This window comes from Vulpes lagopus, chromosome 5 (assembly GCF_018345385.1).
Source record: "Vulpes lagopus strain Blue_001 chromosome 5, ASM1834538v1, whole genome shotgun sequence".
NCBI classification, from domain to species: domain Eukaryota; kingdom Metazoa; phylum Chordata; class Mammalia; order Carnivora; family Canidae; genus Vulpes; species Vulpes lagopus.
In genome coordinates this window covers 57,636,317-57,912,860 of record NC_054828.1, presented here as the reverse complement: position 1 = coordinate 57,912,860, position 276,544 = coordinate 57,636,317, and the positions used below count along the sequence as shown (strand labels likewise).

The window sequence follows — 276,544 nt, the reverse complement described above, 5'->3', positions numbered from 1 at the left end:
CAAAGAAGAAAAAGCAAAACAGCATATGAAGAACAGAGTCCTACTGTATCATGCCACCCTAGAGGAATGATAATCATTTGGCATAAAGTTCATCTTTCTAGACTTTTGTAGAAAATATTTTAATTCCTATAATTAATAGCAAACAATATGACAGACATCTCTCTGTGTGTGTATATATATATGAACAAGCTATATATATATATATATATATATATATATATATGTACACACACCAGACATATTTTCTTTTTTTTTTCAAGATTTTATTTATTTATGAGAGACACACAGGAAGAGGCAGAGACACAGGCAGAGGGAGAAGCAGGCTCCTTGCAGTGAGTATGGTGCAGGACTCAATCCCAGAACCCCGGGGATCAAGACCTGAGCCGAAGGCAGATGTTCAACCACTGAGCCACCCCAGGTGCCTCCAGACATATTTTCTTTTCGCAGCAAACATCAGGTTATGTGATCCTGACCACTCTGACTTCCAATGACCCTGATAAACACACTTGTCTTTGACTCCAGTAAAGATCCAGTGATGGGAAAATTCATCGAAAAGAACAACTGGTCATTTCAAAGTGATAAGAATACGAATATTTATCCATAGGTATCAGGATAAATCACCCGTTGTTCCTCAAGAGCAAACAAGAACAAATTGAGGTAGCCACCGCCCCTTCCTCGAGAAGAACCAGCTATTTAAAAAGTCCCACATTCATTTTATTTTTTTTATTTTTTTATTTTCTAAAGATTTTATTTATTTATTCATAGAGACACCCAGAGAGAGAGGCAGAGACACAGGCAGAGGGAGAAGCAGGCACCATGCAGAGCCTGACATGGGACTCCACCCAGGGTCTCCAGGATCACACCCTGGGCTGCAGGCGGCGCTAAACCGCTGAGCCACCAGGGCTGCCCCCACATTCATTTTAAACTCTTCTACTTATTTCATTGATAGGAGAAATCTTTGCCAAATTTCTTTTGAGTGCTTGTTTGAACATGGTCATGCGCACGCGCAACTTCGCATTCAAATATTCAAACACCAGAAGTTGTGTTTTGGAGAATTGGATTCTGACTCTAAGACTTTTGGACGTTATTTTTAAATTTATTCTTGATTTTTTTAAAAGCCTTTATTCACTTGAGAGAGAGAGCAGAGGGGAGGGGGAGAGGGAGAGGGAGAGGGAGAAGGAGAGGCAAGCTCCCAGCTGAGCAGGGAGCCCAACCTCAGGCTCTGATCCTGGGACCCTCGAATCATGACCCAAGCCGAAGGCAGACACTTAACCAACTAGGCCACCCAGATGCCCCACGTTTAGACATTCTTAAATGAGGAAGAAGAGATCAGTAACGTTTTTGAACAGGAAAGGGGCTTGAAAAAACCTTGTGTTGCAGAAAGGTGAGTCTGTGAGCGGAGTGCAAGGGATTTGAGCAGACAAGGACTGTAGGAGGGGAACCAGGCTGGAGTTCTTAGGGCTGTTCTGGTATGAACTGGGGTGGTGGTGGAGTGCAATGCAGAGGAAGGATGGTGAGAGAAAGCCCAGAGGAAAACTGCCACCTGGAGGGAGAAAAGGGAGCAGAGGCCGTGGGGAGCGCAAGGAGGGGGGTAGAGAAGTCTGATAGGACGCAGGCTTCGGCCTTTGGGCCCATTTGCTTATGAAGAACTACAGAATAGGATTTCAAATTTGTTCAAGTGACACGGTTCTCTGTAGGGCACCAAGTAACTCTGATATCTGATCTTGCAAATAAGAACAGTTTATCAGGAAAAAAAAAATGGGTGCAAAGTAAAACCACAAGTAGGAGCCCATGTGCCCATAAAAGGTCAAGTTGTTGAATTATGTATGATTAGCTAATCCTCAGTTTTTCTGTTAATAAGTCTGTTACTGATGTTTCCCACACGTACTCATTTTGCTCTGTGCTGGATCTCTCTCAAAAGACAGTACTCAGTGCCAGAGCCCAAGAAAAATTCATAGAGTGAACTTTCAATTGAGAACATTCATTGATGCATTTTTTTCCCCCACAGCAGAGTACCTTGGTTCAGTTGGTCTGAGAACCATGCACAGTGCTATTTTTTTCCCAACAGATAATCTTTCATGGGCTCACAGGGACTGTAAACTTCTTGAGAACTGCTTTACTCTTTCTTGTTTCTCTTCCCCTATTTACTGGTTGCCATGAAGCGTGCAACTGCAGCCTAGCAAGCAGCTGATTGGGACAAGGCACGTGTCAGTCCAGATGTATGGAGGTTTCGATACACGTAATTGGCCATAGGACTCTGCTAAACATCAAACCAAATTCGGGTTAATTAATTAGTTTCTTTTTTACTTCAGGGGAGAAATAGAGAACTGCCAGGATTAGAAAGACTATTGGATTTTATTACAGACGAAGCTCTAAGCTCCTAAGAGACTGGATATTTGAGGAGTCATCATTACTTTCTTTACACTGAGCAATTGCCAACTCAGCAAAACAGAAATGCTTTAGTTCAGATTCTGAAGGTTATCTTTTTCTAATGGAAGGTGCAGCAACTTTGTTCTATTTTAGGGATGGAAGCTTAGAGTCTAGAGAATTATTACAATGGTGTTTAAAGTGTATCCTGTGCTTTCTAATCAATGATATTGCTTAAATGGGTGGTACCACTTAGCTCAGGTACATTCTCGAGCGCTAAAGAAAAAAAAACCCCACAACACAGAACATTAAGAAACAGTTTAGTTTTATACGAAAAAGCATACAAAGCCAAGTATATTGTATATTCCAAACAGCTGAGAAATTCTGTTGCTTCGCCACCATAATGGTAGAAGATTGGTCATCTGGAAATTGTTGAAATTACGTGGGCAAAGGGAAGATATAGGTAAAGAGAAAAATCCTATGCATAACTATCTGGACACCTCTGAGTGACACCTTTTTTCTAACGTAAAATGCAGGTGGAAATGAACAGATGTCGGTTCTGTTTATCTCCTATAGTGGGTTACTGTTTAATGGCTGGGGAGGGTATTGGGTTTGGAGTAAAAGAATGAAGGAGAAACTTCGGTTTGTGCTCCATATGATTTTTTATTTTTAAAATATCCATATTTTCCTATTTAATCATATGTAATACAAAATTTTATTTGATGTCACTTCCAAATCTATTCCTCCAACTCTGATTTTTTGCCCAGCTCCAGAATATTCTTAATGTTCTCATCAATATCTCAAATCCAGTACGCCCCAAACTGGACTCCCGATCTTTTTCCTAAAAAATGCTCCACCTGCAACCTCTCATCTCAGTGGATGAAAATTCCTTCCTTCCAACAGGTGAAAACCTTGGCGTCACTCCTAGCTCCTCTCTTTCTTTCATACCACAGTCCAGTCTTCCACAAACCCTTCACTGTCCAAATATCCGCAGAATCTGTCACCTTACTCTCTTCTCACATCCCTGTTTCTTTCCCTCTCGCCTCCCCAGAGCCACCACGGTGGCTCTCCCAGCTTTAAATATATTTTTTTTAATTTTTTTATTTTTTATTTATGATAGTCATACAGAGAGAAAGAGAGAGAGGCAGAGACACAGGCAGAGGGAGAAGCAGGCTCCATGCGCCGGGAGCCTGATGTGGGATTCGATCCCGGGTCTCCAGGATCGCGCCCTGGGCCAAAGACAGGCACCAAACCGCTGTGCCACCCAGGGATCCCTCTCCCAGCTTATTCCAGCAGCTTCCTGGCAGCTTCCTGCATTCCACTTGTTCCCTTCAGTCTTCTGACGAAAAGGCAGAGTGCTCACACTGAAAGGTAAGTCAGGTGAGTGGTGTCACTCCTGCCCAGAGCCCTTCTATGGCTCCCTGTTAAAAGCCCAAGTCCCTAAATAGTCTGCAAGGTTCATGACTTGGCCTACTTCCTCTTTGGTCTCATTTCCTATTACTTTCCTCTATCCTATGGGTTACACTCATCTCCCTTACTTTCTAGAACATATCTGGCATAGTCCAATCTCAAAGCCCTAGGAATGGCTCATCTTTGTGCCTAGAATGTGCTTCCCACAGGTATTTGAGGGGCTGTCTCCCTCACTTTTTCAAACCTTTGCTCAAATATTTTCTTAGTGATCGGATAATCTTACTTAAAATTGCATAATGACCCAGCACACCTCTCTCCCCATTGCACTCCTGACCCCCTTTATCCTTTTGCTTTTTACCCACACCGTTTATCTCCTTTAAATATACCGTCTAATTCACACATTTGTTATGTTTATCATCTACTGATTCCTGCTCAATTGGAAATTTCACGAGGGCAGGGGGCTGTTTCATTCATTGATGAGAACAAAGTGCGTCCAGTGCCTCGTTCAATAAATATGTATTGAATGAATAAGTCAAAGAAGAGACTAGAGAGGGTTTCACTGTTTCTCATGTGAATTTCATGAGAACAGATCCCATTATTTTGTTACTTGCTTTATCTCTAATGCCCCAAAAAGTGTCTGGCATATAATAGGTGCCCAATAAAGATTTGTGAAATGAATAAGGGAACATATATTTTTATTCAGATGTTTAGCCCATCTTTTCTTTTTTTTCTTTTTTTTTAGCCCATCTTTTCATATAAATGCTTTTTATAAAATGAAAATGAAAAGTCTCAGTATTTTCCTCACAGCAGACTTACAGCACTCCAGAAAGCTAAAAGACTGATATCATTTAGGGGCCTCTGAGTACTGACTTTGCATTCTCTCTGTACTGTGGAATGCTACACCTGCCTTGTGTGGTCACCTCTCTTTTGAATTTCCGTATCCTTAGATAACTCAGGAATTTAGAGAGTAGGGGTGTGAATGACCTTTTCCAGACATCTATCTGTAACTGTGCGTCTTACATTTTCTTTTTCTTTCTTTCTTTCTTTTTTTTTTTTTTTTTTTACTGACCTCAGGGAGAGTCAGATGAGGATACCACTGTACATTAAGTAGCAATAAGGAAAGAGGCAGAAATAAATTGATCCCTTCTACTTCCTATTGACTACTCCAGAGCCTCATTTTGTTCCAGGCATGGGACTGAGCACTCACTTTGCTGGTGGCAAATGCATTGTACACCCATTAAAATAACAGGATAATGAAAGGATGAATACAGTGAATGTTCTTTGATGATGGTCTAGGTGGTGGTGATATCATTCTTGTGGTGCATAAGGTGTCTTGAGGTTCTTGACCCTGAATGCCTTTCTGGGATGGGCATATGATTCTTGGTGAAGATTAAATTACCCAAGTCCTTTAGTGAAATTTTAATAACTAAATCCCAATAGCAGAGTAATCGTATATGAGGGGTATAGACATTCCATTAAAAGGTATTTCATAGCCCATTCTGATATGTTTCAATATCTCTGTGACATAAAAATGGAGGTAAATTGAGAATTAAGTTTGCTTCACTCCTTACCACCCTCTACCTACACTGATAGTTTGAGGATGACTCATATTCACTCTTATCTGTTTTTCATATAGACTCATGATTAGACTAAATGAAAAGCACAGAAATGAGTTGCATAAAAGCAAACTCACAGAACTCAGCTCATAGACCTCATGGCATCCTATAAAAACATAAATATTACCTTTAGGAAAGTGAGGTCTGTTTGTGTGTGGACAAGGCTACTTTTCCCCTAGCATAGCATTATCTTGTTATAAGAAGACCAAAGAAAAAGTTAAGTAGTAGAGAGTTTTTTTCTCTTATGTTACAACTAGGGGGTTGCTTCTCTCTCTTTTGCTCCCCTTCTGCAAACCTATCTTTAAAACGTTTAATTTTGCTGTATTTATCATTAGACTATTTAAGAGAACTGGAATTATTCTTTGCTAACTTCATTAATACCTAACAAAATTACATACTACTGACTCAGCAATCCCATTACCAAGAATCAACCCTGAAGTGTGCCTCCAATAATGCAAAAATGTATATGTACCAAGAAATCAACTGCAGCATTGTTTGCAGCTGCAAAATGTTGGAAAGAACCTAAATACCCACATGTAGGCAAGTGGTTGAATAAACTGTGGTAATCCACAAAATGGAGTACTACACAGATGCAAAAGGGAATTGAATGATCTTTACAAATTGATATACAGTGACTTCCAGGGTGTATCGGGTGAAAAAAAAAAAACAAAAAACAAAATGCAAAAGAGTACCTGTAGCAAATAAGCATGTGGAAAGATATTCAACACCAGTAGTCATTAGGAAAATGCACATCAAAACCACAGTAAGATATACTCCACGCCCACTAGGAGGGCTATAATTAAAAGGCAAACATGGAAAATAGCATGTGTAGGCAAGGATGTGAAGAAATTGGGACCTTTGTACGTTGCTGGTAGGAATGTAATATGGTTCAGCTGCTATGGAAAATGGTTTGGTGGGTTTTCCCAGAGTTAACCATGAAATTAGTCTATGACCCAGCAATTCTATTCCTAGGTTTTTATCCCCAAATATTGAAAATAAATATTCAAACAAATATTTGTACATGAAAGTTCATGGCAGCACTATTCACAATAGCCAAAAGATGGAAATAGCCCAACTGTTCATCAACTGATGGACAGATAAACAAAATGTAGTAAGCACATATAGTGCAATATCTTTTAATAACAAAAAGAAATGAAGTATTGATATGTGCTACAATGTGGATGAACCGCAGAAACGTTTTGCTAAGTCAAAGAAGCCAGTTACAAAGGTCACCCATATTGTATAGTTCCATTTATATTAAATATCCAGACCAGGTAAGTCCATGGAGACAGAAAATAAATAAGTCATTAGCAGGGGCTATGGGGAAAGAGAATGGCGACTAACTTCTTAATGGTTATAGGGATTCCTTTTGGGGCAAAATATTGTGGCACTAAACAGGGATGGTGGTTGTATGCCATGTGGATGTCCTAAACACCAGCGAAGTGTACACTTTAAAATGGACAATTTTATAATACGTAAATTGTACCTCAATAATAAAAGAAAGAATTCCTACTGTGTGCCTCCTTTCATGAAAGAAAAAAGAGGAGATAAAATGTACATGTATCTGTTCATTTGTGCAAAAGATATAAAAGGATTGAATCTAATGAAATTAGTTACTCAGGATTGGGTGGGACTGTGGTGGAAAGAATGAGGAAGTAGGAAAGTGTAGCATAGTTGGGAGAATGACATTTACCCAATACTCTGTTTTGTAGTTTGGGAGGGCTCTGACTCTTAGAACCATAGTACTGTTTCACATATTCCCAAAATAAAGAATTAAAATCAACTATAGGGATGCCTGGGTGGCTCAGCGGTTGAGCATCTGCCTTTGGCTCAGGGCATGATCCTGGTCCCAGGATCGAGTCCCACGTCAGGCTCTCTGCATGGAGCCTGCTTCTCCCTCTGCCTGTGTCTCTGCCTCTCTCTGTCTCTCTTTCTCTGTGTCTCTCATGAATAAATAAATAAAATCTTTTAATAAAATAAAATCAACTACGATGTGGGGGGACCCCAATTTGGAATACAAAGAGTAACAAACGGATGTAAGTGTGTTACTAATGAATGTCATGACCATACTAAAGAAGTTGGGAAAGAACCAACTAACTCTAGAAAATAGTATTTAGACTGTATAATGTAAGATTAAAGACAGAAATACCTGCAAATATTATACTCTAGTTAGTAAATTTTTATCCTCAGGGGTATGGGTTAGCAATTCTGAAACTACTTTATCTGTATACTAGGATTGAACAAATGAGTAATGAGCTTCTTTGAGAAATGATTGATTCCAGGGAAGATAGAAGATGAGTCTGGAATATCTTATGGTGCCAGAAAGTACGGAAGTACTAAAAAATGATGGCATGTTTAAAAATGATACAGGAACCAACTTGAAGGAGCTTCTAATGAAAGCTGGGACAAGTTGAGCTAAAAAATAAATGATGATAGTACTGGATTATAACCCAGAAAGTAAAATAAATATCCCTGAGTCCATATGAATACAAATAAATAATTGAATAAATAAATAAATGGAGAGAAGGGACAGCTCTTCTTTAATAAATATAGAAGGAAGGATAGGAATAGAAAATCACCAAAAGGCAAAGACGAGAATAGTTAATGAACACTCAAAGTAGTGAAGGAAAGAATGTTGAATATTGGATATTTGCATAGTCTCAAAGTATTTCCTCACAAGATAGTTTTATTTACAAAAGGATAAGTAGTCACTTTATAGAGATGAAGCCTGGCCGATACTGTATAACGGAACAATCAAAATCAACTTGGCCATTAATAAGTCATTGACATCGGAGCCATTAAATGAGGCACTGGGAAAGACACACCCTCACTCCCATGCACTCTCGCCTCAAATGTATAACTTCAATTTAATAATGAGAAAACATCAGACCAGCATAAATTGAAAGATATTCTGCAAAATAATTGGCCAGTACTCTTTGAGAGTGTCCAGGTCATGAGATGCAAAGAAAGACTGAGAAATTGTCACAGACTGGAGGAGGAGACTAAGGAAACAACTGGATCTTGGCCCAGAAAAAGGACATGAGTGGGACAACTGGTCAAATTTGGGTAAGGTCTGCAGACTAGTTAGTAGTATTGCATCAATGCTAATTTCCTGGTTTTGACCATTGTGCTGTGGTTAGGTAAGATGTTAACGTTAGGGGAAGCCTGGTGAACTTGGTACTACTGGTGCAACTTGTCTCTAAGTCTAAAATTTTTCAAAATAATAAGTTAAAAAAGAAGTCCTCATTTAAAACTTGTTTATTTTGCTTGCTTTCACATTTAGCTGAACCAAGACTTTGAAAAGATGGGTAGGGTGACATCATTACTTTCCCTTCCAAAAAAGAAATTAAGGGATTAAGGAAGGACACTGGGATTATTAAATTAAGTTGCCTCTGGTCCCTCTCCCTTCCTAGAGAAAAGATTTAATTGAAGTAGGAAAATGGCAGGATGCTGGTGAGGGGATCCAGTGGGATGGAATGATCTGGGAACATGTTACCGTCCCTCTGTCGGAATGAGAGAGGGGAGGGAGAAGTCAGTGGAACCCAGAGAGGGTAGCTGAATGAAAAGGACAAAGAATAGGATTTGTGATAGGAATAGGAATAGGATTTGCTCCCACCTGCCTTCGGAGGTGGGAGCAGGACACGACCAGCTGACAGTAACCAAGCAGGGGAGCCAGGTGAATAAAATGCCCCCGTCTTATTTCTCTTTTGTCTCCCAAGCTCCTGCCAGGGCCTCTGACTGGCTGTCCCCAACCAGAAGCTAGAGGTCATTTTCAACTATCCACCTCTAGGGACTCAGAGCAGCGTACAGAAGTCTGGAAGCGGATCTGGAGGAAAAAAGGAAGGGTATCAAGTATCGAGATCAGCTAGTCTTTCCCTCTCATTTTACAGATGAGCAAAAGAAGCCTCAGAGGGGGAAAATTGTATTCCATGTCATAATAAAAGGAGTGTGGTAGGACTGAAAGCCCACTGGTCTGCAAGTTGAAGCACTGAGGTTCAGTCTTGGTTTGGCCACTACACTGGGGCTTCAGCTTCCATGTCTGTGAATGAATGAGGTAGACTAAAGCGATGGTTTTCAAACTGGGGTACATATACCCTTGGTATATACCTGAGGGTTTTGGGGGTAAAAGGGCATGACTAGTTTTAAATGAATCACTTTTTAGACCCACAATTTCCTTATGTGTGTGTGTGTGCGTGTTCTCGTCTAAAATTAACATGTACTTTCCTTTTCATGATTGTTCTACTTGAGAAAAGAAGAACATTCCCCTCGGCCATCTCAAACATTACTATAATGCATTATTGCAAGATGTTAAATTTGGGGACATTTTGAAAATGCATAGTTTTTGAGGCACTACCTGCAATAACAAACCAGAGAGCTTTAATGAAGAAATACTGAAAGGGGCAGCAGTTACTTAGGGCAAATGTGTGGTTCATACTTAGACCTTCTGGGAAGGGTTTGAATCTTACAAATAAACACTTCAAATGTCAAACCTAAAGTTGAAAGCAGGTCTTTGTCCATATAGGAGGATAAACAAACAAACAAAAAAACCCAGAGTCTTTTTTTTTTTTTTTTAAAGAAAGCTTTTTTTTTTTTTAATTTTTATTTATTTTTGATAGTCACAGAGAGAGAGAGAGGCAGAGACATAGGCAGAGGGAGAAGCAGGCTCCATGCACCGGGAGCCCGACGTGGGATTCGATCCCGGGTCTCCAGGATCGCGCCCTGGGCCAAAGGCAGGCGCTAAACCGCTGCACCACCCAGGGATCCCCAGAGTCTTAACTATAGAGAACACACTGGTGGTTACCAGAGGGGGGTGGGGGGATGGGTGCATTAGGTGATGGAGATTACGAGTCCACCCACCTTGATGAGCACCGAGTAATGTATATAGTTGAAACGCTATAGTGTATGCCTAAAACCAATACAGCACTGTATGTTAATGACGGAGGCATTAGTTTTTTTAAAGAAAAAAATCAGATTGTGTCAAATATACCTCAGTAAAGCTGTTAAGAACATTTAAAAAAAAAAAAAAAGAAGAAGATTCTAATCTGATTCTGATTCAGATGATGAGCAACTTGAACTCTTCCAGGAACCAGTCATGCCACATACCAGGCTGACTGGCACAACCACAAGTGATAATACGCAATTATTATTTCTTCCTCTTACACACATGGTTTTATTTATTGTACGGAGCTCTTGCATCCTCACAGAAAAAACAGTTCATGGTGAGCTAGATGAAGCCAGCAGTTTCCAAGACCAGTTGTCATTTCCTTTGAACATTCTTAAACTCAATCTAGGAATTGCCATGCTGGGCTGGCCTCATGATTTATCTTACTCTGTTATCTATTTGAAGGGCAACAGTGATCTCTTTGATGCCAACTTTAAGGCGAAGAATTTTCAAGTTTACAGTAGTTGTCAATTATAATCCCGCCTTCCTTACACTTCTCTAAACATCCCTTCCAATTTCTGAAAATAGTATTACTGTTTTGTTAAAATGACAACATGCTCACAGTAAAAATGCAAACAAATCAGGAGAGTAAAAAGAAAGGACAAAAATACCCCAGATTCCACCAATCAATAATAACTGTTAACATTTGGTGGCTGTCTTTCCGGACACATTCCATGCCTAGATACACATGCACATTATTTTCCACAAATGAGACCATATTATACCTGCTGCGTGGTAATCTGCTCTTCCGCTGAACAACATGCTGTGATATGTATGCTGCACATCACGTGTGTTTTATGTCTGTGTTCAGTGCTCCCTTACTGAAGTCCACTTAGATTGTTTGCGATTTTTCATTTTTAAAAAATGCTATGATAAACATCCTTGTGCATATTTCTTTTCATGTTTCTGCAAGCGTCTCTGCATTAATGGATTGTATTATTTTTTAGATTGTAGACACCATGGAGACTCTAATGAGAGCTATGGACCACCTCCCTTGGAAAGTACACGTATTCACATACCTCATTTTGACTTGGACTTTTTGGTATGGTTCTTTTTTGTGTGCTTCCTAGATACACCCCTTGAAGCTCATCCTTGCTAAGGATGCTTGCTAAAGATCTATGGCCCCCAAATTAAGAATACCCATTTTAATTCCAAGATATGAATTTTAATAGCCTTTACATTTATTTCTATTAATTTATGGCATTTGTGGTGCAAAGCACTCATATCTCTCTCTGTCTCTTTTAATTGGGTCCACCCTCCAGTCTGTGTCTAACTCTGGAGGTTTGGTGACACAGTAAATAAGCAGATTACATTAATTTCCATTGATTGCCATAGGGGCCAATGTGATTTTAAACGCAAAACAATGCATTCCATGTTACTTTATAGGCTTTAAGGAAATTTCATGAACAAAAAATTTCAGGGGTTAAAAAAAATGTATCTGAATATTTGGTTCCTTCATTCAACAAATATAGATATTGAGCGATGTGCCTGTCTTGGTTCTGGGAGCCAGAGATAGAAAAGAAGAGTAAGGTTCCATCCCTTCCTTCAAGGGATTCACCGTCTAGAAGGAGAGTCGGACATATGAACACATCACTGTCAGGTGGAGAGAGATTACAGTCGGCTCTAACAGGGCAGCGTGAACATAGAGGTGGGAAATATGGGGACCTTCAGGGGGCCTGTGTGGCCAAAGAACAGTGGCCAGGATGACAGAGCCATCCCCTCTGAGGTGTATTAGCAAGTCTGCTCTCTTCACGTGGCCCATTCTCCAGCTCCATGCCTCCGAATGTTCTTCCCTTTTCTCTCCCCATTGTTCACTTCCCAGGGAGACTCAATACTGACTTGAAATTCATCCGTAGAGATGGATGGCTAGAGTGAACCTAGGAAGCCAAATGGCTCACGAAGCCACTTAGGGAACAACCCACGACGCAGGTAGGTTGTTTGAGGATAACATTCACTTCTGCAGATTTGCAAGTATAGACGTCCTAGCTGTTATGTCGGTCCAGTAGACGAACAGCAGGAGAAACCACAGGTCAGGTTTGCATATGAGTAAACTCAAGTGGATACGCAGTTGCTGGCTGTCCCGTGGAGTGTGTGAATCTTGCAAACACACAGCAAAAGGCTGAAGATCTTGCTTATTTATTTATTCATTTATCTAGCCATACTTTTCATCTCTCGGCTTGGACTTAATAGTTTCAGTGCCCTTAGAAAGAAGCCACTTTGTCTCCACCACAGCCCAAGAGTCTCTTCAGTAGCTTGACTTCCTTTTGCAATAGGGTGATTCTCACCCGTCTGGTGTGGCTTCCACACCATTTCGGTCCTCGTCTCTATTGTTGACTCTGTTTTTTTCTGGTGCCTGTGTCTTTCCTCTTTCCTCACTGACCGTCATCTCTTTCTCTAGGCTTCTCGCATTTGGATTGCCACTTATTGGCAATACATTTATTATTTCTAGGTCTTCAACCCATCTTCCACTCCCCTCCCTTACCTGCCCTCTTGAGTTAGGCTGGAGTTGCCCAGCACATGGCAAAAGGACATCCTCCAGCAGGGGTTACCTTTATATTTGAAAGAGGGGGAAGGAAAGGAGTGCAACCATTTCTCCCAATGCCGTATTTCCTAAGGACAGCACTTAAAGTATTTAAATATATTTTCATTACGTTGGCTTCCCCTAGGATGTTGATGTATGGTTGTTTTCAGGACAAAGACAGATTAAACGAAAAGTTTGTGTGTGCACATTTCATTCAAAGTGAAAGTATATGTTGATGCACAGAATATGCTTTTAATACATTTATTATTTACAGATATGAGTCACAGGCGTCTGAAACCAAGCCTATTCAAGCCTACTGAGGATAGGGATAAGTGGCATTTAAACAGGACAAAAGAGGATGACTGCTAGATCATCCAGCATCCCTGTCACTGCTCCAGGCCAGTGACTTCTAAGAAAACATTTACAAATCTCTATAATATTTCCTGCACTCTCAATGGTTTTCTTTGCCTGGGTTTTTTCTTTTCTTTTCTTTTCTTTTCTTTTCTTTTCTTTTCTTTTCTTTTCTTTTCTTTTCTTTTCTTTTCTTTTCTTTTTTTTCTTTCTTTTTCTCTCTTTCTTTCTTTCTTTCTTTCTTTCTTTCTTTCTTTCTTTCTTTCTTTTTTTTCTTTGCACAATGGTGACCAAAAAAAAACCTTTGTTAGTATCTAACGTTACTTGGTTTTGTTTTTTATGTAAAATGCAACTTTTTTCCCTTAACATTTTATACTGCCCTGACGTGAACATATACAGTGTTTTTCAAATCTGGTTTACACTGATAGCCAGGGATCCTTTTTGAGGTTTGAATGGGATTTCTGTTATACTTTAATAACTGGTAGAGTTTTTCTGTTTCCTCATCAGTAAATGGGAGATCACAATAGGATAGGCAGAGGGTCACAGGGTTGTAATGAGTTTAAATGATTTAATATGTATAATGAGAGCAGCAACTGACATTCCTTGAATATTTTCTATGTACTCGGTACCACTTTAGGTGCATTGCATGTATTCCTACGCTTACTCTTCCCTAGAACTCTGTGTGGTGGGTCCTCTTATTACCTCCTCCCTGTTTTTTACACACAGGGAACCCGAGGGCACAGAGCATCTGAGTAATGATCCCAGGCTGCAGTGTGGCCAAGAGCAAAGCCAGGATCGGCCTTGAGGCAGGCGGGCTTCAGGGCCTGCACCCTTTGCCATGGGGCTATCCTGCTGCCCAGGCGAGCTAGTACCCAACAGAACCAGCCTGAGGATGGGTAGAAACTTCCAGAAAACTTGAACAGTACAATCTAGAGGGTGACATGAATGTTGTCACGTTACTCATGCTCCATGTGGTCTGGGCACGTGGAGCACCTGACAGTGGCTGCCATGGTCCATTCCCAGGCCCCTGGCTCTTGTGTTCTCCTGAATGCCTGGGCCCATCTGACTTCTGGGAGGAGCACTTTGGTGGCAAGGTCATGAGGTTTACAATCAGAAGGCGTTCGAGATCTTTGAGCCCTGTGGTCCTGTCTGAACTTGGGCCTCCTCCTTCCTAGAGATGCCAATAGCATGTGCTTCAGCTTCTACACCGAGAGGTGCGAAGCGCTCAACTCTTCCAACTCAGGGTAAGACAATCAGGGAACTAAGACAACGAACACAGAATAGAACACCTGGACCTGGGGCCTCACAGCCTGGTCCTCACCGCCTCCCTGGCTCAGAGCTTTGCCAGTTCTTGGGGACGATGGCCATTAGTGTCAAGATCTCACCGAATATCACCGTTTTGTCGCTTATATACTTATGTCTTGAATGCTCTCTCTAGAAAATCATATATTATTCTGATTCTGTAATCCATGTAACCACTCTTAGTGGATCTGCTTGGTATTTTTATCCAGAGCTTTTTTTAACATACGCTACACATATTTCTGATTTGTGACATTAGTAAGAATTCCAGTGCACAAATGGTATAAACAAGCACTTTGCGGAATAGAAAAAAAAAGAAAAAAGAAAATACAATCAGGTAGCTGGTGTATAAGGAATAGCTCAGGGGATCCCCGGGTGGCTCAATGGTTTAGCACCTGCCTTCAGCCCAGGACATGATCCTGGAGTCCCAGGATCAAACCCCACTTCGGGCTCCCTGCATGGTGCCTGCTTCTCCCTCTGCCTGTGTCTCTTTCTCTCTCTCTCTCTCTCTCTCTCTCTCTCTCAGGAATAAAAAAAAAAAAAAAGAATAGCTCAGCCTGTCTAGAGACCAAAGGAACGCAAAACAAAAGCCATAGATCATGTTTCGCATATGAATAGCAGGGTCACATTTATTATTGATGGGCATATAAACAGCTAAAAGCCTGCTTGAAGGCCTTTTATAACATACAACAAGAATCTTAAGTATGTTCATGTGTTTTAAGATAATTTGTTTCTGGAATCCAGCTCTGGGAAATAACACAGAAAAAGCTTTTAGTGTAAAGTGTTCATTGCGGCACTATTTATAAGAAGCGGGAAACAACCTAAATGCCCCACAGGCTGCGAATAGTTAAGTGAACAAGATGTTCTTTACTGTGCAGTTACTTAAAATCATGCTTATAAATAATGTATGATGACCTGGAGAAATACACGTAATATAATCTAAGTGAAAAGCAAGAATGATAGGGAACGATCACAACTAAGTAAAAGAGGTCATAAAAAATACAAACATTTGGAAATAACTATACAGAATGCTAATAACAGTTACTCGTGAAGTGATGATCATGAATGATTCCTTTTCCTGCTTCTAACTTCTCTACGTTTTTCTTTCTTTCTTTCTTTCTTTCTTTCTTTCTTTCTTTCTTTCTTTCTTTCTTTCTTTCTTTCTTCTTTCTCTTTCTTTCTTTCTTTCTTTCTTTCTTTCTTTCTTTCTTTCTTTCCTTCTTTCTTTCCTTCCTTCCTTCCTTCCTTCCTTCCTTCCTTCCTTCCTTTCTTTCTTTCTTTCTTTCTTTCTTTCTTTCTTTCTTTCTTCTTTTTTTTTCTCTACGTTTTTCAATTCTGCTGCTGCACAGGCCTTGCGTGACAATCCGATCCTCTACTCTGGGTGACTGGGGCCAGGCCAGGTGCAGGGGGCCACCTGGTGAGCCCTGCTGGAGAAAATGGAAATGTCACCACCTCACATAGGACACGGGAAAGGCGTGGCAGAGGGATTCTTTTTTTGCATCCCCAGCGAATCACAAGTTTCCATAACTAGGGATCTTGCTCAGGCCTTCTATCGCTCGCCACCTCCTGGGAACAGCTTCCTCTGTGTCCTGGGAGGCTACACTCGCAGGTGCTGGCACCTGTACCAGAGGCACACCAAGAAAGAAAAAAACACATTTGGATTCAGTCAGTTGTTTTTTAAAAAGTTTTCACCCCCTATTTGGTGGTGAGAAGTAGGGTCCTGGTTTATCCAGGACGATCCTGGTCTACACCTGCAGTCCCTGCATAATTACCACAAGGCTCTCCTTTTCTTTTGGGAATTGCTCTGCTTTGGGGTCCCTAGGGGACTCAGTGCCTTTAGCTCAGGGTGTGACCCTGGGGTCCTGGGATAGAGTCCCGCATCGGGCTCCAGGATGGAAGCCCGCCTGTGTCTCTGCCTCTCTCTCTGTGTCTCTCATAAATAAATACATAAAATCTTAAAACAAACAAACAAACAAACAAAAAACCAAGGAATTGCTCTGCTTCAGAGAATAAGTTATATGGTCACCCTAGCAATTTCGGATGTGGGGAGAGGGGAGGGACGAGGGTTACCATCTGGACGCTGACTCTTGAGTGGAGGGGGGGTGAGGGAGGGACAGTTGGCTCCTGACAGCCGGCATGCAGGAGAAGGAGCCAGCAGCGACACTCGAAGGGACAGAAAGTAGCCCAGCTGCCAGCAAACACTGGCCTGTGGGCTGTGTGACTTGGTCTAATTAGCTGCATGTCTACCACCTGACAGTGATTTTGATTCCGACAGCATTGGCTGTTCCTGGAGGTGGACCAGAAAACCTGTCTTGTGGATTTAAGACACCAGGGACACAGCTGCCCCAGGGATCTTCTCTGTCAGCCCCCCTGGTGCCTGGTATTTCGACTTACAATGAAATGTTAATCAAAATAATTCAAATTATCATCTGCAGAGAACAGTGCAAAGGAACAAGGGAAAAGGGCCCCTGGGGGGGTCAGGTGGTTGAGCATCTGCCTTTGGCTCAGGTCATGATCCTCGGGTCCTGGGATGGAGTCCCGAGTCGGGCTCCCTGCTCAGGGCGGGGAGTCTGCTTCTCACTCTTCCTCTCCCTCTTGCCCCTCCTCCTGCTGGGTTCTCTCTTTCTCTCTCTCTTTCTCTCAAATAAATAAAATAGAAGAAGAAGAAGAACAACAACAGGGGAAACAGTACAGTTAGGGAACTGGAAGGATCTTCACACCAACTGTGCTCTTCTCAGCGGAATAACCCTGAACAAAGGACTCAACTGCTGAGGTTCAGTCTCTCTGGAAGGAAAAAGAGGAGAATAAAACCCACCCTGCCTCTTCCTTGGGTGGTAATGTGACCAAAATGATCACTGAGTATGAAAGTGCTCTGCTAATACGAAAGCACTCTGCAAATACCAGTATTAGTATCGTGAAGTTTTGAAAATAAGTAACACGTTAGCTTGAGCTAATAGCAACCCTTTGGAATGTTTAATGAGCAAGTCCTGGAAGAAAAACACACAAAGTGGGCAAATGCTGATGGGTGGCAGCAGGGAAGAGAGAGAGGACTGACGCAGGCTGGCTCCAGATGAACCATCTGGAGAGGGTATTGGGGGAAAAAAAAGATTAGTGGGCCTCATCCCAAGAGCTTGAGATTCAGTTGACTAGACACACAGCCCAGAGTAAGCAGGATGGGGGTGGGGGAGCTGCTAAGCAAGTCGCACAAGGGAACAGACAGGACTATAAAGAGAGTGGGGGTGGGGAGAAAATAATAGAACCCTGTTGCTTTTTTTTTTAAGATTTTATTTATTTATTCATGAGAGACACATAGAGAGAGAGAGAGAGAGAGAGAGAGAGAGAGAGGCAGAGACACAGGCAGAGGGAGAAGCAGGCTCCATGCAGGGAGCCCGATGTGGGACTTGATCCCAGTACTCCAGGATCACTCCCTGGCCCGAAGGCAGGTGCTCAACCGCTGAGCCACCCAGGGATCCCAGAACCCGGTTGCTTTGACAAGTGTTTTTCAGAGCCTACTCTTGCTAGGAAACTGAGGACTAAAATTAATTTTTGTGATTTTTTTTGTTGTTGTTGTTATATTCCCTCCCAACCCACGCCCCCCCCCCCCCCAAGTTTCAGAACATAAACTTCATGTGGGTGGGGATTTTTGTCCCTTTGCTTCACCGCTGAATCCCAAGCACTTAGAACATCTCCTGGCACATGGTACCGGGATAATAAAAATTGCATAGGTGAGTATTTGCCTGTGTCAACTGTTTTCCCCGCCCATGGCTGTAATTTCAAGTTGGCTAATTGTGTTATTGCAGCTCTGAAGCTTCTGAAAGGAGGGCCGGCTGTCAGACCGGGTTAGGGTTGAGGGCCTTGCTCCACATCACCGAATGGTAGCTCTTGCTTGTGGTAATTGCTACTTCCACCACCAACCTAAATTCTTGGTTGGTGACTCGTCAAGGTCTGCCATCGTGACATCTTATTTATGTTTTTCTTCTAGCACTAGGACCACCCTACCAAGGACAGAATTCTCTTTAAAGTTGAGTTTAACTGGCTACAGTGGTCCCCCTCAATCGGCAGGGGATACGTGCCCAAACCCCCAAGGATGCCCAGAACCACAGATAGTACTCGACCCTATGCATACTTTTCTCCTACATACACATACATGTGATGAAATTTAATTTATAAATTAGGTACAGAAGAGACGAACAACAATAATCTAGTAATAAAATAGAACAATTATAATATACTGTAATAAACGTTCTGTGAGTGTGCTCTGTCTTTCTCCGAATATCTGATTGTGCTGTGCTTACCCTTCTTGTGAGGATATGAGATGATACAATGCCAACGTGAGGACGTGGAGTGAGGTGAACGGTGCAGGCACCGTGATGTGGTTTTTCCTCTACACTGACCTCCTGCAATCTGTCAGAAGGTCGCTCGTCTGTCCAGTGCATCATTGACTGTGGGCGACTGAAACCCTGGAAATTGAAAGCACAGCTAAGGGGAGTGGCCTCTTGTAAGCTGACTTTATCACAGGCAGGTATTTATAGGAAAAAAAAAAACATAGTATATATAGTGTTTGGTGCTCTCTGTGGTTTTAGGCATCCTCTGGGGATCCTGAACGTGTCCCTCACAGATAAAGGGGGAACTAACTGTATAGCTTCAGTACTTCGGTTGCTGTGATCTTAGGCTGGTTCCTCTAAGACAAGAGAATCAGAGGCAAGGATGAAAGTGTGGCCACTTTATTTGGAAGATGCTAGCCGAAGATGGGGAGGGTGAAGGAAAAACAGAAAGAGGTTAAAAAAAAAAAAAGAAAGATGCAAAGCGATGGGATGTGATATGTCACCACACTGGCCAGGGTCTCTTAACAGGCCTGGCAAAGACATGGCAGGTGCGGCACAGGTGTGTTGCTCAGGGTGCAGGGCTCCCCTGGGAAGGCTGCAAGAAAAAGCCAGACTCCGAGTAGTCCTCTGCAAGAGGGCAGCGGGAGAGATTTTTCTGCCTCTCACTTCCCATTGGCCAATGTTCACTCCACTGGGAGGTAGCTCCTTATATTTTCAGCCCTTGGCAGCCACTCAGGAAGCCAATTCCCATGCTCCATGGTGTGGCATTTCACCCAAATCTAGAGAGACAACTCGCTGGGATGAGGCTTAGTGTGGGGGAGTAATGCCTCCGTGGGGCCAGGGTTCCAACTTGAATCCCAGGCGGGTTGTGTTAAGGATACCATACGGGTGTCAGGGTTACCTTCAGCAAGAAGAGAGTAGAGGAAATCTGAGAAGGTGCACAAAGATTGCATCCAATACGCTTGCTCTGCAAAATGGAAATTTTATAAGAAGGGAATCATACCTATTGTTGTAATACTTGTTTTATTTTAAAAAGTCATAGCCAAAAAATAAAAATAAATACAACAAATAGTCACAGCCACTTCTTCCCATCAGTAGTTGTGATCATCCTTTTTAACAGAGGCCTAAGATTCCAGAGAATGCAGATGCCATGATTTCTCTTGCCATTTCCTTATTGATGGACATTCACGTTGTTCCCAACTTTCCACATTATAGTAATTATCCTTAAGCACTGCGTATGAGTCCCTCTGGAGGACATATAAGTGCTAAAAATAGTTTGAAAAGAAAGATCTTATTTAAAATCAGTCACCACCCTCGTCTGGAGCTTTACTGATCTGATCCTTGTGACTGCATTAATTAGGCCCTATCGCATTTTGCCCAGGGTCAGGCAGTTCTGAGTTTATGCTCCTGACTGCAATCTGCTGGCTTCTCAAATGGAGGTCTGCACCCTTGATAGGGCACGCTACTCTCCTGGGAGGCTCCTAACCCAAAGAGGAGGGTACTTTCCATTTTTTGCATACATCCAAAGCCTTTCCATTTGAGTTATTTTGTCAGCAAATAAGTGTCTTGAATAAATAAAGAAATGAAATCCTATGCATTCTGACTTGCGGAGCCTGGGTTTCCTAAGCCCTATCGTCTAGAGAGATGTGATTAGTCAAGCTATGGCCTATGGGTGAGAACTTGAACCAGACTGTGCATTCCCTGACAAGGGGTTTGAAGTGCTCACTGATAAGAAAAACACCACATGGAAAATTTTGCATATCTTCTATCTCAGGTTTCTGGCATACTTTGGAGGAAAACTCTTTTGCCTTATGTTTTTATCTTGTTAAGGCTTTGACATCTTGACAGTTTTGAAGGTAATGACCCCTTATGAGGAACAACAGGGACTCCATCTGCTTTTCTTCTTTTCCAGGCAGCCCATCCTCATCAGTCTCCGGCCCACTGAGACAGCCTCTGAAGAGCACTCTGGTTTCCCTCTTCACTTTTCCTGAAGTGGTTAACTACAGCATTTTTCATACCTGCAATTTTTCTGACTGTAGTAAATCTATCACTTAACTTTAAAAGTCGACTCACCCCTTCAGATAGTAGGTTTAATTATATTATAGGATATAGAATATTCTTTATACTAGCATCCTTTTGATTTCTTTCTCAGAGAATCTCAATAACATGGACATGTTACAAAATAGAAACAAATTTTACATGAAGCTATTTAAAAACTTGATCAGACCAAATAGAAAAGACAAAATCATGAGTGTAACTTAGCCCTTAAAAGCATCGGACTGGTAATGTTGAGGGAACCAAAGAATGCTTCTATAATCTTAAAAAAAGCAAATCTGACCCTTGAATTTAGAACCAAAATAGCATGTTTTTATTTTATATGATACCACTTAATATTAATGCAACCATCTTATGCCACTGTATTGCTTATTCATCATATTAAGCCTGGAGAACTAGTTGATAATCTCAGGTGAACAGATTACAATCACCATATTTTAGTTATGATAATTTAATTATGGAATAGAGTTTGTGATTCTTAGTGATAAAATAATTTCGTAAATTATAGACCATACCTTCTAGATTCAGTGATCTCTAAGATCAGGAAATGCCTATCACCTATCACATTTCTGATCAGCATGAGTTCACACGATACCAGCTCAAGCTAGAAAGCATGACATTTCCATTTGCTTGTACAGGAGAAATTTCTCCCGTGATACAATTCCTATGTGAGACTTTTTCAAAATGTTGAAAATAGATTATTGAGCCCCATGATGACCTTTGTGCATCTTCCAGTTTCCAGAGACCCCAGGTTGGTAGCCACTTCCTTAGGAAGGTTTGATACCATTTCTTAGATGGTACTGATGCTTTGAAACTTGTACCCTGCCTAATACTCTTCTTATTATAGTGGTCTTTAATCATTATTATTTGACTCTGAGTCGATGGCAGAAAATGACAGAGAATGATAAGAGAGAGAGGGTGGGTACGAACTTCCATGGTTCTTTCCATGCTGAATCACCGCAGGCTGGTTGTGTCCTCTGTCAGAAGGTGACGGCCCCTCTCAGGCAGCCCTCCCCACATAGCCCTCTTCCTGTTCCTGATTCAAGTACCTAAGGCCTCCTTCCTTAAACAAATTGTTTAATGAGGCCTTTAAAAAAATGTATATTTGGGGGTGCCTGGGTGGCTCAATGGGTTACACGTCTGTCTTCCGCTTGGGACATGATCCCTGGGTCCTGGGATCAAGTCCCACCTTGGGCTCCCTGTTCAGCAGGGTGTCTGCTTCTCCCTCTGCCCCTGCCTCTCTCTCTCTGTCTCTCTTGAATAAATAAACAAAATCTTTTTTAATAGATGTACATTTGGTTTGTTTCTAGTATTCTATTAGGAATAATGCTATAGTGAATAACTTTGTATATGTCATTTTTTTTCCTTGATTAGGGATCAAAGGATTATTGGGAGTCAGGGCACTAACAGAAGTAAGTTGGAAAGATAGGAAATGAGAGGTCAGAAAATAGAATGATAGAATTAAAATCATGAAAAAATTTTTTAAATAGACCTTTAAAAAAAAAGATTTTATTTATTTATTCATGAGAGACAGAGAGAGGCAGACATAGACAGGGGGAGAAGCAGGCTCCCCGAAGGGAAGGATCATGAAATTATTGATAATGACAAGGTCTGGAGCATGACTATGGGGTGAGTGACTGAGGTGTGGTAAGAACACAGTTATTTGAGTGGAGGAGTTCAAAAAATTGAAAGACTATGGTGTTGGAAGGATCACCTACAGTATTTATTAAAATCACCAAGAATTAAGACTAAAGAGAGAGATTACCAGACGGTAGCTAGTATCATTGAGAACCAAGAACGAATGACCTAAGTGTCAACAGATGAGCAAAAATGAAAATTATTAGGTGAATTAATCTGGTCACACCATGGGCTTTACATCTGGGGAATTTTAGTGAGCAGAGAGAAAATTCTGAAAGTGAGAACGAGAGAAAAGAGGTGGCCTATTCCACCCAAGGCCCAGGTATATGACTGTGGGAGAAAAACAGCCACTCTGTATGATGGTTGTAGGGGAAGCAGTATCCTCAGGGAAGAGCCAGGTTTCTAGAGCAATGAGGGGAAAGAAATGTTCAGAGAAGAGGTGGAGGATACAGAGAATTGGGTTGATGACAGCTGAATTCCAGAGGGCATAATGGAAGGGTTCCATTTAACTACATAATGTTCACAAACAGAACTTCGGCTGTAGTTTTGCCAGTTATCTCCTTTTTGCCTGAAGTTCATCTTTTAGTGGCTTTCTTAAGAAAGACTAATAGGAACAATGTTACCTGGGTTTTCGTATATTAAAAACTTGTCTCTAGTCTTTCTACTTGAAAGACAATTTGGCTAGATTTTAAGTCTTCGTGTCTACCTTCTATATTTGAGTATCTTATATATTTGTTCCAGTATCTTATTGTAATGGACATTACTGTATAGAAATGTAAGACCAGCCTGATAGTTTCCCTTTATTATTTACAACCTTCTACAAAAGATTGTTTTTTTGTTCTCATTGTAGTCAGCAGCTGTTCTAGGCAAAAAGTCCTTGGGTTATAAGACAGCTTTTCAATCTTTTATTTGAACAAAGTTTTCTTCAATTGTATCTTTAAATATTTAATATATTTATATATTTATTTAATTATATATAATTTTTATTTAAATATTTATTTTGTTCCATTATGTTGAATCTTTTTCTTGGGGGGGGGGGCACAAATGATAAGTTTCATAAAATCCCCTTTGCCTGTTTTCTGTATCTATTTTTTTTGTTTCTAATCCTTTTGACTGTCATTTTAATTTGCTTTTGTTCTCATTTCTTTTCTCTATATTGCTATCTTTTTTTTCTTACTTTCCTTCTAATTTTGTCTTTATGTCTTTGAAGGTTTTATTTTTTTCTGCTGCCTCTCTTCTGAATTATTCTAGCTCATGGTTCACTATAATCTTCCTTGAATTCCTGCATTTCTGTTCTATGTTTTTGTTTGTTTTCTTAGAGGTGATTGACTCATTTATTTGTCTTTTATTTAAACGATTTTATTTAAAAAAATAAATAAAAAATAAAAGATTTTATTTATTTATTTGAGAGAGTGAGAAAGAGAGTGCATGAGTGGGAGGAGGTGCAGAGAGGGAGAGAATCTCAAGCAGACTCCCTGCTGTGGGAGAGCCCAGCACAGGCTCCATTCCATGACCCTAAGACCATGACCTGAGCCAAAATCAGGAGTCAGTTGCTTAATCAACCCAGTCAGCCAGGTGCCCCAGAGAAAGATAGTTTTTAAAAAAAAATGTATCTATCACAGTGACATTTTACTGGCAAAGTGTGCTTCCCATGTTAAATTTTACTCCTTTTCCACCCAGATTTTTGTATATAGTTTCTTTATGTTGGTGCTGTGTTACTTCCTTTTTTATTTCTCATCAGTGAGTGAAATGTGTTTTCCTGGACTCGCGGTTTGTAAGAGTTTCCAGTATAGGTGGAAGAAAGGGTGAGAGGGAGCTCGTTTTCACTCACTTTCACAGGTATGGGCTCTTTTCTCCTCTGCCACATGAACAGATTGCTCCCTGCAAATATGGCCTCTCCTTGTGATTCTTTTTTTTTCCTTGTGATTCTTATTAATATATATATTTTTTATTTTAGGAGGAGAGGGGTGGAGGCCGAGAGAAAATCCTCAAGCAGATTCCCCACTGAGTGCAGAACCTGACACAGGGCTCCATCCCAGCATGGCTTGCCCCAGTTTCCACACTCCCTTTTGCAAAACAAAGGATAAAATTTTGTCAACTCAGGGCATGTTCCTTACCTTCACATGTCATGCTTTTGTTAGCAGTGTCTAGCTGGGTCTTCTTGCTGTTGAGATCCATCCTTATTTATTTCTCTCTACTTTTTTCCCACATAATTTCTACTCAACTTCAGCTGCTTTTGGCAACTCCTATACATGTTTTAGAATCTATGTGACATACTAGTGTCCTAGTTTGCAAAAGAAGGAAAAAACTGTGGATTTGGGGGGAGGAGGGTGTAGGCTGTGTTTATAATCCTTGTAGCTCTTAAATGATTTCCAAAGATAGGAAGAGAAAATACTAATATATCTAGTCATGTTCATACCAAAAGTTCTAATTCCTTAGAATCATGATATCCACATTTGACGGGTAATCAGAAACTCATGTGTGTGGCCTAAATTCTTTCTCAATGATATTCAAAATTAGGGATTTTTAGGATAGCATTAAAAGAGTCCTTCAAAATTACTTAGTTAACTATTAATAAAATGTGCAATAGTTTACCAGTACTAGGGATGACTCATGCCTCTTGGCTGGGACTTACTAAAGCCTCAGAATTATGATATGCTAGAAATTTTAAGACTCCAAGAGACAGACTAATTAAGGTTTGTATTGTTCATTTACTACCTATAAAATACCATGCTAAGCAGTATTCAGATATTTCCCATATTACCTCCAGTTTGTCTCAAGGTCAGATTCTATAATTATCTGAATTATTTCGGTACTGTGCTGGCATTGCTGGCACTGAATTGGGGACAGAAGTCCATTCCTTGCAGCCAAAAGTGTCTGCTTGTCTGACAAGGTTTATTCCACACGGGAATGATGTCAGAGTAGTTCTGGTCCTGAAAATTTTTTGCCTAAAACAGAAACTCACTGATGAGTTTTTATTATAACAATAACGATATAGTCAGGTGTGTGGCTGAACAATTCTTGAGATGTCTGGACTGTATTCAAGCAGGGTACAGTTATTTCTATTCCAACTTTGTGTTACTGGTAGTTGCCATCAGCCTGGATTGCAGTAGTTTCAGGAAAGAGAGCCATGTAGACAGAAATTTAGGACGATTTTGTGATTCATATGCCACTTCTCAAATTCTAATTAAATTGTGTCTTTTTTGATAGTATAGTTTCTTCTTGGGTCTGTAAAATTAAATTCTTCTTGTCACCAAGCTGCACAGACTGAGAGTTACTTGGTAATTCAAACACATCTTGAGGTTTGCATGCCAAAAGCAGCTGCAGAAATGTAAAGTATGATTCGTATTCATCAAAACACGTGTCTTTGGAAATTTGGACTTTGTGTCTACCAAAATAGTACAGCAACTCCTCAAAATCTCTAAATGCATTAAGCCCAGTTGCCACAAGCTCAAGTCACACACCTGATGTGAGCCTGAGCTCTTGATTTCCTGAAACAAAAGCCCTTCCTTTCCCCCTATGGTTTCAAAGTGTATTCAAGTGTTTCATCAGATCTACAGGAGAGCACAATCTCTGGGGCCCGGCATGTTGAGTAAGTTGGGCCTCTGAGAGCCCTTTTAATTCCCCAAAGTCCTTGACCTCAAAACGTCTCTTTAACTACTGCCTGTAATCTAGCCTGACTGCATTAAAACAAAGCCAACTGTACACACTGCTTTGTCTTTGTCCAATCTGCCGCTGGTTAAGGGCACAGGCATAAAACATGCTGACAACCGTGACAATTTCCATTCTTATACCAGGAAGAGAATCTTAACACGGCTCGAATCACAAACTTGCCTGATGAAGGATGCAAGGAGCATCAGACTTCCCTTTTGTCTTGACTTAGGATGGAGCATCCCCTCCCACCCACTTCGTTGCAGGTGCCCCCCTATACTGAACACCATGTGTATGCCAGACTTCCCAAATCCCCTGCTCCCAGAGATAGCCCTTGAAAGCCTTCTGTGCTCTAGCTAACCAGGGTCAATTCAGTCACCTGCCGGATACTGCGGCTCTATAGCACCCCATTCTATACATTTGGCATGCGGGCTGTGCATCTTAAATATTAAATAAAGTAAGCATGCTTACATTATTAAGTGTATGTGTGTCACGGTGGTTTTCAAACTTTTTAATTTTTTTTGACATCTGGAAATTCGGTATGCAAAGGAAATAAACAGAGTAACCAGCTCTACTGAAGGGGGCAGAGAATAAATAAGGATTCCCTTGCTTTAAGGCCTGTTTGAAGCCCCTTTTGATGCATAGTCAGTTTTTGTAAATAGTGCATGGGTATATGAAAAGGAGATATATTCTTATTCTCTCTCACATCTATTTATAGAAATTTATAAATATACATATATAACCTACCTTATTAATTATGTTAATTAGGGCTTTTATATCCTTATTTACTTTATTATTTTTTACCACTTGATCTGTTCTGCATGAGAGGTAAATTCATCATGTTTCTTATTGATTTCTCTTTGAAAGTGCTGTAGTTCTTTCTTTATAAATTTCAATGCTATGCAATTTGGTATATAGGTATTTATAAGTGTGAGATCTTAATTTTTGTTTCTTATGCTTTATTGTTATAAAGTGCCTGTCTTTGTCTCATTTAATGCTTTTTCCCTGAATTAAGTTTTGTTTAAGATAAAATTTTGATATTGGCTTCATTTACTTAATATGCTTTCATTCTCATTCTAAAGCACTTTGTTTTCATCATCTTATGCATATATACATAGCATATAGTTGGGATTTGCTTTGATATTCCATCTGAGAAAATTGTTCAATTAATTGATAAATTTAATCTTTTTATATTTTATTGAAATGAAAGTTATGTTCTATTTTAATCTATATCATTTTTTTGTCATGCTTTTAGTTTACATTGCTCATTTAACCTTTTGTCACTCTATGGCCTGTATACTCTTTGGTATGCATGGTTTTGAGTTTGGAAAGCATGTATTTCTGTTCCAGTGGTTATCTTTTTTTTTTTTTTAAATTTTTATTTATTTATGATAGTCACAGAGAGAAAGAGAGAGAGAGAGGCAGAGACATAGGCAGAGGGAGAAGCAGGCTCCATGCACCAGGAGCCCGACGTGGGATTCGATCCTGGGTCTCCAGGATCATGCCCTGGGCCAAAGGCAGGGGCTAAACTGCTGCACCACCCAGGGATCCCTCCAGTGGTTATCTTAATAACTTTATATTTTTTAGATATTATTCAAAGCAATGAGCAGTATACTTCCTCTTCCTTCTTTGCCATTCCCTAATTATACATATATTTTTGTAGTGTTCACCGTATTTCTTTTCTCTCGCATCTTCTATTGCTTGTTTCATTGCTACATTGTCAGGATTTAGAATTTACTCTCTGTTCAATGACCATAATTGTCACACTTGTTTTAGATTTAATTCTCCAGTTAAATGGATTCAATGATCACTGTCAGTTTTCTTTTTTTGTGGGTTCTTTGTTTTGTTTGGTTCTCTTTTGTTGGTCCTAAATTCATCTCTTGGTTGGATAAAATTCATTCTCTGCTCATGTCCTACAAAAGAGCTCAGGAAAATCATATTGCTTCATGTTAAAAAATGTTGTATATTTCATTTGAATTTAAATAAGCTTCTCTGGGGGTACCCGGGTGTCTTAGTTGGTTAAGCATCCAACTCTTGATTTCAGACCATGAGGTCTTAGGGTCATGGGATGGAGCCCCGCAACAGGCTCTAAGCTCAGTGGGGAATCTGCTTGAGGTTCTTTCTCTCCCTCTCCCTATGCTTCCCCCACACCCCGAACCCCCCCCCCCACCTTCTTGGCTCATGCTCTCTGTTTTTCTCTCTCTTTCTCTAAAATAAATTAATAAATAAAATCTTTTTTTTAAAGAATAAGCTTCTCTGTTATAAAATTCCTGGGTATAAAATCCTTTGGATCGCATTTTGATCTTCTTCCTCCTTACAGATGTCTTGATCATTTTTACCTAGATATCCAAAAGATTTTCATTAGCTTTGAAATATAATAGATTTACCACAATAGGTCTTAGTTTCACTATTTATTCTGTGCCATTTTTTTTTGGAATATGACATACATTTATATCTATAGATTTGGGTCTTTTATTTCTGAAAAGTCTCTAAAGATATTTAAGCTTTATTTTTCTGCCCTTTTCCAATATCTAAAGTCTTTTCTTGGTTTTATTTCTTCATTATGCATCTATTGGATTTCTTTTGTTTCTTTCATTTACATAATTTTCTAATTATTTCAATTTGTTCATTTCCATTTCATTCTATTTGTTTTTTTTAATTTGATATTCCATGGCACTTTACAAATACTGTATTTTGTTTTTAATTTTTTCCTTAACAAATGTTTATTCTCTTTTATGCTGTTTCCAAGTTTGTCTTCATTTCTGAAATAATTTAGTACTTTTCCTCCCTCTTCAATTTTTTTTTAAGATTTTATTTATTCATGAAGACAAGAGGGGAGGGGGGCAGAGACACAGGCAAAAGGAAAAGCAGGCTCCATGCAAGGAGCCCAATGTGGGACTTGATCCTGGGACTCCAGGATTACGCCCTGAGCCGAAGGCAGGCACTAAACCACTGAGCCACCCAGGGATCCCCCCTCTTCTTGAATTTTGAAGTTTTTTTGTGGTCTTGCTTCATTTTTTAAGATTTCAAGTAAACAGAGTTAAGAAAGTTGAGTTAATCATATTTATCAGTTCATGCCACATTATTATAGTTGATCATGCAGAGTTAGTGTTACTGGTTTCCTTCTTATTCCTATTCCTATTCCCCAGGCAGGCAACCATTCAAATGTGTTAAATGTGTATATTTGTATGTGTTTTTTATAAAATGTGTATTTTTTATGTATATACTTTCTAATGTACCTGCATGATATTGATTATATATCTAATTTTTTTTCCACTTAGCACTATGTAAGAGCCATCCATGTTGCTTTGTGGCCTTCTTACCAGTTGCTTCTAACTGTGGTATTAATACTCCATGATGTGCATCTACCATTTTTAACCTTGTTCTCCTGGTGATAAACACTAGAGTGGTTCTAACTCTTCCAACTCTTCCAAATAACCCTACTTAGTCCATTTGGCCTACTATGACAAAATACCATACACTGGGAAGCTGATGAACAACAGAAATTTATTTCTCACAGTTCTGGAAGTTGGAAGTCCAAGATCAGGGTGCCAGCATGGTTGGGTTCTGGTGAGACCTTCTTCTAAGTTGTACCTTTAACTTTGAAAATTTATGACTATGTTTGGTTAAAATGTTCTTTTGAAAAAAAAATAAAAAAATAAAATAAAAATAAAATGTTCTTTTGCTAAATGACAAGGTTTTTTTTTTTTTTAATGAAAATTTGAATTTGGCATTTTTTTTCCTGTTCTCTTTTTTCTTATGGTATCTTTGCATGCTGGTTCCTTTTTGATTGATTACTCATCTTTGAAGGAGTTTTCCAAGTTTTCCAAGGAATGCTATGTGCAGAAAGTTTGTGCTGAGAAAGGGACCATGCCTAACAGAAATCCTTATGATACAAAGATTATGCATGACTGCCTTCAATTTCTCCTTCTCAGAGACTGGCAGTGGTAGGACTGCTCAAGTCGCAGTCTTTTTTCCATCTTGACTCAGCAACAGAATGCTTCCTGCATATATGGGATGTTTGAACATTGCTCTTTCAACTGTGCCTTACCTCCCTCTCTTTTTAATAAGTCAGGTTGACTGGAGGCACTGCTGCCAACACATATACTTGATTCCCTTGTTTCAAATGCAGGACTGTTGGTTTTGCCTCCAGGGTTAAGTCTTTTATTTGTGTGACAGTGTGCTTTGTTGATGCTTCCTGATGGCTATAGCCCTCTCGACATCTTTGATCTGATTGCTTAAGCCTGGGTCACATGCTCACCCTTGGAGAGACAGAAATCTGTTCCACTTAAATCATATGGACTGAACGTGGTGAAAGGGTACTTCTCCAAATAAAATCATTGTGCTGATTTCAAAAAGGTATAATGGATGCTGAACATGAAAGACAGAGGGAGGGAGGAGGGAGGGAGGGAGGGAGGGAGAGAGAGAGAGAGAGAGAGAGAGAGAGGATATTTAATCGCTTGCTGCATTAAACAAATTCATCCTTTGAAATGTTTCTCCTTTCCTGTATTTATCACAGTGTAGGCGCTCATTATCTCACAGTAGCTTCCTATTTAATCTTCTTGCCTCCCATTACCCCAACCCCTCACCCCTCCAGCCCCGAGTACATTTTGGGCATTGCCACCACATTACTCTTCTTGAAGCACGCTTTTGACCATTTCAACCCCAAATCTTTTAGGAACTCCCTTCTGACTCCCAAAGGCCGCATTCCTCAGTTTGGTATTTATAATCTCCCACCGATTGGCTGCCATGTATCTCTCCAGGCACCATCCACCTGTACGTGGTCCAGGTGCCACTAGTGTGCCCTGCTCCCCATCACTGGACCCTCTGCACACTTTCGTTACCATGCCCCCTGCCTTTGCTCCATTTGTACCTTCTCCCCCAGCACCATTTTCCTCCTCTGAAGTCTGAGCTCAGATGATGAGCCAGAGATGGCTAGTTCCCTCTAAGATCTGTTCTCCTCTTGTTCTTTAGTATTAGAACTACTGATTTTTAGCTGGGCACATGGCTATCAGATAGAAAGGACATGTTTCAATATCACTTATACTTAAGTTATGATCAATGGGGGGTAAGCATAGTGATGTTTACAACAACTTCTGCAAGTGTTCTTTTTTTTTTTTTTTAAGATTTATTCATTTATTTGGGAGAGAAAGAGGGAGAGTAGGAGGAGGGGCAGAAGGAGAGAACCCTCAAGCAGACTCCTCACTGAGATCAGAGTCTGATGCAGGGCTTGATCCCAAGACCCATGAAATCATGACCTGAGCCGAAACCAAGAGTCAGACAGTTAACAAACCGGGCCTCCTGGGTGCAAGTGTTATTAAATAAGAGGGGTGTGTCCTTTTCTGCCCCTATCTCTTTTCTGCTGGCTGGAAATAAGGATGTGATGGCTGAAGCTGGAGCAGCCATTATGGACCATAAGGTAGAAGCTGCTTGTTCAATATGGTAAAGCCATATGATGAAGACAGCCTGTGTCTGCGTTGATCAGAGAGCCACCAATGATTCCGAATAAGCAAAATGGGGGAATTCTTTTAAGAATACAAGGATTTGGGGATCCCTGAGTGGCTCAGCAGTTTAGCACCTGCCTTTGGCCCAGGGCATGATCCTGGAGTCCTAGAATCCAGTCCCGCATTGGGCTCCCTGCATGGAGCCTGCTTCTCCCTCTGCCTGTGTCTCTGCCTCTCTCTCTCTCTCATGAATAAATAAATAAAATCTTAAAAAAAAAAAAAAAAAAAAAGAATGCAAGGATTTGTCACAGAACCTATGGGTAGGAATGAAGGACGCCTCAGGAGAATTTGGGACTGTGGGGAAGCCAGGAGGTCTCTCATTGTGCCTCACGTCTCCTTCTCTTCTCACTGCAGATTATTTATGTGCCTGGCATAAGTATGTGTTTAATAGATGGCAATGTATGCAGCTTGTTAAAATGACTCTGAGAAAAACCATACTTTTTTAGAGTCTAAGCTCTCTTAACCTTTTTCTCTCAGCCGTCCAATTTTTTTAGTTGTTTATTCCAACCTCAGAAAAAGGGCCTGAAATGCAGAGTTGTCCATAACTGATCTAATAAAAGACACTTCAGAGACAGCTCTCCTTTTGTACAGGAGTTGCAAAAGCAAATTTTTATGGGAATGCAAACACTGGCTCAGAAATAATTATTTTGCTAGACAAGGAAATGATAGATTATTCTTGGTTTATTTTTCCCTGTAACCAGCTTTTTTCTTCCTCTTTTTTGTTTTGTTTTTTGTTTGTTTGTTTTTACATTATTATTTACTGTCTGGGTCGCTGCTTTACTTAGTTTTTTGCCCTTGAGGATTTCTTATGTTCTTGTCAGCTTATTAAAATGTTTGATAAGGTATTATATATATTTTACCGAGCATTTTGAGTTGCTTTTCGTGGGACAATCAGCCAGTCTCTAGTGTGCCATTCTGCAGGACATGAAGTCCGGTATGCTTTTTAGAGTTTTAGCCTCATTTGTTTGTAAGATATTACCCTGTATTCTAAAGACCCAGGTCCTAACTTTGGTGGCCCAAGCTCCCCATCTCAAAAGAGGAAGACTAACTACCCTTCTACCTAGGTCCAACTGTTTTTTATAAAAGACTCATGACACAGTTAGTGTGAAGTCAGCTTGAAACTGGGAAGTACCTAGTTTCCGGACTTTGTAAAAAAAAAAAAAAAAAGAGGCAAACAAGCAATAAAAAATTATAACTAAGGATAACAACTCTAGAAAGACTTGTTCAATTGAAAATTTCTAGATATTTGCAATCACCTCTTTCATTTTCTGGAATCAGGAATGGATGGGAAAGTCTTAAGATCTCGTTTAAAATACAGTATTATTTTATATGAATGAAAGAGAAAGAAAGCAAATTTGAGCACACCACAAAATCTATCATGTTTTTAAAGTTTGTGAAGGGTCTATCCTTTAATATATGGGTGAGCAATCTAATGGAAGATGCTTACAACACTTTATATACTTTGCAGGCTGAGATTCTGAGTGTTTCACGCTTTGTAATGTATCTTGGTCTCTGTGCTGCAAGGACAATGAGATGTTATTGTAGGTGACTACTCATATCACTCTTCTCATCCTCAAACTGTGCTCACAGGTTAAGTATGTGAGAGGAAACACCTCTACGTACATTCCGAAGACCTCTTAGATTTGCAAATGGACCAGCCTGGGACTCAGGCATAAGGGTACTTGCTTACTACTTCCAGTAGATGCTTGATGTCTTCACTCCTGTATCAAACATATCATAGGGCCTGTCCTCTTAACATTTATATACCAAGATAGTACATCTGCATGTATGCCATTTACTCATCTGCCTTTATTGAGCCAGTCATACTACATGTCAGGTCTTGTGCTAGTTGTCAAGAGATTCATAGTAATTAGGAAAATAGACAAACTGCAATTATCATTCTACGTGATAAGTGCAAGAAAGAGACAAGGTCCTCTGGGAGCAGAGTCAAGAGCACCTAACCCATACGAGGGCGGGTTAGGGCTGAGTGGCAAGCCACAGGGAAGGGTTCACAACAGAATTGATGCTTAGTCTGGATAATGAAGGATAAGCAGGAATTAGGTAAGGAAAAGGTGGAAGGTCAGGACTTAGCAAGAAAAAGGAGTAGCATATGCAAACATGACATGTCTGAGAGAGTACAAGACTGCAGAACCCAGTAGTTTGTTGTATGCTGAGTTTATCCATCCCACCTAGTTATGGTTAATGCCTGTCTCCCCTGCTATGTTCCAGTTCTTGCAGCGGAGATTGTGTGTCATGGTTTCTTTGTCCCTGTGTCCAGCAGTAGGCACAGAGATGGAGCCCAGTAAATGATGAGTAATACTATTCACCCAGGACAGGACATCAGTGGAAGGGAGGATAGTTAGGAGTCCACTCATGGAGGAAGATTATCTCGTGACAGTGATAGGAAATGGGATAGATTTAATAATTACTTGGGAATTAGAATGGATAAGACTTGCTACATTGGCCATGGGATATAAAAGAGTAAATAATGACTTTCCAGATTTCTGTGTGGATTATAGGTGGATGAAAACAACAACGTTATTAATAATAATAGCTGATATTCATGAGGCCCTGTGCATCATGCAGTACGCTCTTTTACATGTATTAGACCATTTAATCTCTGAACGAGAAAAAAAAAAAAACTCAGTATTATCCCTGCTTACCGAGGAGAAAATTGGGACTATTAGAGATCAACTTGCCCAAAGTCACCCAGCCAGCAATAACGATTTCAAGCCCAGGAATTGATTCCTGTGGTCCTAATCTACTCCTCTTCATTGCCTCTTACCAATATGATCAATATTTATAATGATGGCTCAGTTTAATGTCTGTCCTATAAATTGCACGTCTTTTGCTAAACCTAGAGACATAAACGGTGATCGCCCCTTTTGGATCCGAGTTGGGAATTCCGTGCTGTATTTTCACTTTTCCTATCTGGAGAACTCAAGTGGGGTGGAAGTTTGGTCTAAAAAAAAAAAAAAAAGTTGACCCAAAAGATGAGAGAAGGCGGGCACAGAAGGGACATTCTCGAATGCTCTAGGCGCTGTGCAAAGGATGGAATCCGGTGTGTCCCACCCCAGTCGCACCCCCCCCCCCCCCGCACAGGGTAAGGTACGCGTGGACGGCGAGTTGCAGGTTGTGCTCGCGGCCCCCCACTCGCGCCGCCTGCCGAGCCCAGGGCGCCCCCGCCCCGCGCCGGGAGCCCCCGTTCCCACGGCAACCGCCTGCCCAGGCACCTGCCGCGCGCCCCGGCCCCTGCGAAGACCCCGCCTGGCACCAGGGGGCGCCGGAGCGCGCCGGCTTCTCCCGCCCCCGCAGGCCCCGCCCCCGCAGGCCCCGCCCCGCCCCCGGCCCCGCCTCCGGCCGCTCCCGGCGCTCGGCCCCGCCCCCCGCGCAGGCGCAGTCCCGCGCTCCCCCGGCGGCCCCCGGCGCAGTGCGCCCGCCGCGGCCGAGCGTGTAGCGGCGTCTGCCGGCCGCCCTGTGCCCTCGGCGCGGCTCCCGGGCGCGCTCGGTACCGCGCGAGCGCTCCGCTGGGCGCGGGCAGCGGCCCCGGTGGTTTCGTCAGGTGAGTGCAGCCGCGGGAGGCAGAGGCCCGGGCGCGGAGCACCGCCCCCCCCCCCCCCGCGGCGCCCGCCTCCCGCCCGCGAGCCCCGAGCGGCGGCCGCGCAGGTGCAGGTGCGGGTGCAGGTGGGGGCAGGGACCCGGCGGGCGGCGGCGGCGGGCTCGGCGCCTCGGGGTGTCTGGGGCGGCGGGCGGCGGCAGCTCCTCCCCCGGCCCCGGCCGCGTTACTCATTAACTGCGCGGCCCCGAGCGCCCGCGGCCGCGACCCGGAGCCTGGGGTACCTGTCGGCCGGGCGCGCGCGGCTCGGAGCGGGGGGCGGGGGGGGGTCCCGAGAGAGCGCCCGAACAGGTGGGGACTCCGCGCCGCGCGGGACCTGGGGCGGGGATGGGGGCCCGCGGTCGCGGGGGGGGGCGGGTCCCGAGAGCGCCGGAACAGGTGGGGACCCCGCGGGGGGCGGGACCTGGGGCGGGGATGGGGGGCCCGCGGTCGCGGGGGGGCCACGGGGGGCGGGTCCCGAGAGCGCCCGAACAGGTGGGGACCCCGCGGGGGGGCGGGACCTGGGGCGGGGATGGGGGGCCCGCGGTCGCGGGGGGGCCACGGGGGGCGGGTCCCGAGAGCGCCCGAACAGGTGGGGACCCCGCGGGGGGGCGGGACCTGGGGCGGGGATGGGGGGCCCGCGGTCGCGGGGGGGCCACGGGGGGCGGGTCCCGAGAGCGCCCGAACAGGTGGGGACCCCGCGGGGGGGCGGGACCTGGGGCGGGGATGGGGGGCCCGCGGTCGCGGGGGGGCCACGGGGGGCGGGTCCCGAGAGCGCCCGAACAGGTGGGGACCCCGCGGGGGGGCGGGACCTGGGGCGGGGATGGGGGGCCCGCGGTCGCGGGGGCGGGTCACGGGGGCGGGTCCCGAGAGCGCCCGAACAGGTGGGGACCCCGCGGCGCGGGACCTGGGGCGCGCTGAAGCCGTGGGCCTGGCCGCGGAGTCCCCCCCGGAGGGACGAGCGACGCGCGGGGCTGGGGCGTAGGGGTCACGGTGGGCAGGTGTGGGCAGGTGTCGGCGGGGCCGGCCAGCGCCGGTGGACTCCACAAGTGACGATGCCAGGTGGACTCCGCGGCGCGCGAAGAGGTGCCAGTTGTGGGATTAAGGAAGCAGACCTGCCTGGCTGGGGGCAAGGGCTTGCGGCCGGGGAATGCGGGGTGCCCCGTGCCGACCCTGAAGCCGCAGCCGGTGTAGGTTCGTGGAAGGACCGCGTATCCCGAGGCCACCTGTTTCACGCTCCTCTTTCCCGCTCCAGCCCCTTCCTTTCAGGGTAGGAAAAAAAAAAAAAAAAGCCACGTGATCTTTTGCCGTGGAATGATTGCATAATTGGAGGAGACCGATAAGCGGATTAAAACTGTCCTGTTGTAAATTGATCGGAAGACCCGGGTTCTGTTCCTTATCCTCATTCTTATTTTGTTGTTCATACGGTTGGTTTTTTGTTTTTGTTTTTGTTTTTTTTTTAAAGGTGAGTGACAAATCAAGGGGAAAAGAGGCAGAATAGATTTGTAGACCAGTCATAGTAAATATTTGATACTGTTAAATATTCCACCAGTTTTATGGGGCCTTGTTCTGTTAACGTTTGTTATTTATTTACTAGTACTAGTACTGTGCATTTTAATAAGGCTTTCCATGTGTGGACAGACATTGAATCTCAGCTGTGGTTTATGGGATCTAATCCTAAAGCCCTTGTGGAATTTATAGAAGTTACTGTAGCAGTTCCTACTATTTTACTACAGTAGCGTATTCCTTATTACTGGAAGCATAGCCTTTGAATTTTTCTTTTTTCATTTTCAACTAAAGTTAATGTATTAGTTCATATGTTCATTAACCAAAGAGGAACACTTTACTGTAACTCCTCCTTGTGTGTTTGGCCAACAATTCAACTGTGATATTGAATACCTCTAACCTTTTACCAGGTTAGATACTTGTTTGGCAATTTGTGGGTTTTCTAATTAGATATACTGTACTTTTTGAATTAGTATAGTTATGCATAATCTTCCTTTAGTATTTTTTTTCCTGTAACTTTTTTTAAACCCTCCCCGCGACACACACACACAGGTATTCCACAAATAATTTTTATAATGGAAAGTTTCTTAGAAATCTGGATCCCCAGCAGTGTTTAATACAGCAGAGCAAAAACTTGTAGTTCACAGTAGTTTTGCATCTATTATTGTAGTTAGTGCATTTTTCCCCCCTCTTCTCGGCGGGACTGACCAAACCATCAGTTAGCTAGCGAAATGAAAAACTATTAATCTGTTTTGAAGTTTTATTTCCATTACTTACTGTGCATGTGATCTTCAGTAAATCATATAACCTCCCTAAGCTTATTTTCTCCATTTGTAAGAGGATAGAGTATTAGGTCAAACCATGTGACTGCCAGTTTTCGACTGTTTTCAACATGATTCAGACTAATAGGAAGGAACATTTTAATGGGGGGGGATGCGAATTAAATGAGTACTCCACGTGAGATGTGGGGGATGGGGGAAAGCAGCAAATACTAGCTTGGTAGTGGGCCATACACTGTGTCCTAGGTACCTTGACTCTTTTGGTCTCGAATTCCTGGGATATAGGTGGTATTATCACATTTTACAGATCAGGAAATTGAGGCTCAGGTAAAATAACTTGCCTGTGGTTACTTAGTTGTCAGTGGTCTTATAGATGATTAATGGCAAAGCCGGGATTGAAATCTGAGTATGGCTGCCCTAAACGGAACTCTTAACACGCTTGCTCCTTCCATTCCTTTCTACATCTTCTGTAGAAGAGCTTTATAGTTTTAAGGAGACAGCTGATGAAAGGTGTTATTGTCATTTGTATTTCTAATTTAAAAGCATCCAGGTTTTCTGGTGATGGTGCTACCGCTACTGCTTCTCCTGCTATTGAGCTTATAGCTTACTGGGTGTCAGATTCTGGTCTAAGCACTGTCCCAAGTCATTGACTCTCATAGTGACTTGGGAGTTAGCTAATGCTTTGTTCCATTTTATAGTTGAGAAGACTGAGACACTGGGAAGTTATGTAGCTTGCTTTAAGGTCACACGGCTAATGAAGCGACAGGACTGGATTAGAAAAGTCAGGCAGTTTGTGTTTAATGTCCATGCTCTTAACGCTACACCCTACTACTTCATGCGTAGATTGTAACACTGAATTGTTTTTAATTAAGCTTTTATGAGATACTTAATATTAGTATAATAAGTAATTCTTGATGTGTCACCAGAGATTTGTAAATGAGATCTTCATTGAGCATCTATCTACTCTGCAAGTCACAGTGAGAAGTGAAAGGAAAGGATTCATGGAGCCCAGAAGGCAGGCCTTATAATCACTCTTGCGTGTTTTGTAAGTTTCTCAGAATTTAGAAGTCATGTTTCACACGTACCTGTTGTCATTTTAAGGAGTGCCAAACAAGACAAAGCATTAGAAACAGGTGGAGAGTGGGGAGGAAGGATGAGTTGTGGGCAGATAGTGCGTGTTAAGGTAATGAGGGAAAACTTTGAGGATATTCGGAGGGAGTACACTTTTTCAAGTGTAAAGCTTTATCTCACATAAAGTTTCAGTTCAGGTGTAGTTCACTAAAGGGTAGTAAGTTGGTTCCTAAATTAAATACTTCAATTCTCCTGGGTATTTTAAAAATAAAATATCTGAGCTTTTGAAAACTCCTTACTAGCTAATTTCTCCTGTTCTCCTTAGTTTTGCCAGGTAGTATTTCTTTTTTTTCTCTCTCTCTCTCTTTTATGCTTCCAGAGTACGGAATACATGCTTTTCTTAGTTTTGGCAGTCATATTGTCTTCTAATGTTTGTTGACAGTGAGTTCTCTGTCTCTAGTGTACTGGTGCCTTGAAGAAGGCAGGGCCTAAGTCATCCTACTCCGTGTTACCACTTTAGCACTGGGCCTGGAACCCGGAGGTACTGGGCTGTGTTTGGTGATGCGTGTCAGTGGAAGAATGTCAGGATGCACTGAGGTTGATCCAGCAGGAGTAACGGAAGTATGTGCAGAGTAAGAATCGCAGGGACTAAGGGAAGGAGGGGAGGGATATACTTCCAGGAGGTAGCATGAATTTGCTGTTTTTCCCTCTGTTTTCCTTTTCAACTTAACAACTAAATGAGGTAGTTTTTATAAGCTTGAATGGTATCTAGTCATGGTTAGAAAAAGGTGAAAAAGTCATCTTGATTTATCTTAGAGTATGGGCATCAGAAAATTAGAAAGCTGTAGCCATACGCTGAGATTACTCAGAGGAAATGAATGGAAATTATTGAAATAGTTCAAGTTTGTAGAGGATTTATTTATTGTAGTTAGCAGGGTTGTAAACATAAGCGTACGTAATGGGGTGGATAGAAGTCTACACACGTGAACTGTCGTCTGGTATAAAGAAACTATGCAAGTACGTGAGAGTAACTTAGAAGCTTAAAAGAGCATACGATGCTAAGAATTAATTTTTTTTTTTTTGCTATGAATTAATTAAATAAGTGAATGGTAATTTGATGTGCCCAGATAGTAGTAGTGAGTGTTTGGGAGCATCTGGTTGAGAGGTCAGGGTAAAATATAAAAAACAACCAAAATAAATTCAGAAAAAGTAAAGTACTTTTTTTCAGAAAAGTAAAAATGCATTAATTTTTTATAGGAAGAGAATTACATTTGAACTCTATATGTCAGGAGAAAACTTGTTTTCCTTTTTATGTTAGATAAATAAGGATCCCTTGTGGTTGTAAGACAAAACTTAGTATGCTCTTGTGATTTTTCTCTTTCCTGTATTCCTTCTTAGATCCTTTTTTTTTTTTTTTAATTTATTCATGAGAGACACACAGAGAGAGACAGAGGCAGAGACACAGGCTGAGGGAGAAGCAGGCTCCACCCAGGGAGCCCGATGCGGGACTCGATCCCGATGCCGGGTCTCCAGGATTACGCCCTGGGCCGAAGGCAGGCGCTCCACTGCTGAGCCTCCCAGGCGTCCCCCCTTTCTTATATCTTTATAGCACGTGTTTGTATTGTGCTTTGCAATCTCTGCAACATTTTTACACTGACAGGTAAGCCATTTGATTTTTTTTTCAGATATAGGTACGGGAGGTAATATCACCCATTTATAGATGTTGAAACTGAGGCCCAGAGAAATTAAGTGACTTGTGCAAGTTTACACAGCTAGTTAATGACAGAACCTGAGCTAGAAAGGTTTTCTGAAACTACTTTGATAAAATGCTCAGGGTGCCCCAAACTTTTTACAAACTCAGTTTATCTAGTCTTGATACTCTTTCAAGGAACTTGATTGTTTTACCTCTATTTTTGAAACAAAGGTAGGCTGGAATCACTCTACTCTTTCTGCTTTGCTGTTCATTCCCTCTCTAAAGACTTTTATTGCTTTTTTTTTTTTTATTTATCCAGTCAACATACATCTCAGTGCCTGCTGAATGTTGACATATATTCTTGCACATGTAAAATAAGAAGGCTTCCACTATTAGGAAAAAGAAACTTGGAAAACATTATTTTTTAATATTTCTGTTCTAAGAATTTGTAAATACAATATTCATAAGCCAGTTGCTAAGTTCTGAGCATTTTCTGAAAACCCTTAATTTAAGGATTTGCAATAACTAGCATCTCTAAATATGTCAGGTTGTGCATTTGCATCCTGTAAATTCGTAAATGGAACTTAATTTGTGATCTGTTTTAATAAGAGTGGGAAGATTGTGTAGCTTGATTGACCATCCAATTTTTCCCTTCAGTTATTAATTAAATTTACACTTATCAACATAGAGTGCTTCTTAAAATAGAAATGTGCTTTTTTGTTACTGTTACTACTAAAATATTTGAGAAGCTGACTTTAAAATTATGGTGAATATTAATGGGAAAATTATTTATATATGTAAATACCACACATATATTTTTCCCCTTTGTTAATACAGTATTTGAATAAGTTTTAAAGCTGTTTAATTATGGAGAATTTCAAATAAAATAAGTAGATGCAAAAATGTAATGAACCTCAAAGTTCCTATCATTTAGCCCAGGAGTCAACGAACAGGGTAAGTCCTGTCCTATCTACTTCTCCCCTTCTTGTATTACTTTGAGCAAATTCTAGGTATTGTACACTTTCATCTGTAAATACTTCAATATGTTTTTTAAACAATGAAGAGTAGTTACAATACTGTTACACACTTTTAAAAATTAACAATTCTTTAGTATCAAATATCCAAGCTTTTTTGAATATTTAGGGGTAAGACCGCAATAATCAAGCATCTGTTTATTTTTATTTATATGCTTTCTTCCCCTCCTCCAAGTTCTATAAGAGGCTGAATTAGTATTTTAAATCCCACAAAACGGCAAAATAGAGCAGGAAACGATGATAGCAAAGAGAATATAGGAAAAAAGAAGACAAAGCAATAGTGAATGCTCATTTCAGTAGCCATGTGCTAGAGAAACTTTAGTTTTCCCTTTCTGGAAGTAAGACAAGGGTTCAGAGATTAAACAGTACTCTATTTAGATTACTAGAGTACTGTACATTAGATTACTAGAGAACAGATTACTGTTCACTCATTTATGGTTCGTGGAGTGAGACCTGCCCTAGAGAGCCTCTGTCTTGATCTACCCTTTATCTGAATCCTGCCTCTCCACCCCACAATCAGTTTTGCCTTTTAAGTGGTTCTTGGGTGCAGTAGAGTCATGTTTCAGAATGACACACAGCAGGGTTAGAATCCTAGCCATTATTTACTGACCATTTGAGTTTGACAAAATTACCTTTTCCGAACCGGTTTCTTTTTCTGTAAAAAAGAGATAAGAGCCAGTTCAAAGGATGCTGCGAGGAATAACTGGAATAATGTATATGTGTGTATGTCATACATGCAGAATGTGTGTGTATGTGTAAATGTAGGTCACACTCTTGTGTGTTTATATATGTATATGTGCACCTCCATCCCTTGCATCTCAAAGTATGACCTTGATCAGACCTTTAACCTCTTGGCGAGCCTGTTGCAATAACCTCTTAACCAATTGCCTCTAGTCTCTCCTCTCTAGTTAAAAGTCCTCACTGCCTTGGGAGTCATTTTTTCCTAATGACTCCATCACAGCACTTGCTCAAATGTAGATCTCACCGTCTCTTCAGGATAAACTACGCATTTTCCATGTTAAATGAAGCTTTTAATGATCTGTCACATGTTTGCTTCTCCAGCCTGACTTTGTCACTCTCTCCTTTGTTAGTTTCATTAGTGCCAAACCGTTATTCCCTGACTGTCCTGTTTTATTGCCTTGTCCATCTATTGGACTCCTACTCAGCATTTAAAATCTAGCTTATATTTTACTTCTGCTTGAAACATTCCATTCCCCCACAGCCCTCAGGGTAATCATTTAGTGGCTCGCAGCAGGCTGTGCACCATCTCTTTAGTCCATTTTTGTAGTGCCATTCTTAGAACTTGGTGCCAGCATTTGCCCTGAGGATTGAAGCTGACAATCATTCTTCCGTTCTATGTAGAATGAACACGATTGATAGAAAATTTTATTTCAGGTGCACTAATATATGGTGCATATATTTGTTAAATAAAAAATATTTGTTAAATATGTTTTAAACGTTAATGGTTTTTAAGCAAGTGAATGAATAGATGGAATTTGTTAACACTCCAATTCATTATACACTAATGGCAGTCTAATTTTTAGTTACAGAAGCTGTTTCTTCTGTAATTCATGCTAAATTAAGAAGTCATTTGGGAATTAATAAAAGCATCTGGACCTTCCGCCCTGCCTTCCATCCTCCAGCAGTCTGTCAATAAATTGAAAGAGGAAAATAACACATATGTAAACTTCTATGTATGTTATATACAGTGTGTGTGTATATATACACAGTATCACATATAGGTGCTTGCTTTGTTGAGGAAGAGCATTTAGAACAATACGCTTATGATTTAATTTACTTTTAAATATTTATTCATGAGAGACACACAGAGAGAGGCAGAAACACAGGCAGAGGGAGAAGCAGGCTCCCTGCGGGAAGCCTGATGTGGGACTCAATCCCAGGACCCTGGGATCACAACCTGAGCCCAGTGCAGATACTCAACCACTGAGCTACACAGGCAACCCACACTTCTAATTTTAACAATATTTTTAAACAACAACAACAAAAAACCACCTTTTTTTTTTTTCTTCTTCTCTTTGATGATGATGTTTGTGCAGAGATAGTGTGAAAGAATATTTGGCCATTATTAGAAAATACCTTAGAGATCATCATAATTAGTAATAACTAATTTTAATTGGTCAGTGGCAGCTATGGTGCTAATCCCTTGATGAGTATTGTCTGGGTTAATTCTCAGAAACTTTTTGAGATAAGTACAGTTATTATCCACATTTTTCAGGTGAGGAATTTAGAGCTCTGAGGTCACATTGTCAGTAACCAGTAAGGCTAGGACCTGAGTCTAGTTCCAGAGTACAAGTTTTTTGGTGAGGTAGGGAATACTGGTTAATTCTTCCCATTGGGAAGTCAGACCCTGGTCTTCCTTCTGACACACAGATACACTCACCATCTTACAATCAGGATCTTGGGGGCCAATTCAGTCACTACATAGGTGAAGATATTTGGGCTCAGAGAAGTTTAATGGCCTGTCCAAGTTTGCAGGTGTAAGTAGAGACTGGTCAAAACTAAAACCTTAGCTTTCTTCAGGTACTGGTGTTTCTGTTTTGCTGTGATAACATGTATCTCCTGTGTTGGAAATGTTTTGCTTTCAAAGCATGTGCTTGGAGGAATTTTAGTAAATACAGAATTAAAATTATTTAATTTTCAGATATTAAATTGATAGGGAAAAAGATTAAGGCTACAGCTTAAAAGTGCTTTTCCCCCCCTAGAAGTAGATACGTTGTTTCTTGCTTGTTAAGTAAGTCAAATGAGGGGAATGTGCTTTTTGTGAGAAAACAGATTTTATTTGTTCTTTTGAACTAATATAAATTGAGTTTCTTGATTTCATTTAAATTACGTACGCATATTCATTTTATCCAAGTGTTTCAGTTTTTAACTGAAATATTGTACCAGCAATTCATCTTAATTCCTTGAGTTATCCTAAGGATGCCTCTTATTGGATGCCTCTTATTGGATGCCTCTTATTTTCAATTAGAAAATTCATTGTAATTAGAAAAAAATTTTTATGACATTAGGATTTTTTCCTAGGCATTCATTGATTAAATGAGCTAATACATGTGAAATTCTTAGCAACAGTATCTGACACATAGTTAACTTTTAGCACATAACTGGCTGCTATTTTTGCTAGGATGATACTTTTTGGAAGAAGAAATAACATGAAATACATATGGGTAATCAGAAGTAAATTGTTTTGGTCAACTTTTCCTTATGACTTGATGTCAGCTTTATTGCTTAGAATTCAGTAATAATAAAGGCAGACACACTGTGTTGGTAATTCAGCCATAAGAATTTAATGTGGTCAACTTTTTCACACATTGGTAGTGATCCTTAACAGGTTTAGTTTATGAATTGGGATAATCTCCAAAAGAAATTAAATTCTTTGAATTCTTCATTACTTGATGCAAAGAATACTACTGCTTAAAAATAGCAGTTTATTTTTCTCATATGAAAACTTCAAATATGAAATAAATCTTAAAGCTTCCTTATATTTTAAAGAGCAAAAGATTTTCAGATAAGTGTGATGGGTGGCTCAATACCAGCTAACTTACATTTTATGGAAATTGCGTATGCTTGAAAAAAGGGACTGAATTTAATCTTATAATCTTTTTCAGAAGTGACTTGAATTTAAACAGTGTAAATGTATCCTCCAGAATGAATACATGGTAGGTTGAGGCACTGCTCAGAGGTGCTGTCCTAAGTGTTATGTGCATTTCTTTTCTTTGTTGTTATGTAAGGTAGAAAACCCAGGCACAGGGGCATCTGGGTAGCTCAGTTGGTTAAGCACTTGACTCTTGATTTCAGCTCAGGTCATGATGTCAGTGTGGGAGGTTGAGCCTTGCATCAGGCTCCGCGCCCAGCGTGGGATTCTCCTTCATCCTCTCCACCCCACTCAGCTGCGCTCTCTCTAAACAAAACAACACAACCCAGGCACAGATTTCCAGATGAGAGAGCTTAGGCACAGGTTGGCCCAATAATCAGACAGAAGCAGGATTCAAACCTGCCTCTCTTTGAGATTTGTATTTTCATTACTTTTGCTTCAGATTTTAGCATATTTATAATCTCGATATTTGTTTTGCTTTCATACCTTTGACATGCCTAAAAGCCCTTCCAAGGGCTTTGTCTTTCTTGTTCTTTTTTTTTTTTTTTTTAAGATTTTTCTTTCTTTATTCATGAGAGACACAGAGAGAGAGGCAGAGACACAGGCAGAGAGAGAAGCAGGCTCCATGCAGGGAGCCCGATGTGGGACTCCATCCTGGGAGTCCAGGGTCATGCCCTGAGAGGAAGGCGGATGCTCCACCGCTGAGCCACCCAGGCGCCCCATTCTTATTAGTTCTGACTTGTACCTGATTCTTTTATTTTACCAGTTTTCAAAATAATGAATTGGCTCCCTAGCACCAATGAAAGGAGATTAATGAGATTTTGTTTTTATTTTTAGTATCATCATGAATTCAGTGATTTAAAAATATTTTTGTTTCAGTTCCTTACAGATAGTATCTTTTTGATGTTCAGATTGTCCTATCTTTGGTTAGTGGGAATCCTTTTGATACCACTCCAGTAGTCTTTGATAGCTCTCTTGCTTCCTGGTGTAACAGGATGTTCCAGGGTCATTTTGTACGGTACTGCCCTTGGCCTGGAAATCAGCCATTTCTCTTAGGAGGCCTTGGTCTTTTTTTGTAGAAAATGATATTACTCTGGGTGGGCACAAAGGGTACTCATTGCTCCTGAGTTGGTTACTGTTGTTTTTATCCACCTCAGTGGATAAATTTAGGAATTTTTTGTTTTAGTGGACTTTTTTTTTTTTCTGATTGATTCAAATTTAGAACTTGAGTTTTTACTTCTTTGATTTGATATTTGTATCTCATATGCTGAAAATCTTAATTCTGAAGGATATTTACATGATAACTTATTTCCTTAAGATTAATAGTTTCTTTTTTTTTTTTTGAAGGTATTTTTTATTTATTTATGATAGTCACAGAGAGAGAGAGAGAGAGAGAGAGAGAGGCAGAGACATAGGCAGAGGGAGAAGCAGGCTCCATGCACCGGGAGCCCGATGTGGGATTCGATCCCGGGTCTCCAGGATCGCGCCCTGGGCCAAAGGCAGGCGCCAAACCGCTGCGCCACCCAGGGATCCCAGATTAATAGTTTCATAACAGCAATATTAATAATATTACTGAAAATAGTTAATTTTCTTCATATTCTTTTATCTTGTGAATGTATTCAGTAAGTGTGTGCACGTCTGTGTTTTAAGACGACTTATATTAGCTCTATCTATCTATCATCTATCTATTTATGATTTTATTTATTCAGAGAGATACAGAGAGAGGCAGAGAGAGAGAGAAGCAGGCTCCATGCAGTGAGCCTGATGTGGGATTCCATCCTGGGTCTCCAGGATCATGACCTGGGCCGAAGGCAGGCGCCAAACAGCTGAGCCACCTGGGCATCCCTAGGGATTCTTTTTAAAACTTTAGTATTGTTTTATCATTTACATGGTTCCAAGTTCAAATTCAAATCTACAAGGCAAGGTCCATTTAGAAAAGTCTAGCTTTCATGCCTGTGTCCTCTTTCATGCCTGTTATCTCCTCTTCCTATAGATTCCCTGTTTCTATTAGTTTTTGGTTTATACTTCCACTTCTAAAATGTAAGTCCATATGCTTGGTAATACATCTATTGTACATACATGTACAGTTATATGTGTATGTTATATATATGTATTTTAAAAAATTTATATTTTCTCTTAGGTAAAAGATAGCTTCTGTGCATAGTTGCTTATTTTGTTTTTTAATTTGTTGATATATCCTCAGGATCCCTTCATAGCAGTATGTAGATATTATTCACTTCTTTTTACAGCTGTCTAGTGCTTCATTATTAAGATGTACATTAGCTCATTCAGTCTTTTGCTGTAACAAGACTGTAGTCAGTCTTTTGCTGATGTTGCTAGTGTTATGCGTGTATCTGTTCTTTTTTATTTTGCTAGTGTATCTTTGGAATAAAGCCCTGAAAGTGGGGATGTTGGGTCATAGGTTTAATGAATATGTCATTTTGACAGATATTGTCAGATTTTCCTCCATAGGATTTGTACCATTTTGCATTTCCAGAAACGCAAATGCTTTCACATTCTATGCCTCAGTGAACTTTTAAGGTGTAAAGATGTGCATTAAAAGCATAAGGGGGAGGGAACCCTGGGTGGCGCAGCGGTTTAGCGCCTGCCTTTGGCCCAGGGCGCGATCCTGGAGACTCGGGATCGAATCCCACGTCAGGCTCCCGGTGCATGGAGCCTGCTTCTCCCTCTGCCTGTGTCTCTGCCTCTCTCTCTCTCTCTGTGACTATCATAAATAAATAAAAATTAAAAAAAAAAATAAAAGCATAAGGGGTAGACGAAAGGAAGTCTCAAGTAGTTGCTGATAAAATGTCAAAGTTTAATGAAAACCTATTGTCTACTTGAAAGTGAATTTATTAGTAAGCTATATTCAAGTGAAAGTGAAAATTTCAGGGTTAGATGTTTGGTGTATGTGCGTATTATCGATAAAGAATGAAGAATATTCTTTTGGATGAGAAATAATAAGTTGAGTGTTAAACACTTTAAATTCCTGGTTAATATGATCTCTCATTTTGCAAGTGAATATTTTGGGTGAAAAAAAGAATTAGTTTTGTTTTGAGGACTGAAACTATTTGCTACAACAAAGAAAATGTTGATTGGATATGAAATTTGGCAGTTACAGGTTTAGTAGTTACAGTTTTCATTGTATATACCCTTGAAGGTTTATGACATGTTGTAATTGTACTTTTGAGAGAATATAATATTAGGTCACCTCTCTGCTTTACTGCAGCCTTTTTATTCTCCACCTGTCTTATTTTAAACTCTTTTTATTAAGGATATGAAAGAATTTTTCAGTTTAATGAATAAAATTTTTTGTATTTTATGAAGAAAGTAGGTGCTATATTGGTGCTTTTGTTTGGGAATTTGGGTAAGTTCTGGGAGGATACTGCTCATGATTATCACAGTTTTATTGTAGGAAGGAAAAAATTGAGAAGTGGGGTTGGGTTCAGATCATAGAAGACTGATTTTCAGGCTGTTAAATTTGGACTTTATCCTGTAGACAGTGGAAAATCAATACAGGATTTATAAGATTTACATTCTTCAAGTTAGAAATGTGAGTGGTACACTTTTTAAACTTGGTGATGTAATTGAGTAGTTATGTGAAATACTTTTTCCTTATGGAGAAACATGTTATTGTTAATGGCTGACTATGGTAACAAATGTTTATTGAGGTCCTACTGTGTGCCAAGTACATAGCACAGTGTTAAGTACTCTATTTGGATTCTCTTAATCCTTATAGCACCCTGGAGAATGGAGAGAATGTTGTCATTCCCATTCTCATCCCTCAGAGGAGAAATTTAAGGCTTAGAGAAACGTAACGCATTATCCTAAATTGGATCCGGGGCCTGTAAAGAAAGCCATTATTGGGGCATTCTATGAAATTTGACTGGGGCTTATTGATTGAATGGTCGTATTAATCAGCATTAACTTCCTGATTTTGATGGTTTTATGGTTAGACAGGAAAATGTCCTTGTACTTAAGATTTATATATTGAGATATTAAGTGGTAATGGGCATCATGTCTAAAACCTATTCTCAAATGGCCCAAAATATTAACAGTTTCATAATTTGGGTGAAAGGTATATAAAAACTCTGCAATTCATACCTAAATTTGAAATTATCCATTGATCCTTGACAACATAGGTTTGAACTGTATGGGTCCACTTAAATGTGGATTTTTAATTTTGTTTGGATAAACACAATACTGTAAGTGTATTTTATTTTCCTTAATATTTTCTTCTAGCTTTATTGTAATAATATAGTATATAATACATATAAGTACAGAATATATGTTAGGTGACTGTTATTGGATAAGGTTTCTGGTCAACAGGAGGCCAACAGTAGTTAAGATTTGGGGGAGTCAAAAATTATATGTAGATTTTCGACTCTGTGGGGATTTGATGCGCCGGTTGCTGTGTTGTTCAGTGTCAACAGTATAGGATAACGAATATATCTCATTCCAAGCATGCATGTCTATATATACATATTTTTAACTGCCTCTCTTACTCTAACCAGTGTCATATGATAGAAGAATTAAAAATCAAGCAAATTTTTCTTTTTCATCATACTTATTAATTAACTCAGTTTAATAGCATGTTAGCTATAACTTTCAAGTTTTGTTCAAATCAGATTGTTTGCCTTTTGTAATGTTTATACTTTGAGGTTAATAAATGTTAAAATGACTACAGTATTTTTTCTTTGCTCTTTTATTGTAAGTTTATAATGGACTCTTAAACACATTCTCTAAGTTATACGTTTTAATTTTAAATGTCACTATAAAATAACTGCCTACTTTTTGTTTTAACATAGGTTGTCTTATGATGAGGCTTTTGCTATGGCTAATGACCCCTTGGAAGGCTTCCATGAAGTAAACCTTGCTTCACCTACTTCTCCAGACCTTCTTGGTGTGTATGAATCAGGAACTCAAGAGCAAACTACCTCACCAAGTGTCATCTATCGGCCACATCCTTCAGCTCTGTGCTCTGCCCCTCTTCAGGCAAATGCCTTAGATGTTTCTGATCTTCCCACACAACCCGTGTATTCATCTCCGAGACGTTTAAATTGTGCAGAAATATCTAGTGTCAGGTAGGAGATCATCAAGATCCTTATTTTGGAGTATTATGTTAAACAAATGGACAATTTGCTTGGTTACCTTAAGTTTTGTTATTTCAGGAAATTTGAATAAGCTTGGCCATGAAAAGGAACAATACATGTTAATGTTAAAGAGCAAGGGTCAGTGAACTTTATTTATGTAAAGGGCCAGGTAGTAAATATTTTAGGCTTTGCCAGCCATACAGTCACTGTTGTAGCTATGCAGCTCTGCTGTTGAAGTGTGAAAATAGCTACAGACAGTATGTAAATGAATAAACTCCAATAAAACTTTATGTATGGACACTGAATTTTGAGTTTCATATTATTTTCCTATGCCACAAAATATTATTTTGATTTTTTTTTCAACCATTTGAGAATGTAAAAATGAATCTTGGCTTGTGAGTCTTGCAAAAGAGGTAACAGGCTGGATTTAGCCTGCATTTAATTTTCTGACCCTTGTTCTAGAGTAACACTGTCATTCATTTTTTTTTCTTTTATAAAGATTTTTATTATTCATTTTTTTCTTTTATAAAGATTTTAATTCATTTTTTAATAAAGATTTTTATTTTTTTCCTTTATAAAGATTTTTTTCTTTTATAAAGATTTTTATTCAGTTTTTTATAAAGATTTTTAAGTAACACTATCAAATAGAACTTTCTGTGATAATGAAAATGTGATAGCCATTGGCTGCATGTGGCTATGAGGTTTGAAATGTCTTAGTTTGATTTTAATTTTTTATAATAATTAATTTTTAAGTCAAATGTTAAATTCTTGCCATTAAACATGGTGGCTGTCACATTGGATAGTGTAGTTGTAGACCTTTGTGTTTATGCCAGATCTGTGTGAGCATATGCTGATGTTTTCTGAACTCTCCTTTACAGCATCCATGTTACAGATCCAACACCTTCTTCTACCTCTGGAGTCACAACTGGGTTAACTAAATTAACTACAAGAAAGGACAACTGTAATGCAGAAAGGGAGTTTTTACAGGGTGCAACTATAACAGAGGCTTGTGATGGCAGTGATGATATTTTTGGGTTGAGTACTGATAGTCTGTCCCGTTTACGAAGCCCATCGGTTTTGGAAGTCAGAGAAAAGGGCTATGAAAGATTAAAAGAAGAACTTGCAAAAGCTCAGAGGGTAAGCGGAAAAGATACTTTATTCTTTCATGTTTTGTATTTGAAATTAACATTTATTCATGAAGTGGGGCAACGCAGATGAAATCATTGCAGTGCTACATTTACTTTCCTATGTGCACAGTCTCAGCTCCTGTTGGGCAGCATCTAGGAATCTGTGAAATTAGTGGAGTAGTAAAGAAGCTCATCTGATAGTACTCACTGGGAAAATGAGAATCTGAAACTTTTTTTTGTGTCACCTATTTTGTTTGCTCCCTGTCTTACAGTATCATTAATGCAAATTTGGTGGGTTATGTTCTATGTGTGGGTTTTCCCTTTATGTGTGGTTGACTTTATGGTCCTTCACTTGAAGTCATTTCATCCAAATCATTTTGTTTTGAGGAATTGTTTAGTAATAATTACCTTTCCCATTCAGCTGGGCTTGAATATTTTCTGTATCTTACCTTAGAGAATTTTCTTTTCTTGGTAATTTGCTGTATTTCCCATTTGGTCATGTTTAAAATTTCTGCTATTTCCAGTTTTATGGCTATGTCTTATTCTTTTTCTGTGACTGTAATTACATTTCAGAGGAAAGTTTATAGCACCAAATATTATAATTAGGAAAAGGAAAAAGTCTCAAATCAGCAATCTAAGCTCTCTCACTTTAAGAACCTAGGAAAGAAATAGTAAAATCAGATCAAACAGAAAGAAAGAAGTAATAAAGAGCAGAAATCAGTGAAATTGACGATAGAAAAACTAGAGAAAATGAATGAAACAAAGTGCTGAATCTTTAAAAAAAACAAAACAAAACAAAACCGGTATTGACAAACATCTAACAAGACTGACAAAAAAGACAAATTATCAGTAGCAGGAATGAAATAGGTATCTAACTTCAGACACTGCAGATGTCAAAAATACAATAAAGGAATAATATGAACTCTATAAACTTGAGAGTTTACATCAAATGGACCCATTCACGTTTAGAAACTTGACAAGATAAGACATTTAATGTGTAATTTTTAGCATGTCAGTGTCATTTCACAAACATATATTCCCACTCTCTTTGCTACCAGACTTTTAAGAGTATAACATTGATTTTTGTATTCCTGGTGCTTAGCATAATACAATACAATGCCTGGCATATATGTCTCCTTATTAATGCTTCAGTGAATGGCCAATAACTAAAATAGCTATACACATAGCTTGTATCTTTAACCTATTTTTGTGTTCCTTAAAGTGAGTTTCTTGCAGGTGATACAGAGTTAGGTTTTGCTTTTTTATCCATTCCAGTAATCTCTACCTTTTAATTGGCATATTTAGACCATTTACACTTAATGTGATATTGATATGGTTTAGTTTAAATCTGCAATTGTACTGTTTTGTTTGTTCCATTTGTTCTTTTTCTTTGTCCTTCTTTTGAATTAATTCCACATTTTATGATTTCATCTTATCTCCTTTGGCTTATCAATTATGTATCTTTGTTGTGCTAATTCAGTGATTGCTTTAGGATTTATAGTATACATATTTAACTTCTTCCTGTCTACCTTCTAATGATGTTAAACTATCTCATATACAATGTAAGAACCTTATAAAAGCATACTTCTGTCTGTAACCTTTGTACTACAGTTTTTGTATATTTCACTTGTTTATATGTTTAAACTCCACAGTGTATTGTTACTATTTTTGCATTGAACGACTCATTATCTTTTGAAGAGATTTAGATGATAAGAATCTTTATATTCACCTGTGTTATCTGCCGTTTCAGTCACTCTTCACTTCTTCCTGTGAATCCTGATTTCCATCTGATAATCATTTTTCTTCTCCTGGGAAGACATCTTTTAACATTTTTGTTATGTACGTTTACTGGTGATAAATTATTTTTAGTAGTTTTCTCTGAAGAGGTTATCTTTTCTCCACCTTTGTTTTTGAAAGATATTTTCACTTGGTAAAGAATTTTAAATTGATAGTTTTTCCTTTTGGTACTTTAAAGATGTTGCTCCATTGTATTCTAGCTTGCATTGTTTCTCACAAGAAATGAGGTGTTATCCTTTGTTCCTCCACATGTGGTGTAAGCTTCCTCTTTAGTGCTGGCTATAAGCAGTTTGATTATGGTGTATCTTTGTATAGTTTTCTGCATGTATCTTATGCTTGGGGTTTGTTGAGCTTCTTGAATCTGTAGTTTGTTAATTTTCAAATTTGGGAAGTTTGGGCCATTATTTCTTCAAAAACTTTTACAACCTACCCTATATCTGTTCTTCTTTCAGACTCCTGTTACACATTCATTAGACTGCTTAAAATTGCCCCACAGCTCACTGGTGCTCTGTTCATTTTTTTTTTTTTTTAATCTTTTTTTTTCTCTTTGTGTTTCATTGTGTGTAGTTTCTGTTGCTGTTTCCAGTGTCACTCCTCCTTTCTTCTGCAGCATCTCATCTATAAATGCTATACGGTGTATTTTTTTTCAGACATTATAGTTATCATCTCTGAAAGTTTGATTTGGGTCTTCGTGATATTTTTTTGCTGTTTAATAAGTTCAGTCTTTTCTCTAGGTTCTAAAATATATGAAGCTCAGTTTAACAACTGTTTTAATCCTTGTCTAATAATGCTTTCATCTTTTTGAGTGATAAGCTGGACCAAATTGTAGGGCTCACCTAATTTGTTTCCCATATTTGGAGAATTACTGTCTGCCGTCGAGTGCCTAGTGTCTTAAAAATATTTTAATGTATTTTTTCCAGGTTTTTAGTTGTGTCAGGTGGGGTTGTAAATATCCCTGTTGGTCCATCTTGATTAAGAGTCAAAGTTCTGTTTCTGGTTATATTTGTTCTGTACCACCCAGAAATCCTAATACAAAAACCTACACTTATGCATATGCTCCAATAATTTTGAGCTTCATGAGGCTAAGATTGCAAGTGTCTTTTGCTCCTGATTATATTTTGAACACCTAATGGGTTCTCGATACATTTTGCTAAGTATATGAATATATACATGTGTATACAGTTACATTGTTATAAAATAGATGCACATATTAATTAGGGACATGCTAGCTGCTTGTAAGCAACTCTTAAATTTTAGTGATTTAACGTTAAAGTTAATTTTTATTTATTGAGCATTTTGCAGCAGATGTGTATAGTTGATATGTGGTTCTTTATGAAATAATTCAGGGATCTGGGTTTCTTATTGGATCTTTATAATCTTTTAGAATTTTATTGTTATCTGTATCTAATCAGTGAGGTGAAAGGAAAAGAAAGCTTGGAGAAGGCACGCCTGTTCCTTAAAAAGACTTGGTTTAGAAGTGACACATAACCTTGACTCACATTCCATTGGTGCAAACCAATTTCATACTGATATGTAGATGCGTGGTCGGCTGGGAAATGTAGTCCCCTGGGTAACCACTCCCCAACAACAAATCCATACTGTGTACAAGGGGAACACCCATGTGATCATTGATTTTGAGGTGCAGGGATGCCAGAGATGTAATTCTCCACTTATTTGGCCTTCCACAGGTCATTGCTGAAGACCAGTTTTGGTAGAATTCTGGGGTAGAAGTTGGACTTTAGTTTACCTTTATTAAAATGTTGCTTCCTGGACTCTACCCCAGATTCTGCTGAAATAAAATTATTGTGTTGAGGTTTGAGAATATATATTTTTAATACCCACCCTCCCCCCATTGATTCTTACATTGTTAAGTGTGAGACTTACTGGTACAATGTGTTATTTTCAACTTTTAATTTATTTTTTCCTTTAAAGAAAATGAGTTAAGTTGGAAGATAAAATTAAGTGGAATAGCTTGCAGCCAGATAAAGTCATTCAGAAATGCATACTTGTGTCAGATTCATTGTTCAGCAGGGTCCCACTAACTGTGGTCATGGATGTTCATAAACATTTACTACATTCCTTCATAAACAGATACATTTCTTGGAGAGAGGTAGTACTGACAATATTGTACAAGGCCCTGTAGGGGGCAAAATAAATTACATTTGACCCTGTCTTTAGGTGTTTACTAGTTGGGGAGAAAAGATGTATACATGGTCATACTTCACAGATTCTGAATTATACACTTTTTTCCATATTAACCATCATGACACTCATCATTGTCTACTTGTATGTGAACTTGGTCATAGTTGTTCATGTTGTGATTAATTCAATTGAATTCTGTGAGTTGGGTTCTGTATTTGTTGGTCTTAATTGCTGGCTTAAATATCTTCAAAATGACTTCACTATGATAACGTTGAAATAGAAAGGTGTAAAAAAAAGAATAAAAATCTGTGTCAGCTTAAAAGAGTTTTTTCTATAAGTTTAAAATGAAAATTCTTAGAAAAATCACATAGTTTCATTGACAGCATTTTTTCTTTCTTGATATATAAAATGTTTATCTTAAAAACCATGGTTTTGAGTTTGATGGAATGCATTTGATCAGAGTCTTGATGTTCTGTGTTTTGAATATTTCTCAAATTTCTTTTCTCCAGTACAAGTACTCTAAATTTGTATCTATTGCCTAAAATTCAGCAGTAATCAGTGAACTGTTTTCTAGTCTTTTTTTTTTTTTAAACCTCAACAACCTCACCACATTTCCAAGTAACCATTTTGAATTGTAAATCTTATTGTTGCTATCCTGTTTAAAATCCTTCAGTGACTTCCCTTGGCCTTCGAGATAATCTCCCCTTATTTTTAAAGGAAGTCCTGATTTCTAAGTGCGTTGTGGGATGGGCCATAAACCCAATTTTCTGGCATTAATCTTTCTGTGGTGTTCATCCCTCATTTTTAGCTACTATTAAACATACTGTTTTACTCCTTCCTCTACATTTGGCAGATTCCCACTCTCAGTATGGAGTATCTTTTCATATGTGTATTTGCCTTCTATCTTCTTTGTTGAAGTGTCTGTTGAAGGATGCCTGGGTGGCTCAGGGGTTGGGTGTAGTCCCACGTCCTGGGATCCAGTCCCACATCGGGCTTCCTGCGAGGAGCTTGCTTCTCCCTCTGCCTGTGTCTCTGCCCCTCTCCCTCTCTCTCTCTGGGTCTCTCATGAATAAATAAATAAAATCTTAAAAAAAAAAAAAAGTGTCTGTTGAGGCACTTTTTGCCCATTTTTCAGTCAGGTTGTTTGTTTTCTTATGGTTGAGTTCTAAGAATTTGTTTTTTGTTTTTTGTTTTTTTTTAGCAGTCTTTTATCAGCTGTGTCTTTGGTAAATATTTTCTTCAGTCTGTGGCTTGTCTTTTCATTCTCTTGATATGTTCATCTTTTAGTTGTAGTTCTACAGTTCAGTATATTTGCTTCTCACCCTTCTCAGTCCTTAGTGTTAAAGCTTCCTCCCAGCCTCTTCTGGATTATGTAGATCTTCATTCTTGATCACTGAATCACACTCCTACGAGAAAGATTCTCTAAAATTTTACAGGTTTATAATTCTTTGTCTCTGGCCTTTCACTCGAAGGACACTTCGGCTGGATATAAAATCCTCATTTCACATTTTTTCCCCCTTGAATATCTTCAAAATGTCATTCTGTTGTTTTCTAGCATAAAATGCTATTGACATTTAATACCTATCTGATTTTCTTTACCTTTTAAAGGTGACTTGGCTTTGAGTTTAACTTTCTTATTATGGTAGCTTCACATACTTGTGTTTGTTTTCCATGTTTAAATGGATTGAATTTCCCTGGACCATTAGGAGGAGGCTCCTGTGAAGGAGTAGGATAAACCAAGGTAGCTTTCTCAATTTTGTGTTCAAGAGCTTTCCCTTCTGTTGTTATTGGTATATCTGTGTAGCCACTTCTGTCTCTCAGAGGTAAGCCTTGTTCAAGAAGGCTTTCTCCTCTAGCCTAGTGTCTCTGCAAACTTTACAGGCTTAATATTATGTCTAGGAATGATATTTCTAGAAATAGAAGAAAAAAACTTTTTCGTATACTACTTTTGCGATCTGTTTGCTTTGCAGTCTTGCCACCCTCTTTCTCCTTTAATATCTGAGCCTTCTGTCTCTCAGCCTCTTGTTATTCTTGTCCTGCAGTTTGGTTACAGATTCCAAGAGGGCAGTATCCTGGAAGAGTCTTTTTGCTGGACGCTCTCTAGTTCCTGAGAGTTGAGGGCTTTATGGTAGTTTGCTGCTTCGGGGCTGCATATAGGGTTTCTTTTTTTTTTTTTTTTTTTGCATATAGGGTTTCATACTCCACCTGCAACTTGGAGCCTGTGGAAACCTTTTCCTTTTTCTCCATTTGTTCTCATATTTGTTCTCCCAGTTTCCGCTAAGGTCAAATCCTCTCCTTTTGGGTATTTGTAATGATTTTTTGGGTTCTGAGGCTTCAGAGGATACCTCTGTATTCCCTTCCCCTTCCTACTATCCTTCCCCAGAGCTGCTCATTTTCTGGTGTTGGCAGTGTAGCCAAGTTCTGTCATAGTGTAAGATTTGTGGGGATTTCCTTACCTAGTTTTGTTGAAGATGTGGTCATTGGGTTCTTCTGATACTTTAGTTAGTATATTTAGTTTTCTGGAGTTGTCTTTGGGGGATTCAAAAACTGTGCTGCTATACAATTACAATACAACTAACTCATTATTTTATTAGTGTAATTGTGACCAATATATAGGAAGCTTTGATTTTTTTTATCCTAAATTTGAAAAATTAGGGCAACATATAAAAGTACGTATTATTTACATTTTTAAAAAGGATTTTTTTTAAAACATCTCTATGAGACCTTTTGAGAATTCATGTGTAAATGTAGGATGTGATTTTGTCATTAACATTTTTCTTAGTTTTAAATGCAAATATGTATCATTTGCCTCTGGTTGCAGTGCTAAATGGGTATAGTCTCCTAATGGAAATTTTAAAATAATTGCCATATGGTACGTAAAGTTATCTATAAGTGAATAAATTTTAAAGTAAATCTGAAAAACAACCCAGTGAATTTTTATTGAAATGTTAAATGCAATTAAATTCCTGCTTGATGGAAATAAATATGTTCGGAGAAAAGGGAAAAAAGAATGAAGTCATTTAATTGTTTATTTTCACAAGTAACATATAATCCTACTTAATCTTTGGATGTCTCATGAAAGAAACATGAAAATTTAATATGTGAGTTAGAATTATTTATAATTTTAGATTTGCCTGATTGTCTTCCACATAGCAAGTGCTAAATAAACATTTTCAGTTTGAGCATTGTAGAAGGGGACAGTATTAATATTTTGTCATTTTATTAGTAAAGATTATGTAGTCTGCTGAATCTAACTTCAAACTATGGAAATTCAAAATAAAATGATCAATTTTTCATAGGAACTGAAGTTAAAAGATGAAGAGTGTGAGAGGCTTTCTAAAGTACGAGATCAACTTGGACAGGAATTGGAGGAACTCACAGCTAGTCTGTTTGAGGTTGGTCTATTTACGTGTTGGCCAAGAGCAACATCTTGATTTTTATATATTGATAGAATTGTTTTCTGAGGGGATCTTGAAAAAGATATGCTTAGCTTCACACATAATTTATAAGTCATCTAAGAAAAATGAAATCTTTAAGAAATGTAGAGTCTACAACTTAAAATGATGGGAAAAGAAAAAGACCCTGTGGGCTACCAGTATCAGGTTGTTTTAAAATGCCTGTGTGGACAGAAACGAGGTAAATTTTAATTTTGTTTTTATCAAGCATTTAGGGGCTACTTTAGGGTAATCCTATAATAAATATGACTCCACAATAAAGATGGTAAACTCTTGACGTAGCTGTCTGAGAGGCGAAGGTTTGAGGATTGTTAGAAGGCACATCTACTTGTTAGAAGGCCCACCTCTTTATCTCCAGCCTGCCAACAGGACTACAGTTTCTACCCACCTCAAGCAGTGTTTCTCATTAGAGGTGCCATTGACTTTGTCATTTTGTATTTTTGATGTATTAGCCAGGGTTCTCCAGAGAAATAAAACCAATAAGATGTGTATATATGTATACATAATTATATAGAGACTGATAGTAAGGAATCAGCACATGTGATTATGGAGGCTACTTTACCAAGTTCTGCAGGGTGAGTTAGCAGGCTGGAGACCAAGGAGAGCTGATGGTATATTTTTATAGTCCCAAGTCTACAGGCCTGAGAACCAGAGAACTGATGGTGCAACTCTAGTCCTAAGGCTGACAGGCTGGAGACCCAACAAGAACTGGTGTTTCACTTGGAGTTTGAAGGCAGGAAAATTCTCTCCTACTCCAACGGGATCCGCTGTTTTGTTCTATTTAGTCCTTCAACTGATTGGATAAGGCCCAACCACATTATTGGAGAAGAATCTGCCTGAGTTAACATATGTTAGTTTCGTCCAGAAATACCTTCATAGAAACAGCCAGAATAATGTTTGACCAAATATCTGGCATCCAGCATTAACCATCATACTTGGCTTTGGCCCCAAAAAGCTAGTCATACTCCTGATCATTTTGACAACTTTTATAAGTTGTAAACCTGGGGGGTGAGAAGAGGATAGTACTTACTTGATTAAGAACCACTTTCATAGAATGTGGTTCTTTCTGGTTAAGACCTTGAGCCTTTAAGAGTTCCTTATTCAAGGGTACCTGGTTGGCTCAGTTGGTAGAGCATGCAACTCTTGATCTTGGGGTCATGAGTTTGAGCCCTATGCTCAGCACAGAGCTTATTTAAAAAAAAAAAAAAAGATTCCTTAATCAAAAAGATTGAGGTGTTAACTGGAATGACTAATGCCATTATCAATTGTTAATAATTTCTTTTTGAGACTCTGGGCTAGTTCATTCAGCAGAGCATGTGACTCATCTCAGGATCATAAGTTTGAGCTGCACGTTGGGTATAGAGATTACTTAAAAAAATAAAATCTTAGTATTATAATAATACTAATTTTTTTACTCTAAAAATTTGTTTTTAAAACTGTGGTAAAATATTTTAGAAAATTTTCTTCCCCTTTTGTTATTTTTATTTATGCAGCATCTGTTTCAGTTTTAGAGGTATGCATGTTTTCTTACATAATTGTAATCCTAATATATTTTGTATTTTTTCTTCAAATAACATGTTTTCATGTTCACCTACATGGTCACTGTCATGAGAGTCATAATCCACCAACTGCACGTATTCCACCATTTCTGTCATAACAAGGAACATGGTAACAAGTTACGTGTGGATTTCTTCAGCTGTGGGCTTTCCATGCCCCCTCTGCTCAACACCCCTTTGCCCTGTTCTCTGTCTTTTTCAGGACATTAAAAACTGATTTATTATTATTTTTGGTTAGCTAGTCATCAAAGACTAGAGGACAGGAGCTATATGACTTGTTCCATTTTTGTTTGTAGAGGGGGTTGACAAGAAACCTTAAACTTTTTCTTCCAGTATTGTCTTGGCCAGAAGAGAATTTTATAATGATATATGGATACTAGATAAGAAAGCAAATATATTAAGCTTCTCACCTGCCTGCCCATAATTTTAGCCTTGCTTACTTCCTCTTGTCTGCACTTGCATGTATATTCTGTTAGATGAAGGTAGGAGAACAAATGGGAAGAAACTTCTCCCTCTCCAAAGCAGGATGTGAAAAAGCAGAAATGGAATTTTTGCAATAAAAGGTATATCTAAAAAAAAAGGTATTTGGGTCCCTGATCTATACCTGGTCTGACAATGGCTAATAGCCTTGACACTGGGAAAGGAATTACACCTGACAGATGATTTCACTAATGAAGGACATTGTATTCAAACCAGTTACTTACGAATTTTGTAAAAAGGTGCTAAAAGTTTTTCTGTGGTCTATTGTGCATTCATGATCTAGTTTCTCATTGTCTTATGAAAAGATTTTTTGCTTATATTTTACATATATATAAATATATATAAATATGTATATAGTTTTGTAAGAATTAAGGATTATTTTGAATAAATAGAAATTTGCTCAGCTTTGGTACACTTAACATGTAAATTAAAATTAGGAGTTTGTTGTATATGAATAATCTTTAGTATAATTACACTTTGTAGGAAAGTTGGGTTTTAAAACTATCAAATACAAGAATTCTATATATATACACACACATATACATATATATGGTCTCTGATTTTGAAATAACAAAATGAATGCTTAAAAAAGTAGATCCATTTGACATGGAAAAAGAAAAGATAGTAGCCTTCAGATTTTTTTTTACATTTTGTCAGCCAGTTTTAGTAATGTCTATGCACACTGAGTTTTTTCTTCATAATGCTAAGAGCTATATAGTACAAATTATTGTCATTTTATCGGTGAAGAAAATGAGGCATAAAGGATTAAGGAGCTGGGATTCAAATTCATAACCCTGATCCTTTAAGTACTATGAAAATCATAAATGGTACTTCATTGGTCTCAGGCCACAGAAGAGGAGTCCTCATTGAGGCCTCTCCTTTATTCCACATTCACAAGGAAAATCTTGTGACAGATTTATAAGGCAGATCTTTCTACCTTTCATCATGATATTGCTAACACCATTTTGCAAGCCATCATGATTTTTCTTACCTAGACCGATAGATGCCAAACTTTTGTTGAGATCATGTACTTAATCTGTAAAAGAAAATTAGAGTGTACCTTTATTATGATGAAAATAAGTAATATTTATTGAGGGTTACCTATTGGTAGGCACTGTTTTAAGAGCATATGTACTTATAAATTATATATATACACTAATATATAATACATGTTACATAAACTATAAAACAAGTTTTAAAAAGCAAGTTAATAAGTTTATTTGTAATAATACAAAAATGTTTTATCCTCACTAAAATATATATAGTGTGTGTATATATTTAGTGAGAGGAGTATGATTGAATATGTTACCTTGTTTTCAAAAATCTTGTTTTAACAATTCATGATTCAGGTGAAGGTCTAGTCTTTATTCCTTTTTTAAAATTAGATGCGATATGGCTGATAACTCATGAATATATGGATCCAAATGGAAGAAGTACATCTTTCCCTGTATTAAATCATTATATTGAATTTTCAGTTCCATTGCTGGTTATGTGAAGGTTTCTCCAGAATATTCTCTGGTACATTTGTCTTCTCTAATACCAACAGACTATCTTTGCAAATTAATCAGAAGAGAACAAGTTTAAACATTATTTTAAAGAAAGAAAAAAAACCACCTTCTTCATTTGAATCACTGTTAACCAGATAGGAAGAAAATTCCATTTTCAAAGTCTGTGAGTGTCTACACATGAATGTTTGTTTGTATCAGAGGTCTGCAAACTACAGCCTAGAGGGCAGAACTAGCCTGTCCCTAATTTGTGCAGCCTCATCAGCTAAGATTCGTTTTTACATTTTTTAAGTGGTTTGGGGAAAAAAAAACCCAAGAGTACTTTGTGACAAGAAAATTCAGATTTTAGTGCTGATAAGTGTGTATTGAAATGGCCACGTTCGCCATTTGTGTGTTTGTGGCTGCTTTCACACTGCAGCAGAGACAGGATGGCTCAGAAAGCCCCAACTGCTTACAGTCTGACCCTTTACAGAGGAGGTTTGCTGACTCCTGGTATAGAAGATACTTGTATCATTTTCACATTTAGAATGACAAAGTGATAGTAAATTTTCAAACTTTTTTGGAATCTGCTATTTGATGTCTTTTGTCAGTTTGCAAATCCTATGTGTTATCTTTTCAAGCTACTGCTTCAGCCTCATTTCTAGCTCTCCTCTCCTTTTGGGACTCTAGTTACATGTAGGTTACACCTCTTCACTGTATACCTCAGATCTCATCCTGCTAGCTTTCTTTTCTTAGTTTCCATCTTCTCCTGGGTCTTGGTCCTCTCGTTCTTCACCGTTTTGTTAGCTCTCTAATACCTTCTGATACATTTACAAAAATTTTGTCCAGCTTTTTAAATTATCCTCCATGGGAGGTTTTGTCCAGGTTGCATAGTCCACTATTAAGGAAAGCAGAGTCCATTTCCAGACATTTAAACAAATCTCTCCTTAGCCTGAGTTACTTTTGCATTTATAGTTAAAATGTCACTTATCCTAAAGGGTCAGATTAGATATGTTTATTATTTTACAAATATCTGCCAAATAGTGATCTGTTGACAGCCACTCGTTATAGAAAAATTCAGCAAATCTGAAACTTTTGTTATTTTAGAAAGAAAACCACTTACCTTATTGGCAGCTCTTAAGGACTTTGATACAAGATAACCAGCATAACTGTGCATGGAAGATTTTCACAGTTAATCTCTTCTCATTATAAAGTATTGATAGTAAAGCATCTCTTATTTAAGCTAATGTGATCTGTAAATGCACATTCATGAGCATATAAACCAAGTGCAGTTCATTACAATACTGTGGGAGCAAATGGGAGTCTGATGTGGAGAATGTTTACTCTTACACTGAACAGTTGACAGACTTAGTAAGGGTGCCATTGTCAAACATGTATTAAATGTCTTTGAAGCTGACTTCCTCCCTCCCTCCTCCTTCCCTTCTTCTCTTCCCTCTCATAAACTATAATTTGAAGTTCTAACATACGTGTTTTTCAATCCCAGGGTATTATCTCAAGCAGCCTATATATGGTTCCAGTCCATCCTTAATCTTCTTTGGGACTGTTCCGTACAGCAGAGTAGTTTTTCAAAAATACGAGTAAGATCAGTGACTTTCTTTTCAAAAGCTCATAAGGCTTCATATTGCACTTAGAGTAAAACTCAGAATTCTTACTTGGATATTTTGATTATTAGAATTCTTACTTGGATATTTTGATTATTAGAATGTAAACTGATTATTAGAATGTAAGAGACAGGGAGGGACCTTGTTTCTTTTCCCAGTATATTATCAGCACCTGGTGTAGCACCTTACAAAAAGATGTCAGGAGTAAATTTGGATCAATAAATATAAGGGAAAAAGGAATTGAATACCTAGAATCTCATACTTAGGTACTAAAAAATTAAGACCATCTTAAAGGCTAATTTCTGATTTGCCTTTGCAGATTGCTCTGCATGGAATTTGTCACTTCGTATCATTTTGTGAATGTTTTTATTAGAAGCTCCAGGGCTTCTCAGCTGTCATTCTTATAAATGCAACATTATTGATGTGTTAATATTTTTACTTGTCCCTTCTGTATGTCTTTGCTGTGATTGATAATATGAACATTTATATAGTAGCCAAGTTACAGAAACCCAACTACAGAGAAGTGGGGTTGGCACACGGAATGTCAAACATTCACAGTCTTTACACAAACATTGATCCACAATGATTGAATTTAATATGGCTACGTCAGTGATATTAGTACTAAAAATACATATTCCTAATTTATACTTGTTTACCTATCAGATGATAATTGCTATTTCAAGAACTGACAATTGACATTGAATATTTATTTTCAGGTTAAATTTTGGTAGTTTTGGTAAATTTTGCTACAGTCGTAGACACGTGTTAAAAGATTTTTTTGAAAACAAAGGCTAAATACTTTGTTTCCAAAATTTGAGATTTTAACTTTTTCAGGAAGCTCATAAGATGGTGAGAGAAGCAAATGTCAAGCAGGCAACAGCAGAAAAACAGCTAAAGGAAGCACAAGGAAAAGTAAGTTTTTGCTGCCTTAATAGAAAAAAAATAAAGAAATTCATGATTACTGTCTTAAAGATACTTAAAACATTTATTGGATATTCCTATTTATAAACTAGAGCTTATTTTAGAAGATTTGGGAACTACAGGAAACTATAAATAGAAAACCTACTACACAGGTACAATTAATAGTGAACAGTAGGCACTCATTTATATTAGAACCAAAGGAATCTTAAAAATAAATAAAATTAAATAATTTATTTATTACAAATTTATTAAATAAGGGCTCCCCGTGGGGAGTCTCCTCCCTCTGCCTGTGTCTCTGCCTCTCTGTTTCTCATGAATAAAGGAATTTAAAAAAATCTTAAAAATAAATGAATAAATAGAACCAAAGGATTTTAAGTCTTGTGAATCATATGTATTATCAAAAGGATTATATAATCACATTTTAAAGTTAATGATATTTTTATTAATTCGCTTGTGAAAAAAGCCACCAAACTAGATTATTCCTGTTATTTTAGGAATGAACCACAACTATTCATAAGCTGTTTCTATTTTGAGGATTTTGAAAATTCACATGAATCACATGTTAGGCATTTTGATAACTTAAAAAATTTCACTTAGCTCTGTGCATAGCAGCCAAATCCAAGCCATATAGAAACATTAAAAAACTTGGTTTCACTTTCTTTGTATTACTCCACAGCAAATACAAATTAAACTTTATTTCATCTTTGAAAGGAAAAGTGTTTTGATCACATTGCCAGCATTTAGCTGAATCTGTCCTAAAACAGTGAGTGTATGGAACTCTGTTGCTTTCTTTCCAAGATTGATGTCCTTCAAGCTGAAGTCGCTGCATTGAAGACACTTGTATTGTCCAGTTCTCCAACATCACCTACGCAAGAGCCTCTGCCAGGCGGAAAGACACCTTTTAAAAGGGGGCACACAAGAAATAAAAGTACAAGCAGTGCTATGAGTGGCAGTCATCAGGACCTCAGTGTGATACAGCCAATTGTAAAAGATTGCAAAGAGGTAACTCGCCAAGGACTGTCCCCTCTGACTCTCTTGATCCTTATTAATTCTCATCACTGAGGTGTCAGTTACGATTTTTGCCAGCAAAATCTGTAGTACAAAGTATGCAATATTAAGATGGGGGAGGCTTTATCTAGAGCTGGCTGCTTTCAGGGAGTCTTCAGTTCCGTTCTCTACTTGGCTGACCTTGGAGTTACCTGCTGGAAACTTGGTGAGTTTCTTACTCTTGGTATTTCATTTAGGGAGCAAACTGTCATGTGTTGTATAAAGGAGAGTGGGTGGCTTTAATGATCTGGCTAGGCAAAATTACTTGGTAGGATGCTCTAACAGAATATGAAATTTAAAAAAGTGTGAAAATAAGGCGATTCTCTTGAATAGCACATTGCTTTTACTTAAATCCTGGGAGAGGTAGAGTTTTATATCAGTGTAAAAGAGCGTTAATTCAGATAATTAAGCAACAAAAAAATAGAACTAATGGTAGCCTTATCATTAGAAAAGACATGTTGTGAAGGTAACAGATGTAGAAATATTTTGAGCTGTTTTGAGTAAAAATTGTATAATTATATATATATATTTTTGGTTTTCTCATTGCATACAATGAGAAAACATTTCCAAGGAGATTGGAAGCAGGGAGTAGCCCTTCCCTCCTTTTTTCTTTTTCTTATAAGCTATATTTTACATTGTTGTATTCAGGTTCATCATGAATCTTTAAGAAGCTGTATCTGCTCATTTGGTTAAATTTTGGCACGGAAGCCAGGATTTTATTAGATTGAATAACCAAAATCGTTACTTAACTTTAATTGAATGCATTTTGGTTGCTTATTAATAAAAAAAGATGCTGGTGAGGGAGAAGTTCAGTATGTGGCCAAATCTGAATTTGATGGAATCTAAAATTCATGTTGGTTAACTATTTCAGAAACTTTTTAATTAGTCCTAACTTTAATTTCCTTGAAATTAATTAGCATTTTTATTAACTTGCACTTGGTACAACTTGTATTTTGCTGCAGCTTCTTGGTGTGTGTGATTATATACCTTGTTTTCTGCTGTTTACACTAACAAAATTTAAATGTTTTCTCATGGAACATTTTAAAGTTTTGTTTTTAACTTAATGATGTCTCATGAAATATGAATAGGCAGCAAACAACTTCAAAATAGTAACGTTTTGCTTTCCAGGTATATCCTGTATTCTAATGTTTTGTGAAAACTTATCAAAAAGCTTTATTAGACAAAGGAAACACGTAAAGTTGACCTGTGTAAACCTTAGGAAAAGATAAAACATGAGATGAGCACTGGATGTTATACTATATACTGGCAAATTGAACTTAAAATTTAAAAAAAATAATAAACCATTGGAAAGAAAGTGAAACGTCCATATTTCTGTAGAAAATGTGATAGGCAGGCAGAAGCGACATCTGCATTGTAGCTTCTGAAAGCACTTAAAGTGCACGTCTGTGCATCTATACACACACCTGCGTTATGCAAGTCTTTGCCATCAAGTCATTTAGATACGAATTTGAACTTTTACCGATTTCTTGGTCTGTAACCTTGGGCAAGTTAGTTTACCTTGCTAAGCCGTAGCTTTCTTTTATATATATATATATATACACACACACACACACACACACACACACACACTCTTAAAAAATGAAGATCATAATGTCTGTCTTACACAGCTGTGAGGATTAAGCATTTGGGAAGTTCTTACTTCCCATGGTTCCTGACACAGGGTCAGCTCTTAATAGCTTAAATTACTGCCTTTGAAGTAGAATCTTACCTGCTTTGGGGTTTATGTCCATTAAAGGGTAAACTTTACAAAGAAAAGTAATTTGAAAATGTAAGTATTATTTATCCTTTTGCCTTTAGCTCTGATTCAAAGAATTTATGGATTAGGATAAAAAAAAAACTCATACTGAAATTTCCATGATATACCTTAAAAGAAAGTCTATGAGAAAGCTTGGATACACTTAGTCTTTTATTATTTTCATGTAAACCATCTGCATATCCATTTAAGCCGTCCTGAAGGTCATGGGTGTAGTTAGTGTGTCGTTTATGTGTCCAGTTCTCTTGGATGATAGTGGCTTAGAGCTGCAGGAGGATGAGGGGCATTACCTTGAAAGGGCAGCCAGGGGCAGGTGTGGCTCTGTTTGTGACAGGTAGTATTGAGCTGAGTAGAGGGCATTTGGAGGGAAGACTACTTTGGGAAAATTTGTTAAAGGGCAGGAGGGGAAAGGAGGGACCGCCCGGAAGAGTGACTAGGAAGATGAGTGTCAGCCTGATAATTGTCGATAATTCAGACAGTAGTCACCGGATGTTGCTATGCCAAAAATAGATCTTAGTAAATGTTATGTTTTTAAGATAGCTTAGGGGGGTTATATATGTGCTGCTTACACAGTAAACATTTTCAAAGTTCTTTTGAAAATGCCCTCAGGTAATAGAACAATTAGTATCATTTCGACCCCAGCTAGGTTTCACAATTTAGTCTCCATTTCTTCACTTTATTTAATGAACTTGGCTCCAACTTAACCTTTTGATTATTTTCAGAAAAGACTTCTCATCACTTGTTTTATATTCAGAGCAGTGAGCACAATGTATCTTAAGAGGAGCGCCACCATTTTGCGGGGGGTGGTGGTGGTGGGGAATCCAGGTAGCATCGTTGAATACACCAGGGTAGATCCGTTGAAAAGAGCTAGTCAGTCATTTGGGACTTTGGATTTTTTTAAAAAGGAAGTTGGTATCAAGAATAGTTCAGTTCATTATTTTAAATGAAGACGACTTCTTTATCAGTAATGTTTAAATTAGGTTTTGGTTTTATAAGATGATTTTGTGTTTGTGCCTTTAAAAAGATTATTCTGTGTTTTCTTTTGGTTTGTCAGGCTGACTTATCTCTGTATAATGAATTCAGATCTTGGAAGGATGATCCCACAATGGATAGATCGTGTCCTTTCTTAGACAAAATTTATCAGGAAGATATCTTTCCATGTTTAACATTCTCAAAAAGTGAGGTAATTTTTTTTAAAATTTTAATAGGAATGCGTTAGAGTTGTTGCTGTACCCTTTGCTAAATCATGTTATATATTTTCTCTTACATAAATAAGTTATTATAACATGTCATGTTTTATCATTTTCTCCATTCCATACTAAGATCATCATTATTTCTTGGCATTCAGTTACTGAACATCTTTGTTTACTTGAGCAGAGGCTCATTCACAGTGAAGTATGTGTTGCACCAGAGTGTAGTAAATGTGCATCAGGGGTAGGGCTGCTTTCTTAATTCTCGGTCCAAGGTTCACTATAAGGAAAGTTCTATACACTACGAAGAACTAAATAAAAAATCATTTAGTTTCTTCATCTTTAAAATGGAAAATACCTGCCTTGCTTGTGTCACAGGGCTGTTAAGAGAATGAAATGAAGTAAATTAAGTACATAAACTTTTAAAAAATACAAGGTACTATATAGACGTAAGGTCATAAATTTAATTTGTTCATACCTGTGGAAGGTTTGTCTATAAATATCTTGTCAATCTCTGTTTAAGAAATGTAATCCTAAGAGTCTTATACGAAGTCTTTAGAGGATTTAACTTTAACATTATTTGTAAGGAGAAGTTAAAACAGACAGTAAAACACTTGACATGTAGACAGGTCATTCATTGTGCCTCTGTGTCTGTTTTGGGGGAGGCCATTCGTATTAGTAATCTTGCCACTCTGAAGAAATGTGCTGGTTTCATCTCCTGTTGGTCAGTTGCTACCATCGCATCTGTACATTTAATATTTGATAATCCAGCCGGTTCTTTTGTAGATCACTCTTGTACTCTTGAATACAAGTTCAGAAAATACACAGCTGTAGTTGTATATATTGCTGTGTCATGAATGACCAGTGTTCAAAAATACATATGAATTTAGCAAAATAAAGCATTAGTGTATTTATTTTGACGTGGCATTAATAGTGGATGTTAATTGTGGCTAAGAGGCGGACCGATTGGAATTAATGCCCTCAGCCCTCTTGTAGATAATGAGAAAAGTTACTTAGCTACAACTGAATTGCCCTTCATAACAATATTTGGATTATAAAAGAATTCCAACCAAGATTACAGTTTTTCCTTGACATCATAAGACCAAACTAGTGGGGCCTGGGGAAAGAATAATTTTTTTAAAAAAACCCAGTTTACTGTAGAATACAATTTTAACATTTTTATGCCAGAATAGCATCTGATACTTTTTGTTTTTTTAAAGTTGGCTTCAGCTGTTCTGGAGGCTGTGGAAAACAATACTCTAAGCATTGAACCAGTGGGATTACAACCTATTCGATTTGTGAAAGCTTCTGCAGTCGAATGTGGAGGACCAAAGTATGTTTTCAGAACCATGTCTTGTGGAAGACGCGGAGTTTTAAAAATCTTATATGTTGTAAATATTTAGTTTTTCTAGTTTTAAATGTGATTAAATTTCTTGTTTTCTGTTGAGTTTATGCACCCTAAAGAGATATCCTCAGACAGTGCGAGATGTAGCATTTCAAACATTTCAAATATATTAGATCAGGTATTAGACACATTTTTTTTTAGACCACATGTTGTGACTCATTAGTTAATCATAAAATCAGTTTAGTGGGTCATAAGCAGAACTTTTGTTTGTTATACATAGAGATTTTGGTGTAAAATACTTCGTCCTGAGGGTTGCCATTAAAGGTAGTTTGGGAAGAGAGTGAATTAGACCAGCATGAAAACGGTGCCAGAAAGACTTCTATATGATCCTCCGCTTTCGTAGTGTCCTAGAAAGGACTCTCCCTTTGGTAGCTAACCAGTTCGATCTTTCATACATGACAGACACTCGGCGATTATAAACCTTCCAAGATGAGACCCCCACATTTCATGGCAGAGCAGGTTCTTTGCTCTCCAGTCCTAGAAGGAAGAAAGACCAAAACCAGCAGTCCCTGGGACCTTTGGCAGAGCTGTTGGCGATGTGACTTGGAAAGATTTGGAGGACGCTGCTTAGTTGGCAGTTAAGAACTAGGTCTGCGTAGGGGACTGGAAAGTCTGAGAAAGCACCCAGAAAGCAGGAATTGACTCGGGTCTGGGTCACCGTGAAGGCAGAAGGGAAGAGGGCTGGTTGAGGAGATAACAGGTCTGTGTTAAAGCCTGATGTAGGAGTCGTGTGATTCTTCGTGTTTCCTGTTGTGCACACGCATCCTCGGCCGGATCACATGCTGTTTGCGTTCAGGTGGTCCTGAACCTGGTCACGGGTTTGTTCTGCGAGCCAAACACCCCTGCGCTCCCCCTGGGCCATGACTGTAGCACAGCGGCCTCTGAACCTTGGTGAGGGGATTGACATTTCTAAATTCTTCTCCTTCTACAAGCTCCCAAGTATTTTTATCCTGATCATCAACAATAGCAGTTTTTGTGCTTTTAAGGTCTGTGTATACCTTATTTTAAATATAGCATATAGCAGTTGTTAATAGAATTTTACATTTCTGCTTACATTCTATATAACAGATACATGTGCCAATGACAAATGAGGGTACCAGTTTAAGTGGATTTATATAGTATTTTAGTAAAATAATTACATAGATTACGTTTAGGGAACAGTTTTCATAGTATAGGGATACTTTGCTTGTAGGAATGGGGTGAGATGCCAAGGTGGTTGGAGTGCATGTTGTGTGGAGAAACTTAAGGAACATATTCTCTTCTGTGAAGTGTGAAGTATGGCCCTGGCCAAGACTCCCAGGGGCTGGGTGTTGAAGATAATCACAAAGTAAATGACACATGCTGTGGGAACTTTGTGGAAGCCAGGACCAGTCTCATGAGTGGAGGTTAGGGCCCATTCTCTGAAGGAGGGAGATTTGATCTGGGTTTTTGAGCAAGAGTAGAATTTGGATAAAGAAGACTACGTAATCAAAAAAAAAAAAAAAAAAGAAGAAGAAGAAGAAGAAGACTACGTAAGACTGAAGGCCTAAAAACAAGCACCCGTGTGTTCCGAAGATGGTGAGTGTATGGAGAGAAGGATGTGACAAATCTGAAGAGAATTTTGGAGAGGAAGAGATTCAGGTGGGGATGATAAAAGGAAAGGAGTTAAAGGCCCACTGGGAGAGTGGTGTGACATTTCCAAAATTAGTGGGAAGGGCTCTGCTTCAGGGAAGAAGACGACAGCTCTAGATACAGACATGTTGGCATCCCCAAGTGAGGATGGCAGGTAAGGGTTTGATGTCTTGGGACTAGGGGTACCTGGGTGGCTCAGTCAGTTAAGTGACTACCTTCAGCTCAACTCATGATCCAGAGTCCTGGGATCCAGTCCCACATCGGGCTCCCTGCTCAGCAGGGAGTCTGCTTCTCCCTCTCCCTCTGCCTGCAGCTCCCCCTGCTTGTACTCTCTCACTTGCTCTCTCTCAAATAAATAAATAATCTTTTAGAAAAAAAAAAAATGAAATCTGGGGACTAGAGTTGTTAAAGGGTCCTGAGGAAGTGTAGCACATTAACAATGCCGGACTTGGAAGTCAGAAGGCTTTGACGTTGAACCTTAGCTCAAATAAAAATACATTGACTGTTGACGAACAATTCAAAGATGGCTTTAGAAATGAAGAAACACTTTCATTATTTCAGAAGTTGATACTTTAAAACCACTTTAGCAAAGTCCTTTAAAAATTAGACAAAATACTAGACAAATAAGTATATTTGTGTTTCCAGAAGAATAGTGTATACATGGATTTTTATCAGTTCAGTGCTACTTTTCCTTCTTGTGTAAATTATACTTTTGGAAATTCCAAGGACTTCATCACTTGTGCCTTAAATTTCTCGATCTTTTATCCTTCCTAAGCTAGTTATTAGTGTTTTAAAAATATAGTTACAGATCATTAAAGGAATTTTCTAAGAAAGGAACAATGAGGCAAACTGTCTTTGGAAAGATGAGAATTCTTTTGTGGTTGGAATGGCCACCTCCAAAATACCCTATTTTATATATATATATATATATTTTTTTTTTTTTTTTAAGATCTTATTTATTTAGAGAATGAGAGAGTGTGTGAGCAGGGTGAGGAGCAGAGGGGAGGGCAGAGGAGGAGGAGAGAATCTCACAACCCTGAGATCATGACCTGAGCTGAAACCAAGAGTTAGACGATTAACTGAGCCATCCAGGCACCCCAGAATTACCCTATTTTAAATACACATTCTCCATATGTTTATTATCGAGGCACATCTGTATCATATTTGTTGTAAGTATAGCTGAAATTTAATGTTCATGTAACATTTTTCTTTATTATATAATTTATAATGTTATAATGTTATTAACGTAATCAAAAAAAAAAAAAAAAAAAAAAGAAGAAGAAGAAGAAGAAGACTACGTAAGACTGAAGGCCTAAAAACAAGCACCCGTGTGTTCCGAAGATGGTGAGTGTATGGAGAGAAGGATGTGACAAATCTGAAGAGAATTTTGGAGAGGAAGAGATTCAGGTTATAATGTTATTTAAAATGCTGTTAATCACTTTATTTTAGTTACAGCTGTACTCATTTTGCCTCGATAGGGAGTAGTAGTTTTTTCAGCCATGGTTTTAGCTTAGGAGGGTAATCACTAGGCTGCTTCAGAGTCTGCCCTGAAAGACAGTCCAGCATCATTGTACTGAGCAGTAGAGTGACAAGTGGCTCATCACTTGACCAACAGTCATTGAATGTCTGGTGTGTGCCAGGCACGTGCTTGGTGCCTCGCATTTAAAGATGAATAAGATACAGTCTCTGCCTTCAAGAGACCTACAGCCTCATTCTAACCAGAAAGCCCTCATAACCAAATCTGAGAGTCTGTAGTATGCAAATAGAAAGGATGGTATGTCTGAATGTAGTGCACCCCTTCTATAATTATTGAGAGTCCGTATTTTTGCAAGGTGCTTTATTCCTTTGTATTTGTCAGTCCTGTGTGCATGTAGAATAGTGCCAGGTACCTGCTAGGTTTCAAATACTTGTTGTCTTAGTGAGGATGAAACTTCTACAGAAGGGTGGGAGCAAAACGCTTCCAATTTTAAAAAACTAAAATTTTGTCATTGTTTTGCAGAAAATGTGCTCTAACTGGCCAGAGTAAGCCCTGTAAACACAGAATTAAATTAGGGGACTCAAGCAACTATTATTACATTTCTCCTTTTTGCAGATACAGGGTAAGTAACTTAACCATGAATTTTAATACAGCTCACTTTGATATGAAACATTTGACTATTTATGACTTTTTTCCCCTTTTGGCCTAGATCACCTCTGTATGTAACTTTTTTACATACATTCGATATATTCAGCAGGGGCTCGTGAAACAGCAGGACGGTGAGTTTTCTTAATTGGTTATAAAATATTTACATAAACCTTCAGAAAGTGTAGAACATAGTAATGCTTAAATAAACTTTATTATTGGTATATTCATATTGAATCTCTCATAGTTGTATGAGAGTTTGGGAACTAGTGTCTTTTAAAATGTATTTAACCCTTAAAACTGCCTCATTTTACTCTTGAGTTTTAAGCAGGATCAGTTATAAGTCTTAAGGGGGGGGTGTATTGATAAACCAGACAGTAAAAATGAGGGGAGTAAAAGGCTTATTGAACTTACTCTTAAGACATAAAAATGAGTAAGCTCTAGACATGGTCAGATTTATTTTAATTGGTGGAAACCATGAGGATCTAACAATAATTTTTTTCTGTATTTTCTACTTTCACGTGTGAATTAATAAAGCAGTCATGAGGATAGTTCTGAATGGAATAAAGATTACTATATTCTGAATCAGCCGAAACATATAGATGATATATCCAGGAGAGCCAACCTCATGCAAGTGTTTTAATATTTTTAATACAGTCTTTCATGATTACTGATGATTCTGTAGTCAAATGTCTTAAATGCCAGGCATGAAAATGAAAAAGGCCCACCAGCTCCAAAGCAGTGTTTCTTGAGTATATGTGATTGTTTTAAAACAAATAGCAGATCCCAAGCTAGGGATAAAGTCTACACTCATTTTGTATTTGAAGTTGTAGGAAATTTCCTATTCATATCTTTTTAGGGACTGAAAGTATTTTTGTATTTAAAACCTAGAAGAGGCCTACTGTCTTTTAGTCATGTAAACCAGTGAATCTCAATTCTGTGGAAAAGTTAATAATGCTGATAAAAATTTAGGTTAGCATTTCAAAGCCTTGGTATGTTGGGAAGAGTCCTATTTATTTAGAATCCCATATAACTGGATTTTACTGCCTAAAAGAATGAGGGTGAAACCTCTCATTAATATTGAGTTTCAGAAGGCTGAGTAGCATAAAGTAGTCTTTAAAGGGTACAGGACTTTTTACAACTTCAATAAAATTGAAATATTTTTGAATACCTGTTGGTGGTCATAGGATTTAAGCCACAGAACAGATGATTTATGTTAAGTTTAATTGTCAAGTGTGTTTTTTTCCTCCTTGTTAAAGAAGTTTTTGTAGGGAAGATGCTTTCAGCTTCCTTTCATAATTTCCTTTATGAAAAGGAGAAATTGTCATGAGTGGTAGTAGGGTGATGGCGATAGAAGTGGCCTCTTCTCTGATTTCTGTCACTCTACCTCTTCACAGTACTTGGTACACATCATATAACATGTGGGTTTGTAGCAAATTAATACTGTAATTTAAAAATCTGTGTTACCTGTGCCTTGTGCCAGAGGGATTTAGGGCAGCTAAATCTAAAGCAGGGTTTCTCAGGCCTGGTTCTATTAACATTTTGAGTTGGATAAGTCTTGTTGTGGTGCGTAGGGACTATCTTGTGCATTGTAGGATGTTTAACACCATTGCTGAGCTTTACTCAGATGCCAGTAATGAAAAATGTATCCAGACATTTTTTCAGATGTACCCTTGAGGACAAAATCTCCACTGGTTGAAAACCACTGATCTAAATCAGTCTCTAATGTGATGACATGTCAGAGGAAGACTTTTTGTCTGAAATATAAAGCCAGCTTTTTTTGACTCAGCAGAGAGGGCTTGTCTGAAGTAGAGATAATTGACAATTACAGATCGACCTCTACATTTATTTCTATTTTTAATTTGAGCCATATGCAAAATCTTTCTCTGTTATTCCCACAAAGAATGTTACTGAGTTCTCTGGACTCTTATTTTCCTGTTCCACTCTGTATTGGTGTTAACAAACAGTGGAATGGCCAAGATGTAGCAAACTAGAGCAAGAAGATCCCTAAGTTAGAATAATTCAGGATTGAGTGTAATTGCTTATGAAGGCAACAAGATTGCCATTATTTACTCAGGGCACTGAAGTGTCTACCTTCTGTTGGGCTAAAGTGGTCATTGACGTATCTAGCAAATAGTTGCGGCAAAACTGGTGAATATTGCTCATTTATTGATAACTCTGAGATTGTCACAGATACATGAAAAATGTAGTGATTTCACTACTGGGTATTTACCCAAAGTAAATAAATTTGTGTGACTTAGCAGTAAAATGGTGAGGCATTAGATAGGTCATTAGGAAATGCCCAGATGGCATTTCAGCTAATGTTAAGTTTTCAGTGAAATGGCTAAAAAATAATTAAGATGGCATCTTGTGATTTATGTGTTTCCTTTTCTATTTGTATAGTTGATCAGATGTTTTGGGAAGTTATGCAGTTGAGAAAAGAGATGTCATTGGCAAAGCTGGGATATTTCAAAGAGGAACTCTGATGCTCTGCCTGGGACCATGCATGAACCTCCCTGAATACCTGGAAAATGGCTGAATATTTTTATGGTTACTTGATATTTATTTCCAAGGAGTGGGCCCAAGACTGTTTTCCTCTTTTGCAGATTACACTAAGAAGTACTGTGATTTCTTTTAAATTGACCTATGCTGTGTTTGCTTTCTCTTAGTTGAACACACTATAAAGAATTACAGGTGTACCAGTGATTGTAATTTATAGTTGCAAAAAAAAAAAAAAAAAGCTAAATAAAGAAATAAGTCAACATTAGATTGAATATGTTTTTGCTTTCTCCTCTAGTTCTGTTGTGGCATGTAGATAACGTAAGCTGAATGTATTGAATTAAAGTTTTCAAAGTGTACAGCAGCCTGTGAGAGGCAAGGAAGAAGGCTGAGTGGGCATCAGCTCTGGCCCCCCACAAGAATGGGTCTATTTTTGTCTGTTTTGTAGATTGGGCTTTAAAGAAGGATTTTATTTAAAGAAGGCAAAAAGAAATCAGGAAGCACTTAATCTCTCCATCTAGAGAATGCTGTTAGTATTTCTGAAGAAGAACCTTTCAGCTTTCAGTTATTTTCTACCTACATGCGCATATTTCTGAAACAAAAAGTAGACTTTGTTCTTTAAGTATTTTTTCTACATGTCTTTAATCACTACATGGTTTTGACTATATAGTATGTTAAAATTGTTTGGAAATTAGCTGTAAGTTTTTTTTCATATCATAATGCTGTGATGAATATCCTCATGCATCTTTATACATTATTGGGTTATTTTCTTCATGTAAGTGCCTAGAAGTAAAATTGTTGGGTCAAGGTATATGTGTATTTTAAAATATTTGATCTGCTTTGCCAGATTGACCTCTACAGAAGTCGAACAAATGTATTTTTACAGTAGCATTGTGTAAGAGACCTAATTTTCTGAGGATGGCATTGTTTTCAGTCCTGTCTTCAAAGGTTCAGTCAACCCTACCTGTAGAAGATTCAGTCATCAGGATGGGTGGGAGTCTACAGACAAAAGGATATGTTTGAGAAAAGTATCGTGTGGGAGAAACCATCACCATCATGCCCAGCTCAGGAATCTGAAATCGAACATGAAAAGAACTTTGAAGCTAGAATTTTATGTCCTGATAAGTAGTTTTTCAAATGTTAGGGCATAATAAACATGTTCTCAGACTTTCAAAACTTGAGAAGATTTCCCACACAAAGATGTAAATATCTATAACAGTCTAGAATTAAAATTCTTTACAATATCAACACAGTAGCAGTGAGAGGAGACCCGAGATTATGCGGATAATTACAGTTCCAGTCTTGTCAGATGGGAGATATACCAATTAAATTGAAGGACCAAAGGAAAAAAAGACCAAGTAGAGAAATGAATAGTGTGATATGGAAATAATATATTTATACACAAAGCATAAGGACATGGAAAGGTTGAAATAAAAGCATGGAAAAAAAGGAAAATGTGGTTACGCTTTATCTGACAAAATAGATATTAAAACAAAAGCATATTTGGATAGAGATGGGTGCTATCTAATGCAAAAAATCATATCACCAAGAAGACTTAGAAAAATAGTAATAATTGAAGAAATTTAAAAATATTAGGACTAATACCAAAAATGAAATATAAAAACAACTCCCACCTCAACAGTAGAAAACTAATTATCTCCTTAAAAATGGGCAAAGATCCTGATAGACATTTTTCCAAAGAAGATGTACAGATGGTCAACAGACACATGAAAAAGGATGCTCAATATCATCATCAGGGAAATACAAATCAAAACCACAATGAAATAGCACTTTATACTAGCCAGAATGGCTTATAGGATCAAAAGGACAAGAAATAGTAAGTGTTGACGAGGATATAGAGAAAGGGAACCCTCATGTACTCTTGGTGGGGATGTAAATTGGTGCAGGCACTATGAAAAACAATATAGAGTAATTTCACTACTGGGTATTTACCCAAAATAAAACACTACTTCAAAAAGATATATGCACCCCTATTCCTCTATGTTTATTGCAACATTATTTACAATAGCCAAATTATGGAAGCAGCTCAAGTATCCACCAATAAATGGATGGATGAAAGGGATTTGGTTCTCACACACCGCAATATTAGCCATCAAAAAGAATGAAATCTTACATTTGCAACAACATGAGTGGAGCTAGCAGATATTATGCTAAGTGAAATAAGTGTGAAAAAGACAAACACCATATGATTTCACTTAAATGTGGAATCTTAAACATGAACAGAAACAGACTCAAACACAGAATAGACTTGGTTGCTAGAGAGGAGAGGAGCGGGCATCAGATAAAATTGGCGAGGGGGATTAAGAGGAACAAACTTCCAGTTACAAAGTCACAGGGATGAAAAGTACAGTACAGAGAATATAGTCAGTATTATAACTTTGGTGACAGTAACGGTACTTAATGTTAACGTTGCATGATATATGAAATTGTGGAATTAGTGTGTTGCACACCTGAAACTACGTCACCTATGCTTCAATTTAAGAAAAAAAAGTGCTTCAAGGGAAATTATGTGGCTTTAAATCTTTATTTTTAAAATGAGCTAAGTGTTCAATTAAAGATACAGAAGGGCAAAATAAAGGTAAAGGAAGGAGATAACAGAAGTAGAAAATGATGATGCCGTAGGTTGACAAAGTTGTGTGTAGACTGAAAAAAAAATAGATGAAAGTTTCTGTCAAGTTTATGGATAAAAAAATAACCCATATCAGGAATGAAAAAGCATATGTCACTATAGATACTGCAGATATTAAACATGATTATGATGAACATCCCAATATGTTTGAAAATTTAGGCAAAATGACAAAATTCCTAGAAAATGTTATGTTTTGATTTAAAAATCAGAAGCCTGAGCAGTATTATTACTATTCAAGGAGAAGAGTAATTAAAAATCTTGTCACAAATAAAACTCTAGGCATAAATTAACGAATTTAAAAGAATGAGTTATTCTAATCTTAAATATATTCTTCTGGAGAATAGGATCACTATGTTTCATACATCAAAAACCAATATAACCTCGATAGTAAAACCAGATTGGGACAGTCAGTACAAGAAAGGAAGATTATAGGTCCATTTTGTCATGAGTAGATATGCAGAAGCAAATAATGTAACATACTGACCAACTGGCATTTATCCCAGGAATGCAAAAGTGATAGAGGGGCATCTGGGGGCCCAGTCAGTAGAGCATGTGATTCTTGATCTCAGGGCAGGGTCAGGGGGTGTAGAGATGACTTAAAAAAGTTTTTTTGAATGGTATATTAGGAAATTTATAAATCTAATTCACCACATTTACAAAATAAAAGGGAAAACCATCTGATCAATAGATACAGGAAGATACTTAGTAATCTTTTCAGGTTAATAAAAGATATCTTTAAAAAAATCTTAGTGAACACCATCCTAAGGTGGGAATGTTAGAAGCATTTTCTTTAAAATCAGCAGTGGAACAGAGATGATTACTCGTATTAAAAATTGTACTGTAAATGTTACTGCAGCAAGATGAGGGAGGAAAATAAAGATACAGTGCGCGATCACTGAAGGAAGGAAAAAATAAAACTCATTTTGATATGATTGCATAGAAAAAGTCTTCCATCAAATTATTAGACGTAATTGGATAGTTTCTAAGGTGGTTAAACATAGGATCAATATATATTTGTGAATTGTACCTATGTACAGCCATAATTAGAAAATGAGATTTTTAAAAAGACACCAAGCAATTACAAAAAGAATTTTAAAGTACTTAGGAATAAATCTAACCAAAGATATGCCAGATGTGTGGGGAGAAAGTTATAAAACTTTACTAAAAGACATTGAAGGGGACCAGAGTGATCCTGTGTTCATGAGTAGAAAGAATATTTAAAAAAAAAAAAATGAACGTATAGATTTAGTGCACCTCCAAACTAAATCCCAAAATTTCTGTTGGAATTGACAAACTTGTCAAAATTTGTGTGGCAGAGTTAAGGATGAAGAATGACCAGGGCACTTTTGAAGAACAAGAAAGAACGGAGACTTCATCGTACCAGAATGGCTTCTTATGGGGCAGCCTGGGTGGCTCAGCGGTTTAGCGCCGCATTCAGTCCAGGGCCTGATCCTGGAGACCCGGGATCGAGTCCCACATCAGGCTCCCTGCATGGAGCCTGCTTCTCCCTCTGCCTGTGTCTCTGCCTCTCTCTCTCCTTTCTGTGTGTCTCTCATGAATAAATAAAAATCTTTAAAAAAATAGAGTTAAAAAAAAATAATGGCTTTTTATGAAGCTCGATTATTTAAGAAAGTGTGACGGTGCAAAAATAGAGAAAATAGCCAATGAGTAGAATAGAGAGCCCCAAAGTTAGACCCACATGTATGGTAAATTTTGTATTCACAGAGAAAACATGTAGGTCAGTGACTGATAATTAAATGGAGCTGACAAAGACAAATATGAAATTGGATCTTTTCCTTACACCATACACAAAAAACAACTCTCAATGTCCTGAAACTTTAGAACTTCTGATGTAGAAAATATAGCTGAAGTTATAGGTGAAATGTATTTTGAAAATATATGTGGGTAGCCCCTGCTTCGAGGGACTTCTTAAACTGAAAACAAAAGAAACCATAAAAGACCATGAAAGGAAGTGGTGCTGTTGTAAGTTGTTAATTTAGAACTTCTGTCCACCAAAAGGCATGTGAAAGCCAGGCTACAAGCTATGAGAAGTTATTTGCAAAATTCATAACCAATAATAGATTAGTATCAAGAATACATAAAGAAATTCTAAAAACAAAACCAAACCCCACAGAACATTGGGAAATGGCCTGAATAGGTCCTCCAGACTCTTCAAAGTGTATGTAAGCTAATAAACTATTAAATGGTCTTTCTTTATTAACAGGGAAAGCAAATCCAGACCGCAATGGTAGGTTTAAATTCAACTGGCAAATATTAAGCCCAACAAAGTCAGATGTTGCAGAGAATTTCAATAGGATTATTCATAAGTTGCTGGTGAAGTGTCAACTGGCATATCTAACTGAAAAGCCATTCATTTGAAAAATTGAACATTCCCCAGGGCCCACCAGCTCAGCTTGTAGGCATATACTCAAGAGAGAAATACTTGCACAAAGTGCCCCAGAATACATCTATAAGAATATTTTGGAAAAAATCCAAAGGCCCAGCTAACAGAAGGGTAAAGCACTGTGTGCTCTCATAACGGGCTATCCCATGGCAGGCGAAAGGAATGAACATCAGCTCCATGCAGCACAATTTCATACGACACAGATTGAGTGAAAAAGCAAAATGCTCAGAAGATGGTATGACAATACTTTCCTCATAAAGCTCAGAAACCAAAACTGAGTGTGTATATATATACACACACACATATATATCCACACACAAAACTATTTTTAAAAAATCCAAATAGTGATAAACCCAAAGTTTGGGATGGGGTTACCTCTGGTGTGGAGGAGGAAAAGGGAGAGAACAGGGAGGAACAAATGTTAGACTAAGTCGTCGTCGATGTTCTAGTCCCTGGATGGGATGAAGGGTTCCCTTGTCGTGAAGAGTACATCTATGAATGAGGACGGTTGTGCACAGACCATTGGTGGTGTGTTATGAACCGAGGGTTATGAATAATCCGATGCTCCTGCATTCAGAAAGGTAAAACAAGACCCACGTTGGTGAATTGGATTTGGGAGAGAAGAAAGAAGAAAAGTCGAGTCTGAATCCTAGGGTTTTGGCTTGAGTTGTTACTGCCACTTATGGACATGGGGAAATCTGGGATAGGTTCAAATTATGCACGCGTGGAGTAGAAATAAGAACTCAGTGTTGGACACGTCCCGTAAGCTTCAAAATGGAGCTACTATGTAGGTACAGATATTACAAGTTCACATTCAGCAATAAGGTCAGGCTAGGTGATAGAGTGGGGAGTAGGTTAGCCATGGGATCAGATAGGAGCTCTGGGGATACTTCAGAGATGAAGAAGTACAACACCGGGCCCTGTGTCACCATGATGGAGGGAGAACTGCAAAGAAGACTGACTACAGAGGAGCTACCAGAAGTGGTGAGGTAAAGGAGACGGGAGTATTTAGTGTGCTGACTCATCTCGGCTCAGGAGAGTGTTTCTAGACAGAATTAAATTGCCTAGATGACCAATTCTAAAAAAAGAAGAAAAGACTTTTCAGTTAAGTTTCCATAAATAGGTTCAGAGCTGAGGAGCCCAATGCGGAACTCAATCCCAGGACCCCAGGATCACAACCAGGGCCAAAGGCAGATGCTTAACCCCTGAGCCACCCAGGTGTCCCTCCACTTGGATTTCTAATGGGCGTCTCAAACCCAACATTGACACTTGGCCCAGTTGCTTAAGCAACAGTCTAGGGCTTATTCTTGGTTTCTGTCTCCACCACCTGGATGCAAGTCGCATCATCTCTGCGAGACACCTTGAATCCACCCACTTTCCTGCATGGCCACTCCCGCCACTCAGTCCAAGCCAGCATTTTTTAAAAACTAAAGTTAATTACAGTACACAAATGAGCAAAGCTGCTGAAATCTAAAGAAGAGAAACCCTAAGAGCAGCTCTCCTGAAGTACAAACCCACATCTAGTCTAACTTCAAGAGTCGGGCCTGTGGTATTAGGACTAGGATTCTGGAGCTATAGATCTCGGGGACGGATGTGAGAGAGACAAAGTTCCCATCACCACCTTCCCAGCTTGAGTCACATCACCAGATTTAACCACTGCAGCTCAGCTTTTACCTATTTATTTTTGGAATTCTCTGAAAAACGTCTGTGCCCAAACATGTAAACCACAGCTACGTTAGATTACGTCTCAAGAAATGAATCTCCACCAAATCTGTGCAAAATGGCAGATACCCGATAGAATTAAGGGATATTAGAGACGTAAAGACCATAATCAAGGAAATATGGACGGTATTTGTTATTCTCAGAGAGGGAGAAACCTTAAATCCCAGTTGCCACCAACTGGACTGTGCCTTCAGCTGGGCTCATTAATTAACACAGATATATTTTCCGGCCCTTCCAACAACTTTCTGCTAAATTCTCTTTACTCTCCTCAAACCGTGTTGGTTGTTACAGGTCAGCCTCTCACCCGGGGGTTGCAGACTGAAGCCCTGCAAGCTGAATCATATTTTCACATATGTACTGTTTGTCCTCGACAGTGTTTTGGTTTATTTTTACCTTTGATTTGTTTCCAGACAAATTAGTGGCATCATTTAAAAATGAGATTTAAAATTAAAATCTGCAGTTTCTAGCTTTGCTTTTAAAATTGGTCATTTGGGTAACACTGAACCCACATTCCTGGAGCAGGTTGAGGGATTCCACCTTTTGGGGGGGCTCCACCCTTTAGCAAGGCCTGGAGCCTCTGTTTGCTCTATCCCCCCCACCCCTGTCTTCCTGACACCAAGACTAAAGGGTCACTTGTCAGTTATTGATATGCTCACATGGTTGGTTTTTGCTTATTTTGACCCATTGTACTCACTTATCTCCCTGGCCCTGTAAGTATTCGAGCATGGGATTCTCTTCTAACCTTTCCTTCTCAGCACATTACCTGGAATCTAATTTCTTTCCCTATTATGTTTCCGCTTACTCATTACTCTGCTGCTGAGAATGTGAGGTGTCTGGGTGAACTGTTGGATGGAATCCTGAACCGTCGCTTGGCAGTGAACACAGTGCGATGACATATTCCAACGGCCTCCAGAAAACTTGGCTGGGAACTTCTCTTGGAGTCTAGATTTAGCCCTGGGCTGCACGTTTTCAGCATCTTAATTCATATTGCACCTAAAGGCATGTACTTAAAAACATCATTTGACCTCTTCCTTGCTCTGCGCATCCGATCAGTAGCCAGTTCTTGGTTCTATACCATCTTCAGGCTCTATTACTGGTCTGACTTTAGTTACTGCCCTAACCAACACATCCCAACAGCTGTCTTTCAAATTAGATTTAATTAGATCGTGCATGGCCACAACCTAAATAGAAATCGTCAACAGAGAGCAAAAATATGCATAGAGTCAGATGTAGCCCAGCATTCAAAATCTACCAGAATCCTGCTTCGGCCTATCGCCACCTTTCCTCTCCACAAAGCACACACTGCCACAGCAGCTCCTGCATGTGCTTCCCCATTGAGTCTCTTCAAATTTCAGTTCTTGGTGACAGCCTCTAGATTAAATAAATCTTTACTTCCTCCGTTTTCTTGAGAAAAGCCACCCAGGCCTTATCAGAGTCTGCCTTGAGTTATAGTTATGTGTGTTTTTCTCTTGCACTAGATTTAAAACTATGGAGGGCAGGACCATTATTTACTCATCTTTTTTACCTCCTGCACCCAGCACAGAGTTTAACACAAGTTGAATTCAAAAGAAGAAGAAAAAGAAAAAAAAAAGGAAAACTCATTTCTTTAAGCAACTCGATGACTTGTCATTAAAAGTCTGGGGCCTAAGGTGACCTTCAAAATCAGATTTTAAGCCTCTCTCTCGCTCGCTCTATTTCCCACATAGAATTGCCTTGCTTGTTCTCAAGGAATAGTTTATATGTGTAAAGTTTTAAAATACTTAATAGGAAGCATACGGTATCCCCCTTAGTAATTCTAACAGTAATGAAACAGACAAATTCAGAATGTGGGACATTCTTTAAGACAATGGATTGTTTAAAAAGTGTCAGTGTCTTAAAAAGCCACACAACTAACCAAAATGACAAGAGTGTTCTAGATCTCTAAAAGACACAACCAAAAAGCAATGTGTGAGTGTTCGTTAGATCCTTGATCAGAAAACAAAAAGTCATAAAAGATATTTTGAGGACAGTGAGATTAATACTAATGAGATATTAGTATTTAATTTATATCACATTTCTTGGGTATAATAATACTCTGATTATGTGGGAGAATGTCCTTCTTTGTTAGGAGACTATTTCTGGGTGGAATGTCAAAATGTCAGCAACTTTTTTTCAAATGATTCAGCCAAAAATGTATATAGCCAGAGAGAAAAAGCAAAGGTGGGAAAATATTAGTAATTAGTAAATCTAGATGAAGAGTAAGTGGGTATTTATTTCATGGCCTATAGGTCAAAAGCATTGTCAAGATAAAAAGTTGGGGGAAAAAAAAGAAAAGGAAGGGACTGAAAGAGCCGATTTAGCATCCTAATTGCATCCTTAGGCTATTATTAAGTAAATTAGTAGTTGAGCAGTAAACGCAAAACTGATATTTAGGAATGAAACCAGCTAATAGCGAACCATATACTCCGTTGTAAGCATTACTGAATCAAATGCAGTTTTGCTGATCGTTAGAGGGGCTTCGCATAGTTTATACTCTTCAAAGAAAATAAAATCTGGAGATAGACTCAGTGTGTATCAAAGGGATGTAGGTTTTCACTATGATTAAATTTGAAAATACTTAACAAATCCTAACTTTTTATTATCGCAAGTCTGTTTAAATGATCTGCTATTCAAGCTACCTATAAAAGCAATTATATTGATTTGCCCCCATTCTCTAAGAAACACACACAAACTCTGTATATTTGCCCAGTTATGGCTAAATTGATCCATCTGATAGAGAGGGAGATACACATATACTGGTGTAAAAGGACACATAAGAGATAAGACTCTGTATTTATTGCCCATTTATGTAATTACATCTGTCACTAAGGACAAAGGTCCCTAAAACAAAGACAAAAGGCAGAGTAGAAACAGTTCCCTACAGTAAGATAGATGGGTCTGTTACCACTTCCCTCTCCATGAATTTTTCTTCTGCATAGTCACCGATTCCGGTTTTATGATCATTTCAAAAACCTAACGATCTTTCTGGATACAGTTTGTTGGCAGAAGATATGCTTCGCTCCAATAAAAAGAAAATGAAGATTTTTCAAGAGCATTCTTAAGCTTCCAGTTGAGAGGACAGCACTTACTTCCAGTCGAGAGAAGCCTTGTTCTGTGAGGAGGTAACCCTAGGACCCCAGCAGCATGGATGTGTTAGGGGAAAATGAGGCTCTACAGCAGTTCTTCGAAGGTAAGAGGCCAGTTTCTTTTTCTTTCTTTCTTTCTTTCTTTCTTTCTTTCTTTCTTTCTTTCTTTCTTTCTTTCTTTCTTTCTTTCTTTTTCTTTCTTCTTTCTTTCTTTCTTTTCTTTCTTTCTTTCTTTCTTTCTTTCTCTTTCTTCTTTCTTTCTTTCCTTCTTTCTTCTTTTTCTTTCTTTCTTTCTTTCTTTCTTTCTTTCTTTCTTTCTTTCTTTCTTTCTTTCTCTTTCTTCTCTTTCTTTCTTTCTTTCTTTCTTTCTTTCTTTCTTTCTTTTTTCTCTTTCTTTTTTTTTTAAAGATTTTATTTATTTAATCATGAAATTCAGAGAGAGAGGCAAAGACATAGAGGGAGAAGCAGACTCCATGCAGGGAGCCTGATGTAGGACTCGATCCCGGGTCTCCAGGATCACACCCTGGGCTGAAGGTGGATGCTCAATCACTGAGCCACCCAGGGGTCCCAAGGGGCCAGTTTCCAACACGCACTTCCTGCTTCTGAGAAATGCTCTGCTCACGATCACTGTTTCACTTTTCTGGAATTCACTTAAATTTGGCCTTGGAAGGAATGCTATCATGCTAAGTGTCCTAAAATTGGAAGTGGAGATGTGTTTGCAGTGAACATCAATGGTAATGATTTTAAAGAAAAAGAGATTTCCACCTTCTAGCTTGGTTGTTAAAAGAATCAGGGGTCAGCATATCTATGTTCCTAGTATTTGTGTCTGTCCTGTGCTAGATTGTGTTTCTTCCAATCCCCTATGTTTCAAAAATTGCAGATTTGTCTTGTCTCTAAAGTTGTTGAATATAGCACAAGAAAGAGTTTATTAAGACAATTTTTCTCTGAGCATTAAATATAAAACAGCAAAGGAACACCTCCTCTCTCTTCTCATTTTTGTTGTTTGACAACACTTTTTTTTTCAACTAAATATCTTCTCTCGTGACTTTTAAAATTTAAGTTCAAAAATAAATAAATAAATAAAATTTAAGTTTAGTTAGCCAACATATAGTACATACTTAGCTTCAGTTGGAGCGTTCAATAATTTGTCAGTTGCGTATGTATAACACCCAGTTCTTTATTATTTTTTTTTCTTTAAAGACTTTAGTCATTTGAGAGAGAGAGAGCGTGAGCATAAGTGGCATGATGACGGGGGAGCAGAGGGAGAAGCAGACTCCTGGCTGAGCAAGGAGCCCGATGTGGGGCTTGGGGATGCAGGGGTCGGCACTCGATCCCACGACCCTGGGATCATGACCTGAGCAGAAGGCAGATGCTTAACTGACTGAACCACCCAAGAGCCCTTTACAACACTTTAAAAATGTGCAACTGAGGAATGATCTGTGGTTGCAGAGACGGGCATACCAGGAATAAGTACCTTTTCCCCAAGGGAGAGGCTACAATAGGACATGCACATTTTCTTCCTCCTAAAACTCTGACCTGGCGGTCTGGCAGTAAAACTATTTCTTTCTTCTTTCTTTCTTTCTTTCTTTCTTTCTTTCTTTCTTTCTTTCTTTCTTTCTTTCTTCTTTCTTTCTTTCTTTCTTTCTTTCTTTCTTTCTTCTTTCTTTCTTTCTTTCTTTCTTTCTTTCTTTCTTTCTTTCTTCTTCTTTCTTTCTTTCTTTCTTTTTTTTTTTCAACAGAGAGTAGAGAAACTATATTTTGATAAATTTGCCTGTAAAGGAGAAGAACAATTAAATAGTAGCTAGAGAGGCAGTACAGGACAGAGGCAAAGCCTTTCCCTTCCTTCCCTTCCTTGCTCTCTTCTGTTCTTCTTTCCTTCCTTTCTTTTTCTTTTTTTTTTTTTGTATGTATTTTTTTTTTTACTGGAGTTCAATTTGCCAACATATAGCATAACACCCAGTGCTCATCCCATCAAGTGCCCCCCTCAGTGCCTGTCACCCAGTCACCCCCGCTCCCCGCCCACATCTCCTTCCACCACCCTTTGTTCGTTTCCCAGAGTTAGGAGTAGTAAAGCTTTTCATATTTAGTTGGGCTGATATTCTAACTGTGGGTCTATTGGAAATGTCAGCGAGGACTCGCCTTCTGAGACTCCAGGGCGGCTGTGGTTCTTTAGCCATGCTCAGCACTTCCACTTGAAGGGAACTGTGACCATAGCTTTTACACATTTCAAAGATATTTCCCAGGAGGAAATAAGAAATTGAAGGCAGACCTATTTATTCTCAGAATCCAGAGGGCAGTTAGCAGCATCCTGAGAAGTGCTCTTGGCATTTTTTATGATTAGTAAAGTGCCTGACAAATTCTCGATGTTAAAAGGTTGCATGGAATGGACCCAACACCAAATAAAACCAAATCTAAGAGTGATCATACCAAGGAAGTAGTGAGATTCTAGATTCTCAAGATCAGAAGGAATCAATACAGTTTGGTGGTTTCTATGGCTTGGATTTTGTGGGAAGTGATAAGAAGAAGTGGTGTAAGACCAAGGGAATTACCACGTTATCTCCATCGTGATCCATCCCAGTGGGTGTTCTGTCTCTGACAGTGGCCAAATCCGCGTGTTGACCGGGGCTTTGCACGTAGTAGGCACACTGATGTCGCTCAGTCGTTACTGTCTGATTTTATAATCCATGTATTCCAGTAATGGGTAGCAAGCTCCAAGCTACAGCTACACATGCTTTATTTTTAGGGGAACCACCAATTCATTTTATAAACGCATAAAGTCTACTTGATTTCCTTCTAGGGCTAGGAAAGATCTAAAAAGCTAATCTGGTAACTTCTGTTTTTTGGAAGTTCTATGATTTCTAGCCTATCTTTGTCTTATTTTCAGATGTCTCTAGGGATATGGTTTCCACGAGTCTTCTCTGTAGCTTGCTAACATATCTGATTATTATTTTAATAGTGTTTTTCTTAGCTTAAACCAGACTCTGTTGCTCCATTTGAAGCCCTTCTTTTCATGAGAGAGGAGTAATTTCTCCTCATTTTTAGAAATAAAAAAATAGAGGCACTAGCTTAAGTGATTCGCTTCCCCCGAAAACCACGCGGCTAGTTGTCCATTTCTTATTACCCCCACTATTCAGCAAATATTGAGCACCCACCATGAGCCCAGTCCTACAACCACCTCCTTTAAAATGGTAGCTTGTAGGGCTTTGAAGTCTTTCCTTTAGAGCTTAGTGATACCTTTCTTAAATGTTCCGTAGGATGAGGATGGCAAAACTAGAGATCATATTCTAATGAGGAGAGCCAATTGTTGCATCCTGCTGTTGATGTGCCAGTTCTTTTATCTTTTCTTTCTTTTTTCTTTTACAGAGGGAGAGGGAGGGAAGGGGCTGAAGGAGAGGGAGAGAGAGAATCTTAAGCAAGCTCCATGCTGAGCATGGAGCCCGACATAGGGCTTGATCTCACAACCCTGAGATCATGACCTGAACTGAAATCAAGAGTTGGCCATTTAACAGCCTCAGCCAGCAGGCACCCCTATCAGTTCTAATTAAATTACATCTTATATAAAAAAATCAGGGGATCCCTGGGTGGCGCAGCGGTTTAGCACCTGCCTTTGGCCCAAGGCCCGATCCTGGAGTCCCGGGATCGAGTCCCATGTCGGGCTCCCGGCATGGAGCCTGCTTCTCTTTCTGCCTGTGTCTCTGCCTCTCTCTCTCTCTTTGTCTATCATGAACAAATAAAATCTTAAAAAAAAAAAAATCAATTGGGCTATAAATTGGTATATAAATTGGTATATGTATATGTAGCTTCCCAGAACAGTTTATTAAAACTGATTTGAAAACAGTTAATAAGGCAGCCCGGGTGGCTCAGGGGTTGAGCACTGCCTTCAGCCCAGGGTGTGACCTTGAAGATCTGGGACCAAGTCCCACATTGGGCTCCCTGCATGGAGCCTGCTTCTCCCTCTGCCTGTGTCTCTGCCTCTCTCTCTCTCTCTCTCTCTCTCTCTGTGTCTGTCATGAATAAATAAATAAAATCTTTTCTAAAAAGCCAGTTAATATATATACATCTATCTATACCTACACGCTCACACACATACATAGAAACAAGAGGATGAATACATTTCAAGTATTAATAGTTGTTATCTCCTAGTGATAAGAATATGGGGATTTTCATTTTCCTCTGTACACTTTATTATCTAAGTGCTTCGTAATCAAAACGTATTATGTTATAATCAGGTTATCTTAAATAGAGGAGAATGAGTTTAATTCGGCAAAACTCTTCTGTTTAAGATCCACATATAAAATCTACATATAAAGACAAGAAGTCTTTGACACAGATGAAAAAGACTTTGGACAGGGGATCGCTGGGTGGCTTAGCAGTTTAGCGCCTGCCTTTGACCCAGGGTGTGATCCCGGAGTCCTGGGATTAAGTCCCGCGTCGGGCTCCCTGCGTGGAGCCTGCTTCTCCCTCTGCCTGTGTCTCTGCCTCCCTCTCTGCGTGTCTCTCATGAATAAAGAAATAAATCTTAAAAAAAAAAAAAAAAGATTGTGGACATTTTCCCTAGGGAACCAAGCCTAGATCACGTCCTTCTGGGCTATCAGATTCTGTGGGATTTAGACCTTTCATTGTCGTAGAAGCTATTTTAAATCTCTATACATTGTAGATAACTGATATCCATGCAAATAATTTTGTCTATAGATATGCAGATGAATTTGGTTTTAGGAGGAGCAACAGATCCAGGAAAAGCCAGTTTGCATTTACTTGTAAATTAGTTCCGTGGTGTTGATATATAGGTACAAGTGGTGCAGATCTTGACCTAGATAGACACTTATAACATCTTCCTACTTCCTTCATTAATTAGGTAGTTGAGGAGCATCTGAGTGGCTCAGACAGTTGAGTGTCGGGCTCTTGATTTTGGCTTAGGTCATGATCTCGGGGTTGTGGGATGGAGCCCCATCTCCTGGTTGTGGAATCAAGCCCCATATCAGGCTCTGCTCAGCAGAGAGTCTGCTTCTCTCCTTTCTTTTCCCTTCTCCTTCTTTCCCTCGGTCTCACTCCCAGTTTGTACTTTTTCTCTCAAATACATAAATCTTTAAACAGGTATTAAATGAAATCTTTGATGTGCATTCATCTTCTGTTTGTATGAAAGTCATGATTTTATCTTTAAAAATAGATACCCTTTAATATCTATTACATACTTTAATACTTGAAAAGTTTTAAGTTGGTTAACTTGGACACTTTATCAATTTCACCTTAAGTTTGAACCAGATTAATAACAACATTCGTGATACATTTACCATGTGCCTAGCGCTGTGCTATTCACTTTACGGTTCATTATTTCATTTAATTCTTACGACAACTGTCTGGGTGAAAAGGAATAAGAAAATGAAATGCAGTAAATCTCATTCTTTAGCACTTCATTTGTTTTTAAAAGCTCAGACTTCACACTCTTAATTTATTTCCTTATGGGTATTTTGGGGGACTACCTTGGTATCAGGAGAAATCGTTATCTTATTCCCAGGCTTTTAAGAACATTTTATAAAAGCTGATTTGAGGGATCCCTGGGTGGCGCAGCGGTTTGGCGCCTGCCTTTGGCCCAGGGCGCGATCCTGGAGACCCGGGATCGAATCCCACATCGGGCTCCCGGTGCATGGAGCCTGCTTCTCCCTCTGCCTGTGTCTCTGCCTCTCTCTCTCTCTGTGACTATCATAAATAAATAAAAATTAAAAAAAAAAAAAAAAGCTGATTTGAGAAAAATATTTAATTGTTCATTGTACTTAATCTTTAAGAGGAAGTTTCCTGAATTGAGAACCTATTTCACTCTTCCTCTTGGTCATGTCCTGAGGCAGGTTCTCCAACACTTGTTGGCTAATCATGAAAGCAAAAGAGATTCCTGCCCTCGGTGGAGTGGGAAAAGCCACCTAGAGAGAGCAGATAACAAGGAGAAGCACAAGAAAGACACTGGTCCACTGAAATTCCAGCACACTCATTGGGGTTTGGGGAGCAGATAGCTTCTAAGAACCAGAAGCTGTGGACAGACAGGATCCACCTGAGGGCTCCTAAGATCTAAGAGGAAGAGCAGTCTATTCAGGAAGCAGCTGTCAACAAATTCCAAATAGTTTCTGCCCCCCTTGCTTTGCCTTTGATTTAAATTTCCAGGTGGCTGTTCTTAGAGTTGTAGGGATGCAGGGTAGGTAAAAACATCTGCTGCCCATGAGCTGTGCAGGAAGACCAGGGAGGGGCCAGGTGTTCAGGAAAATGGGGAAAACGCTGGAGGCTCTGGAGCAGTGACTCAAGTGTCCAGCCCACGTGGGATGGATCCAGAAAAGCTTCCAGGGAAGGTAAGCAGCATTGCTGAGGAGGAGAGAGAGGTAAAGTGCCTGGAAAAGTGCCTGTATGCACATAGTAGACACTCAGTAATATTAATAGGATAAATGAAAGAACAGCGCAGAAAGGAGTCAACGGAGTGACTGACCTCTAGGTTCGGAGAACCCAGCAAGTTCAAATATAGGAAGAAGGGAAACTTGCCCAGTTAAGTGGAAAGGTTCAGTGAATAGCATAAACAGGAACAGTGTTCCCCGTTGGGGGCAAGCCTCGGATTAATGGTAAATATATTAAGTGGTCCTTGCCTATTTCTCTGAAAGTGAAACCAACTCTAACTGGTTGGTGACTCTGACTTCCTGTGAGAGGAATTAGAAGCTCTGACCCCTAAAAGCAGGGCGGAAGGCAGCAGAGGCAGTGCCAGGCAAGGCTGCCTTGTGGGTAAGGGGTCTCTCTGGCCTCAGGCCAGTCTCTCATTTCGATTTTTCTTTCACTTTGGCATCACCGTTCTCTCCCCCTCCCGGCACCCTCTGCCCTTTTCTTTCTGTCCCGATAAGACCTGAGCTTGCACGGAAGGTCAAACAGCACATGACCTGTTGCCATCATACATCTCGCCCTCGATGCGCTTTCACAGAACCCAAAGATGTTGTGATCAAATGAGTCGGAAAAAAAAAAAGAAAAAAGATTACCGACTGTAAGCGAAGGTTTGGTGGAATTTTAGACCGTCTGTTGTGTCCTAGCAACATCCTGCAATAATGACTGGTTTTTGTTGAGCATTTACTATGTGCTGGGTGTAGGGTTTTAGTAGGAATGAGGATTCGGAGTCAGTCATCTTCGATGTGGATCCTGGCTCTGCCATTCGCTGCCTCTCGGATGAGGTTCATGAATAGGGGATCCCAGTGGGTGACAGGGTTAGAGTAGAGGCACGAGTGTCCGTGAGTGGAAAGGATGAGCGAGTCAGAGGATTCAATGCTTGGAACCGTGATTTCAGGGGACGGTGCAGTTACTGGTTTGATGCCAGGGTTCAGCAAAGCATCATGACAGGCGGTGTCTGAGGCGAGGTGGAGAGAAGGTAGGAGGAGGTGAGGAGTTTGAGAAGCTGAGAGGCTGGGATAGTGTTGGGTGTGATGGTGAAGCAACCAGCAGTGATGGCAAGGGTGGTGTTGAGAGAGGAAGAGAGGGACCCACACGCCGAACGTTCAAGGAGATGGGAGTAGTGAGCAAGAGCTTGCTAGATGGCACTACCAGGATGGGGCCTCGTCACTCGGCATATGCTTCACCTGAAGAAGGGAGGAGGAAACTTTGAGATGTTCTGTAATTTAACCAGTTCTTATTGCTGGACACTGGGGTTTGTTCTAGATTTTTACCTGTTCTACATATACTGTGATAAAATTTCCCCCCAAACCATTAGTTATTTTCTTTGTAAGAATCTCCTTAGGGATGCCTGGGTGGCTCCGTGGTTGAGCGTCTGCCTTAGACCCAGGGCATGACCCTGGGGTCCTGGGATTGAGTCCCACATCGGGTTCCCTGCCGGGAGCCTGCTTCTCCCTCTGCCTCTCTCTCTGTGTCTCTCATGAATAAATAAAATCTTAAAAAAAAAAAAAAAGATAAAAGAATCATAGAGTTACTGGCATATATAATTTTTTTTTTTTTTAGAAATGAGCTCTTTGGTAAGTATTGCCAAATTATCAGCTAGGAATTTTTTTTTTTAAATCAATCTGTAGACTGTCACTATCACAGCTTGCCTGATATTAATTTTCATTTTTTGACTTAAAAAAGATACTCTAGGCCCAGAGTTCTTAACCTGGGATAAGAGTCAGGGAGACTCGAAGGCACTGACATTGAGTGGAAATAGGGGTTTGTGTAGACTAATACGTTAGGGGGAGTCTCCATACGTTTCATCAGATGCCCCGTGAGGCCCAGTGAGGACTCAGAGGGGGTGAGGAAACCCTGCTCTGGTCTCAGGTGTGGGCTGCTTCTCTCACCTGCCCCCACCTGAAGGAGCCTCCTCATGGAGCCACTCTTGATGGAGAGGAGGCACTGGAACCAGGTAGAGAAGATCCTATAGACTGGGGCATGTTTCAGCCACGTCTAGAAACTTACAGATTCTGCTTAAAATGTTGTTGAAAGGTGGGAAAGGGAGACATGAGGACATGACTAAAAGCAGTGTTGAAAAAAATAAGGGTTTCCTCTCTATATTCTGAATTGCAAACATATCAGAAAACACACCAAAGTGATACAGTAACCAAAAAAGGGAGTGAATTCTTCGAAGTCTGCTCTCGATTTTCCTGGTGGGTATAGAAAAATCATCAGAAAAAGGTCATTACGTCCTTTGCACTGGGCTTCCTTCTGGCCCCAGGGGCTGTGCCCAAAGCCCGAAGCCCGTGGAGAAGCTTCTAGAGGCTCAGTCTGCTAGGAGGAAGCTCTTGGCAGTGGATCAACAGTTGTTGACGATTTGTGCCTAGGCTGCTTCTAGAAACCTCCTGGGAATATTTACGTTACAGGATACCTTAAACACTGATGTCATAAAGTCAATACAAGGGAATGGAGAGGGTAATAAAACATCCTTGGTCGGGGGTGGGGGGTATAAAAGCAAAATTCAGGTATCAGAGGATCAGTGGGGAGGTTTGAACCTCTTCTCTCAACACCATCCCTCTTTCCAGACATTCACTTCTCTTTCGTCACCAGACTCTGAGAAGGACTCCCTGTATTCTTCACACCCTATTTGCTTTTCGACCCCGTTTAATCTGCTTCGGCTCTGCCTCGCTCCTCTGAGGTCGCCCCAATTGCTAGATGGCACTACAAAACCTCCAGCCCTCATCTGCCCCGTGTCTCTGGGATTTGTCCCCATCGCCCACTGCTCTCTCCTGTTGGGGTCCGTGGCACCTCCTCTCCAGGCTTTCCTCCAGCCCCTTTCCTTCCAGGGATTTCAGTGCTTCACCTCCTCCCACGAGTCCTGTTTTGGAAACTCTTATTTGAACCCCAAAGCTTACCCCGCGTGGGCCTTCCCGTGGGTCAGCACATCCCAAACTCAGGTGCCAGGTTCCAGATCTATATTTAAAGCTGTTTAAAGGGCGTAGGTATGTGCCTGGGTGTCCCTCCGTTTCCCCAAGTCCACAGGTGCCACGTGGTGCTCCTACCCTTCTCCGCTGACTGCGTCTTCCCCGACCCCATGTTCCCTTTGCTGTCCAGCAAACCTCCCAGACTAGAAACCGGGGTGTCACTCCTGATGACCCCTCCTAGACTCTACAGCTAGTCGTTTATCAGGTTCTTGCTTCTACCTCAGAAAGTCCTTGAGTGGATGGCGACCTCCCCTTCGTTCATACATTCACCTCTTGTGGGAGCCCCCCAGCTTCCGTCCCGCTGACCACCATCCCTCTGCTCTTGGCCTCTGGAGGCCATTGCTTACACATCTTGGTTTTGCCTGCACTTAGCATAATTGTCTCAAGATAACATTCCAGGTGTCCTTATCACAGGAGACTCCTGCGTACTCTATCTATTACAGGTGGTTTGATATAAGAGGTCAAGGGCATGCTCCAGGGCCAGAGTTCTAACCTTGACTCTGCCCCTTGCTGGCTGTGTGATCTTCATCAGGTCACTTCTTCTCTCACTGTCTCAAGGATATAGCAATAAAACCGGGATACTACTAGCTAAAGTGCCTAATAGGGTTTAGGAAGGTTACGTGATTCAGTGTATGTGAGGCTCAGATCAGCCCCTGGATCACTATGTGTTCTTACTATTATTGTCTTCAGTATTGTTCCCACTATTATCTATACCCCAGCTTCAAAGATTTTCATGGTTTCTTGAAAGCCTCCTGCCCTTTCATCTCACTGGATCTTTGACTGTGCCTTCTGCCCAGAATGCACTTTCCTACGTCTTTATCCAGCAGACTTCCCTGGGCTAAGCTAGCAGCAAAATTCTGCATGCGTCTCCAGCACTTTGTCCACCCCTTTGGATGTGCATGCTTCAACACTCAAGTTCTGTTTCTGTGTGTCCATGTCTGTCTCCCCACAGAAGATGGTGTAAGCATCTCTGTGTGAGGATTTGCCTTTGTCTTGTTCATCTTTGCAGGCTCACCGTCCTTCCTGCCTGTCTCAGTTACTTAGAAGGTGTTTGTCGAATGTGTTTTAAGTGAGTGAGATTCTTTTTTTTTTTTTTTTTAAGTGAGTGAGATTCTTGACCAGAAATTCTGGTGGGGAAACAGGGACCTTTTTTTGCATTGTACATAGTTGTTCAGTTTGTGCTCATTTTCTCATGGATATTTTCATATCCAAAGCAGCTCCCCATCGATGTTTGTTGTGTAACTTACTTTTGGATCTGTGATCTAGAGTAGCAATCTTCCTCTAGGGTGGTAACTCTGTTTTCCTTAACAGGAGCTATCAGCAGGAAGGCAATGAAGGTGGGGAGATGGGGGTGGTGCTGCTCAGTAGAAAACATGGCAGAGAAGCTAACTGGGAGGAAGAGACTCAAAACCCAAGTCCCTTTATGAGAGGTTCAGGCTTTAATTCTAACTGGGTCATGAGTTGTGAATCAGAATCAATACTTAGAAGTCCTTAAGAGACTTTTAGAGCCTAACAGAGGAGTGGACACTGCAGTCCTGAGCAAAAATAAAGGTCGAGGGGTGCCTGGATGGTTCAGTCAAGTTAAGCATCTGACTCTTGATCTCAGCTCAGGTCTTGATCTCAAGCTCATGGGTTCCAGCCCCATGTTGAGCTGGCTCTGTGCTTGGTGTGGAGCCTACTTTAAACAAAACAAAACAAAAAAGATCCAGGCACCAGGAAACACAGTCAAAAAAATTAAAAAATTTAAAAATTAAAAAAAAGGGAGTCAAAGTATCGGCCTTGAGGGGGTTTGATCTTGGAGATTGTCTCGTTGCATGTCTTTGCCACATTTTATAGGCCACCCACATCACCCCTGGAAATCAGATACCAGCACAAATCACACACATTAACCCTGAGCTCCCGACTCCGGCCTGCGTGTGTGACGACGACAAGCGACATAGTGGTTAGAGCACAGGCTTTATATCCAGGTTGCCCCGGGTGATCTCTCATGGACTTAGACGCAGCCTTGGCAAATGACTGGGCCTCTCTGAGGCTGTTTGCTCATCTAGCAAGTGAAGCAGATATTGTTTCATAGGAGAGAAGTGAGAAGTAAGATGATATATGTGAAGTGCTTTGCGTGGTGCCTGACCCGTATTTACTGCCCAGTGAAGTCGTATTATCAGTGATCTATAATTAAGGAAATGTTTACTCTTAAAGGAGCTGCCTGAAGCAGCTTGTGATGCGTAAGAAAACCACCGCCGTCTAATGAACAGTTGACTTTATGTTAGACACTGACCTAAACCTTCAGCTGTATTAATTCTTAATTTGCACAACAAAATGAACAAGGAGATAATGTCATCAGCCCTTTTACAGATGAGGAAAAAGAGATTCAGAGGTTTGTTATATCTTGGCCAAAGTAAGCCAGCTATTACGTAGGAGAGCTTAGAGCTTAGTTGTGCAGGTCTGTGTGCCAATTTGCCAATTGGCATATCATTAAATTCCATAGATGAAATTATTTTGGAGTGTGAGTCGTTGATACATTAGTGCCACCTGGCTTTTTTTTTTTTTCCTACAAAGCCCAGCTCCAATGCCGTCAGATGAGGTGTTAGTGGTAAAAAGGCAAGAGTTTATGTTCATAGAGCAGACAGCTGCAGATACTAAAAAAATAAGGCTACCAATAAGAATGCAAAGGTTAAAAAAAAAAGAATGCAAAGATAGGAGAACACCAACACTGGCCTACGGTACTGCTCGGTACAAACCAAAAACCTATCAGGCGGCAGGGTTGCTCAAAAGTGTAGTAGAAAATGCCAACTCTCCAACTTGGCTTTTTTGGTAACCAGAGTCAGAACAAAAAAAATCCAGTGAGACGATACTCTGATATTTGATAACCTGGGCTTAGCAACATAAGAAACGATTGTCACGTGTAGCAACATGAGGTACTGTGTTCTAACTCACATGACCAGATAGCTGGAAATAGTGTCACTCGCATAGGGTGAGAGTGATCAGTGTTCCCAAATATTAGGAGCTGAGAGAGATGCTTCCTAGGAATTTATGGCTGTGGTTGGTAGCATAGGCCTTGGTGAACCAAGGCAGACCTGGGTTTGAATCCTGGTTCCTTTGCTTCTTAGTTGGGTGACCTTGCGTCAATTAACATTTTAAAATTTCAGTTTTCTTCATCTGTAAAATGGGGAAAATAATGTCTCCTTCTTCGGGTTATGGGAATTAATGATGATATAAATGATAGTGATTGATTTTATTATAATATTGGCAAGTGTGAAGGATCCAAATTGCTTGCTTGCTATCAAAAGAAGAATGTCAGAATAAGCTTCACACACACACACACACACACACACACACACACACACACACTTCTTTTGCAAAGAAACACTCCTGTCTCCAGGGAGTTATTATTACAACTTTTACATGTTCACATTAATTCCACAGCCTTTATAATCATAAAATCCATTTATAGCCCTTTGTTGCCAAGCAACATAGGACAAAGTACTGAGTATTTCCTTTTATTGCAAAAGGTTCAGCTTTTCCATATTAGTCTTGAAATCACCATTTTTCAGAAAAGATAGAAGCATGAAAGTACTGTATTTCTAACATTTCATGAGCATTCCTTGTTTGGGGATAGACTCAGGCTGAAAGGAATATATTGTTATTATTGTCTTGTTCTTGAATAGTCTAAAGCATTTTGTGCTAATTTTATGGTAAAACTGTATGAAGGTCCGAAGTTGGGAGACCGAAAATTTAGTTTAAGGAGAGAACTTGCTTCATATAATCTACGTTCTGAGGACGCTCTCACTGTCGGAGAACTAGTTCTTTGATCTACCAATGTCTTTCCAGAAAGGCTAGAGTGGTATAAAATCCATATGAAAAATATTATCTGCTGAACTTGATAACTGCTGACCTCAAGCAGATCATTCAACCAGGCATTGACAAGGTTTGGGGAAGCTGACTTTGAGGCAGGTAACTGAACTAAATTCTCTTCTTCTCTGAAAGATATTAATACCTTTAATTATTTTTATTTAATAATAATAATTATTATTTTTTGCCAGTGGATAATCAGTAAGTAAAGCTTGGAAATCCCAAAAAACTGAAAGAGGGTATTACTATTTAATATCCTATAAAGTCCCCCAGTACAACTTATATATTTTTTAACAGCTCACAAAAGCTTATAGAAACAGTTTTTAAATTTTCCATAGCTGTTTCTCTATGGGTGCATATTAAAACAGTACAAAAACAAGTTAGAGTGTCTCAGCTGGAATTTTACTCTCTTTGTCCCATATGCGTTCTACACATGCAGTGGGATTCTGTGGATGCAAAGAATGGAAGCAATGATCCTCTTTTCTTCCTTCCCTTGTTGGTGAGGCAAGCTCGTTGCTTTGAAACAAATCTGCTAAGTCACACAAGATGTTTTATATGCAGGAGGAGCCAGAAAGGACATCTACAAATCGTTTGTTATTGAATTTCACAAGGTAGGAGCTAGTCAAGACTCTTCTGCTAAGAGTAAATGTATTTTGGGATGATTTGTGTGCGTGAATATAAAAGAGTAAGATCTAGCGTGACTAGGCTAATTCCAATCAATCAGTAGAAGGGCGCCTTAAAATTTATTATCCCTGCATCTCAAGAGGTATTGTGCCTTAAGAAGTATTTGGAGAAAAAAAAAAAAGAAGAAGTATTTGGAGAACGTTCGTTTCTTCTTTTTGTCTGCATGCGGATAAAGACCACAGTCTGTTCCTGGGAGAAGCAGGCTCCTGTGTGAAAATCTGAATCGACCTTTCGTGGTCGTCAGGGCTGGAAACCACGCTCAAGACTTGGTCCTGCTTTTGCTGGCTGTTTATGGAAATGTTGGAAAAAATCAAAATCCATACTCAGCCACTAATTTTTACATTTTCCTATTTTGCCAGTTCGATTCCTCACCCTTCTTCAAAGTTTTCTTCTCTCTCTTCCAGTTGTATTATGCTTGTCGATGGAGTTTGACGTTTTGTAAATTCTTGCACTAATGTCACTCATTGGTCCCTCTTTCAGTACTGAGAGGAAGGCTTTTGCAGATGAGAGAAATGGAACCTAAAAGAAGTTGAAAGATGTGTCTCACCCTGGTAAATGCCAGTGGTGATGGCAAAACCTTTGTCTTCTCGTTCCAAGACCAATGCTCTTCCCATCTGCATACTGCTTTGCTTTCCCAAAGGAAAAAGAGGTAACACTTGCCTTGGCTCATTGGCTTCCATATTCTAGGGTAGATGTCAGACTAATACTTCAGTAAACATAGCCAGTCTTTGGAAAAATCTGCTCCCTTTTATCCTCCTCTTTCTTACCTGTCCTCAGTCACCATGTTAATCTCTTGCCCACCGGCCACTGGCTGCCTCACTGCACCCACTTTCCAGAACATGCTGGCAAGTTCCTATCATTCGGGCCTTCACTCAACTCCCTGCTTTGATGAAACTGATCTGTCTGACTTCAGCCGTTGGCTTATTGTTCTGCATCCTGTGTTGGGAGGGTGGGGACAAGGAGCAAGGAAAGAATAAGAAGGGAATGAACATTTATTATGTGCTGAGCACTAATAGTGTTAAAGAAGAAAAGAATTCAGTGATGCTTGTTACAGCCTGGTAAGGATGACTTTATTCAAGGGAGGGACCGTCCAAACAGGTATAATGAGCCCTGTGATGGAATTTTGCAGTAGGGGCAGGAGGACCGGGCTCAACTCTGGAATATGCATGGGCAGGTAGGAATGTTTAGCCCAGAGCAGGGTGAGGCTAGACTGGCCTAACAGGATTCTTGCTGAAAGCAGACATCCCCTGGGGCTAGGTGGGGGGATGAGGAACCTGACTAGATATCAAGGGTGATCAGATAGGGAGGATGGGGGACTCCAGTTAAACTGATTTGTCAGGATTCTAGCTAAAACTGGACAATGCGGACAGAAGCATACAAGTAGGCCTTGCTAGAAAGTTCAGAGGAGCCTGAGTAGTTTGGTCTAGGAGTGAATCTGTCAGCAGCAGAATTATACATCACATTGAGTCTGTGACCAATGCTCTAGGTGATAAAAACCCACCCGCCCGCCCCCAGTAAGGAATCGGGCCTAGAGAAGTTCAGTACGACTAGAATTTATCTCAAGTCCTAATGTGCTTTTCCTTGTCTTCACGTTACGTGAGGCTCTCTCCTTCCGGAACACCCTTCTCTGCCCTGTTCTCCTGGCTCATTGGGGCTCACTCTTGAGGTCTCCTCTTTGGCATCATTCCCTCGGAGCTCTGGGTATTCCATACGTACTTGGCGCTTCACCTTGAAAACCATGTTATTGCCTTTTTCTGTGTCTGCCTCCTATGGACAACTGGAAGGAGGGAGCTCTGGCTCATTCATTCCTTGAGCCTCAGCAGCTGGGGACTAGGGGCTGGCACAGAGAGGTCCCTCAAACATATTTATCAAGTCAATCAATAAAAACCCTAAGCCTGGTCTCCTTCCATGTCTGCTGGATTTCCCTCCTTTACTTCTCGCATCCAAGAGGACATGAGTCTTTGTCCTACCCTTGGCTGCTGTCTCGGCCCTCAGTCAGTGCCCTGCCTATCCACCTGGCTTGCAGGATAGGAAGGCATTGCTGAGGCAGGACAGGCGCTCCTGAAAGCCACAGGGTGGGCAGCTTCCATGTTGCATTTCCCTGATTGTGTGCCACGCAGGGTCCACCCGCTGGGGGCATTGATTTAATATTTCACCCTCTAGGTTCCAGAGGAGCCAAACCACCTATAAAGCCTGTGGGTGGATATCCCTTTAGCTGTCCTTCCTTTGGATGTCTCCCTCCTCATCCTTTTCCTTCTTCCTCCATCCCCTTCCTCTTTTTTTGGCCCTTGTCAAATCTAGAGCTTTTAATAGACCAAAGCAGAACAATAATTCTTCAAAATCTTGAATGTATAATAAACGAGATTCCTTGATGTGTTCCTATACCCCCTAAAAGAAAGGTTGTCAGCTTCTGTTTCTTGAATTTATCTCCCACAGTCAAAAATTAATATTGGTTAACGTGCAGTTGATTGTGTTTTATTCATTCCTGTGTGTATATATATATATATATATATATATTAAAGATTTTTATTTATTTATTCATGAGAGACACAGAGAGACACAGAGAGAGGCAGAGACACAGGCAGAGGGAGAAGCAGGCTCCTTGCAGGGAGCCTGACGTGGGACTCGATCCCAGGTCTCCAGGATCATGCCCTGGGCTGAAGGCAGGTGCTAAACCACTGAGCCACCCAGGGATTCCCACATTCCTGTATATATATATATATATATATATATATATATATTCCTGTATATATTGACATTAATATGTCATTGAAGAGAAAGTGGACAAAGCATAAAAATTTAACCCTCGTGTTGAAGGGAGGAAGCTCAGCTGTAAGGCTCTAAAATGCCTGGAAAACTGGGTTCCCAGACTCCCAGCAGGGCCCCGAGGATGTTGTTTAATTCATATTTCAAATCATTAACTTAAAAGGAAAAGAATTAAAAAAAAAAAAAAGGAAAAGAATTGTGAACTTGGTAATCAACTCATGAGATGTTGAAATACTTCAATGAAAATTGAGGTTACGTGATGCAATAGACTGACCATCTTCCCCTCCTACTTTAAATCTCATGCAAACTTTTATTTATTTTATTTTTTATTTATTTATTTATTTATTTTTTAAATTTTTATTTATTTATGATAGTCACAGAGAGAGAGAGAGAGGCAGAGACACAGGCAGAGGGAGAAGCAGGCTCCATGCACCGGGAGCCCAATGTGGGATTCGATCCCGGGTCTCCAGGATCGCGCCCTGGGCCAAAGGCAGGCGCCAAACCGCAGCGCCACCCAGGGATCCCTCATGCAAACTTTTAGATCATTCACCGAGAAGCTGTGCAAATTGGCACAAGGGCAGCTCTCCAAAGGTATTGAGGCAACCAGCAATCATCCATTATTTACACTGAGTGGCTCCTGAGTCTGTGAAAGAGCAAATTGAACATATTCGTCTGGAATTGTCATAACATTAATGCGGAAAGCTCCTAGATCTACTACGTTTTTAAGCTGTAGACGGCAGACACCATCAGCTGCCTGCCCGGACGGGTCCAGCCACCTTCTTTTCTGCTGGCAGAAGCTTTACCTGTTCAGAGAGAGGAGGAGAGTCCTTGAGCTCGGGAAGGGTAGGCTCTAATGTGATTGACTTAAATCAGGTATCACCATCAAGTATCAAGTTCCTCCTCTCTCTCCCTTTGTCGTCGTAATTCAGCAGCTGTAACTCTTTCTTTGCCACCCCTTCCATCATCCTTTGTACAAAGGGTAAATTCCTCTATTTGCTGAAGCATCTAACAATATCAATAATAACTTGACATGTCCTTTACATTTTTATTAAGAATGTTATTATTTTTATTAGTTTTGGGGCGGCTTACCCCAACCCTGCTCGCCCTCATTCTTCCACATGATTTTGCAGAAAGCAAGGTTGTTCAAGGACACATCCATTATGGTATAGTAGAAAACACCTGAGCCCCTGCAAGAACAATTGTGTTATTACAACCTGAATAAGTTACCGAAGCTGGCTAAGAACATTTGCTCTTCTGAAAAATGGGGATAATAATAGCACCTCCCTGATAGGATAAAATTATTGTGAAGACCAAGAGAAAATGAAATGTAAAATTTTTAGCATAGTATCAGTACATAAAAAGTGCTCAACAAATTTACCAAGAATTATTATTATTATTATTTAGATTTTATTTATTGATTCATGAGAGACACACACACAGAGAGAGAGAGAGAGAGAGAGAGGCAGAGACACAAGCAGAGGGAGAAGCAGGCTCCATGCAGGGAGCCCAACGCGGGACTCGATTCTGGGACTCCAGGATCACGCCCTGGGCTGAAGGTGGCACTAAACTGCTGAGCCACCTGGGCTGCCCAAGAATTATCATTATTAATTATCATTATTATTATTCTCCTTGACCATCTCTCATGTGGCTTGACTTGTGACTCCTTCCCACTCTGTTGGATCTCCCGGTGGACATCGTATTTGTCAACATTCCTCTGAAGGTGTGGTCACCAGGTCGATCTGTGTGTAGAGGAACAGGGACCTCTCCATCCTAGTTCTGTACTCAATGATGTTATTAGTATAATTCTACATTAGTTTCTTTGTCTTCCCGATACTTCCTCATGATGGCCTAACTAAAAGACCTTTGTCTGCATCACCTAGGCACTCCTAAGCCAAGTTTCCCCATCTCCAGGTTTCGTAATTTAAGAAGTCCACGTAGAGCTGAACGCTTAACCTGCTAAATGTCATCTTGTCAGAGTTAGCTGTCAACCCAGTCAGCCTGATTTAGGCCTGACCCAAAACATATTGCTTCCTGCCTACCTCCATCAGGCCGTCTGCATACTTGGCCGGCTTGCTTTCTTCATACTTATACACATCATACATAAGATTATTTTTTTTAAAGATTTATTTTTGTTTATTTATGATAGAGAGAGAGAGAGAGGCAGAGACACAGGCAGAGGGAGAAGCAGGCTCCATGCAAGGAGCCTGACGTGGGACTCGATCCCGGGACTCCAGGATCACGCCCTGGGCCAAAGGCAGGCGCGAAACCGCTGAGCCACCCAGGGATCCCCCATACATAAGATTATTGACAAGGATGGGAACAGACTCATTTTATACTGAATTTTAGAATTTTCTCCGGGTTAACGTTTTTGGGGATAGTTGTTCTCCTGGATATAAGTTCTCTGAACCCTAATGTAATCTCTCCTCTCCCTTTCTCCATCTTAGCTACAACTGCCATCCTTGAATGCCTCCCTCCAATTAGATGCAAGCCCCCTGCCCCCTGCCCCCAGGTATCTCCTTGGGCCTGACTTACCACACTATGTTGGCGCTCCCTGGTTTTTATTGTGTGTCCCTCCACTACCTAGAGGGTAAGATTGAGCGTTGCTCACTATTCTTGCCTCGCTGGCTAGCACATATGCACTTCGTTAAATATTTGTTAAAAGTTGAATGAAGTAATTAACAATTCTATTAAGTGTCCAGTTGAAGTTAAAATCCATATTTTCCACGGAGAGTCTCCCCTTCTCCTGGTCAGAAAGCAGAACAGGCAAAGAAATGCAGCTCGTCCACACGGCTAGTTCTCAGTGGGCACAGGCAGGCTCCTGGATGTCTTCTGCTGTTCCTCGGAGCCCAGCCGCCAAGTTCTTAGCGATCCTTTCTAGAATTTTGCATCTGTGACAGTTCTGGAAAACCTGTGTGGGTGTTGCCAGCCTGTTACACAATGTGCTCCGACTATTTATTTACTCAAGTTGAATAAAGGTTAATTTTTCATTTTATCTTTTGATTATCAAGCACATAAATTTCAGGTGATTCATATCATGTTAAAGTCCAGAAACAGTCTTTCAGTTTGGTCAATCTTTCCAACAGTGGGTCATGTTCACTGTGGTTTAAGAACTGATTAGATTCTTCGTGTTTCAGCGTAGGACTATCTGGACAGGGAGACCTGGGGAGACTCCCAGAATTCCCAGTCGTTAGATGGGGTTTTCTCTCAGGAGCAGTGGCTGCTGCTCCCTTTGCTCTCTGAGTGCAAAAACAGGATGCCATGAGACCTGCCCAAGCAGATGAAATCTCCAAGCTCCTTCTCTGGCTCTTACCCGCCTCTCTCATTTTTCTTATCTCCAGGCGCCAGCACTACCTCCCACCCAGTCACCACACCAAAACAGGGACTAGAGGGTTGTCTACGTTCCTTCTAATCAGCCACAGAGTCTAGTAGGCCTCTCCTCTCAAACACCACTCACGTCCAGCGGGGGTGCTGGGTGAATGTTCACCAACCAGCTCTTTGGGGGAAAAACAAATTCCTAATTTGGAGTGTTTGCCAGTTTCCATGCTGTAAATCCTCCCTCCGTGGCCCGTTTCAAGCTGCCAACATGAAGACACTAAATGTGGAGTCGGGAGGAGATGCGCACAAGCTGGCACAGGCTGGCTCCACTGCCCCGTGCTTTCTCCCACCTTCCCGCTCCCACCTCCCCTGCACCAGATCAGAGTTTCATGGCCTTCAGGACCCTTGCAAGGATCTTTCCTCCTGGACCCCCCCGTTCCTGGAAGCTTTTCCTGACACCCTTTTGCTCCTGTTGGGTCACTCAGGTGCATATATAATGTGTACCTAATGCCCCATGTGCATCTCTTTCCGCCGCCACCATGTCACGTTGCTATGGTATGTGTTTATGTCAGTCTTTCTCACTGGTCTATGAACTTCCCGAGCACAGAAACTGATAACACTGACAAAGGGTAGTCGTTACTGAGCTGGGAACTGTGCTCCGTATCTTTAAGTGCATTATCTCATTTAATCTTCACAATGACTCTCTGAGGTCGATGCTCTTATTACGCTCATGTTACAGATAAGGAAATTGAGGCACAGAGAGGCTAGATAATTCACCCAAGGTTGCACAGCTGGTTGCACACATCTAGAGCCAGATTTGATCCCAGACCTGATTAGAGAACTCAGACCCTTAACTACTAAGGCTTCTTTATCTTTGTGTGTCTAGCACTTGGCCCTCGGCCTGGACTGCGCAGCCGGGGCGTTGAGTAATGTGGTGAGGGGAGGCTGACCTTACCCTTGACTAGTTCCTTTGCTCTAGGCTTGCTCCGCTTCAGGCTGCTCTCCCAGGAGTAAGCAGTATGACCTCTCAAGACTAGAACCCTGATCGTGTTATCCACCCGATAATAATGCTTCAATGTCTCCATGACTTTCAAGACGGATTCCTTACCTTGACACCTACAAACCTTCATGATCTGGCGTCTACTTGTTTCTCTAGAGACACCTTCCACTATTCATAATCACACTTATTCATTCAAATTTTACTACTTATCCAATAGACACAAGCTTTATTGAATAATTTAGGCCCAACAAGGTGCCAGGCCTTGTTCTAGGATGTGTACGAAAAGACACGCTCTCTCCCCTAGAGACGTTTTGAGTTCAGTGGAGAGAGACAGACACATGTCACATGACTGCGACAGTGGTTGGGACAGAAGTGCATCCAGCTTTTACCGGGATGCACAGCAGGCATCGTTCTCAGTCTCTGACATGTTCTTCATTTGGCTCTTGCCCCTCGACTGGCCGGTTTCCACAGGAGTCGTGCTGCTGACTTGTAAAATTCATTTGCACATGCTCTTTTCTCTTTTTAGAATTTTTTCCTAATAACCATCTACTTATCCTTGAATATTCCTTCTCAACTGTCATCTGCAAGAAGTCCTTGCTGCCACCACCCGCCCCTGCCCACCCCAGCCCGGCCAGCCTAACTGAAAGGTCCCGTATATTCCTGCAACCATCCTAACGGTTAACACCATGTACTGTTCCAGCTGATCTTCTTGTCCCTCTCACTGGCTTGTGAACTCATCTCTGATTGTATTCCTGAACACATAGTGGATACTAAGTAAATGTTGAATAAATGAATGAAACAGTGAATTAATGATTGGAAATGTCATCCTTAGGGACGCCTGGGGGGCTCAGTGGTTAAGCATCTGCTTTTGGCTCAGAGCGTGATCCCGGGGTCCTGGGATCCAGTCCCGCATCAGGCTCCCTGCTCGGAGTCTGCTTCTCCCTCTGCCTGTGTCTCTGCCTCTCTCTGTGTCTCTTGTGAATAAATAAAATCTTAAAAAAAAAAAAAAAAGGAAATGTCATCTTTACTCATCTAACTCTGAATTGGCTGTGGCTCTAAACACCAATATCGGATTTGAAATCTAGCTTTATTTTCAACAAAATATCCTTAGCAAACAAGAGAAGGAGAGTGTTTGGTTTCCCCTCCCCTCCCCTTCTTCTTCGCATCCTCCTCCTTCTTGGGAACATTTACAAACATTCCTGCTAGATTATCTCATGAGCACTGGTGTATCAGAGGGAAACTACCTTTAGGTTTAAATCCAAAAGGCAACCATTGGGGGATCCTCACTGTTGTTTTTTTAGAATCTTTTAAAAACCTAGAGTTATTGTAACAGATACATTTTGTCATCTTGGCTGTTGTGTGAATACTCCGGGCAGGGATGCTGTGTGACAAATGTGGGAGCTGATAAAGCAGGGGACAGGGGGCATTTGGGTTGAGGGAAGTGATATGGGAACAAAGCCCATCAGATGGTAACAAGACAGGACTGGGAGGTGGTGGCTGGGCAGGTGGGTGGAAGAAGCAAGAGTCATGTCAGGAAGGTCCGTTGTATGTACGCTGCTCATACACAGAGCGTTGTCGGGGAGCAGTGTGCCCACAGGTGTGTGGATGTCTATCAGCAGGTCCTGTGGATTCAACTTAGACTTGTCTGTGGTTCTCCCCGGTGGGTTGATCCTCTAACTATGAGCTTTTTTCTTGTCTGCCCAAGGCCAAGGGCAGCAGGACTGGTTACCATGTGGCAGCTGTCGCCGTGCCTAGAAGGGGCGGCGCAGAGAACTGGGGTGAAGAAGGGCTTTCTTTCCAAAAGTGATAAAGGGGACGTTCCCTGGCCCTCCTAGGGGGGAATGCTTCTCCTGTCCTGAGCAGCCACAAAAGACAAATGTTGAAAAGGGTGGATTCAAAGCTTGAAACCCAGCCTTGCTGTCAGGGGGTGGGATGCTCAACAACGCCATCTCTGCAGATTTGGATGTAATCAATAAATGTTTAGGACATTTATAGCAGAGCGATTATTCTTCCAAAGCATGGGATTTATTTTAACAGTCATTTAAGAGTCTCCCTGTGCGTGTAAAGCCTCCTGAATACAATCTTACCCGACACTGTGGATTTATCTTGTTGAGCAATGTCCTTCGAGTCTGGAAGGCCCAGGTGTGAGTCTGGAGTTCTAGAAAAGCCGGCGACTGCAGAGATGGTCTCTCCTTGTTCATGAAGGTGTTTGGAGATATGCCACATGGGGAGGGCCTAGGAGCTGGGGACCGTCCCCGGTTTCCGCCTGGGGCTGCTGGTGGGGGCGGCGTGGGTGATGCAAAGCGAGTCATACATGGGTCAGGTCTTAGCATCTGTGGGCCACCTCCAGGTTTTGCCTCGGGCAGTGTGTGCAGGCGGGCTCACGTGCTCACGCACACGCTGCATCAAGCAGATGGGATGCCAGCAGGGGCTTCCAGTGGGAAATTAGATCCTTCCCTCCATCCCTCCATCTGCCTCTCTTAGCGATGAGCGTGACCAAGGCCAGAGAAGTGGGAGAGGCCAGCCAGTCCCGTCCGCGCTGAGCCTGAGAGGGGCGGTGACGTGGAAGGGGAGAGGGGCAAGGCCAGCAGTCAGGCGGCCCCCTTGCTGTCCCTGCGTCCCACCTGCTAGCTGTGAGACCCCGGGCACCTAGTTAACCTGTGTCACCACTTAGCCTTCTGTGTGAACCGGACATCTTAGTGTCTATGCCGCGGGCTGCCATGAGGATTGAGGAGTCAGGGTAAGGGCCTCTCCTTGTGCTCGGCTCCGTGGAAGGATCCGGAGTGCCTCTGACAGCTCCCTGGACAACCGTGATAGCATCCGGATTCATTTTCCTTTTGTCCTTACCCCTTGATAGCCCTTTCCCACCAAGCAACCCGAACAGACTTCATTTTTTCTTTTTGTTTGTTTGTTTATTGTTCTTTCTTTCTTCTTTCTTTCTTTCTTTCTTTCTTTCTTTCTTTCTTTCTTCTTTCTTTCTTTTTCTTCTTTCTTTCTTTCTTTCTTCTTTTTTCTTTCTTTCTTTCTTCCTTTCTTCTTTCTTTCTTTTTCTTCTTTCTTTCTTTCTTTCTTCTTTTTTCTTTCTTTCTTTCTTTCTTTCTTTCTTTCTTTCTTTCTTTCTTTTTCTTTCTTTCTTTTTTTCTTCTTCTTTCTTCTTCTTTTTTGGTTCCACACATGGTGAAGTCATATGATATTTGTCTCTCTGTCTGACTTCTTTCACTTAGCATGGTACCCTCTAGGTCCATCCGTGTTGTCACCAACGGCACAGTCGCATCCTTTTCACGGCCGTGTAATCTTCCACCGTAGATAGAGGCCAAGTCTTCTTTATTGCTTCATCTACTGGTGGACACATAGGTTGCTCCCGTATCTCAGATATTGTAAAGAACGCTACAGTAAACACAGGGATGCATCTATCTTTTTAAATTAATGTTTTTATATTCCTTGAGTAAATAACCTGAAGTGGGCTTGCTGGATCCTATGGTATTTCTGTTTTTAGCTTTTTGAGAAACCTCTATCCTGTTTGTCAAAGTGTCTGTGTGGAGCAAAGCTTTTATTTTATTTTATTACATTTTAAAGATTTATTTATCTTATTTATTTATTTATTTATTTATTTTTTAAAGATTTTATTTATTTATTCATGAGAGACAGAGACATAGGCAGAGGGAGAAGCAGGCTCCCTTCGGGGAGCCCAATGTGGGACTTGATCACAGGACCCCAGGATTATGCCCTGAGCTGAAGGCAGCCACCGAGTTGTCCCCAACTTTTTAATTTAAATTCAATTTGCCAACCTATAGTATAACACCCAGTGCTCATCCCATCAGGTGCCCTCCTCAGTGTCTGTCCCCCCCAAACTTTTAAAAATGTGCAGTGTATCACATCACTTTCCCAAGGCTTCCCATCACTCTGACCGCCCCTCCCTACCCCCTCCTTCATGCACCTGTGCTTTAGCTGCCCTGACATTGTTCCTCAAACAGCCTCTGTTCTCTTGCTCTTACTGTTCCCTGCCCTTTGTCTTTGCACGGCTGGCTTCTTTCTGAGAAAGCCCCCCAACCAAAAGGTGTTCTTTCCCCCTGCAGCCTAGCATACCAGTCTGTTTCATTTTTATGTGAAAAAATCCTGTTTGTTTACTGTTTCTCCTGTGTCACATCTGCCCCTCCCCGACCCCCACTGGTGCCTCCTTTCCCTCCCCTAGCATTCAGGCCCCTGAGGGAATTTATCTTTTTCCCCCCCTTTTGTGTCCCCAGGACAATGTACAATGCTTGGCATGTGCTTGGTTTGTACTTAATAAATATTGGTTGAATCAGTGAAAAAAAATGAATGTGTCTTATCCTGCTCATCTCCATTCTATCCTTTCATCAAAGTCTCACTCAACTCTAAGCTTGGCCATGAGGTCATTTCTGACCATCACAACATTTAAGAATATCTTCCATCCATCTCCCTCTTAACTTATGTCTCTGAAAAGAGTTGGTGATCTCTTTGCTCTTTCCCTCCTCTTCTCTTTCTTCCTCCCTCTCTTCCATCTGTCTCTGGCATCCATCAATTTTCCCCATTTGGGAAGTGCTCAAGATTTTTAAAATTTTATTTTAACGAGGGAGATAGCAAGCCAAAAGCTAATCATAAAATGGCCCTCCTGTAATTCGTGCTGTGATCCGAATGTGAAGGTATCTTGCCCCTGGGAAAATAACAAGGCGCTGGATTACATGAGGGATATTGGTGTGGGGGTGGAGAGTTGAGGTGCTGTACATTTAGATTGTACCTGGGGGGAATAAAACCCCACAAAGTTAATAATTGGTGAATATGAGTGAAGGGCACCAGTGAGTTCCTTTAAATTCCCGCAGCTTCTCTTTACGTTTGAAATTATTTGAAAATAAAATGTCAAAAATTCTTTCCTTCTCAAAAAATGTAGAAAGTGAAATTTATCAATCTTTTGCTTTATAGTTTTTGGCTTCTGTGCCATGGCTTGGAAAAACCAAGGTCATAAGAATATTAGATCACATATTCTTTCTTTTTTAAAACATTTTATTTCTATTTTTTCTTTATTCATGAGAGACACAGAGAGAGAGAGAGAGAGGCAGAGACACAGGCAAAGGGAGAAGCAGGCTTCCTGCGGGGAGCCCGACGTGGGACTCGATCTGAGCACCCTGGGATCACGACCTGAGCCAAAGGCAGATGCTCAAACGCTGAGCCACCCAGGTGCCCCTCACATTTTCTTTCTATGGTTTTATTTATTTATGTTAAAATCTTTGGTCTATCTGGAATTTTGGGGTGGAAGGAAAATAATCCAGATTTTTTTCCTCATACATCTAATCAATTTTCCCCCAAATCTTTATTGCATAGTCAATCTTTTCTCACTGGTGTCAAAGAATTTGTTTATCACATACTAAAAGTCCTTATACGTTACATGCATATGTGCTATCTCTTGATATATCCCAGATAATCCCACATCCTTTGATGTGTCCTTGTGCGTATTTCTCAGTATTCATTTACCTTCTCCATCATAATTTTCTGATGATTTTTGGCTATTTATATTTCCAGAAGAATTTCGGGGGCACCTGGGAGGCTTAGTCCAGTTAAGCATCTGCCTTTGGTTCAGGTGAAGATCCCAGGACCTCACATTGGGCTCCCTGCTCAGCAGGGAGTCTGGTTCTCCCTCTCTCCCTGCTCATGCTCTCTCTCTCTCTTACTCTCTTGCTTTCAAATAAATAAATAAAATGTAAAAAGCATCTCAGAACACTTTGATTTGGGGATTATTTAATTTCAGGTAATACACAAACCCATTCAAAAGGGTTTATTGGGCATACACAAGAGTTTCACTCTTGTGAAGCTTGAACAACCAGGCCTCAGTAAGGATAAGAAAATCAAGAAGGACGTGGGTTAATGTGATGGAAATATTTAAACTATAACTCTAGTTTGCCTTAATCATTACATGGCTTGATCTCAACCACCAGCTCTAAAGTCTAGTTCACATTCTTAGGAGAAATAATTGACTTGGTCCCTGGCCAACCAATGGATTGGGGCTTTCTGATTTGGGTGCCTGTAGAAGTTGTGTCACAAATACAGCTGCTGGAGAATATCTTCACAAGTGGAAAGTTCTCAGAAAATGAATATATGGGTTTGGCAGATGTTCTCAATAATATCTAGTAAAAGTTTTATAATACTGGGTCTTTAAGATCAATGACTTTCCATTTATTCAGATCTCTTCCTATAACCCCTTGTAGAATTTTTTTTAGCTTATTCAAAAACATTGTCCCTAAATATCTGTTTAGGTATTTTACACTTTTTATCATTTTGAATGGAATCTTCTTCACTATATTTATTGTAACTGTTGATTGGTTATTTTTTATATATAAGAAAGTATTTTTTATATTTAGTTTTAATCAGCTACTCTGTTGAATGTTCTGATCATTTCTAATTGTTGCCAATTGTTTCTTCTGAGTTTGCTAGGTATAGAGTCATGTTATCTAGAAACAAATATTGTTTTGTCTTCTTTATTATATATTGCTATGTTTTATATTCTTTTTAAATGCTTTTTTATTCTTTTAAAATTCTAACATTTTTACTATGATCAGAAAGAAACCAGTAAGTTTCTTTTCATTTTTTTAAACCAAGAAAAAAAGGACAAAAATATTTTGTTACATTTTGGGTAGTCTAACAACCATGTGAAACAAGATACTTCTTGATGAGCTTAACTGGAAATAATCTATCCAGCCAACAAACCAACCAGCCAACTATCCATCCTTCCTTCTGTTCAACTATGCATGCATGCATGCATCCATCCATCCATCCATTCATCCATCTATCCATCCATCCCACAAATGTTTATTGCTGCCTTTTTTGTACGGTAGATTCTTGTGGTTACTATAAGAAAGGCATGGTCCCTGCTCTTAAAGACTTCAGATGGAGAAACCAATACAAAGACAAGCAATTATAGTGATAAGGCAGAGCACGGTGTATTAATAGAAGCACATAAAAAGGGCACCTAAACCAGCTTTAGACAGTCTGGGAAAGTTGCTGGAGGAGAGTAACATTTAAAGAGATTTATAAGGAAATATTTGAATGGAAGAAAGATCACACTCTCAATAAATGTATTACATAATTTAGTTACTTTAAAATTCTTGAGTGCAGGCATGTCAGTGTTTTTAGCTGTTAGCCATTCTGAAATCTTCATGAATCTCAAGATTTTTAATTTGCCTTTGCAGCTCAGGGGGCCGATGACACTCTGGAGAACCCGGCACTGGATACAAGTCTGCTGGAGGAATTCCTGGGCAATGATTTCGATCTGGGGGCCTTGTAAGTAAAGAAAGCACTGCTCTCCATTTGATGATTTAAAAGTTATGAAATAGGGTGTCTGGGGGGGTTCAGTCAGTTAAGTGGCTGCCTCTGCTCAGGTCATGATCTCCAGGTCCTGGGATCAAGCGCCACATCAAACTCCCTGCTCAGTGGGGAATCTGCTTCTCTCTCTGCCTTTCCTTCCCCCCTCCTCCCCCTGCTCCTATACTCCCTAGCTCTCTCCTTCTCAAATAAATAAATAAAATCCTTAATAAATAATATTTTAAAAAAAACAAAATAAAAGTAATGAAATAATTAGGGACTCCTGGGTGGCTCAGAGGTTGAGCATCTGCCTTTGGCTCAGGGTGTGATCCCAGAGTTCTGGGATCAAGGCCCACATTGGGCTCCCTGCTTGGAGCTTGCTTCTCCCTCTGCCTGTGTCTCTGCCTCTCTCTCTCTCTCTCTCTCTCTCTGGGTCTCTCATGAATAAATAAATAAAATCTTTAAAAAAAAGTAATGAAATAATTAAATGAGCTGGGAATTGTTCCCTCTTCTGTTTTCCAAAAGGCCATGGTTAGAGTTGGTATTACTTCTTCTATAAATATTTGGCAGTTTTCATGAGTGAAGTCAGCTGGGCCTAGCGTTTCTTTTTTTATAGGAAAGTCCTTCAAGGGCATTTGGATTATTTCCAGTTTTTGACAATTATGAAGAGCTCCTATAAATATTAATGCACATGTTTTGATGTGATCAAGAGCCTTATTTTTTAAGGGTAATATTTATTCAAATTCTAATTTAAACTCTAGTTGGTTAATATATAGTGTAATATTGGATTTAGGAGCAGAATTTAGTGATTCATCACTTACCTACAACACCCAGTGCTCATCGTAACAAGTGCCCTCTTTAATACCCATCAGCCATGTAGCCCATCTCCCACGCACCTCCCTCCATCGACCCTCAGGTGTTCTCTATCATAAAGAATCTCTCATGGTTTGCTTCTGTCTCTCTTTTTTTTCCCCCTTCCCATATGTTCATCTATTTTGTTTATTAAATTCCACATGAGTGAAATCATATGGTATTTGTCTTTCTCTGACTTATTTTACTTAGCATGATACACTGTAGCTCCATCTATGTTGTTGCAAATGGCAAGATTTCATTCTTTTTGATTGTTGAGTAATATTCCATTATATATATATATATATATAACATCTTTATCCACTCATCTGTTGATGGACATTTGGGCTCTTTCCATAGTTTGGCTATTGTTGATAGTGCTGCTGTAAATATTGGGGTGCAGGTAACCCTTCAAATGTGCATCTTTGTATCCTTTGGGTAAATACCTAGTAGTGCAATTCCTGGGTTATAGTTCTATTTTTGACTTTTTGAGGAAACTGCATTTCAAGAATGGCTACACCAGTTGCATTCCTACCACAGTGCAAGAGGGCTCCCCTTTCTCCACATCCTCACCAATATCTTGTATCCTGACTTGTTAATTTCAACCATTCTGACAGGTATGAGATGGTATCTCATTGTGGTTTTGATTTATATTTCCCTGATGATGAGCAATGTTGAGCATCTTTTTATTTGTCTGTTGGCCATCTGGATGTCTTTTTTGGAAAAATGTCTTTTATTCCTGTCTTCAGCCTCTTTCTTCCTTCCTTCTTTTCTTTCTTTTTTTTCAAGATTTACTTATTTATTTTTATTTTCTTTTAGAGGGAGGGAGAGCACATGCGTGAGTGAGGGGAGGGGCAGAGGGAGAGAATCTTTAAGCTTGACTCTGAGCTCGAGCCTATGACCCATGAGATCATGACCTAAACAAAACCAAGAGCCAGATTCTTAACCAACTGAGCCACCCATGTGCCCCTCTTCTGTCCATTTCTTAACTGGATTATTTGTTTTTTTGGATGCTGAGTTTGAGAAATATTTTTTTTTTTTTTTAAGATTTTATTCATTTATTCATGAGAGAAACAGAGAGAGAGAGAGAGGCAGAGACACAGGCAGAGGGAGAAGCAGGCTCCATGCAGGGAGCCTGATGCGGGACTCAATCCCGGGTCTCCAGGATCAGGCCCTGGGCTGAAGGTGGCACTAAACCGCTGAGCCACCCGGGCTGCCCGAGAAATTCATTACAGATTTTGGATACTAACCTTTTATCAGATATGTCATTTGTAAGTATCCTCTCCCATTCCGTAGGCTGCCTTTTAGTTTCGTTGATTGTGTCCTTCATTGTGCAGAACCTACTTTTTGTCTTGGTGAAGTCCCAGTGGTTCATTTTTGCTTTTGTTTCCCTTGTCCCCCATGACATGTCTAGTTAATAAGTTGCTACTGCCGAGGTCACAGAGGTTGCTGCCTATGTTCTCCTCTAGGAGTTTGATGGTTTCCTGTCTCACATTTAGGTCTTTCACCCATTTTGAATTTATTTTTGTGTGTGGTGTAAGAAAGTGGCCCGGTTTCATTCCTCTGCATGTGGCTGTCCAGTTTTCCCAACACCATTTATTGAAGAGACTGTCTTTTTCCATTGGGTATTCTTTCCTGCTTTGTCAAAGATGAGTTGACCATATAGTTATGAGTCCATTTCTGGGTTCTGTATTCTGTTCCATGGATCTATGTGTCTGTTTTTTGTGCCAGTACCATGCTTGTCTTGATGATCACAGTTTTGTAATACAGCTTGAAGTCCGGAACTGTGTTGCTTCCAGCTTTTGCTTTGCTTTTTCAGGATTGCTTTTTCAGACCCTGCTGTTCAGGGTCTTTTGCAGTTCCATGTAAATTTTAGGATTGTTTATTATAGCTCTGTGAAAAATGCTGGTGGTGTTTTGATAAATATTGAATTAAACGTGTAGATTGCATCAGGTAGTATAGACATTTTAACAATGTTTGTTTTTCCAATCCATGATATAGATATAGATTGAGGTTAATTTATTTGTGTATGGATGTCCAATTATTCCAGATTTATTTGTTGAATAACCTTTCTCCAGTGAATTATTTTTACACCATAGTAAAAAAATCAATTGACCATATTTGTGTAGATCTGTATCTAGACTCTATACAGTTCCATTGAGTTATATGCCTATCATTTTGCCAATACTACACTATATTGATTATTGTGCTTTTATTATGTCTTGAAATCAGATAGTATAAGTGCTCCAGATTTGTCTTTTTCTAGTGTTTTTTTTTTAAGATTTTATTTATTTATTCATAGAGACACAGAGAGAGAGAGAGAGAGAGAGAGGCAGAGACACAGGCAGAGGGAGAAGCAGGCTCCATGCAGGGAGCCCAACGTGGAACTCGATCCAGGGTCTCCAGGATCACGCCCTGAGCTGCAGGCGGCTCTAAACTACTGTGCCACCAGGGCTGCCCTGGATTTGTCTTTTTCAAAATTGTTTTGGCTATTCTAGTTCCTTTGGTTTCCCATATCAATATTAGAATTAGCTTGTTGACACATGTACAGTACTGCTGGGATTTTTATTACAATTGTATTAAGTCCAAAGATCCATATGCAGAGAATTGATATCTTAACAAAATTGAATCTTCCAATCCATCAACATGGTATATCTCTCCATTTATTTAGGTCTTCTTTAATTCTTTCATCAGTGTTTTATAGATTTCAGCATGTAAATCCTGCATATGTTTTGTTAGATTTATATCTAAATATTTCATGTTTTTCTTTGAACTATTGTAAATAATAATTATTTCCCTCAAATTTTAGGTTCCAGTTATTCATTGCCAACATATAAAAATAGTATTGATATTTATATATTGAACTTGGGTCCTACAATCTTCATGAAGTCATTTATTAGTCCTAACAGCTTTTAAATAGATTTTTGAGGATTTTCTGTTTACAGTGATGTCACCTGTGAATTGGGAAGTTGTATGTCCCAAAATCTATGCCTTTATTTATTTATTTTTAGGATGTTATTTATTTATTTGAGAAAGAAGAAAGCAAGAAAGCAAGTGAGCTCATGTGTGTGAGCACAGGGAGGAGCAGAGGGGGAGGGAGAGGGAAAAGCAGATTCCATACTGAGTGCAGAGTCTGATGCAGGGCTTGACCCCATGACCCCAAGACCATGACCTGAGCAGAAACCAAGAATGGGTTGCTCAACTGACTGAGTAACCCAAGTGCCCCAACTCTATGCCTTTAGATACTTTTTCTTGCCGTATTGAACTGAGTAAGACTTTGGGTATAATGTTGAATAGAGAAGTAGTTGCAGCAGATGTCTTTGCCCTGTCCCTGATCTAAGAGGCCATTATTCAGTTTGTTAATCATTAAGTATAATTCAATGCTTTTTATTAACTTAGGGAGATTCTCTTCTGCTCTAGTTTCCTCTGCTTAATTTTTTTTAAAAAGATTTACTTATTTATTTGAGAGAGAGAGAAAGTGGGGCGGGGGGCTATGCATAGGGAGAAGGAGAGAGAAACTCAAGCAGACTCTGTGTTGAGTGTGGAGCCCAACAGGAGGCTTAATCTCACAAAGCTGAGATCAGACCTGAGATCAAGCCAAGAGTTGGATGCTTTAGCCAACTGTGCCACTCAGGTGCCCCTTCCTCTGCTTAATTTTTGAATTCTGAACTAACCTTATATTCCTGGGATAAATTTCGATTTGTTGTGATATATTTATACATATTGTCAGATTCAATTTACTAACATTATATTGAGGGTTTTGCACCTATAATCATGAGAATATTGACCTGACGTTTTCTTTTCTTATATTGTATTTTTCTGGCTTTGATGTCAGAGTAATTATAGCTTCCTAAAATTATATGTCAACTGTTCCTTCCTTTAAAATTCTCTGGATAAGATTGTGTGGAGTTGGATTTATTTCTCCTTTAAATGTTTGGTAGAATTAACCAATGAAACTGTCTTTGCTTGTAATTTGCTATGTTAGAAGATCTTAACTACAGATTAGGTTTATCCAATAGATTCAGGACTATTCATTTTATCTCTTTCTGCTTACATGAGTTTTGGTAGCTTGTCCTCCCTAGCCCCAAGGAATAAATCCATTTCAAATTTATGGACACAGTTCAAAGTATTTCTCATTAATAACCCTTTACAGACTCTGAGGAGTCTGTAATAATATTTCCTCTTCTGTTCATCATATTGGTAATATGCTGCTTTTCTCTTTTTTTCTTGTTCAGCCTGGTTAGTCACTTATAGATTTTATTAACAGCTTTTGGTTTCATTGGTTTTTCTCTGTTGTACTTATTTTCAGCTACACTAATTTTTTACTCCATTTCCTTCTTTTGCTTGCCTTGGGTTTAGTTTGCTCTTCTTTTTCTAATTTCTTATGGTAGAAACTTAGTTCTTGATTTGAAATCATTCTTTGTTTCTAGTTTAAGCATTTGATGCTATAGATTTCCCTCTCTGTATGGCTTTAGCTGCCTCTGTCAGTTTTTGATATATTTTAATTTTCATTTAGCTTAAAATATTTCCTAATTTTCCTTAAGCACACTTCTTTGACTCTTTGACTTCTTTGACTTTAACATGGGTTATTGGAATTGTGTTGCTTAATTTCCAAGTATATGAGATATTCTCTAGATTTTTTTCTGTTATTGATTTCTAATTTATTCCTACTATGGACAGAGACCATACTATGTATGAATCTAATTCTTTTAAATTTGTTAAGGTTTGCTTTATGAACCAAGATACAATGTATCTTAGAAATTTTCCACGTGCACTTGAGAAGAATGTACATTCTGCTATTGTTCAATAAGGTCTTCTATAAATGCTAATCAGGTCAAGTTGTAGACATTGTTGTTCAGATCATCTCTATTCTTGAGGATTTTTGACTACTTTTATCTATTACTGGGAAAGGAATGTTAAGTCTTCAAGAATGATTGTGAATTTAGAATTCTTGGTTAAGTTGTTTTTTTCCCTAACACTTAAAAAATTTTGACCTACTGTCATCTGACCTCCATGGTTTCTGATGAGAAATAGACAGTTATTTGAATCATTGTTCCTTTATATATAATATGTCACTTTTCTCAAGCTGCAAGATTTTTTATCTTTGGTTTTCAGCAGCAGTTTTATTACAGTGTGACTTGGTATGGGCATAGTTTTGTTTTGATTTTTGAGAGAGAGAGAGAGCAAATAGGGGAGGGGGTAAGGGTGGAGGGGTAGTGAGAATCTTAAGGAGGCTCCAAGCCAGGGAGCTGAGTCTCAGTCTCACAACCCTGACGTCATGACCTAAGCTGAAATCAAGAGTAGGATGTTCAAATGACTGAGCCACCCAGAAACCCCTGGGCTTAGTTTTATTTGGGATTATATTATTTTTGAATTTGTAAATTCATGATCTTCAGTACATATGGGAAGTTTTCAGCTATTCTTCCTTCACATTTATTTTCCTGTACCGAGTCTTTCTTACCTCTTTTTTTTTTTTTTTTAATTTTTTTATTTATTTATGATAGTCACAGAGAGAGAGAGAGAGAGGCAGAGACACAGGCAGAGGGAGAAGCAGGCTCCATGCACCGGGAGCCCGACGTGGGATTCGATCCCGGGTCTCCAGGATCGCGCCCCGGGCCAAAGGCAGGCGCCAAACCGCTGCGCCACCCAGGGATCCCTCTTACCTCTTTTTAATACTCCAGTAAAACAAATGCTAGATCTTTGATACTATATATAGGCTCCTGAGTGTCAGTTGATTTTTTTTTTCAATCTCTTTTCTGTCTGTAGCTCAAATTAGATAATTTCTATTGATAATCTTCAAGTTCACTGACCCTCCTCTATCATCTCCATTTTGTTATTGAGCCTATTTTGGCATACCTGTAAATGCCCTCCCTCCTCTTCCCCATGAAAGAATGAAACCAGACCTGAATCTCAGTAATGAGGAAACCTATTTGTGGATACCTCTGGCACCTGGCTTTTGCTGCTCTTTGCTAACAAGAACATGCTTGCCAAATGGCCACTGGATGAAGGGAAGCTCAACATTTTGCAAGCTGGTTAAACACAAACACACACAAAGCTAGTGGGTTGCCAAATGTGTGAGCCTACACTCTGAGCTAGCTTTCCTGCTCCCAGCACTGTATGGGCTGAACCCAGACACTAATTGCCCCTGTGCCTTCCCTCATATTCCCTCTCACTCCATCCAAACCACTAGTGTGAATTCCTGTGGAAAGAGTGGAAGTTGTCTAGTTTCTCTTCTATGTAACTACTCCTTAAGGGAAGGTACAGCTGATTGTACCAGGGTTCTGTGTACTTATCTGGGTCACTTTTATAAGATGCAGAAAGAACTTTAGCTATTTGGTGGAGAGAAGTGAACAAATGTCTTATTCAAAGAACTGTCTTCTTCTCTGGAAAGTCTGAAATTTGTCATATGATCTTAGTCTCCATGTTAATAATGGTCCTTCCTATGGGATCAGAATTATCTCCCTATGGGCTACCACTATTGGTTTGCCCAACTGGATTCATTCTCTACCTTGAGGGGTGGTTGGGTACAAGAGAGGTAAAGGGGGGAATTACTATTGCTGAGCATTTACCAAGTATTAGGCAATGTTCTTTGTACCTTTTACATGTTCATTTATTTAATTACATATTTAATTTTACACATTTCATTCTCTGAACAAATTTGCCAAATAAACACAATATTATCTATATTTTATAAATATAGAGGGGCAAAGAGAGTAAGTAATTCTCCACAGGTCAATAAGTGGCAAATCTGGGATTAAAATGTGCCTGGCTCTACAATACTGGCCCTTTTTTCTATATGCAGCCTTTAGGTCATCTTTTGGAGGAATGTGAACCTCAGGACAATACATTCAATGCATCTAAAATTATCTGACAAAAGATGTGACATAGGGTAGATCTGAGCCATACTTTGCAAAGATTGTCAGAGTTCCTGTCCATTAAAGAAAAGTCTGATAATCAGATAACTTATCACTGCTTGATAAAAACCATTCAGATGCATGCAGTTAAGTGAGGCTGCAATTAAAGTCTGAAAGAGAACACGTGGAAACAGTCCCAGTCCATCCATGACCACGGGGCTGTTCAGCTGGTTCAATGATCATTACATCTGTACAACCTATTCAGATACTCCAAGGGTTGAATATTTCTAAATCCCAGGCTCTTTTTTGCAGGTCAGTTGCATTCCTCATAACAGCACTGACATGTAGGGTTTTTTTGCCTGGGCTCACAGCTAATAAGGAGCAGAGCTGGGATTCAAACCTGAGTGTACTACCAATCCTGAATGACTTCCCCTGCTACTATATTTCTTATGAATTATGCTTTTAAAAAATGTCAGCGACAACTCTTTGCCTAAATGATCTAAGAGACCGCTAGGCTGCAAAATTGATGAGAACCAGTTTGAATCACATAGGGAGATTTTCACATCTCAAACATATTTAAAAATTGAATTATTGGCCCTATAAAACAGATGCCCCTAAATGCTCTCTGCAAAATTGGTCCCAGGAGATACTGTGGGGAAAAAATAAAAGTTCCATGATGAGTAAATAAGCTTATGAATCGCTGGCTTAAACAAAATTAAATGAACTTTACTGCAGGACTTTTCAGAGCCTTTGTTACACTAATATGCAACTGGAGAAGGGAAATGGTATGCACTGTTTCTTAAATTTATTTGGCTATGGACTCCCTTTGGGACGCAGGTGCCCATACATGAGCATTGGGATATACCGCTCAGGACTTTCTCATCTTTCTGTCTGAATCTAATTGGCATGTTGAGCTAGGGGCAGTCCTGTCAGCCTGTGAAAATTTCTGAATATTGCCCTTAACCCTTTGTTTCCTTGTGTGGCAGAATCCAGGGCAGCTGTCTGCCCAAGAGGGGCAAGCTGAATCCTGGGATTTCCCTAGGTTAGCCAGCTAATTACTTACTAGGTACACAAGTAAGCTGTGGTAGACACACGGGGAAATGTCTAGGTGGAGAGCTGCTTGAAGGGAGGAGGGCTAGATAATTAGGGGATAGCATAAAACCCTGGAGGTTAAAAAAAAGTGTGGGGGGGGATGCCCAGGTGGCTCAGTGGTTGAGCGTCTGCCTTTGGCTCAGGGCGTGATCCTGGGGTCCTGGGATCAAGTCCCACATCGGGTCCCTGCAGGGAGTCTGCTTCTCCCTCCGCCTATGTCTCTGCCTCTCTCTGTGTCTCTCATGAATGGATGAATAAAATCTTTAAAAAAAAAAAAAAGTCCTGGAGGTTTCAGGGAAAAAGGACAAGAAGTGTGTGTGTGTGTGTGTGTGTAGAAGGAAGACTCCAGAGAAGAGACTAGTGAATCTTAAAACAGATTTTGTTTCCTTCAAAAAGGCCCAGAAGTTCACCTGCTTCTTTTCTTTACTCTAAGTGTGGGTCAGGGAGCAGCACTCACATGACCTGAGAGCTAGAAACGTAGCATCTCAGATCTTACCCCAGAAAAGCCAGATCGGAATCTACGTTTTTAATAGGATCCCCATGGCATTCACATCACATTATGGTTGAGAAGCCTTGCTTTAGTTCACATAAATATGCTTTCTTCCCCATCACCTCCCATGTTCCAAACCAAATAATTTGGTCTGGTTTGAGTAAGTGCGCTCAGTGGGGATCATAGCATCCTGGACGTTAGGCTGGCCTTGGGGTCCTTCCTGTGGGGTAAGAGGGAACTAGCTGAGGGCACTGGGATGTTACAGTTTTGAATGGGTGACTTCACCGGGGGAGACCTTGAAGATGCATTAGGTCTGTGTGGAATCAACTGCAAGTTGTATTTTATTTCATTCAAATGGTTGAGCTTATTCTGGGTTTTACTTAGGACTTGGTTTATTGGGGTCAGATGGCAAAATGAACTGGGAGTCAATGACCCACTGCATGCTTCAGTTCTGCCGCTAATGGAGTGGGGCTGACAAGCTCTTTATGGTGGTGTTGTGAAAGGGGTGAGGTGACACACCGTAGTTCTGTAAGAAGCGCCTGTTAAAGGCTGTGTGAGTCATTGACCAGTTGACTTCTGGGTTCAAACGGATGCAGTAGGAGAAAGGCTAAACAGAATCCTGGGCTGAAACATTCCTGGTGGCATCTTGGTTCTAACGATAATTGTGGAAAATTAACTAGTAATTAATTTGATTAGGACAATCTGTATTGGGGGACCTGGTGGCTCTGCGGTTGGGCATCTGCCTTCAGCTCAGGGTGTGATCCCAGTCCTGGGCTCGAGTCCTGCATCAGGCTCCCTGCATGGAGTCTGCTTCTCCCTCTGCCTATGTCTCTGCCTCTCTCTCTCTCTGTGTCTCTTGTGAATGAATGTGTAAAATCTTTAAAAAAAAAAAAAAAAAAGACAATCTGTATTCAAATCACAGTGTTTTTTTTACCTCTGTTTTTTAGCATTAGCTCTGGTGGTCGACCACTTGATTCCGGCTTGATTAGTTGTCAGATGAATCATCTTGGGTGAGTTATGTAGCCTTATCAAGCCTTAGGGGATCCCTGGGTGGCGCAGCGGTTTGGCGCCTGCCTTTGGTCCAGGGCGCGATCCTGGAGACCCGGGATCGAATCCCACGTTGGGCTCCCGGTGCATGGAGCCTGCTTCTCCCTCTGCCTGTGTCTCTGCCTCTCTCTCTGTGTATGACTATCATGAAAAAAAAAAAAAAAAAAGCCTTAGTTCCATTGCCTGTGGAATGGAGTTAATAGTAGCCTCTTTCCCCATGGTGGTAGTTGAGATTAGATGAGATAACACATGCAAAGGATGAAGTCAGTGCTTGGACCAGAGTAGGTTCTCCTAGTAGTTTATCTATTTCTAAAGCAGCAGGGGGAGTGGTGGTGGGAGGCCCAGGGTCCTTGCAGTCTGCCAATAATGGGCTGGAGGGGTGGGGTGGCATCTTGCTTCCTCTGTTCTACCATGAAATTATTCTCATGGGCTATCTTACACATTGACAACATTGCTGCCAAGGCCCTTTCTCCTCCCAACTTCCAGGTGGTATGTACAAACCCTAACTAAGCTTTATCAAGCATTTATTGTCTGCCTACAACATGTTCCCCACTGGGCACCATGCAGGACACACCCACACACAGTATTAAGATTTTTTTTTTTTTTAAGATTTTATTTATTCATGAGAGACACAGAGAGAGGCAGAGACACAGGCAGAGGGAGAAGCAGGCTCCACGCAGGGAGCCCGATGTGGAACTCGATCCCGGGTCTCCAGGATCACGCCCTGGGCCCAACCACTGAACCCCCCAAGCACCCCCTAAGATATGTTCTTAATGCAAATGTTCACGTGGGAGGATAAATCATACACATGAAAAATTGAAGAAATTATTTTCAATAACAACTATGTTTATAGTTGGGTGTCGGAGTACAACAGTGAACAAAACAGATGAAGTCCCTGCTAACAGTTTACCAAGGGCAGTGCAGTGGGAAGCAGTCTACCCTGGCAGGGCACCCAGGCATTTTTCTCTGAGTTGGTGGTGCATGGTGATAAAGAAAGCACACTGACTTTTTTGTAGGGTTAAGTATTGTTTTTAAATTCCCAACAGATGGTGCATTTCCTTATTGCCTGCTGCTGGGGTGAGACGCTCCCGTGCCCTTACTCTTGGTACGCTACTGCTGTCATGCCCCTCTGGTGGGAGGAAAAAGGCAATGGCATATAGTATAAAGTCATGCAGTAAGATGAAGAAAAATAAGGCAGTAGGAAGAGGGGTGGGGGAAGGCTATTGTTTTAGATTGGATGGTCAGGAAAGTCATCTTTTAATATATGAATTTACATATGTATAACTTTTATGGCCATATGTAGTATAAAAAAGGCAGTAATTCATATTTATTAAGTACCAACTGTATATCAACCTGCAGAGTTGAGCTCACCATGCAATAGAGCCTTAGAGAAGGCACAACTGGTGTGTGAAGAAGGCACTGGGGGAGTCAGTCATCAAGGAAAACTAGGGATTGGACCTTTTTTTTTTTAAGATTTATTTATTTATTCATGAGAGACACAGAGAGAGAGAGAGAAAGAGAGAGAGAGACATAGGCAGAGGGAGAAGCAGGCTCTTCACAGGAGCCTGATGTGGGGCTCGATCCCAGATCCCGGGGTCATGACCTGAGCCCAAGGCAGCTGCCCAACCACTGAGCCACCCAGGTGTCCCTGGATTGGACTGTTTGAATTTGAGTAGTCCCAGCTGGGTATGCCCAGGAAGCCCGTGTCTTAATACTGTATGTCCTTCATAGTGCCTAGTAGAGTCATGAACACACAGTAGGCACTCAACAACAACTTGGCCGAGCCTGAATACAATCTGAATGAAATACCAGCTGCTTTGGGCACAGCAGGCAGCCATCATGGATATATTATATATATATAAGTCCCACCAGATGGAAAGAAAATCTGTTTTGCATTCTCTCTTTTGGTTGGCATGGCATTCAACCTCAGGAGACCATATTTATCCATTTATCCTCCCAAACACAGACACAAGTTATATATCTGAGAAGAAGAGGTTTAGAAGGCAAATTATTCGTTTTTTATCAGTAGCTAAGAATCTCTTGATTATCAGCTATTTCCTACAGAAGATGGAAACAGAAATGGCCACTCAAGGAATGATCCAGGGTTCTGTTACTTTCCAGGTCCACTTCGTGCAATCTCTTTGGTATAATAGGCAGATTCAGAGCATGAAGACCAAAAACAGTCTAATATGCCTGACTGGGATTCCTGATGTGATTGTGAGTCATGAGGAGATTAGCGCCTCATCAACAGTCCCAAACAACAATGTTTTTCTTAAAGTTAATTATTGCCTTTGTCTTAACAAGTTGCTCAGTTTCAAGGGTATCCATCACTAATTCTTCCTTCAAATTCTCTGAAAAGAACTACAACATTTCTCTCAACACTATAAAATGCATTGAACATGGAATGCAATGGTGAGTTTTGGAAGGGAGAGTAGACTGCAAGGAAAGCATTGAAGATTTCAAAATCTTGGGGTGCCTGGATGGCTCAGTTGGTGAAGTGTCTGACTCTGTTTCAGCTCAGGTCATGATCTCAGTGTCCTGGGATCAAGCCCGATGTTGGGCTCTGTGCTCAACAGGGAGTCTGCTTGAGGATTCATCTCCCTCTCCCTCTGCCCCTCCCCCTCCTCGTACACTCTCCCTCTCTCTAAAATAAATAAGTAAATCTTTAAAGAAAATGTCAAAATCTTCATTTTGAAACCATCACCACATGTTGCTGCCCCTCAACAAAGGGACATTGGATTCTCTGTGCGTGCATTCCTATATACGATATGCCATGCCATATTTCTCAAGCAAATTGATCATTTATTTGCGATTTTTAGTTTTTATTAACATTACTGAATTCCAGTGGTGCCAATAATGTAAAGGTAAACAACTGCCTAGAATCTTGAATGTGCAATTGTGCGATCGCAGAGTCAATCACAAAATACAATTTGTCAACCTATGAGAGTGATACATGTGCAGATGGTACTGTGTGTATCTGGCTTATGATGAAGACCAGCCATCCTCTGCCCCAGTCTTCTCCATTTCCCTCAGTTTGCCTCTCCCAGAGGCAGATACTTTCCAACTCTTTTAGATATGTCTCCCACTTTATATATATCTTTTTTTTATAAATTTATTTTTTATTGGTGTTCAATTTGCCAACATATAGAATAACACCCAGCGCTCATCCCATCAAGTGCCCACCTCCCATTTTATATTTAAATGGTGTTTTATATTGCTGTTCTTACTTGAGATGGTTTGAGAACTTCATATCGTCTTCAGGGAGGATTTAACTTTCTTTTACCACATCTGAGACCCACTTCTAGCACCAGCCTCTCAATATCATACAGTTACATTAAATTTTTGGTTAGGTCAGTATCCAGGGCTTCCATTATTATTATTACTATGTACTCACATATAATTTATTATGATTACATTTTCTTGAACTTTTTGTTTTTCTTGAATCAGAGCCTTCTTTCCATGATTTTCTTTGCCTTGAATCTATCATTAAGTCTTCCCACAAATTCTCTGAAGTGGAAATTCCTCTCAGTATTGAAACACATCGGTTCCTTTTCTTGTTAAAGAGATTTCTCAGATGATCTCTGTCATTCCTGATTTTTTGGTTCTATCAGTTGAGGAGAGAGGGATGTTAATTAAAATCTCCAACTATGATCATACAATTATTGACTTCTGTCATTCTGCTTCATGTATTTTGAAGTTCTGTTATTACATATGTAAACAATAAACCATCATGATTGCTATGCCTTCCTTTTTTTTTTTTTTTAAGATTTTATTTATTTATTCATGAGAGACACAGATTAAGAGAGAGGCAGAGACACAGGCAGAGGGAGAAGCAGGCTCCATGCAGGGAGCCCGACGTGGGACTCCATCCCGGGTTTCCAGGATCACGCCCTGGGCTGAAGGCGGCGCTAAACCGCTGGGCCACCAGGGCTGCCCTGCTATGTCTTCTTAGTGAAGGGACTGTTATTATTATAGAATGAGCCTCTTTATTTTTAATAATACTCATTTTTTTGAAGTCTATTTTACCTGTTATTCATGAAATCACTTCTCACTTCTCACACCTTTTTTTCTCCATTAGTTTTCACCTTATCTGAGTCTTTATATTTAAAGACTTGTTTATTATATTATATTATATTATATTACATTATATTATATTATATTATATTATAGACTGTTTCTTGCAGGCAATGTACCGTTGGTCTTGGTTTTTAAAAATCCATTCTTATAGGGGATCCCTGGGTGGCGCAGCGGTTCGGCGCCTTCTTCTTCTTCTTCTTTTTATACCTTCTATTTCTTATTTCTGTGCAATTCCTTTTTTACTCTATTTTGTATTATTTGAATAATTTTAAAATTCCATTTTATCTGTTGACTTCCACTATACCTCTTAGCATCATTTTTTTTTCTTAGCATCATTTAACCTTTTTTTTTTTAAGGTTTTTTTTTAAGATTTAACCTTTTTTAAGACCCTGGGATCACACCCTGAGCCAAAAGCTGTCATAAAGTATTATGTCATAAGTATGTCATAAGTATTACCCCTTCATACATTATAAATGCTACAAGATAATGTCACAATTTTTGCCTTAAACAGTCCTATGTATTTTAAAGAAATTAAGAAAAATTTAAAGAAATTAAGAAAAAAACTTATTTGCTTTCAGATATATAATTTTTTATTCTCTACATTCCTTCCTAAAGTTTCAAGTTTCCATCTGATATCATTTTCCATTAGCCTAAATAATGTCTTTAATATTTCTTATTGTGCATGTTTATGTTTATGGTCTCCTAAATTTTTAAAAAAATCTGACAGTATCTTTATTTTGCTTTTATTCTTAGAAGATATCTTCATCAGACATGAAATTCTAGATTGACAGTTTTGGTTTTTGCTAGCACTTTAAACATATTGTTGCACTGTCTTCTCACCTATGGAGATTTTCATGCGAAGTCATTGGTCATTTTAATTACTATTACCCTACATGTAATATGTTGTTTTTCTCTGGTTGCTTTTGAGATATCTCTTTATTTTTGCTGATTTGATGACCTAGGTGTGTGTGTGTGTGTGTGTGTGTGTGTGTGTGTGTGTGTGTTTTCTATATCTATCTTGCTTAGGATTAGCTAAGCTTCTTGAACCCAGAAGCTTATGTTTTTTTATTAAATTTGGAAAGGTTTTGGTCATTATATCTTTAATTACTTTTCTGTTACATTCTCTCCACCACAGTTCATGAATCTCTTTTTCTCTCCCTCTTTTTTATATTTATTTCTTCCTCTCTGTTCTTTAGATTGGATTATGTCTATTGATTTGTCTTCAAGTTCTTACACTAAACCACCCAATGATTTTTTCATTTTCTATTTTTATTGTCATTTCTAATTTTTTTCAATTCTAGAATTTCCATTTTGTTCTTTTTAAGTTTCTATTTCTTTGCTGAGATTTTTTATTTATTTATTTATTTTTTACAAACACATTATTGTCTACTCCATTAGGCTTACTTACAACAGCTGTTTTTATAATAGCTGCTGCTAAATCAGGTTTATTTATTAATCCAATATTTGGATCGTCTCTGGATTGGGTCCACTAATTGTTCTTTTCCTTAAGGCAAGGCCATATTTTTCTGCTTCTTCATTTGTTGAGTAATCCTCAATTGTATTCTGGATATTGTGAATGTCTGGGGTTTTTTTTACATTCCTCTGAAAAGTATATATACTTTTGTTTTGCCAGGCAGTAACTTTCATTAAGCTCAAATTATAAACTCTGTCTCAAATTATAGTTTTGTTTCATTTGTTCATTTTGCTTTTTTGTTTTTTGTTTTTTTTTGGGGGTTTTTTTGGTTGGACAGTGTGCAGTCAGCCCACTGTTGTTGATGACTCCAGAGTTAGACAGACTCTTGGCCAGAAATTATACACAGAATTTTGGGTTCACCTTTCTGAATCTCTTTTTCCCAAGATTCCTCTTTCACTTTAAGCAGCTGTTTGTCCCAAATTCTATTCTCTGGCTCTTTAAGTCAGAAAGTTTGTGTGTTTCTAATGGAGTTTTAGCTGTTCTGTGGTTCTGCCTTCAACTGGCCCTAAAACTAAAAGCTGTAAACGGCTAACTAACCTTATGCTATTATCTTCATCCAAGTTTTCAATGTCCCCCCAGAATCATCTTGGTTTTGTCTGCTTTCCAGTATTTTTAGGCAGATTTTTTTTTTTTAATTTTCCAGAGTTCGCAGTTTTTATCTATGAAAAGGTCAAATCTGGTAGGAGCTTACCACTCATATGAGAAGCAGAAGGGCTCTTTGTGGGGATTTTTGCATCCCTTCTTTATCTTAGTTGTTCTTTGTCTTTGATATCAAGGGTTTCTGGAAATGTCTGGTCCCTCATCTTTTGTTCCTGTGTGCAAGCCATTATTCTCAAAGGATGAGTTTCATTGTAGAGTGATTAAGCAGGCACTGGCCATTTTGTGGGGGGTAACTTCAAAATATTATTTTTTCCCTTGAGGACATTCCATTTTTCTTGGGAACAGTCTTGCAATTTCTAACCATAGGAAGTCTGCTTGGATGCCTGCAAAGTCAGGTTGAAAAAGAGTCTCAGGATTCAGCATTTAGACTTTTAATGAATCCTTCCATTTTTAACTCAGTTGCTTTACAATCTCCCTGGGATCTGTTTCTCCAGAGAGTAAGCCTTTCCAACTTCTATTGGGGTGATGGAGGTAGTTGGCTGTACAGATTGGGGAAGCTAATGTAAGGGTCCAGCCATTCCTTAATCAAACTTTCAACTGATGGTTTTGTTTTCAGCTCTTAGTCCTGAATTCAGAGGTTCTGGTAGCTTCAATACCTTGGGCTTTTCTTGTATTAAAATTGGATAATTTCTTGTTGGCTGTGTCCCTTTTGCCCTCTCCAGTCTTGTTGTTGCTTTTTCCATTCTGCTAATTCAGTTACCATCCACCCTACTTGTCCCCGCAGTGTCACTAAAGTAAAATAAAGTCTCTGTTTATGTACTTCGCGTCCTTTTGTGTTTGTGCTTCTTTCTTTACTCCTTTACTTTCATTTTTGGTGGTGTTTTTGGAGGACGGTGGCATTTTTGGAGGAAGGTGTTCTCTTCCTTTATTCATAAAGAGCAAATAAATTATAAAGTATCAACATGAGAAAACTTAACTTTTCTAGTTAAACACTAAAAACAGACTTTTCATTGTATGAGGTTAAAATCTTAATCAGCCACGAAAGACCGGATAGCTCTCGCAGGAGAATCAAGTGGAGGGCGGTGGTGCTTATGAATGCCTTAGAATCACGGAGTTTCTGAGCCATACGGAACCTGTAGGTTTTATTGGAACGGAAAATTTCACACCTTTTTTTTTAGCGGTGGTACTTATTTCTTTTCTTAAATGAAATTTTACTTGTACCTCAATATATAAAACAGAAAAAGTTATGAATCCCCCCCCCCCCCCAGACATTTAGTTTTTCTTTTCTTTTGTACAGCCACGTTGCTCTTTTCCAAGAACTTTGGGATTCCCCAGGGTGCAGATGGAACACCACTGCTTTAGTGGTGACATTTTATAGGGCTTTAGCCGGAAGAGTATGCACAACCGTCTCTCTGGTGTGAGTGCTTGGAGAATGTTAAGAAGCAACAACAGTGCGAATTAAACTACAACAAATAAACTATACATAAACTGTACTTGAGCACACACTCCGATTGGGGGCTCTCACTATGTGATGGGTTTTATACCCAGTATCTCATTTAACTCTCACGAGGCCGCTACGAGGAAGGCATGAAGGCATGATGGTTATTCCAGATTGTAGGGGAGGAAACGGGGCCTGGAGGGACTGGGGCCTTGTTCGCGGATACACAGCTCGGAAGTCGGGGAGCTGGGACCCCAACCCGGGTTGTCCGGCTCGGGGCCCATCTCCTGCACACCTGACACCAGGCCCAGGGGCTGGGCGGGCGGGCTGTCCCGGGGCTGCCTCCCTCGGTGGCAGAGGCGGCAGGACAGGCCCCGGCCCCGGCCCCGGCCCCAGCCCCGTCTGTCTCCCCTCCCCAGGCAGCCGCAGCTCCCGGACACCCCGCCCTACTCGGCGTCAGACTCCAGTTCTCCTCCCGACGCCAAAGGTGAGCGGCCCCTGCAGCCCCTGGGGCGTCCGCCCCGCGGGACTCGGGTCAGAGCGGCCCGTCACCCGCCTGTGCCCCCAGGTGCGTGCTGCGCCCCCGCGACGCCCTCGGGCCGGAGGAGCCCCGCCGCGGCCCCGCCTGCGCCGCCCCCCGCGCACCTGCCGCTGAGCAGCTCCGGGCCCCTGCGCCGCGGCCTCCTCACCTGCCTCGCGGACACCTGTCGGCGCCCGGCCCCGCCCGCCCGCGGCGTGTGCGCCCACCTGGGGATCGGCCCGGCCCGCCAGCAGCAGCGCCCCCGCCAGCCGCCCCGGTACTTAGTGAGCACGACGCTCCCAGCGGCCCCAGCCCTCCGGGCCCAGCCCCGCAGCCCTCGCGGACCCCCCCAGCCCTCCGGCCCCCCGCAGCCCGCAGCCCTCCCGGGCCCCGCTCCCCCCCCCCCCCCCGCAGCCCTCTCCGACCCCCGCAGCCCTCCCGGGCCCCGCTCCCCCCCCCCCCCCGCAGCCCTCTCCGACCCCCGCAGCCCTCCCGGACCCCCCCGCAGCCCTCTCCGACCCCCGCAGCCCTCCGGCCCCCCGCAGCCCGCAGCCCTCCCGGACCCCCCCGCAGCCCTCTCCGACCCCCGCAGCCCGCAGCCCTCCCGGCCCCCCGCAGCCCGCAGCCCTCCCGGGCCCCGCTCCCCCCCCCCCCGCAGCCCTCTCCGACCCCCGCAGCCCTCCGGCCCCCCGCAGCCCGCAGCCCTCCCGGGCCCCGCTCCCCCCCCCCCGCAGCCCTCTCCGACCCCCGCAGCCCGCAGCCCTCGCGGTCCCCTCGCCCGCCCCCCCCCCCCCCGGCCCCCCGGCCCCCCGGCCCCGCCCGCTCGGAAGCGCGAGCCGCGGCGGCCTCTCCAGCAGGTGGCGCTGGAGGCGCAGAGATCGGACGCGGCCTGGCCCCGGCCTAGGACCGTCCTTGGGTTCAGACGCCCGACCCCAAAGCCTCACCCTCACCGTCGGATACAGAGGGGGCCTGAGAGCGGGGCAGACTCCGCGGCTTCCCTGCCTTCCCTGCCGACGAACATTAACATCCCCCCCTCCTCCTTCCCCTTCTTTTCTCCTCCCTTCCTCCTTCTAAACCTAAAGAATGGCAAAAAAGAGTAAAGGTCCTCAAAAATTGTGCTGAAATTCCACGTGAAGAAAAAATTTCAGGCATAAAATGTGCACCTCCCGGGCTATACCTTAGGTCCATATCTTCTCTGCCTCAGTGGGCCCTGCGCAAATGTGGTCAGAGCTTATTTTCCAAGCAGCTGAACCTCAGCTCTACAGGATATTGGAAAACTAAGTTTCAGACTAGGAGGGATGCTGAGCTAGGATCTTGTCCTATTGCAGACCAGCAGGGCTTGAGCTGTCGTAACCAACCAGAATTAGTCTTTTTAAAAAAATATTTTATTTGTTCATGAGAGACACACAGAGAGGCAGAGACACAGGCAGAGAGAGAAGCAGGCTCCCTGCGGGGAGCCCTACACAGGACTCAATCCCGTGCCCTGGGGTCATGCCCTGGGCCACAGGCCCACCGGCTGAGCCCCCGCATCCCTAACCAGAATCAGCCTTGAGAAGGCCAGGAGCAGAGACCTGGAATATTGAATCTGATGTGCTGCAACCTGGAGAGCGGAAACTCTTAACCTTCATTTTGGGTTCTTGATTTTAGAACCTCGTTTCCACCAACCAAGAAGAGAAAGTGCACAGAGGTGCTGGAGGACCCCGGGGACTGCCAGGTGTGGGCCCAGCACCAGGACCCTGGGGACTGCCAGGTGTGGGCCCAGCATGAGGACCCCAGGGACTGCCAGGTGTGGGCCCAGCATGCCCGAGCAGGTGAGCCGACCCGGGGCCTGTCCCCGCGTTCACCCTTCAGCCAGGGGTTAGTCCCCGGGGGTTTCCTTCTCTCCTCCTAACCCCGTTACCGGTTACCAGTGGTGCTAGGTGGGGTCATGCAGGGCCTCCTGGGGAGAGATGCCACATTCTCTCCCTCTCCCTCTCTCTGGTGGAGGCCAAATGACCATCCTCTGGATCTCAGGGCGGTGTGTCTGGGAGGACACAGGCTCCGGGCGGGTGGCAGCGTACAAGGTGGCAGCACGTTCTGCAGCCTGCCGGTGTGCTGTTGCTTGGTGCGTTGCAACCCTTCTCAACTTTAATAGGAATCTTGGTAAAACACGGTTTTGATTGAACCTGAGATGATGTTGAACCTGCAGCCTGAGGCGGGGTCCGAGATTCTGGGGCCCCGACAAGCTCCCGGGGGTTCCCAGGCCTGCGGGCCCGCGGCAGGTACTCTGAGAAGCCGACTTTGGAGAGTTTCTCCAAAGTGGAGCAGGAACCACTGAGAGACTTGAGTTCCCCTAGGACTCACTTCCAAGTTAGCGGGTTCCAAGTCGATCTTTCAGATTCTATCGGTCCAGTTCCTTCGGCCGGAAGATCAAGTCTTCAGCAGAATCATAGGATGCCCAAGGGGTCAGATGACCTTATCTTTGGTCTTATATAACCGATGACCCATCATGTTTTGAGCTTAGAGACCTCTTCAAGTTGTGAACAAATTGGACTTTTCGGAGTCCGAAACCTTGACCTTTGAGAATACATGCGGCGGCACTTACCAGGCAAAAGGATAAGCCCCCGTGCGTCTTCTGTCAGCTGCTGTGTGAATAATCAGATGCAGGCCCCGTGAATGGGCGCCCAGACTTAGGGTACATCCCTTTTATTCCCATGCATCAGCTTGGCAGGAGGTTTACAGACTTCTATCCTGGAGCTCTCTTTCCTCCTCCTGTTCCCAACTCCAGGGGTTTCTACTACCCTTAAAGGTGATGCAGGTGGCTTCCTCGCCTGCTTGAGTTGCTGCCCTTGTCTTTCAAGGCCACAGGATTAGAACCGGTCCTCTGAGCTTGTGCAGCCCACTGTCCTTTCAGGGATGTCTGGCCTCGGCTCCAGCTCCAGCTCCAGCTCCGCCAAGGCCCACACAGGCCGCCCCCCACCCCCGGGAGTGCTGGGGCACATGCGCACTGGGCATCCGGCCCTTGCAAGAACCAGACCTCTCCCTGCCTCCTTTTCTTTTGCATGGATCCAGCCTGGCCAGCAGTTGCTTGGTTTTCCTTATTCAACCCTTGAGCCACAAAATGCTAATGAAAGTCTCCTTTCTGGATAATTTGGAGCTCACAGTCCACCTTCCTCTGCGAACTTCCTGAGTCTCCTCCAGGATCCTTACATCTAGCCTGCAGCTTCTTTGTGATTCTCAAACACAAAAGGCTGAGTAAGTTCCCAGCCAGACGAGGGACCCATCTGTTCGCCTCCCACAGAGGCAGCGGCCCACGGAGAGAACCCAGCAAGCCACCCAAACCTTCCTAGCCTTTCCCCATCAAACCAGATTGCTGCTCAAATCGTCCTGGCCGTTGCAGGGTTCGGCTCCATCCTGCAATGATTTTCTGCTGCCTGCCTCTTGGAGAGGACATTGATTTTTTTTTTTTTCACCATCTCCAGAGAAAGTCATGGAAGAGGATCCGAAATGTCTCAACAGATAGGAAATTTTGAATTCCTTGTTTCAGTCCTTATTCGAACAGAGGTCACTGAAAAGCCCATGAAAGATGGGCATTGCCTCCAGACAATGGTTCCAGAATGTAAATGAACAGGTTCCTGGGGTGGGGGTGGAGGGAGGCAAAAATCCGAATGCTGTGTTTTCATCACAGTTTACATTTTCTGCCGAAGTCTTCTAGTAGAGAACTCCTATTTGTTGTGGCGGAGGGCGAGGGTTTTTACAAAGACAGGAGAGCAGGAAGGAGGAGCTCATGCTAGTTTTTATTGGGCAGGGATTTCGGTGGGAGATGTTCTAAATCAATCAATAAGGCTTTTCTGGTGCCTTCGCCCAAGCAGTTCACTTTGTCCAAGGGTTCCAAGAGTCCCATTTATAGGCTCACAATGTGGACTCACTGGGTTGCTATGGGCAGATGTAACATCTTGCTTAGAGAGAAAATAGCTGGTGGGCAGGCTCCTTCTAGCTGTTTCCAGCCCCGCGTGGTCTAGACCCCATATATGAGAGGGTTCCCGCTTCCCTCTGATCCGAACCCCAATTATAAGAGAGTTCATGGACTCATACGTTTTGAACCTCAAATATGGAAGGGTATTTCAGCCCCAGAGTGGTGGCCTTTGGCCCCCAGGAGAGGTGCACTGGCTGAGTTCACACTTTGGAATCAGAAAAAGTATCTGCTCATCTCCTCAGCAGCTGGGGACTTTCTGAGACTGACTCTTTTTTTTTTTTTTTAAAGATTTATTTTTTGGGGAGAAATTGAGAGAGTGAGCACACACAAGTGAAAGCAGGGTAGGGCTTGGGCAGAAGGAAGAGGGAGAGGGACAAGCAGAAACCTCCTCATTGAGGGACTGGATCTCAGGACCCTGAGGTCACCAGTTGAGCTGAAACCAAGAGTCAGCCACTTAACGAACTGAGCCACCTAGGTGCCCCAAAACTGACTTTTCTTGATTGTCAAATGAGGATCATAATTTCTATTTCACCCATTTCTAAGATTCTCTTAAAAGTAATGTATAAAATAACATTTTTGAAAGACATTAAAAATGCAAGCTATGAGTTTTTCCAACAGGTGAGGACTTGAGCACTTTGCTGCCTTCACACTTCTATTCCTCTTCTGCTACGGGTTCTCAAGAAATCCTCCATGTAGCATGAAGGGAAGAGGATGGCTTGAATCCTGTCTCTTCCACTTAGCAGCTGTGACACTGGGCAAGTTTTTTCAGGTGTTTGAACCCCAGTTTCCACATTTGTTAAATGACACGAGGAATCCTGACCTCCTAACCACTCGGTAAATCAGTTTGGCTGCATGGACTAATGCATATCCTATGTCCCCGTCATTCCACTGCTAGGAATATGTCTTCCAGAAATATGCAGGTACACCCACTAAAAGACACACAAAAATATCCATAGCAGCATTACTTATAATATCCATGAACTGAAAATAACCCAAATGGCCATCAAAGGCAGGAGAAGGGACGCCTGGGTGGCTCAGTGGTTGAGCATCTGCCTTTGGCTCAGGGCGTGACCCTGGGGTCCTGGGATCAAGTCCCGCATGGGGCTCCCCGCAGGAAGCCTGCTTCTCCCTCTGCCTGTGTCTCTGCCTCTCTCTCTGGGTCTCTCAGGAATAAATAAATACAATCTTTAAAAAAAAAAAAGGCAGGATAAATTGTGGTACATTCCTCCAGTAATAGAGATGAACAAATGATTGCCATTTGCAACAATAATGAGTGAATCCCATAAACACAATATTGGGCAAAAGAAGCCAACACGTAAGAGTATATATCATAGGATTCCATTTCTATAAACTCCTCTATGGCATTAGATTTCAAAATAGTCATTTGTCTTGGGCCGGAGAAAGTAGTAGCTGGAAGAGGACACAAGAGTGTCTTCTAGAGGGCTGGACATGTCCTATTTCTTGGCCCAACGCTAGTTACCCAGTAAAATTCACTTTATTAGGAAGCATCAAATTGCATACTAATGATCTCGCATAATAATGCATTCTTTTTTATGTATATTGTACTTAGTCAAGAAAGTTTATTGAAAAAACAAAAGTATCCTTACCTTGCAGAGTTGATGAGAAGCTATGCCAAGTGTGTGGGTGCGCTTGGGGACAGCGGTGGTGGAGACAGCACACGGGAGTAGTAGACGTTCTTATTAGTGTGAACAGTGATAGGTCCCAGCATTGGGCTCAGGCTCTTTTTTTTTTTTTTTTTAAAGATTTTATTTATTTATTGAGAGAGACACACACACAGAGAGACAGAGATAGAAGCAAGCTCCCTGTAAGGGGCTGGATGTGGGACTCCATCCGGATCCTGGGATCATGCCCCAAGCTGAAGGCAGATGCTTAACCACTAAGCCACCCCAGGCTCAGGCTTTTGCCTTGAAGTTCAGTGTGGCCTGGGGCCCAGGGTCTCACCAGCGGATATCCAGCTCCTCCTGGAGGGGAAGCCCTGGCTGCGTCGGTCCCGTGGGAGCGGTGCCCCATCCCTTTGCTGCTGTAATGAGAAAAAGCAGGAAAGGCCCAATCCTTGACCTTGCCACCACGAGTGAGTGGGGAAGGGCCCGAGTTAGTGATCGTCACTCAGGCACTCGGTGTGAGTTATTCCACCTCCGACTGAGTTCTCACGGAGGCCAAGAGCAGAAGTATTGGCCAAGGCTTCTTAGAAACAGCCGAGGCACCTGAGCTGAAGCAAGGCTACGTGATGATGATGACAGTGCCACTGGTAAGAAGTCAAAGTGCCACCTTTTAGGCCCTTACTGGGGATAGACAGGCGCTGAGCATGGATGGACGTAACCTGTTGAATCCCTTCAGCAGCCCCGGGAGGCTATTACTCCCGTTTTGTAGATGAAGAACCTGAAGCCCAGAGACCTGTAACCATTTGCCTGGATTGTACAGCCAGTGAGTGTGGAGTTGTGACTCAGGCCCAGGCCCGTCGGATTCCAGACTCCAAGATCTTGAACTTCTTTTAGACTCTTTTTCCGCTGGAGGACAGAGGAAGAAAAGATGGGAGGATAGTGTCTTCCTTTCTCGGGATTTTGTCTAAGTAGGAGAACCCTGGAAGGTGTGTGTGTGTGTGTGTGTGTGTGTGTGTGTGTGTGTGTGTGTTGAAAAGTTTTTAGGTCTGGTAACTTTTGGAGGAGTGACAGCCTGAAGAGGTCCTTGTGCTGCTGACCTTCTACAGTCCAAGCCAGGAAAACGGTTTTCATGATTTTGCAAAATCTTTTCAAAATGGTTGTCTACAAAAACTGAAAAAAAAAAAAAAAAAGTTGTTTTCCTTAAGTGACATGTAATAGAGAGATACCCCCATAAACCTATTTTCTATGACATTTGAGACCAAAGACAACCTGCAGCAGCTGTGTTACTTATTCATTTGAGGAAGTCCTCAGTGCAAGTGTAAAGAAAGGAAGTTGGGAGGGCGAAAGCCAACCCAGCATTTACCAACCTGTGGGCTCAGGGCACGCTCCACAGGAACTCATGTCACACTTCTGTGTTGGTGCTTACAGCCCTGCACCTGAGCTTACGAACACCCACTATTTCCCTCTCACTCCTGAAGTCAGGCATGAGTGATTGGAGGAGGATTAAAAGAGAAACAGAAACATACCAATAGAATTTACGCCAAGATTATCCAAGGGTGAATCACACGGTCTGGAGGCATACTCAAGACAATTTGCAAGGATTATGCAAAAATAGTAGCTTGGGCCTGTGAAATTGCTGTTATTTTAACATATGAAAATAGCAATTTCGTATTGTCAATACTACATACTTTCGACCCTTTCTGTCACTTTATCTTGGCTTTAGCTTCTGGAAGCGCTTTCACTTGTACTATGATAGTCTCTCTGCTTGTATAACGTTGCAAGATGGGCAAGACATCTGCTTTAATTTCTGTTTTTGCTGTTGAAGGAAGTAAGACCCTAAGTGAATAAATAGCTCATCTAAGTTCAGAAAGCTAGTGCCACAAGGGACCTGTAACGGATTAGATGTAGTGGTTGCAATGAACAAAAACAAAGAAACAAAGGACAAAATCCCCAAAACCTCAAAGTGCCTTAAGCAAAAAACAAACAAAAAACAAAACTGGAGGATTCCTTGGCTCCTGTAACCTAAGAGTTTAGAACTGGATCCCAGAACTCCAATCACGACATCAGAACTGGGTGCCCTTCATTCTCAAACCTGCCTTCTGCTGTGTGGGCTACGGTCCCAGACAGGCTTTTCCTTCATGTACCAAAATGGTGCCAGCAGCTCTTGGGGCTGTGATCTCATGGGTTTAAAGCTCATAGCAAAGAGTCAGCATCTTGGAACCCGTGTCCCCTGAAGGGCTGAGGTCCACTCTGCTTGGATTGGCTTGGGTCATGAGTCTACCTGACGCAGTTATCCATGCAAGTAGTGAATGCTGTGCTTTAACTGGTCCAGCCTGGGCCCCTACCCTCCTCCAGCTGGGAGTGGACTCCACTGGAACCACGTTGACTGGAAGAGGGGAGATGCTGTGCAGGAAGTAGAGTAGATAGATACTGAGGGCAGAGTTTCCACCAAGTACTCATGATGGCATCATAGAGATCACTGACCCCAAACTGCTCTTGTTACAGATGAGGAAACAAGGCTAGCCACATGTCTCCTGCCTCCCAACACTTATCACTTTCCACATGGTCACTCTTCCTCATACGCGGCCAGTTCATTTGCTCCATGCAGCTGTCTGTGAGTCCAAGAAAAACAGCCTTGGAAGAAGGATCTAACACTGATTTCTTTTTTTTTTTTTTAATTTTTTTTTAACACCGATTTCTTTGCAGTGACAAGTAGGAGTTACAGCAGTGAAGTGCAAGACTACAACAGTGAGGGGCTGAACGTGATGCCAGTGGACCAGTGTTCTCCTACTCTGAAGTGGCAGCCATACCAAAGTGTTCCTTGGCACAGTTTATTAAATGGTCATTATGAAAAACTGTAAGTGGCCCAGGACCCCCTGGTGGTGTACTGGAGAGTGAGGGAAGAAAGGCAGTGCTAACTCTCAAGACTAAATCCAAGTATTTGGGCTTTGATGCCACCTCTGATCAAATAGAAGGGGGTCAATGAGAAAGTGTGTCTTACTCCTTATGTTTTGCAGTCCAACTAATGAGTAGCTGGGACATGGGCTTCTGGCTTTTTGGAATCCACATTATAATCCCAACTCATTATAATTTACCCACTAAATGATGGAGGGAGAGCGAATCTTTCTGAGATCATATACCCAGTTCAAACTAAAAGCTGGAAAATAGGGATTTCCCGAATCAGTAACATTTAAGCCTGCAGCTGATTTAAAATTCCACAGAATACTGTTTTGGGGGCCACGTTAAATTGCTAGCTGGTGACATTCCCCCTCCCCCAATATCTATGTTGTGAATCAGTATGTCAAGCTCATTGTCAACATACATGACGACAACAACAACAACAACAACAACAACAAAAACAAAAACATACACGACAACAATCCTAGCTGGTGGTGGCTTTGTATTTAGAGACTGAAATGAAACCGTACAAAATATCTTTAAACTATAGAAGTTTCATCGTGATCTTATGACATTATAGTTTCAGGAAGTAAATGTGGACCTATGTTTTATTGCTCTTAAATATCCTCTGAACCTTCTCTTTATTCCTTAGGGTATAATTTACCTACCTAAATCTTCTAGAATTTTCAAGATTATAAATGCCTTCTTGAAAAATCTGAAAAATGTTAATGGCTAAAGAATAGGACTTTCAAGTAATAAATATAATGTGAAATGAGAAACGTTGATCTATAAACTTGAGGGCCTTCCCTGATATTTCCCAAATTCAAATATAGCTCCTTTAAGAGCAAAACTTATCACTAGGACTTTCATGTTGGAGAAACTCTTAGAAGGAAGAAATCATTTCCTTAAAACAAATTCTAAGGACTTAAACAGACTTTGGGGGTTGGTGTGTTGAATGGGAGGCAGAAAGGAGCAAATTGCTAATTGCATCATTGAAATGTCACAACTTTGTGTCTTTGCCACTGTGTCCAATTAGATGAAGAAAGGAAGGGTCCACTGGTCTTGGTTTTGAGTCTTGGCCTTCATTTGGTTATATTTTGGGGGAGTATTCCATGTGCTATCTTAAATATGACTACTGAGGTTGTGAAACCCTTGATCAAGTTTTTGAGGCAACTTACCCTTCTTCTTACTTGAGTAGATTTTTTTTTTTTTTTAAGTTTTGAACAGCCAATCTAAGCTCCACTGATCTGGAAAAAAAGGAGAACATGGATGGTATCAGCTCAAAGGTATAGAGGCAGATTTATCTTGAATGCTTAGACGTAATTCACTTCTCTTAAGTGCAAGAAAAAGACCATGTTAATCTACATTAGACTTCATGTTGTCTTGATTTCACTACTCATATCATTGAGACAGAAAATTGCTTGTCCCAGATTATTTTGTCTAATTTGTCACAAGAATATTGTTTCCTTAAATTACTTAAAAGCAATCCAGTTAGGGGATTGAACATTCATCAAAAACTTTGTCTTCTGAGTGATACTTAAAACCTGTTTTGAAAGAGCTTTTAAAAAGCCAGTTTAGTTGACTTGATGTATAACTTTTGATATCAAGAACAGAATTGCTATTTTTAGGTAAACAGATTTCTATAACCAGAGTTTGGTGTTTAAGATTCAGAATCATCTTCAACTGCATAAGTGTTGTTGGTTGATTCAGTTTCTGCTTCTGACTGTCTTTAAATTTCAGGCTTAAATGTTCCTATCTGAGCTGTAAACCTTACCTGCTTCCTTCGGAGTCTTTGATAGTGAAACATGGAAGATCACAAAAAGATATTTCCTTTTTTTCTCAACCAAGACAGTTCTTATTACCCTCTGCAGTAAAATCTATACAATTTCATTCATCTAGCCGTGAGATGAGTAAATTCGATTAGTTCTAGAAACATGAGTCAATATGAAGTTCCCAGACGGCATAAGACATGTGGTCTTTATCAAATCCTTCACTCAGTGAATGTTCTTGGATTTGCTGCTGCGGGCACTCTGATTGCGGAGCCTTTGACGGATCAGCTACTTGGGAGTAATCAATGATCCAGTGACTTGATCCATTGGGAAGGTGCTTAACTTGCAAAGAACATGAACACTTTTTTCCCAAGAGACTCATTCATATTTTCTGTCTCTGGAATTAGAGGAAAATGTAGAAACTCAATGTTGTTCATTATAATGGCAGCCATCCAAATTGAGATCCCAGAAAGCACAGACCCATGAAGCAGCAGAGAGCTAGCAGAGCAGTAAATCTGCCCTTCTCTGCTTCTGGTCCTGGGAAGGAGCTCCTTTCCTGGGGAAAACCCCACATTTAGGAATCTTGACGAATTAAAAATCCTGTTCCATATCTACAACATGTATAGGAAAAACTTACCAAAAAGGTTTCACCTTCTATATTCTGTTCTTTACTCAATAATGTTACACATGTAGGGTGTTTTATTTTTCTTAACATTTAAAGGGATCTAATTAAACCCATGATACTCAAAGCACTGATATTGAAAATAATTTGATAGGACAAATAAAGCAAGGGCCTGATTAGCCATCCCACCACTTCTGTTCCCAGTAGATGTAACCAGCATAGTAGGTTTTCAGTGCCATTACCAGATCAGGAAGGGAAAAAGGAAATGGCCAAACTCTGGTGAAAATAGGTTTGCAATCAGTATTCTTACACTGGCTCTGGTGAATCTAGTTTAAAGCTATTCCTGGTAATTCTGACCAGCCTCCTTTTTCCTTCTGACCATCAGTAGGCTGAAGAGTCACTCATCTGAGGGACTATTTGTGTATGGTGTTGCTGATGACATTTAGAGGCTTTTTTTTTTAAAGGAGGAAAAAGATGAATTTCATCCCAGATATTTCACAGGTCTGAGTAATGCAGTGACTTCTCAACTCCTAGACTATGCTTTCTGTTGTATGGTAGAGTCCAATTAGAATTCTAGAAAGCACAAAGGGAAAAGGCAGGCTGAGGAGACAGTGTTTCCATTTGGCAAGAATTGTGCTTCTTTCTTGTGAGAAGATAAAATGCTGTGAGAGAACCATCTGTGTTTTGAAATAGCATTTCACTTCCTCAGCAAAAAATCCACAAAATTGATTAAATATAGCAAGGGTCACCTTCCATAATATATTTTCTTGAAATGTTTATACTATTAATATTTTATGTTTTTTTACTATTAATATACTTAATGAAAGAAGATGTGTAGAAAATGTTTGTTAAATTAGATTTTTGATTCCTTTTTTCATAGACCTGATTTAGGCTATCGAGTTGTCACAGACAAAGGATTTAATTTTTCGCCAGCAGATGAAGCTTTTGTTTGCCAAAAGAAGAACCATTTTCAGATAACCATCCATATCCAAGTTTGGGGAAGTCCAAAATTTGTCAAAACTCAAATGGGCCTAAAGCCAATAGAAATGTTTTACTTGAAAGCTTTTGGGGTTAAGGTAAGTCTTTTATTGAGCTCAATTTAATTAAACCAACATTTATTAAGTGTTCCAGTTATCTGTTGCTGCATAACAAGCTCCCCCCCCCCCCCAACTTAGCAACTTAAAATAATGATAATCATCTCTTTGGGTCACAGATGTGCAGGTTGGTTAGGGATTGGCTCTGACAGTTCATATCTCTTCAGGAGTCATCATCTGGGGCAGCTTAGCTGGGCCTGGATCCAATTTCAAATATAGCTTATTTATATATCTGTCAAGTTTGGGTCTGGCCATTGGCCAGGAACTCAAATGAGACTGTGGCCGGGAGGCCTTGGCTCTTCTTTACGTGGATAGGTTGTGGGATAGGTTGTGCTTCCTCACAGCATGGTGGATGGGTTCTAAGAATAAATGTTCTAAGACATAGGAAGCGGGAGCTGCCAATTTCTTAAGGCTTGAAACTGGCTTGGAAAGAGCATCACTTCAAACTACATTTTGATAGTTTTCACTATATAAATCTTGCACATCTTTTACTAACTGTAATGCTTTATTATTTTTTTTTTTTTTTTGCTTTATTCTTTTTGATTCATAGTTTTCACCTCATTCTCAAATAGGTCTCTGACTTTAAAAAGCCACGGAACCATTAATCTAGTCAATGTCCCCACTTTTTCAGTTTACCAGAGGGGAGACTGGGTCATGGTAAATTTAGACAATTCATCCAAGATAAGTAAATAAGAGAGCTGAGTTTAGAATGCAGGTAGGATGACTTCTGAATGGCCAACAAGGATTTGTTAACTTTTTACCTCAGATCTAGCATTTAGGGGGAGGAGCATCCATTATCTGCATGTTTTATTCTGATTATTAATCTAATTGCAGGCATTGAGTCTCCCAAAATAGGGCTCAACTGCTGCACACATCAGCTGCTCTTGCTCCAAACTGAGTTCTTAAACCAAACCAAACCAAAAGCAAACACAGATTACAAACAAACAACAACAACAAAATATATTTTTCTGATTATGGAAGTAACATGAATCCATCGTGAAAATTTTGGAATAGAAAACAATAAAGAAGAGAGAAAATTCTTTCATATTTGGGATCCGCCATTTGGTAGTCTAATTTTTCCCATTATTAAAATTAACCTCACATTGTTAATAGTGTATTACAAAAATAGTGTATGGTACTATTAAAGATCCTATAAAATATTGTTTCTGAAGATGACATAGTTTCCATTGAATAAATGTACCATATTCCTACCTTATTTTAAGTTTTTTTATTTTCAATTCTTTATTATTAATAAAACTTCAGAAACATCCATTAATACCTGTCTTCGCATGAGGATACATTCCAGAATAATTTATACATCAAAGGCACGAACATCATTAAAGCTCCTGTTGTATGTTGCCCAACTGCTTTTCAGAAGAATATTATGCTAATACCCACAAGCCATATAGAACAAGGCAGATCTCACCAGACCTTAGCCACTACTTATTCATAGCAAGAGGAGTTTTGTAGCAAGTACTGAAAAGCCATTTTCTGTATTTTATTTAATTTCATTGTTTATTGTTATTTCTTCTTACTAGAATGCTAGCTCTGCGAGGGCTGGGGTTTCTGTTAATTTTGTCCACTGCTCACCTCTAATGCCTTGAGCAATGTCTGGTGCATAGCAGGTGCTCGGCAAGGGTCTAGGGAATGAACGAATGGGTGCATGTATCCTTTGAGCTGCCTTGCTCCTGTGTTTTGCTCCTGATGTTTTAATTATCTACAAGTCACACTATATTCAGTGCCCAGAAAACTCAACTGTCTTCTGTTGCCTTCTGTTTTCATTGTTTAGTTTTACATGTATTCGTTTCTTTTCTCACCAATAGCGTACTCCTTAAGGTTGGGGCCATTGTCTTATACATCTTTTCAGTGACTTGTTCCTTCTACTCGGTGCCTATCCTGATGCCTTGGAAAACTTGTAAAGTACTTAAATGTTATTTACTAATGGACTGTTTAAAAAAATTATTTATTTGGTAACTAATTTACTTTCCATTGTTCCACACAGGTAGAAGCCACCAATCAAATAATTGCTATTGAACAATCGCAAGCAGATAGAAGCAAGAAGACTTTCAATCCTGTTAAGTAAGATTTTCTCTTCTGAATTCCTTTGTGAATGTATGGGGGGAAAGATCTATTGCCTAATTTATTTTGTTTATTAAAAATAAATCCTGCTGATCATATGATCTCACTTATATGTGGAATCTAAAAAAATAAACAAATACACCAGAAAAACAGAAACAGACCTATAAATACAGAGGATAAATGGATGGTTGCCAGAGAGGAGGGGTTGGGGCAGAAGTAAAATCAGTGAAGGGGGTGGGAGGTACAGGCTTCCAGTTATAGAATAAAAAAGTCACAGGGATGAAAGGTACAGCATCGGGGATAGAGTCAATGTTATTGGAACAGTGCTGTGTGGTGGCAGATGGGACCTGCACTCACAGCCTAAGTAGAGAGTTATTGAATCATTAAGTCTACACCTGAAACTACAGTAACATTGTATGTTGACCATACTTCAATAAAAAAAGTAAATAAATAAAATGACTCCCATTGTAGAAACCACATTAGTAATATATTAATATTATGAATACCTGCTTATTAGCAAAAACAAAGATGGTAAAATGCATTGAAATAATTTCAAACAAATTCTTGTAAAAAGTTCCATTTTGAAGTCATCATTATTAGTTTTTTAAAAGATTTATTTGTACATGAGAGAGAGAGAGAGAGAGAGAGAGCAGGCATGAGGGGCAGAGGGAAAGGGAGAGAGAATCCCAAGCAGACTCCATGCCAAGAGTGGAGTCCAACACAGGGCTCGATCCCAGGACCCAGAGATCACAACCTGTGCTGAAACCAAGAGTTGGACACTTAACCCCCTATGTCTCTCAGGAGCCCCAAGTCATCATTATTTTAATAACCATTTATAGCATCCTTGCTAACTACATGGGTTCCTTGACATAGATTATGGTTAGACCTTTCTTTTAATGTCATGCTGTGCTTATTTACAACTCATTTTTTCTTATTTTTTAATGCTATGTTGATAGACTGCCTCGTATGTTCCAAGGTAGACAGCATACAGGACTGGCATGACGCAAAGCAATATGACTGTCCAAAAGGAATGTTCATGCTGTGGGCTGACTTGGAGTGCGATTTGCTTTTTGACCGTCTGGCTGGGATGTAGTTGAGACATCTCAGTATTTTGACCATGAGTCAATCCCATCTGGGCTGGAAAGAAGATGATCCTCCTGCCTGGAGGGACCAGGCGGGAGCTCAGCCTGACGCTGAAGCCACATGTCCAAACACAGCCTTGAACTTGCCTGGCACACCTGGTTCTCCCTCACCAGGGCAGCCTGGGTGTGGTCTCCCTTAGGAGCCGGGCCAGGAGGAGGCCAATATGTGAAGGGGAGGCAAAAACATTCATGAGAAACTTAGGGAAATTGCTTTTCGGGAGGCAAGTGCTCTAGCAACAGCAGCAGAGGTACAAATGAGACGTCTTCCCGCCCTCCCACCCCCACCCCACGGTGGAGTTAAAAGAGCTGTTACGTGGAATGGGGAGCACACGGCCCATGAGTCAGAAACTCTGGGCTCGAGCTTCTGCTGAGTGGGCATATGTCACCTTTTTTTTTTTTTTTAAATTTCTTTTTTTTTTTTAATTTTTTTATTTATTTATGATAGTCACACAGAGAGAGAGAGAGAGAGGCAGAGACATAGGCAGAGGGAGAAGCAGGCTCCATGCACCGGGAGCCCAACGTGGGATTCGATCCCGGGCCTCCAGGATCGCGCCCTGGGCCAAAGGCAGGCGCCAAACCGCTGCGCCACCCAGGGATCCCCATATGTCACCTTTTAAGAGTGATTCCCCGGCTGCCATTCCTGACCATGTTGTGGAGAGTTTATTAAAAGGCCAGGGCCTGGGAGAGGGTCCCCCGCGGTGTGATGGGGACCGGGGACTGAACGTCCCTGAGAATCTCAGGACCAGTTAGACATGACCAGAGTCCACGTTCTCTCACAGTGTCCCCGTATTTCTGCTCTTTTGTTTTAGAATCGACCTGCCGGCCGACCAGGTCACCAAAGTTACACTGGGCCGGTTGCACTTCAGCGAGACTACGGCAAATAACATGAGGAAGAAGGGAAAGCCAAATCCTGACCAGAGGTACTGGCATCCACGCATAATGGAAAGACTTGAATCTGAAATTTCACACCGCCTTGAGCTGGCTGGGTGGCCTTGACGTGTGACTTCTCCCATTCTGCGAAATGGGGACAACGTTTATATCCTTCTCCAGAAGGGTTGTCCGGGGCTTCTAGATGAGATGCTGTAGATGAACTGCGTAGCCCAGCATAGAACCCATTTCGGGGACTCAGATGATGGCTAATAATCATGATGAAAATAACCATTGTTTTACTTTAGATTCAGGGGAGAAGTCTTGTCTGTAAGGGTGAGAGGATCTGTCCAGTTTGCAGAGGAAGGTGGCGAGGCTTAAAGCCAAAGCTTCTCTCATAGGGATAGTTTTATTTTGACTTTCAGGAAATGATTCCATCTTAGGAATGCCTCATCCGTGTTACATACGAAGCAGTCACTGGAATAACGATGAAACCTGCACTAGGGGTGATTGGAGGGGAGGAGGGCCCAGGTCTTTGACCAAAGTCATGACTGCAGGGTAGACAGTTGGAGCTGGCCAAGAGCAAGTGGGGTGGGAAGGATCCACGGTGGCCCTACTGGGGCAGCGAACGCAGCCTGGCTGGCTCTGGGCAAAGGGACCTGTCCCGTGGCCACTTGTCGTGAGGCCTGCAAAACGGCTCACCTCGGAACAAGCGGATGGGTGGGCCCAGAACCATACTAAGGGGATCAGCTGCTCTCCCTCCCACAGCAGGGGCAACTTGGAGCAGAATAGAAAATCTTTCAATGCACACATCCATCTAGGTGGATTCCCCATTGGTTGACAAGCGTTGGGGGGTGTTTGATGGCCCAGCTCATGTCTCTGTTTCCTGGTGTGTTGATCACTGGTTTTGAATCAGATACTTCATGTTGGTGGTCGGACTGTATGCTGCGAACGGAGACCAGTTCTATCTATTGTCTGCCCACGTCTCTGAACGGATCATTGTGAGGGTAAGGTTCGGTTCCTGTGCTCTCTTGGGTCCCACCTGCTTTTCTCCTCGCAAGTAGAATTTGCATTTCCCCTGGCATGCTGGGCATGTGCTGTTTCGCAACTGATGAGGATAGTAATAGCAGGTGTTATCATTTTAGGTTTCACATAATGGTTCCCAACCAGGAGAACTTTTGTCCCCTGCTTCCCCCCCCCCCCCCCCCAAAGGTCGTCTGGCAATGTCTGCAAGCAGTTTGGGTTGTCACAACTGGGGGATGCTACTGGCCTCTAGGGGTAAAGGCTGGGGGTGCGGTTCGGTCCCTTGAATGGACAAGATAGGCCCCCCGCAGCAAAGAATGACCCCTTCCACCATGTCAGCAGTGCTCCCGTTGAGACGCTCTGGTTAAGCACTTGAGAAACTCCATTCCAGGCACTGGGCCTGATAAGTCATGTACGACGTCACTTCACCTCGTGGCACCTTTACATCACCTTCACATGCAGAGGAGCCGAGGCTCAGGAGGGCAAGAAATTCATCATCTTGCACAGTTTGCAAAAGCGGAGCTCGGGTTACAACCTCCCAGAGCCCATGGGGTGGGGAAAGTAGTAAGAGTGACCGGTGCCCTAGGAACCCCTGGGCCCCTGCCTACCAACAGCGATGGTTCCGCACATTCTGCTGAATGACTGATCGGTCACACTGTGGATGTGAAGCTTGGCAGCCGCGAAGGCCCAGAACTGTTGGCAGCTGGAGCTGCAGCTGTGTGAGGCCAGGCTGGCCACCACGGACAATACCGGGGCCATCAGATAACAGGTCACCACGGGCCCAGCAGCGGGAGGAGCTGGGCTGTGACACGGGGAGGACGTGTAAGGGCCAGGAGAAACCACTCGGTAAGGGCCTGCCCACGTAGGTGGCTGTTGCTCCTGGGCCTGGGGGCAAGATCTGCCCATCTGGGGACACTAGTCTTTCCTTTCTTGCGCTCAGCTATTCTGAAACAAAGCGTGCTCTGTGTAAATTCTTTTAATCAATTAAAAATAATAAGCCACTTCTACGTGGAAATCCTTAAACCGCATCTCAAAGTTTCAATGGAAGTGAAGTAACGATGGAAATAAGGTAAAACATTTGGGTTTAGATGTCCCAGGTCAGGCCTAGCCTGTGTCCCTGCGCATTTCTGTGGGGCTTGATCTAACCTGTGGCAAACAAGGGAGGGAAGGCAGGGGAAGGGGGGGCCTCTTCCACGGCCAGGGGCCAAGGGCAGGGGTTCTCCATCTCCCGGCAGGGTTTCACGGGGTCCTGACGATGCCGTCCGCATTGCTTTGCTGCACTGACGAATGAGATCTGAAGTGAAGTCTGCAAACCTGGGGCACTCATTCTTTCTGGTTTTTCCTAAGGAGGAATAAAGACAGACAATGCTGTTCTTTTTGGAGCTGGCAGAGGTCAGACGTTATGCAAGGGCTGCTCTGAGCTGGGAGGCTCATGCTTGAGTCCGTAGCCTGCTGGTCACCTGCAGACCTTGAATACTTTACCTGGTGTCCGGTTCCCCCATTTCCTGCTAGCAGCTGTGTCCTCTGGCTCCTGCGGAATCCACACAGCAGCTGCAGGAGAGAGTGCTCTCCTGTCTAATACTCCGTTACCAGAACCCGGGAACTGGTGCCTCCTCCTACCCAAAACTCAGTGATAATTTAACTCATGATCACTTTGAAAAGTTGAGTGTCTCTGCAATTCACATTCGGTACAAATACTAAAAACCATTAAATTATGCTTAATATAGATTGGTTGTCATATTTTTCACTAAACTTTTATTTGTAGTAAGTGATTGTATTCCAGATTTGATTGCTTTCTTCTAGCCGTAAGTTTCGGTGAAAGAGAACACCCTATTCTAGAAGTGTGCTGGGTAGTACAAGGCTTACTCTAGTAATAATGAGACGGAGGAGAATGGTAATAGTACAAACCATTCTCCTCCCCCGCCCCCAAACTAGAAATATCTTACTGATACTATTTCGTTCTAACTCCAAATGCAGAAGTGAAAATGAATGTCCTTTTGAATCTATTTAATTGTTTAATGTTTAAGCCAACTGAGGATGGGACGCCTGGGTGGTTCAGCGGTTGAGCATCTGCCTTTGGCCCAGGATATGATCCTGGGGTCCTGGGATCGAGTCCCTCATTGGGCTCCCTGCATGGAGCCTGCTTCTCCCTCTGCCTGTGTCTCTGCCTCTCTCTGTGTCTCTCAGGAATGAATGAAATCTTAAAAAAATAAAAATAAAAAATAAAAAAATAAACCAACCGGGGGCGGGGGGGAACGCCGAACTTCAGAAGTGGTGATGTTGGGTGAATCCGTGAGTTTTTGACTTGTGCACAGAACACATTACCTATAGGATTGAATGGTTAGCCTTGAATGGTTAGACCTATGGTCAGACCGAGTGTAGACCAGCTCGCATTCTCCGAAAAAGCCAGGTGTGCCCTCTCAGGCCATGTCCTGGGTGTGTTGGTTAGAGCTGCAGGATAATGAGAGTAAAATTTGACAACTGAACATGTTTTAGGAGCAGACTCCATTATACGGAGAACTGCAAAGTACATTGAGCAGGTTCATTTGCTTCATTCATTCATTCATTCATTCAATTCAATTCAATCTGTTCATTTTGAGGCCAAAGAATCCTTCTTCCCAACAGCAGAGATTAATACAAGGACGCATGTGAGAGGCATGGACTAGACGAGGTTTAGGCCTCCGGGGGGCTTCAGGAGACTGAGCCCGTCAGATTTCTCCTTAGACAGAGAACGGTGGGCAAGACCCAGTAACGGCTCATCTGGCTTGTCAACCAAACAGCTTCCTGTAGTGTAAATTGCCCAATTTCATGGAAATTAAGGTTTACTCCGAAGACATTTATTTCCCAGGTCTTCTGTTTTTGGGGAGCACTCTGCCATGGGGTTCCTTCAGATTCTCCTGGTTAATAACTAGGTTTTCATTCAGCTCCCCTTTCCTTCTAAAACACATAATTAAACCTGGTTTGGAGTGCTGCGTGGTAAGCAGGAGGGATGGTTACTTTTGTCTGCCTTTCAAAGACACGCCGGGGTTTCCTAGTTCTGAAAACGAATACATTATTCCAGTTTCTTTTCCAGAAGAATAAAAAAGCATATGTCTCCCTGAAATGCCTCTTTACTGCCCCGCAAACTGTCCCGTCCTCAGATGAGAGACCAACAAACAAGGGCAGGGAAAACAAACGAAATAATGCAGCTGTAAGGATGGTGAGGGCGCCTGGTGGCTCTGTTGGTTGAACGTCTGCCTTGGGCTCAGGTCATGATCCCGGGGTCCCAGGATCGAGTCCTGCATCAGGCTCCCTGCTCAGCGAGGAGTCTGCTTCTCCTCCCTCTCCCCCTGCTTGTGCTCTCTCTCTCTCTTGCTCGCTTTCTCTTGTTCTCTCTCTCTCTCTCTCTCTCAAATAAATAAATAAAATCTTAAAGAAAAAAAAAGGATGATGAGGGGTGGGTGTAAGAGCAGAGCCATGTGAGGGTCCACTCCCTTTCCTCCCCAACACACACACACATGCACGCACGCGCACACCTGACTTCTGGAGTTCACATGAATTTTTGCTTACCCAAAGGAATCAGTATGTGGAGCAAATGTCCATTCCACCCTGTGGGTGGAATTCACATGTGGGAATACATAGGGCATTGAATTAAAGCAAGTCTTTGGGGATCCCTGGGTGGCTCAGCGGTTGAGCGCCTGTCTTCGGCTCAGGTTGTGACCCTGGGGTCCCAGGATCGAATCCCACATTGGGCTCCCTGCATGGAGCCTGCTTCTCCCTCTGCCTGTGTATCTGCCTCTCTCTGTGTGTCTCTAATGAATAAATAAATAAAATCTTAAAAAAAAAAGAAAGACATTTCCAGGAGATGCCAATGTTGCTGACCTTCAGATCACATCTTGAGTAGCATCTCTAGGCCCATTTTCCACAGCCCTTTCGAAAGGAACAAAAATTTATTTGTTATGAAATGCCTTTCTCAACTCAGGCTTTCCTATCATGCTCTCTGGCTGCTGCTTTTGAAGCCCAAACGATGGTAAAGCAGAGAAATCCCAGCTTTCCCTTCCAAACTCAGGGTGGCCTCAGAGGACTATTAATTGCTGTGTCCTAATCCGAGCACCTGCAGAGGGCACCATTTACATTTATTCGGTGAGTGGAGCTCCCTCAGAATCGGGCAACTGTGCAGTGTGTTGCTGAGGAGAGCAGATTAAATGATTACAGGCGTATTTTGGAGACGGTGCAGGTTCAGTTCCAGGCCACCGCGGTAAAGTGAGTCAAATGAAGATTTTGGTTTCCCGGTGCACATGAAAGTTAGGTTTACACTCTACCATAGTCGACTAAGTGAATCAGAGCAATATGTCTTCAGAAACAATGTACATACCTTCATCAAAACCTATATATATAGGGGATCCCAAGGGGGCTCAGCGGTTTAGCGCCTGCCTTCAGCTCAGGGCGTGATCCTGGGGTCCTGGGATCGAGTCCCGCATCAGGCTCCCTGCATGGAGCCTGCTTCTCCCTCTGCCTGTGTCTCTGCCTCTCTCTCTCTCTCTGTGTCCCTCATGAATAAATAAATAAAATCTTTTAATAAAAAAATTTATATATTTTAATATATTATATATATATTTTTTTCTAAAAAATGCTAGCAGTAATCTGAACTTTCAGAGAATAATACAATCTTTCAGAGAGGGCAGAGGGTCCTGTGTCAGTGTTAGTGGCTGCTAGCAGATAAGGGGGTGGCTGCTGAGGGTTGGGGTGGCTGTGGCAATATCTTAAAATAAGACAAGAGTGAAGTTTGCCCCATTGGTGGACTCTTCCTTTTAGAAATGGTTTCTTTTTTAGTGTGAGATGCTGTTTGTTAGCATTTTACCCACAGTAGAACTTCTTCCAAAATTGGGAGTCAATCCTCTGAACCCCTGATAGTGTTTTATCAACTAATTTTATGTAATATTCCAAATCCTTTGCTGTCCCTGCCACAGTCTTCACAGAATCTTTAAGAGGAGTAGATTCCATCTCAAAAAACCACTTTTTTTGCTCATCCATGGAAGTTTTATTGTAAGATTTCAACAATTTGGTCTCATCTTTAGGCTCCACTTCTGGTTCTAGTTCTCCCCCTATTTCCACCTCATCTGCAGTTTCTTCCCTCTGCCAAAGCCTTGAACTCCTCAAAGTCATCCAGGAGGGTTGGAATCAACTTCTTCCAAATTCCTGTTAATGTGGATATTCCTACCTTTTTCCGTGAATCAGGAATATTCTTAATGACATCTAGAATGGTGAATCCTTTACAGCTTTTCAACTTACTTTGCCCAGATCCATCAGAGACATCACTATCTTTGGCAGCTATAGCCTTATGAAACACATTTCTTTCTTTTTTTTTTTTTAAGATTTTATTTATTCATTCATGAGAAATACAGAGAGAAAGAGATATGTATATATACATATATATATGTATATATATATATTAAGATGTAAGATACTTTTTTTATTTTAAAGTTTTATTTGAGAGAGAGAGAGAGCAAGTGAGTGGGCCAGGGGGTAGGAGGGGCAGGTACTCAGAGGGAAAAGCAGAGAGAGAATGTCAAGCAGACTCTCCGCTGGGTGTGAAGCTCAGTCTCACAACCCTGAGATCCTGTCCTGAGCCAAAATCAAGAGTCATATACTTAACTGACCGAGCCATCCAGGTGCCCTGAGCAGTTTTATTTTGAGAGGAATCTTCTTTTCTGAGTGGTGAGTCTCAAGAGTGGGCTTAAAATATTGAGTAAACCATGTTGTAAACCGATAGGCTGTCATCTAGGTTTTGTTCCATTTACAGAGCATGGGCAAAGTAGATGTAGCGTAAACTCATAAGGGCCGGAGGCTTTTCAGAAAGGTCAAGGAGCATGGGCTTCAACTTAGACACAGCCTGTCCTTTGATGCTTTGAAGCCAGGCACTGACTTCTCTCTAGGTATGAAAGTTCTAGATGTCCTCTTCTTCCAACAGAAGGCTGTTTCATCTACATTAAAAATCTGTTGTTTTGGGGCACCTGGGAGGCTCAGTCTGGTAAGCATCTGACTCTGGATTTTGGCTCAGGTCATGATCTCTGACTCTCTCTTTTTCTCTTGCTCTCATTCTCTCAAATACATAAAATCCTTTAAAACGTCGGTTGTTTAGTGTAGTCACCTTCAAGAATGATCTAGAGTTTCTGGACAACTTGGGGCAGCTTCTATTAGCTCTTCACCTTGTGCTTTTGTGTTACACATATAGCTTCTTTCCTTAAAGCTCAGGAACCACCCTCTGCTAGCTTCAGACTGTCCTTCTGCAGCTTCCTCACCCCTCTCAGCCTTCATGGAATGGAGGAGAACTAGGCTCTCGCTCCAGATAAGGCTCTGACTTAAAGAAATGTTGTAGTTGGTTTGGTCTTCTGTTTAGACCACTCGAACTTTCTCCGCATAGGGCTGTGTCACTTTCCTATCATCTGTGTGTTCGCTGGAGCAGCACTTTCAATGTCTTTTGTCTTTTTCACAACTTGGCTGTCTGGCACAAGAGGCCCAGCTTTCCGCCCTTTCTCGGCTTTCAACATGCCTTCCTCCCTAAACTTATTCATTTCTCGCATTTGATTTAAAGTGAGAAACATGCAGCTCTTCTTTTCACTTCAATACATAGATGCCATTGTAGGGTCATGAATTGGACTAATTTTAGTGTTATTGGTCTCAAGGAATAGTGAGGCATGAGGGCAGGAGGAGAGGTGAGGAAAGGGCTGGTTGGTGGAGCAGTGAGAATAATACACGTAACATTTATTAATGAAATTTTGCCGTCTTATGTGGGCATGCTGTGGCTCTCCAAAGTATGATAGTATCATCAAAGATCATTGATCACTGACTACCATAGCAAATGTAAAAATAATGAAAACATTTGAAATATTGTTAGAATTACCAAGTTGTGGCAGAGACGTGAAATGAGCAGTGGCATCAGCAGTTGATGGTGCAGACAGACTTGCTTGATGCAGGGTTGCTACAAACCTTCAGTTTATAAAAAAAATTAAAAAATAGAAAAAAATGTGCTCTCTGTGAAGTGCAATAAAGCAAAACTCAGTGAAAAGAAGTATTCCTTTATAGGTAGGACAGTAGTTGCTATGCACAGCGGTGCGTTAAGGCTAATTTGAGACTATTCATCCTCATTTTTGCCAAGTATTCATATATATGTGATTTGATTAAATTCCCACAACACTGTGAGAGAGGTAAAGATGTCATTATTCTCTTTATTCTTCAAAGAGAAAAAGCTGGTACAGAAAGGTTAAATGACTGCCCCGAGATCACACAGCCAGCTTGTATCATAACACAGACTGAGATGTTCAGGTGTTCCCTAAATATGTGGGGCTGTGGAATAAATAGTCAAAGTATTTTATTCACTATTCATTCACTTATTTATTCACTTATTCATTCATTTATTTATTCACTAATTCATTTGGGGATTTGATATCAGTGAACCACTATTGGACCACATGGGAACACAACGTCATAATTCCGGAACGAGATAGTACATTACAGTTTGCTTTGAACCATTAAGATCGCGGATAACAGAGAAGGGCATTTCCCATTACTGATGAGGACGGCCTGTCCATAGGTCTATATATTTAGAAAATTGCAGATCTGTGGCCCTTTCCAAAATGACCTGAATGTATTTTAGGGATCTGAGTTTTCATCTGATGAAAGCTAAGTGAGATTTCAAAAAAATCCAAAAATCCAAAAAATAAAATCTACTTATATCTGCTGTTCCAACATGATATCAAGTTTATGATAACAAGTATCTCAAAGCTCTTTAAGAAAAAAATCCATCACTGTCTTTTATTTCCTTGAAGTGGCTCATTATGTTTAGATAGAGCAAAATGCATCAACATTTATCTGGTATACCTTTGGATTTAGTTGATTGCTCGCTATAAAAGGATTTGAGTCAAAGCCAGTTTGCTATTCACAGCCAAGGGGGCTCTAGGGATCTTGTGGCAAAGCACTTTGTTTAAGTGAATTCACTCAAAATAATGTTCAAAGTTGTTACTTTCTATTCTTTTACTGCTTTTGTCTATCAAATGGCACTGGTTGAGTCTTCTGAGCAGCTCAGGGTTCAAACAGGTGAGAATGAAAAATTTGAAGACACCTAAGAATTCTTTCCCTGAACCCAAGCTAAACTTTGTGTTGTTTTTTTTTTTTTTAAAGATGTTATGTGTTTATTCATGACAGACACAGAAAGAGAGAGAGGCAGAGACGCAGGCAGAGGGAGAAGCAGGCTCCATGCAGGGAGCCCGACGTGGTACTCGATCCAGGGTCTCCAGGATCACGCCCCGGGCTGAAGGCGGTGCTAACCCGCTGGGCCATTGGGGCTGCCCAACTCTGTGGGTTTTTAAAAAATTATTATTATTTTAAAATTGGTAGCACATCCTTAGGGTAAAAACATCCAAACAATACCAAGAGCATGTAGGTTGGAGCAGTGAATCTCCTTCCCAGCCCAATTTCTACATCTCCCAGTTCCTGTCCTTAAAGAAAATGTTGTAATTGGTGTCTTGATTATTTTCCAGAGATAATCTATGCATATTCAGGTCCTGAGTCCTGAGTGTCTCCCACACGGCCCAGAAAGGCAGAGTGAAGACATTGCATCAGTGTCGACTTTTTAGATGATCAGTGCCTGAACTTGTGACAACCTGCCTCAAATGCACAAAAATTACATTTAAAAGAATAGGTCACAATTTTAAAAACAAATTATTTTTATTGTGAGTATATGGAGGGATTCAGAGATTCCTACTTAAAGAAATATATTCAACAGCCGTAGAAGGTGGGGAGAAGGGAAGGCAGTCGAATGAAAAATTCTTCAGCAAAGAATTTTCTTGAATAGTAAAATCTCCAGAATGTTGTCTGGTCTCATCATTTTCCTTGGATACTCTTTGAAGACTACATTCAGCCAGGGTTACTTTTTTTTTTTTTTTACATTTATTTATTTATTTGAGAGAGAGAATGTGAGCATGAGCAGGGCTGGGGGCGTGCGGAGGAGAGGGGCAGCAGGAGAGGGAGAAGCAGACTCCCCGACGAGCAGGGAGCACAATGTGAGGCTCCATCCCAGGACCCCGGATCATGACCTGAGCCAAAGGCAGACGCTTAACCGACTGAGCCACCCAGGCGCCTCCAGCCAGACTTATTTCTAATAGGAAAAGTTAGAATCTTTATTTAATTATTAAAAGAAGTATAAGTCCAGCTCCAGAATTTATTAGCTTCATGGCCTTGGGCGATATATTTATCCTTTCAGAGTCTTCTGGATATCTATAAAATGAGGACAGCAGTACGCGTCCGTCGCGCAGAACGGTGGTGCCGCCCAGTGCACATCGAGCGTAGCTCCTGTTACTCCTCCTGCACTGTCACCTGTGTTTAGGGAGTGGTTGGGGTGAACCAAATACATTTGTCCTGTTGTTTGCTTGCCCGTTGCATATGAAATCATAAATACTAAAGCGTTTTGAAACTTTTATGAAAGGGCTAGCTAAATGCAAAGTAGTTTTATTTACCCGGGCTTTCATAAACATATAATAACTTCTAATGTAAGGTGCTGGTGTGAAATCCTTATTCTTATTTTCCCAGAAAAGAAGGTCATATTTGAGATTCCTTCTGCCTTATCATCTGCTCAACGTAAGCGACACATTCTAATTCCCGGATAGTCGCAGTCGAGCTGGGACGTCCCAAACCATGACATGCTGAGCTCCAGCTCTGCTGGGGCCACAGTTATTTGGATACGTCGGAATGTCCCATCCAACAGAGGACTCTCGCCGAAAGACTTAGATGCCATTCCGTGTTCCTTAGCCCTGAGGAATAAAGCAACCATCGACTCCAGCTGCTCTAACTTTAGTTGTAACGTACTTACGTATTTCTTCCAGGCCTCTAACCCTGGTCAGTTTGAAAATGACAGTGATGCACTATGGCAGCGAGGACAAGTTCCCGAATCTGCTGTTTGTCATAGTCGAGTGGGAATAAATACAGATGCACCGGATGAAGCCCTGGTTGTCTGCGGCAACGTGAAAGTGATGGGGACCATTATGCATCCCTCAGACAGCCGGGCAAAGCAGAACATCCAGGAGGTGAGCGCGGGGCAGGCCTTGGGCGCCCCCTCTGACACCTGAGTCAGGTGTGCTGGGTGCCCCTGGACGCCGACACGCCTTGCAAAGGGCCCCTGTCCACGTCTCCTGTTGGGGCCAGACGCACACAGTGCGTGACAATTGTGGGTGTCGGAGCCGACAGGCCTGCCTGCTTCATGAGCAGGAAGCCTTCGAGTCACTGTCCACGGGCCCCTGCCCTTCCTTCCATGCATTGTCAGCTGCTGGGCTTGCCCTTTCCTTCCCACCCCCTAGTGTCCCCCTCCCTGTTCATCTTCCAAGCACGGTCCAGGCCAGTTCCTGCCCGTAGTTCTGCTGAGCCTCCCAGCCTCTCGCTCCTGGAGTCCTGGAGCCCTGCCTGCCGCCGCCTTCCCCACTCATCATCTTTCTCTGAGGCACAGTTGGAGGCGCCCCTCCTCCCCTTCTTCCCTCCACCAGGTCAATCTCATGGCCTAAGTCTTCAGGCCAAGACCTTCTCCTACCTCTGGAGAGACGGTTGCCGAGTGGAAATCAGAACTCAGGCCTGGATGTCAGGAGGTGCTTCTCCACTTTGGGCTCGCCCCTGCAACGCGGCCCTGGATAGCACAGCTCCACCCGAACCCACTGCCCTCTCGAGAGGGTGCAAATGGTGCCTCTCTGATTGGTCCTACCAAGTCTTTCTTACTTTTAACCCATTGGGGTAAGAATAATCTTGGGAAGTCACAAGTGCCCTGGAGACCTAAGAGATTGGGATAAAGATGCTGGCTCCTTAACCAGAACACTCTAGTGTTCTCCGTCCTTGCCCTCCCATCGCTTAATTTTGTTTCCCACTCACCACTTCTACCCCGACCCTGTCTTCTCATTCACTGGCTTCTCCTACACGCATCTTTGAGGCTGGGGCAGGATTGTGTTTTTGAACCCCCTTTCCTTAGTCTTTTTTAGCTCAAAGGAGACATAATCTGTAAATCATTGGCCATCCTTCCAGACTGCATTCCTTTCCCAGTGCAAATCTGCACTGGTTTTTCTAAACGGGCCAAGGAATGTCCTCTTTTGCTGAGTGGATTCCAAAGAATGGCTGTAATTGTAGACTTTTATACTGATTGCAAAGCCATGGTTCGTGTTAGGAGAGCTGTGACCTACTGCCGGATGGGAACTCTTGGGGCTACAAAGTTCTCACGTACATTTCCCGATCCCAGTCCTAGATATGGTGCTTTTGACTTTCAGAGAGAGATAAAGTGTCTGCGTTTCGGATCACACCGACTCAAACTTATTTTTGCTATTGGCTGTTCAATTCCCTACTAGATCTTATCCAAATGCAAATGGAAGATGGTAAGTTGGGAGAGTCCTCCACAACCCCTCCTGCTACCACCAGGCTACCACCCAGAATTCGCCTACCAAACGTCTTGGTTTGAAGAAAACATATTGTCTTAAAATAACAAGCTTCCCTAGAACTTCTCAAATCTCTTCTAGGCAGCCTTCTCGTATAAATAAAATGTCACCCCAATCCAGGCTCTCACTGTGGAATTCCTGTATCCTCTTCCTGCCTGTGGCCACACGATGGGCTAAGGAGAAGCCCAATTTCTGGTGGAAGGCCAGAGTTTTAGTTTTGATTCTGGCAACCACTGGCCCAGGAACCTTGGCACAGGGATGTTCTGTGCCTCTATATTCTCCTGTGAACAGGGAAAGCTCATATTCAATTCACTGGTGTTAAATGTGTCTTTTCGGCTCACATACGTGAAGCATTCTTTAGCTTTATCATTATTTATCTGTATAAAAATGCAAATTCTATGTGATTCATTTATTAAATTATTTCATATTAATATGTTTGTTCTTAATAGGTCTATCCACCTTTATGAAATATGGGTTTCTAGAAATCTTATCCCAGAGGCTGCTTTTAGGCAAACAGTCTCAAGTGATGGAATGCCGAAAGGGCCCAGAACACTCCCCTCTCCCCCAGGCTGAGTACGGACAGGCCCGGCAGGCTACACACTCCAAAATAACTGACCAATGGGCCTCTTACAACCAGGCACAGTCACCAGAAAAGGGAAGATTCCATATGTCCCCATACCTCCTCACCTTCCTCCTTTAAATACGGCCCCTCCCACTGTCTCCTGGCAGACAGCCTCTCCCTCCCCGCCCTGTTGGCCGCTCCCAGTGAAGGATTCAGTAGACTTCTACATTGTTTGTTTTGCTTTGGGTGAATCCGTTCATACTGCTCATGCTGCCGGCTTCCTACTCAATTGGATCAACCCCACACTTGGGGGCCCCCATCAGGAGAGTCATCACACTTATCAGTTCTGTTCACTATTACAGACAAGGGAGATGAGGGTGATGATGAGAGGGTTGAGAGACACGTGAACTTCATCTTCACCTCCCTTGACTCAGTTTTTCCAACTCTTAAAAATAGCCATTGCCCTCTGAGATGGGGACCCTGGTTGACCTGATTACAAGCATGGGACTGGAGGCAGTTTCTCGTTCTTTAAGGATGCATGGTCACCAGAGCTGGCTTCTGGATGGGCTGTTGCAGGACAGTGGCGAAGCACGTTGCCCAGTACTGCGATGGGGGGAAATGAATAGAAGTCGCCACCTCGCCCTGGCTCTGTGCCTCCTCACTCAGGGCAACGGAGGTGGTTTTGTGGGTATTAAGCCCATGAGCACCCTGTGTAGAGGCCTGGTGGAGGTCTCTGTGCCTATCTGGACACATATCTGCCACCCAGAGACCACAAAGCAGGTGTGATTGAAGCCAGCATCATGGAAGCACTGGGAAAATGAGGTGGGCCTCGGTGAGGAGCGGCCTCCCTTACCCAGACGCCGTGTTCACCGACGTGACTACAGACTGTAGAAGGAAATGCAGCTTACGGTGGAAACAGTGAAATCAGGGTGGAAACGATGTGCTGAGAAACAAAGGAGCATGAAAAACGGCAAGGTCAAGGCAAACAAAGTGAGGTGGTTGAAAGTTGAACACATCAGTCAGATTCCGTGATGAAGGCTGCAAACAAGGCCGCAAAGGATTCAAAACTAAAAGCCAGGATAGCAATCAGCCAAGATGAATTGCTCGAAGATCGATTTCCCCAACCACATCAGCAGTGTGGTAAAGACAGAAGTGTCGGGTCCAAGAAGGTCACGGGGGCGAAGTCTCCCCTCTAGGCCATGAGCCAGATGCAGAAGTTCCTGAGCTTGAGGTGACCCAGTGTCAGCCAGGCTGCTCCTGATGGGAGTCTGGTTGCCTAGGCTGCGGCCGGATGATGGAGACCGAGATCTCCCCCCCTGAACAAACTGGGGTCCCGGGGGCAGGAGCACCTTCTCTGCGGTGCAGTTGCTGAGCTCATGTTGGAGGAGCAAAGGTGTGAAGCAACAAGATAGTGATGGCCACATGTACTCAGGCGCAGAACTTTCCAAGACTGCAATGTGCAAGACCAAATCAGACACCCGACCTCAGCTTCTAGCTTCTGGCTCAATGCGCATTGATGAGCAAGGTGCCGTGTGAAGTCCTGGCCGGTGTTTGGTTCCTGGAGGAGGAGGCCCAGAAGACACAGCTCTGGCCTCAAGGGCTTTCCCTAGGCCACGTGTACACATAGGGAATGGGCAGTGCATGCAGCTTATGTTTAGTTCTGGAAAGTCTACAACCTGGCATTATAAACCAGAAGAGCATTATCTTTCTGTTTTTTTTTAAAAAAATATTTTTATTTATTCATGAGAGACACAGAGAGAGAGAGGTGGAGAAGCAGGCTCCCTGCGGGGAGCCCGATGCGGGACTTGATCCCAGGACCCTGGGGTCACTACTCAAGCCGAAGGCAGACGCTTGACCATTGGGCCACCCAGGTGTCCCCAGAAGAGCATTTTTCTTACAGAAAATTTGCTATAGAAGGTGTTTAGATCCCCAAGCCAGCCCTCAAAATTTTCTTCAGCCAAAATCTATCTGAAGCACAGTGATAATAATACCGTAGAACCCAAGTACCGTGCGCAGCAGTACGTCTTCAGGGAAGATGCGTCAAAGGGGCCACGTTCCCCCCACATAGCCTGGACAGCCGGAGTGAGGGCACAGCCTCCTCTGCTTCCTGTTGGCAGCAAAGGCCCCCCGTGGGGGCTCAGGCAGGAACCACAGGGAGAGTGAAAAGTAGGCAAAGCAGTTGCAGGACTCCCAAGGTGCAGGGAGTGGGGAGCTGGGTAGGGCCTGGCTGGCTCCTGACCGATGCCCTGTCTTTGATTCTGTGAGTGTCAGGGACTGTCCTGCCACTTTACTACCTTCATTTTCTCATCCCTTCTTCTTTCGTTGAAGGTTTTGGGTGAAGTTACTCTGCTGGGCACTGTAGGGGTCCTGAGACGAACTAGCTGAGGGCCTTACCCTCAAAATCAGGACTTTTTAAAAAATTCAAACTCCAAGTAAGAAATACTCATTGGATCTCCAATGCCTGGGATAACATCAGGTGCACAGTAGCTGTTCATGAACAATTTGTTGTTGGCTTGTCCCTCTCTCTCCCCCTCTGCCCCTCCTCTGACTCTCTCTCTCTCTCTCTCTCTCTCCAATCAATTAAAAAAAATCTATTGCATGAATGAAGGCACTCACCATGTTAGCTGCGTGCACAGGATGGTGTGAAATCATGTCTGCCCCTTCCTCGTGTGGCCTGCAAGATCCTCCCGGCTCTGACCTTAACCTTCACAGTCTAGTAATGCCAAACTCTGCCCTGGTCATGCAGACATCGTTCAGGGGACTTAGTCCCTTGAGACTTCGCTCATGATGTTCTTTCTGCCTAGCAAACCTGCCTTGGTCACCCCCTTTCCATTCCCTCTCCCTACCTTAGCTCTTTCCCTAACTCCTATCTTAAATTTATTCCTATTAAATTTATTTATTAGATTGTTAATTTATTTAACAAATGTTAGTTGAGCATCAACGCCATGCAAGGAAATGTACTAGAAGCTGGTAATATGGAAAGCAGGAAAGCACGGCCTTAATGTGTCTTGGCCCTCATGAGGGTATTACATGTCCTACAGGGAAGGCACATAGTAAAGGTGACACAACTAGTAGTCTGGGGATAACTCTGATTAGTGCTACGCAGGAAAACAACAGCTCCCATTAGCACATAAGGCAAAGGGACCCTTCCTAGTACTGGAGATGAAGAAGTGCTTCCCTGGGGAAGGGATGTTTAAGTTAGGGGAGGAGAAGGTAAGAGTGGGAAGGAGAAGCTTTTGAGGCAGGGTAAATGCCCTGAGCCAAAGGCCAGAAGTGCAAGGAGCAGAATTTGCTTGAGAACCAAAATAAACCAGGATTTCTGTGGGGCTTCACCATCTCTAGAAGCCCTCATTTATGCTCCCCTAGGAATATTTTAGGGACCTCCTTGGAGCTGCCATAATTCTCTATTCATAATTCTGTTATCACTCTGCATTTCTCACATTGTAATATAATCATATGGGATGAATCTGCTTTCCTGTCTAGACAACAAACATTTTTTTAAAATGTTCATTTAATAAGTCTAAATTTTAGGAAATTTGGAATGTGAAACCCCATAGAAATAGTATGATACAAGGTCAAGACAGTCGGAAAACCTATCTATTTGTTTATTTTTATTTTTAAATTTTTCTTAATTTTAGTTTTGCTTATTTATTTCTCATTTGAGTATCATTAACACGCAAAGTTATGTTAGTTTTGGGTGTGAAACATAGTGATTCAACAGTTCTATGTTATGCTATGTCCATCACGAGTATAGTAGCCATGCAATGTAATTACAGCCCCATCAACTCTATCCCTGATGCTGCACCTTTTTTCCCCATGACTTCCTCATTCCCTGACTGGAAGCCTGTATCTCCCGCTTCCTTTCACCCATTTTGCCCATTCCCCACCTTCCTCCCCTCTGGCAACCATTAGTTTGTTCTATTTATATATAGGTTTGCTTTTTGTTTGTTTATTCATTTGTTTTGGTTTTTAGATGCCACATATAAGTAAAACCATATGGTATTTATCGTCCTCTGTTTCACTTAGTATAATATCCTCTAATTCCATCCATGTTGTCACAAATAGCAAGATTTCACCACTTTTTAATGGCTGAGTAATACTCCATTATATGAATATAGCACGTCTACTTTGTCCCTTCCTCTACGGGTGAGCGCTCGGGTTGCTTCCATGTCTTGGCTCTTGTGCGTAGTGCTATGATAAACAGGTGCATATGTCTTTTTGAATTAGTGCCTTCATTTTCTTTGGGTCCTCCATAGTGGAATTATTGGATCATATGGTATTTCTATTTTTAACTTTTTGAGGAACTTCCATATTGTGTTCCACGTGGCTGTACCAATTTACATTCCCACCAATGGTACACAAGGATTTCTTTTTCTCCACATTTTTGCCAGTACTTGTTATCTCTTGTCTTTTTGAGGCTAGCCATTCTGACAGATGTAAGGTGATAACTTATTATGGTTTGGTTTGCATTTCCCTGTCGATTAGTGACATCGAGCATCTTTTCATGTGTCTGTTGGCTACCAGATGTCTGCTTTGGAAAAATGTCTATTCAGGTCCTCTGTCCATTTTTAATCAGATTCTTTGTTTTCTAGTATTCTGTTATATAACTTCTTTATGTATTCTAGATAGTAATCCCTTATCGGATATATCATTTCCAAATATCTTCTCCCATTTAGGAGGTTGCCCTTTTATTTTGTTCATGGTTTTCTTTGCTGTGCAAAAGCTTTTTATTTTGATGTAGTCTCAATAGTTTGTGTTTGCTTTTGCTTCCCTTGCCTTAGGAGACATCTAGAATAATGTTGCTGTGGCTGATGTCAGAGAAACTACCTATGTTCTCTCCTAGGAGCTTTTAGGTTTCAGGCTTCACAATTGGTGGAGCACAAATTTTTAAAAGGCAATCATTTTTTTAAAGTGCCATAACTAGTGTAGTGCATGGTATATAGAAGGTGATGAGTAAATGTTAATTGAATAAAACAATGAATGAATGAATTAAGCCAAGCTTTTGTTAACAGCAGGTATCAAAATAACAGTGAGCTCCAAATTATAATTCCCAAGAAGAACCTGAAGTAAAGTTTGCCCGGTTAGCCAGTTAGGAGTCAAGCTACCACCTTTCACAGTCAGCCAAACTAGTGAAGGACGGGGAGCTTCTAATGATATTGGAGGAGCTTTCCACTCACCCAACAGGGTGGGTCAAGGAAGGAGCTGAAGGCCATGTCAGGGGTTTTCCTAAAACAAGAAAAACACAGCACTTTTAGTTACTCTAACACATGGATGAATGTCCGAGCAGTATGATTTTAATTGCCAACAGACCACGGGTTTTGTAATTGTTATATTCCCAAAGAAAACTATATCATAAAAGAAAAAGGGTCATCATTTTACTTATAGAAAAAGGTCATTTTAAAAACCGATTCTGCTAGTACCATGGATTCATTAAAAAGAACTCAAAAGAGAACCCCTTGAATCAAACACATCTGGCTTTAGGAAAAATTCACTCTATTGCCTATTATTATCATTTTGCTGGGACCCAGTGACATTATTTTGAGGAATTGGCAGTGAAAGTTGGGAATACCTTTTATAACATATAAGAGCAATGAACTCAGAGGAGCACACCATCACTGACCAGCGTGGTTTGAGGGAGCGGCCATCTGTAGGAGAGGAAAGTATGGATCTTAGAAGGCCTAGTAGGTGGCTAATACAGGCTTGCAACCTGCCACTTGAGGAAATTTTCTACAGCAAGGTGTCCAAAATCAATGATATAGGATATAGCCATTCCTCAAAGACCGTTACCTGAACTAAGCCTTTTCAGTTTGTAAATACGTTTGGCGTATTTGTGTTTATTTGGTGTTTATACTGTCTGTTCATTTGGAAATGATCTCTTGCAATCCTGGATCCTGATTGTTTCTCTCCAAAGCGATCAGTCTCCATTCTCAGAAGGAGGATTGGCCTCTCAGAGGAGAGAAAAAAGGCAAGAGTAGTGAACAAGGGAATGTTCTCTCAGAGGAGAGAAAAAAGGCAAGAGTAGTGAACAAGGGAATGTTCACCCTGTAATTTAGACATAAAAACTCTGTCTTGATTTGTCAGTGGATTGAAGTCACTGATATGGACCTTGAAGCTATGGTTTCTCTAAGGAGAAAAACATAAATTTCTCTTAGAATAGTTTGGGCAAGAGAAAGAACAGTCCCACTGTCAACATTCTAATTTCCCTGGGTCCCTTTGGGCATTGATTTGAATAGGAAATATCTAAGCAGGTGAAATCTGTTCTTCTTTAATTAAATTAGGTCGACACAAATGAACAGTTAAGACGAATAGCCCAAATGAGGATCGTCGAATATGACTACAGACCAGAATTCGCATCTTCGATGGGAATAAACACCGCCCATCAAACAGGTAGGCACACAAATTAATTTTGTGTTGTCAACTCTTCAAAGCTTAATTCCCTCGTTAGCTGGAGGTTGCATGCTATGGCATTGATTTCCTCTGTGAAATCCATAGTCATGGGAAAGGGTAGAGCAATTTCTGTGTCATCCTTACTCAACACCCCCATCTCTACTCCTGCACCCTGAGGTACTGGTGAAATATTTTGAAAACCTTGCTTCTTTTCATCGGAGCCACTGTGCTCATGGGATGAGGCCTCAGGGCCAGATGGCAGCTCCAACTGTGAGGAGGGCAGCATTGGGCAGATCCTGGAGAGAGGGACATTGCAGAGTGGGTGGGTCTAGGTCAGAGAGGGGGCAAAGTGGTGTTTATACTCCAACCAGGAATCCTAAAAAAACAGGAACCATTTAGATGGCAAATCCTCCTGTAGGAAAAGAGGAAATCAAGCTAACACCCCAAACTTACTTCTAGATGCAGGGATTTTAAAGTATTTACTCAACCCCTTCCAACACTTGGCCCCCAGTCTCAAGGAAAAGTGAAGAAAATGACACCCCTCTTTTTAATCCTATAGCAGTTATGGGCTCAAAATTCCTCCTTTGCTTCAAATATATCATAGATCAAAGCAAAAGCTGAAAGGGGATAATAAGCATCTATCTGCAAAGATGTCCTGGGGGGCTGTCAACATTCCATTTTGATGTAGGCCTGGAAGGGTTTTCTCCAGAAAGCTCTTTTCCTGACTAAACGTGTTGGAGTGTTTGTGTTTAGGAATGATCGCCCAGGAGGTACAAGAGATCCTGCCTAGAGCCGTAAGAGAGGTTGGTGATGTCACCTGTGAAAATGGAGAGACGCTGCAGAACTTCCTCATGGTTGATAAGGTAACCACAAAATAGATCTACCCCCTGGAGCTATGATCCCACAGGGGAATCCCTTTTCTGTGGCATCGCAATGCACTGAAACATGCAACCAGGAACAGCAAAGCTTCCCCGGGCTGTGGAGTAACTGGTATCAATTATGGGCATGGATACCAAAAAGAAGCCCCATAAGGGAAAAAGAAAAAGGAATCTAAAAAAAAAAAAAAAGAAAGAAAGAAAAGAAAAGAAAAGAAAAAAGAAAGAAAAAGGAATCTGTAACAGTGATGGTTGAGCTCAGCCAGGCTGATTGTCGGAAGGAAACTGGCCTGGGGAACGTCGGCTTAACAGGAGTGCCCCTAAAATGAGGAGCTGATGTCTTGTGAAACAGGGACAAGAAGTTGTGATTAGATTTGTCTTAAAAAATGGAACTGGAACTCACATAACATAATTTAAGTAATTGTAATAGAATGATTACATTCTTAGAATGATTACAGATCGAATGCAGTGTTCATTTTTCTTTCTGAGCATAGTTTTTCAACAAAATTGTGTGTTCCACTTTTACAGCACAATCATAAAGTGGGTCACTTCTACAAAGATATTCATGAGTCTCAGCCTTTTCCCCAAGGGCCTGTCTTCATTCTTTGATATTCAAATCATTCTCTTTTGAGGGGCTGTCCCCTCCTTGTAGATGAGCTCCCCTTCACTCGGTAAAGGGGTCTCAGCCTGCCCTTCCTCTGCTCACTGGGGCTTTGTTGTGTGTGACTTGAGTAGTTCTCCGAGATCATGGGCCTTAGTTCTGTGAAATCCTGCATCTTTTGCAAGGTTGGCAGATTCACTGTGCTGCTGGTTTGCTGTACATGGCACTGATGTATTTGATACTGGAGGGAAAAAACTGATTGACGTGGGGATATTATGGTTGTTGGGAGAGGTATCTGAATGGAGACCGATTGGTAATTTGTCAGTTCACGGGGGCAGTGCTTCTCAAACTTCAAAGTGTACATGAATCCCGGGGGGAACTCACTAAAATACAGACTCTGATTCAGCAAGAATGAGGAGAGACCCAAGATCCTGCATTTTCAACCAGTGTTCAGGTGGTGTCAATTTTGCCAATCTTGCTGGTCAGCAAGCCACACTTGGAGCAGAAAGGAGGAGGGTCTCTTTCCGTGTTGGGTCCTTGCTGGCTCTTCTTCCTATAAGTTCTTGGGCAACAAACATTTAGATCATAGGCCTGGATGGCCTGCTCTGCCCTGGGCCACGGGGGTGGAGGGGCAAAAGTCAAGTTACTTCCTCTTGCTTCCCAGACCCATCGCGAGTAGAAGCAGATCTTTGGTCTCGGACCTGGGCTTTCACTTCCCTTGAGAGGTGTATTGTGAGAAATCTATTTTTAATAATCAAGTCGTGAAGTTTTCCAATTATTTCCTTCAAATGTAAGATAAATGATACTCAGAGGTATTCACGTAGCAAGGTCACACTCACTCTCTTGCATTTTCAGAAAGAAGCTTCCTGGGTGAGAGAAAAACATGTAGGCACAGCTGTCAGGCTCAGGGTGCAACCTGCAGGGTGTCATTAGGCTGCCGAGGTGGGGCTCTTGGGATTACTCATGTGGTAGCAACCATGTCTCTTCTGACTGTGGCCCTCGCCTGGAACAGTCAGGAAAGATTTCTGTGTTTTCTGCGTAGGTCACATCTGCCCAGGGCCTTATGATTGTCACTCTGCAGGAAAATAATGAGTTCTCTGCTGGCCCAGTGTCTTCCCATTCCCAGTTGAGTTGCATGAGGATAGTGAGGATTGTTAGCAGCAGCAGTTCTAAGCGCCGCCCATCCCCTTAACCCCCCAAAGAGGCTACAACCCAAATCCATTCCCAAGAAGGCAAGCCCAGAGCCCTGGGACAATAAGGGGTGGTATTTCCATTCTGGGCAGCTGGAGTCGTTTGTCATCTGAGGAGCAACCCACGCCAAGGCAGCAGTTTGTAAGTTAAATACAACCGACAAGAGTCCAGAATGGACAAGTCGTGATTCTCTCAGTAACAGGATCTTGCCCTGATTCCATCTGTGGAGACATCACCAAGGCCACACTCATTTACAGAACCTGTAACACGATGAGGGGGTGAATATCTCTGTGCTCTGAGGCCTGGCTTTCCTCTTGGGCTCATTTCCGAGGAGAAACTTCAACTGCTGGTTTAGCCCTCCACGCTGCGGAAGATCCCTCCACCCCTTATAAATACTGCACAGACTATTTCCTTTGTTCCTCCTTATTAAGGACACAACTAATGTGACTCCTGTTGTCCTCTACTCTATGTTAATTGTACGCTAAGCAAGGTGTACGGAGAGCCTCTTGCTTTCCTGGCCTCCTACCCATTCGTGTGCCCACCATGTTGGCCTTGATCGCCACATTCAGGACTGCTTGTGTTTAGAGACTTTCCTAGGACTTCCTGGGCCTCACTTGCTGTAGCAATGGGTAGAGGTCAGGTTCAGTTACAGTTTCTCCCTCTGCTCTTCAGTTCTTTTCCACCCAATGTCCCTTTGGTATAAAGAAATTTTTATTGAAGCTTGAGTGCAAACTAGAAATGCGCGTGAAAATGTTGAGATGCTGCACTCCGTGATTGCTGTGTCTTTTCCACATGCGCTTTGCAACGTTAAGCCCAAATAAGAAACAGAACCAGCTGGATCTTTACAGACTGTCCCTGTAACCAACCATAGCTAGAGACTAGTGATGTCAGCCCAATCATTTGGAGAAGAAAAGAAAGAAATCATTTTTCTTTCAGAAGAGATGACTGTAAGGTAAACCTCCCTTATCTGGGGAAATTTGCCTCCTCTCATAAATTTCTCATGATTTATGTGCCCCAGTGAAAGCTCAGTAAGAGCAGGTGGCATGAGAGGGCTCTGAGCTGGCCCTGGGAGCCAGGGGGCCATAGGAGGCAGACACCACGGTCTAACCTTGCATAAGAACCCTAGGGCTTCGCCCTTTGGCTTGTTCATCTATCTCTTTATTTATTTCTGTGATTATTTGGGGGTAGGTGGTTACATTTCTCGAGCATTGTTATTATTAGGTGTACTTGGGTGTAAAAATGTACCCAGTAAGCGTAAGAGTGGCCTTAAACATGTTTATAATTGAGTCTGTATAAGGATGAGGTTCGCTCTGTGAATAACTAGGCCTTGAATAATCTGTGTGTGTGTGTGTGTGTGTGTGTGTTTTACAAATGCATGTTATAAGCCATCCTACCATATCTCAGTATGTGATTACTTCTTACTCATTGATTCTCTTTTTCCTTCAACTAGAAGGAATTGTCTGTTCAAGTCACGCAGAGAGAAGTAAGGCAGGGTTCCTGTCTTCAAGCAGCTGACCGTCTAAGCGGGGTGATGAGACGAGACGCAAGGATGGAGCTATGAGTGGCAGCGTGACAAGTGCTATGGCAGATGCGGGGCCTGTGTGTGGCCACTGGGCAGGGGTTCACAGGTGGAAAGGAAGCAGGGCCGAGAGACCAGCAAAAGAAGACAGTGGCTAACCTGGGGCCTGAAGGTCTGGCTGAGGAGGAGGAGCATCCGGGGGTCTTTCCATTCTTCCATTTTCTCACACACGGTATCCAATGAGACGCCGAGTGCCGCTGTTCTGGTTTTGGTGGCATCTCTTGTCTATCCTCTTCCCTCTTTATTCTCCTCATGCTTCCCAGTTTTCTCCCTAAAACACAGACAACACGAAACACCTCTGATCGGACAATCTTCCTTTTCCACTTGGGCTCTTCATTGGCTTATTATCGCCCTTCCACCATCTGGATGGGATCTTCTCTGGCTCACTTCCAGACACTCACACCCACCCCGCCAACCCCGAGGCCCCTGCAGGGGACAGCGTCTCTGCGCACACCTGCACCTCGGCTTCGCTACCCCTCTGCCATCGGCTTTGCTGTCTGTCCTCACGCTCACCAAGCCTGCTTCTGCCCAGCACTGTTCCACTGAGTGTCCTCTGCCCCCGAACACTCGCCCTCTAGATGATCTTGTCATTTGGATCGCAGCACCAAGACTTGACCCGGCCACCCCCTCTAAAAGACTCTCGGCATCACCTGGTTTCACTGTTTTGTGACATTCAGGGCCACTGAGAGGGTGTGTAGCACCTTAGCTGGAATTAGAGAAAGGTGCCTCCTGGCCTGTACAGACCTCCCCGGCCCCTCAGCCCTGACCTCTGCACGGGGCACACCCTGCAGACTTTTTCACAACAGCCTAGAGAGTTCTATCCCCAGCTGGAATGATCTTATTTGCCTACTTATTCTTTACCAGTCTCCCTGGTTCATTGCATGACCCCAAAAATCTTCTATAGTCTCAAAGCTTTATCTGCAGTACTTTGTGGCTTCAACCCCAGGGCTTCGAGGGCTCTAGGAATTCAACAAGTATCAGTTGAATGAATTAATGAATTCTTTGATGCTCTGATTGATCCTGTGTCTATATTGGCTCAGGCCTCCAAAAACACATCTTCTAGACTATTTATCACATCGTGTGGTCGTTCTCTTTCTACTCCGTGTCTCTCCCACTAGACTGTGTGCCTCCCAAGGTCAGAGGATGAGCCTTGTCAATCCTGTGTTATTTAGTTCAGTATCTGGTACACTGTGGGTTCTTGGTAAGAATGTGTTTAAGTTAATGGCTGAATTGCTGAGTCTCAATGAAAGGAAGAGAAGTGGTTCTATAAAAATGAGAAAATTTGACAGAAAAGTGGTTTTCTAGTGGGAAAATGAGTTCAATTTTGAGTTTGAGATGTCAGCAGAATATTCAGATGGAAATGTCCATAAGCAACTGGAGTATGGAAGTTGGGAGTGCAGTTGGGGCCCGAGGGGAAGCTGCAGCCGTGGGTGAAGATATTAATTAATAAGGAACAGATTATGGATACAGGTCACAGATCAGAAGCCTGCAGCCAAGTCTGGCCTGAAGACTTTTTTTTTTTCTCATGACATTTAAAAATTTTTCAAATTTGTTGCCTATTTTTATTTATTTTTTATTTTTTAAATAATAAATTTATTTTTTATTGGTGTTCAATTTGCCAATATACAGAATAACACCCAGTGCTCATCCCGTCAAGTGCCCCCCTCAGTGCCTGTCACCCATTCACCTCCACCCCCCACCCTCCTCCCCTTCCACCACCCCTAGTTCGTTTCCCAGAGTTAGGAGTCTTTATGTTCTGTCTCCCTTCCTGATATTTCCTACCCATTTCTTCTCCCTTCCCTTCTATTCCCTTTCACTATTATTTATATTCCCCAAATGAATGAGAACATATAATGTTTGTCCTTCTCCGATTGTTGCCTATTTTTAAAACTTAGGAGGTCCCCACACAAATTCTGGATTCCTGGCTCCCTTGAGCCCTCAGCTCTCGTGACATGATGCTGAGGAGTGGCTGCCCTGGAAGGGCTTCATGTGCCATCCCCATGGTGCATCCCTTACCTGCCCAGCCTGCAGGCTTGCAGTGCTCGTGGGAGAAGGAGCGGTACACCAGAAGCAGCAGATTTCCTCGATATAGGGCCAGGAGAGGGAAGAAGAGATCTGGGACGGCCAAGAAGATTGGGCTAAAGCAGAATATGGAGCAAGCACAGTGTCAAAAAGTCAAGTGAGCAGAGAGGACGGATAAGGACGTGGGGAGGAAAGAGACGAGATGAGAAGGAAATGAAAGTTATCAAAATATTGTTGATTTAGATGATTGAAAACTTACCGATAATGTATAAATTTTAACATCAGATAAGACTTTGTCCAAAACTTGGCTCAGCAAGTTTGGAAGATAATAAGGTCACTTTCACATCTATACCAGACAAATTATTGTATTCTTTACAGTTCTCAGGAAAAATAACTTCAGTATGGCAAGCTGAAACTCTCCCTTTATCCCTTTTCCTCCACCGAGGCAATTGGCTTTTATAAGTGATTTTTGTTAATAAAATCTTTCTTAAGACATGACTTTTAGGTCTACAGTAGAGTATAACCTAATAAGTGATTGTTAGTAAAATTTTTTTCTCAGAAACGCTACCACCTTGATGTCTTTGAGATAATTTGTTTTATTTTTTTAATAGAATGACTCATTACTATTTTATACCCTTAGTATCTTTTTTTTTTTTACATTTTTTAAACTTAAATTCAATTTGCCAACATAACGTATAACACCCAGGGCTCATCCCATCAAGTAGCCCCCTCAGTGCCTGACACCCAGTGACCCTATCCCCCCACCCACCTCCCCTTCTGCAACCCTTTTTTTTTTTCCCAGACTTAGGAATCTCCCATGGTTTGTCTCCTTAATTTTTCCCACTCAGTTCCCCTCCTTTCCCTCATAATCCCTTTCACTATGTCTTATATTCCACATATGAGTTAAACCATATGTTGATTGTCCATCTCCGATTGGCTTACTTCTCTCAGCATCATACCCTCCAGTTCCATCCATGTTGAAACAAATGGTGGGTATTCGTCCCTTCTGATGGCTGAGGAATATTCCATTGTGTATATAGACCACATCTTCTTTATCCATTCATCTGTCGAAGGACATCGTGGCGCCTTCCACAGTTTGGGACGCATACTATTTTTTATTCAGAAAAACTGAGTGGTAAAAAAAAATTATAGTAGTTTGAGTTCCTATGGCTAGACCAGAATCTCAATGGAGGCATTTCTTTAATTAATTTATTATTAGAAATTTAAAATTCGTGTATAGTAACACACAATGTTACAGTAGTTTCAGGCGTACAGCATAGTGATGCAGCAAGTTTATACTTCATGCTGTGTTCACCCCAAGTGTAGCTCCCCTCTGCCCCCATACAACACCATTACAACACCATGGACTATATTCTCTGTGCTGTGCCGTCATCCCCCCCTGTGATTTCTTTATCGCATGACTGGGAGCCTGTCTCTCCCTGTATTTGCCCAAAATGGGGGCTTTCAATGTCCTACTCATCAGTTTGGTTTAAAAGTCTGGTCTTTTCTCATCAAGAGACGTAGCAGAACTCATTTATTGGTTGTGGCAATAAGTCTCCTGGAGGGGGTAATCCTTCTCTGTTGTGCTCACATAATTGATTTGACTCCAAGCCAGGTGATTACTTTAGAACTAATCTGTTATTAAAATCAACCCTGGGTATTTTAACACCTGATCCCCTGTTTGTAGGCCATCTTCTTTCCTAGAAGCTCCTCACACTGGAAGCAGGGAGAAAATCCTCTTGCTTTTGGTAGATATTTTACTTATGTATTTATTTATTTATAAGATTTTGTTTATTTATTCAAGAGAGCACACAGAGAGAGGCAGAGGGAGAAGCAGGCTCCCTGCGGGGAGCCCAGTGCAGGACTCAATCTCTGGACTCCGGGATCACACCCTGGGCCGAAGGCAGATGCTCAACTGCTGAGCCACCCAGGTGCCCTGCTGGTAGACATTTTAGAGAGAAATATGATATTTATTGTTTTCTTGGAAATTTTCTTTTTGTAGGTTAATTTCTTTTTGTAGCTGTGTCTTCTATAAAAAAAAAAGTTGTTGCTCATTTTTTTTTCATGTGTTAATAGTTCAGAAGTAACAGAAGTAAAACCTGTGGATCACCAGGGTAGTAATTAGTAAAAGTTTATTGTGCACACACAAAAAAGACAGTTTGTAAACTGAAACCAAAACACAGAATAAGACAGTTTATGAAGCAGCTTACAGAGAGACACAGCAGTGCCTGTTCATTCTTCATGGTGATTGGTTATAACATTAGAATTTTCTTAAGTGATTGAAAAGTGGTCAGTGATTACTTCATATTGACCTTGGGAAACAGTTCAGGTTTTGCTTATGATTTCCAGAGGCGCAAGCAAGAGATGATGTAGGTCAAGTTAGTTACGCAAAATAAGTTAAAGTAAGCTTTGTTTATATGACTAAACTAGTTTTGTCTGCTCAGAGAATTTTCAAGGCTGGTTGCAATTTGTATTTTATTTTGACGCATGCATTTAAACAAGATGGATGGATGGAGCTAATTGTGGAATTTAAGTGGTAGGTATACGGGCACTTACTGTACAGTTTTTAAAGTTTCTCCACATGGTTGGAATTTTTTGTAATAAAATGTTGAGAAGACCTTGTTCCAGACACCTAAAACTGCAGTTTAAAAATTGTGGCAGCAGGTAGTGGCAATACTTTGAAAATCAGATAGCCCTGTTTACTCAAGCAACTGATTCATTTATTATGTTTTAAAGATTTTATTTATTCACGAGAGACACACACACAGAGAGAGGCAGAGACACAGGCAGAGGGAGAAGCAGGCTCCATGCAGGGAGCCTGATGTGGGACTCGACCCGACCCCGGGGTCTCCAAGGATCATGCCCTGGGCTGAAGGTGGCGCTAAACCGCTGAGCCACCTGGACTGCCCCAAGCCACTGATTTAATACCTGGAGTTTTATGCTTTATTTACCAAAGTGTAACTCGGTAGTCTCCTTTTCTGGCTTAGGGAGGCTATGCTTTTAGATCCATATCAAGGCCTGGTGAGCCATAAACAAAATAAAGCCTTGGACAAACATTGAGAGCTGAATTTACTCAAAGCCCAAATAATTGCCAGGCACATCCCCTGGCTAAAGACAGTTTTCCTCCCGCTGGCAGGCACTCTCCTGATGCTCAATTGCAGGCTACTCTATTCCCATGATTTTATTATAAGACATGAGTCCATACAACATCAGATCCATGAGGACAAACAGTCACATCCGTGACTCTCACTGGGAAAGAAATAAGAGTCTATTTCAACTTCTCAAAGCTTTTCCTTTGCCATCAGACTGAGTTCCCCTTAATTAGTGTCGTTAGAGAGAGGACAAGTTGTAGTTCCCAAAAAGAGAGGAAATCTGCTCTGCTGCCTGGCTGCTCATCGCAGGCTCCTTTATCATCAGAACTGCGAGGGACCCCGAGCTTGCAAACTGCATTCTGCAAGGCTTGCCTAGGGGGTGGGGTATCCATTCCCTGAGCCAAACCCTCCCAAAGGGGAAAGGACCTACTCAGAGTGGAAACCAGTTTGCTGTGTACAGTCAAGCCCGCCCCCCACTGCACTGAGGATGTTAAACACTAGGATTTCTTTGTTTAATTCACCCAAAACTCCATGGATGTTCCCTTACATGGAATTTGGACCTCAGTCTTTTTGCTCTTCTGAGAGCAACCTCAGATAAAAGAATGGACAAGAAGGTTGGCCGCTCTCTTCGTTTCACTAGAGAAGGGTGCTATGGGTCCCCGTGGGGCATGCCATAGCCGTCCTTGTAAGAATATGCATTCGTGTTTACGCCCCGAGTTCCTGCTCTATATGGAGAACTGTGGACAAGACGTGGCCCTGTCTCTAGGTGTTTATCATACGGGTAAACATGACACCAAGTGGAAGGAAAGTGGGAGGTGGGGGCGGACAGGTGGTTGGGGTAGAGGGAGCAGCCTGTGCTGTGCTGGCTTCAGAAACCAGAGAAAGCTTGATACGTTCAGCAAACAGCACATGGTTCCATATGATTAGAGCACGGAGAGTGAAGGGAGCTATGGGAGGATGCAGCTGAAGGAAGAGGCCTGTCCAAGCTCAGGGAAGGCCTTGATTTCATAACGCTCCCTGCTGCTTTCCTGTGTACTTACACTCGCCAAACTGCTGTGCGTGTCCTTGAAGGAAATAGGTCATGCTGTCCATTTGTACCTTTACCCCAAAGCAAGTCATAAATGGGCACAAGATTCTCGTGTGACTTGAAGCAGGTTCTATCTGTCCCGCCAGAGACCTCATCAGCAGTTTTGGGTGGCAAGCTGGTTTAATCATTTTTGCATCACAATCGTAAAGCCTCATTTCAGCTGAGACAATGGGTCCCATTTTACATGGTTAATTATTATTAACTGGACAGGGCACAGTTGAATAACTCAATTAAGCTCAATTATAAAATAGTTATTAATCAACACTGGGTATTAGATGAGGAAGCTTTTCAAAATGCCCCAGACTTATGCCCATCTGAGTCCTAGTGAATACAGACCTTTACATGGGACCTGGATGTGTGTATTTAAACAAAGTTCCCCAGGCATCTAGTTACATGTTCATGGTTAAAGTGAACTCCCAGAGATCTTGTCACTTGCATAGAAAAGAACAGTTTCAGAAAATTTTGGGTTATGTTTTTGAACATATTTATACTGGCTTCAGTCTGGTGTGAGAGGACAGTGTTCAGTGGTTAGGTTAATGTGAGAAGAAGTCAGAGTCAGTGCCCATAACATAATGTCCTAGAAATTTATTTTTTGGTAAATTTCCATTGGATCCATAAAGTCAGGGCCATAATTATAACCAGGAAGGTAGTAGTAAATTTCCTCTCTACCTTTATTTCCTCTTAAATAGGAAAACACATGAATTATCTTCTTGCCTATTTGGATCTACCCGGAAGATGTATGGTGCCAGCAAATTTGAGTTGGAGAAATCAGAGCTGGCTTGTCATCATTATTTACAAGTAACTGGACAATTGCAGCCAATTGCTCATATCTCATGAGGCAGCATTAAAAGTCCTGTTGGATAGACACTGCAGAATGACCTTACTGCACTGGAGAGGGGACTTTAGTATCATCTTCCATGGTCTGCTCTCGTTGGGGCTAAATCACAAAGCCATGTATCAAGCGAGCATTAAAAAAAGAAGAGGAAGCTGGTTGACAAGAAAAATGAAACAAGCTAGGTATGGTTGTGCCAGTGAGGATGGAGAAAAGTGGGCAGAGTCAGGAGGTTTGGGAGACTGAACTGGTCGTGTGGCAGGGGCGTGGCACAGTGGATCCCCCGTCGGGAGCGGGTGGGGAGGAGTCAGAGATGATGGCTGGGAATCTGGGACCACTGATGTAATGACCAGTTATAATTATAGTATAAGGCTTTCCGGAGTGTAGACATCGTGAATGGTTGTATGGCACTTACTAGGATTTAGAACCATAGGATGTTATTCTTGTCTTCATGATTTCTGCCTTATTTTTATTAAAAAAATTTAGATGTAAGGGAACATTTGTACCAGAATTAGAAAATCTTAAAGAGCTTTTGTCAGAAGATTTTTGGTTGTTTTCTGATTTACTCATTTCTTAACATTTTTAATAAAAAAAATCTCAAATATACGCAAACTTAGAATAATAGTGATACCCATGTATATACTTCACCCAGATTTGCCAGTTTTCAATTTGTGTCCTATCTTATTTTCTTCAAATCCCCCACCAACTATCCTTCCTTTTACCAAGTGTGGGTTTTTTTTTTTTTTGGCTTTACTGAGATATAAGTTTAAGGTATACAACATGATTATGTGATACACATGCATATTACAAAATGATTAGTACAATAAGGTTAGTTAAGACATCCATCACCCACGTAATTATTGTGTGTGTGTGGTGAGAACATTTAAGATCTACTCTCTTAGCAACTTCCAAGTATATAATACAATATTGTTAACTATAGTCATGATGCAGTATATTAGATCCTCAGAATTTATTCATTTTAAATTGAGTTTGTATGGGGCGCCTGGGTGGCTCAGCGGTTGAGTGTCTGCCTTCAGCTCAGGGCATGACCCCGGGGTCCTGGGATCGAGTCCCACGTCGGGCTCCTGCATGGAGCCTGCTTCTCCCTCTGCCTGGGTCTCTGTCTCCCTCTGTGTCTCTCATGAATAAATAAGTAAAATCTTTAAAAAATAATAATAAATTGAGTTTGTACCTTTTGATGAACGTCTCCTCATTTCCCCCATCTCTCAGCCTCTGACAACCACCATCCTACTCTGTTTCTCTGAGTTTGGCTTTTTTAGCTTCCACATGTAATGATATCATAGTCTTTCTACGTCTCACTTAATTCACTTAGCATATAGCTCTCAATTCCTGTCACAAATGGCAGGATTTCCTTCTTATTATAGCTGAATAATATTCTGTGTGTGTGTATATCCTATTTTCTTTATCCATTCATCTATCAATGGATACTTAGATTGTTTCCATATCTTGGCTATGCAATGAGCTTAGGGGTGCACATAACTCTTAAAGACAGTAATTTCATGTCTTTCGGATATACACCCAGAAATTTTGGGGAGGGAGTATATCCATTTTGTATTCTATAGTGCCTGTACCAATTAACATTTCTACCAAGAGTGTACAAGGGTTCCCCTTTCCCATACCTTCACCAACACTTGTCATCTCTTTCCTGCCTTTTAAAAAATAGCCATCCTAACAGGTATGTGATGATACCTCGCTGTAGTTTTGATTTGCATTTCCCTAATGATTAGTGATACTGAGCATCCTTTCATGGACCTTTTAGCCATTTGTATGTATTCTTTGGAAAAATATTCATTCATGCCCATTTTAATCAAATTATTTGTGTTTTGCTACTGAGTTGTGTGAGTTCCTTATGTAGTTTGAATATTGACCACTTATCAGATACATGGTTTGCCAATATTTTCTTCCACTCTTTAGATTGCCTTTTAACTTTGTTGATGTTTTCTTTTTTTGTACAAAAGCTCTTTAGTTTGATATAGTCCCACTTATTTGTTTATTTATTTTAAGATTTTATTATTTATTCATGAGAGACACAGAGAGGGGCAGAGACATATGCAGAGGGAGAAGCAGGCTCCTCAAAGGGAGTCTGATGTGGGACTCGATCCCCAGACTGGGATTGCGCCCTGAGCCGAAGGCAGACGCTCAACCACTGAGCCACCCAGGCATCTCATCCACTTGTTTATTTTTGCTTTTATTGCTTGTGCTTTCAGTGTCATATCCAAAAAAATGGTTCCCAAGACTGATGTCAAGAAATTTTTTCCCTGTTTTCTTCTACGAGTTTTATGGTCTTAGGTCTACATTTAAGTCTTTAATATATTTAATTTTTGTGAGTGGTATAAGGTAGGGCTCCAATTTCATACTTTTGCATGTGAATATCCAATTTTCTCAACACTGTTAAAGAAACTATCTTTTCCCCATTAAGTACTCTTGGCTCCCATGTCAAATTTTAGTGGAGATATATATATGTGTGGGTTTATTTCTAGGCTCTCAGTTCTATTCCATTGGTCCATATGTCTGTTGTTATGCTAGTCTTATTTGGATTGTTATAGCTTCATTACAGTTGAAATCAGGAAGTATGATGACTCCAGTTTTGTTCTTTCTCAGGGTTGCTTTTGATTTAGGGATGTTTTGTGGCTCCATACAAATTTTAGGATTTTTTTTTTTCTGTTTCTGTGAAAGATGCCATTGGAATTTTGAGAAGGATTACACTGCATCTATAGATGGCTTTGAATAGTATGGACATTCTAACAATGTTAATTGTTCTGATCCAAGAACATAAGATATCTTTCCATGTATTTATGTCTTCAATTTTTTTCATCAATGTCTTATAATTTTTAATGTGCAGATCTTTCACCTCCTGGATAAATTTATTCCTAAGTATTTGTTGTTTTTGATGCTATTATAAATGGGATTTTTATTTCTTTTTTAAATAGTTTGTTGTTAGTGTATAAGAAATGCAACTAATTTTTGCATATTGATTTTGTGTCCCGCAACTTTAGTAAATTCATTAATTCTAAGTTTTTGGTGGAATCTTTAGGATTTTCTCTATATAAGAACATATCATCTGTAACAGATACAGTTTACTTCTTCCTTTCCAATTTGGATAACTTTTATTTCTTTTTCTTGTCTAATTGCTTTGTCTAGGACTTCCAGTATTATGTTGCATAGAATTATGGGGCAGTGAGCTTCCTTGTCTTGTTCTTGATCTTAGAAAAAAAACTTTCAGCTTTCCATCATTGAGTGTAATGTTAGGTATGGACTTACCATATAGGGCTTTTATTATATTGAGGTATAGTCCATCTGTATTTCATTAGGAGGTTTCTTTTTCACAAAAAGATGCTGAATTTTGTCAAATGCTTTTTCTATTTTCTAACATCTATTGAGATGATCATATGATTTTATTAATGTGGTATATCACATTTGAAGAGGAAGGAACACTTTCAAACTCATTTTTAAAGGCTAGCATTACCTTGATACCAAGGTCAGATAAAGAGACTACAAAAAAAAAAAGAGATAATTATAGACAATTATCTCTAATAAACGTGAGTACCAAAATTCTTGATTCAATGTCCTTTTCTTACTTGGTCTGTTAGATTTTCTATTTCTTTGTGATTCAATCTTGGTAGGTTGTATGTTTCTAGGAATATCCATTTTTTTCTAACTTACCCAATTTGTTGGAGTATAATTGTTCATAGTATTTTCTTATGATCCTTAGTGTTTTTGGTATCAGCTGTAATGTCACTTCTCCTTTCTGATGTGATTTATTTGAATCTTCTCTCTTTTTTTCCCCTTAATCTAGCTAAAGTTTGTCAATTTTGTTTATCTTTTCAAAAAACAAGCTCTTAGTTTTGTTGATCTTTTCCATAGTGTTTCTGATCTCTGTTTAATTTATTTCGCTCTGATCTTTGTTATTTCTTTCCTTCTACTATCTTTCATCTGAGTTTGTTTTTCTTTTTATAGTTCCTTGAGGTGTAAAGTTAGTTTTTTTTATTTGAGATCTTCCTTTCTTCTTCTTAATGTGTTTATTGCTATAAAATTCCCTCTTGAAACTACTTTTGCTATATCCTATAAGTTTTCTTATATTGCATTTCCATTTTTATTTGTTTCAAGATGTTTTTAATTTCCCTTTTGATTTCCTCTTTAACCCATTAGTTTTGCAGGCATGTATTGTTTAATTTTCACATATTTGTGAATTTTCAAGTCTTCCTCTTGAATTTCTAATTGCATACCATTGTAGTTAGGAAAGATACTTGGTATGATCTTAATCTTCTTAAATTTGTAAGGCTTGTTTTGTGACTTAACATATAATCTAGCCTTGAGAATGTCCTGTATGCATTTGAGAAAACTGTGTATTCAGCTCTGTTGGGTGGGATTTCTGATATAGCTTTTAGGTCCATTTGGTCTAAAGCCTAATTCAAGTTCAATCAATCCAGGTTGATCTCCCGTCTGGATAAGCTATCCATCATTGAAAGTAGAATACTGAAGTCCTTTACTGTTATTATATAGCTTCTATTTCTTCCTTCAAGTCTCTCTCAAGAGAGAGATAGAGAGATATAAATATAGAGTATAGAGGTATATATTTACAATTGTTATATTCTGATGAATGTTCCCCTTTATCAGTGATTAATTGACCCCTTTATCAGTATATGACCTTTTTTGTCTCTTGTTGCAGTTTTTTTTTCTTTTAAGATTTTATTTATTGTTTCATGAGAGACACACACAGAGAGGCAGAGACATAGACAGAGGGAGAAGCAGGTTCCCTGTGGGGAGTCTGATGCAAGACTCAATCCCAGGACCCCAGATCACAACTTGAGCCAGAGATAGACACTCAACCGCCGAGCCACCCAGGTGCCCCTCTTGTTACAGTTTTTGACTTAAATTCTATTTTATCTGACATAAGTATATCTGATATAAGTATAGCAACCCATGCTCTCTTTTCGTTTCTATTTGCATGCAGTATCTTTTTCCATTCCTTAAGCCTGTGTGTGTCCTTAAAGCTGGTGTGCATCTCTTGTAGGAAGCAACATATAGCAAAAAAAAAAAAAATTTTAATTCATTCACTCTCTCTCTGTCTTTTGGTTGGAGAATTTAATCCATTTATATTTATAGTGATTATTGATAGGTAAGGACTTACTAATGCCATCTTACTAATTGTTTTTTGGCTGTTTCCCTGTTCTTTTCTTCCTCCTGTGCTGTGTTCCTTTATGAACTGATTTTTCTGTAGTGGTATGCTTTGACTCCCTTCTCTTTATCTTTCATAGGTTTATTAACTTTGTGTTACACAAAGTTTTGAGGCTTACATAAACTATTGTACAGATATAGCTTATTTTAGTCTGATAACAACTGAATTTTGATCATATACAAAAACTCTACCCTTTTACTTACATCTCCATGTTTTATGTTTTCGATGTCATAATATACCTCTTCTTATGTATGTACCATTAACTAATTATTATAGCTATAGTTATTTTTAGTACTTTTGTCTTTGAACTTTTATACTAGTGTTAAAGGATTTACATACCATCATATTACAGTAGTAGAGTATTTTGAAATTGACTATATATTTACCTTTACTGGTGTGTTTCATACCAGTGTGCATGTCTTTAAACTTCATAAACTAAGCCTTAAGTTTATAATGTTCAGCTTTTGATTCCTTTCTGTGTGGTTGCTTTACAGTGTTTGAAACCCGTAAAGCTTCAGTTTGCATCATGAGAATCTCAAGGACACACAGCCCCAAGTCTGATCTCCCAACTATAAAACAATCTTTCACTTTTGGCCTTGAGCTCATCATTTTACAACAGTGGACTGGACTCTATGAGCCCCAAAGAATTCTGTGGCATTCAGAACTTGTAAACAGAGAGGGGGTGAGGAGAGGAGGTCACAGGGATCAGGATGTGAGTTGATGAGAGCTTTCCAGTGTTTTTGTTATGGCTGAGTGAGACACACATGTTTCTATGACAACTGAAGTGCGTGGGTGGGAGAAGGGATGGCTGGCACACTCTGGCTGTGGTGGTTTCCCTTTCTTGCTCTTTCTGGTGTGTCAGTGACCTTCTCTGAACAGATAGAGTTAAGTGGTGTTGTTTTCAATTCTGTTTGGGAGTTAGGCTAAAATAGAAATTGATAGTTCATGGGATGTTAAAGCAGGAATTAACACCTCAGGGGTGCCTGGGTGGCTAAATTGGTTAAGCTCAGTTTGTTAAGTCTGCCTTGGGCTCAGGTCATGACCCCAGGGTCCTGGGATCGAGTCCCACGTTGGGCTCCCTGCTCAGCGGGGAGTCTGCTCCTCCCTCTGCCCTTTCCCCCTGCTCATGCTCTCTCACTCTCTCTCTATCAAATAAAGAAATAAAATCTTTTTTTAAAAGAAATTAACATCTCAAGAATTATTTTCTTGCTTATAGATGAAGATACTGAAGCTCAGAGAGGTTGTTTTGTTTTATACAGAGTCTCACATCTAGTAAGGGGCAGACTTCAGAGAAAAGCCCAGGTCTTCATTCCTTTCTCCTTCACTTGAGCAAGCACATCTTACCAAGAAGAACTAGAACCATTTCTTACAAGGATTTCATGATGTACACACAAATCAACATTCAGAAGCCTGATATGATTTTCCTTTTATGAGTTTTAAATATAGTATAATGGCCATACCAAATAAATCTTCAGATTCCAAACCTGACAATGTCCTTCAGCTCCATTCTCTCTCTTGGATTACAAGGACATATTTCCATTTTATTGCAAATTGAACATAAGCAGTTTTACTACACAGCCAGCAGTTTAGCAAGATCATTTTAAGTTGCAAACCTCTCCAGTTTTATCTTGAATGAACTTGAGGCTGTAACGTGTGTATAATCCTTTGCAGTGGTTGTTTCACCTGACTTTGAATGGACTGTGGACAGGTCCCTGGTGGTCTCACACTGTAGGTTTATGCCCTGTGTACTGTTTTCATTTCTAGGACCAGATCTTTATGGAAAATGTGGGTGCAGTGAAGCAGCTCTGCAAACTAACCAACAACCTTGAAGAAAGGATAGAAGAGTTAGAAATATGGAACAGAAAGCTGGCCAGGCTAAAGCGACTCAGTAGTTGCAAGTCATCAGCCAGCGAAGCAAGCTCAATCAGGTACATCCCGAAGGGCCATGGGAGTCGTGTTGGGTCAGGAGGAAGGGGGAGTGGAGCCTTTCCAGAACTGGACCCTAGAATGTGGTCTTTCTGATCCAGCAGCAACCATTACTCTCTGATGATGTAATTACTCTCCTATTCTCTTTATAGAATGTTTTGGAACGCCACTGCCTTCTGTGATAATTTTCTTTCTTTCTTTCTTTCTTTTTTTTTTTTTCTGTTGCTGCTTTAAAAAAAGGAAACAAAACATGAAGTATCTGTTTAAGAGCAAGGTGTTTTAGGAAATGTTACGTTTTAGCAAAGGATGACTTCTCCTTTAAGGAGGAGAAGTGGCCCTTTCTAAATTTAGAAAATCATGTTTGGTTCTCAGGGAAAAGACTTGTAGTTTTTTTCATTACTTAAGGAGGTAAATGCATATTTCCTGGGGTCTAATTATGAGAAAAAAATAAATGCAAGGTTTAATGCATTCATTTATGCTTACTAAGGATCTTTTCCACAAAAGGAATGCTCAATTGCCTTGACTTTTCCTTTTTAAAATTACCACTGTATTACAGAAAAAAGTCAGACCGCTGTGTTAGTGGCAGCCTGGGCCTTTGTCTTATGACTCCTGGAGAGGCATTTGAATAGTAATTAACATTCTCTCACTCTTTTTTTTTTTTTTTTTTTTAGCAAATTTAGCAGAGCGGTTAGTGCCTCCTCTAGGAGAAGGGCTGTCCCCAAAAAAACCAACAAGGTAAATAGACTGAAATTTGTATTGAACAGTGATGATGTTTTCTCTACCAAAATAAAAAAGAAGAAGAAGAAGAAAAAAAAGTCTTTAGAGAAATTGATCAAGAATGCTTTTCATTTATTTGTTGATAGACTCCCTAGTTTATCCTTATACACTTTAGGTATTTTATTTTATTTTTATTTATTTGAGAGAGAGAGAAAGAGAGAGAGAGAGACAGAACATGAGCAGCAGGTAGAGGGAGAAGCAGACTCCCTGGGGAGTCCAATGTAGGGCTTGATCCCTGGACCCTGAGATCATGACCTGAGCTGAAGGCAGACGCTTAACCGACTGAGCCAGCCAGGCATCCCAACACTTTATTTAGTTATACCACCCCTTTAATAGACACTGTTTTTTCAAAAAGATGTTTAGAGGAGTGAGCACAGAACAGAATTCATTTCAGAAATACTATCTTGCCAGTTTATACTGTGCGCCCCACCCCACAAGTGAAATTCATGAACCACCGCATGCATATGGCCCTTGGCTGCAAGATCTGATGCCTTAACCCAATCTAATTCCTTATCTGTGGCTTCCGAAGATCCCAGAGAGACTTCTTTTAATCCCCAAATCCCTCTTTTCCCTTTGATATTTAGTACTGTTTGTGCAAATGGGGAAATAGGCATTCACTTTCTTGCAGGGGTTAAAGTGTGATGGTTTTATTAATGAATAAAGAGAACTTTCATCCTCAAACTGGGTAACATTTACAGTAAAAAGTGAGGGTTAATCATTTATTGAAGTACAACACCCTCTCCACTGCAGAGAAATGTCAGTGGGGGAGAAGCCGCAATATTCCCTTTCCAGCTGCAATTCAGACAGACAGCTGTGAGATTCCGCTTGTTCCCTGTGAGCCACCAGTATTCCACAGGCGGTCCTTTCCAGGAGAAGACATTCTTGACCTTAATCTATGTCTTGTTATGGGCTGACCTGGTGTTTGAGCCATTGCCATATTTATCTCTACTCATGTTATACTGCCTTGACCTATTCTAAAAGGATTCAGAAAGAGTTTAATATTCTACTAACAACCGCTGAAATGTTATGTTGCTGACAAGCTACTTGGTGTGCCAACAAACATAAACCCATGAGTAAATATATATGTAGAAGTGTCTTCGGGCAAGTTGCTTAATTACATTGAGAAATAAAGATAAAAATGGTATCTGCCTTGCACAGATTATTTACAGGATTAAATAAGATGAAGCCCTTATCCACAGTGCCCAGCACACAGCAGTCTGCTCAATAAGCACAAACTATTAAAAATATTTTGTAGGAAGGGTACCCTTTGTACTCACCAATTTGCAATGGGAAGGAGGGAATGGTATCCACGTCCACGGCGGCCCTGATTGCTGCAATTTGGTCATGTGCAACCTCTGTAGCTCTCACCTGGCACCCAGAGAATCCCTTTATTTTGCAGTTATCTCAGAATATTAACTACAATGTGTGGTTCACGAGAACAGGCCCCATTGTCTGCCTTCCTCACTCTGCATCGCCAGGGACTGGCATATAGTAGGTACTCAAGAAATACTTGTGAAACGAACACATGAATGGAAAGCCCCGTCTGATACCCTTCCCTGAGTGGTTCAGTGTCTTGGGTATGTGGGTGGGGAAGGGGATTGGGCTGTAGACATTAGAGGATTTATATTAAGTACTAAAGAGCACCCATTCAACCTCAGAGACCTCTTAGAGTCACTGCCATAAGCTTGTAGGGGGCAGACAAAGGTGAATAAGACATGCCGCCTTCTAAGGCATTTCTAGGTAGCCCGGGAAGATCAGGAGATCAGAGGACAACCTAAAGAACAGTTGTATCTAGATGTGGTGAATGTTGCAAAGGCTCAGAGTGCTGCAGGAACGTTAGGGGGCTGGGCCTTCTGGGAGGAGTGAGCTCTGGGTAGGTAGAGGAGGGGTTCCAGAGGGAAGGGCACAAGGGGAGAGCCGGGGGCTGGCACTGGCTTCATTGAAGGATGAGGTGGGAGTTGGTTAGGGAGGAGAGTAGAAGAGAGGACCGAATGGATAGATAGGGCTCAGATATCCTGGACCACCTGTGAAACAGTTCCCTTATGAGCATGAAAACCCTTTGGAATAGTAACAATACTATCTAAGTTGTAGAGTGTTCTCTTGTCTCACAGAGAGAGGGCGGCAACATAGCGGTGGTTAGGAGCCGGGATTCTGGAGCCAAATGGTTTTTTTGGTTTCATTCCTGGCTGACTTACTAGCTGTGTGATCCTGGGTAAGGAACTTAGCCTTCATTATTTCCCTTCTCCATAAATCGGGGATGATGACAGTACCTGCCTCACAGGGTTGTCAAGGATTATCATGAGGCTAAACAAATTAGTATATAGCGAGCACTCAGAAGAGAGGAAGGCACATAGTAAGTGTTTTGTACATGTTCTCTCTTTTTTTAATATTATTATTACTAAGTAGGCTCCATGCTTAGCATGAAGCCCAGTGTGGGGCTTCAACTCACAACCTTGAGATTGACCCTTGAGCTGAGATCAAGACTCGGATGCTTAAGCAACCAGGTGCCTCAGCATGAAGCCCAGTGTGGGGCTTCAACTCACAACCTTGAGATTGACCCTTGAGCTGAGATCAAGACTCGGATGCTTAAGCAACTGAGCCACCCAGATGCCCCAGGTGTTCACTCTTATTAGCATTTTCAAACCCATGACTTGAGTGGTTCTTATACTCTGGCCTGTTATCAGAGGCTTCGGGGGGCTTGTTAGAGTACAAGTAATGCGGATGTTTTGCTTCCCCTGTGCTGTTTCTGCAGGAGGTCTTGACTATTTCTCTGAAGTTTACTTTCCCTTCCATGACACCAGCCCCTCCGTCATCCTTGGGTCACTGAAACATATGTGTGTGAGCAGAGTGTGCTACTCTTGGGTTGGGTGGGTGCATCAGTGAGCAAAGTGCTGGCTGTGGGCCTTACCAGATGGTAAGAAACCTGGCCGGCTCAACTTCCACACAGCCGCCTGTGGTGGCACTTGTCCTGGAAGAAGATTGAGATCTCCTGAGTAGTGCTCATCCAATCTAGTGTTCCTCTTCCTTCCTTCTCTTTCTCTCCCTTCAAGAGATAGGTGGGTGATCCCTGCTGTATGTTGGTGGTTGGGGTGGGGTGGGAAGGTCTTCAGGCCTTCAAGCAGAATTTGCTAGAAATTCCAATAAATTCCACAGTAATTCTCATGTGGGCCTGAATTTGAGAACCATTGCACTATTAGTTGGACCCATCCAATAACTCTGTTGACGGGTATTATTTTATCATTCCTACTTTATTGATGAGGGAAATGAGGTTTAATGGCATTTAGATGACTTATTTAGGACCTGACTCAAGCCTAACTCCAGGTCTTAGATCATTTCCCCATACTAGGTCAAAGGATTTGAAACAAAAGCATGGAGATTTAAAATAATCCAGCAGCTGTGGGGAATAGATTGGAGGGGGAAGCTCTTATCCTGAGACTAATGCTATTTAATTCCAGTTGATTCAACAAATTCATTGAGTCCCTCCTCTGTACAGCACATTATGAGACCGTCCTCTGAACGCTTCCAGTGCGATGTCAGGATGGTGTGGGCCATTCACTTCTTAGTATCCAGAGTGGCTTCCGGCGCCCTAAGGGTTTGCATATTTGCTAAAAACCTACATGCCTAATCCCACCCTGAGCCCCAATATAACATTGAAGGACATTTTACTTATTCAGAGAACCAGCCCAAGAAATCCAAATAAAGACTGATTTTAAGCTATTTCTCAACTACCGTCATCCTCCAATTCGCTTCCAACCAAAAGCATGATCCTATCCTGTACCCCACAGGGGGAAGCAAACATAAGACTCTCCCTGTTGTATTAGTAGAAAACCTCCCACCTCAGGGACACCCTTGTTAAGGTGGGCAGCAAACCACTCCTATCCTTTCAGCGAGATTCATCACCGGTTACCTGGCAGTCTATTCCCTGGTCCTGGCCCCGTTCCTCACATGCAGGTTTTTCGCCCATATGCACCGGTCCTAGAGGTTGGCCTCATTCATTCCGTACCTTACTTATTTTTAGGTTCCCCATAGTGTTAAACATAGCAGTGCTTAATGAATATTTGTTGACTGGGCATAAGGATCAAGAAGACACAGGTCCAGAACTGTTCTTCAAAATGATTTAAAGAGTACTTAGGATTTCACACAATGAAAGTCTTTCCCATGGTTTGTCATGATGCCTGAAATTCTCCCACTGGGATTTATTCCATCATTTATTCCATCACGTCTCAAAGACCTTGTGATATTCAGAGGTGTCGCAGTAAAGGCGATGGACATGTGGGTTCCGGCGGTATCCCGTCTGTAGGCCCTCTGCTCTCGTGAAACTAAATAAAACTAAGATGAGCGCGGGAGGAAGGGCACGGATGCTTGTCCTGCAGGAAGCCGGGGGAAAAGGACCAGTGACTGTAGCCTGGAGAGTCAGGAAAGGGAGAGCCGGGCTTTGGGAGAACTTGGTTTTCGGGGGCTGGGCGGGAGGGAGGCGGAGGTTGAAGACAGCACCCTGAGCAGCCCTGCTGGGATTCTCCCCACAGTGAGCACTGCTGGCTCACCTCGCCTCCCAACACCGTCTTTTTTTTTACAGGTTTGTTTTTCAGGAAAAAAACGGCTGTGTCCTAACTGGGTTTTCCAGACCTTGGTTATAACTCTCATCGCTGTGATGGCATTTTGGTAAGAAAAGCTTCAGTGTTCTGCTATCTCAAGCTCTTTTTTCCTTCCCATTTTCCTTTTCTCACGTATGGACTAGGGACTGACCCCAACGAGGGGCCTTTAACTGGACATTGACCTTGGATTTAACTTAGAGGTAAGCGAACCCCCTGCTTTCTTTTTTAAGACTTTATTTATTATCGGTGGGGGGGATGATGGCGGAGAAGCAGTCTCCTCGCTGAGCAGGGGACCTGATGTGGGGCCTCAGGATCCTGACCTGAGCCAGAGGCAGGTGCTTACCGACTCAGCCACCTGGGTGCTCCAGGAGGCCCTTTATAAACTCATATTCTAACGAAAAAAAGCATGGGCTTTCTGTACCTAAATGTGGCATGAAGGATGATTTTTTTTTTCAATCAACTGATATTTTTTAGTAGCTTACTGGGCCTTGTGTGTGTGTGTGTGTGTGTGTGTGTGTGTATCTTTTTTTATTCAGTGTTATAAATAATTGTCTCAAATCGTTGGTTCTCTTTCCCGTCCATTTGGGGGAAAGGAGTAAGAGGGCAGGCAGTCTGGTGCAATCTGTGCTCCCCTGGACACGCCTGATTGTTAGGATTCTTCTAGATTCCTCAGTGAAGACTTCCCAGCAAAGGGCCTACGAGAGAACCCCAGGGTATACAGTATATTGAAACTGCAGCCGGATGTGCTAAGCAGCTGAGGCCCGCAGACACAGTCAGGATGGAGAGTTTGCTGTGCAAGCAGCGGGCACTTACCCCCGTCCGCGTCTGCAGGGCGAGGGGAGCCAGGCCTCCCTGGGGGGCAGGGCCTTCCTGGGGCTCCAGGGGCCTGGGTCCTCTGGGTCTCCCTGTCCGTAGCCTGTTGGGCTGGCCGAAGGGCTGTTTGTCTCTCTCTCTCCCAAAAAAATGCTTTGCAAGTGTGGGAAAGGGCTGCCGGGCCTGGTCTCGAGGCCCAGTGAGGGATGGGGCCAGGGTGCTCGTGGCTGCTGGCCACCGCCTTCCTGGCTCTGGAGGCTCGTGGGTCTCTGCCCCCCCTGCCCCCTGGGGTGCGAGGCCCTGGGGACCCGCTGCCTTCTCCTCCGTTTCCCCAGAGAGCTGCCCTGCACTGGGATTCGAGAACCTGCCAAACGGTCTCTCTGGGCCAGAAGCAGAATTTGCCCCCAAGGAGAGGAGCCGATGTCCCCTTGCTGCACGGTTCTGGAAGTTCTGGGGGTCGTGCGTGGACGTGAATGCCGGAGATGACTTAGAGCGAGCACCTGAGGGAATGGGGGGCGGGGTGGGAGGCCCGGGAGCCCGGGTGGCAGCAGGTGGCCGGTGGGGTCAATGTGTCCATCTCTGGGGCTCAGCAGCACTGGGCCCGGACGGGGAGCACTGCAACCAGCCGAGAACTCTGCAGACTTTCTTCTTCGTGGGTGGAATTCAGAAGTGCTGCACGTTCGCTGGCGTCTATTTGATAGTAGTCACCCCAGGCCCTTGGAGGGCACGATGGGGTGGGGAGCCACATCTGGGGAGGCGGGTGTGAGGCCAGGCTGGCCGGCCCTGTGGCCCACTGTCAGGGCGCCCCTGCTCCAGGGAACGTCTGGGGGCGCAGCGCTGTGGAGTGCGGCCTCCCAAAGCCCAGAGCCTTTGGGCAAACCTGCTGCTTGCGTGTCTGCGACCTGCTGGTCGAGGGAAAGGGCGCAGCCCCCCCTTGCAGTCACGGTGGCCTCCTCTCCCCGGCCTGCTGTTGCGGCCTGAAAAGGCAGGCGGCCGGCCAGGTCAGAGGGGCTCAGGGGAGGCCCCCCCAGGGGCCCAGGCCTCCTCCCCTAGCCTTCCCGAGGCAACAGCCCAGGCCCAGGGGGCTGCTCTCTGGAAACGTCCACCAGCGCCGAGGAGCCAGGGCCTCTGGGCCCAGGGACACCGAGGGCTTGCTCGCCCCAGGCCGGCGGCTCCGTGGTGCCCCAGTGGCCCTGTGGCCCGTCAGGGGGGACCTGTGGCCGCCGGCTGTAGCGGGGGAACGCATGTGAGCTCAAATCTGTCACCTAAGCCTTCCTTCTCATGTTGTTTTCTGTTTCCTTTTTTAAACAGCGCCCTGACGATAGTCTCCCTTTACATACTTAGCTTAAAAGATCAAAACCGACGTGCCCCAAACCTCCCTCTGAGGTGAGAGTGTTGGGCTGCTTTTCCTTGGGGGAGAAGGACTCTTGAAGGCCTCCTTCGTTAATCGGTTTGCTCTCTTCCCTCAGCAACCTCACCAGCTCTCGGGAGCCGGCCCCGCCGCCCACAGCCTCCCCCTCAGGTAGGACTTTCACATTCCTCACCCCCAAACCCAGCCTGGTTCAGGGGAATTGTCAACAGAAGAACCAGCCTTTCAGGTTAACCTTGTCGTCTCCCTCCCCCTCCGCCCGACTCTCTGCAGCACCTCCTCCAGCCCTGGCGACCACACAGGCCTCCCTTCAAGTCCCAGAAATCACTTTCTGTGAGGTCCTGCCCTGTCGGGAGACTTACTGCTGCCCCATCTGGGGAAAGAGAAGAGTCCCCTCAAGCCGCGTGCGGAGGCGGTCCCGGGAGGAGGATGCCCATCGGGGGCCGTGGGCAGGTAAAGGATGTTCAAAGAGAAGCGACTGTGGGGACTCTGCCCCTGAGGTGTTTTTCTTTGCAAATATTTACTTGCATAATCTGTTCATGGTTCCAGACAGTGGTTCTACTTGGGGTGGCAAGATCCTCCCCAACACAAGTGTGCAAGCTTGCCGTCTCTGTAATCGTGAGTTCCCTGCCCGGGGATGAAATTGTGGTTGATGCAAGGGGAAAGGGCTCATTTGTCCATGGCCAACAAAGACAGTCATAGTAGAACATGTCAAGTAATCCTGGGTGGGTTGCGTAGATTTTCTGGCTCAGTTAGAACTTATAAAATGATGTCGTATCTGGGCTTCCTGCCCAAACCAAGTAGGGCAAAATGCAAAAGGCTTTAGAACTCTAATGAGTTCAGGGTAAGCTGCGAGTCAGTGAAAATCACAACCACTTTCAGAATATCTGCTTCTTCCTCCTGGGGAGAAACACACACACACACACACACACACACACACACGGAATTTTTTAAGTAACAGATTTCTCATGTTAAAAAAAATTATGGAGACTTGATCAAGGGCTAAAAGTATAGTTATCTCTGTAAAAACATATATAACACATCCAAATGTATCCTAACTCATTGTTGTTTGGGGGGAACCTCTGCACACACACAAGCGTATAGACTAATGATGACAATAATAGCAATACACACAGGTTAGGGTGGCTTATGTATTCAGATGCCGTGGCAACAACAGCTCCCCAATTACAGTGGCTCACTGTGGCCAAAATTTATTTCTGACTCTGTATGTCAAATGTGGATCAAAAGAGGGCTCTCGCTCATGGTGTCATTTAGAACCCAACTAATGGAGACTCCATCTCAACATGTATTTCTACAATCTCTGTAACAGTGATAAGAACACGGCTCTCAAAGCTGCCACTGAGGCGTACCACATGTCCTTCTGCTTACACTTTATCGGCCAAAGCAGGTGACATTGGTCACATCTGACTTAGAACGAGTTGATAAAGTGCAGACCTAACATGTGCCTAGAAGAAGAACCAGAATATTTTGAGCAGTCCAAGTGACAGACATGGAAAATACGGTCAGTGGTTGAAGTTTGGGGGGCAGCAATGTGATTTCCTTTTCCTTTTGATATTGTTCCATACCCTAGAGGTGAATAAATAACTTTTACAAATCGTCATCATCACCGTTGTCATCATCACGTAAGGAGCCATTACCTCATACAGAGGCACTGCCGTAAGTGACCTACGTGAACTCCGTGAATAAACCATTTAAGCCTCACAAACCTAAAAGGCATCTCCATTCTTTCTAACGAGGGGGTGAGGCATAGAGAATTGTTCCCTGCCCCTGTAGGAGGCGACGCTTGCACTGTTTTTCTCATGAAAGCAACTTTTGATTGAACTTGGGAACAGGTGCATCAGCACAGGACAGAGATAAAGCTTCAATGTGAAGAAAGGAATCTGTTTCAGCCATCAAATTCTCAGTAGTCTCAAATATGGAAACGTCCAGCACTGTTACAGAAATCCCCCCAGTCCTTCGTCTCGTATGAAAGCACATGGATCCCTGTGGCTAGTAAACCTTTTTCTTGCCTTGGGAGTCCACCTTGGGTGTACTTGGTGGCCTTTTCGGAGAGCAATCCTCAGAAGAGACCGTCTCACCTATGAGGATGTGTAACAATGGATCCTATACAGGAAGAGGTCATGGACTGATCCAATCTTCATTTCCAAAAATGTTCTTGACCCTTGAGCGAACTCATTCCTATAGCACCCAGCTCTTTACATCGAGGGAAGGTTTATTGTTGTCTTCTCTGGGACGTGGGGTGCCAGCCTCTCAGTATGGGAGGCACTGAAGAGACTTCTAGAGAAGGAAGGGCTTCTCCATAGCACCTGGCTGTGTCCTCCTAGATGCAATTATCAGCTTCTCTGGCTAATGGGGAAATTTAAATCCAGCCTTACCAGGCTCCCCAGGATCCGGGGAAAGTTGTTCCTCTTCCCTCTTTTAGATGAAGAAAGATGGAAAGGATTTAAATGTTCTCTTCACTCTCATCTTCTGGAAACTCGCAAACTTTGGGGGATTTAGAGTCTCATAGAATGTCAGAGAGCAGCATACCAGTGGCACCCTAACTTATTGACCCCTGGAAGCTACTATTAATTTGTTATTCTTTTACAATTATTTGACTGAGAAAATACCTAGAGGGAGAATGTTACTCTAAACTCAGGTAAGCTTTTAGTCAAGTTATTTTTGTTAATCCTACAGCAACATTTGAAGAACAGTACAAACCTGTGGGAGAGTTGTTACAAGTCCACGGATACCACTGAACACTTTGTGCAATCACTTGGGGTTCCAAGGTATCCCCAGGTCAGGAAAACCTCTATTTTCCAGCTGATAAAGTGGAGGCCCGGGACTCTGCTTAAGGTTCTGCAGTAAGTTACTAGAGAGGTTGGAACTGGAAGCTGAGTCCCCTGTCTTCCTGTCCTGGGTTCCTACCCATCTACCATCATGCCGCCATTTATTTGGACATGGTGTGTACATGCTCTAGAGGAAGCAGAAGGTATTCACACTATGGTTCTAGAAAGCCCCTTCGCCTCTCCCTACCCCAAGTTTGCCTTAGAGCCATTGAGCTATCCCAGATGTGGGGTATTTCTGGGGTGTAAAGAAAGCCTCTTCTCTTCTGCTGCTAGTCCCTCCTTCCCTTTGTCCTATAGGACACTGGGATTCCTAAATCTGAAAGTGGAGAAAGCCAGGCAAGTTGTTTCAACCAGACATTTCTGAGGCAGCGACGACTAATTAAAAATTAAAGAATAATAAATACAAAAAGAAATTCAAGAGTTAAGAAAGAAACCAAGTTGAAAGAACTCTCTAGGATGAAGAGTGCTATCTAGCACTTTACCAAGCCCCAGAACACACTTATTGGCTCCTTCCCTAAGGAGAAAGACCACGAGTAAAATAGGGAAGGGAAATGAGTATTTTTATGCTATGCTGAGCGCAAGCCATCATTCTTCTTTTGGGCCCAAGCTGATTGTGTAAAACGCCTTTCAGAAGGTTTATCCCCTCTCCTCACAAAGGTTTGGGTAAGAGGTGGAGAGTGGGTGTTTTGGAATATTGAGCTTCTGTTCTGAGGAGCCAACTGAGTGTGATGGATTAGATTTTAATCTATGGAACCAATAAAGATGTAAACAGACAGAGTTAGATATAAGAAGTGGAGAGCTTGTGAGGGGGAAAAATCTAAGGAATTCTACAGATGTTAAGAATTTTGGTAAAGATTTTTTTAAAATCTCAGGAAACTAAAGGGCGTGGAAATTTGTGCTTATTTTGTCTGGAAGATCAGAACTCTGAGAAGAGCAAATGGCCGAAAGAAACTGGCTCCCCGTGTACAAGGACACAGTCATCAATTGGTTGGGCTCATTGACTTTTTCTTGGCATGAGTCTGGTTCAATCGGGAAAGAAAAAGGTATCCAAGATGCTTGGAACTCAGCCACACCGCCCAATTTTATGAGTAAGGCTATATACACAGTCTACCACAACAGGATATGCTTTGGTTGGACACCATTTTAAATCTCTCCTCTCCAGAAGTTTCTAATTTAGTTTATTGGGAGATCTTTTCCACTGATTGCAAAATATATCTCCAGCATCACAGTAAAAACCGCTGAGGGTGTATATTAAGTTTACAGTGAATATTACTGAAAGGCATTTGTAAAATGAGAGCCACCCCTGCTTGACTACAGGAGAATTTATGGTTTTCCAATAACCAGCCTTTCAGCGTTGCCTAGTCTTGCCTCAGAGAAGGGACAAATTGGAGATGTTTTTATAGGAGACTTAAAATGTATTTCCAATCCTGCTTTTGAAAAGCCACCTTCATAACTCTAATCCTCAGGATTATGTCTCCTCAACTTTACCTTATTACTGTTTTTTAAAATACCGTTATCCCATCAGATACTAAATCCTATCGTAGGATTCTGTGTCTCCAGGAACCCGAAAACATGCTTCCGTGGAAGTGAGGCAACTCTGTAGTTCTGTTGCTAAAATTGATAATGAGCCCTGTGCCTGCGAATTCAGTGGGAAAGTAGCAAAAAAGATAAGGGATGGAAACAGATAGGATGGAGAAGTTCTGGTTTCCGCTTCTTTTTGTGCCTCATAATTCACAGCCTTCTGTCGAAGCAGTCATAAGTGACACTCCTAGCAGGGGACCTGTGCTTGACAGGTGCTTATTGGAATAGCTGGCATCCAGGAAATCTCGAGGCCTTTTAGACAGCACATATATTTCTATCTAAAGGGAAATATATATTCAATCTTCTAGAAAATCCTCATGGGTCAAGACCCATTTCTTTTTAATGAAAAGGATCAAGATGCTCAGGAAACCTGCCTCTCCTTCAAAGCCTGCCTCACTCCCCTTTGCCTCGAGGGTGAAGGAGCTCCGGTTTCCATGTGTACCCCCCCAGCATCCCTCGGCACCCATCCCCTGACAATTTCCCCTTCGAGCGTGCAAGAGGAAACAGTTTTCTAGAGGGTATATGATTGGCCTCTCTTCCTTCCATCCTCCCCCAAATATTTGCTGAGCACTTGCAGAGAGCCCAGCATTGCCTTGTCTGGGGCCATGGCCGTGCACAAATGTGCACGCGGGCTTCTAGAAGCTCACAGTCAGTTTTGTGCACAGGTAAACAAGCCTGTATGCCTCGTGTGAGAAGTACTAACCAGGGCAGATCTACTTAGGAGTGATGGTGCCAAAGTAGCGTGCACCCTTGTGTGTGCTTTCTATCCGGAAATTGCACATAGAAGCTTGAGTAGGAACTTGTTTCTGATCTTGCCTTCCTTTTCTTCCTATGAAAGGAGCACACACTGTGTTAACTTATGTCTCTTGTTAACTGAGGTTCCTGGCTTTATGTTTTGCTCCAAACTATGTTGAGAAATATAAACATATTATGTAATGCAAATGGAGGAATATGATAAACAGTAGGCGTACTTGGGGAAAAAATCGACAAATTAAAAAAAGTGACTGCAAAACCATTAAAATTCTTTTTATAGACTTGTTTAGTAGCCCACTAAATAATTGCGTTCGCCATTTACTCTAAGAATATGGTCCCCCCCACCCCCAAAGCCTTATCAACAATCATCTGAATAGTTACCCTTCCAAAACTGCTTTTTTTTTTTTTTTTCCAAAACTGCTTTTTTAAAATGCCTTTTTGGCTATGACAGGGGCAAAACCACTCCCGGACTTCCCTCCCCACAAGCCAGCTCTGGCCCCTAACCAGTGACCTGACTCTTCTCAGCTGCAGCGGGGTCCCTACCTTGAGCTTTGAGCTCTTTTTTCCTGTGCAGATCACATTATACCAGGAGTTACTCAGGAATCAGAGAATTTTAATAGAGGCTCCCTATTCTGGAGCTGTCAAGAAAGGACAAAAATGCACACAAGTTAAGTGACAAAACAGAGATGACATGCTTTTGATGGGACGACAGATAGGTCACTAGCTGATCACCCCGCAAATGGCCCAGGGGTAAAGCTGTGGCATCAGGAAGGAGCGGGCTGTGGGCCGCACGGATCCGACCTGGCCGCCGTAACAAGGTACCACAGACGGGGCAACTCAAGCAACAACATTTATCTTCTCACAGTTTTGGAGGCCAGAAGTCCACAATCAGGGTGTTGGCAGGCCTGGTTCCTTCTGAGGCCTCCCTCCTGGACTCACAGATGGCCGCCTCCGTGCTGCGTCCTTCCAAGATCTTCCCCCGGGAGCCTCTTCTTCCAGGCAGGGACATCAGTCAGATTGGATTAGGGCCCAGTGTAACAGCTTCATTTTAACCTAATTGCCTCTTGAAAGGCCCTATTTCCAAATTCTGAGGGGTTGGAGCTTCAACGAGTTTGAAGAACACAAGGTAGCCCCAAACAGCTGGCTTCTTGGAAGAGGGTGAGAACATACTAGATCTGCAAGGAGTGGGGTAGGGATTGGATGGGTGAAAGGTGGGAGAGAGAAAGGGTGGGGAAACATCAAACTGAAGAGACAAAGGGGCGTCTACTGGGTATCTTCTCATCCTGAGCCACCAAGCCTTTAAGATTGACAGACATTTTCCCTCTTCAGAAGACAGAAGCTTGTCCTTCCTGGCAGGAGATGCGCTAACCAGCCTTGACTGGGGGAGTGACTGTAAATTCACATTTAAGTGACCCTCCTTTGGCTTCGTAGAGCCAGGCAGAGTAGCAACCAGCTGTGTCAGCTTTCCCCAGGGACGCTCTCTAGCCAATGTCAGGCGTGAGAGGTGGTCGCTCACCACCAGACAAGTGGAGGTTGATCCCCATGGATTTATTTGAATTTCCTGCCTTCTTCTCCTATTCTGGTGGTACTTTTAGTTTATTTTCTGTTTTCTGAGGTTTTTTTTAAAAGCTTTCTTTCTTGGCCAGATAGCATTTCACATTGCACCCTCCCTTTTCAATAAATGTCAATCTAGTAGGACTTCCAAAAGAAATTCTTTTGTTTGTTATCAGATGTTATCTATTATCAGAAACTGGATTTTTAGTTTTCTTAAAATTTACTACAACAACAAAAGCCTTCTTCCCTCCCTTCCCCTTCTTTTTTCCATTTGAATGCAAATGGAGCCCATTAATCTAGGAAACTCTCATTTCACATTCAGTAATTTGGAGTTTTGCTGGAGCACGATACCCTTTTCCTCTGCAGAAGGGTTTACTTTCTTTTCTCTATTTCTTCTCAATTCAGAGATTGATACAACCATTAGTTCTATTCAGATTGTGGAGATCCAGCAAGTAATAGATCATCGGTATTGTGGTGGAGGCCTCCAGTGCAGGTGGGTAAGCCTCCCCATTCTACCCTGATTGTTTCTGGATTTACTCAGGGCTCTGGGTTTCTGAGACTGAAATGAAAGCCAAAACTACATGGTAAAAGTCAATGCGTGCATACACTGCTCCGTAAGTGAAAACACATTTGTTACATGGTAGACGAGGGAATCATAAAATGGTTGGTATTAGCGAATGTCAATAAACCATGGCTCCAGTGATGCCAGTCTCTCGTTTTTAATGGGGACGTCCAAAGCAAAAAGCTTAGGGGGACTCTCCAAGGACACATTCCATGAGCACAGGGGCTGTCGGTTAATTTTATAGACAAGAAACACGTTGTTACTGATGGCTCCACGTAATGAATGAACTGACGTTTATACATTTTAATAACGGGGAATATTATTATCTTAATTGCTAAGTAATAAAGCTTATCGTGGCTTTTCCAGGCAGGAGAAAAAACATCCAGATATTGCAAAAGTTATCAGCAACCGCCATGTCCATGGTGAGCCATCCGGTCATGGTGCATTTAGAAGCATAGCCTACAAGTAGCCTCAGCTAGCTGGCCCAAAACGCAAGTTGAAGGCAGTAAGAGTGGGGACCTATTTTTCTTTCATTGATGAATATTTACTGGGTGACTGCTAGGTGAAAGGCAAGGTGAAAGTTCTGTACCGTGGACTGGTATCCCAAATCCTTGGGATTCTCAGCCTTATTTCTTTTTTCAACCTGATGACCCTGAGCTTTAACTGTGTGGTACTTTATGATTTGTTTAGGGCTTTGACATTCATTATCTCATTGGATTCTCCCCAAATCCCTGTGAGGTTGGGATTGTTGATCCCATCCTGCCATGAAGGAACCTGACTTTCAGCGAGTTTAACCAAGTGGGAGACCGATGTTAATTACTGTGCTAGGGTGACATGATGAAGAAGGGTGGGATGATTTGGTTTCCAATTCCAGAACTTTGACAAGGTGTTAATTCCCCCTGAGTGTCCATGTCTCACCTGTGGGGTGAGGCTACTGAGTTGCGTTGCCGTGAAGCATGCAGATGCTGGCAGGGGGGGGGGGGGGGGCACTGGTAGGAAGTGAATTCCATTTATCTCAGCTTTTTCCAGTAGAACAAGGCTCTCCTGATCCCAATTCAGATCCATTTATTTTACTTCTGCTTTCTCATTTTTAACAACTCATTTTAGGAATTTTTTCTTTTTTCTTTTTTAATTTTATATATTTATTCATGAGAGATACAGAGAGGCAGAGACATAGGCATAGGGAGAAGCAGGCTCTCCGTAGGATCACAACCTGAGCCCAAGGTAGAGGCTTAGCCACTGAGCCACCAAGGAGTCCCCATTTTAGGATTTTTTCAAGAGAATCTAAAAGGATTAACTTTTCTCTCAGTGTATCTGGTTTTAAGCTGTTTCTCCATGGAATTCGAGGTGTGGCCAGGTCCGAAGAATCTGTGTTAGATTCAATATGCTTTTCTGCTGGAGTTTTCATTACAGTATGAATCCCAGGAAGTCCCCCTTTGCCCCAGTAGCTCCCTTTTTGGGGGGATGTGGGGGGCGGAGTGCCTGCAGAAGCACTTCCCTGCTACAGTTCTCTCCAATACAAAATGGTAATTAGGACTATCAAAATGTTAGTTGATTCAAGTTCTGAAAGTGCATGATATTTCCTGCTAATGTTGCCTACGAGGGAGCGATTCAGGGTACAGGAGCTGGTATTTATTATCTTCAGTTTTCCTTTCCAGAGGGAAAATGCTGGTTTGAGGCCTTTGCCTCATTTTCTCCTGAAATCCATGTCTCCTTAACGGGGACCAGAGTCGTTTTCTGTGCACTCAGTGGTATGCATTTGGCCTGGGATTTGGCTTTCCCTCATTTCACCTGTGTGTTCTGATAAACCATAAATCTTTGTGGTACAGTTTATATATTAACACCTACAAGAGATCCCTTTGAAATTTGACAGGTATGTCTCTGAAAAGCACAGAACTCTACGTGCTAAATTTGTTTTCCTGTGTTTGTTATAGAATATTTCACAGCTTGTGTGTAATGAGTAACAAAAGCCTTTTGAAGCCTTTCCTATGTATTTTGATTTGTGGTTTTATTTTTTTTCCATAATTAGCCCTGGGAATTACAGTTACAATATTCCTGTTAATAAGCACACACCTACCAATGTCAAATTCTCTCTGGAAATCAAGTAAGTGCCTAACTGCAGAGAACAATTCTGCTTCTGTCATTATTTGAATAGCAAGGCTCTGACCTTACCTCACAGTTTGGTCACTAAGAGGGTGGGAAGTTAGCAGTCCCCATCGGCTGATGCTGGCTGGGGTGGGAGGTGGGCCAGCTTGAGGGAAGAGTCTTCAAGGATGGTCCAAGTCCTCCAGCCTCCCTCCGTGGAATGGAAAGGCTTCTTCTAGGCTTCACATTCACCTGTGAGATGGGGGTGACCTTGGGTTTGACACTCACCAGCTCCAGGATACCCCTGAATGTGTCCCTTTGAATTGGGGTGGGAGCAAGAGGAATAGTATACCCCCTAGGGCAGGGGGGAAACTTGCCCATTTTCCTGAGCTCCTGGAAGCAGTGCTAATGCAGATACCACCACCCCCTCCCCAGGGGAGTTCACGGAGTCAGAGTTTGGAGTTGGGCAGACCAAGGTTCAAATTTTGTCTCTGCCACTTACTAATCTTATAACCTTTTGGAGAAACCACTTCTCCTCTCTGAGCTCTTTTTAATCTATAAAATGAGTTTGAACTAATAACATAAGAAGTAGAGCTGCTGTGGGAAATCACTTGCTAATAGTGAAACCCATAACTACCATTTGCTGCGCACAGAGCATATGCCAGACACTCTCCACTTTAATAGCGGATCGTATAATCCTCACAATAACCCCCCGAGTTTGGTTTTTCTTTTCTAGTTTATATTTTTCAGATGGGAACACTTGGAGAGGTCCAATAGACTTGTCCCAAAACTCACAGCTAGCAAGCCGTAGAGCTGGGTTTCAAGCTCGGCCCATCCTTTAAACTGTCACTCTCCGGTCTTCCCGATGAAATGAGAGATGTAAGGACATTGCCCCTTCCTGACACATAGTAGGCGCTTCATAAATGGCAGCTTTTATTATGACTACCTTTCCCTCAAGATCGCAAAGCTCTAATTTAATCTATTCTTACCAAATATTTAAAATGATTACAGTACTTTAAGACTTGGACCCATAAAATATTTTTTAAAAGGTGGGGGGATCCCTGGGTGGCTCAGCGGTTTGGTGCCTGCTTTTGGCCCAGGGCGCGATCCTGGAGTCCAGGGATCGAGTCCCACATTGGGTTCCCGGCATGGAGCCTGCTTCTCCCTCTGCCTGGGTCTCTGCCTCTCTCTCTCTCTCTCTCTTTCTATCATGAATAAATAAATAAAATATTTTTTTAAAAAAAGACTTGGACCCTCTTCACTCAAATTATGCAGTGAGCTACTCACTGGGGTGATAGATGGGTTTTATTTTGTGTCTCTTGATTATAGTCTCTCTTTTTCTCCCCCTGCACTTTTCCTCTCTTCTCCCGGTTTGCTTCTCGCTCTCCCTCCTTTTCCTCTGTCCTCCGCTCGCCCCTCTGCTTCCCTGCTCTGGCATTCCTCCCCCATCCATTTCTGCTGCTCTGTCCCTTCCTCTGTTTCACTCAGGCTTCATACTCCTCCTCTCATCGACTTTGCTTCTACGATGAGTTAATGATACTCAACCCAACTGCTTGCCTTGGAAAGGTTTGTTTCAAGCAGCGAGTATTTCATGACACGGAACTCATCACGCTTCATGCAGAGCAAGAGCCAAATGGACTATCTTCTAGCATCCCTGAGTAGCCTGGAGTAGCATTTCCTCATTCATTCCTAGCTTTGGTGAGGGAAATAAGCTGAAATGGGGGTATCCCCTGAAATGGCAAAAGACCATTAGGAGCCACTACATCAGGCTTTTTAGCTTAAGAACCATTTTTCTAATATGGGTGATTTAAAAATAACACACATACTCAGCTGAGATTGTAAGTTGTCCCACTTGTGCAAAAGGATCATTTCCAAAGACAGATGGATCTCATCCTCTTGATGATAATTAATGGGCTGCCCTCCAGAGGAGAATCATTCTTTCGGGCAGGCCTTCCACTCTGAGAGCCGTGATGGTAGGTAAATTCTAACGGGGCTCACCCCCAAATCCCTTCCCGTTTGTTTACCTTGCTGCTTCAAACAGGATGTACTCAGATCAGGGGTTTGTAGGATCTGAAATCCTGGAAACTTCAGGTAGATGCAAGTTCAGTTGCCCATGAAAAGAAGAGGGATATCTCCAAAAATGATTTTATATATTTATTTATAAAATAGGTATGATCTATTTATTTAGAGAGAGAGCATAAGCAGGAGGAGGGGCAGAGGGAGAGGGAGAGAGAGAATCTCAAGCGGACTGCTTGCTAAGCAAGGAGCCCGATGATGCGGGGCTTGATCTCACAAACCTGAGCTCAAACCAAGAGTTGGACACTCAACTGATTGAGTCACCCAGGTGCCCCCAAAAAGATTTTAAGATCTACGGTGATAGGAACTTCCACTGCCGGGATGATTTCAGTCATGAGATTGTCTTAGAGACCGTCATATGCTACCTCAGGTTGTTTTGATCGGTTCAGGCTCTGTAACAGAAACACCATAGACTGAGCGCCTCCACAGACGTTTACTTTCCAACGTTCTGGATGTTGGGAAGTCCCACACGGGGGTACTGGCAGATTTGGTGTCTGGTGAGGGCCTGCTTCCCGTGTCACAGAAGGCCATCTTCTCACTGTGGATACCTGGCACAGGAACGAGAGAGCACTGAGGTCCTTGGTAGAAGAGTGGTTATCCCACTCAAGAGAGCTCCGCGTCAAGCACTGCCCATAGGCCCTAGCTCCCAACACATCACGTCGGAGGTTGGGATTTTAGCATATGACTTCGGAGGAGGGGATCACGAACACTGAGACTGTAACAGTAACCTCCCGAGACTGAGTTCCTTGCTGGAACAAGGAGGTGGGAACAGGGATGCTGGCATCCATGAGCCTTGTGGCATAAGACGCCTACGTGAAACTGAGTGGGTTTCCAAGTTACCGTCCCATTCGTACCTCTTTTTAGCAAAGTGTAGCCCAGTGGTGCTGGTAACTGCTTTCCCTTTGCCCTTTCTGCCCTTTGTCTCTTGAAGCACAACAGAGCCACTGATAGTCTTCCAGTGCAAGTTCACCCTTGGAAATCTATGTTTCCATGGTCAGAGGGGAGCCAGAGGGACACAGAGCCTCCAAGAGGTCTCCCAGGAGATGACACAGGTAATGTTTTCCAACCCTTAGTCCCGAAGAAGTGTGTCTAGATTTGTGGCTCAGCCTCTGTTGCCTACAGAGGGATGCCATGAGGCACGTGCTCTCCCCTTGCTGGCTGATCCTCGTCACGGGGCTTGGCTCGCTGTCTCCTGCGTGTCCTTCTGAGGCCGCAGACTGTTTTAGCAACTCTGCTCAGAAGCTGTTGCCCCAGATACCTTTCCTGGGGGAGTCAAGGAGATGCTTTCTCAGGCTATGTTCTTTCCAATGGAGTATAAAATGTGGTTATGAAATGGATCTCTCTGTCATTCATTATTTAGGGCTATCAGCACATTTGGAGCCTCCCCGTAGCCCCATTCTTTGATAGCATGTACCATTTCCGTGTAGCTGCACCGGTAAGCTTGCTTTTTTTTTTTTTTTTTTTTTTTTGCCTTTTTCTTTCCAGGGAGAAAGAAATAGACGTTCAATCAATCAATCAATTACTTTGGCTAATTCTTATATTAATCATTCTTTTTTTCTTCTGTTCTCACAGGATTTAGCTGACTGTTCCACGGATCCTTATTTTGCTGGGATATTCTTTACAGATTACTTCTTTTACTTCTACCGGCACTGTGTCTAATTTATTCAAGTTTGGTTGAGGACTTCACCAAAGGAAAATACTCGGAAATACAGGCAACAGAGGCATCACCTCTTGCAATTTCTTTCTTCTCTTTGTAAAATATTCACGTTTCTTGCCATAGGACTTTTTCAGGCTTCGGCTCCCAGCAGTTTCGAGCCATTAATGAGGAGAATAAAGTGTTTGCTGCAACTTGAGATAATGTGGTCTTTGATTTTACCGTGACTAGGAGAAAAACATTTCTTGGAGTCGACAGCACCGTTGGGCTTAAAAATACTGCTTCTGGTATTAAGGAATCTATGAGGTCAAAGAGGCAGGTCAAACTTTATCTGTCTTATGTGTTTCTCACTGTAGCTTTTGAGAAAAAATAAAAAGGTCCACCTCAGCCACGTCAGCTTGGATCCACTCAACACAGACTCTCGAGCGTGTGATACGGGCTGTGTTAAGGGGGACGGATGAGCGGTGTGTGATAGCTGAGCTCACATTGACACAAACTATTGCTATGTGTTTGTGGGAGACAAGGAGTGGAAGAGAGGGAGGGAGGGAGGGAGGGACGGAGGAGGGAGGGAGGGAGGGAGAGAAAACAATATACACTGGAGTACAGAGCATAGCTTGCTAATGAATTGGATTTAGGAGAAATAGTTGCAAGTATATCCTGTAAGGCTTGATGGGCACTAAGTTTTCTTAGTGAAGCACTAACTTGTGACAAGTCTTTTAAGATAACCAAATATTCTAGGCCCGGATAGTTGCATTTAATCTTGCGTTGCCATCGTTTTTGTTTTTTGTTTTGTTTTTCCTCTATATATGCAGGGCTTCTCTCATAGAGCATTAGTACCCATTTCCGTGGCTTACAGCTGAATTAGCTTTTGGATACTTCTGTCTGGCTTGTGGGTACATTTGTATGCCTTCCCCAACTTAGAGCAGCCAGATATCCTCCAGCTGGAGGCTATCAACCATGCCTTTTCTCTTCTGTATTCTGATGTTTTGACATTTTGGGGTCATGCGGACCCTAGTGGGACTCTACCTCCTAGGGTCAGCCAATTCCTAGAGATAGCAAACGACTTGCCCATGAGTGCTTTTCACATACAAACCAACCAATTCAGAGTCCACACTGCAACCCGCCTCCTTTGTCAGGCTCTCACACCCCGCCTGCCCTACCCACATCAGGGCCAGGTACCAGACAACTGGGCACGGCTCCTATATCCCAGAGCCTGCTGGAATTATTCAAATGAGCCAATCCCAAGCCTGTTCACCCTGCCTCACCTGTTTCTTCTGATAGAAACCACATTAAAGGGTGCCTGGGTGGCTCAGTTGGCTCAGCGTCTGCCTTTGGCTCAGGTCATGATCCCAGGGTCCTGGGATGGAGCCCTGCATTCAGCTTCCTGCTTGGTGGGGAGTCAGCTTCTCCCTCTGACTGCCACTTCCCCTGCTTGGGCTCTTTCTCTCTGTCAAGTGAATAAAATTCTTAAAAGAAAAAAAAAGTGAAGGCTCTTGCCCGCGCTCGTTCCTCTTCCTCTGCTTCCCAACTGACCCTGGTGCCCCCCAACATGTGGCATATCCCCTTCTCTTGGGAACTGTAACAAACTATCTTTACAGTGGCAATCCTTGGCCGTTCATATACCTCAAATTTTCTATTAATACACTGTATTTAGGACCTGGAGATTTGAGCCATTCCAGCTCTAGCTCCAGGTGACAAGGCTGAGGACTGGCTGGCCTTCCCTCATCTTACTGTTGGCCTGTGAGTCAATGAGGAGATGAGAGTATTTGGGTTTTTTACCCTGACAGTGATAATCAGTAGTAATAATACGTGGGAGTGGACTTTAGGTCCAAACAGCCTGTGTCTTGAGTTCAAATCCTGACTTTATCTGTGTAACCCCAGGCAGGATACTTCTCAAAGTTTTAATTTCCTCTTTTTTTTTTTAAGATTTTATTTATTTATTCATGAGAGACACACAGAGAGGCAGAGACACAGGCAGAGGGAGAAGCAGGCTCCATGCAGGGAGCCCGACGTGGGACTCGATCCTGGGACCCTGGAGTCACGACCTGAGCCAAAGGCAGATGCTCAACCGCTGAGCCATCCAGGGATCCCTTTAGTTTCCTCTTTTAAGGTAGAGGATAGTGAGTGTCTAGACAGATAGAATTAAATGAGATAAAATATGTAAAGCACAGATAGGCTGTAAATAAGTATAAGCTATTATTGTTATATGCAAGTAACAGAATCAATATAAAGCTTACAATGGGATTATAAAGGGATTGAGTCACTGAACACTCACACTTACACCAAGGCATGTTTGTGAACTATAAAAACCAAGCTGTGGATAGAGCATCTGTGTGTGTGTTACACAATGTTTATATTTTTTCTGTATTTGGAAAATCGTTCTCCCTTTTATGAAGAGCAAAGCCTTTGTAGAAAATGAAATAAGGGGGGATCCCTGGGGGGCTCACCAGTTTAGCATCTGCCTTCAGCCCAGGGCGTGACCCCACGGTCCTGGGATCGAGTCCCACGTTGGGATCCCTGCATGGGGCCTGCTTCTCCCTCTGCCTGGGTCTCTGCCTCTCTCTCTCTCTCTCTCTCTCTCTCTCTCTCTCTGTGTCTCCGTGTCTCCCATAAATAAATAAAACAAAATCTTTTAAAAAAAGATAAAAAGAAAATGAAGTGAGGTAGTTAATTCTTGGGAGTATTTCAGGATTCCTGCCACTTTCTGGATTCAAATTCAGCCTTGCTTGGCCTCAGGGGTAGTATCAGCCTGTCCAGGCATGACCTGCGTCTCGAGACTTCATTTCCCATTTCATGCTGTAATAGCGTCCCACGTGCTTGGTGTGGGACACACTCTGTGACGTCGACTCTCCCACCAGGAGCGGCGTGCTTGTGGGCCGCAGGTGCACAGACCCCATGCTTGCATCCGTGCGCTTGTCCTCAGCATCACACGGGGGTTCAGGGACCAAATGGGGTTCAGTAACATCACCAAAGAGGCTTTCTCTCAACTAAGTGCTGTTTTCAGATCACATCCTATTAGGAAACGGAAAGTCTTTTTCCTACCACAACACAACACCAGGACGTGTTCCCAGAGACCATGTCGGAAGTCTTCAGAAAGACGGGGTTCAACACAGCAAACAGACCGGTAGTGATCCGTGGTGTCCTGGGATCAGCTAAGGCCACTGGGAGAAGAAACTGCTGGAAGATGCTCTTTGGATTTGAAGCCCTTCTCCAGCGGTGAGGTGTCCACTGGGGACCCTGCAGCTTCAGGCCAGAAGACTTTATGCCAGAGAATCGTCTAGACTCGCGGCAGGAGGATGTCCAGATTTAAGGAATGTCCACACATCTGTCTCCCCAAGGTTATAAGCTCAGTCTAATCATGAGCAAGACATCAGACAAACCCAAACAGAGTGACATTCTACAAAATAAATGCCTGAGCAAGACTCCTTAAAATCCCCAGGGTTATCAACAGCAGGTAACGTCTGGCAACCCGTCAAAGCCAGGAGGAGCTTAGAGACGCGGGGCGGCTAACGGCGCCGTGGTACCCAAATGGGAGCCTGCAGCCAACACGGGGAACACACAAAAACTGAAAAAAAGGAAGGATTTTCAGTTAATTAAAATGAATCAACGTCAGTTCATTTATTGTGACGGAGGTTAACAATAGGGGGGGCTGGGTGGGGAGTTTATGAGAACCCTGTGTACTAGCTTCACAGGTTTTCTATAAATCTAAACCTGCTCCAAAATTTAAAAAATTAGGTATTTTTTAAAAGTCAGAAAAGAAGTCTGTAAGAGCGGGGCTATTAAGTATCAGCTGCTGGCACCAGGTGCCACTTGGAATACCACAGGGTCGGCTTGGTCCTGAAAAAGAAATACAGTTTAACGTCGGGTCATTTAGCTCTTAGTCACAGTATATGAAACACAGTAATTGCTTTGCCAATTATTCGCCGGATTTTGCATGTCAATTTAATTAGCTGCCCCCAACTGTCACAGAAAACACTATATAAAACATAAGGCAATCATGTAACCTAAACAAGTAGAATTGCAATGATTTTATGAGATCTAATAAAGAAACCCATCAAGATTTTGGGACAACCAAATCATAAAAATTCACTTAAAAATCTGCAGGCATGAGCTCAACCCTGCGGCGTTTGGAAGAAAAATAAAATGTAGAGCCCCTAACCTACCTCTCTTCCCATTTTTATTTTTACTTCCTTTGCCTAAAGGATTTCTGGATTCCCACTTCCGAGGCAGGTTCCCGGCTACACGTCTTTGAGGATGTCCCATGGAAGTGCCCAAAAGCCATTTTGTCAGCAGTTGACCGAGGCCTTGGGCGGCCTCCCTGGCTGGCCTCTCACCGTGGCCTGGGGGCTGGCGGGGGCCGCTCTGCTCCCCCCTCACATAAGGAAAACGAGGCACAGAGGGGCCAAGCAAGGACGAGAGGGGGCGGTCTTCTGGGCCTCCATGTGACCCCTTCCCCCCGAGGGACACCCTCACTCAGACCTCAGACGGGTGGCCATGGCCTCGGTGTCACGGTGCTGGGGTCTCCAGCCCAGAGCCCCACCTCTGTGCTGCCGTGCCCTCCCCACCGTGGTCTTGGATGGGTGCGCGCAGGTGGAGAGAGGGTGCGGGGGAGGCAGGGACAAGTGCTCCAGTGCCTCATTTTCAGAGGCCACTAATGCCACCGTGGGGCTCCCCTGTTCTGGCCCCTCATTACCTCCCAAGGCCCTGTCCCTGTGTCCGTGGGCTCAGGCCTCGGGCTTCATCTTCATGCGGGAGCCCCGGGCTCACTTATCCCGAGGGGCCACTGTCCTCTCCCTCCCCCTCCCCGCTCCTCGGCCTTGGCAGGACACCCCTGCTCAGGTGCTGATGCCCCAACAGGCGTTGGCTGGGCCTGGCCTGGGAGTGGGGTCTACACTCACCTGCCCTGGAAATGTGTGGGATTATTGGGGGCCACTTGGCTCCCCGCGGAGGGCCCGAGACCTGGGTCCCGGGCCCTTGGTGCCACCCGCCTCCCCGCTCAGGGCAGGGGCCACTTGGCCTGTCCTTCAAGGACACGGCCACGGAGTCTCGCGTCTGACCAAGGAGGACAAGCGTGGTCGGTGGCACCTGTGGCATCGCCGGGAGCCCCGACGGCAGCCCCACTCCCCGGAGGGCACCCCGACCCGAGCCGGTGCCTCCAGGTGCCTGGCCCTGGGGTCCGGGGCCCACCCGCTGCCGCTGTCGCACCGCCCGTCTGGCCGCAGGGGACCCGGAGAGAGAGCTGGAGCCCCAGCAGGACAGTCGGGGGCCCGGCTCCAGCACCGGCCCCATGTCACCCGGGCGCAGCATCGGGCTCACAGGTGTCCTGCTGGCGTGACAGCCGAGGGTTGGCCGCAACAGGTGGCCGTGACCCCCCTGGGCCGCGGGTGGTGGCCGCGAGCCACAGCCCCCATCGGCGTGCCTGGAGTGAGGAAAGAAGATGCTGGAAATCCTCCTTCCTTGAAGGAGCTCCAACGGCGGTCGGGCCAGGCCACACCGTAATGCAGATTTGGATTGTTGTGCACCGTGTGTGTCTTAATCGCTATTATTTGGAATAATCGGATGTTATTACCCTCCTCCAAACACAACCACCTCGAAAGGACTTCCGACAGAAACTAGAAAATCGCCCGGCCTGTTGCGTCCTCCAGGATTTCGGACCCGAGAGCTGCCACCTGTTGCCCATCGTTTATATTTACACTGCTCGAGTTTTTTTTTTTTTTTTTCTAGAAAGCACAACCGCGTGAGAATCTGCATTAATTGCAGATTAATTGTAAAGCAGTTAGTGAATGTTTCCTATTAGGTGCGAACGTGGAGCATTAGGACAGGAACTCGGCTGCTGTGGTTTTCCACTGAAGTGAGGCCTATCCTCCCCTGCAATGACCAAGACTCATTTCCTTGTTGGTGTGGACGTTTCTGGGCTCTTAGGAGTAGTTTCTGGAATTATCTGCAGTGGGGAAGCGATTCCAGATTATGCCAAGATGCCAGAGGGCCACCACTTCGGGAGGGAGCCGTCACCTCTCTGCGGCCTCTGACCTTCCATGCTCAGCCCCGAGCACCGTTCGCTCTTCTGCCGAGACATTTGGGGGGACCTTCCACGTGCCAGGCTCGGGGGACACGAGGAGCAGGCCACTGATCCGTGCCTCCCGGGGCCTCCTGCACCGGTGCACCCGCCACACGGCCACCTAGCCACCAACCGCCACGACAAGGAGCGCAGTAGCTGGCCTCGCCGGGAGGTGGGGGGTGTGCAGGGAAGGCGTGGGGAGGGGGTTTCGCGGGCACGTGGGGAAGAGGCTGGAAGGGAAGAGGCGCAGGCTTCAAGCGGGAAGGCACGCGCCAGCCATGGGGTTCCTGCAGGGACGGTGCGCGTGGCTTGGTGTTGGGAGCTGTTCCTATTGTAAACAGAGAAATAAAACAAAAAATAAAATTAAAAAAAGGTAGGGGCTGCCTGCGGATCGGGCCCTGATGAGAAAGTCTGTGGTCTGCCATGCCCGGGAGGTGCCCAGGGCAGGATGCCGCGCCCCGCCTGACCCAGGCCGCCTGTGGACTTTCTGCCCGGCAGGCGCACCCCTGCCCCTAGGAGACACCCCTTCTTGTGCTCAGCCCTGGAGCCAGCCTTTCCGTCCGGAGACTCAGGGGAACCGTGGGAACAGCTAACCCCACTGGGTGGGGCAGGGGGTGACTCAGGACTGGCGGGGACTCAATGGGTGGGGAGGCCGGGCCTCAGGACGGCGACTGAGTCATTGCCAGGGGTGGTGCCCGCCCTGGTGGCCGGAGACACCCGTGCAGTGTCTGCCCAGGGCTGCTGCTCACCCCGCCCGCCGCCCAGAGCTTGTCCTTCTGCAGGACACTTCCACAGGTGCTCGTGGCGGGGAGCGTGGGGAGCGGGTGGGGAGTCTTCCCAGGAAGGCTTGCCCCTTCTTTGGCAACTTAGCACCCCCGGTTTTCGCTTGGCCGACTACCTGGGCCCAGCGGTCAGTCAATACCGGCGAGGACAGCTGGAAGGCAGGTCAAGAAGGGGCAAGGGGCCCCCCACCCTAAGAGGAAACCAGCCTCACAGGGAGCCCTGCACCCTTTCCCACGTGATCCATAGGTGACCCGACTGGGTGACAGGCACAGGGAGGGGTAAGCAGACTAACAGCCCGCCAAGGAGCCTGTACAAACCTCTTGACTTAGGAATCCGGGTGGCAGCCTCCCGGGGTCCCCCATCCTCAGAGTTCTGTGCCATCACCCGGCGACAGCTCAGTACACCTTGCTCGCTGCCCGCCACTTGGCTCCAGCTCTTCCTTCTTCCCACGCGGTGTGACCAAGAACCTCGGGCAGCTGCGGAGAGAGACCGTGCAACCTCTGTGAATCCGGGGAGCCTCAGACCTGGGTCCCCCGGGGAGCCTCAGACCCAGGTCCCCCGGAGAAGAACAGTGGTGACGCAGGCCCCACGGAAGGAGACAAGATGTGCTTTATTCATTAGTTTGCATTTGGCAAGAGCAACGGGTTTCGGGGTCGCTCTCTGCCCCGAATCAGGGTCACCGGGACCCTCGGGGTGGCTGGCCTGGGTCTGAGCAAACAGGTGCTCAGTGGGGGCCACCGGGACCGGCTGGCAGGGCTGGGCCCAGGAGGAGGACAGCTTGTGGTGGTGGAGGTGGGGGTGCACCCGCGGGAGGGGCTGCGGCCTGGGGTCGGGGTGCAGTGCAGGAGCTCCGAGCATCTCGGGGACGGCCCCTCTAGGGACCCTGGTTGGGCCGCAGGAGTGATAGCTCCCAGGTCACAGGGGGCACAGGAAAGCCTGAGGCAGCGCCCCCCAGGCGACACACGAGCCCTGCGCATCCAGCTCAGTGGGCAGCTCACAGTGTCACCGGGGCACGGCCTCCCAGCCTCCGGCATCGCGTTCCCGGGCGCGTCACCGTCGGGCCCCAGGGCCATCACGCGCATCACGGAGCCACGGCCTTGGGGCTGCGGGAGTCACGGCACAACCGCATAAAAGGTCGCCTGTCCACGGGGCGGGCCCGGGGCGTCCTGCCGTGCACAGCGGCGTCGTCCCTGCGGCGTGACAGGTGCCATCGTGCTCCCACTGCGGCCCAGGGGGGCGGGGGGGCTGCCTCTGAGCCGCTGGCACCGCTGGCTTGCCGCCCCCGACAGCCGCGGAAGGACGGGCGCCCCCGCCCCCCCAGGAGTAGCCGCGCCCCTTCCCACCCTGCGCTAAGGCAGCTCTGCCTCCTCCTCCCAGCAGTCCGCCTGGATCCGGGTCATGCCGCTGGGATGGGGGTGGGGGGCGCTGACAGTTGCACTTCGTGGGGAGCACGTCCCAGGAGGCTGGGTTCTGTCGCGGAGCCTAAAGGTCGCAGGCGGGCCTCTCCTTGCGCCCCGGGATACGGCCTGTCCCCGCGGCGCCAGATGCGCCCGCGGCCACGTGCGCCCGCGGCCCCAGTGAATGAGGTTCTGGAAGGAAAACTAAGCGATGCGCGAAAACCCGGCGCGAGGGCCGGCGGGCGGCTGTTACCCGACAGATCGCTGCGCCCCCGGGAAGGCGGAGAGGAGACCCGAAGCCACAGCCCACGGCGGGAAGGTGTGGACAGGGGCCCCACCCAGGCTGCTGACCCCCTGCGGGCCCTAGGCTGCTGCCCCCCCACCCCCCCTGGCCCGAGGTGCTTACCCCCTCCAGGCCCGGTGCTGCTGACCCCCCAAGGCCCTGTACTGCTGACCCTCCTGGGCCCTGTACTACTGACCCTCCAGGGCCCCGTGCAGCTGACCCCCCCAGGCCCTGCGCTGCTGACCCCCCACAGGCCCCAGGTTGCTGACCCCCCCCAGGCCCTGTGCTGCTGACCCCCCACAGGCCCCAGGTTGCTGACCCCCCCAGGCCCTGTGCTGCTGACCCCCCACAGGCCCCAGGTTGCTGACCCCCCCAGGCCCTGTGCTGCTGACCCCCCCGTGCCCCGTGCAGTTGACACCCCCCAGGCCCTGTGCTGCTGACCCCCCCGGGCACCATGCAGCTGAGCCCCCGGGCCCCAGGCAGCTGACCCCCCCAGGCCCTGTGCTGCTGACCCCCCACAGGCCCCAGGCTGCTGACCCCCCCAGGCCCTGTGCTGCTGATCCCACCGGGACCCATGAAGCGGACCCCCCCCAGGCCCCGTGCTGCTGACAACCCCGTGGCCCCAGCTGCTGACCCCCCCGGGCCCTGTGCTGCTGAACCCCCCGGGCCCCATGCAGCTGACCCCCCCGTGCCCCGTGCAGTTGACCCCCCAAGGCCCCATGCTGCTGACCCCGCGCAGGCCCCGTGCTGCTGAACACCCCAGGCCCTGTGTTGCTGAACCCCCACAGGCCCCGTGCTGCTGACACCCCCGTGGCCCCAACTGCTGACCCCTCCAGGAGCCGTGCTTCTGACCCCCCCAGGCCCTATGTTGCTTACCCCCGCAGGCCCCGTGCTGCTGACACCCCCGTGGCCCCAGCTGCTGACCCCCCCGGGCCCTGGGCTGCTGACCACCCCGGGCCCCATGCAGCTGACCCCCCCAGGCCCTGTGCTGCTGATCCCCCCAGGCCCTGTGCTACTGACCTGCCACAGGCCCCAGGCTGCTGACCCACCCAGGCCCTGTGCTGCTGACCCCCCGGGCCCCATGCAGCTGACCCCCCCAGGCCCTGTGCCGCTGACCCCCCTGGACCCCATGCTGCTGACTCCCCCAGGCCCTGGGCTGCTGACCCTCCTGGGCCCCCTGCTACTGACCTCCGTGGCCAGAGCTGCTGACCCAGGCCCCGTTCTGCTGATCCTACTGGGCCCTGTGCAGCTGACACCCCCGTGGCCCGAGCTGCTGACCTACCCCAGGCCCTATGCAGCTGACCCCCCAGGCCCTGTGCTGCAGACCCCCCAGGCCCAATGCAGATGACCCCCCCAGGCCCCGTGCTGCTGATCCTACCCAGGCCCTGTGCTACTAACCCCCCAGGCCCTGTGCTGCTGACACCCCCGTGGCCCGAGCTGCTGACACTCCCATGGCCCAAGCTGCTGACCCCCCCAGGCCCCATGCAGCTGACCCCCCCAGGCCCCGTGCTGCTGACCCCCCAAGGGCCCCAGGCTGCAGAACCCCACCGGGCCCTGTGCTGCTGACCCTCCCGGGCCCGCTGCTACTGACCCCCCGTGGCCAGACCTGCTGACTCCCCAGGCCCCGTGCTGCTGAACCCCCCGAACCCCGGGCTGCTGACCCCCCGGGCCCCAGGCAGCTGACCTCCCTAGGCCCCGAGCTGCTGACCCCCGGCAGGCACCGTGCAGCTGACCCTGCCAGAGCCCTGTGCAGCTGACCCCACAGGCCCCGAGCTCTGACCCCTCCCAAGCCCTGTGCTGCTGACCCCCCCAGGCCTTGTGCTGCTGACCCCCTAGGCCCCGAGCTGCTGACTCCCCAGGCCCTGTGCTACTGACCCCCCCAGGCCCTGTGCTGCTGAACCCCCAGGCCCCCTGCTGCTGACACCCCAGTGGCCCAAGCTGCTAACCTTGCCAGGCCCTGTGCTGCTGACCCCCCCAGGCCCTGTGCTGCTGACCCCCCAGGCCCCGAGCTGTTGACCCCCCAGGCCCCGTGCTGCTGACCCCCCCGGGCCCGTGCTGCTGACCCCCCTGGGTCCATGCTGCTGACCCCCCAGGCCCCGTACTGCTGACACCCCCGGGCCGCGTGCTGTTGAACCCCACCGGGCCCCATCGGCTGACGCCCCCAGGCCCCGTGCTGCTGACGCCCCACAAGCCCTGTGATGCTGAACCCCCCAGGCCCGTGCTGCTGAACCCCCGGGCCCGTGCTGCTGACCCCCCCAGGCCCCGTACTGCTGACACCCCCGGGTCCCGTGCTGCTGACCCTCCCAGGACCCATGGTGTTGACCCCCCCAGGCCCAGTGCTGCTGACCCCCCGCAGGCCCCATGCTGCTGAACCCCCCAGGCCCTGTGCTGCTGACCCCCCCGGGCCCATGCTGCTGACACCCCCGGGCCCGTGCTGCTGACCTCCCCAGGCCCCGTACTGCTGACACCCCCGGGTCTCGTGCTGCTGGCCCCCCGGGCCCGTGCTGCTGACACTCCCAGGCCCCGTGGTGCTGACACCTGCGTGGCCCCAGCTGCTGATCCCCCCAGGAGCCGTGCTTCTGACCCCCCTAGGCCCTTGTGCTGCTGACTCCCCGCAGGCCCCATGTCCCATGATGCTAACCCCCCCAGGCCCAATGCTGCTGAACTCCCCCAGAATCCATGCTGCTGACACCCCCAGGCCCGGTGCTGCTGCCCCCCCCCAGGCCCCCTGCTGTTGACCCCCCAGGCCCTGTGCTGCTGACCCCCCGCAGGCTCCGTGCCCCATGCTGCTGACCACCCCGGGTCCCGTGCTGCTGACCCCCCAGATCCCGTGCTGCTGACCCCCCAATGCCCTGTGCTGCTCACCCCCCGGGGCCCGCTGCTGCTGAACCCATCAGGCCCTGTGTGTTGACCCCTTGCGGGCTCCATGCCCCATGCTGCTGACCCCCCCCAGGTCCTGTGCTGCTGACCCCCCAGGCCTTGTGCTGCTGACCCCCCCAGGCCTTGTGGTGCTGACCCCCGCGGCTCCGTGCCCCATGCCGCTGACGCCCCAGACCCCGTGCTACTGACCCCCCCGGGCCCCATGCTGTTGACCCCCTCAGGCCCTGTGCTGCTGACCCCCCACGGGCTCCATGCCCCATGCTGCTGACCCCCCCGGGTCCCATGCTGCTAACCCCCCCGGGTCCCGTACTGTTGTCCCCCCCGGGCCCCGTGCTGCTGACCCCCGGCAGGATCCGTGCTGCTGACCCCCGTAGGCCCCGTGCTGCTGACCCCCCCGGGCCCCGTGCTGTTGACCCCCTCAGGCCCTGTGCTGCTGACCCCCCACGGGCTCCATGCCCCATGCTGCTGATCCCCCCGGGTCCCATGCTGCTAACCCCCCCGGGTCCCGTACTGTTGTCCCCCCCGGGCCCCGTGCTGTTGACCCCCTCAGGCCCTGTGCTGCTGACCCCCCACGGGCTCCGTGCCCCATGCTGCTGACCCCCCCGGGTCCCGTGCTGCTGACCCCCCAGATCCCGTCCTGCTGACCCCCCAATGCCCTGTGCTGCTCACCCCCCTGGGCCCCTGCTGCTGAACCCTTAGGCCCTGTGTGTTGACCCCCTGCGGGCTCCATGCCCCATGCTGCTGACCCCCCCCCCCCAGGTCCCGTGCTGCTGATCCCCCAGGCCCTGTGCTGCTGATCCCCCAGGCCCCGTGCTGCTGACCCCAAGGCCCTATGCTGCTGACACCTCCGGGCCCCATGCTGCTGACCCCCCTAGTCCCTCTGCTGCACACCCCCCCAGGCCCTGAGCTGTTGACCCCCCGCAGGCCCGGTGCTGCTGATCCCCCCAGGCCCTGTGCTATTGAATCTCCCCAGGCCCTTTGCTCCTGAACCCCAGGCCCCGTGCTGCTGACCCCCGCAAACCCTGTGCTACTGACCCCCCAGGCCCCGTGCTCAAGACCGCCACGGGCTCCGTGCTGCTGACACCCTATCCCTGTACTGCTGACGCCCACAGGCCCCGTGCTGCTGACCCCCCGCAAGGTCCAGGCCCCGTGCTGCTGACCCCCCAGGCCCGTGCCGCCGACCCCCCAGTCCCTGTGCTGCTAAACCCACCCATGTCCAGTGCTGCTGAACGCCCAGGTCCCCGTGCTGCTGACCCCACCGGATACCGGCTGTTGCCCCCCCGGGCCCCGAGCTGCTGACCCCCCCAGGTCCCGTGCTGCTGACCCCCCAGACCTTGTGCTGCTGACCCCCTGTGGCTCGGTGCCCCATGCTGCTGATGCCCCAGCCCCGTGCTACTGACCCCCCGGGCCTCCTGCTGCTGACCACCCCCTAGGCCCTGTGCTGCTTACTCCCGCTCACGGCCCCTGCTGCTGACCCCCCCAGGAGCCGTGCTTCTGACCCCCCTAGGCCCTGTGCTGCTGACTCCCCGCAGGCCCCATGTCCCATGATGCTAACCCCCCCAGGCCCCATGCTGCTGAACCCCCCCAGAACCCGTGCTGCTGACACCCCCAGGCCCGGTGCTGCTGCCCCCCCCCCGGCCCCCTGCTGTTGACCCCTCAGGCCCTGTGCTGCTGACCCCCCGCAGGCTCTGGCCTATGCTGCTGACCACCCCGGGTCCCGTGCTGCTGACCCCCCAGATCCCGTGCTGCTGACCCCCCAATGCCCTGTGCTGCTCACCCCCCGGGGCCCGCTGCTGCTGAACCCATCAGGCCCTGTGTGTTGACCCCCTGCGGGCTCCGTGCCCCATGCTGCTGACCACCCCCAGGTCCCATGCTGCTGACCCCCCCGGGTCCCATGCTGCTAACCCCCCCGGGTCCCGTACTGTTGTCCCCCCCGGGCCCCGTGCTGTTGACCCCCTCAGGCCCTGTGCTGCTGACCCCCCACGGGCTCCGTGCCCCATGCTGCTGACCCCCCCGGGTCCCGTGCTGCTGACCCCCCAGATCCCGTCCTGCTGACCCCCCAATGCCCTGTGCTGCTCACCCCCCTGGGCCCCTGCTGCTGAACCCTTAGGCCCTGTGTGTTGACCCCCTGCGGGCTCCATGCCCCATGCTGCTGACCCCCCCCCAGGTCCCGTGCTGCTGATCCCCCAGGCCCTGTGCTGCTGATCCCCCAGGCCCCGTGCTGCTGACCCCAAGGCCCTATGCTGCTGACACCTCCGGGCCCCATGCTGCTCACCCCCCGGGGCCCGCTGCTGCTGAACCCATCAGGCCCTGTGTGTTGACCCCCTGCGGGCTCCGTGCCCCATGCTGCTGACCACCCCCAGGTCCCCTGCTGCTGACCCCCCTAGGTCCCGTGCTGCTGACCCCCCAGGCCCCGTGCCGCTGACCCCCCAGCCCCTGTGCTGCTAAACTCACCCACGCCCCCTGCTGCTGACAGCCCCGGGCCCCGTGCTGTTGTCCCCCCCGGGCCCTGTGCTGCTGACCCCCCCCAGGTCCTGTGCTGCTGACCCCCCAGGCCTTGTGCTGCTGACCCCCCAGGCCCTTTGCTGCTGAATCCCGGGCCCCGTGCTGCTGACCCCCGCAAACCCTGTGCTACTGACCCCCCAGGCCCCGTGTTCAAGACCGCCACGGGCTCCGTGCTGCTGACACCCTATCCCTGTACTGCTGACCCCCCAGGCCCTTTGCTGCTGAACCCCGGGCCCCGTGCTGCTGACCCCCCAGGGCCCGTGCCGCCAACCCCCCAGTCCCTGTGCTGCTAAACCCACCCATGTCCCGTGCTGCTGACCGCCCAGGTCCCCGTGCTGCTGACCCCACCGATACCGGCTGTTGCCCCCCCGGGCCCCGAGCTGCTGACCCCCCCAGGTCCCGTGCTGCTGACCCCCCAGGCCTTGTGCTGCTGACTCCCCGCGGCTCGGTGTCCCATGCTGCTGATGCCCCAGGCCCCGTGCTACTGACCCCCAGGGCCTCCTGCTGCTGACCACCCCCTCGGCCCTGTGCTGCTTACTCCCGCTCACGGCCCCTGCTGCTGACCCCCTGGGGCCCTTTGCTGCTAACCCCCCAGGCCCCGTGCTGCTGACCCCCTCAAGCCCTGTGCTGCTGACCCCCCGTGGGCTCTGTGCCCCATGCTGCTGACCCCCCCGGGTCCCGTACTGTTGTTCCCCCCCGGGCCCCGTGCTGCTGACCCCCCACAGGATCCGTGCTGCTGACCCCCCATAGGCCCCGTGATGTTGACCCCCCCGGGCCCCGTGCTGCTGACCCCACCGGTGCCCCGTGCTGTTGACCCCCCCAGGCCCTGTGCTGCTGATCCCCCAGGCCCCGTGCTGCTGACCCCCCCCAAGCCCCGTGCTGCTGACCCCCTAAGGCCCCGTCCTGCTAACCCCCCCCAGGCCCCGTGCTGCTGACCCCAAGGCCCTATGCTGCTGACACCTCCGGGCCCCATGCAGCTGACCCCCCAGGCCCTCTGCTGCACACCCCCCCAGGCCCTGAGCTGTTGACCCCCCGCAGGCCCGGTGCTGCTGATTCCCCCCAGGCCCTGTGCTTTTGAATCCCCCCAGGCCCTATGCTGCTGAACCCCGGGCCCCGTGCTGCTGACCCCCGCAAACCCTGTGCTACTGACCCCCCAGGCCCCGTGCTCAAGACCGCCACGGGCTCCGTGTTGCTGACGCCCTATCCCTGTACTGCTGACGCCCACAGGCCACGTGCTGCTGACCCCTGCAGGACCTGTGCTGCTGACCCCCCGCAGGCCTCATGGTTTTGAACCCCCACAGGCCTCGTGGTTTTGACCCCCTCAGTCCCTGTGCTGCTGACCCCCCGTGGGCTCCGTGCCCCATGCCACTGACCCCCCGCCCCCCGTGCTGCTGATCCCTGAGGCCCTATGCTGCTAAACCCACCCACGCCCCGTGCTGCTGACCCCGCCAGGACCCGTGCTGTTGACCCCCCAGGCCCTGTGCTGCTGATTCCCCACAGGCTCCATGCCCCATGCTGCTGAACCCCAGTCCCGTGTTCCTGACCCCCGAGGCCCTGTGCTGCTAAACCCACCCACGCCCCGAGCTCCTGACCCCCCCAGGCCCCGTGCTGCTGACCCCCCAGACCCTGTGCTGCTGACTCCCCGCAGGCTCCGTGCCCCATGCTGCTGACCACCCTGGGTCCCGTGCTGCTGACCCCCCAGTCCCGTGCTGCTGACCCCCCAATGCCCCGTGCTGCTCACCCCCCTGGGCCCCCTGCTGCTAAACCCATCAGGCCCTGTGTTTTGACCCCCTGCGGGCTCTGCCCTGTGCTGCTGACCCCCCAGGGTATCGTGCTGTTTTCTCCCCGGGCCCCGTGCTGCTGACCCTCTCAGGTCCCGTGCTGCTGACCCCCCAGGCCTTGTGCTGCTGACCCCCGCGGCTCCGGGCCCCGTGCTGCTGACGCCCCAGGCCCCGTGCTACTGACCCCCCCCAGGCCCCGTGCTGCTGACCCCGCCCCAGGCCCTGTGCTGCTTACCTCCCCCCAAGGGCCCATGCTGCTGACCCCCGGAGGCCCTTTGCTGCTAAACCCCCAGGCCCCGTGCTGCTGACCCCCTCAGCCCCTGTGCTGCTGAACCCCCGGGTCCCGTACTGTTGTCCCCCCAGGCACCGTGCTGCTGATCCCCCGCAGGATCCGTGCTGCTGACCCCCACGGGGCACGTGCTGCTGACCCCCCAGGCCCCGTGCTGCTGACCCCAAGGCCCTGTGCTGCTGACACCTCCGGGCCCCATGCTGCTGACCCCCCTAGGCCCTCTGCTGCACACACCCCCAGGCCCTGAGCTGTTGACCCCCCGCAGGCCCGGTGCTGCTGATCCCCCAGGCCCTGTGCTGTTGAATCCCCCCAGGCACTATGCTGCTGAACCCCGGGCCCCGTGCTGCTGACCCCCGCAAACCCTGTGCTACTGACCCCCCAGGCCCCGTGCTCAAGACCGCCACGGGCTCCGTGCTGCTGACACCCTATCCCTGTACTGCTGACGCCCACAGGCCGCGTGCTGTTGACCCCTCCAAGACCTGTGCTGCTGATCCCCCGCAGGCCTCGTGGTTTTGACACTCTCAGGCCCTGTGCTGCTGACTCCCCACAGGGTCCATGCCCCATGCTGCTGACCCCCCCAGCCCCGTGTTACTAACCCCCCGAGGCCCTGTGCTGAGAAACCCACCCACGCCCAGAGCTGCTGACCCCCCGGGCCCCGTGCTGCTGACCCCCCAGATCCTATGTTGCTGACTCCCCGCAGGCTCCGTGCCCCATGCTGCTGACACCCCCAGCCCCGTGCTACTGACCACCCCCAGGCCCTGTGCTGCTAAACCCACCCACGCCCCATGCTGCTGACCCCCAGTCCCGGTGCTTTTGTACCCCCTCCAGGCTCCATGCTCCTGATCCCCCAGGCTCCGTGCTGCTAACCCCATATCCATGTACTGCTGAACCCCCCCAGACCCCGTGCTGCTGACCCCCCAGGTACCGTGCTGTTGTCTCCCCCGGGCCCCGTGCTGCTGACCCTCCCAGTCCCGTGCTGCTGACCCCCCAGGCCCCGTGCTACTGACCCCCCCGGGCCCCGTGCTGCTGACTCCCCCCCAGGCCCTGTGCTGCTTACCTCCCCCCAAGGGCCCATGCTGCTGACCCCCTGAGGCCCTTTGCTGCTAAACTCCCCAGGCCCCGTGCTGCTGACTCCCTCAGCCCCTGTGCTGCTGAACCCCCGGGTCCCGTACTGTTGTCCCCCCTGGGCCCCGTGCTGCTGACTCCCCCGGGGCCCGTGCTGTTGACCCCCTCCGCCCTGTGCTGCTGACCCCCCGCGGGCTCCGTGCCCCATGCTGTTGACCCCCCCGGGTCCCGTTCTGTTTACCCCCCAGATCTCGTGCTGCTGACCCCCCAATGCCGTGTGCTGCTCACCCCCTCGGCCCCCTGTTGCTGAACCCCTCAGGCCCTGTGTGTTGACCCCCTGCGGGCTCCATGCCCCATGCTGCTGACCGCCCCCAGGTCCCTGCTGCTGAACCCCCTAGGCCCTGTGCTGCTGATCCCCCAGGCCCCGTGCAGCTGACCCCCGCGGGCCCCGTGCTGCTGACCCCAAGGCCCTGTGCTGCTGACACCTCCGGGCCCCATGCAGCTGACCCCCCAGGCCCTCTGCTGCAGAACCCCCCAGGCCCTGAGCTGTTGAACCCCCGCAGGCCCGGTGCTGCTGATCCCCCCAGGCCCTGTGCTTTTGAATCCCCCCAGGCCCTATGCTGCTGAACCCCGGGCCCCGTGCTGCTGACCCCCGCAAACCCTGTGCTACTGACCCCCCAGGCCCCTTGCTCAAGACCGCCACGGGCTCCGTGCTGCTGACGCCCTATCCCTGTACTGCTGACGCCCACAGGCCCCGTGCTGCTGACCGCCCAGGTCCCCGTGCTGCTGACCCCACCGGATACCGGCTGTTGCCCCCCCCGGGCCCCGTGCTGCTGACCCCCCCAGGTCCCGTGCTGCTGACCCCCCAGGCCTTGTGCTGCTGACCCCCTGCGGCTCTGTGCCCCATGCTGCTGATGCCCCAGGCCCCGTGCTACTGACCCCCCGGGCCTCCTGCTGCTGACCACCCCCTAGGCCCTGTGCTGCTTACCGCCCCCACGGCCCGTGCTACTGACCCCCTGAGACTCTTTGCTGCTAACCCCCATAGGTCCCGTGCTGCTGCCCCCCCCAGGCCCTGTGCTGCTGACTCCCCGCAGGCTCCGTGCCCCATGCTGCTGACACCCCCCAGCCCCGTGCTACTGACCAACCCCAGGCCCTGTGCTGCTAAACCCACCCAAGCTCCGTGCTGCTGACCCCCAGTCCCGGTGCTTTTGTCCCCGCCCCAGGCTCCATGCTCCTGACCCCCTCGAGCTCCGTGCTGCTGACCCCATATCCATGTACTGCTTAACCACCCCCCCAGACCCCGTGCTGCTGAACTCCCCAGGCCCTTTGCTGCTGACCCCCCCCCCCCGGGCCCGTGCTGCTGAACCCCCGGGCCCGTGCTGCTGACCCTCCCAAGACCCCATGCTGCTGACCCCCCCCAGGTCCCGTGCTGCTGACCCCTCCAGGACCTGTGCTGCTGACCCCCCGCAGGCCTCGTGGTTTTGACCCCTCAGTCCCTGTGCTGCTGACCCCCGCGGGCTCCGTGCCCCATGCCGCTGACCACCCCCAGCCCCGTGCTACTGATCCCTGAGGCCCTATGCTGCTAAACCCACCCACGCCCCATGCTGCTGACCCATCCCTGGACCTGTGCTGGTGACTCCACACAGGCTCCATGCCCCATGCTGCTGACCCCCCCAGCCCCGTGTTACTGACCCCCCGAGGCCCTGTGCTGCTAAACCCACCAACGCCCCGAGCTGCTGACCCCCCCAGGCCCCGTGCTGCTGACTCCCCAGACCCTGTGCTGCTGACTCCCCGCAGGCTCCGTGCCCCATTGCTGACCACCTCAGCCTCGTGCTGCTAACCCCCCCTCCAGGCACCGTGATGCTGATCCCCTCTGCCCTGTGCTGCTGACCCCCCAGGGTATCGTGCTGTTGTCTCCCCCGGGCCCCGTGCTGCTGACCCTCTCAGGTCCCGTGCTGCTGACCCCCCAGGCCTTGTGCTGCTGACCCCCGCGGCTCCGGGCCCCGTGCTGCTGACGCCCCAGGCCCCGTGCTACTGACCCCCCCGGGCCCCGTGCTGCTGACCCCCCCCAGGCCCTGTGCTGCTTACCCCCCCCAACGGCCCATGCTGCTGACCCTCTGAGGCCCTTTGCTGCTAAACCCCCAGGCCCCGTGTTGCTGACCCCCTCAGCCCCTGTGCTGCTGAACCCCCGGGTCCCGTACTGTTGTCCCCCCAGGCACCGTGCTGCTGATCCCCCGCAGGATCCGTGCTGCTGACCCCCACGGGGCACGTGCTGCTGACCCCCCAGGCCCCGTGCTGCTGACCCCCGCAAACCCTGTGCTAATGACCCCCCAGGCCCTGTGCTCAAGACAGCTACGGGCTCCGTGCTGCTGACACCCTATCCCTGTACTGCTGACGCCCACAGGCCCCGTGCTGCTGACCCCTCCAGGACCTGTGCTGCTGACCCCCCGCAGGCCTCATGGTTTTGACCCCCTCAGTCCCTGTGCTGCTGACCCCCCGCGGGCTCCCTGCCCCATGCCGCTGACCACCCCCAGCCCCGTGCTACTGATCCCTGAGGCCCTATGCTGCTAAACCCACCCACGCCCCGTGCTGCTGACCCCCCCTGGACCTGTGCTGGTGACTCCACACAGGCTCCATGCCCCATGCTGCTGACCCCCCCCAGCCCCGTGTTACTGACCCCCCGAGGCCCTGTGCTGCTAAACCCACCTACGCCCCGAGCTGCTGACCCCCCCAGGCCCCGTGCTGCTGACCCCCCAGACCCTGTGCTGCTGACTCCCCGCAGGAACCGTGCCCCATGCTGCTGACCACCCCAGCCTCGTGCTGCTAACCGCCCCCCAGACACCATGTTGCTGACCCCTTCCGCCCTGTGCTGCTGATGCCCCAGGCCCTGTGCTGCTGACCCCCCGCAAGGTCCGGGTCCCGTGCTGCTGACCCCCCGGGCCCCGTGCTGCCTAGCCCCCAGGCCCCATGCTTCTGACCCCCCAGGCCCTGTGCTGCTAAACCCACCCATGCCCCGTGCTGCTGACCGCCCCGGGCCCCGTGCTGCTGACCCCCCAGGGTATCGTGCTGTTGTCTCCCCCGGGCCCCGTGCTGCTGACCCTCCCAGTCCCGTGCTGCTGACCCCCTGGGCCCCGTGCTGCCTAGCCCCCAGGCCCCATGCTTCTGACCCCCCAGGCCCTGTGCTGCTAAACCCACCCATGCCCCGTGCTGCTGACCCCCCAGGGTATCGTGCTGTTGTCTCCCCCGGGCCCCGTGCTGCTGACCCTCCCAGTCCCGTGCTGCTGACCCCCCAGGCCTTGTGCTGCTGACCCCCGCGGCTCCGGGGCCTGTGCTGCTGACACCCCAGGCCCCGTGCTACTGACCCCCCCGGGCCCCGTGCTGCTGACTCCCCCCCAGGCCCCGTGCTACTGACCCCCCGGGCCTCCTGCTGCTGACCACCCCCTAGGCCCTGTGCTGCTTACCGCCCCCACGGCCCGTGCTACTGACCCCCTGAGACTCTTTGCTGCTAACCCCCATAGGTCCCGTGCTGCTGCCCCCCCCAGGCCCTGTGCTGCTGACTCCCCGCAGGCTCCGTGCCCCATGCTGCTGACACCCCCCAGCCCCGTGCTACTGACCAACCCCAGGCCCTGTGCTGCTAAACCCACCCAAGCTCCGTGCTGCTGACCCCCAGTCCCGGTGCTTTTGTCCCCGCCCCAGGCTCCATGCTCCTGACCCCCTCGAGCTCCGTGCTGCTGACCCCATATCCATGTACTGCTTAACCACCCCCCCAGACCCCGTGCTGCTGAACTCCCCAGGCCCTTTGCTGCTGACCCCCCCCCCCGGGCCCGTGCTGCTGAACCCCCGGGCCCGTGCTGCTGACCCTCCCAAGACCCCATGCTGCTGACCCCCCCCAGGTCCCGTGCTGCTGACCCCTCCAGGACCTGTGCTGCTGACCCCCCGCAGGCCTCGTGGTTTTGACCCCTCAGTCCCTGTGCTGCTGACCCCCGCGGGCTCCGTGCCCCATGCCGCTGACCACCCCCAGCCCCGTGCTACTGATCCCTGAGGCCCTATGCTGCTAAACCCACCCACACCCGTGCTGCTGACCCCCCCAGGACCTGTGCTGGTGACTCCACACAGGCTCCATGCCCCATGCTGCTGACCCCCCCAGCCCCGTGTTACTGACCCCCCGAGGCCCTGTGCTGCTAAACCCACCAACGCCCCGAGCTGCTGACCCCCCCAGGCCCCGTGCTGCTGACCCCCCAGACCCTGTGCTGCTGACTCCCCGCAGGCTCCGTGCCCCATTGCTGACCACCTCAGCCTCGTGCTGCTAACCCCCCCTCCAGGCACCGTGATGCTGATCCCCTCTGCCCTGTGCTGCTGACCCCCCAGGGTATCGTGCTGTTGTCTCCCCCGGGCCCCGTGCTGCTGACCCTCTCAGGTCCCGTGCTGCTGACCCCCCAGGCCTTGTGCTGCTGACCCCCGCGGCTCCGGGCCCCGTGCTGCTCACACACCAGGCCCCGTGCTACGGACCCCCCCAGGCCCCGTGCTGCTGACCCCGCCCCAGGCCCTGTGCTGCTTACCTCCCCCCAAGGGCCCATGCTGCTGACCCCCGGAGGCCCTTTGCTGCTAAACCCCCAGGCCCCGTGCTGCTGACCCCCTCAGCCCCTGTGCTGCTGAACCCCCGGGTCCCGTACTGTTGTCCCCCCGGGCACCGTGCTGCTGATCCCCCGCAGGATCCCTGCTGCTGACCCCAAGGCCCTGTGCTGCTGACACCTCCGGGCCCCATGCTGCTGACCCCCCTAGGCCCTCTGCTGCACACACCCCCAGGCCCTGAGCTGTTGACCCCCCGCAGGCCCGGTGCTGCTGATCCCCCCAGGCCCTGTGCTGTTGAATCCCCCCAGGCACTATGCTGCTGAACCCCGGGCCCCGTGCTGCTGACCCCCGCAAACCCTGTGCTACTGACCCCCCAGGCCCCGTGCTCAAGACAGCTACGGGCTCCGTGCTGCTGACGCCCTATCCCTGTACTGCTGACGCCCACAGGCCCCGTGCTGCTGACCCCTCCAGGACCTGTGCTGCTGACCCCCCGCAGGCCTCATGGTTTTGACCCCCTCAGTCCCTGTGCTGCTGACCCCCCGCGGGCTCCGTGCCCCATGCCGCTGACCACCCCCAGCCCCGTGCTACTGATCCCTGAGGCCCTCTGCTGCTAAACCCACCCACGCCCCGTGCTGCTGACCCCCCCTGGACCTGTGCTGGTGACTCCACACAGGCTCCATGCCCCATGCTGCTGACCCCCCCCAGCCCCGTGTTACTGACCCCCCGAGGCCCTGTGCTGCTAAACCCACCTACGCCCCGAGCTGCTGACCCCCCCAGGCCCCGTGCTGCTGACCCCCTAGACCCTGTGCTGCTGACTCCCCGCAGGCACCGTGCCCCATGCTGCTGACCACCCCAGCCTCGTGCTGCTAACCCCGCCCCAGGCACCATGTTGCTGACCCCATCCGCCCTGTGCTGCTGTTGCCCCAGGCCCTGTGCTGCTGACCCCCCGCAAGGTCCGGGTCCCGTGCTGCTGACCCCCCGGGCCCCGTGCTGCCTAGCCCCCAGGCCCCATGCTTCTGACCCCCCAGGCCCTGTGCTGCTAAACCCACCCATGCCCCGTGCTGCTGACCGCCCCGGGCCCCGTGCTGCTGACCCCCCAGGGTATCGTGCTGTTGTCTCCCCCGGGCCCCGTGCTGCTGACCCTCCCAGTCCCGTGCTGCTGACCCCCCAGGCCTTGTGCTACTGACCCCCCCGGGCCCCGTGCTGCTGACTCCCCCCCAGGCCCTGTGCTGCTTACCTCCCCCCAAGGGCCCATGCTGCTGACCCCCTGAGGCCCTTTGCTGCTAAACCCCCAGGCCCCGTGCTGCTGACTCCCTCAGCCCCTGTGCTGCTGAACCCCCGGGTCCCGTACTGTTGTCCCCCCCGGGCCCCGTGCTGCTGACTCCCCCGGGGCCCGTGCTGTTGACCCCCTCCGCCCTGTGCTGCTGACCCCCCGCGGGCTCCGTGCCCCATGCTGTTGACCCCCCCGGGTCCCGTTCTGTTTACCCCCCAGATCTCGTGCTGCTGACCACCCAATGCCGTGTGCTGCTCACCCCCTCGGCCCCCTGTTGCTGAACCCCTCAGGCCCTGTGTGTTGACCCCCTGCAGGCTCCGTGCCCCATGCTGCTGACCGCCCCCAGGTCCCGTGCTGCTGAACCCCCTAGGCCCTGTGCTGCTGATCCCCCAGGCCCCGTGTTACTAACCCCCCGAGGCCCTGTGCTGCCAAACCCACCCATGCCCCGAGCTGCTAACCCCCCGGGCCCCGTGCTGCTGACCCCCCCAGATCCTATGTTGCTGACTCCCCGCAGGCTCCGTGCCCCATGCTGCTGACACCCCCAGCCCCGTGCTACTGACCACCCCCAGGCCCTGTGCTGCTAAACCCACCCACGCCCCATGCTGCTGACCCCCAGTCCCGGTGCTTTTGTCCCCCCTCCAGGCTCCATGCTCCTGACCCCCTCGAGCTCCGTGCTGCTAACCCAATATCCATGTACTGCTGAAACCCCCAGACCCCGTGCTGCTGAACTCCCCAGGCCCTGTGCCGCTGACCCCCCAGGCCCATGCTGCTGACCCCACCCAGGCCCCGTGCTGCTGACCGCCCCCCCAGGCCCCAGGCTGCTGACCCTCCGGGCCCCGTGCTGATCACCACCCAGGCTACGTGCCGCTGACCCCCCAGCCCCTGTGCTGCTAAACCCTCCCACGCCCCGTGCTGCTCCTCCCCCATAGGCCCCGTACTGCTGACCCCCCGAGCCCTGTCCTGCTGACCCCCCCAGGCCCCTAGCTCCTGACCCCCTCGGGCTCCGTGCTGCTGACCCCTATCCCTGTACTACTCACGCCCCCAGGCCCCATGCTGCTGCCCCCCCTTGGGCTCTGTGCCTCGTGCTGCTGTCACCCCCGGGCTCCATGCTGATGACCCCACCTGGCCACGTGCTGCTGACCCCCGCCGGCCCCAAGTACCTGACCCCCCCGGGATCCATGCCCCATGCTGCTGACCACCCCGGGCCCAGTGCTGGTGACCGCCCTCAGGTCCCAGGCTGCTCCCCCACCACAGGCCCCATGCTGCTGACCCCCAAGGCCCTGTGCTGCTGACACCCCCAGGCCCTGTGCTGCTGCCCCCCCCAGGCCCCGTGCTGCTGACCCCTCCAGGACCTGTGCTGCTGACCCCCCGCAGGCCTTATGGTTTTGACCCTCTCAGGACCTGTGCTGCTGACTCCCCACAGGCTCCATGCCCCATGCTGCCGACGCCCCGGCCCTGTGCTACTGACCCCCCGGGGCCCCGTGCTACTGACCACCGCGGGCCCCGTGCTGCTGACCTCTCCAGGCCCTGTGCTGCTTACCACCCCCCACGGCCCATGCTGCTGACCCCCTGAGGCCCTTTGCTGCTAACCCCCCCAGGTCCCGTGCTGCTGCCCCTCTCAGGCCCTGTGCTGCTGACCCCATGCGGTCTCCGTGCCCCATGCTGCTGACCCCCCCGGTTCCGTACTGTTGACCCCCCCGGGCCCCGTGATGCTGACCCCCCCGCAGGATCCGTGCTGCTGACCCCCCGTAGGCCCCATGCTGCTGACTCCCCCGGGCCCCGTGCTGTTGACCCCCTCCGCCCTGTGTTGCTGACCCCCCGCGGGCTCCGTGCCCCATGCTGCTGACCCCCCCGGGTCCCGTGCTGCTGACCCCCCAGATCCCGTGCTGCTGACCCCCCAATGCCGTGTGCCGCTCACCGCCCTCGGCCCCCTGCTGCTGAACCCCTCAGGCCCTGTGTGTTGACCCTCTGCGGGCTCCATGCCCCATGCTGCTGACCCTCCCCAGGTCCCGTGCTGCTGACCCCCCAGGCCCTCTGCTACAGAACCCCCCAGGCCCTGAGCTGTTGACACCCCCAGGCCCTGTGCTGCTGCCCCCCCCAGGCCCTGTGCTGCTGACACCCCCAGGCCCTGTGCTGCTGCCCCCCCCCAGGCCCCGTGCTGCTGACCCCTCCAGGACCTGTGCTGCTGACCCCCCGCGGGCCTCATGGTTTTGACCCCCTCAGTCGCTGTGCTGCTGACCCCCGCGGGCTCCGTGCCCCATGCCGCTGACCACCCCCAGCCCCGTGCTACTGATCCCTGAGGCCCTCTGCTGCTAAATCCACCCATGCCCCGTGCTGCTGACCCCCCCTGGACCTGTGCTGGTGACTCCACAGAGGCTCCATGCCCCATGCTGCTGACCCCCCCAGCCCCATGTTACTGACCCCCCGAGGCCCTGTGCTGCTAAACCCACCAACGCCCCGAGCTGCTGACCCCCCCAGGCCCCGTGCTGCTGCCCCCCCAGACCCTGTGCTGCTGACTCCCCGCAGGCTCCGTGCCCCATGCTGCTGACCACCCCAGCCCGTGCTGCTAACCCCCCCCCAGGCACCGTGTTGCTGACCCCCTCCGCCCTGTGCTGATGACGCCCCAGCCCCTGTGCTGCTAAACGCACCCATGCCCCGTGCTGCTGACCGCCCCGGGCCCCGTGCTGCTGACCCCCCCGGATATCGTGCTGTTGTCTCCCCCGGGCCCCGTGCTGCTGACCCTCCCAGGTCCCGTGTTGCTGACCCCCCAGGCCTTGTGCTGCTGACCCCCGCGGCTCCGGGCCCCGTGCTGCTGACGCCCCAGGCCCCGTGCTACTGACCCCCAATGCCGTGTGCTGCTCACCCCCTCGGCCCCCTGTTGCTGAACCCCTCAGGCCCTGTGTGTTGACCCCCTGCGGGCTCCATCCCCCATGCTGCTGACCGCCCCCAGGTCCCGTGCTGCTGACCCCCCTAGGCCCTGTGCTGCTGATCCCCCAGGCCCCGTGCTGCTGACCCCAAGGCCCTATGCTGCTGACACCTCCGGGCCCCATGCAGCTGACCCCCCAGGCCCTCTGCTGCAGAACCCCCCAGGCCCTGAGCTGTTGACCCCCCGCAGGCCCGGTGCTGCTGATCCCCCCAGGCCCTGTGCTTTTGAATCCCCCCAGGCCCTATGCTGCTGAACCCCGGGCCCCGTGCTGCTGACCCCCGCAAACCCTGTGCTACTGACCCCCCAGGCCCCGTGCTCAAGACCGCCACGGGCTCCGTGCTGCTGACGCCCTATCCCTGTACTGCTGACGCCCACAGGCCCCGTGCTGCTGACCCCTCCAGACCTGTGCTGCTGACACCCCGCAGGCCTCATGGTTTTGAGCCCCCACAGGCCTCATGGTTTTGACCCCCTCAGGCCCTGTGCTGCTGACCCCCCGCAGGCTCCGTGCCCCATGCCGCAGACCCCCCCAGCCCCATGCTACTGATCCCCGAGGCCCTGTGCTGCTAAACCCACCCACACCCCGTGCTGCTGACCCCGCCAGGACCTGTGCTGCTGACCCCCCCCAGACCCTCTGCAGCTGACTCCCCACAGGTCCATGCCCCATGCTGCTGACCCCCCAGCCCCGTATTACTGCCCCCCTGAGGCCCTCTGCTGCTAAACCCAACCACGCCTCGAGCTGCTGACACCCCAGGCCCCGTGCTGCTGACCCCCAGACCCTGTGCTGCTGACCGCCCCCAGGCCCCATGCTGCTGACCCCCTCCACCCCGTGCTGCTGACTCCCCAGGCCTTGTGCTCCTGACCCCACCCAAGGTCCGGGCCCCGTGCTCCTGACCCCCTGGGCCCCGTGTTGCTGACCCCCAGGCCCCGTGCCGCTGACCCCCCAGCCCCTGTGCTGCTAAACCCACCCATGCCCCGTGTTGCTGACCGCCCCGGTCCCCGTGCTGCTGACCCCCCCTAGTACCGTGCTGTTGCCCCCCCGGGCCCCGTGCTGCTAAACCCAACCCCGCCCCGTGTTGCTGACCCCCAGTCCGGGTGCTTTTGTCCACCCACCCCAGGCTCCATGCTCCTGACCCCTCGAGCTCCGTGCTGCTGACCCCATATCCATGTACTGCCTAACCCCCCAGACCCTGTGCTGCTGAACTCCCAAGGCCCTGTGTTGCTGACCCCCCCCAGACCCTGTTCTGCTGACTCCCTGCTGGCTCCTTGCCCCATGCTGCTGACCACCCCAGCCCCGTGTTACTGACCCCCCGAGCCCCTGTGCTGCTAAACCCACCCACGCCCCGAGCTGCTGGACCCCCAGGCCCCGTGCTGCTGACCACCCACAGGCCCTGTGCTGCTAAACCCACCCAAGCTCCGTGCTGCTGACCCCCAGTCCCGGTGCTTTTGTCCGCCCCCCCCGGCTCCATGCTCCTGACCCCCTCGAGATCCGTGCTGCTGACCCCATATCCATGTACTGCTTAACCCCCCCAGACCCTGTGCTGCTGAACTCCCAAGGTCCTGTGTTGATCCCCCCCGCCCCGGGCCCGTGCTGCTGACCCTCCCAAGACCCCATGCTGCTGACCCCCCCCAGGCCCTGTGCTGCTGACCTCCGCGGGCTCTATGCTGCTGACCCCACCCAGGCCCCGTCCTGCTCACCGCCCCCAGGCTTCGTGCCGCTGACCCCCCAGCCCCTGTGCTGCTAAACCCACCCACCCCCAGTGCTGCTCCTCCGCCATACTGCTGACCCCCCCCGAGCCCTGTCCTGCTGACCCCCCCGGCCCTGAGCTCCTGACCCCCTCGGGCTCCGTGCTGCTGACCCCTATCCCTGTACAACTCACCCCCCCAGGCCCCATGCTGCTGCCCCCCCTGGGCTCTGTGCCTCGTGCTGCTGTCACCCCCGGGCTCCGTGCTGATGACCCCCCCAGGTCCCGTGCTGCTGACCCCCCAGGCCTTGTGCTGCTGACCCCCCACGGCTCCGTGCCCCATGCTGCTGATGCCCCAGGCCCCATGCTACTGACCCCCCGGGGTCCCGTGCTACTGACCCCCCCGGGCCCCGTGCTGCTGACCCCCTGAAGCCCTTTGCTGCTAATCCCCCAGGCCCCGTGCTGCTGACCCCCGCAGGATCCGTGCTGCTGACCCCCCGTAGGCACCGTGCTGATGACCCCCCCCCGGGCCCCGTGCTGCTGCCCCTCCCCGGGCCCCGTGCTGTTGACCCCCTCAGGCCCTGTGCTGCTCACCCCCCTGGGCCCCCCGCTGCTGAACCCCTCAGGCCCTGTGTGTTGACCGCCTGCAGGCTCCAACCCCATGCTGCTGACCACCCCCAGGTCCCGTGCTGCTGACCCCCCCAGGCCCCGTGCTGTTGACCCCCCCTAGGCCCTGTGCTGCTGATCCTCCAGGCCCTGTGCTGCTGACCACCCCCAGGCCCCGTGCTGCAGACCCCCCCCCAGCCCCGTCCTGCTAACCGCCCCCAGGCCCCGTGCTGCTGACCCCAAGGCCCTATGCTGCTGACACCTCCGGGCCCCATGCTGCTGACCCCCCTAGGCCCTCTGCTGCACACCCCCCCAGGCCCAGAGCTGTTGACCCCCCCGCAGGCCCGGTGCTGCTGATCCCCCCAGGCCCTGTGCTTTTGAATCCCCCCAGGCCCTATGCTGCTGAACCCCGGGCCCCGTGCTGCTGACCCCTGCAAACCCTGTGCTACTGACCCCCCAGGCCCCGTGCTCAAGACAGCTACGGGCTCCGTGCTGCTGACGCCCTATCCCTGTACTGCTGACGCCCACAGGCCCCGTGCTGCTGACCCCTCCAGGACCTGTGCTGCTGACCCCCCGCAGGCCTCGTGGTTTTGACCCCCTCAGGCCCTGTGCTGCTGACCTCCCGCGGGCTCCGTGCCCCATGCCGCTGACCCCCCCCAGCCCCATGCTACTGATCCCCGAGGTACTGTGCTGCTAAACCCACCCACGCCCCGAGCTGCTGACCCCCCCAGGCCCCGTGCTGTTGACCCCCAGACCCTGTGCTGCTGACTCCCCGCAGGCTCCGTGCCCCATAATGCTGACACCCCCCAGTCCCGTGCTACTGACCACCCCCAGGCCCTGTGCTGCTAAACCCACCCATGCCCAGTGCTGCTGACCCCCAGTCCCGGTGCTTTTGTCCCCGCCCCAGGCTCCATGCTCCTGACCCCCTCGAGCTCCGTGCTGCTGACCCCATATCCATGTACTGCTTAACCCCCCAGACCCCGTGCTGCTGAACTCCTCAGGCCCTGTGCTGCCCCCCACTCCGGGCCCGTGCTGCTGACCCCCCCGGGCCTGTTCTGCTGACCCCCCCCAGGCCCCGTGCTGCTGACTCCCCGTGTCCCGTGCTGCTGACCCCCCAGGCTTTGTGCCGCTGACCCCCAGCCCCTGTGCTGCTAAACCCACCCACGCCCAGTGCTGCTCCTCCCCCATACTGCTGACCCTCCCGAGCTCTCTCCTGCTGACCCCCCCAGGCCCCGAGCTCCTGACTCCCTCAGGCTCCGTGCTGCTGACCCCTATCCCTGTACAACTCACCGCCCCCGGCCCCATGCTGCTGCCCCGCCCTGTGCTCTGTGCCTCGTGCTGCTGTCACCCCCGGGCTCCGTGCTGATGACCCCACCTCGCCCAGTGCTGCTGACCCCCGCCAGCCCCGAGTACCTGACCCCCCCGGGATCCGTGCCCTGTGATGCTGACCACCCCGGGCCCAGTGCTGGTGACCGCCCCCAGGTCCCAGGCTGCTCCCCCACCACAGGCCCCATGCTGCTGACCCCCTCGAGCTCGTGCTGCTGACCCCATATCCATGTACTGCTGACCACCCCCCCAGACCCCGTGCTGCTGAACCCCCAGGCCCTGTGCTGCTGACCCCCCCGGGCCCGTGCTGCTGACCCCCCCGGGCCCGTGCTGCTGACCCCCCCGGGCCCGTGCTGCTGACCCTCCCCAGACCCCATGCTGCTGACCCCCCCTCCAGGGCCCGTGTTGCTGACACCCCAGGCCCTGAGCTGGTCCCCCCCCCAGGGCCCGTGCTGCTGACCCCTACTAGGCCCTGTGCTGCTGACCCCCCGCGGGCTCCGTGCCCCATGCTGCTGATCCTCCCGGGTCCCGTGCTTTTGTCCCCCCCAGACCCCGTGCTGCTGATCCCCAGGCCCTGTGCTGCTGACCCCCCGCGGGCTCCGTGCTGCTGACCCCCCCCCCCCCAGGCCCCGTGCTGCTGACCCCCTATGCCCTGTGCTGCTGATCCCCCAGGCCAGTGCTGCTGACCCTCCGCGGGCTTCGTGTCCCATGCTGCTGACCTCCTCCCCAGGCCCTGTGCTGCCGAACCCCCCAGGTCCCATGCTGCTGACCCCCCGGGCCTCCTGCTGCTGACCCCCCACCGTCCCTGGCCCCGTGCTGTAGATCCCCGCTCCCCGGCAGCTGACCCCACCCTGCACCCCAGCAGCTAACTCCTGCAGGTCCAGTACAACTTGCTGCTGACCACCCCCACCGCCTGGCTGCTGCCCCCCGTGGGCCCCGTTCCCCCGCAGCTGACCCCCTGCGACCCCGCCTGGCCAGGAGGCTGCCTTCCGCTCCCCTCTTTGCCGCAAGAGTGAAGCCGAGCCCCCAAGGGAGACTAGCCCTGTGCCCCCGCAGCACAGAGACCCAACTGGTCTCTCTCCAGTTGACAAACATCCCGCCCCGACCCAAAGATCTCTGACCCTCGAATTCTTGGGACAACGCACAGCTATTTACGTCTCAGGCTACTACCCCTCTGATGTGCTTTAGGGATTTTTCTTATTCAAGTCTTAGTCACACACTTTCTGGAACAGACTGTTTTTTAAATATAGCAGATTTAGGACATCTATTTAAATCATTTATGAAATGCAAATTTTTTTTCGGGGGGTAAATAGATTTACAAATGGCATCGTTCCATTTCTGTTTGGACAGGTTATTAAAATTGGGTATTGACGTGATTACTTTGTGACCGGGGCATGGAAGATGGAGACAGTGGGACCAGGGGTAAGGTGACATGTGTCCATGCACCGAAACTGGGAGTCAAGCTAGAGTAAGGCAGTAAAAGGTTTTCCTGGACCCGCTTGGGGTTCCTGGCTGGGTCTCAACATTGAAGTGACAAAGCAGATTCACAGGAGAGAAGCACACACATTTATTTAGCGTGACTGTGGCGCGACCCTGCAGACTGCGTGAGGATGAAGGCCTGATGGGGCAGAGGAACCGGGGTGTTTCCACTCACGCTTGCTGGAAAGCGGACAGTCTTGTAAAAATGGGGTAGGTCAGGGAGTGTGAGCAAGTGTGTGAACTGGGGGAAAACTGAGCCAGGCCTGTTTGTTCAGATGTTTCTTGATAAGAACGCTCCTCCAAGTGCAGGGGGGACGTCTCAAGCAGGTGTCTTATGACCTGTTTCAGAAGAGGAGCCCTAGGGAAGAGGGCCCACCTTGCTGCCCTGCCACCCTCCTCGCCCAAACCTACTCAGTGCGGGGTTCCGCCAGCCACGACCAGGTGGGAACTCAGAGCCCGCTGCTTCTCCCCAAGGGGCGGAGGGTTCATGCCCTACATCATGTAGCTTTTAAGATTAGCACCCGAGAGAAGAGCCCCCCAAATACTGACCTTTGAGGACCAGCAGGGAGCCCACCCCACAGACCTGTGCGACTACGGCAAACTGAGCCCCTTCAAGGGGCTGCGTGTCGAGCTCCCCGGTCCAGGGCCGGGCAAAGCAGCCCTCTGAAGGGTCCCCACGCTGGATGTGAAAGAAGTTCGTTCCCTTATTTTAAAGAGTCGGTCTAAGGTGGCAGGGGCCTGCAGGGATACCCCCCAGGGACAGAAACGGGTCGATGCCGTGTTCCTGCTTCCCCCCAACTTGCGTAGGCCAACAGGCGCCACCTCTTTCCCCCTCTCCCCTGGGTACCGTCACTATCCCCTCCTCAGGGTGGGGTGTCTTCCCTGCTCCCCCATTTCCTTACTGACACTGGCAATCACAATCCGTTTTTTTTTAAATTCCCCTTTCTACTTTTTCTTCTCCCCCGTGCCCCCTTAAAAAAAAAAAAAACAAAAACTTCTTTTCCGTGAGTCCTCTCTTTGTCCTTCCTCTGTGCCCCACTGCAGCCAATAGGCGCCAGCTTTAGGTTCTCCTCCGGCCACACTCGGGTGCCACTGAGTCACAGAGGGGAGCATCTACACACCTCTGGTGACCTGGCTTTGGTGGCCGCTACTTAGGAGATGCTCCTTGATTGCCAGGACCCGGAGGCGGGGGCTTGGGTTCCCGGGAGCTCCCCGGCCCTAGCAGAATGGATGGCCCTTGGCAGGCTGCCCCAGCGAGGGCTCTCCCAGACGGGGCTCTCTGGGACCGCGGGCTGGTGACTGGAGCGGCTGTGCCCCACCCTGTCTCGCCCCGGCCCCCCTGCATCTTGCAGGAGAGCGGAGGCCTTTCTCGCGTGCCCCGATTTCTGTGGCTGCGGCCAGGGGCCACCCACCTTTCTGGTGGCCTCTCTGGTGGCCAGGGGGGCTTATGCCTGCTGGTGGCACAGGACCGTCCCCAAGAGTTGTTAATCAGCCACTGCGCGCAGGGCACAGCAAGGTACGACAGACTTAGGGGCCCAGTCTTTGGGGCAGAGGCCTATGGGCTGCCTGACTGGTCGCAGGCCGAGGACGTCTGTTCTGAGGCCCTGGAGGGGGGCGCTACGTCTGGCTCCCCGCATGCTGGCCCCGGAGCAGCTGCATCTCCTGGACGGGCTCTTGCGGGCGTCCAGCGCCCTCGGGCTCACGTCTGGAGGCCTGGTTTTTGTGGCTGCCAGCCAGCAGATGCCCCTTGGTCATCCGGCTCTGCTGGCCAGGGAGGGGGGTCTTAGCGTCCTTGGGTCCCAGGGGACAGGTAAGGGCGGGAGAGACCCCTCTTGACAGGCTACCACCCCCCGGGCACGACACGGGCAGCAGATGGAAACACAAACCCAGCCGGTCTGTGGGGGGACCTGGAGCTGCAGCTCTGGGGGCGGCTTCAGATCCCACGCACCGACACCCGCGGGTGTTCTCAGGGGTGCAGGCAGAGGGATGCGGTCGTTGTGCTCCCCCTGTGCAGGCGCCGGCCCACCGACAGCTCAGGAAAGAGCTTGTAGCCTTGCCTGGAGCTCCGGTTTTGGTGGCTGCTGCCAAGGGGACACCTGGCTCGGGGGCTGGCCCGGCTGATGCTTGCAGCACGTGGATACCTGCGTCTTTCGAAGCCCAAAGGGGCTGACTTCCAATCAGCCTGAAGCTAGGTGCCGGTGGAGGGTCTCCCCTTTGCCCCCCTGCCTGGTCCTGGCGTGCCCTCCATGCCTGAGAGCCGTTAAAAATGCAAGTCGCTGCCTGGACAACCACAAAGGCTTGAGAGACAGCTGATAGGCCAGCGCTGGGCCATAAGGCTTACGCCCTGTGGGAGGCCACACTTCGGCGACCATGAGCGGTGCCTGTTCCCTCTAAGGCATAGAAGTGGAGATGGCAGGAGTCAGGGGGTCCGGTGAAACGGGTGAAGAGTCAAAAGGCACAAACTCCCAGTAACGACATAAGTCGTAGAGATGTACGCACAGCGCGTAACTGTAGTCAACCATAGTGTATCACATATTTGGACGTTGCCAAGTTCTCATCCTGGGAAAAGAATTCTGTAGATTTCTTGTGATGATTGTATCTCAATATATGTGAGTATTGTGTCACCATGTTGTACACCCGATATTAATACAACGTTGCACGCCAATTATACCTCAGTAAAGGGGCGCTGGGGTGGCTCAGTCGGTTAAGCATCTGCCTTCGGCTCAGGTCATGATCTCAGGGTCCTGGGATCGAGCCCGTGTCGGGTTCCCTGCTCAGCTCAGCAGAGAGTCTGCTTCTCCCTCTGCCTCTGCCCCCACCCCTCTCATGCTCTCTCTCTAATAAATAAAATGTTTTAAATTAAAAAAAATATGATACTTCAGTTAAAAAGGAAAAAATAAAATATTCAAGATGGCATATTTGGGGGTAGCGTGTCCTGAAGCCCATCACTAGCCCAAACATCGAGGGGTCCTTATGGTCCTTCTATCGAACCCCCGGTGTCCCAACAGGCTCACGATTGTATTTACAATCTTTTACAGGAAGCCAAGAGAGCATCCAGCCCAGTTTCCCAGGTATTCGTGAAGTACCTATTAAGTGTCTTTTACACACAACGGGGATCTCATAAAAGACAAACGCCGTGGAAGGCTCCCTCCTCCTCTGAGCTGCTTCTTTCCGCTGTTGCTCTCAAGGACTCTGAACAGGAAAGGTCAAAATCCACTTCAACTCCACTTTGGCCTCTGCTTACGTTCAGTCTCATATGTAATCAACTTTCCCGGGGCTGAGACACTTTTGTGCATGTGGGTTTGCATGTTATAGGTTCTCCTGCCTCACAAATAGCCCAGGATTATGTCAGGTGGGTGCCTCCCTCAAATGGTCCTTTCCTGAGCCAAGGAACTGCTGGCAGGACTAACGTGCTCCGTGACACCTGCTCAGTTCTGCAGGACCAGGGCGGCAGGCGGGCAGGACCCTAAGAAGGCCCAGTCCTCCACGTTATGCCACGCTGTGCTTCCTTGGGGTACATGAAGGGAAAACAGAGCTCGCCCAACAGGCTGTGCCTGTTTAGTGCCCTGGAGCAGGACTCCTGGCACCTTAGGGTGTCTACCGCTGACCTTGGGGTCTGGATCCCACCACAATGCGGGTTCTGATTCAGGAGGCCTGGGGAGGGGCCCGAGAACTTGCCTGTCCATGAACCCCTGTGTGATGTGGATGCTGGTGGCCTGGGGACCCTCTCCAGATGGCAGGTCTTTCCTGCGTCATCCCGTTCAATTCTTTGGATGTACTTGACTGGCGCATCTGCATTTTACAGACGTGGAGACAGGTTCAGTGAGGAAAACAGGCCCACCGAGGGTGTGCAGCCGGTAGGACCGACGCTCGGTGCTCTGTGTTTCCTCCCCCGTGGCCGTGTGGGCTCTGCACACACCAGCCCCGCACCCGTGCTGTTCCTCCTGAAATTACCTACCAGCGCTTCTCTCATCCAGAGAGTCGGTCCTACAGGACATGGCTGTGTTCCTGGTCCTTGAATCGTGTCAAATCTGCTCCTCACGTTGCTTGTTAGCACGTGTTGGTTAGTGATTCTGTCGTCCGACATGCTGTCCCTCAACATATGTGACCCGATAGGTACAGGATTCCTGCTTTCTCACATCGGAATTATACATATGGGCTTTTGGGTGATGTTCGGAGGCTCAGGTGTTAATGGGTACACACAGGGACCGATCTGTGAGGAGTAAGATAGATGCACTGGAATACAAGGTGAAACATCCTCCTATTGGTAATAACAGCAGAATGAGAAGAACAGTATATATGAGAAGATGGCAGACACATCATGGCCAAACACAGGGGCTCGGGCTTCTGAATCCAAGTTCTGCCTCTTACCAAATGAGTAAGTTATGTAACCTCTGTGCTTTGATTTCCCTGTATCTTTAAAGGACAGAATATGGGGCACCCAGGGGGGCTTAGTGGTCGAGCATCTGCCTTTGGCTCAGGGCATGATCCCACAGTCCTGGGATCGAGTCCCACATTGAGCTCCCTGCATGGAGCCTGCTTCTCCCTCTGCCTGTGTCTCTGCCTCTCTCTGCGTCTCTCATGAAAAAATAAATAAAATCTTAAAAAGAGAGAGAGAGAGAGAGAGAATCTGGGTTTTGTGACAAATATTTAATTCACAACTATGCCCTGCACATAGTAAGTGCTCGATAAAGGTTAGTCAGCATCATTATTACGCGTCATACTAACCTCCTTATTTTTAATCCAGAGCCACAGAGGCCCACAAAGCTCAAGTGGTTTCAACCTTCATTAACAAACCACAATGACGCTTTTGTTATGCAGCAGACATTTACTAGCTGATGGCTACACTCTCGTTATAAAATGGGAAGTCACGGCGCTGATGACTGAACACAGACCTGCTGATTTCTATCCTATCCTGATGAGTGTGAGCAAACGTTCCCCACACTCCCTGCAGTTCTGGGTGTTTAATGGGTTTTTGATATTCTGAACAGTTCCAGGGATGGCCTGGGAGGCGGTTATCACCAAGCCTTCTTCCTTCTCTATTTGTCCTTTTGGCCTGGGGGGCCCTGGGGTGGGGGCTGGATGTCAGGGTGGGGGCAGACCCGGCGAGGGGGTGCCTGGCATGCAGGTCAGCCGCGCTCTCACTGTCCTGGGCTCGGGAGGGCTTGCCCCAGGCACGTGTGTCCAACCCCACCCAGAGCCCTGAGACCCTGGGTTTTAGAATCGCGTCGTCTACGTGGCCCAAGTGAGTGCTACCAGCATCTCTGTCCTCAGGGACAGTAAGGAAGCTGGTCAGCTCTGGCCAGGGTCAAGGGCGTCGGTTTGCAGCTGAGCCTCCTGCCACATTGTACGGTTCTCTTTGCAAAGGCTTTGTGTCCAGAGAACTCTCTGGCTCTGAGCTTTGGTACTTTTGTTCGGAGCAGCCTCGCCCCAGTCTTCAGGTTTCAGGTCAGGCATCTGGCGGATGACTAAGGGATAAGCCGAAGAAACACAAATCTTTGATGACCTGTGTGAAGCCAGGTATGTGCCCGTAAAGAATAGAGAAGCACAAATGACTTCGAGAGGGGAACTGTGTAAACTCCCAGGGGGCTAAGCCCCTGTCCTCACAAACCAAAACTTGCCTCGCATTTCACTACCTGGTTTTCCTCTTTGTTCAGAACGCAAATTGATGCTCACCCGTGGCAATTTAAGGGGTATGCTCCCTTCACAATGATTGCAAATGTCTGTCTCATTGCAAATTATTTCAATGTCATCAAATAATTCTTCCTTCGGCCAGAGCTCCTGTATGTGAAGCCTGTGTGTGCAGAAAACTCAGAAAGGTGGAAAATGGGCCTTCATAGACAGTCTAGCCCCGGGGACTTCACACTGCCCCAGTGACAGGGAGTTTGGATGGCATGGGATAAAGGGCTCCAAGGTGAGAAATGGAAAATAATAATAATAATAATAATAATAAATAATTTTTTTAAAGTGAGGAACGTGCAAGATGGGAGAAGCTGTGATCTTTTGTCTGTAAACATGGAATAGGAATTCATGCTACCGAATTCCCAATGCACTGAGTTATGGAAATGGACAAAATTCAGGTTTTTTCAATGTTATTCTATCAGAGTAATACATGCGCGTGATTTCGGGAGTTGAATGGGAATAGTGAGCCCATGGTTGAGGGTAGGGTTCTCTCATACACACCCACTTCACTCTCCAGCAGCAAAGAATTCCTGCCCTTTGAAGCTCTTTGTTCTTGAATGAGGCTCATGTTTCTAAAGAACACGCTCATGCTGCTACCATTCATCAAATTTAGACATTACGGTAGATGGAGATTGAGCTCAACTACCTTCCACTTCAATCTGCAATATGTTTCTACCAAAATTTTGTGACAATTTATGTTCTGTTTTCATTATCCCAAATGCAAATGTCAGTTGTTGCCGAGCTGAGAGCTGTGATTCTGTTTTCTGTAGACGTTTATTGTGGCTCTTTCCTGGGCTCTGTGGCCCACAGCGGTTGGGACATTTCCTACCAGGTACCCTCTCCTCTTACTCCATTAGCCAATGACCAGAATTCGCCAGCCTTGTGGTCAGTAGATGTCTCCACTGACAGCACCTCCTCGGGCAGCATAGTTATTTAGATTGGTTCCCTCTAAATCGGTTGCCCATCCTCAATGAGCAGCAAAACGTGAGGCCCTGGAACGGCCTGAGAGTCCCAAGCAGGATTTAGAGATGGCAAGAAGAGAGAACAACATAAATAAAGGCAAGAGGTGATCATGAATATGGCATCATCTAGAGAGGATTGCCTAAGATCTTGAGATGCTGCATAATCTTACACAACGTGGCTGTGGATACCAAGTCACAGGGGATGGCTTTCGAATCACTTTGAGGGTTTTCTGCTTTCATTTCTCTTCATACATACAACACATACATCTGGACAGCCTAACAATCTATTTCATCCCGAAATATAGTCTTTGGCCTACGAAACCTGGTGAGTGCACCCCATGTTTTACCATCCGACTTCTCATGAATGTGCCTCCTCCTCCTCCTTCCCTCATCACTGTTGAGAAAAGACAAGCATCTGCCTGCAGTTGCATTCCAGGCTCTGTCCAGATGCCCTGGAGTACCGAGCACCAAAGGATTCCCGCCCAAGCCACACACACAGCCATGCACGCACTTACACACTTCCTCAGAAGCACATGCACATTAATCCCCTCTGATTCTTTTAAAGCCTTTTTCCGAGAGAGAGAGAGAGAGAGAGATAGAGAGAGGGAGAGAGAGAGAGAGAAACCAAGAAACAGACTCTTCGCTATAAAGAACAAACCGATGGTCCCCAGAGGAGAGGTGGGCGGAGGGATGAGGGGAACAGGTGATGGGGATTAAAGAGTAATCATGATGGAAATAAGAAAAAAGAAATAGGAAAGTAATAATGAGTGGAGGAGCGGCAGGGAAGGGATGGCTGGAAGCTCAAAAACCATCCCTGCTACATTTTTGTTTTCAAGCCCAGGGTATAGAAAAACATATTTATAATAAGCAGTGCAAGTTCCTGCAGAGCCTAGGCCAAGGACATGCAAAGAAAAATGCTGGTTGGTCATTTTTTATTTTATTTTATTTATTTATTCATGAGAGACCCAGAGAGAGAGGCAGAGACACAGGCAGAGGGAGAAGCAGGCTCCATGCAGGGAGCCCGATGTGGGACTCGATCCCAGAACCCCAGGATCACGCCCTGGGCCACAAGTAGACACTAAACCGCTGAGCCACCCGGGCTGCCCTAGGAAATCAATTTGAACAAAGTTGAGGTTGGATGACCTGTTGGCCCTTTCTGACAGTATGGAAATGGCTGCAGCGCTGTGGCGGAGGGGGACTGGCCTCCTTGGCTGTTCATTTAATTTAATTTCTGGTCAATCATTCATTGAGCGAATGTCTTAAGTACCGGCCACGCACAAGGCTCTGTTTAACAGCAGACCATGTCTAAAGATCCTTTTCCTTCACCTTCTTATCGTTTCTCCTCCTTTCCATCCTCACCGCATCCCCAGGGAGGGAGGGTCACGTGATAATGAGCCACACAGGCCATGTCACCTTGAGGAAGTTATTGTACATCCCAGAGCCTTGGCTTCCCCATCTGTGAAACAGGGGTAGCAACCGTGCTCAGCCAACACTGGAGGCTCAGCACACACTGAGCTCCCAGTAAGTGTTAAATATGAAGAATGTAATTAAAAGATCATGATAATTTGCCTCACGGCTGCTGAAGCCAACTGAAAGCCACCTTCAGGAAAAAGTGGCCTTAGGCAGAGACGAAACGAGGATAATGTTTTGTGACTCCCAGTGTTTTGTTATTTCTTGAGCACGAAGAAGCCACCAGCACTGACCGGGCCAGTACCAGGCCAGGATATGAGCAAACCTTTTGATCTGGGATATTTGTGGCCGAGAAAAAAAACCAAACAAATAATTTTCACTTATCCTCTTAAGTTCTGTGACTGAGGCCCTGAAAACTAAAACTAAACTGGTAAGAGGCAGATTGGCAGGAGAAAAAGGGTTATTCCACATTAACGAGGGGAGGCACACAGAAATGAAGTGAAAGCTCCAAAGAGGCCAACGGGCCCGAAGGCTTATATACTTTTTTTTTTTTTTTTTTTTTTTTTGCCTATATACGGTTTTAACAAAGAGTGATAAATGTTGAGATACAACGTGACGAAAGAAAAGGAATTGGAGCTTGTGGGAAGTCAAAATATGTGCGGGGAAACCCATGGAAGATAAGGGTTGCTCATCTCCATAAGGTTTATTTTTTTTTAAATTTTTATTTACTTTTGATAGTCACAGAGAGAGACAGAGAGAGGCAGAGACACAGGCAGAGGGAGAAGCAGGCCCCATGCACCGGGAGCCCGAAGTGGGATTCGATCCCGGGTCTCCAGGATCGCGCCCTGGGCCAAAGGCAGGCGCCAAACCGCTGCGCCACCCAGGGATCCCTCCATAAGGTTTATAATGCAGCGTCGTCTCGGTGCCATCACCCGGGCTGCTAAGAGTCTGGAGGTCCCAGGTCACGAAGTCACTCTGCCCCTCCCGGTACTACAGCGAGGGGCAGGGGGCACAGGTGCACAAAGGGAAGCCTGCACTCTGCTTTGAGGCAGACGGACTGGAGGTAGGAGCCTCGGTCTGCATCTGTGGTTTCTCAACTGTCTTTGGTTCGGAATAATCCTTATGCCGCAATGGCATATTCGGGGTGGCACAGTGTTTACCTGCGTCATATTATTCAATATGCCCTCACACGAAACCCTATAAAGTGGGTAATGTCCGTTTGTATTTGGGTAAACAGGCTGAGAGAGGGAAAGCACTTGCCATGTTTACCCAGATGGCAAGTGGTGGAACCAGGAATCAAATCCAGGTTCCTTGAGTCTAGAACCAGCACCCTCAGCCCTCGACCTCCCTGAAGTTCTGTGGACACAGCAGTGGCAGAGATCCCGAGACAGCCAGGACTGCAAATAAATTCCAATTCTAAGAATTAGAGGAGGGAGAACACTGTTTGCTTAGGAGCCGGGCCCTGGACTCTGGTTATTGTGTAAAAGACTTCATCACCTGGTGCCAGTGACAGACTCCTGCTATGGCAAGGAGGGAAGCATGTGCTGAGATTCGGGATGAAGGCTCTGAGTCACTTTTAACGGTGGTTCCATAGAGACCGGTCATTCCCTCCTCCTTGGTCTGCCCCTGCTGGAGGTCAGCGACTGTGTCCTTGGCACTTGGTATAGTCCTTGTGCATTTAAGTGACCCCCTGCTTGTGGGGATGAGAAAATTTTGGTAGAGAGGTGCTCCTCTCTGTCGATGAGACAGAAACAGCTATGCAGCTGGAGAAAAACAATTAGGGCCATCAAAAACCTTTAGGGTGGACTAACTCGGTTTCTTTGGGTCATCAGTATGTACAAAATGAGCAAATAGACACTATTTGCAGAATCTGGCCATATATGATTATTTGTTGGATTTTTTTTTAACTCAACAAATCTAATTTTTTTTTTAACTCAACAAATCTAAATCCACAAAGCCTGCCTTCGACTCATCCCACTCAGTTGGTTTGACGAAGCTTGAACTCATCAAGCAGTTGGTTCTTTTGTCTTGACTGCACATTTATCACAAGTCTGGATGACTTGGTTTGCCTTCCCATGGCAAGACCTGCAGAATTCATTGACAGGTCCCTTAGATTCCTGCTGGATGGCTCTAAATGTGTTTCCTCTTAGGGGCGGGGATTCTGAACCCGTCTGAGTTGGTGAGCCATTTGCGATTGGTTCCTGGTCAGATTCAGTCCCCACTTACCCGTGCAGCCCCATAGGCTAGAGTAGCTTAAGGCTGGAGCAAGTATAAGGTGAATTCAGACTGGGGCACAGATCCATACAGGCAATGGGTTTCCCTCCACACCAAAACTTCCCTCCTCAGGATAAAGCGTAACCTCCTTCACACAGGAGAAAGTCTGGTGTAGTAGTTAGGGACACAGTCCTGGAGACCATCTGCCTGCCGTTGGAGTACTGCAGTCATCCTGCTACCAGGAAGAGAGGGCCTCCCTGAAGGTGAGGCCAATATGGCCAAAAGCAGAGCTTAGGGGGAGTGAGAAACCAGGTCCTGGAGATGCTGCAGGAAATCAAAATACCCCACCCCCAAATATGCCTCCTTTGGCAGAAGAGTTATTTTTAGTTGGAGGAAAATGAGAATCAACAGATGTAGAGAGAAGCCTTCCTGGAGCTTCGTCATCTGCCTGGAAGTAGAAACTTCTGAGAAATGAGGACTGTCCTCTCCTGGGGAACTTTTATGGCAACAAAGAAGATAGTAAGTTGGCACCAAGACGGGCCCACACAAACAAACTTTCCTCTGGTGCTTGCCCCCATAGATTTGCCTGCCCACAATTTGCTGCCCTTTGAAGCTGAGAACCTTCTCCTTTTTCTTGTCACTTCTGTACAATTGTATTCCTCTTCGTTAAGATGCCATAGAAGCTCCAAGTTGTAGCCACCACTTTGAGTTACTTGTCGCTGAGTTTCTCCTTTCTAAGTGCACGCTGCACCTGTTCTTTCCTGTTACTCTGCTTTTTGTCAGTCGCTTTGTAGGGCTGCAGCCTGAACGCATAGGAGGCAGCAGGGGACAGAGAAGGGTTGTCTTTTCCCTCCCTACAATCCTATAAGGAGCCCTGGTCAAGCTAAGCTCGAAGCTACAACTATTGCTAGATTTTTCAGGCACGTGAGCCAAAATGCTTCTGTTTTGCCCGAACCATCTTAGGTTGGTTTCTCCCCCCATCATTCACATTCTGCTCTCCATCTATCAAAATTTTCCCCGATAGCCAAGCCCATTCAAATGCACCTCTCCTCAAAGCCTTCCTTATCCTCTGAAACTCTTCTTATTCCCTCCAGGCAGAATGGACCTGGCCGTCCCTCTCCCCTTCTGTTCCCATGTAGTACTCAACTGGCACTTCTCTAAATTCTCTTACCAATTATGTATTGGGCCATGAAGCACCTGGGGACTCTGGCGCTGCGTTGCTTGGATTGTAATCCTGGTTCAAACACCCAGCAGCTGTGTCAGATCTCCCCAAATAGAATATAAGGGGTTCATGGTAGAGATCGTGGCTTGAGCTCTTCCCTTGTTGTGCTGCCCATCTTGCTGTGCCATCCCCCTGTGTTCCCCCTGTGAATAGGGCCTGTTTGTAGATCGACCTTAGAATTCACGTGTTGCCCTTCTGCCCTCCCTCTCTTCACAAGACCAGTATTCCCTTGGCCTACCTACTATGCTCAACTTCAGGTCTTTGGCTGCCCTGCAAATATGTCGGAATCCCAGACTTCCTAAATCTTCCTCATGCTAATCATGAGGAAGAAGAGGATTCCTCATGCTGATCAGGATTATGACATAAATAAACAATCTCAGTGACTGACCCCTTCTCTTTTCTGGATTCTGGAAATGTCTGGAGCTTAAACACAGATAAAGGTTGATCCAATAATCTATCTTGACTGCAAAGAATTCGTTCCAACAAATTAGAAAGTAAATTCTATTCCCGGGTTACTATAGAATGTAGTTCCAAATCCGTACTTCCTTTTGCTTTTCTGAGAGGCAGTCTGAAGGGTTAACCATTGACGAAAGCCATTCATTCAAATGAATAGACTCTGAAGACTTTGTGGAAAGAATATTAAATCCAGCTGTTTACAAAGATGTTATTCTTGAGCTAATGGAAAAATAAAAACAATATAACTTAGCAGAGTCAAAATGTACATAAACAGAGAACAGAAAGGATTAAAGGCTTTTAGACAATAACCTGAGTTATGGTCCCATTTCTTTCATTTAATAAATATATGACCATGGGCAAATCATACAAGTTTGCAGCGTTCTGCATAATGAGATTGATGATAAACTACTCTATTGCTACGACACTGAGCCGAGATGATGATCAAACTGGCGGATGTATGGTTGCTTTGCTACGTACGTAAGGTAGTGTTGTTATTATTACTATTTCCCAGTGATCCGGGGCGGGGGGGAATCTAATATCTTAGTGGGACTTTTACACAATATCTGGTAATGATTGAAATCCAACATCCTTGAGGAACTCAAGTTCAATTCTTTGTGAAATGGCCATATTTGTTTTGTGAGCAAAGAGAGTAATAATGTCTGAACTTATGAAGTCTGTTTTTGCTACTTTCGTGTTTAGATTGACAACTATAATCAGATTAGGTAACAGTAGTGTAATATAACTACGTAACTATAATCCTTAGATGCATGAAATAGAGCAGAAAAGCAAGTGGGAGTATTGAATCTCGGTTTGATGGTGGATCAACGGTTCTTTAGGTTTGTGGTTGTATGTTGGGCGGGAGCTTACCCTATCCTACTCAGCTTTGGGTTCCTCTGCTTTATCATATATACTTATTTTCGGGCTCCTTATTGATGCGAACCTAGATTCTTAGGTGCCATGGAATTTGTCTTCCTAAAAAAGTACCCCTCAGCAGGATAGCTGAAGTCTTCCCATCAACAGTCACTATGTTGACATTGGCCCAGGGGTGACACTGGGTGACTTTAGCAGTAATCAGGGGAGAGACACCAAACCTTACTGACAATCGTTGATTGTATTCTTCTCCACCCTTAACGTCCAATCTCGACTCCCTAAATACCTCCGCAGAGGCAAGGCCTCACACAGGATGGTCATGTGGTATTTCTGGAATCCTGGACCACTGAGGCACTGAGCACAGGCATGTCAGGGAAGAGCATCTACACTCTGGTTTGGGCAAACACAGAACTCAGGAGGAACTGGGACAAACTAGAGATTAGAGGACTTTCTTCCAGTTCTGGGCTCCCACCCAGATTCTGGGTAGATGCAGGCTTCCATAATGTCTAAAACAAAACTCTGCACCAGACAGGTGGGATGGGAGCTTAGAGGAAAAAATGAGGTTGATTTAAGGGAAATGAGAAAATGCCAAGGGAATAATTCTGGCACACTTGGGTTTGTGGGTGGAGATGAATATCTGCTACTACAATAATGTGCACTGTATTTATATTCTCGCTACTTAGAGGACAGCCTATTTTAAGGAAGATGTGTCATTGAAGTGTATGTCTGTGTGGCATTTCTTTTGTCCTAAAGCCAAGCTGAAGTTTATCATGCTCTGCGCTGAGCCACTAATGTCTTGCAGGGTGTTTTTAAGGCAATTGATGACCCCACAGCAAGAGCAGGATCAGAATTTGGAAAACCTTTGGCGCATTCCTTGGAGAATGGACAAATCTGAGAAGAAAGGCATCTAATAGGGAAAGGAGCAATTCGCTAAAAGAAGAAGAGAGTAAGCGGGGTAGAGAAGATAGAGTTTGAACGTGACACTGCCTACTTAGTCACTGGATCAGGGGACAAGCACAGACCGATAATTCCAGTCAACCCCTTGAATTCTTCTTTTTCCTAAATAACACTCCTCCTCTCATTTTCAATCTACCCAGATCAGAATTTTCCTTTTGCATCCAGAATCCACTCTATCCTAGTGAACCCACTTCACCTATTTCTTCACTTGGAAAATACTTTTTGAACACTCGCCAGTGCCAGCCGTTACATATATAAAGAAAACACCACACGGTCTTTACCTTAACAACAAAAACAATCCCAGCCGCATCCACTTCCTTCTCTTTCTAGGCACGCAGCTAGATGAAAATAGGCTAAGGGAAAACTAAATAAGTTGCCTAAGGTTGCACAGCTAGTAAAGTTGTGGAGTGGGATTTAAACTCAGGGTAGAGGGGAATCCCTGGGTGGCTCAGTGGTTTGGCGCCTACCTTCGGCCCAGGGCATGATCCTGGAGTCCCGGGATCAAGTCCCAAGTCGGGCTCCCTGCATGGAGCCTGCTTCTCCCTCTGCCTGTGTCTCTCATTAATAAATAAAATCTTTTAAAAAAATAAATAAATAAACTCAGGGTAGGGCCCAGTTGAAAGGTAGATGACAGGTTCGAAAACAGACCATGAGCTGACCATTCCCTGTATTTAAATCCCATGCCCATCTGAATTTCAGAAAGGACTTTACTAGAAGGAAAATTCCTAAGACCTGGCAACCTCCCCCTGCAGTTAAGGAGGGCCAGGCAACTGTCTACCCCAGTAGAATGTGCGTGAAAGTGATGTATATTGCTTCCTGGCCTGAAGCCTAACAATCTCTCTCACAATCCCCTCATAGGCTCTGCTTTTTTTTTTTTTTTTTCCATCTGTCAGCCAAATGCTAATGAACTAGAAGATTCCGGAGGATAAATGGGCTGGAAATCACAGGATGGAAGACCCTGGGACCCCGAAGGACTGTGTGAAGTAAATCATCCCCGACTAAGTCCCACTGAGAAATGGGTCCAAACTAGAAAATGACATGCCTCTCACCAAAAGCCATCAGATTGACTCCTAAAGACTTCGTTGGCTACATAATAAACATCTCCTCGTCAATTTGCCCATGGAAGCCACAGTCACCACGTGGGAGATGCACCTAGATGTCTGTGGATGGCCCACCCTAGCTCTCCATGTCAAGAAGTTCTTGGGTGTATAAGATTTTCTCATCGTTGTCCCTTGGGGAGATCATCTGAAGGAATACTCTCCAGTCCAAGATGCTACTGTTTCTGGATCTTCGTGCTTTATTCCTTTGAGGCCTAAAAGTTTTGATTTCCAAGAGTCCAAACTATTAATTTAATGCATCATTATTGACAGGATCAGCTGCATAATTTGTGAGGCCCTTTGCAAAGTGAAAATATATGGACTCCATTCAAAAAACAGGGGAAAATATGATTAAAGAGATGAAAACACCTCAGTCCAGGAGTTAAGCCTCCAATTCTGGATTTCAGCTCAGGTCATGGTCTCAAGGTCATGCGCTTCGGGGTCCACACTCAGCGGGGAGTTGCCTTCCCTCTTTCTCTCTCCCTCTTCCTCTGCTCCTCCTCCCACTCATGCTCACGCTCTCTCTCTTTCTCTAAAATAAATAAATCTTTAAAAACAAAATAAAATAAAATAATTGTTTAAAAAAGATACTAAATATTAACCATTTTCTTTTGTGGTTTCTCTCTTGACTGTCATGGTGTTTTGTTTAATGTGTATTTAAAATTGTTAATTTATTTAAACTAATCTGATTTAATTTAATTGTGCTAATTAATGTCATGCTCCCTGGGGTACAGGGATGTGCCTGGGGAAATATGATCTCGGCAGGCACCTGGGGCTGCATTCCTGGTGGGCTGCACAGTACTGTGCCAGATATGCTGGGGACAGGCAAGTCCTGCAAAGGCCCTGCAGCCTGCACACCAGGATGCACTTGGCTCCTAGACTGGGTATGGGCGAGAGGCTTGCCATGGTGGAGTCACCCACTAAATGCACTTGTGGAGCTGCCCCTCCAGGGTGGGACAGCTGCTGTGATGTCCTTCCAGGAGACGCGGCAGGGCACAGGCACCCAGCTTCAACCTTTCGGCATCCCAGACCCCGGGCCAGAGTCACAATTCCCCTTCCCCAGACCACCTACCTTAGGCCCCGTTCACAGGTGGGGAGTGAGCAGCCAAGAACCCATAGAGGCAGGAGACGCAGAGGTAGAAAGTGGGACCACATGTGAGCAGAGGTTCAAAGTGCCCTGCCCATGCTCCACTGTCCCATCAGATTTCATCTACAAAACACAAATTCCAAGATATAATCACTAAGAAGGTCACGATGATGACCACAGAGCATTAACACCAAGCGCGGAGCCCTTCTGAGTCGGGGCCCTGTGCCACTGCCCCACTGGAACACCCACGAAGCCAACTTCGATCTCGCATCATCTACCACCTGCCAAGCACCAGGGCTGCAGTTCTGATCAAAATACACCAAATCCCTTCCCTGACAGAGTTTACATTTTTAATCCAGTCCTTGCTGAAGTGCAGATGAGCGTGAGAGGGGTCATCCTTCAAGGAACAGTTTAATTACGGGGAAGGTTAGCCAGTGGTCAACTTGTGAGCCTTCCATAAAGATTTCACCTTTGCAGAGCCCCGGGTTTGGACCCTGCTCTTCCACTGCCACCAGTGTGTGACGTCGGGCAATTTACTCAACACCCCTTAAGCCAGTTTCTTCATCTGGATAATGGGAATGATAATAGTATCCATTTCCGTAGACAAGGAGCCTGGAGGGGCACAGGCTCATGTTCATTATCACTGTTTGGCAGTAGTGGTAATGAGAGTAGTGCCACCCATTAGCTTTAGCTTAAACGACCTGAAACAAAGTACATGAAATTGGAGAAATGACAGCAGGGAAAAGGAGAGTATTGAGGTAGAGGAAGCGTTCATCTCACTGCAACTAACTGACTCAACTTTGGGTAATTTTCCTTATTTAATGCCAGCTGAATTAAATTGTCTCCTTTTTTTTTTCCTTCACTAAATTGACTGAATGATTTGGTGCCATGAGAAGAAGAATCTAACAGGATAGCTTCCTTTTATTTTCCTTAAAGAAAACTTGGGTCTTAAATTTAAGTGAGGCACAGTTTATTTCTGATTTCTAGAGGCAAGGAGATGATCATGTGTAATGGACTTTTCACTATACTCTGAGTCATGAAATTTGGCATTTATGTTCTCTTCTCCCCCTGGCCTGCTAAGTGCATTCTCTTTAACCTCTGGAGAATTGTAGTGGTAACACTTGTCACATTCCCTACTGATGTATTTTGAGGATTAGGTCAAATTCTTAAAATACTAGCAATTTAATGAAGGGCATTTGCTTAAAGAGGAGAAAAACCACTGCAGGAATTCTGCTTCCTGCTTGTGAAAAGAATCCAGGAATTGTTTGAAATACAGTTGGATTTCTACGCATCTTGATTGTGACCTTCCAGAAAAGCATTCATAAGTCTGGAATTTCCCAGGATGCTTTGCACGGAATAAGTGTTGAATTACCAGAAAATCAATATGACACGTAGTATCCATTTATGTAGATAGTAATTCAACACACACACACACACACACACACACACACGCATGCATGCACACACACCCCTCTCATTGTGGAGCTCCGACTCAGGCGGAACGAATTCCTAATCAGAGATGGAAAGGATTCATTTCACAAGTTGTTCTATACAATCATCTCCAGTTGGAAATATAATACGATAAAACACAGTTTCTGTAGTTCTTATACTCATCCTGAAAAATAGATTCTGTATTTTTTCAGGTTTTAAAATTTTTATTTATCTCTAAAGATTTTTATCTATTTATTCATGAGAGACACACACACAGAGAGAGGCAGAGACACAGGCAGAGGGAGAAGCAGGCTCCATGCAGGGAGCCCGACATGGGACTCGATCCCGGGACCCTGGGGTCACGCTCTGAGCCAAAGGCAGATGCTCAACCACTGAGCCACCCAGGCGTCCCTAAAAGTAGTTTAATTTTAGATTTATTTTCATTACCTGTCCTGCTAATCCCTCAAGTCCTGCCTCATATACCGTTATTAGGAACTGCTCCTGATCCAAATCATCTCCATCTTTCCCCTCCAGCTCCCTTTCCCCTCCTCCCTGTGTGTGTGTGTGTGTGTGTGTGTGTGTGTGTGTGTGATTTCAGCAATTTTCCTCTGACAGGAGTCTGAGCCCCTTTCTGAGAGCGTGGGTGAAGGCTCCACAAATCTGGCCAGGAACTCCGTACTGTGTATGAGGATTTTCTTCCCCAGGCCTGCATGTTTCCACACTGTCAGAAGTCCTTTCCGTGCCTGGCAGAAAGCCGGAGATATGTAGACCATCTTGTAAAATAAATCCTTTCCATGTCTGGTTGGTGCACTCTCTGAGAATCCATGTGCCCAGAAGAGATCACAGGGTTAAAAACTCCCAAGCACCGGGGGATGGGGAGAGAAGGAGAAGGGAGCCTGGGAAGACTGGATAGAAAACATTTGGTTCTTCATCTGGACTGAGTTACTTAATCACTGTACCTTCAACCAGAGCCTCCAGAGACCCCAAGACAATTCCTGGACTCTCTCAGGAAACAGATTACTCCATCTGAGTGAAATCCTCCTTGGAAAATAAATTACACACGCACATAGAGAGAGAGAGAGAGAGAGAGAGAGAGAATGGTGCAGGCTCCCATGTGTCTATTTCAAGTGATTTATCCTCCCTCTGGAATACGTGAGCTTCTTCGTGCCGTGGGTTTATTTTGTTCAAAAGAGAATTCAAGTGACTATCTGGAATTCAGCTACCTAGATTCAGCCCAATTTTAGATTCCTTCCGAAATTAAATAGGTAGGAATTGTCAGGTGCCGTAATAGACTTTTCCTTCTTCTTCAAGGGGGAAAATGAAGGAGTGACTCAGTATCTCCTAATTTAAATTACCTCCAGGGTTGAACAAGGTTTAGGAAAACCACTGATATTTGTCATAAAGGTTCAGAGCACCCAGAAGCAAGCTGGCACTTTCTGTTGGGTCTGTTCAGGACCAGTCACGTCGTTTATGGCCTGCCTTCCCCATTTGACAGAAATGTCTCTAAGTTCTGCGCGTGTGTCTAGCACACTTAGATGCCCTGTGCTAACGGTTCTGTCCACACTTGGAGGCCCTTATGGATCTCCCCACTGCTAACTACTCCTCAGGATGGGGAAACGCGAGGCCAGGAGATGGGTGGGAAGAGAGGCTAATGTGTTTTTAGAGGCCCCCTGGGTGCCGGGCACCACCTTGGGCACAAACTACAGAGGCAGAGATTGTTCGATCCCCTTTAAGCCTTTTATTTAGATATGTGACTTCGGGTAAGCTACACAACTCCCCAAGGACCCAGGTTCTTCATCCATAGAATAGAAATATTCATGTTATTTATGTTGGATAATATCTAACATTTTTGGGGTGCTGTTTGTACCAGGCGCTGTACTAAGTGCTCATGTGCGCACAAGGTGGGTACTATGGATAGAAGAGAAAATGTAAATAAAGTGCTGAGCAAATCGGTGCTCAACAGCACCTACTATCATCATAATAACATGTCTCATTATTACATAGTGTCTTGCAGATATCACATATCTCAGTTGATTTTCCCAAAACTCCTATAAAGTTGGTATCATCCTTCCTAGGTTTTACTCATGAGGATGCTAAAGGAGGTTAGGGCACCTGGACAGGTTCACTTAGCTGCTAACAGACAGAGCAGCAGGTTCAAATTTAGGGGTCTGATGTCAAACTGGTTCTCTTTTTACTATACTGCAAAAAAAAAAAAAGCCCCCCCCCCCGCCCCAATTCATGCTACAGAAACAGTGTCTTCTGCTCGTGGCTACAGGATTTCCTATCGTTTATGACCCTGCCTCACAGGTCTGAACTTGGTCCCAACAGCTTTGCTGAGAAACAGGGTCAGCATTCCAGGACACGCGTGCCTGAGACGGCAGGTGCGAGTATTTGCACGGGTAAGTGTGGGCATTGCTGATGTCATGCACCCACGCCCGGCTCCTTACCCGGTACCCCCACCCAGGCCGCCATCAGCAGCAGTACCACCTTCGCCATCCCGCTGCCCTGACTCACCCTTGCTCATCTTCCAAGGCTCATTCATCCAGCAAATATTTGCAAGGGCCGACCCTACGTCAGGCACGCTTCTAGAAGCTGGGGTCCAGTACCGAGACTCACTGCCCCTGTGATGCTTTCATTCTTGTTTAGGTAAGCTTCCCCACAGCATCCCAAAACGCTCGTTTATGATGTTGCATGCTTGAGGTTATTTATTTGGAAGAATTTAAATCAATACCATTCTTCCCCACCTCCCACCCCCATTAGTTTCTCGGTACAGAAAAGGCATAGACCACATGAGGTTGTCTCCATTGGTTTTGGAACTTTGCACGTTGTAGGCACTCAAAAAAAAAAAATTTGCTGAATGATCGCCTCGCAGTGGGCACGTTAATTCATCTTTTATTTCCCGGGAAGCTCCAGCGATGGGCATTCTCAGTACCAATTCCCAGGAGCTCCTCGGGGGCTTGAGCTCAGCACCCAGCCTGGGAGCAAGACACAAAAGGCGCATCGTGGACGAGGGGAGGGCCCCACAATGTGACCTACTTCTTGGAAATGAGCCCTCCCCAGGGGATGTGGAGATGGGTTTTCACACGATGTTTATGCACGTGTAGACTGGTACAGCCGTTCTGGCGAAGCAATCTTGCAGAGTTGAGCCAATCCAGGGCGCACTCATCCAGCGCTCCAACCGCAGGGCTCCCGGGGGCACCCAGGGGCGCACACAGGTCGCTGAGAAGACACACGCAGCGGCCTCGACTGCGGTATCCTTTGTGGGCGTCTGTCCATCACCTGGAGAACAAATGGGTAAAATGGTGTGGAAGCCACGATCGGCACATTCACAGCAGCCGGGAAGAGGGAACCCGATGCATACTCAGCAGCACGGGTCCCAGCAGCATCCCGCCTAATGCTCCCGGGAAAGCCGGCAAACGGACACAGATGCTGGACGTAAGCATTTATGTGGATTAAAAATCCATGAGCACAAAACATTGCACGTTTCGCAAAAATGCTTGCAATTCAAATAGCCACACTAAATACATTAAAATGATGGCCTACGATGAAAGGAGCATGGGTGTGAGTGTGAGGGGTGATGTGGATGAATGGAATTCCAGCTGTGCGATAACATAACTTATTACATAAATTAAAAGTAAAGCGAGGGAGACAGCTTGTGTGGAGTGTTGACGTCCTCGAATAGAAGACTCAAAAGCAAGCAAACAGAATAATGTTTTCTGGAGCACCTGCCCCACTTCTGGCACTGCTGGCCAGCCCCCGCTGTCTGTTGTGTCCACTCCTGGTGCCACCTGCGGGTCATAGGCCTTGCACAGATACTTGATGGGTTTTAGACTCCGCGAGGCCACCCTTGCTCAGTTTTCACCACGGAAGCTGCTTGAGGACCCCGAGTGCCCAGCGAGTGCTTCTGTCCCAGAGGAATTGGGTAAAACAAGGAGCATTGCTACAGCCGGCTCCGCTGGTTCTGCTCCAGGACATCACTGCGGGAACGATCCACCTCTGCCTGGCTGAAGATGCTAAGGCCTGGCCTGCTCGATCCCCCCAAACGCGGCCTCCAGGCAGGGCCTAGTCTCCCCGTCACACAGGAAGGTTGACATGACTCCTGCTTTTATTCCGGATCTCCATGTCCCGTTAGCGTGGTGTGGTTCTTGGGCTCATCTGGAGTTTCCTGGGCACAGACAGGTGTCAAACGTTCCTTCGTCCACCCCTAGCACTGTCATTCCCCATGGTTTACGTTGTTGTCTTGCCACGAGCCCCAGATCGCTGGTTCCAGAACTTGGGTTCTCCAGGCAGCAGAGAAGCTGGGCACTGGGGTGCACTGTTGGGCCCCCACGGTCCTGCCACATCAGCCGCGCTTCTAGGGTGGCCACACTCTCCAAGGTGAGAGCTGTTGAGTTGCAACAGCCTGGGTGCACCTAGAATATTTTTTGGGGAGCCATAAGCCCAGAGACCCCGAGTACAGCCCGGAAATGCCAGAACGAGGGACACATGGGTTGGATCGAAGGGACTCTTGCCCCTGACCCGAACTAGTCTCGCCTGGGACAGAGACGGGGCCCTTTACAAAGGTAGCAGGAGGGCTGCACGACCCCAGGTGTGCGGGGCCTCGAACTTTTGATTATGGATATTTTGATTTCTGATATTATCTCCAAAGGCATATACAACCAGATACAGTGGGAAGAACTTCAAGATACCCCTTGAAATCTGAGGCCAGTTACAGGACTGTACCCTATTCCCGTAGGACGGTCTGTGCTACAGCACAAAGATTTTCCCCAGGATTGTTACATAGAATTATACAGAATGCTTTTCTTGATGATAAAAGCAGTAATTTGCTAAATGTAAATAGACTACAAATTTTGTGTAGTTAGGGTGAACCCTAACCTCTTCACCCATTTCTCCTTTAAAGAGAATATATACATGTACACTAAGAGCCTTAAAAAAAAAATGAAATAAACCTGAATATCTCGACCTCTGAGAGGCTTATGGCAGAGGATCCATCAACAAACATCATAAAGAAAAAAGTCGTGTCAAAAAAAAAAAAAGAAAGAAAAGGAAAGGAAAAAAGTTCTATCAGAATTAACTAGAGGGTTAAACCTAAAGAAGAGGATAACCAGCTCTCACTAGCTAGTTCTTGGCGAATTTTTGTTCATGGCAATGTTTTTCTAGTTAAGACAATAATGCATACTCATTCCTGAACATTCAGAAAGTTCAGAGAAACGTAAAGATTAAAATTAAGCGGACACTACTCGAGTAATGTCTGTAAAAATTGTGTTCAGATTTGTTCTCTGTGCACGTTACACACTCATGCACGCACACACATGCCCCCATCCCCAGTAGAATCAGAAGTCACATAGTCTTTTTCCACGTGAGCCTATAAACATCTCTTTTTCCATGTCTGCAAATACAGAGCCATATCATTCGAATTCATGGCTTCATATTTACTGTGTAGACGTGCTGTAATCGTTCAACAAAATCCCTATTGATAAATATTCGGGTCATTTCAATTTCTTTTTCTTTTTTTGGGGGGGGTCATTTCAAATGTATCATACTGTAAACTCTCCAGTAATTAATATCCTATTTACTTATTTTAATACATTTATCCAACTACTTCCTTTGGGCAAATTGCTAGGGTAGGGTTGGGGAGCGGGGCTTCTAAGTCAAAGACTTTTTAAAAAGACTTTTCTACATGTTGCCAAATTTTCCTCCAGGGAGGGTTCCTTTCTCCAGGAAGTTTGCACCGATTTACACTCCCATCCAAAGTGTAGGAGTTGCCTGATTCCCCGGCTCTTGGCAGCCCTGGACACCATCATTATCAGTCTTCTTGGTCGTTCCCACTCCAGCATCTGGTTCTTCCTTGGAAGCCTGGGCTCCATCATGGGTCGCTCGACCTTTTTTCCAGGTTAAGCAGGTCAATAATGGCACTTCACTATTTAGAGCTAGCTTCCTGAGGGGACAGACCCGCCTTCACCACAAGCCAGGGAATATTTATCCTGGTCTTCAAGGTTGAACTACATTTTCCTTTAGACGTGTGCCTGGATTTCTGAGTTTTACTGGCAAGGAGAGACTGGGCTTATTTCAAAGCTGAGTAAAATTAATGACCAAGTGAAGGATAGTCTGTGGTCAGGGCTGATCTAAACTGGAAAAACACTGTCAGGACACCCCCACTCAGTTGCACCCAGGTCGCCATCCCTCTGATTTATCTTCAACTCAAGGTATACCAAGTCCTTGAAAATCTACCTTTTGTTCAGTCATACTATGTGTTTTAGGCATTTAAGTTTTTTGTTGTTGACAATGAATCTTCTCACGTAGAGCTAGCAATATTGATATGCTTGGTCAGATTTTATTAATAAGGTCGAAGTAAGATAATTTATAGAAATTATGACATCTAATTTCCTAGAGACAACTTAACCTTATCATTTGTGGGTTTTTTTTTTCCATTGCTGAATATTCCGAATGTTGCTTTCATAGATACACACACGAAACTGAAATAATTGTTTTCCTCCAGGAGTCACTGTCCTCTCAAGAATTAATTTTCTGTGCCTTATTTTAAAAATGGTTAAAGCAGAGCTCCTGGGTTTGTCCTGCCAGCTCCTGAGATGAAGAAGACATTCATCAGCTTAGACTTGCCCTTGCGTCAGCCAAGGGTGGAGTCCAGCCCAGGACTCCACATTGATCCTCGTGTGACCCAGGTGCCTCTTTTTAGGCTGGTTTTTGGCAATAAGTCGTAAGTGCTACTCAACCTACTTGCACATTTTATGGAGTTCCTTAAAAAAGATAAAATCGTAAATGTGACCTTGCCCATCCTATGGTGAGTCTGGGGGGGGGCGTGGTTTGTAGGACCTGGGGATGGGAGGAAGAAAGGAGAAGGATGGGTCGCCTGCAAGTTTTGGCAGAAGAAGGATAAACAGGAGTTGGTGGCAAGTGATTGGGATTATTTGCTGCACATGAGACCCAGGATTTCAAATGGGGGGGTCAGAGGCCAGGAGTATACTTTCAAGTTAGGCAAAAACGAGTCCAAATCCTAACCAGCTGTGCCATGTTCCCACTGTGTGACTTGACCATGTTATTTTTCTTCTCTAAGCCTTAATAATATTATTCACTTTTGGATCATTCTAAGGGTTAAGTGAGCAAATGTATGGAAATCTCTTAGGATAGCACTCTGCAAAAGCTTCTCAATAATGAGAATTGTTATTGCGCTTCATTGAGACATGGGGCCACCTTCCCCGTCTTTGGAACAACTCAATATATCCTACTTCGAGGCAGCGTCAGGCACACCAGCGTCCAGCCCACTGTCTGATTTTTGCACAGCCTGTGAGCTCAGAATGGTTTTTACATTTATAAATGGTTGAAAAAGGATCAAAAGAAGAATTCCATTTTTGCAACATGCGAAAAATGATACGAAATTCACATTTCAGTGTCCATAAATAAAATTCTGTCAGAATACAGCCACGGCAAAGGGTTGCATATGTATTTCTGTGCTCCAGAGGCAGACCTGTGTAGCAGCAGAAGCGACCAGAAGGCCTGGTAAGCTGAAAATATTGACTCTCTGGCTCTTTACAGAAAGTTTGTCAACCTCTCCTCTAGGGAGCAGGTGAGGACTTTCACCTCCGCTTGGGGCCAAGGGGGTACTGTTCTCTGCCCCCCTCCCCTTGTTCTGCATGTTTTGTCTCATTCCTGCTAATGGGACTGCGTGGTCAGAGCTGTTCCCTGCAACCCAGAAGGACCATCCTTGGCGATGGCGCGCTAGTCAATACCTGACAATTAGCTTCATGGAAGGAAAAGGAGCCCTCATATGTACTGCTGGCCGACTTGGTTTGCATGATCACCCCAAGGCTGACTTCAAGCTAGCAATGTGTCCTCAGCTGGCTAGCAAAAAAAAAAAAAAAAAGGTGTATCTATTTTAGAGAAAGAAGTTACAGTGGGGAGGAGCAAGCAGAGGGAGAAGGGGAGAGAATCTCAAGCAGACTCCATGTTGAGCACAGAGTCCAATATGGGGCTTGAGCTCAAGACCCTGAGATCATGACCTGAGCTGAAGTCAAGAGTCCCGGCTTGACTGACTGAGCCACCCAGGTGCCCTGGCTCAAAAAATGTTTAAGACTCAAAAAAAAGAATTTTCTCTTTAAGACTCTAACCACTGGTTCTTGTGAGCGATGCCAGCCAGCATCGCTCTGGCATTGCCCTGACCTTCCCCGCAGCTGCAGCCTAGGGCTCGGGCAGGGGGGACCTCGACTGGTTACTGTGTAACCGAGGAGGGGCTTGATTTGGGTCTCTGTGAGGGGCTCATCCCAGAGTCCAGGGATTCCAAAATACTGATCATCCATGAGAGATTCGGAATAGACGCAACCTGACACACATGTGAAGAGAGAAAGTGCTAGGAGCAAAGCTGGTGAGTAATATAGTAAGACATTTGGTACATTTGGTCTAATTGGAATATCCCAGGCATGATGCAAACCCTACAGGTTCACCTCTCCTACCTCCTTCTCCCTGAGGGGGGCCTTATTCTGAGTGTGGCTGAAGGAGTGAGCCCTGAGAATATCTCAAGGGACCTCCAGCTGAGGGAGAACAGCAAGTGCAAAGGTCCTGGGGTGGTTGCCTCTGAATTTTATCTCCCCTTTGTTACTTCTGTGGGCTGACACTTCAACTCAGCTTTTACTTTTGGGAAATATGGGGTTGATTGTTCCCACGTGCATGAGATGGGAGATCCTGGAGGCTAGAACTGTCCTATTTGTCTCTGTATCCCCAGCGCCTTGCAAAGTGCTGGCTACGTAGGGGGAGCTACAAGCAGGGCACATCATGCAACCCCTGATTCCCCAACTCCCTCTCTACGCCGGGTCTCTGTGTCCTTTCCAGCAATCTGTTTAGGGTTTCTGAGACCAACTCTCACCTCCATGCAGCAAGCACTCCCACAATTCAACGAAGCCCGCGTTCCCTTCCTTGGACAGCCCGCCCTGTCTCCTTCCCAGTGCTCTCCCGAGTGGGCACTCAGCTGTCCTCTTCACGCAGCCCGGGCTCGGGGGTGGGAGTTACGACAGACAGGGCGGCAAGGGTCAGCGCCTGAGTGTCTGCTGCCTCGGTGCTCTCCGCGAGCTCTCCACTCTGGGATCAAGCCAGAGGCGGAACCTGGAAAGAAAGCAGGAGAAGTGCTTCCCCCCTATTTGACCAGTGGGTGAAAATTCGAGAAAAGCAACCCTGGCCAATGAAACCCGTCTGAAGGGTTGTCGTGGAGTCGTCTTTCTTCAAGGGCCAACCTATCCCACATCCATCTCCCCCACCCTCACCCCCCCAGGCCCTCTCTCGGGCCCTGGGCCCACCACCACCTCGTGCCCAGTGACGCAGTACAGACTCAGGTGGCCTCGTGCGAGCGCGGTGCGGCCTCGGCCCACTCTCCCCCTGCGATCCGGCTGCATGGGCCCAGCTCTAGTAAGAACGGCTCTGGGGGCAGGAAGTACATGAACTCACGAAGAGCTATTTTTTGCCTCCCTTGTTTTTCTGACTATAACCATATTCCAAAACATTCTTGGATCGAAGCTTTAAAAAGCTTGAAGCAGCAAAGCCCACACAGTGCTCTGAGCTCAGGGTAATTTCAGCTCGGCCCACCGGTCACGCTGGCAGCAGGGGCACTTTCTGCTTTAGGCTCCCGTTGCTTCCCTCTCGGTTTGAATGAACGGAAAGCTGATTGGCCTGTGGTTTGTGCGCCAGTGTGTTTTGCTCAGAATACTCCAGAAGGCTTCGCTGGGTGAGGGAGGGTGGGCCTTGGTTAAAACAGGCAGGCCAACCCGAATCAAAGATTTATTTGGCTGGAGCCCGTTTCCAACTGCTGGCTTCCCCAGGGACCCCTGAAGAGGATCCGTACAGTGCCAGGAGTTCTTCATCTTTGCTTTTCCTAAGTGGGTGTGCGTGTGCGTGTGTGCACATGTGTGTATTTACTGCTGGTTCTGTAGAGGAAGGGATAAAGACTGACTATGGATCCATCCAAGCTTTACCTACAATTCACCGTGGTTCAATGTAAATACTGTATTTCATCAATCCAAAGACATACATTTTTTTTCACATATTAATATTTCTAATATCAGAATGAGCCTCACCGTCTACAATATATCCTCATTTAATCGGTAGTGATGAGTAATTTTCCTAGTAATGCACAGAATTAATGGAGTGTGTGACAGTCAGTGGTGCCTTAGACTCTGGGACACGCGGGATCTGACCTGGATACCTCATCCCCGCCTCAACCCGTAAAGGCAGAGCGCACCTGTCAAGGCCTTCAAAGGCCATGCAGCCGAGGTATCGCCCCGCCAAAGCCCATGGGCCCCACCTCCGTGACACCCTGCTGTGCCTCTCTGGGTTGCCCCGCTCCCACTTACCGGGTTCCTATCGAAGCCAGCCTGTGTTCCAAGCACGTTAGCTGGCGAGCCTCACATTTCTGTGAAGTAGGGGTCACTGTCCAGTTTCTACTGGGATCCAGGAGAGAGATGGAAACCACACTGGTCCTTTAGACACTGAAAATGGTGGGGCGCCTGGGCGGCTCAGGCGGGTAAGCATCTGACTCGATTTCGGCTCAGGTCTCGGGGTCATGGGATCAAGCTCAGGATCTGGCTCTGCACTAGGGGTGGAGCCTGCTTGGGATTCTCTCCCTCTCCCTCCCTCCCCTTCTCCTCCCCCCCCCCCCCAAATGAATGAATGAATGAATGAAACAGAGAAAATGGAATAGAAAGACTTGTTAACCAAGCATAAAGCTGATAATTAGTAACTAAAAGGGTAAAAATAAAAAAAATTTTAAAAAGAAAAGAGAAATAAAATTTTTTAAAAAGGGTAAAAAGAGGACTCTAAGGTATCAAGGAAGCAGCAGCTATAGGAAGCAGGTATCACCCCAGGACTGGGAGAGCAAACGGAAGAGGCTGGAATCCTCAAACCCCAGACCTGAGTCTCAGGCCTCTGCTGCCACTGAGGCATCTGAGGGGGGCTGAGGTGCTGGAAAAAGTACAAGTTGGGTCTCGTCACTGCTCTAGAAAAGAACCGCTTGTGGCTCGGTGAAGAAGCTTTGAGGAGAACGATGCTGTCAGGAACAGGAAGCAGGAACCGGCCCTTCCTGGCTCCTCAGCCAGCCCACAAGGCCGAAATGTGGTCGCAGCCCCAGCATCACGGGACAGAGTGCAAAGCATCAAGAGCCTAGCCTTACTTTTACGTATGAAGAAACTGAGACACAAAAATATCAAAAGTAGGGATTATACTACTCCAAGTCACTCAAATCTGAAGACAGGAAGCCAAGACCTGAGCCCAGGCCCACCCGATTCCATGCGCTGTCTGCTCAACGACTACACAGGCTTCTTTCCCAGCTGTCGTCTTCCGCGTGTTCCTTTGTCTTGCTTTTCCATGTTGGGGACAACAGTTATTTCTTGAGTGTCTACTCTCTGCCAGGCGCTGTGCTTGGCTCTGGGGGAAACGGCAGCCAACACATCAGACGCAGTACTTGTCCTCAGGGCACTGACCATGTAGCTCTATTTCTGCGGGTAGGATTTCATTTCCCTGTGGCGTGCTCTTTCTCTCTTTCTCTTACGATCGGTGCATCTGGTCTACAAATGTATATTCCTGGGATGCTGGGGGGGGCTCAGCAGTTGAGCATCTGCCTTCGGCTCAGGTCATGAACCCGGGGTGCTGGGATCGAGTCCCATATGGAGCCTGCTTCTCCCTTTGCTTGTGTCTCTGTTTCTCTCTCTGTGTCTCTCATGAATAAATAAATAAAACATTTTTTTAAAGTGTATATTCCTTTCTCATAATTTAATATCTGCCCTCTCTCCTTGCTGTCTCTGTCTCTTTATGTATTTTTCTAATCTGTCCTGGTCCCTTTCCCTTCTAATGTTACCGTGCTTTTTCCTTCCTCCTATTTCTCATTGTACTCACGGCCAAAATGTAGACCCAAGTGTAGGCTCTGCGTGTGTTTCCTCTTTTTGACCATATTCACAAGCTCTGTTACTAAAATTCTGTAAGGGAATGAATGAAATAGTGTATAGTTCTCTATCTTAAAACACGGACAAATAAATCTAATTTGGCAGGCTTTTGCGTTTTGGCCTTTCATGTTCATATGTGGCTTGCTACTCCGAGGGAATCGGTCATTAGGAGACTAATGCAGTAGATCAAAGGAAGCATGACATTTATAACAGTTTTTACAAGCAGGACTTCCAACCCACCAGTCATGCCAGCAAATTCCTTTCTGTTTAAAGAGTGACCGTGTATATAGTGGTTAAGGCTGGGGAGCCAGACTCCTGGGCATCTGGACCCATGGGTCTTCCATTTCCTGGCTGTGTACCATCAGGCAAGTTATTCAGTCTGTCTATGCCTTGATTTTCCCCCCTCTGCAAAATGGGGACAATAATATTAGCGCCTACTTCATTGGGTTTGGGGGACGATTAGGTGAGTTAGTCCATAAAGGCACGAGGAAGAAGAGTGTAATAGATGCGGTTAGCTAGTATTATTATGTACAACACAAAGTGTACCATGGAAATAATGGCCCCTACGCCCACAGTCCTTTTATTCTGTTTCTCTATATTCTAGAGCACTGTTCTCCAGCATTTTTGAGTTAGAAGCTCTCCCTTCTGTGGTTCAGCAACCGTAAGTATGAGCAAATGCATAACGTCAAACAATTACCAAGTTAGTTCATTCCGGTTGTAGGTGACACAAAACCAACTCAACTCGGCTTAACCAAAAAGGGCCACACAGCCAGGAAGTCTGGGAATAGAACCGGTGGCCACGAGTGGTTTCAGGGCCTCCAGGAAGACCACGGGGAGGCTCGCCCTACATTAGTCTCTTGCTGTGGTTTCTATTGGCTTTGTGCCCTCCTACTGCAGTCGAGCTTTTGCCAAGTGGTGACGATGATGTCCTCTGGCAACCCATGCTTTTCATCTTTCCGGTTGCCCTGTGATGTCAGTGCTCCTCCATGACAACATGGGGGCAGCTCTGAGGCCTCCCCTGGTGAATCCATGCCCTCCCGGGTAACCCTCCAGCCCTGGGGAGTGGGGCAGCTGTGGTCTCTTCTGTTTATCCAGGACATTAATCCTGGTGTCCTGGCCCCAATCGCGAATGTCCCCTTCACCATTTTCTTCAGGTGGGCTTCGCTGTCCTCATACATGGAGGACTCCTGGTGGCTGGTCATGATGACCCAGCATGCTGAAGACTGGCGGGTGCGTTCGGTCCTCGCTGCCACCTGCCCGCACCACGCCGATCCTGTGTCTGCACAATGAGCTGCTCCTTAAGGATGGCGCCGGGTGGCAGCACTGGACAGGACCAAGGCAGGGCGGGAATCGACCTGTAGGCAGGAGGCATCTGTTGCCAATCTGAATTTGAGTGTCGTCAAACATCATATCCCATTTCTCTTTTTTTTTTTTTTTAAAGATTTATGTATTTGACAGAGAATGAGGGAGAGAACGCGAGTACAGCAGGCCAAGTGTTGGGTAGAGGGAGGGGGAGAAGCAGGCTCCCAAGCAGAGAGGGCTTGATCCCAGGACCCTCAGACGCTTAACTGAGCCACCCAGGCACCCCTCACTATCCCATTTCTGCCCATTTCTTTCCTCTCCTCATATCTCCTGTCATTTTGCCTTTTCTTTAAATAAGCTCTTTTCTTGACTTTTTTTTTTTTTTTTTTAAGATTTTTGTTTATTTATTCATGAGAGACACAGAGAAAGAGAGGCAGAGGCACATGCAGGGAGCCCGAGGTGGGACTCGATCCCGGGTCTCCAGGATCATGCCCTGGGCTGAAGGCGGCGCTAAACCGTTGGGCCATTGGGACTTCCTAAATAAACTCTTTTCTAGTTAGGCTGATGCTGGATGGCTGGTGAACATATTTTCCAGAGCTCTATCCCAATCTCAGAACCTCTTTAGTCGCTGAATTCAGCAATATAAAACATTATAATTAAATGCCCAAATTTTCTAAAAGTGTGTGGAGACTTGCAATGTGCTTGCTTACGTGGTTTCCCTCATCTATTTTTAAAAAGTAGTTATTCAAGGGCAAGGCTTAGGATATAAGTATCTAGTCCTCAAAAAAATCCGAGGAAGCTAATGACCAGGCCACACTGTGCTTCTAAACCTAAGGGGCTGCTCAGACCCTGGGGGCGCCTGACAACTGTTCTGTGTTGTCCTGGGGCGTCACTGGGACAGCCCCATCCCGAGGCCTGGCCTCTGGTCTAGCAGTCCCCTCCCTACAGTGCACGGAGCCCTAGCTAAGCAAAGAGGCTGGATCCCTCGGAGTGGGGCCGAACCCTGAGAAAGCGGGTGGATGGCACCCAAGGAGCCTGTCAACCCTCCAATTTCCGGGGCACTGAGGGCTGAGGGGGTGCGGGGCCGACTAGCTAGCAGCAGAGCCGGCTGAGGGACAGCAGAAACTGGTCTCAGAAAGCCTGGAAGCCTGGGGCCCAGAGGCCAGGAGCTCTGTAGAGGCCCACAGGTGAGGGAACAGGAACTGACAGGCCAGGCCAGCTGCGCCAAGCTCTGGAGAGCGCCTTTGCCAAGGGCTCCATGGTGTGCTGCTCTGGAGATGCAGGCGAGTTCCAGGAGGCCCAGGAGGCCTAGGAGATCCAGGAGGCCAGGAGGCCCAGGAGGTCAGGAGATCCAGGAGGTCCAGGAGGTCAGGAGATCCAGGAGGCCCAGGAGATCCAGGAGGTCCAGGAGGCCCAGGAGGTTCTCAGTGGAGCTGTTGCCACCCTGTGCTGATGCTTCTGTGGCCACTGCCACAGCGGCCCCTGGCGCTTACTTCCTGTGGAGGTGGAGACAGAGGCTGCTTGTCCCCAGGCTGTTTCCCCTTAGGAAGTCGGGAGGGCCGGGGGTGGGGGGGTTAGGCGCTGGCCATGGCTGAGGGGGTGCAGGGCTACCAGGCCCTGTCTGCTGACCCAACTGGGCCACAGCTGGGCCGTGTCCACAAAGCCAGCGAGCCGGAGGAGGGTAGGGGGGCGGCCTGTCTCTCTCGTCACTTCTCAAGAGGCTGCAAAGGTGCCCGAGGAAAGTCGTGTTTCATTTCTGACAAAACTTGGTCGAGGGCCACAAAAGTAATTGGTTTTGGGGATCTTTTTGGAAGACAGAAATACAAAATGTTCTAATTCATCTACTTTAAAATTAAAAGCAGGGACCACATGAGTGTCCAGGAAAAACAATTAATGAAAAAAAAAAACATACGGTAGCTCTCCATCTGTTAAACTTTGGACAGAGACGACATGTCAAAATTAAAAAAGAAAAATTTAAATGTTCTATAACGTTTTTCGTTTCACTTTTGCAAACAGATATTTCTGAGCCTGCTGAACCAGTGTTCGGAGTCCTCCAGCGTCCGTGAATCATCTTTCAGTGAATTGGCCTTGTCCTTATCAACATCACTTACAGGAAATATCTCCAGACTCATACTCTTCCTAATTTTCTTTCCCTCGTCTCTGTTGGTCTCTCATTGCTGCCATTAACGTTCTCTTCTAGAAGCAGACTGTATTTCCTCTTTTTTTTTAGATTTTTATTCCCTCTGTAAGGTGGAAAGCTAGATGACCTTATTAGAATCCGATCTAAAATAAAGGGTGAAGCAAGCCATGGAGACTCTTAAAGGTAGAAAACAGACTAAGGATTTCTGGAGGAAGGGACGGAGGGTGGGCTAGATGGGAGACAGGAATCCAGGAGGGCACTTGTGGTGATGAGCGCTGGGTGTTATACAGGTGACCACGAATCACTGCATTTTACTCCTGAAACCAATACTATGCTATATGTTAGCTAACTAGAATTTAAATACAAATTTGGAAAATAAATAAATAAAATGAAATAGAGAGTTAAGCAGGATGGCCACCGGAATCCTCTGACCCTGACCCTTAGATACAGGCACAGAGGCACACATAAACCCACGTGGATGTGCTTCTTTTGAAAATTAAATTTAGATTTATCCATTACATATCTGTGGACCTTCTTGGGCATGCCAGACACTAGGTTAGACGCTGGGGGTCAAAAGGAAATACCTTTGACTATCTTTCCTTGAGACCCACTGAGTTCACAGGGGAGACAGACACCCATGACTGCCCCTGACAAAATAACCAAATGTTAGACGCGAGCGCCAAAGAGGTGCTCGTAGACCGTTAAGGAGGGACCTCAGCCTGATCTGAGCATCTGGGCAGGGCCTCCGGGAGGAGTGTTCCTCAGATGGAGTCTCAAAAGATTATAGGGCCTAAAGGCCCTCCTTATTCCCCCTCCCCTCCTGGAGCAGTTTAATTTAAAATTTTATAATGGGGTTTTCTCCCTTTGGCCCTACATTAGTTGAAGGCTGTAGGTCTTAAATTAAAACAAGCTAATGCATTTTTAATAGAACTTGACAGTTTGAGTTTAGGTGCAAATGCCATGTTTAAAAACTAAGGGTGTAATTGGCCCTCGTAGAGAACGGTTAATGATGAAGGGGCAGGGTGCCTATCCCGAAGGAACCCACCAAATCCTTAAAAATGACATTGTCAAATGTCAGTCCCTTTTTCCTGCAGCCTGGTTGTTCCCATTCTTCCCCTGATGCAGTCATGCACTCAATATGCATACAATCGTGTTCAATTACAAACAAAACAAAGTGTAGACGAAACATAGTCTAGCCACCCTATGCCCTCATTTTTACATGGTCAAAAGGTAACAGTCAGATATTCATAGGAGAATTACAAGGAATCCACAGGGATATGAGAAGTAATCAGGATTACTAATAACAAAAGGAATGTTTTTCCTAGGAACAGGGCGTTTCCCTCCATCATAAAGGCTGTGATAAATTTAGGAAATCCATTGTTGGTTCAATACAATTATCTAAAATACATTCTGTGTCCAATTTTGCCAGTCATCTCAGTCCCTGCGGGGAGCCCATGTGGGACTCAATCCCGGGACCCCAGGATCACACCCTGAGCCGAAGGCAGACAGATGCTCAACCTGGGCTGAGCCACCCAGGCGTCCCAATAAAATCTTTTTTAAAAAAAAGTATATTTCAATTGTTTTGAAGGATGTCCCTCAATTTGTTTTGTTTTCTTTTGATTAGATTCAAGCGCTCACTTTTGACAGGAATGGGTTTTATGTATATTATTGAAGGTGAAAATCTGTACCATGTATCTTCATCCAACACGGTGGGCTCTGGAGCCCTATGAGACTTGGTTTGAAATCCTGCCTCTGCCATTTCTTGCCTGTGTCGTCTTGGGCAGGTCACTTACCTCAGCCCAGCATCTATGCTCTCATCAGCACAAAAGATATAATGATTCCTATGTCTGAGCACTACAGTAAAGATGAAGGGATTCATTGCACTTAAAGAACTTGAACCAATGCCTAACCCCAGAAATGCTTAATCATCTTTATTTTAAATTTCAAACGACCACGTAATAGACCATTACAAAAATTGAGTGGCTTTGAAGAACTGTTTTGGGCAAAGCTAGTGTTTTGAGGTAATGCACTCACCTAATATGGGGGACCAGACATGAGGCCATCGACTAATCCCTTCCTGAGAATCTCTTACTTATCTTAGCAGACAGATCCCTGGCACTCCTCCCAACACACAATTTCAAGCTGATAACACACAAGGCCCTAGTGAAGATGTTGATAGATTCCAGATAGGCAGAGTGGCTACATGAGGTGACCTTGTCATTCAAAAGGAATGAAGGTAACTGGGACTATTCCGGTGCGGGACTTGAATGTGGACAACTTTGCTTTTTACTGATAATACATGAGGCCTTGATGGAACCTTTTAAAATAATAATAAGAAAAATAGACATTATAAGAAAAGGTGTATAAATAGTTATTTAAAAAAAAACAGAAAAACTATTTGTGGAAAAAAACAATCATTCGCCATTCATTTTAATTGAAGACGCCTATGTTTTATGTGCCAGAAATTCCACTTCTAGGAGACATATAAGAAATCAGAGTTAAGCCAAATGTTTATCGATGTATGAATGGACAAACCTACTGGAGTTTATCCAGCAAATAAATACTGTGACATCATTAAAAGGTTGACTAAAGAAGCTTTTTGCAAAAAAATATCCACCGTGTGAACGCATTCATGTAAACTTGAAAAATGTGACCAATGCCATACCTATTTATTGGACCACACAAATGGAGCAAGAGACTAAAAAACATGAACAGAGAGAAACACAGCAACTTGAAAAGAAGAGTGATCTCTGAACAAAAGTCAGGAGAACAGAATTAAAAAGAAGTTTAAAGGCTTGCAACTCCACATGTAGTCTTTATTTCCCTATTTTTTTTTTTTTTAAGAAATGAAGTAAATAGGCCAACATGTTTAACAGTCGCTGAACCTAGGTGGTCTGAATAAAGATATTTTTATATTGCTCGAAATGCTTCATAAAATAGAAAACTTGAAGGGGACCAAAAAAAAAAAAAAAAAAAAAAGCCTTACTATTCAAATGTAAGACCATCCTCCTCCCAGTGCCAGGGTCCTGGAACCCGTCCATATACTTCACTGGGCTGAGCTGCTGCCGCAATGTGGGAAGCGCTGCTATTTATACGTGTCTGGCTTTTCAGCAGGTTTATTTATGCCTAGACCACCTCTCCTCACTCCCTGGCTGGAACCCTTCATAAGCAGGAGGCAGCCTCGTTTTGCCCATAGTGGACCAGCTCCTTCAGAGCGGGTCCCCCCTTGGCCTACAGGACTGGCACCATCTTGCTCACAGCTGGAGTTCAACAAAGATGGGTGGGATGAGCCAGGGCAAGCCAACTTTCACTGGGCGCTGCCCACACCCAGCTGCCCTCGTGGGGTTCACAGACTAGAATGGAGAGAGATGCAGGGACCCCAATGGGCAGGACCAGAGGGTCACCTTGCACAGCTGGTGCGCAGCCCAGGTTATTGATTTTGACCAAGATGGCAGGAGGACGGCGTACCGTGATGACATTTCCCACACGCTGGTGGCTCTCTCCGGGGTCAGACATTGCTTGGCCCTGGATGCTTGGTTGAAATATGAATCTCTTACCTGGAGGGAGTTACTCATCAAGCCATCACCCTCCGTCATCACAGCAGCAGGGTGACTTCCCCAGACTGGCTCCAACACTTGGGTGACCAGACAAGTACTGCAAAGATGGGCTTGTGGGACAAGGGTGAAGTCCGAGTCTTTGAACGGAAGCTGGGCAGAATGGTTGGGGGGGCCAGGCTTCGGGAGGTCACCATGAGGGCTGAAGGGCACTGTGAGGATACCAAAGAAAATGAGGGAAAGGAACAAGGTAGACAATGACAAGAAGGGGGGACGTGCCACAGGTGTAGGGTGCAGTGCGGGGCAGACAAGGGTTGGCTGGTTTGCCCATCAGAGCTCACACAATTGATCCTGGCCAAGGGCCTCCGCAGTTCATAGGGTAAACTCTGCAGACACCCACACACTGCCTGGAAAGGCTGCGGGTGAAACACTGCCCCAGGAAGCCTCTTGGCTTCTTCCCTACTCCCAGTGAGGAAGGCCGCTGTCCCCAGTGGCCTTGGGAAGGGTCTATGCCGGCCCATGGTTGTTGAGGCTCGGACGGAGCAATCTAACTGTGCCTCGTCCCATATGCCTTGCTTTACAGTCTCGTCCTCACGGCTGTGGAGGAACTGGAGGGGGCTTACGATCCTGCTCACTCTTTGTGGAACACCTCGCACGCAGTCTGAATCCTTCCTTCCCTTCTTTTAACTTATTCTTGGAGAGCCGTGCCACCTTCTAAGGAAATCCTTGCCACGCTCCCTTCACTCTTCCTTCTGTAGGTTAGGAGGACCCTACCCAGGGCCCCCAGCACCTCTTGGATTTGCTGTCCTCCCACTTACAACACTACCCAGAATGTATCTGCGTAAGCACCTGCTGGTCCAGCGCCCCGAGAGCAGAGGGCCCTCCCTTAGCCAGTCTCCTCCGTGCTGTGGGGAGTACACGGCACAAGGCCTGTACACCAGGTCAGCGCAGTCGGGCTGATGCTGAGCTGGAGACTCCCGCTTTCTATGTGCTATGCTTCTGAGTGAGGGTCAGGCGGGGCTAGGGAGGGAGACACAGACAGGGGGCCCTGGGGCTCACGCAATTCCCCAAAATGCCGAGATGTAAGGAAGCCAGAAATAAGCAAATAGGCCAGACCACCTGGTCCCTGACGTTAGGAGTATTTTTCTTTGGCGACTACAATGTGATCACAGAAGGTGACCAGGCCTCAAAAAATTAAGTCCTTAAGGATGTTATTAACTGAAATCAAGACTGCACAAGACTCTCAAGGCCACAAGCCCATGGAAGGCCAGCCTAAAAGCCTTCAGCGGCCCCTCTCCCTCCGGAGTGCTTCCTCTGGATCCTCACTTAGTGAACTTCTCGGGCTTCACTCAGTCTCCTGGGTCCGCGAGATTCATTTTCCAGCTCCTTGAGACAAGAACCTCGCTCTCCCGCTTCGCTCTGGCCCACTGATTTTCTCTCTTCTGTTTCGTGGTGCTACAGTAGGTCCATAAGCAGCACTTGGAAGCACTTTCCTGGGAGAAACTCCCGAAAAGGTATGCGGGGTAGGAGGCACAGGTCCACCTGCCGCTCCCCGACCCCACTCGCTTCTCCCACTCTCTCCCTCAATGGCTGCGGCGCTTACTCTCCGGGGCTGCAGGTCCCCACGCATTTCTCTATGTGTTTGCAAAGACACACGTGAAGAATGTGCATTTTGTTTGTGGGGCCGCATCTGGCTTCGATTGCATAATAGGGTTTTGGGGACTCCGCGTCAGTGTGTATAACCTCCTAAGTTCTTTTTATCTGCTGCAGAGCAGCCCAGAGGGACGAGCCACCTAAGGCACTAGGATGCGCTTAGTTAAGGAGTGGATGGAAGGATAGTAGCCGGGTCGCAGGATTTGTG

At 45.3% G+C, this 276,544-nt stretch overlaps 4 protein-coding genes across 9 annotated transcripts; all 4 read left to right on the top strand.

Moving 5' to 3' along the window:
- Positions 1–35,084: 35,084 nt before the first annotated feature.
- LOC121491104 (RAB3A interacting protein) lies at positions 35,085–76,563 on the top strand. 4 transcript variants are annotated; one of them, XM_041755559.1, is made up of 11 exons: positions 35,085–35,241; positions 49,779–50,054; positions 50,942–51,200; positions 58,429–58,524; positions 64,561–64,638; positions 65,446–65,649; positions 68,523–68,651; positions 69,879–69,991; positions 73,674–73,773; positions 73,861–73,930; positions 76,200–76,563. In XM_041755559.1, the coding sequence occupies exons 2-11, from the start codon at positions 49,804–49,806 to the stop codon at positions 76,280–76,282; spliced, it is 1,383 nt and encodes a 460-aa protein (XP_041611493.1). In that variant the 5' UTR covers positions 35,085–35,241; positions 49,779–49,803; the 3' UTR covers positions 76,283–76,563. The 4 variants fall into 4 exon arrangements, with proteins under 4 accessions (XP_041611493.1, XP_041611492.1, XP_041611491.1 ...); XM_041755558.1 differs by lacking the exon at positions 35,085–35,241 and adding an exon at positions 35,503–35,586; XM_041755556.1 differs by lacking the exon at positions 35,085–35,241 and adding an exon at positions 36,205–36,544.
- Positions 76,564–85,902: 9,339 nt separating this feature from the next.
- MYRFL (myelin regulatory factor like) lies at positions 85,903–207,654 on the top strand. 3 transcript variants are annotated; one of them, XM_041754293.1, is made up of 24 exons: positions 85,903–86,279; positions 114,366–114,456; positions 132,818–132,885; positions 132,967–133,195; positions 134,566–134,729; positions 141,202–141,352; positions 144,665–144,860; positions 146,881–146,957; positions 148,909–149,019; positions 149,883–149,973; positions 159,850–160,050; positions 168,274–168,382; positions 169,136–169,245; positions 186,626–186,789; positions 187,459–187,522; positions 192,141–192,226; positions 194,284–194,358; positions 194,442–194,494; positions 194,615–194,794; positions 201,484–201,571; positions 203,670–203,744; positions 206,733–206,853; positions 207,162–207,236; positions 207,374–207,654. In XM_041754293.1, exons 1-24 carry the CDS (start codon positions 86,234–86,236, stop codon positions 207,458–207,460), a joined length of 2,712 nt encoding a protein of 903 aa, XP_041610227.1. In that variant the 5' UTR covers positions 85,903–86,233; the 3' UTR covers positions 207,461–207,654. The 3 variants fall into 3 exon arrangements, with proteins under 3 accessions (XP_041610227.1, XP_041610225.1, XP_041610226.1); XM_041754291.1 differs by having other exon boundaries at positions 132,818–133,195; XM_041754292.1 differs by lacking the exon at positions 207,162–207,236 and having other exon boundaries at positions 132,818–133,195.
- An 8,250-nt stretch (positions 207,655–215,904) lies between these two features.
- Positions 215,905–219,044, top strand: LOC121491780 (vegetative cell wall protein gp1-like). Its single transcript, XM_041756952.1, has 9 exons — positions 215,905–216,012; positions 216,603–216,720; positions 216,861–217,286; positions 217,382–217,532; positions 217,598–217,698; positions 218,070–218,240; positions 218,427–218,549; positions 218,748–218,873; positions 218,953–219,044. The coding sequence occupies exons 1-9, from the start codon at positions 215,905–215,907 to the stop codon at positions 219,042–219,044; spliced, it is 1,416 nt and encodes a 471-aa protein (XP_041612886.1).
- Positions 219,045–219,114: 70 nt separating this feature from the next.
- LOC121491779 (proline-rich protein 36-like) lies at positions 219,115–236,149 on the top strand. Its single transcript, XM_041756951.1, has 39 exons — positions 219,115–219,226; positions 219,899–219,994; positions 220,077–220,216; positions 220,542–220,665; positions 221,070–221,168; positions 221,434–221,553; positions 222,282–222,374; positions 222,450–222,569; positions 223,187–223,234; positions 223,506–223,559; positions 223,745–223,864; positions 224,548–224,599; positions 224,745–224,815; positions 224,918–225,034; positions 225,109–225,228; positions 225,720–225,770; positions 225,918–226,049; positions 226,642–226,693; positions 226,784–226,881; positions 227,482–227,719; positions 228,015–228,124; positions 228,193–228,243; positions 228,390–228,490; positions 228,865–228,941; positions 229,067–229,188; positions 229,377–229,496; positions 230,097–230,169; positions 230,317–230,415; positions 231,101–231,202; positions 231,387–231,556; positions 231,667–231,846; positions 231,940–231,987; positions 232,069–232,089; positions 232,220–232,291; positions 233,339–233,431; positions 233,506–233,625; positions 235,153–235,308; positions 235,404–235,448; positions 235,947–236,149. Exons 1-39 carry the CDS (start codon positions 219,115–219,117, stop codon positions 236,147–236,149), a joined length of 4,020 nt encoding a protein of 1,339 aa, XP_041612885.1.
- Positions 236,150–276,544: the final 40,395 nt, after the last annotated feature.

Bases quoted from the DNA above. Each gene is read 5' to 3' on its own strand.
- LOC121491104 (XM_041755556.1), top strand. From the start codon at position 36,330: ATGCCAGGTGGACTCCGCGGCGCGCGAAGAGGTGCCAGTTGTGGGATT. The intron at 51,201-58,428 runs GTAAGCGGAAAA...AATTTTTCATAG, and splicing joins AACTTGCAAAAGCTCAGAGG to GAACTGAAGTTAAAAGATGA. The intron at 58,525-64,560 runs GTTGGTCTATTT...TAACTTTTTCAG, and splicing joins TCACAGCTAGTCTGTTTGAG to GAAGCTCATAAGATGGTGAG.
- MYRFL (XM_041754291.1), top strand. From the start codon at position 86,234: ATGGATGTGTTAGGGGAAAATGAGGCTCTACAGCAGTTCTTCGAAG. The intron at 144,861-146,880 runs GTAAGTCTTTTA...TGTTCCACACAG, and splicing joins TGAAAGCTTTTGGGGTTAAG to GTAGAAGCCACCAATCAAAT. The intron at 146,958-148,908 runs GTAAGATTTTCT...CTTTTGTTTTAG, and splicing joins AAGACTTTCAATCCTGTTAA to AATCGACCTGCCGGCCGACC.
- LOC121491780 (XM_041756952.1), top strand. From the start codon at position 215,905: ATGCGCGAAAACCCGGCGCGAGGGCCGGCGGGCGGCTGTTACCCGACA. The intron at 216,721-216,860 runs GTGCTGCTGAAC...TTACCCCCGCAG, and splicing joins GCTGACCCCGCGCAGGCCCC to GCCCCGTGCTGCTGACACCC. The intron at 217,699-218,069 runs GTGCAGCTGACC...CTGACCCCCCAG, and splicing joins GCTGACCCCCGGCAGGCACC to GCCCCGTACTGCTGACACCC.
- LOC121491779 (XM_041756951.1), top strand. From the start codon at position 219,115: ATGCTGCTGACCCCCCCGGGTCCCATGCTGCTAACCCCCCCGGGTCCC. The intron at 220,666-221,069 runs GCCCTGTGTGTT...CTGATCCCCCAG, and splicing joins GCTGCTGCTGAACCCATCAG to GCCCCGTGCTGCTGACCCCA. The intron at 227,720-228,014 runs GTATCGTGCTGT...TAACCCCCATAG, and splicing joins CGTGCTGCTGACCCCCCAGG to GTCCCGTGCTGCTGCCCCCC.